Source organism: Canis lupus, chromosome 15 (assembly GCF_048164855.1).
Source record: "Canis lupus baileyi chromosome 15, mCanLup2.hap1, whole genome shotgun sequence".
NCBI lineage: Eukaryota > Metazoa > Chordata > Mammalia > Carnivora > Canidae > Canis > Canis lupus.
In genome coordinates, this window is record NC_132852.1 from 2,501 (window position 1) to 277,500 (window position 275,000).

A 275,000-nucleotide genomic window follows, 5' to 3' on the forward strand; every position below is an offset into this window, starting at 1 on the left:
ACCCTAACCCTAACCCGTACCCTAACCCGTACCCTAACCCTAACCCTAACCCTAACCCGTACCCTAACCCTAACCCGTACCCTAACCCTAACCCTACCCTCTAACCCCAACCCGTACCCTAACCCCAACCCGTACCCTAACCCTAACCCCCTAACCCTAACCCTGAAGCCACCCCACGGGTCCTGAGGAGGCCGGGCCCCTGTCAGGGTGGACGCGACCCCCACATGGCCGTTTCCCGTCTGTTGACGACGGTGGGACTTGCAACGCTGAGAGAGGACCTCCTTTGCTTGTTCCTGCTCTCAGGGGAGATGATTTCAGGTTGTCACCCTTGGGGATGACGTCAGCTGCGCACCTTCCTACGTGGCCTTTCCTCTGTCGACAGACATTTCCTCAAAACCCACTGTGCTTTTTATGTTGTATTCTGTCAAATGCTTTTTCTGCTACTCTTGAGGGGATCGTATGTGTTTTGTCCTTTCTCTTTGTTTTTTCTTAAAGATTTTATTTATATACCCTTGAGAGACACGAGAGACAGAGAGAGAGAGGCAGAGACACAGGCAGAGGGAGAAGCAGGCTCCATGCAGGGAGCCCGTTGTGGGACTCGAGCCCAGGACTTCAGGATCACGCCCTGGGCCAAAGGCAGGTGCTGAAGCGCTGAGCCCTCTGTGCCACCCCATGTCCTTTCTCTGGTTAATGGGATGGATCGTGCTTACTGATGGCCAGAGGGGCCGTGGGGGGCAGGTGGGCAACATGGATGAACAATAGGAAAAGCTACAAGCGTCTGGTTCTAAATAAAGAAATCCCAGAAATTTAGAAAGTACAGCCTGGCAACAGAGTCAGTACTGTTGGGACAACTTTGTACAGGGACAGATGGTGACGCCGCTTCTCGTGGGGAGAGCTGAGTGAGGCACAGAATTGTCAAGTCACTAGTTGTAGCCCTGAAACTACTGTCACGTTGTGTGTTGACTGTACTTCAATAAATATCAAGGAAAATGGGTTTCTGGTTGGACTCCCGGTGGGTCCGTGAAAGGCATTTACACGGTCGTTACGCACACGAAGGCACCTCTGCAGAGGGCATCAAGATGCTCACGTGTCTTCTTGTTAATTTTTAGAAGATTTACTTGAGAAAGGGTGCAGTGAGGGGGGGCAGAGGGAGAGGGGGAACCTGGAGCGGACTCCTCACCCACCGGAGCCCGAGCCCCACCCGAGGCTCCACGCCACAACCTCGAGATCCTGACTTGAGCCAAACTCAAGAGTCAACATGGAAACGACCCTGGAGCCCCTCAAACATTCCTAACTGCAACCCCATGCTGTGAACCCTGTGGGGGCGGGGGGCATCTGTGACCCCCAGTCTGCCTTGAAGGGCCTGAGACCTGCAGGGCCCGAGGATGGGAACTGAGGATGTGGGGGGGTGCCTGCATCCCCTTCCCGCCCGGCGTGGGGACAGGACCCTCCCCCGGGACCCTCGGCCTTCAGGGTGAAGGGCTAAGTGGTGATTGGACCCCGCCTGCCCACAGTGATGATGCGGGACTCCACTCTGGGCGGAACTGTGGTGCCCTGGGTTCCACCGCTGCCTGGTGCCCACTCTGCGTCTGCAGATCATCGGAGGCACTCGTGCTCCAGATCTGGCTCGCAGCAACCCGACTCTCCTGCTCTCCCCAGTACCCCAGTACTCCCACTCTCCCCAGTACCCCCACCCTCCCACTCTCCCCAGTACCCCCACCCTCCCACTCTCCCCAGTACCCCCACCCTCCCACTCTCCCCAATACCCCCACTCTCCCACTCTCCCCAGTACCCCCACCCTCCCACTCTCCCCAGTACCTCAACCCTCCCACTCTCCCCAGTACCCCAGTGCATAAAGAGGAAGCGCTCACACAGCGACAGGTCACAGGTGAGTGGCAGCTGATCCTTGCTCCCCGCGGGCCACAGTGGGGCCTGTGGGTCTGGGTGGAGGCACAGGCCTCCCGGGCTGGGGTCCACAACACCCCGACCCCCCATGCGATGACCGTGAGCAGCTCCTACAGCCCTTCCACAGCCCCACGGGGTGAGAGTGGTCACCCTGCTTTCCCCGTCCAGGGAAGGAGGCTGCAGTCGGAACTCAGGCAGCTCCCCCAGGACCCCTGCTCCCCTGTAAGCCCTGTGCTGTGCAGGCACCCAAGCCATGACTTTTCCAGCCTTTCCTAGATGCATGGACCCCGACAGGGGTGACTGACACCCCCCCCATCCCGCCCTGTGCCCGCTGGGTCCCCCTGGCCCATGAGCAGGCTTGCTCTTCACGCACTGGAACGTGGAGTCCCTCGTGCTCCCCCAGGCCCCCCTCAGGCTATTCACACATCGCTGCCCTCAGGGTGGGGAGTTTGGTCACACTCTTGCTGGCATCAGGTTTTAATTTTGATGAAGTCCAGTCCGTCGCTTTCTCCCCTTGGTCGTGTGCTTGTGGAATCTAAGAGAAACCTTCGATCCCCGCCCCCCCAAACCCGCAGGGACACTCGTTGGCCGGCCCACCCACCACCATCTCTGCGCTGGCCCCGGGCTGGAAGACGTCACCCCCGAGCATCAGGTGGGCAGTTCCCCGGAGCCCCTGGGTCCCCCACCTGTGTGCTCCTGATACCGGGGTGGGAGCGCTCTGTGACCCCAGTGTGACAGCGTGTCCTGGGACAGTGGCTGGGAAGGTGGACTGTAGGTGGGCAAGGGACAGACAGGCAGCGAGGGCCCGTGTGTGATGCCTGATGTGTCCTCGGAAGGTTCTCACGAGCCGTCATTCTTGGATGTGTTTGGATTGCAGCACGATGCAGGAGGACCCGGAGACTCTGCTGGCCTTGCAAAGGGCCAATATCATGGCCCAGTACCATCAGGTGAGGCCCAGAAGGGACCATAGACACTACACACCCACGACAGGGGGGACCATACCTGCAAGAGCAGGTGAGGCTCAAGAGGGGATCAGAGCCAAGGATGAGCCAGGTCAGCCCAGACAAGGACCATAGTCACCAGGAACAAGTGAGACCCTGGGGATGGTCCCGGTGTCAGTAGCAACTATGGGTCCATCCTGGATCCTAGTCATTGGTAGCTGAGGAGCCCAGTCACCAGGTATAGGTGAGGCCCGGCTGGGGACCAGAGTCACCAGGTCCAGATGAAGACCACAGCTACCAGGTCCAGGTGAGCCCAGGTGGGGACCAGAGTCACCAGGTTCAGGTGAGGCCAAGGTGGGGACCAGAGTCCCAGATCCACATGAGGCTCAGGTGGAGACCAGAGTCACCTAGGTGAAGCCCAGTTGGGGACTAGAGTCACCAGGTCTGGGTGAGGCCCAATTGGGGACCAGAGTCACCGGGTCCGGGTGAGGGCCAGGTAGGGATCAGAGTCACCAGGTCAAGTGAGGCCCAGGTGGGGACCACAGTCACCAGGTCAGGTGAGGCCCAGATAGGAACCACAGTCACCAGATCCAGGTGAAGCCCAGTGGGGGACCACAGTCACCAGGTCCAGGTGAGGCCACGGTGGGGATCACAGTCACCAGTTCCAGGTGAGGTCCAGGTGGGGACCAGAGTCACCAGGTCCCGGTGAGGCCAAGGTGGGGACCAGAGTCACCAGGTTCAGGTGAGGCCAAGGTGGGGACCAGACTCGCAGATCCACATGAGGCCCAGGTGGGGACCAGAGTCACCAGGCCCAGGTGAGGCCCTGTTGGGGACCAGAGTCACCAGGCCCGGGTGAGGCCCAGTTGGGGACTAGAGTCACCAGGTCTGGGTGAGGCCCAGGTGGGGACCACAGTCACCAGGTCCGGGTGAGGTCCAGGTGGGGACCAGTGTCACCGGTTCAAGGTGAGGCCCATGTGGGGACCACCGTCACCAGGTCCGGTTGAGGGCCAGGTAGGGATCAGAGTCACCAGGTCAGGTGAGACCCAGGTAGGGATCAGAGACACCAGGTCTGGGTGAGGCCCAGGTGGGGACCACAGTCACCAGGTCTGGGCGAGGCCCAGGTGGGGACCACAGTCACCAGGTCTGGGTGAGGCCCAGGTGGGGACCGCAGGCACCAGGTCCGGGTGAGGCCCAGGTGGGGACCACAGTCACCAGGTCAGGTCAGGCCCAGGTGGGGATCGTCACTGATAGATAGAAGCAGGTGAGGCTGTCAGGCTGTGCCCACCGGGCAGACAGGCCCTTCCTCTGGTGCCCGGCCAATCTCAGAGGGTCGGCGCTCCCTCAGGATTCAGGGGAGGGAGGAGCCCTTCTGCTCCCTCCTGTCTGTCCCCATTTCCCTGCTCTGATCGGTCCCCACCACGGAGCCCCCTCTGTTGCAGACACACCAAGCAGGGTCTCCGCAGGACCTGTCACTGTGCAAGATCACCCATCACCAGGGCTTTCTGCAGTGAGTCCCCTGGACACCCCTCATCCATCTCGGGGGGGGTGGCATTTGCAGGAGCACCTCTCTGGAGGCTGACCGCCCCCCCCCCCAGGTCGGGACCTCGTCCCCTGGAGCCCTCTGAGGGCCATGTCTGCGCTGGGCTGCAGCTGAGACACCCTGGAGGACGACCCGGGACGTGGGCAGGAAGGGAGCTGAGCCGGGGGGGGCCCCCTGGACACTCAGAGGAGGGGCCCCCATGCCTGCTTCGGGCAGGCCCAGGTGTCTGCCTCCTGCATCCGGGGGGGGGGTGTCCAGTCCCGTCAGCAGGGGATCCCGCCTGTGAGGGGCTCTGGGGCCGGGGCGTGCTCTCTGTAGGGGGATGGCCTGGTCTGGGGCGAGTCTGCAGGGGTGCTCTCACCCACACCCCTCAGCCAGGGCCCTCACAGTCCCGAAGGCTTCTGCGGGGCTGCAGGTAGATGCCGGGGACCAGGCCAGGGCAGGGAGTCAGGGGCCGCAGAGGGAGGGCCCGACCAGGCAGGAGGAGGGAAGAGGAGGATGGAGCTACCCTGGGCGGGAACAAGGGAGGGGACAGCCCAGTGGCCTAGGTCGCAGGGGACGAGGCTGATGGGTCAGCAGCCCCACGAGAACCTGACGGACGCTGGAGACCCCAGGTGGGGCCCCCTCAGCCCTGCTCACGGCCCAGTGGCTGCTGGGATGGCTCAGGGGTGGTCATGCTTGGGGGCTCCGACAGGACAGGAGGTGAAATGGGCCAGGGTGGCAGAGGGGACAGCAGGGGGACGGCCAGGGGGCAGGGGGAGGCCGGCTGGACGCTGGGCAGTCAGGCCCTGGGGAGGCGGGGGGACCTCAGCGGGACGGTCACGGGGCACCCGGGCCATGCTGATAGCTCTCGGGCTGGTCCATCGAGGAGGGGGGCAGGTCACCCCCTGGGGGCACCGAGGGGTCCCCGCCCAGCCCACCACCAGCAAACACCCTTTTCAGACCCCCCAGACGCCGCCCCCGCCCGCCCTCAGGCCGCTGGCAGCCCCTGCCCTCCCTGGAGGAGCCCTGCCCTCCCCAGGCCCCTGGGTGCAGACGGGGTGGGGGATGTGTGGGTGTGGGTGGGGCCGGGGCCTCAGGGCTCTGTGTCTCTTGCCTTCCAGGGCAAGGAGCTGCCCGGCCCCAGCCCCCGCGAGGCCAAGGTGAGAGCCCATCCTGGGCCCCGGGCAGGACGTCGGTGGGGGCTGGGGCCAGCTGTCTGCACCCCGTCCCCCAGGACATCCCCGGGCGTCTCCCCAGTCCCCCATCCTAGCGCTGCACGGGCTGCCGGGAACGCACCCCAGACCCGGAGACGCGGTCCGCGGGGGGCCCTGTTGCCTTCCTGGCTCCTCCGGGTCCTGCGGGGGACTGGACGCGGCCCGAGCGCCCACCTCCCGCGGCTGGAGCCTCACCTGCGGCCCCCGCTTGTCCTCTTCCAGAAACTCCGCCAGGAGACCCGGCGCACGGACAAATGGATAAAAATGCTCAAGCGATGGGACCGCTACCTCCCCAGCGAGAAGGTGGGGCGCTGGGTGCCCCTGAGGGCTCTCCGTCCTGACGGGGCTGGGGGGCCGCCCTCAGTGTCCTCCTGCCCCATCCTCGGGGGAGCCCCCTGCCTGGGGAGAGTCTGCTGGGAGCCCGAGCCTCCCCAGGCCCCGGGACGGCGGTGGGGGAGCGTCAGGTCGGGGCCACGGTCCCTGCTCCTTGTGGGGGACGGGGCCCAGCTCCAGGGAGACCCAGCCTCTCCGCAGACACCCTGGAGCCAAAGCCAGAACCTTCTAGATGCCTCGCGCCCCCTGGGCTCCAAGGGGCCGCCCTGGGCCCCTCTCACCAGCACTGCCTTCCTCCCCGCAGCTGCGAGGCCGGGTCTACAAGGGGGGTCCCGCCCCAGGTGCGGGGACAGGTGTGGCTGCGATTGCTGAACGTCGACCAGGTTAAGGCCAGGAATGCCGGGAAATACCAGGTGGGACCCGTCCACTCCCCTTGGACCCTTGGTCCCCTCCCTGCCCAGGGCTGACCCTCCATGTCCTCTCCCCACCCGGGCTGAACCCCCGTGTCCCCTCCCCACCCGGGCTGACCCCCCATGTCTCCTCCCCACCCGGGTTGATCCTCCATGTCCCCTCCCTGTCCAGGGCTGACCCTCAGTCCCCTCCCCGCCCACAACAGCTGGGCACAGGCCCTCACGCAGGCCCCACGGGCATGGTGGACACTCCCGCCATCCCTGGCCTCCCAGGGGAAGGGTGGAGGTTCCTGCAGGACACACTCCCATGGTGGCCCCAGGGCTCCCTGCCCAGGACGGCAGCTGCTGACAGGTCGGGGTCTGTGTCCCTGACGCCGGCTCCTCCTCCTGGGGTCTCCCCGCAGGAAATGAAGGAGGCGGCCCTGGTCTCCTCCTGGGACATCATGCAGATCGACCTGGACGTCAACCGCATGTTCCGCAGTCACACCATGTTCTGGGACTGCTACGGGGTCGGGTGAGGCTGCTGGGCCAGCAGGGTTCGGGGGCCCAGGAGAGGCCCGGGGGCTTCTGTGCAGGGGACACGGGGTCTCCGAGGCCGGGGGGAGTGACGGCAGCAAACAACACACTGCCACATGGTAGGGTGCTGGGGATGACCCCCGTGCCCCCACCCCCAGGGTCTTGGGGATGGGGAGGCCCCAGGACGGGGCCTCCAGGGGTCACCATCTGAGCTGAACCCCAAGGGGGTGAGGGGCGGCCCCGTGAAGAGCAGGGGGCTGGGGTAGGGGCGTGGGAGGCAGTAAGGGGACCTGGGGGCCAGGGTGCATGGCCGCGGCTGGACCGGGACACATGGACCCGACGAGGGTCGGACAGGTCAGGGTGACACCCACCCTCGGTGCTTTATGTACTTCTGAATTCTGGGCATTTTATCTTAGACAATTTGCAGTTGGTGAGCACACATAGCATGACGACCCCCAGATGCCGCCCCGGTCCAGGCAGGCCCTGCGCTGAGCACACGGGGCCCCAGGGGCAGGGGCAGGGGTCACAGCAAACCCCAGACTGGGGTCGCCTTTATCTGTAGACGTCTCCGTGTGCACCTTAGCAAAGGGGGTGCCCTGTGTCCGCAGCCCCCCACCCCATCCCCTCAACCACGGCCCACACGCCATCCCCCTACATCACCCCCCACACCATCCCCCACACCCCCAGACCCCCACCCCTACACTATCGGTCCCGCCCCCCCCCAACAAGGACGCGGTGCAGCTGCCCCCTGTGGGACATGCTCAGCCTCCCCGGCCACCTTGGGGTTCTCTGGATGGCCTGCTCCCGTCAGAAGCCCGGGTGTCCCGTAGAGTCCCCAGGGGCTGCGGGGAGGTGGGGAAGGCAAGGAGACCCCGACAGGGGGTGCAGGTGGGTGGAGCAGAGGGTGCAACTACCTCTGCGTGCAGCCGGCGGGGTGTGTGGGAGCCCGGGACCCCAAGGGTGACCTGTAGGGGCGCCAGGGGCGGGGCTGGAGAGCCACCAGGCAAGGGTGGCTGGGCTTCCCGGGGGGCCGCTCGGACTGTCTCCCCACGAGAACTAGGTGCTCCTCCCTGCAGGGAACCTGCTGCCCCCTGGGGCCCCCACGGCCCTCAGAGCGCGGCCGGGTCAGGCTGACCTGTGACCCCCGCCCAGGGGGAGCAGGCCTCCAGCAGCCCGGCCCGGGGGCCGCAGAGCCAGCGTGCAGACTCAGGCCGCTGTGCGGGAGGGCAGCGGGCGGCTCCTGGCAGTGCTGAGGGGGCCACACCCCGTACCCCCCCCCCCCGTGCTCAGATAGTGATCCCAGGGGTTCGCAGCCTGTATCGGGGTCACACCTGCACGACGTTCCCTGCTCTCCTCACGGCAGCTCAGACCTGGAGCCCCGAGATGCCCTGGGATGGGCGGGCCCGGGGTCCCCCCGACAGAGTCCAGCCCAGGGACACCTGGGAAGGCGTGAGGGTGCGCTTAGGGCCACGGACGCCCCGGCTGCATGGGCTCGGGGCAGGGGCCACGTGGGGCTGGTGGTGTTCCCGGGACACGGGGCCAGGCCAGGCCAGGGCAGGGGAGGAGAGGGGTCAGGGGCTGCGGGGACCGGGGCAGGGGGAGCGCTGGCTCCCAGGGGGCGTGCAGGGGGTGGGCTGCGGGCGCTGGCGGCACTGGGGCAGCCCGGAGCTGCACACCCCACGGCGGGAGCCGCTCGGAGGCGTCGGACACCCCAGGGTGCACTTAACCCCCGGCACGCTGCACGTGTGAGGTCGCTGCCTGTCCCCGTGTGCAGACCTGACCCCAGAGATCGGCCCCCGCGGAGGGGCCCTGCGGGCCGCGGGGCCTGCGGGGCGGGTGTCGGCACCTCGGCGGCCTCGCTGGGTGGGGGCTGACTGAGCAGAGCCCCCTGCTGTCCCCCCTCCTAGGCAGTGAGCCCTGTTCCACGTGCTGGCGGCCTACTAGGTGTACGACACCGTGAGTGTCCCTGCCCCCGCCTCCTGCCCCGCGGGCGGCCTTGTCCTGAGGGCTGGTGACCAGCGGGACTCACAGTCAGGGAGGGCCCCAGCTCCACGGCCCCGAGATGCCGGGGAGGGTCTCTCTCCTCCGGGACGGGCAGGGGGCGGGGTGCAGACCTCCCAGGAGAGGCAGGGCCGGCCTGCCCGAGGGCCGGGGCTGCCCGGGGCCCCCGCATGCACCGCGGCCGTCCTAGAGCTCGGGTCTGGACCCTGACAGACAGCACTACTGACAAGAACCCGGGCAGGGAAGGCTCCCACTCCCCTGAAGGGCACGAGGCCGAGGTGCCCAGGAGGCCGCCCCCTTCCACGGCGCATTCCAGAAGGGTCCCCGAGGACCCCAGCTCACACGCTCCCCGGCCCCACGGGGTGTCCTGGCCCAGCTCCCCTCGTGGGACCTGCCAGGGGCCACAGTCAGGACCCCGACCTGCCCTCCGGGGGGTCTCCAGACCTGGCGGGTCCCCTGCAGCCTGGCACAGCTCACGGAGGCCCTTCCTGCTGGTCTGAGGTTGGGGGCCCTGGCACGGCGGCTGCAGGGCTCGGTAGTGGGGCCTGGGGTGCTGACACCCGAGCTTGTCCGGGTGGCCCTCACCTGCCCCCCCTCCCGCCCTCTGGGAGCCCCCTCCGGGTGCCCGGGCTGTGAGGGAGCCGGGGGAGCCTGACGCCCGCGGGGAGGGCTCAGAGGGGGCCTCGGGGCACACGCCCTCCGTGGGGTTCTGGCTCTTGCAGGAGGTGGGCTACTGCCAGGGCATGAGCGAGATCGTGGCCATCCTCCTCATGTTCCTGCCTGAGGAGGGCGCCTTCTGGGCGCTGGCCCAGCTGATGACCGACGACAGGCACACCATGCACGGTAGGGGCCCGCCGGGCCGCCGGGCGGGAGGGGAGCTCAGGAGGGCCTCCCTGCAGACTGCTGCACCGGGGGGCAGGAGGGGACCCCCCAGCCCGCCCCCCCCACGGGCAAGGGCCCCGCCTCCCCGGTGGCCTCGGGGTCCCAGAGCCACGGCCACCCGCCCCACCATCTGCAGGCCGGGCTCGCACTCCCGCTGCTCCCCCAGCCTCCCGCCCGGCTGCCTGCTTGCACCCCAGGCCCCCCTGCCAGCCCACGGCCACACAGGGCCCAGGGGGCAGCGTCTCCCCCTCCCGGGAGCCCCCAGCCTCACCCCCAAGCCCCACAGAGGGCCGTGCACGCCCATCACCCTCCCCGTGGCCTGCACCCACTGCCCCTCGGGGCTGGGGACCCTCCTGTCCCCGCGGCAGCCCCTACAGGAGAGAGGGTGCTGGGTCAGCCGGGCCTCAGCCCCCAGCCCACGCCCCGCGGGGTCTCTGTGAGGACGGGGGTCCCTGGGCCCTGCGCCCCCAGCCTGGGAGGCAGCCCTGCCCTCTGGGAAGAGCGGGTCCAGTCAGGGCTCCAAGGGCGGTGGGCACACGGGGGTCAGGGCGTGGGGGGAGGCCCCTGCCCAGACACCCCCCACCCCGCCTGGTGCAGGAGGAGGCCCTGACCGTGGGGGCCTGGGGCCTTCTCAGGTTTCTTCGTCCCGGGCTTCCCGAAGCTCCTCAGGTTCCAGGCTCATCACGAGCGCGTCCTCCAAAGAGCTCTCCTCCCACTCAGCTCTCTGAGTGGGAGCTCCTGAGGCTCTGTCCCTGGGGCCCGGGGCAGGGGGTGGGGGGCAAGGCCCTCCCACCGAGCTGCCCAGAGTTGGGGTCACGTTCCTCCCCCTGGGGCCCGGGGGCGCCCTCGAGGCTGGGCTGGGCCGTGGGGAGCGTGTCCACCTGGCTCCAGGGGCCGCGGCGTGGGGCCTGAGCACCTCCTGCCCTCCCACCAGGACGAGGAGCAGATGTCCACCAGCATCTACACCCCAAAATGGTTCCTGCAGTGCTTCCTCGGCCAGGTAAGGCCCCCCCGGGACCCCCACTCCCGGACCTGCCCCCTGCCCCCGGGGAGGGCCCAGCTCAGCCCCACCCTGGAGAAGCCCAGAGGGTCCCTGGACGAGGTTCCGGGGGGCGGGCTGTCTCTGCCTCAGCTCCCCCGGGGGAGGCCGGGTCAGCCTGGGGTGTGGACGGGTGCCCCCGCCCATCGGGCGGCCAGCCTGCGGTCCTCTCAAGGCGTGGTGTCGTCAAGTGTGGGCAGAGTCTGTGCCCCCAGGGGTGCGGGAGATGCTGGCCGGGGTGGGAGCCCGGAGCGGCTGGGAGTCCTGATCTCCCTGGGAGGAGGGCACGCACAGGGGGGCTGTGGGGCCCCGTCGGAGGCAGCCGGGGGGCAGATGGCAGGCCTAGCCTAGCCCCAGCCGAGCCCCCCAGGGGCCCTGCTCAGGCCGCTCCTCCCACCCCGCTGTCCCCTAGACCCCCTTCCCGCTCACCCTGAAGCTGTGGGATGCCTACGTACTCGATGGGGAGAGGGTGCTCACGGCCATGGCCTACACCATCCTCAAGGTACACAGGAGTAAGTGAGCCCCTGGGAGCCCAGGTGTGCCGGGGGTGGGGGGCAGGGGCGGTGACCCTGTGCTCTAAGCAGCACCCAGACCTGGGGCGGGGGGACGGCGGGGCAGGCGGGTGCAGCAGGGCTCCCTGAGAGGAGCAGCGGGCAGGGGCCCACCCCGGCCAGCGCACTACCCACGGCGCTCCTGGGCATAGCAGGACCCCAGCCACTGACTCTCGCCGACCGCCCAGAGCGCCTCCTGAAGCTGCCCCTGGAAGGGCTCCGGGAGTTCCTCCAGGACTCTCTGGCCCAGCCCTGGGCCCTGGAGGACGAGTCGGTGCTCAGACACCTTCGGGCCTCCGTGACCCAGCTCCGGAGGATGCGGTGCGACCTGCCCCCCCCCAGGTGGGCTCAGGGCCCCGGCCCCTCCCAACTCGGCCTGCTGGGGCCGCCCACAGGGGACAGAGCCCCCAGGGCCCCCGTCCTCATCTCTGGGGCTCTCCTCTTCTGCTCCAGCCTCAGGGAACCCAGGCCAGGGTTGGGCGGGCGGGCACCCACTGCAGCCTGCAGGGTCAGGCTGGGGGGCCACGCAGGAGCCATGAGGACCCCCAGGACCCCCAGCGGGGGACACACAGCCTGCTGGAGACGCTGACCCCGTCGGCCTCTTTCCAGCGGGACCTGAGGAGTTCCCCACGAGGCCCCTGGGCCTGGAGCGAGTGTCCCCGGTGCCCGGGCCTCTCCTCCCTTCTCCGGCCTCTGAGACACCGACCAGGGTGGAGGAGCAGGCCTCCCCGGGCCCAGCCACCCAGCCTGAGCCGCCCAGACCCCGTCCCGGCCAGGCCATGGTCCAACTTTCCCCCCAGCGCTGGAGCTCCCTCCCCACCCTCCCAGTGCAACAAGACGGTGCAGGCAGGCAGCCCCCGGACATTGTGGGCTTCAAGACAAAAAACGGGGTCCCCTTCCCTTCGGCACCTGCCTGGGCCACCCCAGAGGCCCCGCGACGGACCAGGCCCTGGAGCACCCCTGGGACTCCCATCACGGGGTTCCCCCAGACCCCTAGGGACGACACTGTCGGGCCCAGGACACCCTTCCTGCCCCGCGGCCACTGCAGCTCGTGCCCCTCGCTGGGCAGTGACGGGCACAGCCAGGGCAGAGCCAGGGAGGCGCTGAGCCCGCTGCCCTGCACAGGCCCGGGACCCTCTGCCCTCCGCGTCCACGGGGCAGCTCGATGCTCGTGGGCCTCGGGGGCAGAGCGTGGCGGTGAGGGCGGGGGCCCGGAGGCCCGGAGGCTCTGGCCCGCCGTCACCGTGCCCTGCCTCGTCTTGCTGTCCCTCCTGGAGGGCGGCTCCCCCCGCACAGGACACCAGCCCCTGACCCAGAGGGACCTGGGCTGGCCTGGCCCCGGGCTCTGTGGAGGCAGGGGCGACTCGAGCCCCCCCGTAGGCCCAGCACTAATGGGATCCAGCGCCCTGGGGCCCTGGCCAGGCCTGCGTTCTGGCCCCAGGCTGAGCGAGCCCTCTCACAGCCGGATGTGGCCGGTCCTGGGCCCTGGGCGTGCCCCACAGATCCAGGTCGCTGACCTAGGGCAGCCCTGGGGATCCTGGGACACCCCAGGGCAGGGCAGCAGGGGCAGGCCCGTGGGCCCCACCCGCACCCACACCAGGAGGCAGGCTCCTCCACGTGCTGGGGCTCCAGCAGTCAGTCACCCGGCCCCAGGGGGCTCGAGGCTGGGGTCCAGCTGCCCTGCGGGGACCCAGCACAGGAGCCCATGGGCCGCAGGTCCACGTCAGCCCTGCTGTCCCCAGAATCGCCTCTCAATGTCCCAACCTCAGGACACGCGCCCCCACCCGGAGTCGAGTCCACACAGGCTCCCAGGTGGGGGACTCCAGCACCCGCACCCCTGTGGGATTCCCGCTTTCCTCTAAGGACAGGAAGGTCTCCCAGGGGAAGGCGCGCACCCTCGGCTCTGAGCCCCTGTTTGCTGTTGCAAGTTCAATAAAGTGTTGTTGTGTGAAAATGCACGGCCGGCTCGTTTCTGCGTCTCCCGGAGCTCTGTGCATGGGGTGCGGAGACACCCCCAGAGAGGAGGAGGGGCACCGCCCAGGCCCCGACCAGCCCCTGCAGGGGCTCCGCCAGGCACACACAGCTGACATCCCCACGTGCCTTCCAGGGGCAGCCAGATGCCAGGGTCAGGACCCCACAGACTCTACTGCAACACAGCCTGTGCCCGCGGCCAGGACGGGCCTGGGACAGAGTGACAGCCGGAGAGCCTCAGGTCACCAGGGTCTGTGCTAAGCGCCCTGGGAGGTCTGTGCTCCCTCTGTCCAGGGGGCCTGGGCTGCCCGGGCTCTGGGGCGCTTCCTCCCCTCCCTGGGGCACAGAGGGCCCACGGGGCGGTCAGCGTGGCCCCGGAGGGGATGTCAGGACAGCAGGCCCTTGCAGCTCTCACACCTGGGCCACCCTCACCGGGCGGGCTCAGCGTGCACACCTGGTGCTGCTGGATCTCTCGCGCCAGAGTGTGGAGGGCACCCTGCACGCCCTAGAGAGTAGGGGCTGGGTGAGCGTGGGGCTCGGCCTGGGGGCAGGCAGCGCAGGGGACCGAGGGACCCCAACCCCATCCCCACCCTGACTCCCACACACAGGCAGCCCCAGGGCTCCCCCCATGGGCAGCTGGCTCCTCAGGAGCTCCCCCCAGGGCGGCCCCGAGGTCTGGATCCCCGCTGGAGAGGCATCAGGGAGAAGAGAAGCAGCCGGCGCTCGGCAGGGACCCACTGCCACCCACGGGAATGTGGCCGAGCCGGACCTTCCACCTCCGGCAGGACAGCACGGCACGAGGGAGCCCGGGTCGGCCAGGAGAACCCAGCTAGCCGCCCAGCGCCAGCACCAGAAATGATGGTGTTTCAACCGTTTCGGCGTCAGGACGACACGGCCCGAGGATCAGATCGCGGCACGGCGACAGACACACACACACCCCAAACCCAACAAACGTCGGAATCCCCCGATTGTTGTCAGACAGCAGCCGGACGGTTACAGACACGACGCTGGGGTCCCTGGTAGGACACAGGGAGGACGCTCCAGACCACGGCTGCAGAGGCGCTGGAGGCCCGGGGATGTGCCTGTGGGTGCCGACGGGGAGTGCGGGGCGGCGGGAAGCACCCTACAGAGGGGGGCCCCTCCTGGGAAAGGACGCCGGGTCCCCGCAAAGTCTCCGGATGCTGACATCTGTCCTCCTCTCCTTTCAGCTTCTGGTTTCCCCACTATTTTGTTCTTCCTGATTCTCCTTCGGCCTCCACCCTGCATCCAAGCCACTGACCACATGGGCTTCTTTACGACGTCGGGTCCCAAAAGGAGGCCGAGCTCTGGTTCCCGGGATCGGGAAGGACCATTGCCAAGGTTTATGCTGATCCCCCGAGCTCGTGCCTTCCCGGCTCTTCTCTCCTGCAGAACGAGGGGAGGCACGGGCCTTACAGGGAAGGAAGCCCACTCCCACTCGGGCGGGACCGTCCCTCGTGGAGGACGTCATCTGGGCCAAGGAGTGCAAGCGGGGCGATCAAGGACAGGTCGCAGGTTAGACATAGTCCGCTTTGAGGTTTGTCCTGAAGTGAGCACTCACCTTCGATGTCATGCTTTGTTAGTTCATCCATTTATTATTTGTTAAAGATTTTATTTTTATGTCCTCTCTACACCCAACATGGAGTTCAAACTCACAGTCCTGAGATCAAGGTCCCCCGACCAGGCCGGCAGGCACCCCAAGGCCATGTTTCTCATCTCTTTGCTGGCTCGCCTATCTCTGCACCCAACTGGGACATCAAGTCCATGACGGGGGAGCTTTAGCTACCTCCGAACCCGGAACGTTCTCGCTGTATCCCCATCCTAGAACGACCTTCGCCATTGAATAGCAATTTAAATAAATCGGCAGGCAAATGACTCCTGGTCAAGGAAATGGCCAACTTGTCACGTGTGTGGGCCCCACTCCCTGGGCTCCCGGGGAGGCTCTGCTTTCTTTAACATCGATCAAGGTCCCAATGACTCCACCGCACCTCGACGCGGGGGCTCAGTTTCTGCCCTGACACAGGCAGCACGTCGGCTTCAATTACTACCTATCAATCAATCAAAGGGAGCCTGGCCACTCGCTGTGGTTCGTAAGAACACGCAACTCTTGTTCTTGGGGTGGAGTTCAAGCCCCATGTGGGTGTAGAGATGACAGAAAAATAAAATCTTAAAAAGAAAATCAATCGGTCGGTCTGGGGGAGACACAGCCCCGGATCCCACAGGGGCAGGGAGCCAGCTGACCGGTCTACGCACAGTATTAGAAGCAGCAGAGCACAAAGTCAGAGCTTCCAGAAGTCTGCTACAGTGGGGGACACGCCGGCCTTGACGGTGCTCAGGAGGCGAAGTGGGGGGCAGCCCCTGGAGCGACAGGGTGGGCTCAGGGTCCCCGGGGTCCCAAGGACGGTGGCACCAACGGTTCCCAGGCCCAGGAGTGGGGACCCCGGCCGAGAGCCGCGGGACTAGGGCCAGCTGTCTGCCCTGTGTGACCACAAACTGCAAACCCCTGTGCAGTCACGGGGCCGTGTCCCTGGGCCGGGCCAGCAAAGGCCAGAAGTGGGAGGAGACCCTCCCGGGTGGGAGGAGCACGGGTCTCCCCCAGGGCAGTCCCTAAAACTTGGAGGTTTGAAACTCAGTCACTTGTTCGAGATCAAAAAACAAAGAAGCTGGGCCGCAGGCAGGGTGAACGCAGGGTCTGTAGAAGCGGCGGAGGCCCGGGGCCGGGGCCCGGGGGCTCCTCTGCAGAGGCCCCTGCAGACCGGGGGGCGGGATGCTCAGCTCCCGGCCCAGGGGACCCGGCGCCCCCGCCCGCATCCGCATCCCGCCCTCAGCGCCGAGGCTCGAGGCTCGGGGGCAGCACAGCGCCGCCTGCAGGAGGCCAGACCCCGCCTCTGACCCGCAGATGCATCTCCTCCGAAACCAACAAAGACTAGAAAGACTAGAAAGACTAGAAAGGACCAGAGAACATCGCCAGAAACACCAACTCTACCGGTAACACAAAGGTACTAAATTCATCTCTTTCGATAATCACTCTGAATGCAGATGGAACAAATGCTCCAAACAAAAGATATAGGACATCAGAGTGGATTAAAAAAACAAGATCCGGATTCCTGGGTGGCTCAGGGTGTGATCCTGGAGTCAGGGATCAAGTCCCACATCGGGCTCCTGGTGGGGAGCCTGCTTTTCTCTCTGCCTAGGTTTCTGCCTCTCTCTCTCTTTCATGAATAAATACAATCTTTAAAAAAAAAAAAAACAAGATCCATGTATATGCTGCCTACAGACGCTCACCTTAGACCTATAGACACCAGCAGATTGAAAGTCAGGGGATGGAAAATCATCTATCACGCTAATGGACATAAAAAGAAAGCTGGAGGACCCATACTTCTATCAGACAAACTAGATTTGAAACCAAACACTGGGGACACCTAGTGGCTCAGTGGTTGAGCATCTGCCTTCAGCTCAGGGTGTGATTCCCGGGTCCCAGGATAGAGTCCCACATTGGCCTTCCCTTGGGGAGCCCGCCTCTCCCTCTGCCTATGTTTCTGCCTCTGCTTCTCTCTGTATATCTCTCATGAATAAATAAATAAAATCTTTAAGTTAAAAAAAGAAAGAACAAATACTGTAAGAAGAGATGAAGAAGGGCATTATTTCATAATTAAGAAGACTATCAATCTCTATCTGATTATCAGATCAAACAACTGTAAATATTTATGCCACCGACATGGGAGTACCTAAATATAGAAACCAATTAACAACAAACATACAGAAACTCATTGATAATAATACAATGACAGGGGATTTTAACACCCACTTACGATCATCCACGCAAAAATCAACAGAGGAACAATGGCCTTGACTCTCTGGGCCAGAGGGACTCAACAGATAGAGTCAGAACATTTCATCCTAAAGCAGCAGAATACACATTCGTTTCAAGTGCACATGGGACACTCTCCAGAACAGAGAGTTCTGATGTTCTCCAGAACATCATGGGCCACAAATCAGCCCTCAACAGGTACAAGAAGATTGAGATCATACCATGCACATTTTCAGACCACAACACTATGAAACTCAAATTCAAGAGCAAGAAAAAGTTTGGACAGACCAAAAATACGTGGAGATTATGAACATCCTACTAGAGAACGAATGGAGCAACCAGGAAATTAAAGAGGAAATTTAGAAAATATATAGAAACAAATGAAAATGAAAACATATTTCTCCAAACCTCTGGGATGCAGCAAAGGCAGTCCTAAGAGGGAAGTACATAGCGATACAGGCCTACCTCAAGAAACAAGAAGTCTCCAATACGCGACCTAACCCTACACCTAAGGGAGCTGGAAAAGGACAGCAACAAAGCCTAAAGCCTGCAGCAGAAGGGAAATAATAAAGATGAGAGCAGAAATAGACAATACAGAAACAACAAAACAGTAGAATGGAATAGCGAAACTAAGAGCCGGCTCTTCAAAATACTTAATAAAATGGATCAAGCCCTAGCCAGCCTCATCAACAAGTAAAGAGAAGGGACCTTCTCTAAATTAAATCACAAATGAGAGAGGAGAGATCACAATCAACACCAGAAAAATAAGACAATTATAAGGGAATACTATGAAAGATTATACGCTAACAAACTGGGAGACCTGGAAGAAATGGACAAATCCCTAGAAATGTGCAAACGAGCAAAACTGAAATAGAAAGAAATCGAAAATGTGAACAGACCCATAACTAGCAAAGGAATTGAATCAGCAGGGCACCTGGGTGCCTCGGTGCACACCTCGCCCGCCTTCCTCACGGGACTTGGTCAAGAAGGTGAGGATTTTCGCTGGTCACTGGGTTGCCATAACCCACCCGGGGGGGGGGCGGGGGGGGCGGCCTCCCTGAGGGCATCGTCCCCCTCGTGCCCCTCGGCCTCCCTGGCCCTGCCGGCGCCTCAGGGGCCATCCCTCCCCGGTGCTGAGCGCTCTCCGCCCGGCCTGGGGCCTTGCTCCCTGTGCTGCGGCCCGGCCCGGGGACCTCCCTGCGCACCTCCCTGACCCCCGCCGCCCCCGCATTCCCTCCCGTCTCCGTCCTCAGGCTTCACGGCCCGCCCGGCAGACAGACTCTGGGCTCCGGGAGGCAAAGAAGCTTCCCCGGGGCAACTCAGGAAAGGGACGGACGGGTAAGTCGAGGCCCGCGGAAGGTGCGGAGGAGCTGGGTGGGGTGCGGGGGCGGGAGAGCAGCCTCGGGGAGGCGGCCGGGGAGGGGAGCAGGGTGGTCGGCAGCTCCCGGTCCCCCGGATCGTCGCCTTGGGCCACGGGGTGCACGGCGGGCGCTGCACCTGCGGTGGGGCCACGGGGCTCCAGGTGGTGCCGGGGCGGTCACCCAGCCGCACACCTGGGCAGCGCCCCCGCGCCCCCGCCCCGCGACCCCTCCCCCTCCCCGCCCCCGCCCCGCGCGGCTCCCTCCCCGCGACCCCCCGCCCCGCGCGGCTCCCCGCCCCTCCCCCCCCCCGGGGCCGCCTCCTCAGACCCGGTCCCGGAGGACGCAGTCCCTGATTGGCAGCAGCCAGAGCGCGCCTGGCCCGGATTGGGCGCGCCGGCCCGGGGGGCGGGCCTCGGAAGGCGGAACCGGAAGTGCCGCCGCGGGCCGCGGGGGCGTCGGGAGTCGTGGCCGGGGCCGGGTCGCGCTCTCCTCCGACGGGAGGACTCGGGAGCCGGGACCGCCGCCCGCGGGCTTCAGCTGGGGGCGCTGCTCGTCGCTCGCCCCGCCCTGGGAGGGAGGGGGGACGGGGGACGGGGACGGGGGACGGGGAGGGCACCTGGGTGGGCACGAGCGGCCGCGGCGGGGCGGGCTCCTGGACGCGAGGCCCCGCCCGCTTCCCGCCCCGCGCCGCGGAGCCGAGGAGGGAGGGACGGACGCGGGACCCTGGGCCTGAGGGCGACGTCGCTTCAGATCGAGGCTGACGGGACGCCCCCGGGTGCCGCTGCGGAGGGGAGCCGCGGTCAGGGCCCCGAGGCTGTGCCCGCCGGGCGGGGGGACGCGGGAATCCATTCCCGAGAGCCCAGGGCAGGCCCCCGCCTCCGCGCCACGGAAAACTCAAGGGTCCTGGGGCCCAACACCCGGGCCACGACCTGCCACGACCTTGGCGTGCCCTCTGCTGCTGCGGCCTGCGCCCTGCGCCTGCACCTGCGCCAGCTCCCACGGCCCACAGCACCCCAGTCCCGGCCCGCGGCTTCCCTGCCTTCCCCGCGCCGCCCCAGGGCCGCCCCAGGGGCCCCCAGCTCCCTAGGTCACCGGGGTCACCGCCCCAGGGGCCCCCAGCTCCCGCGGTCACCGGGGGTCACCGCCCCAGGGGCCCACCAGCTCCCCCGGTCACCGGGGTCACCGCCCCAGGGGCCCACCAGCTCCCCCGGTCACCGGGGTCACCGCCCCAGGGGCCCCCAGCTCCCGCGGTCACCGGGGGTCACCGCCCCAGGGGCCCACCAGCTCCCCCGGTCACCGGGGTCACCGCCCCAGGGGCCCACCAGCTCCCCCGGTCACCGGGGTCACCGCCCCAGGGGCCCCCAGCTCCCGCGGTCACCGGTGGTCACCGCCCCAGGGGCCCCCAGCTCCCGCGGTCACCGGGGGTCACCGCCCCAGGGGCCCACCAGCTCCCCCGGTCACCGGGGTCACCGCCCCAGGGGCCCACCAGCTCCCCCGGTCACCGGGGTCACCGCCCCAGGGGCCCACCAGCTCCCTAGGTCACCGGGGTCACCGCCCCAGGGGCCCACCAGCTCCCCCGGTCACCGGGGTCACCGCCCCAGGGGCCCACCAGCTCCCTAGGTCACCGGGGTCACCGCCCCAGGGGCCCACCAGCTCCCTAGGTCACCGGGGTCACTGGTCACCGGGATCACCACCAGGCACTGCTTCTGGGTCACGACCCCTGTCACTAGGAACGCACATTCCCGTGTGTCTGACCCCTTTCACTTGGCATAACGTTTGCAGATTTATCAGTATTTTCCATTTCTATTACTGAGTAGCAGCCCGTTGTATGAATAGAACAGGATTCATGTGTCCACAGGCGGCTGTGTTGTCTCCAGCTGCGGCTCCTCCAAAGAAAGCGGCCAAGCTAATTCTCCTACAAGACTTCAGTGGACACACATTTTTATTTAGTTGGGGTGAACGCCTGGGACTGGAAACCCTGAGCCAGATGCTCAGTGTCAGCTCAAGGTACGAGACACTGCAGACTGTTCCAGATAAGACCCCCGTAGGGGCTTATCTGCTGGGGGCTCAGTAGTGAGCCTCTGCCTCCGGCTCAGGTCGTGATCCCGGATCGAGTCCCACATCAGGCTCCCCGCGGCTTCTCCCTCTGCCTGTGTCTCTGCCTCTCTCTGGGTCTCTCATGAGTAAATAAAATCTTTAAGAAAAAACCAAACTCATAGGCACTCCCCTAACCAAGGCATGAAGATTTTACTTTCTCCACAGACTTGTCAACTCCCGGTATTGCAGGCTTCAGTACATCCTCATTCTAGTGAGTAAACACCTCATCCTACGGTATTTTTTAATGATTTATTTATTTAAAGAATCTCTACACCTCATGTTTGGGGCTTGAACTCACAACCCGAGATCAACAGTTGCCTGCTTTACCGACTGAGCCGGGCAGGCGCCCCCACCTCATTTAATTAAGTTAACAGTAGGGCTGGAGGGTTCCAAACAGAAGGAAGAGAGCCATACAGGGACATACGGAGTCCTGGAAGTCACTGGGGGAAAGGAGGGCGAGTGCTCCTTGGGTGCAGAGGTCCCTCTGGTGGACATAGAAGTCCTGGGCATCCGTAGGGCCTGCTGCCCCGCAGGTGGAGGACGGGTCCAGGAGCTGGAGCTCTCTGGAGCAGGTGGGATGAGGGGCACCAGGGGCGAGAGAACACCCTTTGGATGGCAGCTCAGGTGCAACATCTGTTGGGACTGTTTGGCCTCATCTCATCAACTGCTGGCCTTTCTGCTCTGTAATGATCCGCATCCTAGAAGTCTTCTACAGGCAAGCTCTAGGATTGTTCCAGTATTTAAACTGTAGTGTGATCGGCTGCCACAGCCAAGTTTGCCTTGGTCTCCACAGCCTGCAGATAAAAGCTGGAGACAGAGTAGCAGCCACAGGCTCGGCCCTGCTCCTCCCGTGACCTCGTATGCCCACGGGCAGAGCCCCGGCCTAGATTCCACGGCAGGCCAGTGGGAGACGCGCGGGGTTCTGAGGGTCGGGCCGGCCCACCCCCGCTCCGCACACGGCCTCACCGCTGGCTACACCGGCCTGGAGCACACGTTTAGGAAGGAAACCGCCCCGTGAGCCAGGGGGCTGGCACTCGAGGAAGCGTCGCACGATGCAGGAGAGGGCCTGGGTAGTGGAGGGCAGATCCCAGGAAGCGTTCAGCAGAGCAGCACTCAGCCAAGGCCAAGGGGGAAGCAGTTTCAAGCAGAAAGGAGGAGACCAGTCCCACCCAGGCCCGTGGGCCAGAGCCCCGGACTCCATGGGTCCTCCTCGGGATGCTGCCTCGGAGAGACGTACCAGGAGCAAACGCTTCCTGCTCCCAGCACCTCTGACACCAACTGTGCAGATTCCCTGCACTGGCCAATCTCTGGGGGCAGCTGGGAGTCCCGCTGTGTGGGGGGCAAATGCCACAGCCCCACAGGTGCCGCCCACACGCCAGCCGCACGTCCAGCCCCTGTGCTGCTGACCTGGTGGCTGTAAGTTGGGGCTCCCACCACCCCCTCCTAGGGTTCAGTGACTTGCTCTAGAGGCTCACGGGAAACCCTCACACATACCAGTTCATGCCATGATGCAGGTTATGAGACAGGATACAGATGAACAGCTGGATGAAGATGCACATGGGGTGAGGTCTGGGGGGACCCCGTGGAGTTGGGGTGCCCCCACCTGGGAGCTCCCTGAGCCCCGACTGCTGGGAACTCTATAGGGGCTTCCTCACATAGGCACGATGCATCACTAACTCCATCTCCAGCCCCTCCCGCCTCCCGGAGGATGTGGGGTAGGGCTGGAGGTTCCAAGCTTCTGCTGACCACCCCGCAGCCTGAAGCAATGCCCAGTCATCTTATTCCAACCAACATGCTCTTACCACCTAGAGATTTCAAGGGATTTCGGGGTCCCGTGTTGGGAATTGGGAGCAGACGAATGAATGTTTTTTATTATATCACAAATGTGTGACAAAAACCATGCTTCAGTAGGTGGAGGAGTGGACAGGGCAGTTGGGAATTAGAAAACGTGAGCACGCAGCATTCCCTGGAAGGGTCCCCGGGACAGAGGAGAAGCCCCACCTGCCCTCTCTGTGTGAGTGTCTGCCAGTTTGAGTGGGGGTCTGTGGGGGGTCAGCAGGATTGGCCTGTTTGATGCACCGAGATAAAGGTGTGTAAGAAGCCTGAATTCTGGGGAAGAAAGTTGCCAAGATGGAGTTGAGCAGCAGCAGGGGCGCCCTGTCCCGGATAAGAGCCGAGGACTGCTGGTCCTTCTGCTTGTGGATAGGAAGGGGCCAGGGGTAGGTCACCCCCAGCCTCAGGATTTCTAGATAAGAAATCCGTTCCTGTGTGTGGAGGTTGGAATCACGGTGGAGAGAGGGTTGGGGGGAGGTTGTGTGGTCCCTGCGGGAGCGTGCAGGCCTCCCAGGGGCCCTCAGGAGCCAGGCCCACCCTGCCCCTCCCCCTGCACTCATGCTGCCACTGTTTGGTCGTGGAGCGGCTGGCTCCCCTGACAGCTCTCCCCCTCCGCGTCTCCTTCCACTGGACACGCAGCAGAGCAAGAAAACAGCTTAGTCCTTGTTGCGAGGGCTCTGGGAACAAAAAAGCCCCTGTTGCCCGCCTGGAACAATGCTTCCTTCTCCCCAGCAGATTCTGGTGATCTGTCTGAAACAGAGGGGCAGTGTGAGCCCCTGATCGTCATCAGGCCCCCCCTCCACTGGGCTCCGGGCTTTCATCTCCCCCACCCTCACTGCAGTGCTCATCCACTCGGCCTGCCAATCCGCCGAGGGGACGTGGGCGGGCGGGGTGGGGGGACGCAGTGACCAGGGCATGAGGGCATGTGGAGAGAGTGGCCTCTGCACTTAAGGTGCCCACGTGCTGGTTCCCCTCTCCCTGCCCTCCTGCATCGCCTCCGGCTCCAACACGCCTTTCCAGTTCAGCGGGCAGGATCCTGGGCCGGGGTTGCGCCTCCATGGACACACTGCCCTGGTCAGTTATGTCCTGTTGTCCGTCGGGGGCAGTTAGCAGGTCAGGGCCAGGGATGCTTGACGTCCTGCGGCTCATGGGGTGGCTGCACCATCCTGGAGGCCAGTTTCGTCCACACCCCACACTGCCGACCAGAGCTCTGCTGGGCTGTCATAAATTTATATCTGACTCTGAAACCCAACTCTGCCCAACATGTGGGCACTGGAGTTCCCCGGAGTACAGCCCCGAGAATCAAGGCCGGATGGGCAGCCTCCGGTGAAGCCCGGGCAGCCGCGGCGCGGGACTGTCAGGAACTCTAGCAGCATCACAGCCCAGGCCGCTCCTGCTTTCCCCAATTCATTTCTCTCCCTTTTCTTTTTCTTTTCTTTTTTTTTTTTTTTAAGATTTTATTAATTTATTCATGAGACACACACACACACACACACACACACACACAGAGGCAGAGACCCAGGCAGAGGGAGAAGCAGGCTCCATGCAGGGAGCCCGATGTGGGACTCGATCCCAGGACCCCAGGGTCGCGCCCTGGGCCGAAGGCAGACGCTCAACCACTGAGCTGCCCAGGCGTCCCTCCCTGATTCATTTCTAACAGCTCTGTGGCTGTATACCTGCCCTACGACACACGGGGTGTGATCAAAGTCGTGACTCAGTGGGGTTGGACGTCTGCGCACACGTGTGAAGCCATCACCCAAGTCATCTCCACCCAGGACCCCCTGCCCAACCAGAGCCAGGCCTGATTGATTCTGGAATGGTGTCCGGGGTAACGCAGTTGCTTTTGTTTTACTGTAGAACTTTATAGAGACACAAGCTGATGAGTTGATAGGACATGAGATCACAGCAGGAAATGAACCGTGCCCCACCTCAATGCGTGTCTTTGGCTCTGCCCTCAGGGAGCGCGGGACACACTTCCCCAGGAGTGGCGGCCCCAAGGCCATCTGCAGCCTCTTCTTATCAGCCGCCCTGTCCCCTGGTGGCCCACGGCAACTGGCCCGTCCCCTAGTAGGTCCTCTGTACCCACCGTGTGCCAGGCACATCAGCAAGGGTCTGAGGGCATGTGGGGGACTGGCACAGAAACACAGTGGGGACTGTCCCTGGATCAGGGCTTCCAGGGTCAAGGCTGGCACAGGAGGAGCCGGGGTTATGGCGAACTTGCTGGAGGAGATGGGAGGAGGTGGGGCTGTGGTTGGGGCAGAACGTGAGACAGGCCATTGTTGTGGTAGTTCCACCGCCTGAACTCGAGATGTGTGTCTGGCCCTGTATTTGGTGTTGGGAGGCCCAGATGAAGCTTGAGGACCCTTGGCTCAGAGCCTGCTATGGAAGAGCCAGGCACACAAGAGCCCCGGTGGGCCAAGACCTCAGAGCAGTCTAAGCACAGCTGGAGGCATCGGAGGGACTTTCCTTGAGCCAACAGTGTGGCGTCCACATCCGCTGTCCATCTGAGACCCTGGCACTGCCCCAGTGACCACCCTCGCTTCACTGGGATGCTTGAGATGAGAGGCACCGGCTGTGATCCTCCCTGTTTGACTCCTCTCCCATCACACCATGTACGCTGTCACTTGACCACTGACATCACCTTTAGCACACACTCAAATTTTCAGCTCTGGGCAGAGTGCCAGGCAGGTGCGTGCCCACGGCCACATTTAATCTCCTCCCCAAGGGCATTCTGAGCTGAGGGTTGTAGCTAAGCCTGTCTACATAGAAGAATAATGGGGCCTAGTAAAGGGTCATGGCGTGTCCAAGGTCACCCAGCGGGGAGGTAGCAGAGACCTGGCCCTGGGGAGTTTGGCTCAAAAGCCCGTTCTGTCCTCTTACCCAGAACAGTACTCGCCAACCTCAGTTAAGTTCCCACCCCCAGGAGCCAGTGCTCTATCCCTGTAGGCCGCTCACCTCTCTTCTAGTGACAAGTTTCTGTGAGTAGGTCTATTGGCAGGGTCAGCTGGTGAAACGGGGCCACTAGGGGAGATGTTAAGAGGCCCATTGCAGGTGGGATTTCAGGGACAGCTGGGGGTCAGAAATCCCCAGGGTGGGCTGTGAGGCAGCTGACTGGGGCTCAGGCGTGAGCTGAGCCTCTGCTTCTGCAGAGGTGTCTCTTGAGTTCTCTGTCTCCGGAGAACCTTGGCTGTACAATCGTTCCTGCTGTTCAACATCCTCATTAACGCTTCCTACGGTCAGTCTAATTTTAGCCATTCTTGTATGAGTGTGATGATATCTCCTTGTGGTTTTCATTTCAATATTCCTGAAAATTATACTGCTGAGCACCATTTCCTGTACTTATTGGCCATCAGTAAATCTTTTGTGAAGTATTTTTTTAAATACACTATCTTTTCTCATTGATCTGTAGTAATTCTTTGTTAGCAAGTCCTTTGTCAGTATGTGTATTGCAGATCTTTACTCTCAGTGTGTGCCTTGCTTTTCATTTTCTTAATCATCACAAGATAAGCAGGAATGTCACATTTCATTGAAGTCCAATTCAATCCTTTTAAATTCTTAGTGCATTTTGTGTCCTACCCCAAAACTGGTATTTTCTACATTTTTTTCCAGAAACTTTATAGTTTAAGGCTATGATCTATCTCAAATTTCTAAATTCCATTTTTAATTCTAATTATTTGTAGATTATTTTCGATTTCTTATGTACACAATCCTAGTATCTGTGATTAGTCACATTTCCCCCCCTCACTCCTCATGCTTTTTGTTTTTCTTATAACATTGGTTATATTTTCTAATATAATTTGAATAGAATAGTGATGTTTGAAGATTTTTAACACAGCCCTCTCAGTATCCGTTAGAAAAAGTAGACAAAACTGGTAATAAGTACGACTGAATTGACATATATATATATTTTTAATTTTTATTTATTTTTATGATAGTCACAGAGAGAGAGAGAGAGGGGCAGAGACACAGGCAGAAGCAGGCTCCATGCACCGGTAGCCCGACGTGGGATTCGATCCCGGGTCTCCAGGATCGCGCCCTGGGCCAAAGGCAGGCGCTAAACCGCTGCGCCACCCAGGGATCCCTGAATTGGCATATATAGAACATGACATAGTAAGTGCAAATTCATTCTTTTCAAGTGCTCATAGAACATTTACCAAAATAGACTATATGTTGGGCCACGAAGCAAGTCTACAAATTTGCAAAGCCTGAAATTATATAGATTATATTCTTAGAGCAAAGGAGAATTGAGCCAGTCATAATGGAAAGAAGCCCAAAAAGTCTTTCAATGTTTAAAAATTAAACCTAACTTTTCTAAATATTTTAAGGGTCAAAGGAGGAATCACAATGGAAATTCTCAACCTTTCCCATATCAGGGCTCACAGAAAACAGCACTGTATCTGTGAAAAGCACTGTCATGAGTTGAGCCTTAAATCATATTTCCACCTGCCCTGGCTGCACGGGGCAGCCTTGGTCTGTGCCCCGCCCCCCCCCTCCGCCAGCTACCCTGTCTGGTGGCCTTCAGTTATGGGGGTCAACATTGCCAGATGGGAACGGAAACCTCCAATCTGTACTTCTAGTTCTGATGGTGCTCCTATATTGTCCTCATAGGTCTAAAACCACAATTTCTGAGTGAAACATGACATTATTTTTATGTCCTATTTCACTTTGTGATTGTCCTTAAGTTTTTGAAAACAAGCTTGTGAGCCATCTATTAGAAGTGTTGATTCAACCTGTGTTCACACTTCTGGGAAAACAAATAGAGCCAAATATTTATTAGGATTTACTACTGAGTACCTGCTTTTGCTGGACATCACACTGGCTCTTTGTGGAGTTCTCCGTTCTGTGATACGGATATTATTAGCCACATTTTTATATGGTTGGAGACTGTAAGTTACATGGGATTAGATCAGTGTCAGAAACCAAAGTGGGATCCCCTAATGGATTCCACATCCCTTGTTTATACACAGTACTACTCCCTTCTGAACTCTGGTCTACTTGATCTGGAAACGAAACAAGTATCAGGATTTTCTTGTTATGTTGCAAACTAAAGGATATCAGCTGGCCTTTTTACCTTTGTGCACCATGACCATTTATCATCTGGGTAGAAGACCGTTGAGGAAGGTACTCAGAACCCTAGGAATAGAGACATAATATTTTTTCTTTTTAAAAAAGATTTATTTATTTACTTATTTATTTATGAGAGACAGAGAGAGAGAGAGAGAAGAGAGAGAGGCAGAGACACAGGCAGAGGGAGAAGCTGACTCCCTACAGGGAGCCTGATGTGGGACTAGATCTCAGAACTCTGGGATCGTGCCCTGAGCCACCCAGGTGCCCCTGTTTTTCTGATATTGAAGTCACGAAAGGAAATATGCTTTGTCATTGATTCAGGCGCCAGTATCTTCACAGCCAGCAGCAACACAGGTCTGATAGAGTACGCTCAGCCTGTTCCACACAATGAGCAAATGCTAAAAATAAAAATTGCTAAAATATTCCCTTCCCTACTATTACTTGCTTCCCAACCATGGTAGTGTTTGTGCGTTATGACTGTGGTTTACATCAGTCACAACTGGCAGGACTTAAATAGAGCATTGGAGCTTCAGGGACAGGTAATGTTTAATTAATTGTGACAATCAGCTACTTGGTTTTATTCTAGAAGCCGAGTGAGTGGGGCCAGAGATCTCTAAGATGTCTGGCAGCTAGTTCGACAATTCTGACTTTAAATTACTTCTGTGATTCAGAGCTTGGGCGGGAGAATGGGAGGCTGGCTCTGGGAGCACCTCTGTTCCTGTAACCAGGTAACATTCTGTAGGTGTCATGGTGGTTTCTTTGTATTCCTGTTATTAAAGCTTTTGTGCCACGTTCCTCCCTTCAGGAGTCATTATAACAAAAATCCGTCTTTTTAAATTATAAATACTGCCTGTTAACCCCACCAACAGCACAGAGGGGCGTTGTCCCCTGGACGTGGGTGGGGATCTGAGCCTGTGCTGCGTCCTTGCCACAAACAGACCCGGAGGCCACGGTGCTTGGGAGCCCGGCGGCACCAGCCACTCGGGGTGAGCCCGCAGGTGAGGCTCTCGGTCCCAGAGCACTACTCTTTGGATCCCCAAATTGCCTGGGAAATGTGTGAAATCACTGCATCTCCTAGAGGCCAAGCCTGGGCGCGTCTGAGAGCAGCTGACCAGCGGAGCCAGGACCGCCCTGCTGGCAGGACCGGTTCACCAGGGAGGGGCGGTGCTCTGGCGGTGGCCTGCAGCCCGCGAAGTCCTGACCCCGACCCCACCCGCCAGCGTGTCGAGGGTCCTGCCCACGACCCCCCACGCGTGCACAGCCCCAAGGTCGGGAGAAGATCCCCCTGTCTGGGCGGGGGGGTGGGGTCCTGCCCACGACCCGCACGTGTGCACAGCCCCAAGGTCGCGAGAAGGTCCCCCTGTCTGGGGGCGGGGGGGGGGGGGGGGGGCGGTCCTGCCCACGACCCGCACGTGTGCACAGCTCCAAGGTCGCGAGAAGGTCCCCCTGTCTGGGCAGGGCGGGGGGGGGGTCCTGCCCACGACCCCCCACGTGTGCACAGCTCCAAGGTCGCGAGAAGGTCCCCCTGTCTGGGCGGGGGGGGTCCTGCCCACGACCCCCCACGTGTGCACAGCCCCAAGGTCGCGAGAAGGTCCCCCTGTCTGGGTGGGGCGGGGGAGGCGTCCTGCCCACGACCCCCCACGCGTGCAAGCCCGAGGGTCCGCGGGGACCGGCCTCGGGTCGGGGGGAGGGTCCTGCTCACTGCGCAGCCCACGCGGGCAAGCCCGAGGATCCGCGGGAGGCCCGCGCGTGGGGAGGACTCTGCCCCGGGCCCCCCCACGCCTGCGCAGCCAGGCGGGGCGTTGGGCTCCGGAGGGGCCGCGGGCGGCCACGTGGCCCCGCAGGAATGCGCGGGCGTGGGGGCGGAGCGCGGCCGGGGACGGGCAGGCGCGCGGTCCAATGGGCTCGTGGCGGCGTCGGGCCCGGCCAATCAGCGCGCGGGGGCGGGGCGGCCGCCGTGTGGGCGGGGCCGGGGCGCATCCCTGGACGGCGGCGGCGGCGGCGGGGCAGGGCGCGGGGCGCTCGGAGGGACGGCGGGCGGGTCCCGGCGGGTGAGTGCGGGCTGCGGGCGGGGCGCGCAGGGGCTCCGGGGGGCTCGGGCGGGAGCCGGGAGCCGGGAGCCGGGTGGGGCGGGGGCGGGGCGGGGCGGGCGTACGCGGGGCCCCCGACGAGTGCAGCTGCTCCTCCCAAAGCCCCTTCGCCGTGGCTCCCGAACTCGCCGGAGCCCAGGGACCGGTGGCTTCTGGGCTGCGCGCCCCGACGAGCGCGGGATGGGGCGCAGACCGCCCGGTGTCCCTGGTGCCCCAGGAGGAGCGCAGGGCACGGCCCCGGGCAGCGCCCCAGCGGCAGGGGGGGCCGTCCTCACCGCGGCAGACAGGGCAGGCAGCAGGCCCGAGCGGCGCCCAGGACCGTGCAGGTGAGGCCCGAGCGGCGCCCCCCCCCGGGGTGATGAGCAGGGGCTGTCGGCTGTGCGGGAGGCCCGCCAGGTCGGGGTCTGGGCGCAGCCACACGGCCGGTCGCGAGCTGAGCTGTTGATAGGAAGCCCGACTTCTCTCCTGTGAAGACAGTCTCGGGTCTGCTTTAGGAGGAAGGCAGTTACCGCTTCCAAGCAAGTGTTTGCCCTTCTCCCAGAGCATCACTGCTCCAGAAACCGAAGCGGGTGTGCAGGCCACAGGTCAGGAGGTGGGTCACTCCCACCCGAGGACGCTCCCCTCTGGACCCTAAATTCTCAACATAAACACCCGATTCCGCTCGTCACAGGGAATCAACAATCAGAAAAAACAGAGGTATTTGGCTCAGTGTGCTATTCATGTCCGTGACTCACTTTTGCTGGAGGTAAAACTTCTCATTAACCCAAAACCTCATGGGCTTTTGTCTTTTCTCTAGTTGAGCCAAAGAGTAAAAAGTAGCTGCCGGTGTTCTGGGTTTGGTGCAAGGGTTACATAGTTTCCCTGCAGGTGGAACATGGCAGGGGATAACTTTTTCACTGTTCATTTATTGCTTACAAAGTACACTTTGGACATTGTTACATAGGAAATAAGTATCAGAAAGCAAAGATGAGATTTACTGTTTCTGTTTTTAAAATCTAATTCGCAGCATTTCTTTGGCCCTCAGATAGGATTTGGTGGCCAACATCTGGGGTCAGGTGTACAGTAACTTTCTGTCATCAGATACAGACTTTGGTGATGCCGTTTGAGATGCTTTTTCCTAATTCATTGGTCTTTCCATTAAACAAGTGACAACTAGGGAAGAGGGAAAATTCAAAATTATTCAAGATGGCTTCCTACCTTTTAAAAGTTGAGCTTGGCTTTCTAGTTGGACTAAATGCATGCTCTTGATATTTTGAGGTGCCCTGTTTTCTCGGTAGTTTCTTTTGTGTTGAAGTCAGAAGGAGAGTCTTTGGGAATTCTGGATAGAGGCGTGCTGGTGGATCAAAGGGCTTGGGGTCAGGAGCCCTGGTTGAGTTCAGGAACTGCTTGCCTGACCCTGGGTGAGTCAGGGTATCCTACAGAGCTTCTGTTTACTCTTTATGAAATTGCTGGAAGGGAATGTCTGTGGAAAGGCTTTTTTTTTTTTTTTTTTTTAAGATTTGCTTTATTTATCCATGAGAGACACAGAGAGAGAGGCAGAGACCCAGGCAGAGGGAGAAGCAGGCTCCATGCAGGGAGCCTGACGTGGCACTCGATCCCGGGACCCTGGGGTTACACCCGGGGCGGAAAGCAGTGCTAAACCACTGAGCCACTCAGGGATCCCTTCCTGGTTGTCTTACAATCACCCAAGTGAATCGTACCTGCTGGTGGGAGGGGCTATCTCTGGGTTTTAATTTCCTATTTTAATTAAGTGATGGGAAAACGAGTTTTTGAGATATTGTAAAAATCTTTTTGAGTGTTAATATTTTTCTCTCCCAGGGACCACCTTGTGATATTAGAAATTACTTTTTAAAGTAGAATACAGCCTCCGAGCTGCCATGGGGTGCGGTGGGTGTGTGTTGGAGCTCGAGGAGTAGCGCATCGTGGTCGCCAAGGAAATCAGCCCCTTTAGCTTTCCTGAGAGGCTGCTGCCCTGCTGGCCCCTCCTAGGCTCTGGAAGCTTCACCCGGTGAGTCCCTTGCCGCTTGACTGGGCAAGTGATGAAAGGAAGAGAAGAAATGGTGAAGGGTGTCTGCGTCCCTGTACTCTGACAGCTGCACGTGGGAGGGGAACTCTGCCGCCGTGAGGCGAGTGGGGATCCCTGGGCTTTGCTTCGGGGGCTGAGGTCATGTCTTCATTCTCCGTGGCCGGAGCCCGACCCTTACCCGAGGGTGTTACTATTTTTAAGGAAGAACTAGGACACTTGCTCTGAGATGGGAATACCAAGTGGAAGGCTGCAGAGTCCGATGGAGGCATGATGATTGACCTTCGTCCTCGCTGGCGTGGCTCCTGTAGCTGCCCGCGTGGGGAGGCCCCGGAGCCAGCGTGGATCACAGCTTGCTGTGCGTAGGGAGCCTTTGCTTCTCTTCTTTCGCCCTGTTTCTCGGAAGGGGAAGTGGCGGGGTGCTGTGAGCTTGCTTTCGCGCGCGGAGAGCATGGTGGTCACGCTGACGCCAAGGTTCGTGGCAGGTGTCGGGGACCACCTGGCCCGAGGCTCTGGCACGTCAGTCCCTCGCTGCTCTGCCATCGAGCCGGGTTCTGCCTTTCTGAACAGCCGCTGGAGGGGCGAGGGGCGCGGAGGCTTAGGGCGTTGGCTGAGCCGTCGGTCCCGAAGGGGTATGTGTGGAGCCGGTGGGACGAGCCCAGGGGATTCCAAGGCTACGAGGACAGCATTTTTGAGGCCGTGAGAACATGCACGGGCGGAAAGAACTCGCTGGCTCTTTTCCCTCCCTGGGTGAGCGGGTCTGGGCCTGGCGGGGCCAGTTGATCGGAGGCCGGAGCTTGAGGGCTGTTGCTTGCTGCCTCCCACGGACGGGGACCCCCCCCCCCCCCCTCGCTGCACAAGTGATAAGAAGGTTGCTTCGTGTTTGGTTCTGGAGAGCTCGGCTCGGCAGGGTGGTGGGGAGCGGCCTCCTCCTCAGAGGCACACACGCGGTGTGCTCTGCGTGGGCCTGTGAGTTCCGCCAGCACGCTGGCCGCTGCAGTTCCCTTTGCGTGGAGCAGGCCACGTTTCCCTTGGAGCTGAAATCTCCGCTCCTGCCCGTGGGTTCTGAGGATCACACGGGGCCGGGTCTCCAGGGTCTAGTTCAGGTCTCATTCCGCGTGGGCCTGCCGTGGGAGGGTGGGTGAGCGGCCCGCTGGCACTGCTGCACGCTCCTTCCTGAATTATCTGCGGACAGAGCCTGACTTGCGATGACTTAGCGGAAAAGGGGGACAGGTGCACCTCTCCGCACGCCCCCAGGAGGATGCGGGGCAGCAATCCCCGTAGCTGGAGCCGGCGGGAGAGGAGTGCACTTCCCAGGACCTTGGCCGGACGGAGATCTGGATGCTGGGATGCCTCTCTGTTCAGCTTTCTCGGGTGTGGATGGCAGGCAAGGAGAGGAAGTGTAATCGAGGCAGGTGTCTGGTTTCATGTGTAGGTGGATTCCTTGTATGGCTCATTTTCCTGGGGGGGGTCAGGATACAGAGGGCTGACCCGCTTGGCCCTGGGCAAGCCTGCTCTCAGGCATCCTGGCTGGGGCACCTTTCCCCCAGGGCTCAAGTCCGTGCTTAAGCCATGCGTTTAGGCCTCAGTGTCTCCTCTGCCAAGATGGCATGGAGACCGATAACTGCTGTACAAATATCAAGAGACAGGGCTGCTGAAGGTGAGGGGGTTGTAGTGCTTGTTCTTCACACGGGTCAGGTAGGACTTCACTGGGAAGGTGATTCTTGAGTCGAGATCTAAAGAAGTTGAGTGATAGTGCAACAGGAGCATCCTAAACAGCAGGACAAGCATGTGCAAAGGCCCTGGGGCTGGAGCATACCAGATATGTCCAGGAGCAGCAAGAAGGAGACAGTGGTAGGACATGAGCTCAGGGAGGTGACAGAGGATGATAGCCATTGCAGGGCTGTGACCACGTGGGCCGTGTTTAACTGGGCCATCTTGGCTGTAGTGTTGAGAAGAAATGACAGAGGGTTGAGGATGGGCGAGGGGGGTTGCTAATGGAGCTTTTACAGAAACTCAGGTAAGAGATGGGATGCAGCGCGGACCAGACGGGTGGTGGTAGGGCTCACGAGAGGAGAGAGGAGGGATCGGGGCCCCCCAGCTGTGGTTGCTTTGTCCTGAGCGAGGGGAAGGGGTTTCTGGTGGCAGGAGGTAGTGAGTGTGGGACATGCCAAGTAAAGTGGCTTTCACGCTGGCTCTGCTGATGTTCTGTTTGGGAGAACATCGAACATCTGCTCCCGTAGCGGCTTTCACGTACCCGTACCCCCGCTGTCGGAAAGTCCATGGCGAGCCCCGTGGCTCCTGTGAAAGATCTACGCTGTCCCCTGGTTTCCCTAACCGGAAGGAATCCGAACAGGACTGCCCTCCTCAGAAACAGCAGCCAAGTGGAAATCGCGTCGGGGTGTTCTGCAGTGCGCCAGTCCCGGGGGGCGGGTGGCACCCTCCGACTCCTCTCTGGGAGCCACGCTCGGCCTCCGGCGCGGAGCTTTGCCGCGTGTCCCCAGCCTCCGCTGTGTTTTAGCTCCATTCGTTTCGGGCTCCTCTTAGCAAGTTGCATCCTGAGGCCTGAGGGAGGCCAAAGAGAAGTGATCTTGGGGTCGCTGATTCTCCCGCATGAATGAATGGGAATTCCTGTTCGGCTTACACCATTTCTGCTATGAAAGGTTTCCGAGGAACACGGCACTTTCGGATATTAGGGGAACCTGCTATCATCCCGCAGGGTTAGCTTGAGTCTCGTGCTGCACAGAACATTCCATGACTTGTGTCTCATACCCGTGGAATTTCCGCTCTCTCACACCCTTCCCTCCTTTGCCCGGCCGCCACCCCGGCCCCTGGCACCGCCAATCTGTTCTTTATACGTATGAGCCCGTTTTCATTCCACGTAAGATGAGATCGTATGGTACTTGCCTTTCTCTGTTTGTCGGTCACATTCAGGTCGCTGTCAGGTCTCTCCTGTTGCTGCAAATACCAGAATTGCTCTTTTTACAGCAGAATAATATTCCACTGCGCTTGTATTATACTGTATTGTCTTTTTCCATGGATCCATCAGTGGCCCCTTAGGTTGTTCGCCGCCGTTGGCTATCGTGGATAATGCTGCAGCGACCATGGGGGTGCAGATTGTCTTTTTAAGGTAGTGTTTTCATGTTTTAGGATAAATACCAAAAAGGGGGATTGTTGAATCATGGTAGTTTTGTTTTTTGTTTTTTGAGGAACCTCCGTGGTGTTTTCCCCCAGTGGCTGCAGCAGTCTGCATTCCCCCCAACAGAGCAAGAGGGGCTCCTCTTTCTCCGCATCCTTGCCGACACCTGTTACCCGTATTGTTGTGACACCCGCCATTTCAATAGGTGGGAGGTGATTTCTCACTGTGGTTTAGATTTGCCTTTCCCTGATGGCCAGTGATGCTGATCACCTTTTCATGTACCTGTTGGCCACCTGTATGTTTTCTTCAGAAAGATATCTATTCAGATCCTCTGCCCATTTTTAAATTTGTTTTTTGGTTGCTGTGGTATGAATTCTCTATGTATTTTGCATATTAACCCTTTATGAGATACATGATTTGCAAATACTTTCTTCAATTTGGTACGTTGCCTTTTTGTTGATAGTTTCTTTAGCTCTGAGGAAGCTTTTTAGTTTGAAATAGTCCTACTTGTTTTTTTTTGTTTTTGTTTTTTTTTTTTTTTTGCTGTTGTTGCCTTTGCTTTTGGCGTCAGATTCAAAAAGTCATCACCAAGACTGACGTCAGGGAGCTTACTGTTTTCTTCTAGGTGTTTATAGTTTTAGAGCTTATGTTAATGTCTTTAATCCATTTCAGGTTAATTTTTGTGTATGTTGTGATGTAATGGTTCACTTTGATTCTTCTGCACGTAACTGTTTAGTGTTCCCAGCACCATTCGTTGAGAACACTGTCCTGTCTGCATCCTTTGTTGTAAGTGAAGTGAACGTGTGTGAGTTTATTTCTGAGCTCTTCGTTCTGTCCTGTGTCTGTCTTTGTGCTACCACCAAACCATCTTACTGATTTCCATAGCTTTGCAATGTAGTTTGATGTCAGGAAGTGTGAGCCTCTAGCTTTGTTCAAGATTTTACTTATTTATTCATAGAGACGCAGCTAGAGAGAGAGAGGCAGAGACACAGGCAGAGGGAGAAGCAGGCTCCATGCAGGCAGCCCGACGTGGGACTCGATCCCGGGTCTCCAGGATCACGCCCTGGGCTGCAGGCGGTGCTAAACCGCTGTGCCACCGGGGCTGCCCTCTTTAGGGTTTTCTATATATATAGTGTCATATTGTCTGCATATAATGACGGTTTTGCTTCTTTCTTACCAATTAGATGCCTTTTATATCTTTTTTTGCCTAATTGCTGAGGCTAGGGCTTCCAGTACTATGTTGAGTAGACGTGGCCAGAGGACATTTTTGTCTTGTTCCTCATCTTAGGGGAGAAGCTTTCAGCCTTTCATTGTGGACTTATCATGTAGGGCCTTTATTATGTTGAAGTAAGTTTCCTCTAGATCCACTTGTTGAGAGCTTTTTTAAAAATCATAAATGGATATTGAATTTTGTCAAATGGTTTTCCTGCATTGATCATAATCCTATGATTTTTATCCTCTTTTTTTAGTGTGGTGCATCTCATTGGCTGGTTTGCAGATGTTGAGCCATCCTTGCATCCCTGGAATAAATTTCATTTGCTCATGGTGTTTGATCCTTTTAATGTGCTCATTTTGGTTTGCTACTGTTTGGTTGAGGATTTTTAAATCTTTGATTATCAGGGCTGTTGGCCTGTGATTTTCCTTAATTGTATTGTCTTTGTCTTATTTTAGTATCAGGGTAATGCTGGTCTCCTAAAATGCATTTGGAAGTGTTTCCTGTTCTTCTGTTTTTCTTGAAGAGTTTGAGGAGAATTGGTATTCTGATTTTAGTGTTTGGTAGACCTCATCAATGAAGCCATCTGACCTTGGCTATTTGTTTGTTGGGAGATTTTTGATTATCAATTCAGTCTTCTTACTAGTAATTGGTCTGTTTAGACTTTCTGTTTCTTCATGATTCAGTCTTTGAAGGTTGTTTATAAGAATTCTCCATTTTTCCTAGTTTGTACAATTTATTGGCTTATGATTGTTCATGTTAGTTTCTTGTGATCCTTGGTATTTCTGTGGTGTCCGTTGTAATGGCTCATCTTTTACTTCTCGTTTTATTTGAGTCCTCTCTCTTTTTTTCTTAGTAGGTCTAGTGAAAGGCTTTTCAGTTTCATCTTTTCAAAAAACTGGCTCTTCATTTTATTGATGTTTTCTATTGTCTTTTTGTCTTTATTTGTCCTACCCCATCTTTGTTAATTCTGTGCTTCTGCTAACTTTGGGCTTAGTTTGTTCTTTATTTTCTAGTTCTTCAAGTATAGAGTTGGATTGTTCATTTGATATTTTTCTTGTTTCTTAACATTTTTAGCATTTATTGCTACAAATTTCCTTTTCAGAGCTGATTTGCCTGCATCCCATAGGTTTTGGAGTGTTGTGTTTCCATTTTCCTTTGTCTCAAAGTATTCTTTAAAATTTTCTTTTGATTTCTTCTTTGACTAATTGCTTAATCAGTAGGATATTGTTTAATCTCCACATATTTATGTTTTTCCTCATTTTTTGGGGGATTGATTTCTAGTTTCATACCATTGTGGTTGGAAGAGGTGCTTGACAGGATTTCAGTCTTCTTAAATTTATTGAAACTTGTTTTGTCACCTAACATGCACTCTCCTGGAGAATGTCCCATGTGTACTTGAGAAGAAGGTATATTCTGCTTTTGAAATGAATGTCCTATGTATGTTGAGCCCATCTTGTCTAATGTGCCACTTCAGGCCAATGTTTCCTTATTGATTTTCTGTCTGGACCATCTGTCACACCTACTCTACCTTAAGATTTGGTGGGGTTCAAGGAGAAGATGCCCACCACTTTGGAGGGCTGCAGGTTAAGGAGTCTTTAGTCTTCTAATCATCATCATCTTCATGGTCATGAGCCTCTGCTCTTGCCTTGTGGCCTCCCAAGTCTTGCCCTTCATCCCCTTGGCCCTCTGCCCCAGTGCCCCATGCACCCTGATTCCAGAATAACCTTTTCAAAAGGCAGCTTTGATCTCATCAGTCACCTGACTGAACCCCGCTGTGGATCCCCTCTGAGCCAAGGATGAAGCCCTGTCCTGAATGGGGGTCCTTTTTTTTTTTTTTTTTGGGTTTCAGAAAATATTTATTGGAACTGAAAGTAAATGCTCATATACTTAAAACATCATGATGACATATCAGTAATTCCCAAGTGAAATAACTTGGATGCTTTCACTTTTCAGGATTTGACTCCATCAGGACTTAACGTGAAATTTCCTATAGCCTAGGACAGATGGACTCCAGAGGCTACATAAGGATGCCCTAATGATGTCTAATCCAGATTTCAAAGTCATTCCAGTACCCACATTTGTTTGCCAAAAAGATAAACATTAAGTTGTTAGGGTACCAATTGTGTGACTAATCCCTCACCGGTCCCATGGCAGGTGAGCTGTCTCTCCTTCTGTAATGGGGCCTTCCTCGCTTCCTGCTCCCCTGCTTTCAGTCTTCCTCTGGGAAGTACTCTCTTCTCCCCAGCTCTGGGCTCCTTCTGTCCTAGCAGAGTCTTAGCCAGCTCTATTTCTGCCTCCCTGCTACAGGACTGCTGTGTGGGCAAAGTGACAGTGCCATCTGGATACCCTCTTCTTCCTCTTCCCGGGGTCCACAGTGTGGCTTCAGCCAGTGTTGGGCAGGTGGGCAGCCCTGACATCACGGGATGGGGGGGGGGTCGTGTCTTGGAGGGAGGGAGCAGGTGGGACTGGGCCACCCCCCAGCAGGCTCCCCTGCTGCCCTTGGTGTGTGAGGAGAGAGGCTCACTGTGCTCTGGGGTGACGGTACTTATTCTGGATCTGACTCATGTAATAACACATTTGCACGGCGCCCATTCTTCTCTTTGGGAGCCTCATCAGGACAACGCTTCCTGTGGTAACACCCTCCCTGCAGGACTGGGAGTCTGGGGCCAGCCCCTCAGTGTTAGGAGGCTCGCCCCCGAGCTCAGTGGTTGCCCTGTGGGGAGAGCGGGCACAGACTCAGGCCCCGGGGGCTTCCCAGGGGACTGCCATTGGAGGCCCGACGTCCCTGTCAGAGAGGATGATTTTTAAAGTTGGAGTTTACTTTCTGCAGGAAATCTCTAGGCATGTGGGTCTTAGTGGAGGGACTTGGGGTTTCCGTCTGGGTCACGTCCTGAGCTGACCCTTTCCTGGGATGCTCTGTAGCTGTGCTTGGAGCAGGCACACAGGGTGATGTGGGGGATCACAGGGAGCCTGACGAGCTGAGGAGGGGGATCAGCCCCAGAATTAGAGAAAGGGACGCTTGTCGGACTGTGGGGGTTGGGGGGCACAGAATGTTTTCAGTAGAAGCAGAGACAAGTGTAGCGTTTCTTTCCTTCCAGGAGTAACTTTCTGTTCTTTTGTTTTATGAACGTAATATTAATGAAAACATTTCTCAAATACATTGTCTGTTAAAGACAAAATTACTCCTCCATGCATTTGTCCAGGTGACTTTGAGGTTTAGAGAAAACTGGATTGTTCCAACTCAGATGACCCACGTTTGTGCGTTCACCGTGGGCAGGCCTCTAGGAGCTTTCCGGGGGATGTGCTCTCTGGTGGTGAAGCATTTGCCCTCTGTCAGTCTCCTCTTGGTAAATTGATCCTTGGAGGGTAGGAGGATCGCAGCCTCGCTGCTCCTGGCAGAGCCGTGTGGACCCCACGCAGGGCAGGCCCCCATCCATCCTGCATCCCAGACTCCGCCAGTCAGCAAGCAGCCCATCCAGTTCTGTGGTTTGGGTATTTAAGAGACAGAAGAAGAGGCCAGTGGGAGTGAGCGGCAGGGGGGGAGGCATTGTGCACCCTGGAGAGGTGAGGGCAGGAGGGGCAGCAGAGCAGGGTACAGGTCCTTAGTGTTCACAGTCCTGCGACCTCCCCACCTGCGTCTCTGGCTGCCCACACTGACCAGCCAGGAGCTCCTGCTGCACCCAGCTGCTGACCACTGCCACTTCCTCCCCTTCCCTCCTTCCTCCCCCCCACCCCTTCCCTGCTTCTTCCTTCCTCTCTCCTCCGTCCTCATAGTTTTGTTGAAAGTGAACTACATTCTGGGTTTTGTTCCGGTAGTAGGCCCTAAATAATAACTAGGTGTATGTTTTTCCAGCTCCACAAGTGTGCAGGGTATGACTCGGGCATTAGCTAGAGGTTACGGGCTTTCCTTCTTTAGAAGCCAGCGTGTAGCGGCTGGCAGCTTTTATAGTGAGCCCCTGTGGACAGGCTCCGTGGTGGTGTCTGTCCTGAGCCGTATTTCCCTGGGGTGGGCTCAGTGGGGGAGGGCTCCTTCACTTGCCTTTCTTTCTCTCTCTAGAAAAAAGTGATGGTGCTCTTGTCCTGACTGGGTTAGGAGGAATGTAGAGACTAGAGCAATAAACAAGAAGGTGGACATACAGAAGAATTCATCTCAGCAGATGTGGAGGGGGAGGAGGGAGGCAGGGGTGCGGAGGCCCCTGGAGGCGGGGAGAGGAGGCAGGGGTGCTGAGGCCCCTGGGGGTGGGGGGAGGAGGCAGGGGTGCAGAGGTCCTGGGGGTGGGGGGGAGGAGGCAGGGGTGCGGAGGCCCTGGGGGGTCGGGGGGAGAAGGCAGGGGTGTGACGCCCCCAGGAGCAGGGGGAGGAGGCAGGGGTGCGGAGGCCCTGCAGGGGGACATGTGTGCTGAGCTACAGGGGCCAGGCAGCGGGGCGGGAGGGCCTGGAGGATGGGCAGGGCCTGAGAGCGCAGGTGTGGGAAGCGCCTGGGCCCAGCGGTACCCGTGGCTTCCCTGTCCTGTGAGCTGGGCTCCATTTCTGAGGCTTTGAGGTAGGCCTGTCCCTGCTGGATGGCCTCTGCTCTACCCTGGCAGCCTAGGGGCCTCACCAGGTCATTGCCTGACGCCCCAGGACTCTGTTCGGCGTGGTATTTTGTTTCCTGGAGGCTGGATATCGTCATGCTCCACAGCCACTTGCTTGCTGGGAAGAGATGTGTCCTTTCCCTGTGGCTGGGAGGAAGCAGGGCACGTGGGAGAGTGGGTTTATGCAGATCTGCAGCCAGCGTGGCGATGGCAGGACCACGAGCTGGGGATAGCCCATGGGATGCCCTGTCCCAGCCTCTGGCTGGACGAGCACACCCTCTGGGTTGAGGGGCGGTGGGGGCAGGGGTGGGGGGTTCTCACATGGATTCCCTGGACCCTGGCTGTTTGGGAAAGAGCTGGTTGACAGCTGGTGGCCGGAGGTTTCCTAATGGCCCTTGACACAGAGTGAATATGCTTCTCTTTTAATTTTTTTTTTTCTTCTCGGGCCTGGGTGAAGGAGGGGATGAGATCTGGGCATCGGCGTTGGTCTGACATGAGCACGTTGCTTATAGTCAGACGCGGACACCAGACGCCCCCGTGTAGCCCTAGTGACATGATGCCTCGCCACGGCACCGGCAGTAAAATACGGTGACCACAGGGGAGACGTCCCAGATGGCTAAGTCCCCTGCATGCATCCAGGAAGGTTCTCTTTCCTTCCTTCCTTGCTTTTGTGAGCACTGCCTAAGTCTCTGAAAATGTTCAGTGCAGGGGGTCCGCCGTGGAACTGGATTAAACTTAGACAGTGCCGTCCCAGCAAGGTGTGAGCCCTGAGGCCTGGTGTGCTTTCCCTTTTGTGGTCTCTGTGGATGGTGAGCCTTGCTGATGTGGTGTTGATCTAGAGGCTCTTGCTTTTAGGTAGGCCCAGACTCGTGCACCTGCTGTGGGTCCTCGGGAGCTCCTGGCTCACACTGACTGCTCAGCATCCAGCTCCCTGCCCCCTTGACCCCAGGCTCTGTCCTTGGCATCATCTCCCCTTAGGCATGAGGACTGGGGCCCTGAGGCTCCTTGCTCTAGCAAGTGTCTGCGCTAATGCTCCAAGCCAGCCCCTTGGTCTAGGCCACAGGGTGCCGTGTGCCTCTGACATGTCTTTGCAGGTGCTCTGGTTCTGGTGCGATCCATGGTGGTGGGCTTGGGTGGATCTGGGCCGCGCACAGGCCCAGCCACCTGCCACCCAGATTGTGGGGAGTCTGGAGGGTGGATGTTAGGGAGCCATCCGGTGCATGACATGTTGTGTGCTCTGCAGAACTGAGCCTGATGTGCGTGAGCATGTCCCCTCGGGGTGGTGGCCTGGCCTCAGGGACCTGGGGTCCTCTCCGGCCCAGCAGCCCTGCAGGAGGGTTGCCAGCTGAGGACACAGAGACACGGACTGCAGGCAGAGGTTGGGAGAACAGGGTGTCCCCAGCATCCAGGCCCCCGGCCCTTGTCAGTGGAAGGGACCTTGGTGGCGAGTGTCCTCCCTCCCTCAGAAGCCAGGACTCAGAGTGCAGCTGTGGTCCCAGAGAACGGGCTGTGAGAAGCACCAGTCCTCCTACGCCTCAGCAGCCGGCTGCACGCCTGCCCTGGATGTTCACCTTGCACATCTCCATGCGTGGTGCAAGAGGCAAGAAAAAAATGCCATGGGAGTAAAGGTCAGGTCTCTCTCTGTGGTGGTGTGAAAAGCACAAAACGTGATCTGGGGTGTTCAGTGGCTGCCCTGGCCTTGGGAACCGTCTTATACCAACCGGAGCCTCACAGCCTCCAGACGTGTCCCACGAAAGCGTCCTGCAGTCCTCAGCCTCTCGGCTGCTGCTCTGACCGTGTGCGTCATCTTTTTGTTTAAAACCACAATCTGGGTGCATAACGCAATCTTTCATTAGGATGCCTAAATTGGAAAGTGACAGCAGTGACACAGCACAGACTGGAATTATGTCATGCAGCCTTGGTCGGAGGACAGTGTTGTGTAAGCGAGTCTCGTCCTTTGTCCCCGGGTCGTTCTTGGGCAGAGTGGGCTGCAGCCGCACGGCTCCCAGAACCCTGTGCGCTGACGCAGAGGGTACCCGGGGACGGAGTCAGGCACCACCCGAAGATGGTGCAGAGCAGTGCGTTCTTGGCTGCGGGAAAGCGGGGTTTTCGAGAGGCCTGAAGGGGCCAGGGGTGCAGAACACATCTGTGGTGCCCAGCGGGCTGTTGGGGCGAGTCACGCCGGCCTCTGAAATGCAGGAGCGGAGTCGTGTGTGCGTGTCGGCTGCCCGGACAGGTCCCTTCTCAGGAGCACAGCTTCCCGCAGATGCCGATTTGGGGAGAAAAATGTTCACCGGGCACGTGGTCATCTGCTGGCCGCTCCTCAGGGATCCAGAGCAAAGATGGTGGCGCCGGGGCTGGGTTCCCCGCTCGGCCACGTGACGAAGCGGGCCCTGGCTGGCTCAGAACCGGCCTGGCACACGCACCTGCCCCGCGGGGTCGGCCAGTGGAGTCGCAAAACCCTACGTGGCTCCTTCCGTGTTGGGCCGGAGTCATCCGTGGGAAAGGGAGGCTCTGCTGGGCTGTGTTCTTATGTGTTTTAAGCCCAGACAATCAGCATTAATGAAATTTGTACCCCGTGGTCTTTAGAAAAAAGCGTTGAAGGCGAGTAAACAGTGTGAGGAGAGAGGAGAAAATCGCGTCAAGGCAGGAAGAGCTGTGTGGCGGCCGGAGTCAGGCTGGTGCGCGCCGGGCTGGTCCCGGAGGAGCCCAGGCAGAAGCGCCCCGCCTGGTCCCGACGGGAGGGACAGCGCTTCGTGGCCGTGCCCCCAGCGGGCCTCACGCCCCAGCAGAAGCCGCGCTGAGACCGTACTGAGTAGAAAGCTCTGCTCTGCTCCAGAGCTGGGGACCCCGCTGGCCCTGGGCTCTGCTCTTGGGGGTGTCATGCACGCAGCTGAGAAAATGTAGGGTGTCTGTTCCCCTGGCCCGCGGCAGGAATGTTAAGTGGCTGCAAACACTGGTCCTCACCTGTCCGATTGCTAAAAATACCAGTTTCCCTTCTTTCCTCACTTCCTCTCGTGACTGTGGTGTCCATTGTCCCGTCTTCCTGCGGATGTGTCGTGTCTTTCCTGTTCCCTGCGCTGCCTGCAGGGTCTTGACAGGCGCACCGGGAGGGGCCGGATCCGGCGTGGGGACCGGCCAGGCGTTTCCCTGTGACACTGGCATCCGAGAGCAAACCCAGCATCCTCGATGTGCTCGTGTGCGTGCGCCATGCCGTTGCCGGCCTGGCTCCGTGTCATGTCTGCAAGCTCATGGCCTAGGCGCGTTCATGTTGGAGCCTCTTGGACTCCTGCCTTGGGAGATGACTCGGTGGCAGGAGGTGTCCCCTCCACTCGCCTCTGAGGCCCCCGTGATGCCCGCGGGCCTGGCGGGCGCCCTGGCCCTGGTGTCGGGCTCCGTCCCAGAAGAGGCGGACCGTCCTGCATCCGTCCATGCGGAGCACAGTGTGTTCCTGCAGACCACACGCTCGCTGCCTCCAACACGGTGGACGTGGCTGGACGTTAGCTGAACGTGTGGAGCGGTGGGCACAGTGTCGGGTGCTGAGGTCCGTGCCCTGTGGCCCGGAGACGCCACGGCTGCGTCATTTCCTCCCACAGCTGCCGTTGTCCGTGCGTGTCCAGCTGTGTGCTTTGGGAACGGAACAGCGGTGTCTGGCCGTGCTCGCTGTTGACCCCACCGGGTACCGTCCTGTCAAGTCTGGTGAGGGCAGGGGTGGCCCTGGTAGCGCGGAGGACGGGGCGTGCGCCTGGACCAGTGCCCCCACCTTCAGGTGCGGCGCCGCTGCCGTCCCCGTGCTCCCGGTGAGGGGCTTGTGCTCGGCGGCTCCCGGCGGCCTGCGGAGGGCGGGGATCCGAGACGCAGCCCCAGCGTGGGCGCCCCTGTCTGCCCTGCGACCCTCCAGGGTGGGCTCCCGTAAGCCCTCCACGCCTCGGTCTCTATGCTGTGAAGCTATAGGGGAACCCGTGTCACGGAGGCGTGAGGTGACGGAGCCGGCAGGGGGGCGGCCGGGGCAGGGCTGCAGGGCAGCGCCCGTCTCCGTAGGTGGAGAGAGCTGGCAGGGCGGGTCGGCGTGACGGGCTGCTGCCGGGGGACCTGGAGCGGCACCCCACCGGCTCCTGCCCGCCGTCCTGTGCACCGTGGGCGGGTGGGGGCCGGGGTGTCACCCCTGCCGCGCTGACCCTCATGGTGCCCTTGCTGCCTCAGAGCCTGGGCGTTTGAAGCCCGGCAGGGGGGCAGTGCTGCTGGCCTGGTGGACGGGGATCCTCCCCCTCGGAGCCGGAGACCAACGTCCTTGTGACTGGGCCGATTTCACACCCATTCGCAGACCTTTCCTCTGAAAGCACATAGGGAAACAGAAAGTACAAAAAAGAGACGAAAAGAAAAGAAAGTCAGGGGTGCAGAGACCTGGCGTGGACCCTGCAGTTCAGCACAGGAGGCGTCCGGGCCCGGGCAGGAGGTTCTCCGGCTGAAGCTGTGGCTGAGGGACGAGGCGGGGGCCGTCCTGACAGGCGGGAGGAGTCGGCCCACGGGGACCCTGCTCCCTGTGCTCGCGGGTGTGATTTCAGGGGAGATGTAGAGGTCTTGGGGGTGGACCTCAGCCTTGCAGAGCGCCCCGTGGAGCTGAGGGCGCTGGCCTGCCCACGGTGACCGCGGTGTCTTTCCTTCCAGGGGTCCCGAGGACTGAGGCTCCCACCGCCGCACCATGGACCAGCCAGAGCCACCTGGCCCCGCTCCCGCAGGTAACGGGCGTCCTCGGGGAGGGCCGGGAGGGTCTGGGCGGCGCACGAGGGGTGGGGTCTGGGCCCTTCGCCCGCCCGGCGCCCCCCTCGCTCTGGGGTGACCTGGCTGGGCTGCCTGCCGGCCCCGGGCGCCCTGCGAGCACTGCCCCCGCCCTCCGACCGTCGGAGGCCCGCCTGGTGACGGGCGGTGGACTTGCTCGGGACGGGCTGCGCAGGGCCCTCGGCTGCTCCCGACACCTGCGGGGGCAGGAGGCAGTTTTCAGGTCTGCCTCCCGGCACCCTGGGCTTGTGCGCGGCAAGTGTGGACCCAGCGTCTGTCTGCCCCGTCCCCTCACCAGAGCGAAGCTGCTGCTGGGGCGACTGAGGTGGGGCGTCGGGGGGCTTGGTGGGGTCACCCCCTGCTCGCAGGGCAGGGCCTTCCCAGGGCCCCAGCCCAGGCTTCCTGGACAGACCGCCTGTGCCCCGTACACCTCGAGGCATGGGGAAGCCACAGTCTGGAAGGAGCCCGTGTGGGTCAGAGACTGTCCTGTCCCTCTCTGCAGGCGCATGCCCGGGAGACGTGGCCCCTGGCTCTGCCCTGCCCGTTCCGCCCTGCGCCGGTGGTGGTGCTCGGGGCTGCAGCCTTACCTGGGGACGGAGGAGGGCAGCCTGTGGGTAGGGCTGATCTAGGGCTGATCCCAAAAGGAATCTGGGCTCGGGCCAGGGGACGCGTGTCCCGCCTGTGCTGGTTGCCAGGAGAGATGAGCTCCAGCGCAGAGCCGCGCGGTGACAGGGCTATTCCCGAAAGCCGGCGAGCTGGCTCCGTGGTCACAGGCTCCTGCGTGCCTTCCCAGACGTGGCCCGAGCTGTGAGCCCCGGGTAGGGGCGGTGTGCCGGAGGGCGGCCTGGCTTCTGCGGGCACCTTGGTGTAGGCTGGCTCCCCTGCTCGGCCATGGCCACGGCCGGGGGGCTGCTCGGGGGGCCTCGGCGGCGCCTTGCCGCTGGCTTGGTCCGCGTGTAAGCCGGCGTTTGGGCTCTTCCAGGGCAGGCCTGACTCTGATCGTGTTGATTGAGGAGGCACTGCTGTCCCTGTTGTGCCTGCGCGCCCGGCGGGTCTGGCTCCGCGGCCTTCCCGTGGGCGGAGGCCGGTGGGGTGTGGGGCTGCCGCCGTGGTGATGGCCCGGCTCCTGCCCCGGCCCCTGCTCTCTGTCCGGCCGTGCCGACGGCCTCTGTGGGGGGCGGGGCCCAGCGGTGTTCCAGGTGTGGGCGCCTGGCAGCTGTCAGAGAAAATCGGAAGCACACAGCCCCAGGGCCCTTTCTGCACCTCTGTTTGTAGGAGCAAGGGTGACGCACAACCTACTCAAACCCTGCAGGCGACACCTGCTTTCTGCAGCCCAGGGAACCCAAACCTGTTCTTCCCCTGTTCCGTGGGTCCCGGCATGTGGGCAGCGGGTGTCCAGAGCTGGCTGGGGCCTGTCTGGGCATGACCCGGCCTTGACAGTGACACCCTGTGGATCTGCACGCCCGCCGGATGCACCTCTGCACTTGGTCGGGGACGGGGAGGGGCCCGGGCAAGCGGCTGGGGGTTGGGCAGGAGAGCTGGTGACCCTGGGGGAAGGCCTCGGGCCCGGGAGCCACAGCCTGAAGCCCAGGGCACCAGGGGCCGCCAGCCGGCCCAGCGAGCGTCCAGTCAGGAGGCCGTCCAGACGTGGTGAGCAGGATGTGACGGGAAGGGGGTGGCTGTCCCCGTGGAGCCTGCTGCGAGGGGAGGCCGGACGTGGCCCCAGCACAGCAGTAGAAGGGGAGGGGGATGGTGCTTCGGTGCGGGCTGCTCGGCAGCTGGCCCACCGGGGGCAGCCACGTCTCAGGTCCCCCGGTGCAGTCCTCAAGGGGACACAGGACCAGGCCCGGAGCACAGAGGCCCCAGGCAGGGCCGCGGGCACAAGCATCACGCCTTCCCCGCACGCCGACGCCGTCCCCTCCGCCCGCCTGTCCCCCTTGGCGCCCCACGCGGCCCCGTTCAGAGCCGTGAGCAGGCCGACCGGCAGGCCTGGCAGTGTTGGGGCCCAGCTGTCCCCCCGGGGCGTCGTCCACGGCCGGGCCCTCGCAGCTGGGAGCTGGCTCGGGGGCAGGGGCTGGACGGACCCTCCGTGGGTTCCCGGTTCCCCTGGGGGTGCGGCCTGTGCCTGCAGTGTGGACGGGGGTCCCCATTTCCGTGGGCTGATGTGTGGTGTGGCCTGTGACCGGGTGTGGATTCAGGCCAGCGTAGAGAGGAGAGCGGCGCGGTTCTTGCTGACACGGGCACCGGGTCTAGGCAGTGCGCTCTTGGGTCGGGTTGGGCACAGCGGCGGCAGCGCTTTCGGATGAGTCTGTGGTGGGTCACCTCTAACCCCCGCGACGGAAGCGTCTGCTCCCAGATGCCCTGGGGCACAGGGGCGGCAAGAAGGACCAGGTCCGACCTTCCCGGCCCCACGGGGACGCGGATCCCGTCTCTCCTCTTGGCTTGTCTTGTCTGCGGGACCACATACCCCAGATGGACGTTCCCTGTCGGGGCAGAGGCAGGCCGGTGCCGCGGGGCGAGGGGCTGACCCGCAGGGCTTGTGCAGGTGCGCACCCCCCGTCCTCGGAGCAGTTCGTGCGCAGCCTGGACCCGGCAGGTGGTGGCCGTCGCGGGCACTCGGTGGACCCGGCGAGGGGCTGACGCTCCCGGGGGGCGGAGCACGGAGCCCCCAGTCCCACGCTGTCTGCGCGGCCGCCACCCCGACGTCCAGAGCCGGGAGCAGGCCGGGAAGGCCGGTGGCCGTGATGGCCCCTCGGTGCCTGCTGCTTTGCAGAGCACGTTTGTTCTTCTCTAATAATGGCACAAATTACAGCAGGAGTACTCTTGTGCTCTGACACGTGTGGTCGTAACCGCCCCACGGACGGAATTGCAGCCTCCATCTCTGAGCTTAAAAATGAGTATTCCCTGATTTCCTTTTCCTCAACGCCTTCGTTTGTCCGCGGGGTGTCTGCCAACCCGGCGGTGGGTGTTCAGCAGCCTCCCCCACCCCCGACCATGCTCCTGAGCTCCGGAGCCCCGTCCCCCGTCCCCTGAGGTGTGAGGGGCCCAGCCTGAGCCCAGGCCGTGCGGCAGTGGTGTAGACCGACGTGTGCGGGGAGGGGGGGTGGGGGGGCCTGTGGTGTCTCCCTCCCTCCTTCCCTCCCTCTGCTTTCCCAGCCGGGACCCCGTAGCCTGTACTGACCTAGGGTTTGTTGCAGTTCAGGGGAAACTCAGATCTTTTTCCCGAGATCCGTGGTGTGGATTCTCTTTCCTTGGAAGCGTGTCGGCCACACGGTGTGACGCAGCCGTGGCAGACGTGGCCCGCAGCTCTGCCTGCACCCCTGGGTTGTCGGGGGTGTAGACCACAGGGCCAGCCTGGCTCCTCTGCCTGGAGCGCCGGGGGGAGCCTGTGTGGTGCCAGGGGACGCGCCGATGCACAAGGGACGTTGTGTCCTCCCTCGTGGGAGACAGACCATGAGCAGGGCGCTCGGGGTCCCAGGGTCACCCAGGGCAGGCTCGGGGCTCCCCAGGGGAGTCGGAGGTGCGGCCCGAGGTCTGGAGGCACCTGCAAAGACTGAGAGCAGGGGTACCTGGTGTGGTGTCCGTCCGTGGACGCTGCAGGAGTCGGGGAGGGGAGGTCCCGGGTGCTTGAAGCAGAAGGACTTCACTGCGGGTTGGTTGGTGGCTCTGCAGCAGGTTGGGGCCCGGGTGATCGTTGGGTTCCTGCCGTGAGGACCTGGGCAGACCGAGTGTGCAGGGATGGGGAGGGATGGAGGCAGGGCCGAGTCGGAGGGGCCTCGTGGGAATCCACGCAGGGCTCCTCGGATGCGAGTCCAAAGCTCTGGCAGGGGGTCTGGTGTAGACGGTGGGTTTTGTGCCGATGAAGGCCCAGGCCCCGGGCAGGCCTCTTGTGTGGGGGCCGAGGCAGGGGATCCGGCAGGGGAAGAGGAGTCGGCTCGGGCAGCCAGCCCAGTGCCAGGGACGGGGCCAGGCCTGCATGTGTCGCAGCTGGAGGGCAGGGAGCGGGGGTCCGGGTGTGGGCAGTGTGGGCTCCTCAAGGCCTCCCTCCTTGCCGTGTAGACGCCGGCTGTCCCTGCACAGACAAGCCCTCCTGGGGTCGCCCCTCTGCGTGCGTGTCCTGACATCCTCTCCTCACAAGGACACCGGTCACGCTGCATTAGGAGCTGCCCTGGGGACCGCCTAACGTGGCTGCATTCTGAGGTTCTGGGGCTTCGGCCTTCAGCTAGGATTTGGGGGGCACACAGTTCTGTCCCCGAGAGGGACTAGGAGCAGCAGCCAGTGAGGTAGGAGGAAGCCAGGATCGCGCAGTGTTGTTGATGCCAAGGAAGGTCGCGCTGAACGGGGTAAACGGGGCAGTGGACGACAGCCCGGTCACTGGGGACCAGCCGGCAGTGACCCCTGGGCATTGGCTTTGGGGACGTCACCCAGCATCCCGTGAAGCCATTTGGCCGGCAGGTGGGGAGGCCCCTGCACTCCTGGGGTGCTGGGGGAGGGGCGCAAGCAGGCGGGGCTCAGAGGGTCCCCAGGGCCGTGAAGCTTCTCTGCGACCCTGTCACGGTGGACACGTGTCATCGTACGTCCGTGCAAGCCCACAAAGTGCACGTACCTGTCGGCGCGGGTTGGTCAGGGGTCCAGAGCGTGAGCACCTCCTCCTGTGGGGCCCCCGTGCGTGGGTCCCGCGGGGCCGGGCGTCATCAGGCCTTTTTTAAAAGCGGCGTCTGTGCCGTCACTTCCAGGGGCATCTTCCCTAATGTCAGCATTCCGCAGCGATAACGCGTCACCTCCGGGAGAGGCCGGGGTCCCGGGTGCCCGCCGTGCCAAGGAGACGCATGCCGGCGCGGTCTCCTCTGTGCCTGAGTCCGGACGGGAGCCTCCCCCCATCGTTCTGCGTCGTGTGTCTCATTGGAGGGGGTTTCCCGTTGTCCGACTCGGGCCATCAGGAACCTGAAGCGCCGGCGACAGTTGCATCTGGACAGCCGTGTGCCCGGGTTGGGTTTCCTGCCGGAGACCTTGCTGCCCTCGCCCACGTGAGCGCGTGGCTCCCGTGAGGAAGCTGCTGCCTCCACCGGTTTCCTGGCGCTCGGCGGTGAGCGGCCGCCTGGTGCCTGGGGCTGGGGTTCTGTGCGCCCCAAGCCCGGCCCGTATCTACGGGCTTGTCCCGTGAATTCTGCTCACTTGCGGGAAACGGGAGTTGCACGTGCGTCTTTATCCAACACGAACCTTGGGAGTCGTACGCCCCACAAACATGTGCCTACAGCAGAATGGCCGTGAAGCCGACAGGAGCGTCTGCAGACGGAGGACGGGCCGTCCCTCGGGGCAGCCCCGAGTGCCACGCGGCACGTCCGTCTCTGTGCGACGTTACTGCTCCGACCGTCTCTCAGTGTCCGGTTCGGCAGCGTGACGTTCGTTCACAACCTTGCTGTGCGCCCACCACACCACCCGTCTCCAGAACTTTCCATATCCCCCTGTGAGGCTCCGTCCTCCCTGAACACTCACTCCACGTGATGGGGCCACACCGGGCCTGCCCCTTGGTGCCTGGCTCGTTGCACCGGGTGCAGTGTCCTCAGGGTCGGGCCTGGCGTAGCAGGTGCCAGGGTTTGTCCTTTTCCAGACTGGATACGTCCCGTCGTCTGTACAGAACACATCTGATGTGTCCGTCGTCTCTCCGTGGACTCGTGGGCTGTGTTGTGAATAATGCTGCTTGTAGGGTTGCACACATGTCCACTCACATGCTTGTAGGGTTGCACATGTGCAGTTGCACACTAATGGGACTTCACACGTGTCCACTTGCACGCTTTTAGGGTTGCACACATGTGCGGCTGTACACTTGTAGGGTTGCACACGTGCGGTTGCAGACTTGTGGGGTTGCATATGTACACTTGCATACTTCTACGGTTGCACACGTGCACGGGTGTGCAGGTGTCTGCTGGAGTGCCTTGGATGGCCGGGAGCTGTCTGACATCTGGGAGCCTCCACAGCTTCCACGCTGGCTGCTCCGTGGGATGTTCCAGCAGCAGCGTGCCAGGGTTCCAGTCCCTCCCATCCTCGCCAGTATGTGTTAGTTTTTTATTTAATGAGTGTGAAAAGACCAATTAAAAACACTATTACTATGTCAGGAACCTCTTTCCAAATTATTGAATAAGCTTCAACAAAATAATGGTTTTTTTAGTATCTCATTGTATAAAACTATTATAATTTGGAAAACCTATATTCTAAAACATTTATTCTAATCTCAGATTATTTCTGTAAGATAGATAATTTATAATACAGACTCTGAGACCGAGGACTTACAAAATGATAAGGCCTTGATAAATATCGGCAGCTCACCCTCCAGAAGGTCCCCAGTGCACGCTCTTATCAGAACTAATGGTTTTAGAAATAGATCTTTCTGAAGCCTTTTCTTGATCCCGTTTCGGTATTTGGCAGTGTCCTACTGTGAGCAGACGTGAACTGGGGCAGAGCTGCCCAGAGTGCTGCTGGGGTCCCGTGGGTGCCGTGCACACGGGTGTGCCGGGGGCAGGGGTGTCCCGGCTGCCCCGGCAGGAGGCTCCAGCCTGACCTGTCACTCATCACCGCTAAGAACGTGCTTCCTTTGGAGGACCCGTTACGTATTCTAATTCCAAAGAATCAGGGAAAAAATAAACACCTTGGTGTTTGGAACCCATTTGTGTTTTGGACCTTCAGAGGTTCGTGTGGACAGCGAGGCCCCAGCTGGACAGACGGTTTCCAGACTAACTCAGGCTGACACGTGTCTGTCCACTTCCCCCCCCTAGAAGCGACCCCACCTCTAAACCCCTAACTCTGACCGTCCCGACACCCCCCCCAGCCGCCCGCCACCACCCCGGCTCAAGAGCTGCCAGGTGCCCGTGTCCTTCGGCTGCCCTCTGCCCCAGAAGCTGGTTTGTGCTCCTTGGCTGTTGCTGACCTAACCCTTGACCCTGGATTGAGAGGCGTGGAGGGCTCTGAGCAGGGCTGGAGGGGCAGAGGTGCCCGCCTGGCCTCCCCTCGCGCCCGCCCCCACCCAGGGGTAACTGCGGGCCATCCCAGGAACTCACCTGGACGCCAGCCCCCGCAGCCTCAGCAGAGTGGGTGGGGAGGGCGGGGTCCCTGCTGGCTCCGTCACCCCAGGGCGGGCCTCTCGCTTGGTGGGTGCATTGGGTGGGGCCCCGGGAAGGGAGACAGCCCGGGGCTACATGGCCTGTGTCAGCACATCCCTCCCCGGCCTCCCTAGACGGCAGTGCCAGGCCTCCCCAGAGCTGATGCCCTGAGCCCGGGAAGAGCTGCCCTCCGGGGAGGGGGCACGCTGTTTGCTTGCAAAGTGAGTGATTTTGGCTCGTGGGAACCTTCCGTTCATGCCTCTCAGGAGATCATGTTCTCCCTTCCTCACTGCTCATTTTTTTATAGTGAACCACCCTGGGGCCTGGGGCCCCTGTGTCCTGACGGAGGGTCCCCTGGAGTGTGGGGCACATTCCGTTCGCCGACCAGAGCTGCTCCCTGGAAGGTGGCTGGGTTTTTGTCATTTTTCTGAGCCCTGGACACCGGCTGACCTGGTGCCACTGGACAAACGTGGGGAGAGTTCCATGTCCTGACTTGAGCCCCAGTGTTGGGCGCAGTGAGCAGAGGAGGCTCCTCCCTCTGGGCTGTCGCTGCACGTCCTACCCTGTCCCCTGCTCCACTCTGTAGCCTGGGCCTTGTGACCTGGGTGCTGTGACCTGTCACGGGATGACCGATGGCATCTGTTCTCTGCCCCCCAGCATGTGGCGTCAGGCCTCGTCCCTGTGGACAAGTCCCAGACGGCCCTGCAGGTGTCACCCCAGGGCCTCCCCGGGGGTATCCGTGAGTCCAGGCCCCCTCTGCCCCGCCCCGCCACACATCCTCGCCCAGCGACATGTGGCGGGGCGGGCCTGGAGGGTGGGCCAGGTGTGCGCAGGGGCCGCGAGGTCCTGTACCCTGGTGGTGATGTCCCTGCAGGTGACGGCGTGGGCAGAGCCCAGTGGTGACTGGGGACCCATGGGGCTTGAGCCACATCCATTCGTGCTGAGGTTGAACTTCTCTGGTTTCCAGATCTTTCCTCTCCTCTCCGCCCTGTGACTCTGGCCACCCGGACGTCCGAGGCCCTGACCGTGAGCGCCTCTGGGTGTTGGTCCCGTGGCGTAACTTACGTTTTCTTAACCTCTAGACGCGGAGGTGAAATGCGACCCCAACAACAACGAGGACGACGAGGGCGAACAGTTCGACTTTGACAGCGGAGATGAGATCCCGGAAGCGGATCGAGCTGCCACGGACGCCCCCGGGGACAGCCGGCCGGGCACAGACGCCGCCCCTGGCGCAGGTGGGTCCCCAGGCGCCCGACAGCCACAGCCACCTTGCTCTGCTGGGTGGGAGGAGTCGGCGTCCACGAGCAGGACGCTGGCAACCTCCGTGCCGGGAACCCAGGTGGCGACTTGGAGTTTGGCGGAGTTTCCTTGACTTGACCTTCCCTCCGTATCCTGGAGGGAGTGGCCATCGGCGCCTGGTGGCGTGGGTGACTTAAATCCGGGTTGGACCTTGGAGGGAGTCGTCTGCTTCCCCGACCCTGAGGACCGGTCGGGACCAACCCTCCATTTCTTCATCCCCAACGACCACCCCTCCCCATAGCTGCCGACCCCCCGCTTCTGGCAGCTTCTGTTGCTCGCCTCGGGGGGAGGCGGCCTGGGAGCTGCGCGTGTCTCGGGTGCCCGGCGTCGCGCGGGCCCTGGGGGCACCCGGTTCCCTCTTGCCTGCAGCTGGAGGGGGGCAGGTCCGTGGGTTCCCCACCCATGCCCTGCGTGTTTGCCTCTAGGGGGTGACGTCGGGATGGGGACAGCCCCGGACGCCCTGCTGGAACCCACGCCACCGCCCCCCAGAGTCAACCCCTACTCGGTCATCGACATCACGCCCTTCCAGGAGGAGCAGCCCCCGCCCGCAGACGCCGAGGCCGAGGCCGAGAGCGCGAGCCCGCCCGTGCCCAGCGGGTACTCGGTGCCTGTGCCCTGCGGCTACGCCGTGCCCTGCAACCTGCCGCTGCTCCTGCCGGCCTACAGCAACCCCGTGGTCATCCGCGCCCCGTCCCTGGACGAGGAAGGTAGGGGTCCTCCCTGCTGTGCACCCCCGGGTGGTAAGGGCCAGCAGCTCTGTGGTCCTTGCTGCTGTCAGGGCCAGAGGACAGCGACGCGGGCGCCCGGTCACCGTCCCCGGCCGAGGCCCGCGGGCACCTGCGCCCACCACTGCAGACCAGCAGCCGGGGGCCCCGAGAGCAGTGCTCTCTTCGGGGTGGGCCCTGTAAAGGCTGTCCAGCTGAGTTCTCCCCCGGAAGTCGCTCGCGTTCTGGACCCAGGACACGCCGGGGTCTGCCTCCCGGCCCCAGGCGCAGAGGTTCTGAGGGACGGAGGCCCCTGAGGACGATGCTCTTTCAGATGCAGATTTGTGATTTAGAGGAGATTTCAGTAAACAAGTTATTTCCTTCCCAGTTAACAAGTGAGGAAAAAAACCTTTAAAGAAAATCTTGAATTTATGTTTGGAAACCATATCCGGTTTTCAGGGTTGGGGTTTCCCCATTTGTTTTCTTGGAATTGGCAATAATCTTGGAAATTCACCACAATCAACAATGCAGTTCATACTGTGTCGCCTAAAGAGTAAGAATTATCTAAAAATAAGGGAGTAGATTATACAGTTAAAAGATTCAGAAACACATTCTTATATTAATTTGCTTATTTTCAGATAATTTGGTGATCTTTAATAATTGAACATTTACTTTTAGGTTCTGTAGCATACTTGCACACCATTGGCTGATTTTTGTCACCCTAGAGCCATTAATAAAACACTATGATAAACGTAAGTCCCCAAATCTGGGAACGCGTGTGGATGTTTGTCTCTTGAGTGTTTAAAGGCAAACAGGTGCACCTCCCTGTTTCCTGGGGTCACGAGGAAAGCCTGGATTTTGGTGTGAGGCCGGGCCCGGGGCCTGGACCCGCAGGGAGTGCCGGCTGCTTAACCGTTTGCAGAGTCTGGTTCTCCCGGAGTCGCGGGGTGGCCTCCTGGTCTGCGGGGCCCACGGTCAGGGTGCGGGCCCAGCACGGGCTCCCGGCTCAGAGGCCGCCCCGCCTGGAACACGACTCTCAGAAATAGGGACAGCCGGGACCCACGCGCCCTCCCACCGCCCAAAGCCAGTTCTGAGGTTCCCCTTCTGTTCATTCGTGCTCCTCCACGGGCCAGAAGCTCCTGGTGCTCTGTTTCTGGCTCAAGCTTCCAGATCTTTCCAGAACAGTAAGAGACGAGAAGATGCTCATCATCCCCTGACCTCTCCTTAGCAAAGGTCTCACGGGGGCACCTCTTTTCTTGAAACGGGGAGAGAAAGAAGTCGTTTCGGGTGGGCGGTGGAGACCGGGCCTGTGAGGCGTGCGTTCAGGGACGGGACGTGCTGCCCTTGACGCAGACGCAGGGGGCTCATCACGGTGTGAAGTGTGTTTGCCGTCAGTCAGCGTCTTTGTTCACTGACTTTGCTGAATGGCTTTGCCTTGTAAGAGGTCGTGTGGGTCGCCCTTTGGGGCCGTGTGGTGTGGCGGGAGGAGCAGTCTGGAAGGCCTGCGGTTCAGTGGCCTTGAGCACACGGTGAGCGACTGCGGCTCTGGTCCCCGGCTGACGAGTGCCCTCCACTGCGTGGGGCTGTGGTTGGTGTTTAGCGGGGTCGGGGCCGTGTTTGAGGGTACGACATTGGGCGCGGCTGAGCTGGACCAACTGTTGAGCAGCGTGAGCGTGTCAGGCTGGTTGTGTAGCACACAGTCCGTTCCTTCTGGAAGGGTTTTGTGGACAGTTTGCCAGCGTAGCAGTTACCAGCCGGTCCTTGGTTGAGCACGTGGCCTTTTGTCCTGAGCTCAACACCCTCTTGGTAAAGCAAACCCCAGAGGTGGAATAGCAGTCAGCTGGGACATGTGCGACGGACTCTGTGTGTGAGGGTGTGCATGCGTGTGTGCATATGTGTGAGCGTGTTTGTGTGCACACGTGCATGAGCAAATGAAAGTCTCGTCAAATACCATGAACGTGACTCTTTCTCCTTTGAGAGTCTTTGGAGGCTGCTGTTAAGACACATTTTCAAATAAATCACAATTGTAAATTCCCATGACAAACTTGAGAAATGAGAGAAAACAGGTTTGCTACTCTAGCTTGATTTCTTTGGCTACCATTTTAATTCTGGCTATTTCAGAGGACCTTTGGATATTGCTTTTTACTGTAATCCCATGTCAAAAACATTTTATTTAAAACTCGAAGACACTATCAGTTTACCGATGTTTATGTTAAGATAAGCTTATCATTAAAAAACTGAAATCATCTTAAAGCTAAAAATGCATCTCCTAAACGTTTTCTACTAAGCCTAAAACTGTGAATTTTTTTCTTTCCTCACAGAAACACAGGAAGTAGCACAAGACAGCCAGTTTAATTCTTTAAGTTCTGAGGATCCAGCCAACAGGTATCTTTATTAATCTTGCACACGTGCTCTGAGTTCAGGACCGTCTCCTGAGAAGTGGAGTGCAGTGCAGTGATCCGAGGTGCTGCCCTGGCGGCCCCCGGTGCTTGGGCCCTCTGCGCTCTCACCCAGGGCTCCTGACGGGGGTTCTGCAGAACACAGGGAGGCCGCAAGGTGTTCTTGCTCTGCGGACAGACGGCAGGTAGACCAGGAGCACGCGGCCCTTCTCCGTTTCTGTGTAGATGAGGCTCCCTGTGCTCCAGCCTCATACAGGATCTCAGAAACCTGTTGGGGTCCAGGCAAACTTTTCATTGTGTTCCACCCACCTTTCCTCCAGAATCCTCCAAACTGAGCTGACTGGAGTTCTTTCTTTCGTGCCACTTGCCTTCAAAAATGCTGTGTCGTCTGTTTGAGAGCCCAGGGAATTCCATCCCCCGGGCAAACTCCTTCCACCTCAGAACCCTGTGCAAATGTCTCATTTTATAAACTCCCTCTTTCATTCTTCCAGAGCTGTGTGGGCACACCTGCTTTAAAACTGAGCGCTTTGTGCCCTCGCTGTTACTTCCTGTGTCCCCTTCTGCTGCTGGTCTAAGAATTCTCTAAAGACCAGGTTTTTCCAAGGCTCAGGATGGCAGTGTGCGGGGAGCACGCTGGGTGTGCCTGTGTTTTGTTACCAGGCAGTCGTGCTGATGCATCATGCACATACCTTGCCTGTTTAGAGCGTACTGTCCTGCGGGTTTCGGCACATGCACCATCCATTTAAAAATTGTGTTAGAATCTATACAACATAAATGCTGCCATTTTAACCACTTTAAGTGTAAGATGTAGTGGCATCTCGTGCATTTACTGTGTTGTGCAACCATCACTGCCATCTCCTTTCAGAATTTTTCATCATCTCAGACAGAAACCCTCCCCGTTCCATGTAATCTATCTTTCCCTACCCCAGCCCTTGAGAACCTCTGTCCTGCGTTCCGTGTCTACGGCCTTGCCTACTCTAGGTAACTCATACAGTCGGAATCACGGTAGTTCACTTTGCGTCATGTTTGCGAGATTCCTGTGTGTTGTACGATGTATCGGGGCTGCCTTCCTTTCCGAGCCTGAACAATATTCCTTTGTGAGCACGCAGCACATTTTGTTTACCTGTTGACCTCTTGATGGACGCTTGGGTGGTTTCCTACCTCTGGCCTGTTGTGAATAGTGCTGCCGTGAGCACCCGTGAACGAGCGTCGGAGTCCTTGTGCTCGCACTCACTTGACTTTTCCTTTCGGGCAGTGGTCGGTCCTCTGAAAGTACAAAAGTACGCTCCTCCCGGAATGCCTGGGATCTCTGGAGAAAGGTACACGCTCGTGAGGCCTTTCTACCTGGTTTTCGTTACATACGTTGCCAGGTAGATTCACCCAAGACCCTTCATTGCAATCACGATCCGCGTAGAGTGGAAGATGGTGGGTAGTGCATTATCGCTGGTAACCTGCACTTCACGATGGGAAATTCATCTGCTGAAAGGATGATTTGTTAGAACAAAAAGAATGTGAAATGACATGAGAGGTAGCCTGAGACCGTTTCCCAAAGTGTGGCCTTGTTTAAACATATGGAAACACTCAGGAATAGTTAAAATATCATCTATACTTGCTTCAGATTTTCTCTTTTTTGCTTAACTTTTTTGTGATGTAATTTTAGACTTAAGTGTAAGAATATTTTTTAATGTGAGAGGTCCTTGAACTAAGTGCAGGACTGATTCTGCTTATTTCCTCACGTTCATCCACGACACGGCACGTTGCATGTCCTCAGGGAGCTGATGTGTCTGTGATCTGGGTGCTTTCAAGACCTTGACCACCTGCCCTGGCCTCTAAATCTTGCAAATATTTAACTGTGCATTACAGCTTATGGCAAACAAACAAAAATGTTAATAAAAGAGACCATCTTGCAGCGACCCGTGCCATCTGTCACTTACTGTGAAGTGTGGCATTAACTCTGTACTAATGATTCTTTTTTCCATGCATATGGTTTCCAGAGCTTCCCATGTTGGTCTCTGGGTGCTCACGTCCTCCCGGTCTCTCTCCCTTCCAGCGAGGTGCTTGGCACCGCGCTCACTTCCTTGCAGAGCGCTCCCGTAGACTGCATGCCCCTGAGATCCTAATCAGGGCTGTCCTTCTCCCTGAGGAGGCACTCCAGGTGTTGAAGGAATCTGATCTTGTTCTTCCAGATGAAGCATTCCAGTGGCTTGCCATTGCCTGCAAAATAACATCCCCGTCCCTCTGTGTGAGACCCCGTGGCTTGGCCCCCGGGACCATCGCACTGTGAGCGTACCAGCAGTTGTGTCATGAGCATTTTTAAAAAAATTTCTGGTGGTGCAATGTCCCTTTCTTCCATTAACCTGTTCCTAGAGGCCATGAAGGCCTGTTTGTCACTCCGGTGATGTGAGACACAGTAACAGACTCTCAAGAAGTTCTGGTGAAAAACCAGAGGATGATTCAGGTCTTCTGGAGCAGACACTTTACTTCCTCTTATTTCTGTGGTGCCAGATCCTGTGCATGTGGTGGGCGTTCAAGAGCACTTCTAAATAGCTAGGAATGAAAGTTTGAACTTGGGCTCTATGTTGAGAAGCTGCAGCTGGTGTATTGGATTGTGAACGGGCAGAGTCTGACCTGCTGAGTACGGGGCTCCCTCCGCATCCCAGCGATGGGTCCAGGGAAGTGAAAACCCCAGGGTCGTTTTGATGGAAGGCACAGCCTGAGTATACCCACACGAAGGAAGCATGGTCACCGGCTTATTCCTTCTGCATCCCAGGCCCAGGGTGTGTGTGTAGAGAGAAGGGGAAGGGCGTCCCCGCACCAGTAGATACACAGCAAGGTCACCAGCACCCATGACTTACTTGATGATGGGAACAGAGGTCACTGACTTTGTGAGGGCTTCACTCGAAACGTTTCTTTTATAAGTAAAAAGAGCAAAGTGGGAAGGTATGGGGCGGGGGAGGGAAGTCCTAAGCTTGAGTCCTCATATGTACGTACAGACTGTGGGTGTGAGCAGGGTTGTCATAGTGTAAATAAAATGCGCAGATACTGTACAATTCATACTGTAAAATGTAAAAGCTCAGAGCACATTATTCTCAGCACAGAACAGCTGTAATAATATCTGGGGAAACAGAACTTACACACATGTACCCTCTGCGGACATCCGGCCGTCTCTTGAAGGACTCACTGTTGTGGTCTTGTGGCTCCTTCCCTCTTAGTGAGGACCGCGTGCACAAGGAGGACAGCGCGCTCGCCCGGTGGGTCGCAGACCCGGCCAACACCGCGTGGATGGAGAGTAAGTACCACTGGCCACGGGGTCCTCGCCGGGCTCACGGAGGACGCCTCCCAGGGGGATGATGGGTTTTCATCACGTTCTGCTGATCATTCTCATGTCCTGGTCAGACCCAAAACTTCAGAAACGTATTCACTTGTCTAACGTACTAACCGGGGCTGTGGCCACTGTCCCTGGCCCTCTCTGAAGCCCTTCCTTTAAACCCTATCAGAACATCTCTGCTTACCCCATCCCAGCACATATTTCCTCCTGACTGTTTCTTCCTGGGACGGTTTTTGGGTTTTGTCATGACAGTCATATACTTAGGGAACTGGTGCTTTGACCTGGGCCCACGGTCAGCAAATCCCCACTGAGACCTCAATCAGGTTATTTTTCTCGTGATTCTCACTAAGATGCTTTTTCATGCTACCATGTTGAAAAGGGGGTGGGTGGCTGGTTAAGCCAGCCCACCATCCAGATGGCACGCCAGATCTTCTGTTCCACGTGTGGCTTAGAAAGCTGAGCTATTTTTAACCAGATTTGATTTTTAATTTTCAAAGAAAAGTAAAGATGGCTTTTCTAATTATCCCTTTATTATCCACACTGGCTCGCTAATTTCTGTATAATTATGTTATATGATTAACTTCCAAGAAAAAACCATCTTAATGGTTAGCTAATTATTAAATTACCTCCTGGAATGTGTCATTCTGATTTTAATTATGACATTGTCAAACAAGGAACTTAGCATAAATAGATGATTCTGCTAGGGGGGCTGTTAAATCGAGATCATTACAGGATGGAATCGTTATCTTATTTTCTAGCAAATTCCTTTCCAAAGTAAAATTTGTCTGACTTTCTCCTATTCCTTGTTTTATTACACAAGTGGCAGTTAATTAGAGTAACACAGAAGTTAAGGGTGATGACCCCTACCACGATAAAAGATTTGGGTGTAACTTTTTTTAAGATTTATTTATTAGTGCACAAGCAGTGGGAAGGGGCAGAGGGAGAAGCAGACTCCCCACTGAGCAGGGAGCCTGATGCAGGGCTCAGTCCTGGGACCCGAGATCGTGACCTGAGCCAAAGGCAGCTGCTTCACTGATGGGGCCACCCAGCCTCCCTTGGGTATAACTTTTGACTCCCCCCAAGACGTAACTACTTAATAGCCTCCTGTTGACTGGAAGCATTACTGGTGACATATACAGTCAACTAACTCCTATTTTATGCACCTGTTATATACTGCATCCCTGTAATAAAGTAATCTAAAGAGAAGAAAATGTAATTAGAAAAATCATAAATCAATGAAAACACAGTTGTGGTATGTACTGCAGACATCAAAAACAAATCTGCATGTCAGTGGACTCAAGCAGCTCCCAGCTGTGTTTTTCAAAGGTCCACATATGAGCGTCCATCACGTTATCTAACAAGAGTAGAAGTGCTTATCGTGAATGCAGTTAATTTTCTTGCAAGGAAGCAAATGTGTCCCGTATGGGGACTTGACAGCAGCAAGAGAACGAGGAGCATTCCTGAATTTGCTTCCCCCCCCCCCCCCCCCGCCCCCACGTAACAGTAACTTGATATCAGAGGAGGAGTTCAGAGTATTTACCTCATTTTCTTGTTGTTGCTTAGTCACCAGTGACCTCTATGGCTTTCATTATGTAAGACTTTGTAGTGTGGTTGATTTCCACGTAAGGCCCAAACTCTTACAAATATTTAAATGCGTCTCTAGTTTCACTGCTGCTCTCGTACGTCACCCGCTCATACAGGATGCACTGAGTAGTTTGCCTGTGGGAGATCCCCACTTTTTCTTAGGAAAACTTGTTACAGCTTCAGAGGACACGAATATAGTTGGAGAGATTTTATCCTAACAGGTGTACCTTCTCACCCTCGCCTATGCCTACTCCCCTATCCAGTGGTTCAGAATATCACAGAATGATGGGTTTATTTTAGCAGCGTCCTGTTAATATAGCCCCAGTTGAGCTGTCTCTTTACTTCTGAAACTTTGTACTCCACCTTTGTGTTTCTTTGCATACCAGAACACGTTAACTTCATAGACTTAAAAATATTTATAAAGAGCCACATAGAGATGTATGGATGAACACAAAATAATGGACTAAGTTGGCCTAGAAGCCACAAAACTCTCTGTTGGAGAGATTTCACAGCTGGTTCAGGTAGAGTGTCATCCTTCAATCCCAAGAAAACATCCTGTCCTAAAAGTAACGCTTATGCTTCAGTAAGGTGTAATGAATTAGCCCTTACAAACTAACTTTTAGAATAATTTTAGCATCATAGGAGACTGTGGCCCTAAACAGTGTAAATTATACTTGGTTGGTCTTGGTCGGTTTTTAAACATTTCCCTCTTTTTATTCCAGATCCAGAAGAAGCCATTTATGATGATGTGCCAAGAGAAAATTCAGACTCTGAACCAGGTTTGAATTGCCTGTAATTGAGTTTTAGAGGATTCAGTTTTTCAGTGTCTCCATTTGTGTGTAAAAAAAATAGCTGGTTTGTACACAGTCCCTAGATACACAGCTTAATATGTGTTTTATGTTTTGTATGTTTATAATATCAATGATATTATGGGTTAGAATATGGGTCCGTGCACATAGGTGTGTGCGGTTATAGCACGTTACATAGAGTGATTGGTTAATGTAGAGAAGCAGAAAGAGTTAAAGATGTGAAAAATAGGAATGGGAAGGTAAGAAACATGAAAGCTGTAAGTGCCAGCATATACTTAGTAAGTTATTTAAGTGAGAAAATTGAAGAAGGAAGTACTAATACTTTTGTACAATTGAAGACTGATATAAGTTCTCAGATTGTAGAAATACAAAATCAGAGTCAAGCACGAATCCATACCTAGGCACATGCACTTAAAACTGCTGAGCACAAGTCGATGCTCTAATACCAAAGCACGAGGGTTTAAAAAGAAGGAAACAAAGGCAGTATCAGGTAAAGATTGGGGAGATTTACCACTCAGGCTCTAAAATCTATTTCACCTTGCATTTCAAGGAAAGGTGTACTGAACCCAATGAAAAAAGAATAGCATGCAAATAATGACTTTGTGAATGAATCGAAACAAGTATCGACTAAGACAGTACTAATAGTATTGTTTCATTTCACGAGTGTAGCTGCAGGGTGGGGTACAAGCCCCTAGCAGTGGTACCTGTCACCTGATGGTGGCAGATCCTCAGCATCTAATATCTGCATTTTTCACAAATTGGGTATAGATAATGCTTGTGGGTTTTTTGCTGTGATAGATTGGGTCTGCATTTAGGGGCAACTACTAAAAGAACAGAAATAGATTATTTAACTTCCAAACCAGTAGAGAAAAACCCAATCTAGTAGAAAGCAAGAAAATGTAAAATAAGGAAGAATGGCAAATAATATGAAAAAAGATGGCAAAATTAGCCCAAATATATTGCTATTTATAGTAAATATAAATGGAGTCCAGTTGCCCATAAAAAAAATTCTCAGGTTGGATAAAATAACAGAGCTAGTTATGAATTCTTAGGAGAGCTATATAAGGATACAAAACATTTGTAAGTAAGGGGATGGAAAAAGAAATATAAGTCCAATTCCAACCAAAATATAGCTAGTATTACTCTAATATATTGAATGTTAGGCTATAGAGTCCTTCACAGGAGAGAACTATAACAGTTCTGAACTTATGTGCACCTAACAAGACCTCTCCAAATTTATATAAAGCAAAATATGACTGAGATATAATCAGCAATAGTTAAGTACATAATTGGAGTGGGAGATATTTACAAAGCTCCTTCCACTGTCATGGATATTGGATGTAAGATTAGTAGATTGCAGAAGAACGCAGCATACAATCAACCTGAAGAAGCTAATAGTTTCAGAATACACATTTTTTCGCCAGACACATGGAATAATTATAAAAATTATATAGCATTTATCAAAGCAAATCTTAATAAATGCCAAGGAATTGTTACTCAGGCCTCATTCCCTGATTTTAAAAAATCAATGAAAAGAAACATTTGAATATTAAGAATAAGACTAGTTCTTAGCTCACAGAAAAGGCTGAAAACAAAGAAAATTAGAAACATTTTGACTTATATAATAGTGAAAACATTACATAAGTTCTTATGGGATGGATTTAAAATAATGAATTATAGTCACAATGGCATCTGTTAATAAAAGAAGATAGAAAAATAATGAGCTCAGCATCCATCTCAGTCATTTAAAAGAATAGCAAAGGTGAGGACAGAGAAAATAGAAGGAAATGAAAATGGTGGCAGCGAAAGTGATAAACAGAAAACAAATAATAGAAAGTATCGACAGAACCAAGGAGTAGTTCTCTAAAAATAATGCAAAAATAGATGAGCCTTGGGTAGTGTTGAGAAGAAAGGATCTGATTGGGAGGAGAGAGAAGGAAGGAAAGATGGATCAGGAGCAACAAACTACAGTAGAAACTCACACCATAAAGGGATTCTAGAAACAACTTGATAGCATTCAGTTGAAACACTCGGACTGCTTTTGAAGTAGAAAACGTTAATGTACGATGATTCACGATATAGAATTAATTGCTTAATAATCTACCAGACGGCCCACTAGGATCAGAGTCCTCATCTCAGAGTGGCTAACCCATCAGGGGACAGGCAGTTCCTCTGCTCTACACACAGTTCCAGTGGGCAGTAGAAGACAGGAGCAGGTAACTCACTCTAGGGTGTTAGTATAAGCATAAACCCCCTTCACCCAAAGGGGTGATGCTGAACATCCTAATGAAAATGTAAAGAAATAAAATCCAGCAGTATCCCAACAAGCAAAAGCCACCCTTAACCCTTTAGATTTGTCTCAGGGGCTTATGGATCCCTTAACATTAGCGGGTTCTTTACCATCTTTTCCACAGGAACAGACTAATGGACGTAAGCCTTAGGCTCATCTCAATATATGCCTAAAATGCACTTGATAAGATTCAACGGCCATTCAGTGTTGAAAACTTATAATAGAAGGAAACGTCCTCAGTCTAATAAAGGACGTGTTCCTGTGATCTACATCCAGCGCACCAAATGATGAAGAATTAGAAGCAAGTGGTAATTTATTCATTCCACATGGATTCCATTTATCCATCCAGTGCTTGTGGATGCTGTTACCTACTGAGCGCTGATCTAGGTTCAGCTCATGGAGTCCTCTCTGCTCTGGATTCCTACATTGAGGGAGACAAATTTAACATTTGGGTCCCTTTATAAATAAAACTGACGTGCTTATGAGTAAATGTTCTCCCAGGTAGTTATTCAAATACATGCTGCAAATAAAGTGGGAATTAAAGACTGTTTTCTCTAAAAGCAAGCTTGAAATTTAGTTTTGGGTAATTTACGCGCCCAGGTAGGCCTTTCCCAACACAAAAGGGGTGATCTGGGGCCTCCAACACTTAAACACCAACAGAAGCCTGCCAGTAGTCTCCCTACCAAAGGTGACAGCCGTTGTGGGTAGAGCCAGCTGTGTCCCTGTGAGGACGGTGCCCAGCAGGGCCCTGGTGTGTGTGGTGCGTGTGCTTTCACGCACACGTCAGCCAGGATGCTCCCTTGTTAGGATCACAGAAGGTCCTGGTCCCCTCTGTGGCCCTTTGCTCTTTGCTTGTTAAACACCTTGGTGGCACAGTCATTTTGAGAAAATGCCTTAGTAAGACCTAGCAAATGTGTAGATGGTGGTACAAACCAGTGGTCCCCTGGCAGGTGTGTTTCCCAGAGAAATTCATGCCCGCTTTCAAGGAGAGACGTGCAGGGATGCTTATCTGCAGCGCTATTTGTGAAGAGCAAAAGATGAGGGAAAAGGATCCACATAGGGCAGTGAATTTATACAACAGACCATTATACTGCAGTTAAAAATGAATAATGTGCACACGTGTGTGCACACACACTCAAAAGCAATGTTGAGCAAAAAGCAAGATACATAGGGGTAGGGTGCATATGGCCTTTAGATAGACACACACCTCAGGTAGATGGACAGCTACAAGCCAGGCCTGATTCTTCCCAACCTGGGGGAGAGGACAGGGCTCTGGCTGTGTGCATGTTGCTTCGTGCTGCGGCCTTTATAGGGGCAGACGTTGCATCAGTTCAAACGAACATGCCTGTTTGGTGCTTTTTGATGCATTTAAAGTATCTGATAATTAAATATGGTCAGTGAAGTAGGTGCAACTAGATTTTTGAGGTTCCTTGTGAGTCTGATTGTAGAATTCGAGCTGTCTAGGATATCAGCTGTCTGGTAAACGATGGAGACACAGACGCATCCGAGGGAGAGCAGAGGCCTGTGTGCTTTGTGCAAAATACAGTCATTTAAGGTGAAGTTCTATCACAGTACTGGGTGGATACTGAAGAATTTCTCATGAGACATGATGGTGACCATCTATGTATTTTTAAAATTGTGGTAAAGTGCACACTGCATCAAACTGATGATTTTAACCAGTTTAGAGCGCACAGTTTAGTGGGACAAAGCACACTTGCGGGGTGATGTAGCCATCGCCACAGTAGCACTTCTTAGGCGCGTCCTGGCCTGGGGCAGGTAGCACGGTTACTGCCCAGAAGAATCTCAGCCAGGTAGACCAGCTTTCCTTCGCTGGCTTGTGGGAGAAACACCTGCCCTGTGCGTGGGTTTACTTTCCAGTGTCGGAAGGCATCAATCTGTGCATCCAGGAGCTCTAGAGGGCCTCATAATTCACAAACCGTCAATCATCTGTAGTTCACGAGACACTGTAGAGAGGCCTTGAAAGTTTCAGGATGCAGGGGGGGCCCAAAGAGCCCTTTCCAGAGCACGGAGGAGCATTATTCTCCCACATTCTGACCACTGAGTGGTAATGTACCTAAGTTAAAGGTCTGTTGGGCTTGTGCTTGTGATGGCTCTTACTTCCCCAAGATGGACGAGCCATCCAGCCCACCCTAGAGCAGGGCTCACCCGAGAGCAGGACCCTCCACTGTCTCCCCGGAGCTGGGACCAGCTGGTGCACCTGCAGCTGGCTCCCGCAGTCTGGAGGTCTTGCTGTAGGCGTGAGCGACACCTGCCGTGCTGTGTGTGCAGACTGTTTCCTGCAGACACACTAGCCCGACGTCCAGAGGGTGAAGGGAGGAGGCCGTGCTAATCTGGCAGCTTCAAGGTTTATGAACCACACTGGGGGGACAGCGCACAGGCACATTTCTGCATGTTTGGGCACCTCATTGCTGACCGGTCTGTGGAAGGTCAGCGGGTGCCTCCACTCGTGGCCAAATGTCGTCGGCATGGCTCTTGGCCCTGCCTCACACGTAGCCGCTAAGCCGGAGTCCGGCCGCACCCCCACCTGCCCTGTTGCCCCAGTTGTCCAGCAGGTGGTCAGTTGTAGGTGTCCTTCAGGCACACTGAACCACACCACTGCGGCTTCTGGAAAGTGAACTCATTTTCAAATATTGGGCGGTTTTATCCAGATGACATTTACTCCATAGAGCTTTTAACCAGAAATTTGGATTTCTGTTTTATGTTGTGGAATTAATCTGAATCCAGTGGAGACGAAATGTGAGGCCAGGGCAATCTGAAATATTATAGGAATTTTCAAAGTGACAAATTCGTATCTACTTTTCATTTCCAGTGAAAACAGATGTTTTCCTTTAAATGTCCTTATATATACAAAGCTGGCTCTCGGCCCTAAAGAATCTATCCATCAGGGCTTAATTACTGAAGATTTTTAAGGCCAAGTTTTATTACAGAGGACAGTTGAGGATGCCTATGGGAAACATCTAATCAAGAAACGTGAATGTATTCTCGGGTGTGGAAATGCCGTCTTTTATCTAACTTTGTACTGTCCTGCAGTGATAATTTAAGCAGGAAGTTACTCTTAACAAGACACTTGTACCTGAGAAACTCCAGCTGAAATAACCATTTATGCTCCTGTGTTTAATAAGTAATAGAAATCAAGACACTGATACCCTAGAAGTTTGTAGACATTGTCCTTCCTGGAAAGTCGGCCACCAGCCGCACGGCACTGCAAATAGCAGATCCATCTGTATTTTTTGTTCCACTGGGTTTTTTTTTTGCATTGGTCAAGGCATATCACAGTTACTTGCTGTGGATCTGTGGCCTTTGTAACTATTAGAAAGATTAATTAATTGGTGGTGAATGTCCTTGCCGTGGGAGTGCCTGTAAGGCGGCTCGGCTCGGCGAATTCACTTTTGCAGAATACAGATTACGAAGTAAACGATGGGGGAATCAAAGCCTTTGCAACTTTTCAACCCAAGCTCCCTTGTTCTTGTATTTGGTGGCATAGACATGTGTTCTTCACTGATTCTGGAATGACTGATGTGATTACGACATTTTAAAAGCAGTAATAGGTTATAAGACTTATTAGACCATTATTAGCACAAAGGCAAAATTCAGTTGTTTCCCGTGAGCTTCACATGTGTTCATATTTGAGTATTTCTATCATTGATACGCCTGTCGCCTCCCTGTCTACTCTGCCTGTATTCCGTACATTTATCTTCTTATGGCTGATAAGTTGTTTGGCATAATTCTGGTAGATTCTTATAGACCAGCGGCCCTCAGGAGATGCCTGGGCTGGGGGCTCCCGAGCGCCCTTTCCAACCCTGCACGTCGCCGCCCCCAGCCCCCAAACCGGAGATATTTCATTTTGGCATTTTTGCCCTCAGATGAAATGATTTATGACGACGTGGAGAATGGAGAGGAAGGTGGAAACAGCTCCTTGGAATACGGATGGAGCTCGAGTGAATTCGAAAGTTACGAGGAGCAGAGTGACTCGGAGTGCAAGAATGGGGTCCCCAGGTCCTTCCTGCGCAGCAACCACAAAAAGCAAGTATGTGTTCAGTGTGTGTGAGAGACAGAGCATCTCACGTTAACACGCAAACAGGACAATAAAATTTGTGTTCCGTAATATCTAAGTGTTTTTAGGATGTCGCTGTGTGGTGTGAGGAAGGCTAAGCGGTAGGGAAGGGTCCCTGATTTTACATTGTGTGTGTAATCATCGCGGGGAGTTTTTATAAACAGACCCACCGAGAAGGCCCTAAGTAGTCGTCCTCTGTGTTGTGCTGCGTACACGTCCTGCTGTCTGTGCACCGTCACGGGGTCCGTGCGCCCTGAGCGGTCGGAGTCGGGTCTCTGAGACACGGATGATGGTGAAGGACAGAGACCTGGGGGTGTGTGTGCACGCGTGTGCGGGCCTCGTGAGATGGAGGTCTAGGAGGAACTTCAGACATCAGGAGTGTGACTCCTGGAGTTGGGCGGATGCGGGCCCGGGAGCACTTGCGTTGAGGCAGATCCTCTGGCGGAGACTCGTGGTTTTCAGTGGTGAGTGGCTGTGCCCTTGCTCTCGGCTGCTGGGCTCTGGCTGTCGGTGAAAGGGGTGATCCGCACTCGCGTTCACAGACATGCTTTCTGTGTGGGGCTGAGTGGCAGGCCACAGGCAGACGGAGGCTGCTGTGTGACCCTGTGGGTGCAGACCGTGACGGCATCGATGCCCGGCCACCGTGACTGTGTGGGTGACGCCTGCGCCCAGGAGGCAGCGCGGTGGATGGGGCGGGGCCCCCGTGCACCCGGCTTGCATGTGGTTACAGGTCACCTAGTGTTCTCCTAGTCTGTGAATGGGCTTCACGAGACTCAGGAAGAACCTACGGCTTCGTGCGGGTCGCCCGAGCCCCTCACGTCATTGCACGCCCTCTGGCAGCGGGCAGCACAGCCCAGGCTCCTGAGGGAAGCCGCCCTGGGATTCACTCCCCGCCCCCTCCCGCCCCCCAGGAGAGCTGTGCACAGGCCCCTCGGAAGAGTGGGGAAAACACTCTTCAGTTTCCTTCCGGCGGTGGGTTGGGTGTTGGGTGTTGGGTGCCCCCTGACGAGCCAGTCACACGCTTACTGGACAGACACTGCCCTCCTCACCCTCCGAAGGGACCCCCTTTCCTGGACAGGCACCCCTGAAATTCCGGGTGAGAGGCCACCCCCCAGCGGGGAATGGCCCACAGGGTGGCTTGGGAGCCGGTGATCACACGGGCATCCTCGTTGCTCCCTCGCCCCGGCCCGGCCGCCCCTGGGGCAGCTGAGAGCAGGGCCAGCAAGCCGGAAGGGCCGTGGAGGGACCGGGCATGCTGGTGCAAGTCACGGTGTTGAGCCGGCCTACTGGTCGCCTGTTGACAGGTCGGAGAGTCCTTTTTTTTTAACCGAAATTTGCTTAGAGTGTCTTTGCCCAGGTTGACGTGGGAAACACACTAGAGAAGCACGAGGCCTGGGTTCTCAGGTCCGAGCCGTGTGTCACGTGGAAGGTGTTGGACCTGCATCTCTCCTCCCGTCAGTGTGGAGACTTGAGCCCCTGTTCCCATGGCTGTTCCCAGGCAGACACCCTGTCTGGAGGGCGGCCTTGACCTCGGGTGTCTCCTGCCTTGGTGCCGCCCCAAGAGGATACTTTCATACACATTTTATTTACCCGTTTGGTCCTTTTAACGTCCTCAGAACACGTGTGAATGACATCCCGGGTCGTCTCGTTTCTGCATTTGCCCGTCTGGCACGGAAAAGTCCCCCGTCTGGCTCATCCGAAGCAGCCTCCTTGCTCCACGTGTTTGACTTCCTCATTTTTATCTCTCAGGAGTTGGGCCAGAACTGGGGGCTCCCCGTGATGCGCGGGGCCCCCGCCGCTGCGCCCTCTCAACGTCAGATTGTCGCAAAGTACTGAAAGGAGCGTCTTTGTGAAAAGATTGTGTCTCTTTATGCTGTAGCTTTCCCATGACCTAACCCGTTTCAAGGAGCACTATGAGAAAAAGATGAGAGCTTTGGTGGCAGACGCGGTGGGAGCCTCAGAGACTCAGCAGCTAAAGCAGAGGCATGAACCGAAGGTAGTGTGGTCCCTTTTTTGACCAGCTGCACTGAAAACGCTCATTCAGACGTGGGCCGTGCTTTGGAGCGAAGCTCCAGGGCGACCAAGGCGGCCTTTACATCTGAACGGTGGTTCTCGGTGTGCTCTTGGGCGTCCCGGTGGCACCACGGCCCACGTCGCGGGTTCCTGTGAAATCTGAGACACTGCTTCCCTGTCTCCTCCTCTTACCCGCGGACGGGGCTGCTCCGGGGCCCGCGGCGTGTGTGACGCCACAGCCCCCGGGGCGGGATCCGCCGTGTCTCGGCCCGAAGCACGTTCCACGCGTGCACGACGGCAGCACCCCTCTTGCTGTTTGGGAAACGCAGGAACTTTCCATGAGTGCGCTACTTGGATAACGTGGAATAGCTTCGTTATTATTTTTAAATGAACATTCATAAAAGCTTGATTGCCGTTTTCAATTTTAACTCTTCATCCAGTAAATGTGGGCCAGCGAGAGCCAGATAAACGGAGCTCGTGGGGCCCTTGGTATTTTTAGGAGCGTAAAGGGCTCCCGAGACCAGCACGTTCGAGAGCCGCTAGGTGTGCAGTGGAGGCGGCCAGGCCTTGGGGGTGTGTTTTAAAAGGGCACTGTCAAGTAGTGTTCACGTCCACGAGGTCGTCTGTCCTTCCCACATTTTGTGATTCTGTGCGTATGTGTTAAGTGGCGTCTAGCTGAAATAGATGTTCACTTAGAAAGGTCTTCGTCGTAGTCACCTGCTCAAGTCCCGAGTGTTTGTGCCCCGGGCTCCCCCGGCAGGAGCGAAGCCCTGGGGTCCCGTCACTCAGGTCAGCCTCCGGCTGGTTCCCATGCAGCGTCTAAGGCACAGGCCACACGGTCTGGGGCCTGGCGCGGTTCTCTCGAGAAGCATGAGCTCGGTCGTAGGTCATGGGGGACGCGTGATGGAGGCCAGCTCGGGGGAGGAGTCTGCAGGCAGCAGGGAGAGGCAGGGCGAGCCGCCCGCGTTGGGCCGCAGGGAGCAGCAAGACAGGGCAAGTAGCCAGGGCCAGGCCAAGCAGGCCCCTCCATCCAGTAAGAAGCGGACGTTAGGAGGGGGCAGGGGCCTGGCTGTCTCCTGGCTGCCTGTGACCCGGGGCAGCACCACAGCTCCCCACACCCTGTACCTCTGCCGCTGCTCGAGGACAGGGCGCGCCGCCACCTTGCAGGCTGCCTTCTGTTCACGGTCCTCTACGTCTCACTCGAGGGACCCTGGCCGGGGCCTGGCTCAGCGGGCCGGCACGGGGTAAGGAAGGGTGGGATCTGGGAGGCCGTGTGGGTCAGGAGACGAAGCGGAGGCGCCTTGCAGACGGACGAGCCCTGGGCGAGGGGACAGGGTGCAGGCCCAGCGCGGCCGGGGAGACGGCGCGTCCTCGAGGTGGGGAGGGAGGACACGGGGCTCGGGAGTGGGGCACGTGCAGCTGGCAGGGTCCTGGCTAGTGAGAGGGCACGGGGTTGGGGGGCAGCTGGTCGAGCCTCGGGGGAATAGAGGACGTGCAGGAGCAGCCGGGGCCACAGTGCGTGTGACGTGCGCGCTCCCTTCCTCTGCCTCTGACGTCTGCAGAGCTCTCTGTGTCTGAGCCGCCACTGCAAGATGGACACTGACGTTCACACGCAGCGGGGGACCGTCCCCCCAGGTCAAGGAAGGGATCTCGTTAAAGTTCGCTCTTCTTTCTGTCTTTCTTTATTCAACAAACAGAACGTGGCCCGAGCCACACACGTGTACACACAACGAGCGAGCAAGCTCCCCCAGAACACAGAGCCAATTTCCGGGGACGTTAAGACCAAGCTACTTGACAGTATTCTTTTAAAATAAAATAAATGCGGCAAGTGGGTTTTTATCAACGGCGCGACTTCTCACGTTTCCCTGTCTTTGTGCAGATGCAGAAGCTCATGAAGGCCGCCAAGGAGGGCACCAAGGACGGGCTCGAGAAGACCAAGGCTGCCGTCAAGAGAGGCCGCTCTCTCATTCGGACCAGGTCCTTCATGGCTGCAGGTGTGTGGCCCGGCTTGCACCCAAGCTCCCCTCGCCTCGCAGCGTGTGGGCGGCGCCAAGCGTGGCCGCGGGCACCTCGCACGCCCCCAGCACCGTGCTTGTCGCCGGGCCGCCTGGGTCTCCCCTGCCTCTCAGCTGAGGGCGCGCACGGGTCTGTGCAGGGGCTCAGGGCACACGCACACCTGGGGCACTGGAAAGTGACGGGTTCTTGTGGGTGGGAGACGTCACTCCTCTTCTGATGTCTCCCCTCGGCACATGGGCCCTGGCGGCTGCGCTCTCTGCGCTCCCTCCCGAAATCCCCTCGCGTATCCCGGGACCCCAGTCACTCTGGATTCTCAGCAAGTCTAGTCCTTTAAAAAAAAAAAATTATTTATTCATTTGAGAAAGAAAGAGCACGAGCAAGGGGGGCAGGGAGACAGAGACTCCCTGACACGGGGCTCGCTCCCGTGACCCCGGGATCCAGACCTGAGCTGAAGGCAGACGTGTACCCGACTGAGCCACCCAGGCGCCCTGCAAATTTATTCTTAATGATGCATAACTGGTGATGCGTTCAGAGTGTCCGTCCTCGTGTGAGTATTTTCCACAAGGACACGAGCTCAGGAGGTCTTGTTCTAAGCAGGGGGTTTAGGAACCCTTGTGCTGGTGAGGAAGGATCTGGGATGATTCCGGAAGTTTCAGGCTCTCCGAGACCCTGGCCGGGGCGCCGGGGCCCGCGCCTTCTGTCTGTCTGAGAGAGCGGTGGAGTCTGGTGTGCTCCACGTGGACAGCACGCTGCGGGCCAAGGACTGGCCGGCGTCTGAGAGAATGCTGGTTACTCACAGGGTGGTTGAGCCCCCTCTCCCGGGGTGGCACCCAGATGCCGCCGGATCCCCTTAAACACGACTTCATTGTTTGCACGCGTGTTATAAGGGGCACACCCATGCTGGCGTGAGCCGAGCCCCGCTGGCGACCGTGCCTGGAAAGCACCGTGAAACGTGCCTCCCTGAGGAGCAGCCTCGCGAGACAGTGCCATTGGCATTAAAATGAACTAGATGCTGGTATGAATTCCCGTCCCAGTGAAGTCTTAGCGTCTCAAAACAGGACGCAGGAAGGGTGGGCGCAGCCCCAGCAGGTCACTTGGAGAGGAGACGGCTGGGTCGGGGGTTCTGATGGGGTGTGTCCCCGACGAGGTGCAGAGCGTCTGCCGGGTGCCCCCAGGATCAACACCTGCAGAGCACGGGCAGGGCCCGAGAGGTGCTGAGCTTGGGATTTGGGCCGTGGTGGTCCGGGTGGTCCCGGTGGTCTGAAGGGCTGGCTGAGGCCCCGCCCCAGACCCTGAACCAGGATCGGTGGGTCCGTGCCGGGCAGGATGGGCTGACTTAGTGGTTCTGCATCTTGGCTGTCCTCCTGCATCAAGTGGGAGCTTTTAAGAAATCCCAAGTGCCGAGGTCCCGCAGCCCTGGGACCAGTGAAGCCCGAGGCAGCTCTGCTTACTAGAAGGGTCTGTTTCTATTTCTTTTTAAGACTTTATTATTTGAGATCAATTTTACATTCACAGCAAAACTGCAAAAACAGCGCAGAGGTTTTCCATATATACCCCGCCCCCTGCCGTCACAGCCTCCCCCCAATGCCAGCTCCCCCGCTGCAGCTCCCCTACCAGCCCCTGCACCATCCTCCACCAGCCTCCCCCCCCCCCCCCCCCCCGCCCAACCAGTTGGCACCTTTGTTAGAACTGATGAAGCGGCATAGACGTGTCCTCATCACCCAGAGTCCTGGTGTACGCAGACCCCTTGGGTGTCAGGGTGGTGCGGGCTGCAGGCTTGGGGACAAGCCCAGGGACAGGCTGCCCCCAGCGTGGCTTCATGCCCTGCGCCCCCGCCGCCGCCTGCACGGCCCACCCTCCGCCATAGCCCAGCGGCCTCTCATCTCTGTGCCGTCTCTGCGGCGTCACCGGCCTGGACTGGTCGGGGTGGGCATCATCAGGAGCGCACACTCGTCACTCTGGTCTCTTCCCCTAGGGACCTGTGGTCCCGGCTCCCCCGTCCGTTCATGGCTTGAAGGCTCTTTGTCCCGCGTCTGTCCCGTGTGTGCGCGACTGTGGCTTGTGCCCATCGCCTACCGAGGGGCGTGCTGGTCACCTCAGGCTTTGGCCGCCGTGGATGAACTGTGGTTGCGTCCGTTCAGCTTTCACGGGGCAGAAGGCAGCAGCTGCTTTGGGTAAACACGAAGGAGCGTGGTTGCTGGGTCTTAGGGCAAGAGGACGTCTAGCTCTGTGCGAAAGCAGGGACCGTCCTCCACGGGGCCGCCCCTTCCGCCTCGTGGGTGCCGAGCGGGGCTCCCATGGTCCCGGCCCCCGGCAGGAGGTGTGCTGGGCGCTCGGGGCCTGGGCCCGTCTCGGGGCCGTGTAGACCCTGGTCGGGTTTTCAATGCTCCTCAGAGACTTTTTTGTGCAGCCGGGTTCTGGGTATTTGGATTTGGTCATCTCTGGCTCTTACTACCTAAGAATTCCTCTGCTTTCCAGTTTTCCAGCCGTTTTGTGGATTCTGTATTTAGCTACAGCCCAGTTTTTTAAAGTGATTTTAGTTTGGGTCTAAATGTTTTGATTCGACGGAAGCTGTGCTTTCCCAGTGAGAAACGCCGATGGAAAGTCAGGAAATCCACCGAGTATTTGGCGGATTACTGAGGGTGGGTCTTAGCCTCCCTTCTTTGCTTCTGAACACAGTATTTTGGAGATTTATTTCTCTGTTCTTCTAGGTTAAAAACTTAACCTTGTTTGATAGCAATCTATTTTTTTTTTAAAGTAACTTAGACTTACTTGTTGTAATAGAAGAGTTCAAGCCAATAGTGAAAACCCAACGGTAAGAAACCCACGTGACCCCACGCTCGCAAGTATCGAGCTGTTTGACGTTAAGCATTGAAGTGTCTATTTCTGAACACCAGCCAGCTCTTCAGGCGGCACCTCCGCCGTACGAAATTCGACTTCAAAGTATTGAAAATTCCAAATCTAGGTGGGCCCCGTGTTCCCCTAGTGGAAAGGATATTTTCTTGGGTTTGCTAAAATGCAGTTTCATCACTGCCAGGTGGAAAGCACACGCGGAAGATTGGAGTGTCTGCCCAGAGCATTGATTTGACTGCTTTTTTTTTTTTTTTTAATCACACTGTACCATTAGGAATATATTGCGTCAATGTGGAATTCATGCCTTCTGACTCTTTTTAAGACCACAGATCCTGTCTTGAAGAGGAGCAGAATTTGTTCATTGACGTTGAGTGCAAGCATCCGGAAGCCATCCTGACGCCGATGCCTGAGGGCCTGTCTCAGCAGCAGGTAGGAGGCAGCTTCTCCGGGCTCAGCCCCTGCCCCTCGGCCCAGCAGCCGCCTGAGCGTCACCCCCAGAGAGAGTGTGGGCGCGACTCACACCGGCTCTCACCCTGTGGGTAAACGGCGTGTGCGTCGTGCCCCCGAGGCAGAGGAAGACAGAGGCTTCCAGCAACTGATGGGATTGTCGGCACGTGACCGAGGGTCTCAACCTCGGGAGACAGGTGGTCGAGGGGACGGAGTTCGGGGTGCCCGTTTGATGATCTTTGGGTAAAAGGAAGAGAAAGCTCAGGACAGCGTGGAGCAGAGTCTGGGGTGTCGGGGGCTCGGGGTCGGCTCGGCCTCGTGGGCTGTGTCCCTGCAGGCATGCTGTGCCTTCACCGGCCTGCGTACGACCCCAGAGGCGTTGACGTTTGCCTGGACCCTGGGGCCCCGAACAGTCCTTGCGGAGAGGACGGTTTGTAACCGTGCCGGCCCTTAGCTGCGGGCCCTCCGCATGGGGTGCCGTCTTCCCCGCAGGGTGGCGCGGCTGTCCCTGGCTTAGGGCGGGGTGGCGGCCTGCGAGGAGGGGGTCCTAGAGGCGGCCTGGCCTGACTGAGATCCTGCGCTCGTGTCCACGTCCTGGCGGCCGTCACAGCCCAGACTCTGCAGGCCCGACGGCGGTGCCCAGCACCATGCCTGGCGCGTCCCAGGGATGCGCATGCGTGTCTGTGGCCCGAGCGGCCTCACTTTGCCCACTGGCCTCCGCCTCCTGCCTGGGTCTTTGGCCAAAAGCTCTGGGCCAAAAAAAATAATCGACTCTTCCACCTTTCAAAGGTGTTTTCTTGTGTGATGTCAGAATCCTGTCCTCGTCATACACGTCGCTGCTAGCGCGGAGTCGGCTGGAGCCGCGTCCTCACCCTTCACCCAAACGCGAGCCGCCCCGCACCTCTGCGCGCTGCTGTCCTCACGGCTTACCCTGTGAGGTTTACAGTGTCCGTCGCTGCGGCAGCAGGCGCGTATGTCTTGCGTCTGTCACCTTAGCTAATAGGCCACTCGAAGTACCTTGGAGGCCTGCGGAGTTTCCCCCGCCTGTGGTTTCAGAGACAAAGCACCAAATGAGCCAGTTTATCAGCAGCGAGCACCGTCCCCCCGTCCCCTGCCCAGTGGCCGCAGTGTGTTTTCCGATCAACAGGTCGTGAGAAGATACATCCTGGGCTCAGTGGTCGACAGCGAGAAGAACTACGTGGATGCTCTTAAGCGGATTCTGGAGGTACGCGTGTCGCGGGGCGGACCTGGGTCGCCCTGGCCCTTCGCCTACGCACGTGGTCACGCACAGACCGACCGCGGGCAGCCTCCCCGGAGACGCTGAGCGCCGGGTCTGTGCGTTTCCACGCGTGTCTTTATCAGCAATACGAGAAGCCGCTGTCGGAGATGGAGCCAAAGATCCTGAGCGAGAGGAAGCTAAAGATGGTGTTCTTCCGAGTGAAGGAGCTGCTGCAGTGCCACGGCATGTTCCAGATCGCGCTGGCCAGCCGCGTGGCCGAGTGGGACTCGGTGGAGACCATCGGGGACGTCTTCGTGGCTTCGGTGATTGCCGGCGCGCCCCCGCCCCGCGGAGCTCGCCCGTGCCCTGCGCCGTTTGCTGTCCTTGCGGGTGGGCGGAGGAGGTCTCCCGCCGGGCGTCCCGGTCAGCGGGCCGGGTCTGTCCGGGGCCCTTGGAGGCCACGGCGCTCTGCTCAGGGGCATGTGCTCTAGAGCACCGGGGGCACCGCCCGAGGCCGGCGGCAAGGCTGCCAGTGGCCCCGGAGCATCCCCAGGCAGTGGAGCGGCCTTCTGTGGCCGAGCTGGGGCCCTGCAAGCAGTGTGCCGCCCTGGCCCGTGTGCCCCCGGGGTCAGGTCTCTGCCCACGCGCGTGGGAGGGAAGCACGACTGCGTTAACCTTTCCTGGAGGGGGAGCCTCCGGCGTGCGTGGACGTGACAGGCCGCCCCGCACGGGAACGGGAACGGGAAGGGAACGGGAGTTCTTACTAAAGTACTTGCGTGATCCCGTTCAGGGCCCTTATGAAAAACAGAGGAGGCAGCCGCGGATGTTTCCTGTGCTGTGACATTTCCTGGCTATTTTATGCATTTGGTGTCTACATTTACTTTGTCTTGAAATATTTCTTGAAATATTTACCCTGGGGACGTTTTTTTTAAAGGAAAAAACTTTAAAAACATCCAGTTTAGGTAAAAGCATTTTTTTCCGTGACAGTCACATGAGGCACCTGCTTACAGATAGGACTGTTTATCTGGAGAACGTGTGGGGTTAGGAGAGTGTCAGAGGGAGGCCCTTGGTGTTAGGAACCCGGGGCAGCAGGCCAATGTGGTGGGAGAGGATCGGTCTCTGGCTGCCCTGGGGAGTCCCCAGGGGAGGCTCCGCGCCCGCGGGTCAGGGTCCTGGGGCCTGCGAGGCATTCTCTCCTGGGACACCCTCCTCTCTGGTCGTCTGTGGTCAGGGCCACTGCTTAGCTGAGGGCCAGACCGCCAGCGGCCTGAACGGCAATGCCGGCAGCGCGTCGAGGCCGCAGAGTTAGGTCGTGCAGCTGCGTAAACAGCGCCTAACCCGTGTGCTGAAAAAAGAAAAAAAAAATCACACCCGTTCGTGATGAAGTGGGTCCTGTGGAAACCTCCCAGGGCCCGAGGGGTGGTCTTTGGGGCAGTTTTCAGATCTTCTGTCGCACCCGGGTGCAGGGAGTCCCGGGGCTCACGTGCTGCTGATAGTTCTCCATTTGCTCCGACGTCCCAGTTTTCCAAATCCATGGTGCTGGACGCCTACAGCGAGTACGTGAATAACTTCAGCACCGCCGTGGCCATCCTCAAGAAGACGTGTGCTACCAAGCCTGCTTTTCTTGAGTTCTTAAAGGTAAGCACTTGTGTTTTCCTTCTGGGTTCCCACACCTTCCGGTGATAGGTTCCACGTCAAAATGCTTCTCAGTGAAATTCTCACCACACTCTGTCTCTAGACATGTAACGTTATTTATCGTAAAGATTTTGACCAAATGTTGGGTCAGTGCTAGAAATAGAGATGAGTCTGTAGCGGTGGCGTCATTTTTTGGAAATAAGCTATGTTTTGCGCATCCTTGGAAGAGTGTAGGTGGATGGACAGATGGAAAGGTAAGGTCTGGCCCCAAAGGAAGCTGCTTTGGCTTCCTGTCAGCATGACGTCAGGGGCAGCAGACGGAGTTTGGGATTGGGGTGGAGTCTTCGCCCCCTACGAGTCAGAGCAGTAAATGGGCCCCTCCCTGGGCTGGGGGCTTGGTCCCTGGGCTGGTGTCAGGTGCACAGCGAGGGGAGGCGCGTCGGACTTGGGCGATGGGGAGTGTCTGCTGAGGGCTGTTGCTGAGCTGGGGTCTTCAGCCCACGGCCCCTCACCGTGACCAGCCACCCACCCGGACCTCGTTTGCACGAGACCCCAACTCCGATCGTGAACCTCGAGCCAAGGTTCGTGCATGTTACCTGAGCTGAATTCCCAAAGCTCCTGCTCCCTGCAGCGAGCGGACTTGGGCGGGAGTCTCGCCGGCCGTCCCTCCCCGTCAGTCGGACCCCGGCGGTGGGGGCCTCGGTGCTCCATGGCCTTTCCGTGCCGCAGCAGCACGGCTCCTGGACAAAGGCAGTGCAGGCGACTCGCACGTTCACCTCCGTGGAGGAGGCCGTAACGGTCCTGTGGACGCTGACCGAACCCAAGATGTCAGCCAGGGAGCCGGCCACAGCCCCCACTGGCAGGCGACCTCCTTCCTACCAGGAGGCCTGGGGACGGGCACGTGTGTCGTCGGGGCCCAGCCCGGGATCGTGTCGGGAGGCTGGGCTGCCCTCGAGGTGCTGGGGCCGGTCCCTCGCTCTGCCATCCGACCACACAGCTCCCTTGGCTGGAGAGACCCCACCCTGGGTATGCAGGTGGTCCAGCCGGGTGGGGGTCCCCGGCTCAGGGACGCGGGCCAGGGGATGAGGCCGCCCCTGGCACATGAGGGAGGGGCCCTCGGGCCGAATGTCCTTGGCCGCAGCCGCTCCTGGGCCAGCTCAGACAGGCTCGGACCCAGGGACACCCCACTGCTCACCCCGAGACCGCACAGCAGAGCCGGGTGAGGCCGGCAGCGGCCGCCGCAGAGAACGTGGCGCGGGGCGTGGGGCGTGGGGCGTGGGGCGGGCTTCCTCTAGGGGCCCTGGCTGCTCTTGTTTGGGAGTCCGTGATCCTCTTCCTGTTTTAGTAAGTGCACTTTTCAGTCCCTAGAGGATTGCAATGGCCTCATAAAGGGCCGAACCCTGCCCGGCAGTCGGAGGTGGCTCCGAAAGCCTCCAGCGAAAAACCCGGAAGATTCCGGTGCAGAGCCTGCCGCGACGGGCTGCACACCTGGCGACTTGGGCGGGCATGTCCCGCGGTGCGGGGTGCAGGATGGGGTGGGGCTGCGGGCGGGGGTGACCCTGGCCCCGGCGGCGGAGCTGGGGCCAGCACGGGCCGAGCGTGAGTAAGCGAGCTTCTCCCCACAGCAGTGCCAGGAGTCCAGCCCCGACCGCGTCACGCTCTACAGCCTGATGATGAAGCCCATCCAGAGGTTCCCGCAGTTCATTCTGCTGCTGCAGGTAAGGACACGCCCCTGCCCGCGACTGTGGACGGTGGTGTCCCTTCTGCTTCTGTCTCTGACCTCCTGTCCTCCCCCAGCAGTTCCGGGAGGGCAGGGGGAGGGCGCTGGACCCCCACTAGCCTGTCTCCCACTACCCAGGACCCCCCCCACTAGCTCAGACCCCCACTGGCCTGGACCCCCACTGGCTGGGACGCACCCCGTAGCCGGGACCCCCCACTAGCCAGGACCCCCTCTAGCCAGCTCATGAGCAGCCAGGTGGGGCGGGGCTTGGCTCCCCGGGGCCAGAGCCATGTCCACCCCCTTCTGCCGTGGTCAGGGCCTGGGTCTAGGGTCAGGTGGAAAATGACCCACGCCCTGTGCTGCACGGGTCGGTGGGTCGGTGGGCTCGGGAGCCCAAGTTAGGACTCAGACGAAGTGTGCCCATCGCGAGGGGGCTGCACAGACTGCAGGGGGCGGGGACGCTGCGGCAGGAGGCTCAGTGGCCGCCCCAGCATCGTCAGAAACTAAAGATGCGCAGAGTGGTGGGTGTGTGGCTCCCAGCAACAGCGGCTCTGAGTGCGGATGACGCGCTGTCTGCGCCCACCTGGTCCCCCCGGAGCCTGGGTCCCGCCCGTGCCCGGGACAGGTCTCCTGCGATGCCCAGCCTGCTGCTCCCGCGGCCCCAGTGTGGAGTCGCAGCGCGGATCGCGGTGCCCTCCCTGCAGACGAGGGGCGTCTCCCTCGGCATCGAGCCCGCTGCTGCCGGCAGCCGAGTCTGTGGGGAACGTACCTCGTGACCCACGAAGCCCTGAGACCCTGAGAGGAGGGCGCCCACGGTTACGCGTTGGTCTCGGCTGTTTCCGAGCCGAGGCGCACAGGCCGTTTCTGGTGCCGGTTGCCTGTGTACGTGTCCCATCGGGTCCTGGTTCCCAGCGTAGGCATTAGAGTCTTAGTAACAGAAGCTGGGTTTGTTCTGCTTTGTTTTTTTACCCCTAGAATCAAAATATCCAGAAAATGTGTTTTGCTCTAGTTGTTGGGGATTTACTGAACTCTGAATGTAGGAGGCTCCAGGCAGGCGGCTTGGTGAGGAAGACGGTGGGGGAGGCGATTAGACACTCTTCTTCGGCTACGTGGGGACGCAGGGACCAGGGGCAGAGGCCTAACCGCCTCCCGGTCCGTGCGCTGCATGTGCAGACCCTCACGCAGACCGTGCTTGGCGACGTGCCCGTAGGTGCCTGGCAACCCCTGGCCGCCCACGTCGCACCTAGACGCCTCCTCCTGGTGGTTTTCTGTTCTCACTTAGCTGTAGTTGGGTGTGATTTCCAGTGTAGCTCGTCAGCTTTCGGTTAACCGTCCGTAAGTCGCAGCAAACCCTTGACCCAGGTGTTCACCGAGGTGTATTCCTTAGGGCGGGAGGGCCGTGGGCAGCGGAAGGAGCCATCAGAGGTCGGGCTCCGAGCCTCGTGCCGGTTGACCGCAGGGGCCTGGACCTGGCAGCGTTTCTCAGATTTAGGCCCGAGGACGTTCTGTGAGGTTGTGGTCGCCTCCCCGCCTAGTTCCCTCGGGGTCCGTGAGGCCAGTCCCTCCGTGGGTCTCCCTCCTCCTCCCGCCCCGTCCGTCTGGGCCCAGCAGACTCACCTGAGAACTCCAGGATTTGGGGGAGTGGTTCCCTGGCCGGTGAGGGGGCGGCGGAGGGTCGGGCACGTGGGGAAACACGCGGTTGGGCCAGGGAGTCCGCGGTGTGTGCATCTGAGAGGAGGGTGAGGGCCCCCCAGGGCCCTGGGCTCCCCGGAGAGGTGCTCCGAGGAGAGGTGCTCCCGGGAGCTGTCCCTGAGGGGGGGCGGGGCCCGGGGCTCGGCTGGCCCAGGATGGGCGTCCTGCTCCGCACACGCGGGTCGGGTGGCCGGGCACCGCCTGCTGCCTCCTGCTGTCCCGGGCCCGTTGGGCGTCCCGCTGCCCTTCTCCGCCCTGATGCCCAGCTCTCCGGGCCCCGCTGGGGCTCAGACCCCCGCAGCCCTCCCTGAGCCCCGGCGAAGCTGAACCCCGGCTCTTCTGCTGCTGCTTTCGGACATGTGGTCCTCCGGAATCTTTGTCTCGCTTCCCGCGACCGTTTCCTGTCCCGTGTCGGACGCACGTGGGTCGGGGCCTGGACGCAGCAGCAGACTTCCCGTCTTGCTCCCGGGGTGCTCTCCCGGCATGCGGTGGCCCCAGCCCGCGGACCCGCAGCTGCGGTGCGTGTCCTGATGGTGCCGACGGCGGCAGCCACCAGCTGTGACCTCGGAGCCAGAATGTGCTGTCGGGTGCTTTACTCGCCTCGATAGGACTTAAAGGGACTCAGAGGGAACGCGCGTGTAGCACGGTGCACGCAGCTCGCTCAGACCGGAAACGCTGCCTCGTTTCGCAGGGTTTTGTTTTCTCAGATAAGAAGCAGGTTACAAGACGAAGGTGCTGTTGGACTGCAGGCTGGTGGGGCCGGCGTAGCTGCAGGGGGACGGCGGCGGGCTGGGCTAGGTCTGAGCGGGCGTGCCCCCGACCGTGTGCCCCTTGAGCAGACGAGCGGCCGAAGGCCAGCGAGCGTCCTCTGTACGAGCGAGGGGACAGCGCTGTGACTGTCACTTCACTGTTGCTCTTTTTTTTTTTTTCTAAACATTTTATTAGAAATGGGAGGGGGAGCGGCGGAGAGAGAGGGAGAAGCTGAGCAGGGAGCCCGATGCGGGACTCGGTCCCAGGACCCCGGCATCGTGACCTGAGCTCCCCGCCGAGCCACCAGGTGCCCCTGGATGTTGCTCTGGGAAGCCTGTGCCCGAGTGACGCCCATGGCTCCGTTGTCTGGGTGACCGTGTTGCCGCTGCCTGCCGGGCGTCCTCCCTGCAGCCTCCTCGTGCCTTTGCGCCCCTCGGACGTGGGCAGGAGGGGGAGGGGCGCCCCCGGGAGCGTGGCGAAGCCGGGGTGCGGGCTCTGTGTCGGTGGGAGCAACAGGCTAGTCGTTAGGCTGGACGGAGTGCGGAGGGCAGGGCCCTTCTGGGACCTGGGGTGCAGCTCGTTCCCATTCACGGAGCCTTTATGGGGAAGTGCTAGTTTTTTCCATTAGCAAAGCCACTTAGTGAGTTCACTGTGTTTTTGCAAAAGGAGCTGCTCCGTGTTTAGCCGAATCCTGAGTCACTTGGCTTCTTCTCTCCCCGGGGCTGGTCCATCCTCCCCCAGAAGTGGGGGCGCAGCGGCCAGCTGGGAGCGCGTGTGTGCCGCCGCCTGCACCCCCGCACCGGCGGTCACGCGTCCCCTCCTACCGTGTTTCTCCCAAGGACATGCTGAAGAACACCTCCAAAGGCCATCCTGACCGGCTGCCGCTTCAGATGGCGCTGACGGAGCTAGAAACGTTAGCGGAGAAGCTGAACGAGAGGAAGAGAGACGCCGACCAGCGCTGCGAAATCAAGCACGTCGCCAAAGCCATCAACGAGAGATACCTGAACAAGGTTGACCGAGGTTTCTCTGTGCTGCGGTTCCGCTTGCTTCGCACTAATAAGCCGCCGTTCTTTCCACCGCTTGCTACTAATCTTCTGGAAGCTGCAGCGAGGCCGCGGCTCAGGGCCCTGCCTCGGAAGCCGATGGAGACGTCGGGCGGGTCGGGGCGCACGTCCCTGGGGAAGGGGCCGGGTTCACGAGACCCTCGCCCGGGCCGGGACCCCCACGGAGGTTCAGACCGGCTCCTGTCGCGGAGTCTTTCGGCCACCACGCGGTGTCTCGTGTTAGATGGTCAGAATGGCACCAGAGGAGGTCACGTGCAGCGTAAGTGGTGGTTGTCACGGAAACTGAGGGAATCCCCGCAGGAAAGCAGCTCCTAGGCAGAGACGTGTTTCCACTTTCTATCACAAGTCTTTCCCACGACAGCGAGTGGATTTTATGTAGACCTCCCCGTATTTACTTACGGCCCTGGTCCACAGGAGGAAGGTAATCGATAGGAGTGGTTTTAAATAATCACAAATCCTATTTATCGTCGCTAAAACCATTTTCTGTCTGTAGGGTAGTCTCCTATCAGATGGTGACCCTCAGTGACCTCGCCACAAGAACTTTACCATTATACAGGCTCTCCCTGATTTCCTGAGCGATTGACGTGGGGTTTCTATGAGCTGCAAATCGCAGCCAGTGATGGTCATGCTGTTTAGAATCGTGCTTGCCTGTGGTCGCGGTGTTTGCACGCCCGTGAGGCACAGAGCGACGCAGGCCGACGGGGAAGTGGTGTGCGTCGCTCACTCCCGGTTCCGAGCCCGTGCGCGCAGCCTCGTCACCCCTGTGAGCACGTCAGGAGTAGGTTGGCTGGGGGCTCGGCCGCTGCAGATTTAGAGTCAGAACGCCCCCTGAGCTTCGGGTTTCCCCATGTTCTTTTGGGCCGAATAGTCACAATCAGTCTAGCTTCTACATGACTGGTCTCGTCTTATTAACACCAAGCATCTCTGCAAAGGTTTATAAACCAAGTGTTGTGTTCAGCCCCGTGAGACGAATTTTGACGTACCCCAAAAAACTAAGACGTTTTCTTAATTGGGAAAACAAACCCCCCCGGGTCGCTATCGTGCTCACGAACGTTCTCGGCTGACATAGCGTCGCACATAAGAGAACGACTGCGGCCGGGCGAGGCAGTGTAAGGATGGAGCCTGTGCTCGGGCAGGTCATCCGAGGGGAGGAGGGAGAGTGACAGGTGCAGACAGAGGAGCCCCCCTTTGCTGGATCAGCGTCTCAGCTGGAGAAGGCGAGTTTACAAACAGAGGGTTAGTCTCCCTTCACTGTTGAGGAGGATTCCAAACACCGTCTGTACAGCGACTTACTTAAAAAAAGCCACTTTCGGGATTCTTCGTAGTATGCACGTGAAGTGTGATGGGAAGTATGCAAATCCTCCGTAAAGGGAAAAGTCTGCCGAACCCTGACGCGTTCTGCTCCTGTGTTGTGCAAGACTTTGGCTCACGCTTTCTCTTCTTTCGGGGAACTCGGTTGCGGGAACCGTGTCAAGCGTGACTTTGAATGTTCAGCTTCTCAGCAGCGGGAACCGGTACCTCGTGCGGTCCGACGATATGATAGAAACTGTTTACAACGACAGAGGAGAAATCATTAAGACCAAGGAGCGGCGGGTCTTCATGCTCAGTGATGTGTTGATGTGCGCCACGGTCAGTGCACGGTGAGCGTGCGTGCCGCACCCCACAGGAGCGGTGGTCCCCTTAGTACCCCCCGTTCAGGGCGCACCGATCTGTGCGCGGAGCTTGGTCCCCTCGTCCTGTGACCAAGGGAACAGACAGTCTGGTCCCCCCTGACGCGCTCTCAGCGACGCTCCCGGAAGGTGGTGAAGGGAGGACCCGCTTTGGTCGGGCTGAGATGTGAAAAGAGCCCCTTGGTAGCCTCAGAACATCAGGAGTGGAGATTTGAGATTCAAGCAGGTTCAGTAGAAATTTGGGGCCAAGTTCCCGGGTTCTCCGTTGCTAGGTGTAAAGCCCGCCCCATGCATCGAATACGCAGTCTTGCACTTGTTACTGGGCATCTGAGTGCCTCCTGCGCCTCCCCACGCGGGCTGGAAGTTGAAGCGTGAGGCCCTCTAACATTTGGGGGACGTCAGGTAGCTTGGGTACCAGCTGGCTCCCAACACGTCAAGTATTTCAGTTTCTTTTTTCTTTTTTTTTAAGTATTTCAGTTTCAAGTACAGTGCCCAGCATTTTGGCTATTGTTTTCTACATTTTGATTGAGGGAAAAAAAAAAAAAGTATATGTCTTAAAGAAAGCAAACTGTGATGATCACTTGTAGTAAGGAGGGGTGAGGTCCCTGGGCACGCCGAGGCCTCGGGGCGCTGGGAGCCCTGACGCACTGGCTTGGTGGTGGTTGCACACGTGTCTGCTCTAGCATTTCCACGTAACCAGTTAGGTACATGCGTGTTTGCTCCATTTTATGGGGAAAGGAAAAAATACCTGGGATTTTTTTTTCATTGTTCCATAATAAGTATTTTGATCATGGAGCATAATGGCATGATTTAATTTTTTTTAAAGATTTTATTTATTTATCCATGAGAGACACCGAGAGAGGCAGAGACCCAGGCAGAGGGAGAAGCAGGCTCCATGCAGGGAGTCCGACGTGGGACTTGATCCCGGGACTCCAGGATCACGCCCTGGGCTGAAGGTGGCGCTAAACCGCTGAGCCACCCGGGCTGCCCACATGATTTAATTTTATTGAAATAGTTGTACTATATCCAAGAGTAAAGAAGGAACTTTGGTAAGAAATGGTCAGAGACTGCACAGGAGGTTGTCCCTGCTAACAGTATTTGCCAGGACGCAGGAGCAGCTTTGCCCAGGGAGCCATCCGGGAGCATCCGGCCTGTTCCCTTCTGCCTCTGTGGGACCCTGAGCGCTTTCTGGGACCTAGCAGTCCACGCTCTCCCGTCGCCCTGGGTCGGGCAGTGAAGGGCCTGCCCTCACCTAGTGGGAGGCCTCTTTATGGGACCAAACGGCAACTTTGCAAGCAAGTCCGAAGCATCCCGAAGCTTCCTCACTTGAATTATCTAAGGGATAGACAGTACCGCGAGTCACGCGGGTGATGAATCCTAAGGAACGGTTTCTCCCTGTTTCAGCACCTCCGACAGCAGCACCATAATGTCATCGAGCCAGAGGTATTTGTTGAAGTGGAGTGTTCCTCTTGGACACGTAGAAGTGATCGAGTACGGCAGTAATGACGGTGCTGGAGAAAGCAGGTGTCCCCCCGTGCACCCGCCCGAGAGCCTGGCAGTGGTCGCCAACGCTAAGCCGAGTAAGTGACATTGTTCTGAGGTGCCCGCGTGGCTCGGGGCCGGCTCCTTGGCTGCAGCGGTGCCCGAGGGCCAGGGAGGTGGCCGGGCCGTGGGAGGCCACCCTCTTGGGAGCCTGTGTTGTGTCGGCTGTGAGCCCGCTCACCCTCCTCTTGCGGCTTGCCCCTGCTGCTGCGCGTCCTCTGGGTTTAGGGGGAAGCCCTGCCGTGTGGGATGCCTCAGTCTCCGGCTGTGGTTTCTGGTTCAGCACTTGGGGCTCTGGCCCCTGTGTCCCGACCCCGCAGTGATCGACGCCCAGGGGTCTCGGGCCTGTGGACCTGCTGTAGGCTTGGCTCTGCTGCGCGGCCCCCTTGTCTCTCCCCCAGGCTCCCTGCGCAGGGGGGGACTGGGCCGTGCTCCTGTCCGGGGAGATGAGCCGGGGCTGCCCTGATACTTTGCCAGCGCGTCAACAGCTGTGTGGCACTTAGGGTTTCTGTTACCAGTGGGGCCTCTGCACTGCAGATTTTGAACTTGGCTGGTATTCAGGACTTCCTTCTTCCCTCTGCCTTTTTTAATGCAAATAAAGCCCCGCTGAGCTTCACTCACTCACTGGCCACACAAAACACAGTGAATGGGGACTTTCAGGGAGGGAACCTTTTCATACATGAAACGAGCCTTTGTGTTAAATATATAAATGCTATAAACATATCGGACAACCTTCCAGATTATTTTGTCTCTGACGTGCTCAGAAAAAGGTGCCTTTAAACCCTGAAACTTTTCTGGCTGCGTAGGCACATCACAGGAACGTGGCCTGAGGAGCATCAGGTCTGATTTGCTGTGGGGTCTCCTGTTGATCCCGTTTGTGTAACGTTAACAGTCGGTCATTCCGTTGGGTAAGTGGCCTGGTAAGCTACGTCCCCGGGCGTGTGGTGTCACAGCTCCCACACCCCCGGATCACTGAGCACTAAGTCCTTCTTGCAGGAACTGCACGGTGTCAGCTAATAAGGAAAATAGACCGTGTCACGGGTTTTCCACGGCCGGGAGCGTCCTGAGGGGTGGTGCGGGGAGGGGAGGAGGCGCGGGTGCTCTCCGGGCGGACGTAGGTCGGCGAGATTTCACTCAGGTTCAACTTGTGCATCTCATTTGTTAAAAGTTCTTAAAAACCGAGCTAAATCGCTAATCTTGATTGCAAATCCTGCCTGGGACTCGGTTTTGTGAACGATATGACGCCTTTGCGTGTTAGCAGTGGTAGCCGTGCTAAAAGGTGCCTTCCTGTGCTCAGGTCACCAGGGCCGGCTTCGACCCACAGAACGGACGCTGTATTAAGGCCCCAGTACGTTTTCTTACTCATCTTTATATTTTATAACTTGTATTGAGCTGACGTAGAGGGAGATGTGAATGAATCAGTAATATTTAAGAGGCACATAGCAGGAAGAGTTAATTTTTAAAACACGACTGACCCTTAAAGAACGTGGGGGTCGGGGCGCCGACCCTCATATGTCAAAAATCCACATATATCCTTCGACTCCAAAAATGTTAACTGCCAGAAGCTTGGCGTTGCCCCGAAGCCCTACCGGGAACGTAAATGGCCGGCTAGCACGCGTTTTGTAGCCGAATCCCGTGCTGTGTTCTTAGCTAAAGACGCGGAACAGGAAGCCTCGGTGAGGAGGTCCCGGGGCCGCGTCTGTGGTACTGCCGTGTGTTTACCAAGGGAACGTGTGTGGAAGCGGGGCCCGCGCAGTTCAAAGCCCTGTCGCTCAGGGGTTGGCCGTGCACGGAAGCAAGGACGTTGGGGCCGCGACTGAGCCCACGAGCTCCCGTCCGTGGCGCAGGGGGGCACGGTTCTCATTGGCGGCGAACAGAAGACGTGTCACTTGGGAGAGCAGCTGGTTTTTCTTCATTTTTCAATTTCAGGGGAAGTCTGTCGTTGTACCTTCAGTTCGAGAGCCTGGAAAATACTTGGAAACGGGGGCGTGGCTGTGTTTTGCCGACTTGCCGTGACCTTTCCGCTCTCGCTGGCAAAGCCCGCCCGTAACCTCGTAACCTCGGGGAGAGCCCTTGTTCAGGGAGCGCGTTTTCTGCATTGAGGTGACGCTTCCTCCGCCTCCCCAGACGCCCGCTGCCCGTCGTGGGGGGAACGCCCGCCCCGGGGTGACTGCGTCATCTTCACGTGCCGTGTGGTACCTTTCAGGGTGGTCTCTGGGGACGGTGCCTCAGTCTGAGGAACCAGGGTGCTGCTAGCTGACGAGCGCGAGGGACCTTACGTGAGGGCAACCACTCATCGTTTCCCTCCCGGCGTCGTGACCGGGCACGCAGCAGGCGCTCAACAAGTATCTGTGGAGCGAGCGGAAAGAAAGATGGAACCGCCGACCACTGTCAGATTTTTAGCTAAACTGTGTCCTTCCACCGACCTGTTTATCGAAGGCCTTTTCTAACCGAGCGCCACGTTCTGGTAATCCCCAGACGGCTGCGGTGTAGACGCCGCCTCCCGAAGCCCTGGGGCTGGGATCTGAGAACACACATGGCACCATATCACACAGTCCTCAGCACAAACAAGGGCAAGACCCTGAGAGATCAAGGGGGATGGTTTTCCCAGGGAAGATGCTTCCTAAGCCAGGTTTCAACGAGGGAGCAGGATTTTAGCAGAGAGCGAGCGAGCAGTCCTCGACCAATTGGTTCATTCATTCGTTCAGCTGGTGTTCGTCCGACATGTCGCCGGGGCACACGGAGGGAGGAGCGCGTGTGCACGGGGAGTGGCGAGTGCTCTTGTGACGAGAACCTTCCCAGCCTGTGGCGGTTGGGAAGCGTGTGTCCCTCCAGGTGCCGGGGACCCACGGCGGTCTGCTCTGGGGTCCAGCTGCGTCCGGAGGAATACGAACGTTCTGCAAGAGGCTTCCAGGTTATGGTGGAGACCTGGTGCTGGTCAGCTGGCCGGACTGCTGCGTCTGAGGGCAGGGCCGTCCCACCGTCACGTGGTGCCAGTGAGAGCCCGGGAGCTGCTCCAGCCTGGGGACCCTTGTTCCACCTGTGTCTGACGGTCCCCGTACCCTCGTGGCTCCAGTCATATGCGTGGTGACACGCAAGGAGAGCAAAGCGTAGCGTCAGGGCAGGGAAGCAAGAGCCGCTACTCAGCTGTTTCTTGGGTAGCAGAGCAGGATGGAGGTGCCTGGTCACGTGTAGGTCATGCTCGCCCCTCCAGGAGAGAGAACCGACGTGCTGTCCATCCAGGGAGGGACCCTCCATCCTCGACAGCTTGTGGCCGAGAAGTGCACCAATTCTCTGTGTGTGTTGGAGACCGAACTCAAGCCAGACCCCAGGGGCATGTCAGGCTTCGGGTCGGGGAGTCGGGGGCTGCCTGGCGTCCCCCGGGGTGCTGCCAGGGAACAACGCATTCGCCACCCAGGCCAGACGCCTCAGGAGCGAGGGTCCCGCTGCTGTCGGGGCCGGACAACGAGCTGCTCTCTGCGTCAAATCCACGCTGTGCATCCTCCCAGCAGCCAGCGGCCATTGTCGCCGTCACTGCCACCTGTGTCTCAGAGCTTTTAGGGAAGCGCTTCTCATTCACCCACAGCGGTTTTGTTCCTTCCAATTCTCCTGCACTTGTCATCCCTCAATTGTTTTGAGAAGCCGCGTAGAGACTCCTGTGCTCCACCCGCCGTGGCCTGTGACTTTCCTGCCGTTGGAACGACTGAGCTCTGGAATCCAGCACTGGAGCCTCGGTCTGTTGTTCAGCCTGAGGACAGCGTGGGCGGTGGCGGCACTGCCTGGCAACCGAGGCCTGCGGAGCTGCCTGTGCAGGGAGGAGGGGAAGGAGGAGGCGGCTGTGCAGGGGAGGGGGCTGCCCACTGAGGGAGTGCAGGGGGAGGGGCTGCGCCCGAGGCCAGGAAGGACCCTGGACGCACCCCCCAGCAGGGCCCCTGAGGAGGGCACCGCTCCCAGCGCCTCCTTGAGCTGTGACATTTCTCTGGCATTAAAGCTCGCTCTCCGGGGCCTGCAGGCTGGCGTCTGTGGGTTTGCTCAGGGGTCCCGGGTCCCGCAGGCTGGTGTCCGCTCCCAGATCTTCTAAAGTTACTTTGCCAAATTCTCTGCCTTTTTTGGGGGGTGACGGAAGGTTTTCACCAATTTTGCACGCTGGGGACAAGGAATCCCCAGAGCCCCGGGGCCGTCGCTGCCCTGCCCCTGCCGTGGCTGCACCCCATGCACCCCCAGGGCCGTCGCTGCCCCCACCTTCACTGTGCCTCCCCCTCTGTGGGGAGTGGGTTTACTGGAAACTAAACTCGCCTGTGGCCAGAGATGAGCGGACTCGAGCGGGTCTGCACAGCCTCAACTCCGTCCCGCAGTGGACTCGAGCACCCCCTGCGCTCAGGGAACTGTGCTGCACCGAGCTGGGGAGGGGACGGGGGTCTCAGTGGGCAGGAGCCTTCCCTGGGAGAGGCCCGTCCCCGCCCCTCTTCACCACGTCCCGAGGAGGTCGTCTTTGGGCGTCTGGAGGACGGGGTGTGCGGGCCAGTGTGTCCGAGGGGGGCGCACGGTGTGCACGCAGGTGCCGATACCTGAGGTCACCTAGGGTTTTCGTTCCGGGGTCCTTGCGGATGACAGCGGGGCCAGCCTGGCCGTACTTCTCTGTGGTGGGTGCGCCGCGAGTTAGGAGTGCAGGGCAGGCCTCGGCCTGTGGGACCAGCGTCTGTGTGGGAGCTTCCCGCCGGGCACCAGCAGGCCCTGCACCCGGAAACCTCGCTGCTGCCCCGGGGAGCAAAGCCGGCGCCCCTGCTTGCCGCCAGCAGCCTGAACAGAGGCGGAGGGCCAGCGTCCCCCGCATCCCCAGAGCGTCCGCAGAGCGCGCAGAGTGCCCAGACCAGTGCTCTGCAGCGAGGTGCCCAGCGCGGCTCGAGGAGCAGCGCCCGAGGCTCTGATGTTGGAGCCGCACATTTGCTGGCAGCACCGACGTGCGCGGTCGTGGGTGGGGTGCAGAGCCGTCCCGTAATGGGCCGCGCCCCATGCCCGCCGGGAACGCAGGGCGCCTTGGTCCTGCTTGTGACGCCGGCAGCACAGCCTGAGACCCGCCGGGGGACGTGCTTCCTTCTGGCGGCCCTGCGGAGCCGAGCGGTCCCAGCCGCCACGCTTGCCAGCTGCACTTTTTATTTTTCCCTTAACCATACGTTTGTCCTTTAAGAGTCGTAGCCAGTGACACACACGTGTGCCCCTGCTCTGCACGCTGTTGGTAAGGCGCCCGGCGGGGCCTTGGCTGCGTCCTGCGGGCAGCGTCGGCCTTACCCCCAGCTGGATGATGCCCGTGGGGCCGACCCCAGGACACTCGCCGCACACAACCCAGGTTTGCTGGCCGCTGGCCGGGGGACCTGGGGCAGCCCGTGTGCACAGACGCGGGAGAGGAGTCGGCTGTCACCGCGTGTCCCTAACGCCGGGCTCCGGCGGGATCGTGCGTCGGGATCCGGCCTGTGCGTCAGCGGCGTCCTTGCCGGGAGGTGGGGGATGGGGCACCTCGTGTGGCAGGCGGGCGGCCCTGAGTGGGGGCTCCTCCCTGCCCGTGACCGTCCTCCTCTGTCCCCGTCCTTCGGCATTGGAGGAAAGGTGCTGTGGGTGACCCCGGTTGTCGGGTACTTGCTTTACGTTAGTGGCGTTTCCAGCTACCTTTTAGCAACCGCAGTTACGTCGTTGAGGCTTAGAGATCGCCCCAGCAGTGGAAAGCGCGGGAGGCTCTAGGGGAGGACTCGCGGGCCGTGGTCCACGCGCTCAGCTCACAGGCGACAGGCCCTCCGGGAGGGGACGGCAGCCAAGGGCGTGCGGGGCGGCGGGGCCCAGGGCAGCGACGAGCTCGGTGGGCGAGCTGGCGACACCTGTAGGGCGTGCGCGTGAGCCGGCAGCATCGTGTCCACGAGACTCCGCGGCTCTGACGAGGGGGCCACGGGGCCGTGAGACGTCAACGTCCCGGGCGCTGCGCGAGGGCCCCACGCCGGGGGCTCTTGGTCTTTTCTCTAAGTCTGACATCATCCTGGATTTAAAGGTCAGAAGAGGAAAGAGACCCCTAAATGCTTCAAAGGATCCACTTCCTAAGTCAGCCGGGATTTTAACGCTGGTGTTTTCGGCCTCTGGCACCAGCACACGCGTGGCTTCAGGTTTCCGCTCTCGCTTCTTCCGCAGACCAGGTGTACGTGGGGCCGGGGCAGCTGTACCAGGACCTGCAGAACCTGCTGCATGACTTGAACGTCGTCGGTCAGATCTCGCAGCTGATCGGGAACCTCCGAGGAAACTACCAGGTAACCTCGGAGCCTCGGCTCCCAACTCTGTTTCTGGTCCCATGTCGCCGCCGGCATGTCCTACGGGGCGTGACCACGAGGCCGGTCCTGGTGTGTTTCCTCCCGTTTCCTGTGGGGTGAGACTGTGCGGGGGTCACTTCGTTTGGGGCGGACTCGAGGAGCCGTCTGGTCCTAGGCTGTCCCGCCCCGTGCAACCCGGGCCGCGGGGGCCTCTCGTCTGCAGCCCGCTCCCCGAGGGCCCGGGGGCAGGGCCCAGGCTGCAGCACCGCCTGCTTGGGCCCCCCCAACGCCGACACGGGCGTGCGTTCCCCCCAGAACCTGAACCAGGCGGTGGCCCACGATTGGACAGCAGGCCTGCAGAGGCTCATCCTGAAGAAGGAGGAGGAAATCCGGGCGGCCGACTGCTGCCGCATCCAGCTGCAGCTCCCGGGGAAGCAGGACAAGTGAGTGGTGACCCGACAGGGCCGCCGGGCTGGGCCCGAGGGGGCGGTGTGGTTCGGTGACCTGTGGGACCCGGCGGAGCGGTGGAGTCCCGGGGTGCAGCTGTCCCCGTGCCCCCGGCAGGTCCGGGCGGCCCACGTTCTTCACGGCTGTGTTCAACACCTTCACCCCAGCCATCAAGGAGTCGTGGATCAGCAACCTGCAGATGGCCAAGCTCGCCCTGGGTAAGAGCGGGTGCTGTGGGCCGCGCGGGGCTCAGCTGCCGGGCCCTGGTCCCCGGCTTCCCTGCCTGGCGGCGGGGCCCGTGCCTGAGCCGAGAGCGCCCTTGACCGTAGACTCGTCCTTTAATGCAAAAGAACGTGTTCATTTTATTTATTTGAGAATGAGCAAGCGAGAGAGAGACTCGCTGTTGAGTGGGGAGCCCGACGTGGAGCTCAGGCCCACGGCCCTGAGACTGTGACCCGAGCCCAAATCGTGTGGGACGCTTCCCCCACCGAGCCACCCACCTGCCGCCCCCGCTCCCGCACGAGTGATTTTTAAGACGTCACTGTGATGATTTAGGGTCACACATGAGAATAGGCCCTTGCTCTTACTGTGAGAACACGTTGACGCCGGCTGAGCCCGCGAACAGCAACGGAGAAGCCCCGTGAGCTGCGGCCTGGGGGCCGGGGGCCCGTGACCCGGGGCGGGTCTGTGTCCGGCTGCGGCTCCGGCGCCACAGGCGGGAGGAAGTCCTGCTTCCCCTCTGTCACCCGCGGGAGGTCCAGGGCGGCTCCGAGTTGTCAGCGGAGGCCCTGCCAGCGTGGAAGGAGGTCCTGTGGTTCGGCCAGGGACCGGGGGACCGGGCGAGGTCTCCTCGCTCCTGTGTCGGCCCCTGAATCAAGCCCCTCTGCAGTGTAGACGTGTGCCCGTAGCTCATTCCCAGGCGGATCTGCTACTCAGAAGGTGCAGGGTGTCGTGCGTGCGGGTGCTCTGGTCCCCGAGCTGCACGGGGTCCGAGGCCTGCGATGCTCCCAGCCCGCAGGACGCCGTGGCCCCCTGCTTGCCGAGCGCAGCGCCCTCCTGCCTCTGCCCCTGCCCCTTTCTCTGTCCTGAGGGGCTCCTTGGGTTGTGATGAGCACGACAGGAAAGGCCCAGCCCGTCTCCGACCACAGCGGACTAACCTGGAAGGCAGCACCTTCGCTGTCACAGGCCGGACACCTGCGGAGCCGGGGCGCACAGCTCGCTCGGTGCACGTTTTTCTCCTGTAGTGACGACACCTGTCACTGAACGGCCCTAGGTGTCTACGTGCGACTCTCGGTGGTTACGCAGGGGCCCCGGGGGGGGGGGGGCACGCGGGCAATCAGGTGCTCTTCCAGAACACAGCGCTCAGCGGGCGGCCTTTCCATGAGGGACAGACGGTCGCGTTTTCCAGAAACGGTATTTGGCCCTGAGCCTCGTGCAGGAGGTCCTGTCTGAGGCTGCGGCCCGCACGGTCCCGTCCAAGCAGGAGGCGGCTCAGGTGCCCTTCCCCTTTCTCTTTGACGTGACCGCAGAGGAGGAGAACCACATGGGCTGGTTCTGCGTGGAGGATGACGGGAACCAGATTAAGAAGGAAAGACACCCTCTCCTCGTGGGACACATGCCGGTGACGGTGGCCAAGCAGCAGGAGTTCAAGGTGGGCCTGGGGGTGGGGGCACCGTTCACGGGCACGGTGCTGCCTGAGGGGGAGCAGAGTCCCACATCGCCCCAAGGCACCCGCTGTGACACTTCTCTGGGAAAAACGTTAAGGACTTAGATTGTTAGAACGTGAAACAGAAAGCCTGATGTTCTGCCCAGTGGTCGCCCCACTGATAGGGGTCCTCACCGCCCCTGGTGCATTGCACCCAGGGGTCATCCGGGTGCTGGGGGGTCCTCACTGCCCCTGCTGCATTCTGCCCTGTGGTCATTAAGGCCTGGGGGTCCTCGCTGTACCCGGTGCACTCCAGGAATTGTTAGTTCAGAGGACACAGGTCTCCTGTCTGTCCGCCGGGCCGCCCTGCGCTGGGCATATTCCGTCTCCTTTGTGGGTCCCAGTTAGAGGCCCGTGTTTACCTGGAATGCCTCGCCCTCTTTTGCTAACGCTTGTGCCGATGTGGCCATTTATTCATGCCCGTGCTCTCTGTTTGGGGACCACAGCAGGTGCCTTCAGGTGCGGATGTGTCTTGTGTAAGAAGCAAGTAAAGACTTTTGTAGCTCTGCTTTCTGGCCTCTGGTGACACTCAGACCTGGAGCCAGGCTCCCTGGAGCTTCCGGGAGAGGAGGGCGGGCGGGCGGGAGGGACAGAAGGGCGTCCATCCCCCTCCCGCCGCTCCCGGGGCCTGCGTGCTGCGCTCCGTGACGCAGGTTTGCAGCAGGAGCTGGGATCTGGATACGGGAGTAAAGACCGATGTCGCTCATTAGCATTCGCCTCTCAGGAGCAGATTTCTGAGGCTCGTACCTCCTGTCCTGCTTTAATCTGCAGCAAGTAACAACCTGCGGCTTCTGTGATCCGCTCAAGGGACTGTGTCATTCAGACGCCTCCGGGTCCTGTTCTAAACGAGGGCGTCCGATTTTCTTCCCCGATAGATCGAATGTGCCGCCTACAACCCTGAACCTTGCGTGACCAGTGAGGCCCAGCCAGACTCGCTGTCCACGGTGCACGGCTTCCTGTGGGTAAGACAGGGCGGCGCCTGCGGGTCCGTGTCCACGGCCAGCGTGGGTTTGACAGGTTCCAACGTGCAGTCCGCTATCGGTGTCCTGGGCGTCCTGGGCTGTTTATAAGCATGCGAGTCACGAGCCGTGACGGGACTGAGCACTTTTGGGAAAGTTGTGCAATTCTCAGGAATTGAAAGGTTTATGTCTTGTGTTTTGCTTTTTTTTTTTTTTTTTTCTTTTAAAGCTTTACCGGATTAGATTCAGCACAGGGACAACCCAGTTAAGTAATAGAATAATTTAAATATTTCTGCAGTTTGGGTGGTTAAGTTGCATAAGATTTTTTTTTTTTTCCCCCTCCAAGACATTGCTGGCTTTTTACCCTGGAAACTTGGCAATCCAAATTAATTTGCTCCAAATCAAGTATTGCATTTCGCATGCTGCAGTTGCAATGGGCACTTCCGGTCCTTGCAGACGGGGAGAGGGTCCCACGCACCGTGAGGGCTCCTGTGTGCCTCCTGGGCCCGCAGCCCTGCTCCGCGGGGGCACCCTGCTGTCTGTCCTCCAGCGCCGTGCCCCGACCACCCGACCACCTCTCCAGGCTCCCTGCTCTCGGGTGACCCCTCCACGTCCCACAGCGGAGCCTCTCCCTGGCCGGCGCTCCTCCCCACGTGCACCCGGCAGGAAGGACGGGATGGGCTCACTTCCCTGAGCAGAGAATTGGGGCAGAGAAGGTTTTCTGTCATGCGCACCATGTCGGTGCCTCCTCACTCCCCTGGTCGCCGGCGGCTGGCGTGGGCCTGGCGATCCCGCAGCCTTTACCGCACGGCCGTCCGAGCAGGACGCTTCTCTGTAGCGCGAGCGGCCGGGGCCTGATGACGCTCCCGAAGCTGGCGCGGCGGCGATGGCACCTGGGGCCCCACACCTGGGGCTCCACGACAGCGCCGACGCCCCGGCTGGCTTTGCAGACCTCGCAGGCTCTGCCCCGGGCATTCTTCCCGTTGGCGGCATCTGACCCTTTCCCGCGTGAGACGGCTGCACTGCGCATTGGGACGGAGCTTGCGGGGTGTCCATGGGTGTCCCAGTGGCTCGCCGGCGGCCCAGGGCGACCCCAGCACCTCGTGCTTATGCGCTGCCAGCCGTGCTGGGGGGCGAGGCGCCCGGTGCTCAGGTTCCTTGGGCCTTGCTTTCCTAGCTGAGCCCGTCGCACGTCAGCGTTTACTTGTTGGGAACCGATGCTCACCCGGTTGTTAGCCTCTCAGTCATGCCCGAGTGGGCCACCACCGCGGCGGAGTGCCGGGCAGCTGGTTCCTCAGGGATAGCAACGGGAGCTAGGAAGAAAACCTCGAAACTGTACTCTCGTTATGAAAATTAAAAGGGGGGATCCCTGGGTGGCGCAGCGGTTTGGCGCCTGCCTTTGGCCCAGGGCGCGATCCTGGAGACCCGGGATCGAATCCCACATCAGGCTCCCGGTGCATGGAGCCTGCTTCTCCCTCTGCCTATGTCTCTGCCTCTGTCTCTTTCTCTCTCTGTGACTATCATAAATAAATAAAAAAAAATTAAAAAAAAAAAAATTAAAAGGGAAAGTCACCCCGTAAGTTGAAAAGGAAGCGCGGGCTCCGGTAGCAGATGGTTTAAACCCTGTGGATTCTGTGAAGTGTTGGTTTCTGTGGCAACCGTGGTTCCCGTCCCGCCCTCCCGCCCCGTCCTCTCGTCTTGTCCTTCCGTCGTCCTCCCATCTGTGGCCTCGGAGGTCGGGGTCGGTGTGCCATGGAAGCTGCAGGTGCTCCTCTAACCCCCCCACCCCCCATTCAGATCGGCAGCTGCACCAGCCAAATGGGCCAGGTTGCCATCGTCTCGTTTCAAAACTGCAACCCCAAAGTCATCGAGTGCTTCAACGTGGAGTCTCGCATCCTGTGCATGGTGTTCATCCCCGCAGAGGAGCGGCCCGCGGAGCCCGAGGCCACTGCCGGGAGGGCGTCGGGCGTGCCCACCGTCTGCCTGGGCACCGAGGAGGGGAGGTGAGCCCACTGCCAGGGGCGGCCACCGCCCCACCTGCTAGGCTGCGCCCCAAGGCTGGGTCACCGCCCTTAGAACCAGTCCCCTTGGGGTAGCTGCAGCCCCCCACCCCCCGGAGGCACGGCAGCTACGCGACGTGGCTGTTCACTTGTGTCCCTCACCTGCCCCGACTCCACACGTCTCGGAGTATAGCAGGACCGCGTTCTGTGCCCGGCCTCCTGGACACTGCACCTCGTAAAGGAACCACGGTGGTTCTGTGATGTGAAGCTGCTTACGGAGGGAGAAGTCCTGTTTCTCCTTTACCGTGCGAGGAAGAGATGCGGTGGGGGTGGCAGGGAGGGGCGGAGGTGGCCGGGGCAGGTCGGAGCTGGGGTGGGGGGTGTGCTGGCGAGGCCCCGTCACCGAGCAGGGGCGCTCACTGGCCCGCGTCCTTCTCCCGCAGCATTTCCATCTATAAGAGCAGTCAGGGCTGCAAGAAGGTGCGCCTGCAGCAGTTCTTCGCCCCCGACAAGTCCACGGTCCTGAGCCTGGCCTGCACGCCCCAGAGCCTGTACGCCGGCCTGGTCAATGGGGCCGTGGCCGTCTACAGGAAGGCAGAAGGTAGTGGTGTCTGCACGTCCCCTCTCCCGGGGGCTTCCGGGGACTCTCTCAGCCTCGGGAGGAGGAGGGCGGTGAGGGAGGGCGGGAGGATGGGGCAGGAGGATGGTGGGAGGATGGTGGGAGGACAGGAGGACAGGACAGGAGGATGGGGCAGGACAAGGTGGGGGGATGGGGCGGGAGGACGGTGCCCAGCGTGAACATGCAGCCGCACAGGCAGGAAGTGGTTTCAGGCCGTCGCTGTCCCACTGACGCCTCCCCGTCCACGAGGTGGGAAGTCCATGCACATCCGTCCCCCACAGCACGGTCCCGTCCCCCGCGGCCCCTGCGCTCCCTCAGGGCTGGAGGCTCCCTCAGGGCTGGCGGCTCCCTTGGGTGGTGGGGATGCAGGCCGCCCGTGGGAATGGCTGGACTCCGTCTGCCCGGACGCTCCACGGGCTCCACCAGGACCTCGGCGGGTTCTGGGGACCCAGAGGGCGCAGCGGGGCTCCGCAGCCTCTTGGGGTCGGGGCGTCCCAGCTCTGTCCACCTGCTCGGCCCCCGTCCCGCCCCTGCGGTGTAGCTCCACTAGGGCGAGCTGTCCCGCCGCTGCCGGGGGTCACCCTCGCTCGCAGGGCCCACTGCCCGCGTTCCGGGGTCGACAGGGTCGGGGGCTTCCTCACCCGCTCCCCGCGGCCAGCCTTCCTTCCTCTGAGCCCCTCTCATGGGGCGGCTTCTGTCTTCAGCTGTAGGACCGAGCGTCTCCTTGGCTCGGGCACCACGGTGGACGCCCCAAACCGGCCCGGCCAGCCGTGTGCACCCTTCCCGGGGCCCGGGGGCCACAGCTGAGGTGGGGTCAGCAGGGCCAGTCCCCGGTGCTCCCCTCCCCTGCCTCCCCGGGGGCACCGCCTCGCATCCCTCACGGTTGTGGGGTTTCGGCGGCCCCACCAAGATGGGGTGCATGGAAGTCAGGGGCCGAATCCCCTTGGGGCAGACGGTCCCCTTGGAGGGGGGGAGCCTGTCCGCCCCTGATGCCTGCCCGCCTGCAGCACCCCCGCCACCTCCCAGGCACTGTGCCGCCGTCACTCACTGTCTTGGGGACAAGCTGAGCGTTGGCTCGGTGCAGGGGACCCGGGGCTAGTGCCAGGGGCAGCCGATGGGGGCAAGTCCTAGCTCTCCCACGGGGCTGGGGGTGGGAAGGGGGGGCGGGGGGACGAACACGTCACGGGGTAAACGTGCTCACGATGCCCAGAGGGCGCTGGGGGTGCCGGGTCAGAGCCCTCTGGGGGGCCATCGTCACTGGGGGGACGTCAGGGCAGCTGCAGGTCCCTGTGGGGGGGCGGCCAGGGCAGGAAGCAGGACCTGTGGGCGGCCCGGACGGTGGGGTAGGGCCGGGGCAGCGGGTGTGCCCCGTGGGGTGAGTCGGGCTCAGAGGCGTGGCTTCCGCGTGAGCTCGCCGTATGTGGAACGAGGTCCGCGTGTACTTAGACCCACGGGGTCGCTCCATTTCCTTCTCCTGCGTCTGCGTGGCCGGGGTCGGCTTGCCTGGGGTCGAGCTGTGCTGCTGCGGCAGGGGCTGAGGTCAGGGGCATCGTGCACAGCGTGCGGGTCTGAAGGTTCCGTGATTCCGTCCCGTCTGCGAGCTTCCCGCACGGAGTCGGGGTGTTGACGTCCGTTTCTCCCAGTGCTGTGGACTTATTCAGGGCTTATTTATATTCGTCTAACTTGGGGCTGGTGACTCCTCCTTTCCCGGCTTTACTGGCACATCACTGACCTGGCCCGAGGGCGGCGGGGTGTCCTTCGCACCCCTGGTGCTTTGCAGAGCCGCCACCTGCGTCCCCGTCACGTACAAACCGTCGCTGTGTTGGTGCTGAGGACGCTCGGGATCTGCTCTTAGAGCTTGGGCGCTCACGTGCGGGACGTGGACTGTCCTCATGGCGGGCGTCAGGCCCCAGGCCTTCCTCTCTCTGGTTGCGAGGCTCCCCCCCTCCCCCCTGGGCCCCCCATCAGTTCTGTTCCCGTGACATAGAGGTCTTAGCCTCCACACGTGCGTGAGGACACATCTCGCTTAGCATGACGCCCTCGAGGTTCACCCCGTCCTGACGGCGGTGGGACGTCCTCATCTCTGTGGCACACGGGGCTCCCTTGTGCGTGCGTGCACACCACATCTCTCCCTCCGGCCGTCGACGGACTGGCGGCTGCGATGCTGCTGCAGGGCTGCATGGAGGTTCTCGAATTGACGTTTCCGTGTCCTTCGGATCAGTATCCAGAAGTGGGCGTCCTGGACGGTACGGTCGCTCTATTTTAATGTCTCGAGGGACCTCCACGCTGTTTCCGGGGCGGCCTTCCCACCGGCAGCACACACGGCCCCCTTTCTCCTGCACCTCACGTGGACCTCGCGTCTTGGCGATGACGGCCATCCTCACGGCTGTGAAGTGATCTCTCGCCGTGGTTTCCGTTTCTCCGACGCCGACGGATGCAGAGCACGTGGTCGCGTACCCGTTGGCGTCTGAATGTCTTCCCCGGAGGGAGGTCCCTTCGCCGCTGTTGTGTTCTCTGAGGTGGGAGGACTGGCCTGGCTGGATGGAGGCCGCTGCCCTTCCGCCACGGCTCAGGACGCATCATCATTGCAAGTCTTTGACCTTTTAGGGAGCTTGAAATCAGGAAGTCTGGGAGAAATTTCCAGATTTCCTGGTGTTGGCTCAGAATGTAGGGAGCATGTGCTGGGGCCCAGCCGCGGGGGGCAGCCTGGGAGGGAACTCAGGCCTGGATGAAGCCTCCAGGGAGAGGCTGTCTGCAGTCAGCTGGAGCTGAGGCCCACATCCTGGTTGGACCCCCGCCCCCACGGAGGACTCGGGGCACTGAGCGCAGACTCTGCAGGAGTAACTAGGTGCTCAGAACAAAGTTCAGTCACTAGAAGTTGATCCTTCCAAACAAAACGTGTGCAGCAGTTTCTTGCTCCAGAGGGACGAGCACTGTCAGGGTGGTGGCTGTGCTGGGGCGCAGACGCCGGGGGCGTAGGTGCTGCGGGCATCCTCAGCCCTGTGCTCTCAGCCCCTGCGCGTGTGGGGAAGAATCGGATCTCCACTCCGAACCCCTGTGATCCCGTCGGATGTGGAGGTGCAGAGCCTCTAGGACTGTGAGTCCCTGATGCAGAGGCCTGTGTGCTTGTGTGTGCACCTGTGACTGCACCTGTGACTGCGTGCATGCATGCACCTGTGACGGCTTGTGCACGTGACTGCTTGTGCATGTGTGCACGTGACTGTGCATGTGTGACTGTGCGTGTGCACATGACTGCTTGTGCACGTGTGACTGCATGCGTGCACCTGTGACTGTGTATGTGACTGTATGTGCACGTGTGACTGCACGCGTGTGCACCTGTGATTGCACGTGTGACTGCATGTGTGTGTGCACGTGACTGCTTATGCACATGTGACTGCGTGCATGCATGCACCTGTGACTGTGCACGTGTGACTGTGCATGTACCTGTGACCACTTGTGCACCTGTTACTGTGTGTGTGTGCACATGTGACCGCTTGTATGTGTTCACGTGACTGCACACATGTGTGGCTGCTTGTCCTTCTACATTGTGCGCATGTGACTACATGTATGTACACATCTGTGTGTACGTGTGCCTGTGCCACCGCATGTGTGCCTGCATATATATGCATGTGTGGCTGTGCATGCGTGCACGTGTGACTGTATGTGGCCGCCTGTGAGCGTGTGCACGTGTGACCACACCTCGATACCAGGTCCAGTGCAGGTCTACAAGTGGATGGCAGGTCGGTGTCCGTGGGAACCGGTGATTGTCCTGCAGCTGCAGCTAGAAACCCTCCACCTGCAGCTGAGCCCTAACTTCAACGCGCCTCGAACCCCAGACCTTACCTGGTTGCCTCTTGGCATCCGCGCGCCTCAGCCTAAGACGGTTCGTCATAAACAGGGTTTGGATGAAAAGGTCCAGATACGGAGCGTGGAAGCGGCACTGGGTTCTCAGCCGAGGCGTTCCCGTCTCCTCGAGCAGAGCGCTTCAGTGGACTCGGTCGGAGGCATCGGCCGACTCCGAGTTCGCTGTTTTTAGGTGTGGTGGCTTAATTAACGGTCACCTTGAAAATCGAAGAATGTGTTTTAGTGTTTCGCAGGGTAATTACACAGTCACCTTGAAAACGTACGTTAAGTCTTCCTGTAAGTATCGTTCATTGCCATCCCGGCACTGGTTGACTCACATGTCCTTTAAAGCGCGACGACCCTCGTCCGTAGGTCTCTGAAGATAGTTTCAACCGAAGTGTTTCCTCACCGCATGAGCTTCAGGAACGGAGCGAGCTCCTGAGATGGGAGGAAAGCCTCCTGCCTCAGTTCTGACTTTAATCCAGGGGTGACGTGGTCGGTCCCGACGGGACAGTAGCTAGAAGGCGTCTCGGAGGTGGACGCAGGCGCAGGGTCGGACGCAGACCCCTGGCTACGGCCGTCATGTCGTGTGGGGTGGCGGTAGATGGTGGGACTTCTGCTGTGCTGAGCGGCCCGACCGCCTCGTCACTCCTCGCGCTCCCACGGCAGCCTCGGGGGCACGGGGCGGCATCACCCCCAGGTCACGGAGGAGAGAGCTGAGGCTTGGGCTGGGCCGCGTGGGCCACCCACGCGCTGGGTGGGACGGGAACGCGGCTCCGTCTCCCTCACTGGGCTAGATCCTTCGTGGAGATGGCGCCCGGGACCAGGCGTGCGCGTCGGACTTGCCGGTGGCAGCGTGCTTGTCAGAATGGTCGTGGGGCGCCTGGTTGGTTTGTGAGTCTTGACCCCGGGCAGGAGTTCCAGCCCACGTTGGGTGTAGACCTACCCCCCCCCCCCAAAGGACCTGGATGAAATGATGTCTGGTCCTTTCCCCCGATCCGTGTGCGTGGATAACTGAAACTAAAATATATATTTTTTTAAGATGGATCCTGGAATTCCGAACCTCAGAAAGTGATAAAATTAGGCGTCTTGCCGGTTCGCAGCCTGGTGATGGCGGAGGACACGTTATGGGCGGCTTCCGGAGGCCAGGTGTTCACCGTCAGCACCGAGACCCACGCGATAGAGGTGAGTCGCCTTAATGAGCGCGGTGCTGCCCCACTTGCCCCCCGAGGCTGGCGGTCGGGAACGCCCGGCCTGTAGGGGATGCCCCCGCCTGCCCCGAGGAGGCTGCCCCGGCTTGTCTGCGGATGACAAGACGCCCTAGATGAGTCCGCTGACTGTGCGGCCACGTCCCTCGGGGAATTGCTGGTGCTTTCCTGCCAGTCCCACAGACGCGCTCCAATGAACACGTGCCCAGTGTGAACGAGGGCGTCTTCGGGGCCCGGGGTCCAGCGGCCCTCGGTCAGTGCAGGAAGGGTCGGGAGACGGCCGGCCGTGGGGGCCGCAGGGCTGCCTCGGGCTCCGCGTCCTCACCCTTCCAGACCTCCCGGGTGGAGGTGATTCTTAAAGCTTACACAGAATCCCAAATTCGAAAGCCGGAGGACGTTCTCTTTACTTTGCGGGGGCGGATCTCCTGTCGGGACACAGGCTTAGAAGTTGCCGTAACAAAGGGAACAATGAATTTCGTAAAGTCTTAGAACTTTCCTGTTCGTGTTCGGTGAGCGTGCGTGTGCTTGTAGAGAAAGGTTTGTAAGTGACAGGTGGAGGCGTTTCGCCCGCCTGCGACCCAGAGTCGTGTCCTCGCGGAGCCCCGCCGCCCGCGACCCTCTGTCCCCTGCCCTCTGAGCAAGCTCAGGCGATAGAGCTGTTTCCTGAGCTGGGGCGGTGAGTTGGAGCCCGGGTTGCCTCGACCTCCACCCGCGCAGTAAAGTGGTCTCTGTGGGCTCTGAGGCTCCGTCCTGGGGACTCCACGGAGGAGCAGCAGCGGGTCAGCGGGTAGGGCCTGGGGCCGTTGGCAGCACACGCAGGGACACGCGCGTGAAAGCTGTTGGGACGCACTTGGCCTGGTCTGTGCTCGCAGAAGGTGGGACGTCAGCCTTGCGCCCGGGAGCACCGTCACGGGGTCGCGGGCGGCTGACCGCGGGGGAGGCCGAGGGGCGTCACCAGGTGCCTCCCCTGCACGCGCGGGGTCTGCACTTCCTGTCGGACTGACAAGCGTGTCCGCACCTGGCCCTGGAAGTGCCTCTCTGCGTCCGGCCTAGCCCTGCCTCCTAAAGCCGGCGAGAGCCAGCCGCGGCCGTGCCTTGGGGCAGGTGGCAGGACGAGGAGAGTCGCGGCCTCGATGCCATGAGCACGGAGGGCAGAGCCGCAGGAGGCCGGCCGGGCAGAGCGGGCATCCCGAGAAGGCAGGCGTGGTGCCTCGTGGGGGGAGGGTGTGTGCGCCAGGACCACGGCGAGGCGGGAGGTGAGGTTGGTGCAGGTGCACCCAGAGGGCACCTCACGCTCGGTACCGAGGAGCTTGGAGTAATGTCCCCGGGTCACCCACTCGCAGCGGCCTGCTGGAGGCGTCCGTGGAGGGCCGCGCGTGTCCTTTCCAGCCGGGACCCCCTCTTCGCCAAGTGCGATGCTGAGCCCCTGAGGGATCTTACCGTGCAGCGGGTGTCACAGGGCCGCGTTCCCCAGGGTCACGACCAGCCGCCCAGGGGGAGCTGCCAGAGACCACCCACGAGGAGGAGGAGGAGGAGTGAGGTGGCCGCGCAGACACGCACCACCCACCGTGAGGTGCAGAAGGCGCAGCCCCCGCGGTCCCGGGCAGTGACCCCGCGCAGAGTGCTCCTGCGGCCTTCGGGGCGCTTGTCACGGAGGCACATGATGGGACTGGAGGACCAACAGGGAAATAAGAAGCAGTGGAAGGTGGACGCGCCCAGCTGCAGCTCCTGGGAACGTTCTAGAAAGCCGGCTCTGGGCCCCACCCCCGCCTGCTGGATTCATCAAGGGCCAGAAACCTGTTGGGGAGGAGACACCGCGGCTGTGCTGCCTGACACTCGGGGAGCACTGGGAGGTCCTTCCCGTGCTCCCCATGGCACTGCCCTGCCTCCCCGAGGCCGTTTTCCAGGGAGCGGTGACCGCGTGGCCCGTGGGGAGCGGCTGTGGCACGGGCGGCAGTCTTGGCGGGCAGTGGTCATGGCAGGCAGTGCCGGCCTGTCCTCGCGGGGCAAGGGGGCGCATGCAGGGCTGTGCATCGGGCGCCCCGTCCTCCCCCGGCCCCATCTGTCAGCCCCATGGGTGGACATGCGGCGTGGGGGTTGCCCATCCGCTTCCTGCAGGCCTCGTCCTGGGAAGCCTGTGCCTGGAAGAGAAAAACAGAACTTCTTCCCTGAGAAGCCCAACCGGAGGGTAGAGCCTCGCGTGTCCCGGTGGCAGCTGTGGGGGGCGGTCTGGGCCGCCCGCCGCTGATGGACGTGCTCACCGTCGGCTCAGCTCGTGGTGTGTCACGCGGGCTGCGGGTGCGGGGTTTAGCCCGGCGCCCCCCTCTGTGGGCGTAGGCACGGCATGTCCTCAGCTCTGCACAGCCCCGAGCTCAGAGGAGGAAGCCCTCCGCGTAGAGGAGGCATCCGTGGATGCCCATCTTGCAGCTGATCCTCCGGGCGTCCCCCCGTGCCCCTTCTCCACAGCTGTCAGGCGGGGCCAGCCCCTGCCCAGGGCTGGCCCACCCCCTGTCCGGGGCTGGCCCCTCTCATGGGGCCTCAGAGCCGCTCGCCAGGGTGAGCGGGGCACACGGGGCAGAGTCGGCCGGAAGCTCTGGAAGGAAAGGCCTGGTCCCACGGGAGTAGCAGGAGCCTTTGGGGACTCGGCCGGGGTGGGCGGGGACCCAGAGACCTGCGGGCGGCCCAGGAGCGCTCAGGGCGGTGGGGACAGGCAGAGCGGGCTTTGGGGAACCCGAGTCCCAGGGCCCTGCTGGCCTCCCGCCTGTGGAGCTTTGCGTTCCCGGACCTTCCCCCACGTGCCCCGGAGGCCCTCCCTCGCCTTCCTGCTCTGGGCAGCCTGCCAGGCCCAGGGACCCCGCCTCCACGGTGGGCAGGCCTTCCAGCGGGCTCTTGGGGGCTGCGTGTGCGCCCACGTGGGTCCCACAGATGCCGTCAGGCTCCAGGAAGCACTTGCACCTGCTGGGGAACCGTAACGGGTGGGCTGACTGCTCGGGTGTCTGGTTTCCGTGTGCAGCGCCCTCGCTGTGGGTCCCTGGGTCACAGCGAGCTGCTCTGGGGTGCCCGCTGGACGCCCGTGGCCGGTTCAGCCGTGTGACCCGGCGTCTGAGTCGCGGCTTGGGGCTGGGGGCAGCTGCTCCGACGCCGGGTCCAGGCTCCGGTGCCCCCAGACCCCGTTGACCGCGTCCCTTGACCTCCGCAGAGCCAGCTGGAGGCCCACCAGGAGGAAGGCATGGTCGTGTCTCACATGGTCATCGCTGGCGTGGGGATCTGGCTCGCCTTCACCTCCGGGTCCACGCTTCGCCTCTTCCACACCGAGACGCTCAAGCATCTTCAGGACATCAACGTAGCCACCCCCGTCCACCACATGCTCCCAGGTGATCAGACCCGGACGGGGCGGGTCCCGGGGAGGAGAGGGCGTCAGGGGGGCACGGAGCGCAGGCACGGCCCCCTCGGGGCGAGGGCACAGAAGTGCATCCTGCGTTAGCTCAGGCCCGGGTAAGGCCCCGTTCTTAGAGTCGGAAACCCTTGACCGTGGACGTTTCTCGTACTTAAAGCTGATGAGACCGGGCCCTGGGAGCGGGGGCTCGAGCTGAAGAGCAGAGAGAAGGAAGAGCAGCGGGGCAGAGCGGGCTCCCGGGAGCCAGAGGGGCAGCCTCATGGCCGAGCCCGCCAGGCCCAGAGCAGGAAGGAGGCCCTGGCGGGGGAGAAGACGAGCAGAGAAGCGGGACTGCGGGAGCGGCAGGTGGCTGCTGCGTGTGCGGGTAGCTCGTGTGCGTGCACGGAGCTGCCGTGTTGCTTGTAGCTGGTGGGTGCGTAGCTGGCGTGTGTGCGTGAGCTAGTGCGGGTGGACGCATGGATCTAGCGTGTGAATGTGCGTGGCTGTCGCGTGTGAGCACGTAGCTGGTGTGCACCTACGCACGCGTGTGGCACGTCTGCCGCGTATGCATAAGCACGTGGTTACCTTGTGCGTAAGCGGGCAGGCAGTGGGTATCAGCAAGCGCCCGGTATTTATAAGCGTGTTGATGACGTGTATATGTGCGTAGGTAGCGTGTGGTCCCGCGGCCGGTACCTCGTGTAGCTGGTGCGTGTGACCTTGTAGCTCGAATGTACTCATGTGTCCGGTGTGCATAAGCGTGTAGTTAGCGCACGTACATCACGTGTAAGCGTGTGGCTGCTGCATGTGTGTGGCACGTGGCTGGTGTGTGCGTGCACGGAGGGGTACGTGTGAGCATGTCACCGATGCGTGTGGGCACACGGCTGGACGCGTGTAAGCAGGTGGCTGCTATGCAGGAGCTGAGGGGCAGAGGGGAAGAGGCCAGCGGGGTTGTGGCCGAGAGTGTGCAAGGAGCAGCCCGCAGGGGACGGAGGGAGGGTCCGTGGGGACCCGCTCTGGCCCAGAGAAGCAGTGGCCTGGGGCACAACCGATTAGGGGGAAGGAGGGCCGGGAAGTCTGAGCCTCAGGGCCTGGGTTGTGGGGCCACAAAAGCCCTGTAACGTTGCACGTGGTGCTGCGGAGCAGAGCGGCCCCGTAGGAAGTTGGGAGGAGCATGTGGCACGTGGCCGAGGAGTCAGGAAAGGGGTGTAGTTGGGGAGATCATCACCCGGTGGGCGGTGAGGGACAGGGACGGGGCAGAGGGTGACAGGTCAGAATCAGGCCCCACCCTGAGGAGGTGAGAGGAGGCTGCAGAGTCAGAGGGAGCCCTGCAGTGCGCAGATATCCAGGGGGCTGGGATGGGGTGGGGGGGAGTAGGCGGGGGGGGGGCCAGGTGGGGGATGGCCAGGGGAGGAAGGGCCAGGTGGGGGGGCTAGGCAGGGGGGCCCAGGGGAGGAAGGGCCAGGCACGGGGGGCAGGTGGGGGGGGCCAGGCAGTGGAGGCAGGTAGGGGAAGGGTGGCCAGGTGGTGGGGGGCTAGGCGGGGGGCCCAGGGGAGGAGGGGCAGGTGGGGGACGGCCAAGCACGTGGCCTGAGAGCAGGTGTGTGCCTGTGTGCACACGTGTGCATGCACCTGCGGGGTGCAGCTGTGTGCATGGGGGTGTGTGGGCGTGTGAGAGCGTGTGGACACCCGTGTGGGCGTGTGCATGTGTGAGGTGTGACTGTGCAGATGAGAGCCGTGGGTTTAGTGTGGGGCGTGTGTGGGCGTGTGAGGGAGGAGCTTCGCGGCAGAGATTGAGTCTGGACTTCGGCTTGGCGGAGCCCGTAGCCAACGGCGCCAGGCGCCCCGGTCAGGTTGCCTCGTGATCGACCGCACGTGTTCGGCAGCGTCTGCGTCCTGTAAGCGCATGAGCATGGAGAAAACCTCTTAGAACGGTCGGGGCCCCTGCCCCGCGGGCCGTGGAGCGAGTGGTCAGTCTCACACGTGCGACGCGAGTTCTGTTCCGACCGGGTAGCCTGTGTGTACGCGTGTGCGTTTAAAAGTGGCGAGACTGGTGGTGTCAGCGGGAGGTCTCGCGCTGGTGTTGGTGTCGATCGGTTGGTGCTTGTTGGGCAGCTGGTGGCTGGTTGCTGGCAGGTCGGTGGCTGGTGGCTGGAACGTGGTGAAGGTGCCGTGGCTTAGGCAGAAGGCGCTAGAGGAATAGTCACCGTGGATGCGGGGGAAGCAGGGTGGTTTGGGGTCGGGTCTAGAGAGCCTGGATCAGGGGAGGACCGTGGAGTTGGGGACGGGGGCGGGGGGACCAGGCAGCGGGAAACAGGCCAACGTCGGGGCTGGGTGAGGCCGAGAGCTGTTCCTCTGCTGTTTGACACACAAACCGCTGCAGGCGTGCGGCCCACGTGAAGGCGCACACTCTCCACCTCGTGGCCGTGTGTGCCCGCGTGTGCGTGTGGCGAGGAGACAGCGCAGGCGTGACTCTGACAAGTGTCTCCTTGGAGAACGCAGGCGCTTCTGTGCTGTGAGGAGACCCGGTTGCGTAAGGTCCGGGTTGGCAGCCAAGTGGCCCGCGGCCGCCCTGGGCCTGTGAGCACACGGGAGCTGCGCTGGGGCTGCGACGGCCTCTCTCTTGCACACGTGCTGGTAGGGCAGGTGCTGGCGCCGGGCTCTGCGTCACGGAGGGCATGACACTGGGCCCGTCCCGGGGGCGGTGCTGGGAGCCCCGACCCGCTGTCACCTCACGCTCGCTCCCCGAGGTCGCGGCGGGTCGTGGCGGGTCCGGACCCCCAGAGGCCAGCACCCCCAGGGCCGCCGTCCGCCCGGCCCTGCCCCCTCGTCCACACCGCCCTCCTTCCATTCTCACGCCCTCTTCGTGGTGGTTTCAGCCTCCAGCCCACGGCTCCCGTGTTTGTGCAGCTGCATGGCTCTGCGAGTGCCGGTCACGGCCACATGGGCCCTGGCGGGGCCTAGCGGGGGTGCAGCGAGTCCCCGAGCGCGGCCTCCCGGTCACAGCACCGCCCCCGCTGCCGGGTTCCCCTGCCCGGTCTTCACGCCAGTCTCTCTCCAAGGCCGACACACCTGTCGCTGACCCCGTCCCCCCGAATCCCTTGCCTCTGTGCTCCAGCGCGTGGGGGTGTTTTACACCAGACCTGTGTCTCCCGCTCCCCTCGGAGGTCATCGCCCCTGCAGCTGAACAGCCTAGGGGGAGGGTGGGCGTGCGAGTGGGATTTAGCTCCGCTCAGGGCCAGGTGGCATCTGTCACGCCTCCCCTTCCGTCGTAGCAGCCGTCTCAGCCTCGGGCCGGGTCCCCAGCGACGGGCCCTGGTGCACCCCACTTTCCCCCAGAAGTCGTGGCGCGTGTCTCTCGCATGCAGAGGCGCCTGGGCGGGGGGTGCTGGGCTGTCGCTCACGGGCACTGCTGGGGACGGCCCGGCGGCTCATGTGGACACCGCGTCCTGCACGTGTCGCGGCGCCAGCCTCCCGAGGGCCGTGTCCTGCGTGTAGTGGGCACGGGAGGCAGCCTCTGGCGCTGTCGCTGGCCGGCGAGATTCCGGGGCCTTCTGAAGGTGAAGCCTCCCCAGGCAGGAGGAGCAGACGTCAGGGGTGAAATCGAGGCTGTGACTCAGGCCCTTCCCCGAAGTCGCTCCGTGGAGTCGGTGCTGCTGCCGGGGCTTGAGCCGTGCTCCAGGACGTCGGTGCAGCGCCCGCAGGGCGGCGCCTCCTGCTCACAGTTCAGTGCTGCGGACCCTCGCGCCCACGCTCCTCGGCACAGACCGCGTCCCACTTCACACCATCTGGCAGGCGACGGGGAGCCGCTGGTCAGGAGCACGCGGACCCCGTGGAGCAGACTCCGGGTTAGAAGGCGCAGGGTTCCCTGCAAAGACGTCGCACGGACCTGCTGCCTGTGGGTCGTGAGCAGTGCAGCTGCTTCCCCTGTGACGTGGGCTTTCCTGCTTTGTCCGGAAGGTCCAAGGGAGAATATTTTGGCAGAAAAGTTGTGAAAGGTCGTGGTAAGCCAGCCCCTCCGTGTCCCCACCGCGTGGGCACCTTGCCTCCCAGGAGAGACCTCGCCGCATAGAAAGGCCAAATGAGGTTTTTTAAAAAAAATCAGTGTAACTTTAGAAAGGACGTGCGTGGACCACATCAAGAGGAAGTTGAGCAGATGGGAGCGGAGTCGGGACCAGCTGTGAATCAGCAAAGCCGAGGGAGGGGCCTGGCGTCGTCAGGGCTCGGGGCTGGCCGGGGCCCACCAGCAGCAGCCCCACCGGGTGCCGACCACGCTCTGAGGCTCGGGGCCGCGTCCGTCGCCCGTCGAGGTGTCCAGCACGAGCACAGAGGCGAGCCTCCCGGCAGCTCCCATCCCACTTGGTAGTCGGGGTGGGAGTTGGTTTCATCCACTTCAGAAACTGCCTGCGCACGTGTCCCTATAGCTTTACACGTATTTGACCCCAAACAGAGTCGCACGCAGCGCCCGCCCAGCTCCAAACCCAGTCCCCCGAACAGGCTTCTGGGGAACAGAAACCCCGTTAGCTTTCAACCAGCACGTGAGTCTACACTGACAGACAAAACTGAATCTTTTTGTTTATGTAGGTTTAGTTTGAGGTTTTGGAGGGTTTCTGGGTGTTTTTTTGTTTGTTTGTTTTTTGCCATCGCAAGGGAAGTCGTAAGAGCGGCCGTGTCGCTCTCCCTGTGGCCTCGGTGTTGGCCCGTCTGCATGTGTTTTCAGCAAGGTGAGCTGCAGGTGGGCCGCAGACGTGCAGAGTAGCCGTCAGGCCTGCGGGGAGGAGAGCACACCGACCCTCGGGGCCGCGGGCAGGCTGGACCGTTCTCATGTATGCCTGGCCTGACAGCCCACAGGGAAGGCTGGGAGCCCCTGAACATCCTGGAGGCCGGGATCCCGCCCGGGAGCCCCCCGTGGGGCGGCACCGCAGGGCCTTCGCCGTCAGACCAAGCGCAGGAGCAGCCAGAGCTGGGAAGGCCTTTCCGGCTGCGCTGTGTCCTGTGAGCGTTGCCCAGGCCGCTGCCCGCACCGAGCCCGGGGCCGCGGGAAGCCACCTGCTGGGGCGCGGGGTGCAGGGGCCGCTCTCCCGGAGGGCGTGGCCACCACCTGGGTGCCCAGGATGGAAGCGGCGCCCGGCCCTCCTCTCTCCCTGCCGCGGTCGTGGGCACAGCGCATGGTTGAGGCCTGGGGGCCCGGCGAGCGCCCCACCTGCAGGCCGTGGCATTTCCAGGCCGGGCGCCCGGTGCCTGCGCCCGGTGCCTGCCCCCGCGCAGTGCCGCTGCCGAGACCAGAGCCCGTTCCCCTCCCCTCTCTCCCCAGGGCACCAGCGCCTGTCCGTGACCAGCCTGCTCGTCTGCCACGGCTTGCTGATGGTGGGCACCAGCGTGGGCATCGTGGTGGCCTTGCCCGTGCCCCGGCTGCAGGGCATCCCCAAAGTGACTGGTGAGTGGTCGCGGCTGCGTGCCTGTGCCTCCCGGCCCCGTCCCGCCCTCCGGCCTCCAGAAGCCCCGCGGTCTCCGTCGCGCTTTCGTGTCCCGGGAGCTGCTTAAACGGCGTCAGTTATTTGGGCTTTTTTCCCTTTTCGCATACTCTGTAGTCTGAGTCTGTTCATTTGCATCCTCAGTTCTTTCTTTTATTTTTCTGCTTCTTGGGGCCCAGGGAGAATTTTACCCCAGGAATGTGTTTTCATGTCACCTCAGTCGCTACCTATTACTCTCCGTCATTTACATACGGTCTTGCTCAATGGCGTGGATGCTTTTTATGCTTCACACCGCAAAGAAGGAAGCTCAGCATCCAAACAAGCTGCGGTGCCCTTTTTCTGCAATGTTGGTAGGAGTTCAAACGGGCGCAGTCTCTTCGGGACACAGCTTGGCATTTTGGATCCTAAGCCTGAAAACGCTCTTGTGTCTGGATTCAGGATTTTTCAGTTGAGAAATCTGCCTGGCGAAGCAGCCAAGTCCATGAACAAAGCAAGATGCAAATAGAGATACTTGACACGGCATTCGGTTTTCCGTAGCACAAAATAGGACACGACTTCAAAATCAGGGGTGAAGAGATGTGTAAGAAAAGGCTGTAGTGGGTTTTAGAACATAATGAGCTGGTGCAGGTGATGTTTGAGTGATCACAGAGCAGTGTCAAGTCTATAAGGAAAACCAGGATCTCAAATTTTATTTTTTTAAAATATTTTATTTATTTATTTATTCATGAGAGATCCACAGAGAGGGGCAGAGACACAGGCAGAGGGAGAAGCAGGCTCCCCGTGGGGAGCCCGATGTGGGACTCGATCCCAGGACCCCGGGGTCATGCCCTGGGCCGAAGGCAGGTGCTCAACTGCCAAGCCACTCGGGCTGCCCAGGGTCTTAAATTTAATGTTGATTACATGGTATCAGCCACGTGGGAAAAAAAATCTCGGAGAAAAAGATTTATGGGAAACTCACCAGGATGTTTATGAGGTTCTGTTTCCGCAGTTTCTTCCTAATGACAACTCTAGGACGTTTCATGGGACTCCTGTCATGAACAGGTCTGTGCTTCACAGAAATGACCCACCTGTAGGGCTAAGGATCCCAGTTTTGTTCATTCGTCTCCTGTTTTCTGTTTTTCTTATGATCTATATTTTGCACACACACAACATTGCGTGGAATGGATGTGCGCAGGCTCCGTGGTGGTGAAGGGGTCACGCCCACCTGCAACTGGTGCGGGACTGGGGTGTCACCCTGACCCAAGGTGCCCCTTCCCCCCACGATCGTGCTTAACTCTCCTCCGCGGCTCACGCGTGCCCTCATCATCATGTGTCTTACCTGCATGTTTACGAGCTGTTTGCAGCTCTTCATGTTGCATGAAATGTCCCTGCTCGAACCGGCCTGATGGCGTCTGAGGTGCACGTCAGGCGTGGAGCCGGGTGTGTAGGTACGCACGTGCTCTCCTTCCCTAGGTGGCAGGGAGAGGTGTCCTCAGGTTGTCAGGTCGGTGACACCTCCTGCACTGGTGTCTGAGCCTTCCCACCCCCGGGGTTCCCACCAGCACCTGCTGTTTTCAGCCCTGCCCGGGGGAACGGGGGAACAGCAGCTCGCCTTGCGCCCGGCTAAAGAATCCTGTAATTTGATCTGCTTTGGCCAAGGTGGGATGAAGGGAGGGCTCAGGCCCGTGTCAGCCCTAAAGCATCTGGTTAGAAGGGCACACATTTCCCATGTCCCTGTTGCCTCACCTGTGAAGCAGTTGAAAGCCTGGACACTGTGGTCCCCCGACAACATGGGGCCAGGGCACTCGGGGAGGGGGAGTAATGGATGTTTCAGAAGAGACCTCTGGGTGGTTTCTGACATGTGCTCTTGGGTTAGGTAAGGATTTTAAGATTAAATTCACATCGCTCTTAAATCCCCCCTAGATAGCTGGAGGGATGGATGGATGGATGGATGGATGGATGGATGGATGGATGGATAGATGGATAGATGGGTGGGTGGATGGATGGATAGATGGATGGATGGATGGGTGGATGGGTGGATGGACGGATGGGTGGACAGATGGATGGACGGATGGGTGGATGGATGGACGGATGGATGGATGGATGGGTGGACGGATGGATGGATGGGTAGAGGGATGGATGGGTAGAGGGATGGATGGGTGGATGGATGGGTGGATGGACGGATGGATGGACGGATGGGTGGACGGATGGATGGATGGGTAGAGGGATGGATGGGTGGATGGATGGGTGGATGGACGGATGGATGGACGGATGGGTGGATGGGTAGAGGGATGGATGGGTGGATGGATGGGTGGATGGACGGATGGATGGACGGATGGGTGGATGGATGGATAGATGGATGGGTGGATGGATGGATAGATGGATGGATAGATGGATGGACGGATGGGTGGATGGGTAGAGGGATGGATGGGTGGATGGATGGGTGGATGGACGGATGGATGGACGGATGGGTGGATGGGTAGAGGGATGGATGGGTGGATGGATGGGTGGATGGACGGATGGATGGACGGATGGGTGGATGGATGGATAGATGGATGGGTGGATGGATGGATAGATGGATGGATAGATGGATGGACGGATGGGTGGACGGATGGATGGACGGGTGGACGGATGGGTGGATGGATGGATGGGTGGGTGGAGGGATAGATGGATGGACGGATGGGTGGATGATGGACGGAGGGATGGATGGGTGGATGGAGGGATGGATGGGTGGATGGATAGATGGATGGACAGATGGGTGGATAGATGGACGGATGGATGGACGGATGGACGGACGGGTGGACGGATGGACGGATGGATGGACGGGTGGACAGATGGACGGGTGGATGGACGGACGGATGGATGGATGGATGGATGGTAGGTAGATAGATGATAGTCAATGATCAATGACAGATGATAGATGATAAAAGGTAGATGCATGGATGGATGGATGAGTGATTGATCAATCCTCAGGTTAATTAAAACCATGGAGGGAGCTCATTCTAAGCCATGGAACCCTCTGGTACTGAGACATGGCAAGAAGCTACTGGCCCTTTAAACCTCTTGTGCCTAAAACCAACCCATTTCCAGCATTTAATTTTTCAGTCAAGACTTAGGTCCCTGTCTGCAGGGAGTGGGCAGGGAGGCCCCTTACGGGGCGCAGGGCGGCGGTGCTCTGCGGGGCCCATGTGGGCATCAGGATCTCAGACCCTCGCTGCGGATGTTTCCGTGGATCCGCTGCAAGTCCTTGAGAGTGCGCGGCCGGGCAGCTCTCCTCACTTGACGCTGTGCCTGGTATCGGAGTTCCACGGGGGTTGGGGTGGCTCGGACGAGAGAGGGGGGTGCCTGTTGATTTCTCTGTGATTCCGTCTGTTGCATGCGGCCGTTGCCGACTGATCCCTGCTCAGGAAGAGGCATGGTCTCCTACCACGCGCACAACGGGCCCGTCAAGTTCCTGGTCATGGCCACCGCTGCCCTCAAGACGGACAAGGACAAGCCCACGGACAGCCCGCCAGCCTGTGCGGACCCCCAGGAGGAAGAGCAGAAGGACGTGCCCCCCAGCGAGGGCCCGAGTCAGGGCAGCCCGGACGCCGTCTGGCTGGGCGCCTCGCTGGGGGCCGGGACACACAGGAGTGAGGTCTCGTCGTCGTCCGGGTCCCTGACGCCGTCGCAGGGCTCGGGCTCCCTGGAGCCCAGGTCGGAGGAGAGCGTCGTCTACGATCTCCTGCGGCTGCCCAGCGTCCTGCCGGGCAGAGGGCGACGGGCCAGGAGGGCGAAGGCCAGCTCGGTGCTGGTGGTGTGCGGGGGCCAGGGCCACCGCAGGGTGAGCCGGAGGGCCCGGCAGCAGCGGCCCGAGGAGCTGGCCGCCTCCGTCATGGTGTGGCAGGTGCCGCTGCTGACCGCGTGAGCCCAGGCAAAGCCGTCGGGCCGCCTGGCGTCCTGGTACCTGCGGGCTTGCGGGGAGTCCGGCGCACTCGGTAGCACGGAGATGCCTTGACCGTTCTTAGGACGTCTCCCTCGGCTCAGAGCCGCCGCCTTTACTTCTCCCGCGTGTCTTCAGATTCCCGAGTAGAGCTCGTGGTGGCAAAGGGGGCCGGTCCGCACATGACAGGCTCCGCTTTCTGCAGTGAGCTGGGATGTCCAACGTGCGGGGTGTGCTGTGTGTATATTTTAACAAAGTAGTGTTTTTATATATTTTTTTTCTATTAAAAATTAACAGTTAATGTTTTAGGGAACCAAACGATCTGTAACGTTTCACAAATAACGTTTGCTTCGAACCAAAATGCTCACCCCTTCACCTGTGCGTAGACTCCAGCGTCCACGCCAAAATCCTTCCTCCTCACGTCAAGTGGTATGGGTGCCCGTGCTGGAAAGCCCACGTCTCCCAGGTGTGCTGGGCGGCCCCTTCATGGTGCTCGCCGGGGCTGCGGGCGGCCAGCCGTGGGACTCAGGCCGCACAGCTGCCTGCGTGCTGGGTGTCCCGCAGGTGCCCCGGGGCCCGCGGGCGTCTCGGGGTGTGCGGGTGAGCGTGAGTCCCCGACGCTCCACGTGGGTTTATGTATCGTGTTGTACTTACCGAGTGGTTTACAAACGTTAATGCGGGCGTCACCGGAAGTAAGCTCCTCAGCACTTTACAGATAAGAATGCTAACTTTATGACTTGGCCAAATATTCTCCAAGGTGCACATGTACCCCCACGTGAAAGTAATATCTCCTGAAGCTTTCTCAAATTGTTAGCTGCTACCTTAAGTCATAAATAAAGTTTTTATTTAAAAATACAGTACCCGGATTGCCTTTTTTTTTTTGTCCACAAAACACGAAGGAGGGCCTTAGGTTCTGGTGAGTTCAGGGCTGGTCCGCTGCCCCCCCCCCCCCCCCCCCACCTGCTGGCTTGAGAGGTGTGAATCCCGGAGACTGTCCGAGTGCGTGGAAAAGCACGCGTGATTGGAGGTAGGTGCTGAGAAACTGAGACTCACGTACTTGGCAGTTTGAGCTTTGAGTGACGTCCTGAGTTGAATGAATTTAATGTCAGTTATGAAGAGAAGTGCCTGTTGTAGACCAAACATCCTGATATTTGTGCCCAGTAAACAGTGGCGTTTCTTGGCCTTTTCGTGGGCCAAATAAAACAGAAGTGCCCTGATGTGTGTTCTATTTAAACCTTGATACTCAGAGATTTTTGGTCTTGATCGATATCTCCAAAAACTCAAAAATAGCAAGTTTTCCTGTGTCAATAAAAAAAAAGTAACGGTTGAGGTTTGCATGTGTAATACTGATGTATTTAGGAAAACCTCCCACGATGCCACGTATCATACTCACGTGCCCGAAGCCTTGCAGGGCCTGTTGGGCTCCACGCAGCAAGGGCCTTCCCTTTGGGGCCGTAATTGTCTCCCGTCCCCACCGCCCGGGAGCCCCGTGCGCCGCCTCCTGCGCCCTGAGAGCTGGTGAGCGCATAGTGCCTGGGACTCGCCGGCCTGCCTTGGGGGACGCTGCGGCCCCTCCGGCCCCTCCGGCTCCTCACACGCCCTGGGGCAGCAGCCATCACCGCTCCGGGGCCCAGGAGGCCTGAGCTGGGGTCCATGTGCCTCCGCGTGGGGTTGGCCCCTGGCACCCCAGTGGCATCCTGGGACCTGCGGTGTCGACCCACAGGTGCAGGTGAGTGTGGACCAGAGCTGTGCACGGGAAGTGTGCCCCAGGGGAGGCCACAGATGCCAGCCCAAGTGATGCCAGGGGTGCTGTCCCGACTCCTGGGGACTCCAGCCACTTGCTCTGATCAGCCACCCCCGCCCCCTGCCCCCCTCAGCCCCCCACTCCTTAGAGCCCCCAGCCTCCCTCGAGCCCTCCCGGCCCCTTGGGGTCCTGCTCCCCACGTGCTCCCAGCCCCCCTCGGGCCCCCGCCTCCCTCGTGCCCACTGCTCCCCTCGGCCACCCTGTCCCTTCGGGTCCTGCTCCCCACATGCTGTCAGGCCCCCTTGGGCCCCCTGCTCCCCTCGGGCCCCTGCCCCCCTGGCCTAGGGCCCAAGCTGATGGACCCGCTCCAGCAGCTGTCCAGAGGTGCTGGCCCAGCTCTGAAGCTCGGCAGATAAGGGGCTGCTGAGGAAAGTTGGGGCGAGAAGCCGGGTGGGCAGACAAACTGCCTGGCCCGTACCCCCTGGGAGCCCGCAAGGCCTCCCCGCCCCAGGCCTGCGCTGCCCTCCATCGCACCTGCCTGTGAACCTGTGAACAAGACATCGGCCCAGCAGGAGCCTCCCCAACCTATCTATGGGGAGTGGGGCCCCCCTGGGCCGACTTGGCACAGAGAGGGGTGACCGGAAGCGAGAGGAGCCCTGGCGGAGTCGGGGAGCAGGTGGGCCACACGCACACTGGCAGGACCGCGAGCCTGGAGAACTGGGGGGTCCTGGGGAGTCTGCAGACCGTCCTGACGGTCCTCAGCGGGACCCCTCCAGGAGCTTGCCCTGGGCCCTGATACCAGGTCCCCAGTGAGTGGGGGGCTGCCCTGGAGGCCTGCAGGCACGGGGGGGGGGGGCCCTGACAGGGCTCTGCTCTGCTGGGGCGCTCGCTGCACCACCTCCCACTCCGTCCTGGATGGGGACACCCCACCTCCTCCTGTCTCTGCCCCCTGACCCCCTGACCTCCAGGTCAGGGCTGGCTGGACCAGGTCCCCCTCCCTCTCTGAGCTGACAGGTGTTGCAGAGCCCCCCACCCCCACCCCCGGACCCAGTTCTGACTTGATGCACTCGGACTCCTGCAGGGCCTCCTGGGTCCGGGCACAGTCCTTTCTGCAGTCTCAGACTCTGGGAGGCATTTTCCTGAGCTCATGGTTTCCTCTGCAGCCCTGCTTCGGGCGGGGCGGGGCGGGGGGTCGGGGTTCCCGCAGGGAGGCAACGTCCGGAAGCCCGGGCGAGGCCCCCAGGCCCCTCCGCCGGCAGAGGGTCCTTTCAGGCCCTTTGGGGACTCGGGGCCTCTTCTGGTTCAGGGCACCCAGGCCTGTGGGTTTGCTGGGCCGGGGGGTGTCCTCCTTAGTGGTTGGCCGCAGCACAGCCTGTGGTCAGCGGTCAGGTCGGCCGAGCCTTCCCTGAGTCAGGGGCGGTCACATGCTGGGCTGTTTCTGACAAGCGGCAGAAAAGTGGGATTCCGGCAAATGGAGTCCTCTTTTATTATTATTATTATTATATTATTTCATTTATTATTTTATATTATTTATTATATTATCATTATATTTATTATTTTTTTTTATCGGAGTTCCATTTGCCAACATACAGCATAACACCCAGTGCCCATCCCAAGTGCCCCCCTCAGTGCCTCTTATTTGATTTTCTGAATCGTGCCCTCAAGCATCCCGTGTCCATCAGTATTTTCTAAATTCAATCGGATAAGCGTGTCCTAGATCCTGAGGGAAGTGGGATGATTTCTAGCCAGTTTTCTGAACCGTAAAAGGGACATGGAAGAACTTGCAGATTTTTGGCAACTTTTGGATTTTATGTGCAGGAAAGTGCTTCATAAAATTGGATATTTTTATGGATAAAGGACTCGGGAGTACGGGCATCGCTAGTGACCTACGACTCCGTTACCCGGGACACCCGGCTGTCCGAGGGAGGACAGTGCAGGCTGCCGTCCTGGCCCCGAGCCGCGATGGCCCAGCGGGTGTCTGGACCCTCCGGCCTCCTCCCTGCGCTGACAGTGGAACGTCACCGCCCTCCCCGCCCGTGTGGGCTGACTCGGGGCAGAGGCGCTCCCGCACGGCACCCCGCACCCCGCACCCCGCACCCCGCACCCCGCACCCCGCACCCCGCACCGCGCCTGCACTGCCTCCTCCGTGCTGGCTGCGCTCACCGGCGAGGGGCCGAGTGGACAATGTTCGCTCAGGCGGAAAACAAGAGCGAGAGACCGAGAGCGAGCGACAGCCGGCGGGGCCGCCCCTCTGCTGGGCCCTGGCTTCAGCTCCCGCGGCCTCGAGCTCGGGATTAACCCTTGCAGGGCGCCTCGCAGAACCCTTGGCCTCCCACCGCCCTGGCTGAGCACAGCCCCGGGGCCTTGCGGGGTTCCCCGTGAGTCCCTTGCCCCGGGGACCTGCAGTGGGGCCACGTCCCCTGTTCCTCCTCTGAAGGCGGCCAGCCCTGGGTCCCCGTGAGAAGGTGCAGGCAGGGGCAGGAGGCAGCGGCCTGGGGAGCTCAGCTGACCTCACCTGTCACCTGCCACCTGTCGAGTGAGGGCTGTGACCTTGGCTTGCTCCACACGGGGACCCATCGTCCGGTTGTGCGTCTCGGAGCTGTCTTGCTGTCGGCAGACGCCCTGCGGACACAGCTCCGGGAGGACGTCCAGGCCCCCCTGTGTGGTGAGGCCACCGTGGCGGCCCGAGGGGACCTGATGGGAAGTGGGGGACAGGGTGGGGGGGGTACGGGGTAGGGCAGGGGGGCTGGCTGGGGCTCCTGGGCGGCTGGGGTCGGCGGGTCTGGGGCCTGGCTGCATGGTGGGGCCAACACACGAAGGGCCAGAGCTGGAGCTTCTCTGCGACGGGGCAGCTTTCCCCGCGGTGCCGCCGCCTGCCCGAGACCGCAACATCCTGGGGGCCTCGCGGAGCGCGTGGGCTGTGGGCCGTGGGCGATCTGGAGCGGCCTCGTGCCAGGCGGTGCTCGGGGCAAGGGCACGTGTGCTGGTCCCCGCGGTCCTGCTTCCCTCGGGTCGCTCACGGGGCTGGGGACACAGGAGCGTGATGAGCAGCGGCGAGGTGTGTGGGTCGCGCTGCTGGCAGGTGACCCCTCGACCCCTCGAGCTCCTGTGGGGCGTGGTGTGGGGTGCGGTGCCCGACGTGGAGGGACAGCTCCGGGCACCCTGTTCTGGGTACATAATGGAGGAGTTACTTTTATTTTTTTCTGCTTATCAAAAAAAAAAGATCATTGCGGACTTACTTTTTCCTCGTGGCTGACTGTGGGATTCTTGTCCACGTGGGGCCTGGGTTCTCAGGCGGGGGCGCTGTGCCCTCCCCCGGGGGCAGTGGCAGGGGAGGGGGGGCAGGTGGGCGGGGAGGGAGGAGCTGCGGGCAGGGGTGAGGCCTTGCTGGCCGAGGAGAGGAGACCGCTGGAGAGCAGGGGGCGAGAGCCGGTCTTAGGGCCGCGGGCTTGAGCGCAGCCCCGGGAACTCGTCCCCTCACAGACTCATCCAATGTCATCGCATGTATTTTCTCTTTTCGGTTTTAAGAGCAAACGATACACATTCCAGGGGGAATAAATGGCACCGCTGAGCCCGCTGTGCCCTGTCCCCTCCTCTGTGGGGCCTGCTCTGCACTGAAGGTCTGGCCCCAAATCCTCTGGGTGAAGCCCTAACCCCAGACAGGTGGCACTTGGAGAGGGGACTTTGCGGGGCGAATAGGGGCAGATGAGGTCAGGAAGGTGGGGCTGGGCTGGGATTCGTGGCCTTATCGAGGAGGGGACCCCCGGGCTCACTCTCTGCCGCGTGAGGACACAGCCAGGACCCCCCCCCCAGCACCCACCTGCTGCCTCCCTTCCAGCCCCAGAGGGAGAAGGAGCAGGGGTTGCACCCCGTGCCTGCTGCGGGGCTGACTGAGGTGGCCGCCGAGGGGCCAGGCCTGCTGGGAGCTGGTCCCTGCGGGAGACCCTGTGGGCAGGTGAGGGGGGGTGGTGGCTCCCCCAGCAGAGTCTGGCAGGGGTGCTGGGGGTAGAGCCGGCTCCAGAGGGGCGCCACACACGGGTGGGAGAGCTCTCGGGACCTGGGGGGGTAGAAGGACTGGCGACTCAGGTGTGGGGAGGCCCCCGGTCATGCTGCCTCCTGGGTGAAGGGACATTTCACCCCGAGACCCAGCGTGGCGGCTGCAGGAGGCTCCGGGGTGGGGGGTCACTGGCACCCACGGGTGGTCTCCAGGAAGGACTGGCCCAATAGGGTGGCGCTGCGGGGAAAGGGGGGAGCGCTGCCCCGGGGTCCCCGCCCAGTGACTCCAGAGGTGTCCCCCCAGGATGCCCGGGGTGGGGAGACGCCGCAGGAAGCAGAGACCCCTCGGGCGCGGCGGGGACGGGTGGAGGCCAGTCCCAGCTCCCGCCCTTCCCCTGCCCCCGGCTGCCTGCACCTGCCGCGTGGAACAGAGCGAGGGGCGTGGAGGGTGGGGGCCAAGAGGAAGGGGTGGGCGGCCTCCCCCCTGGGGGTTCACAGCGGCCGGCCAGGTTTGAGGCTCGTGGTTTTCAGGAGAGGTTTCCCGGCACCCGCGGGACCCCGGAGAGCCGTGGGAGGGCCCTGTCCCGTGCGAGCTGGGGTGCCTGCCTGGTGGGCTGTTTATTGGAAATACTTTAGAGCCCATTTTCAAGCATTCCGCCCCCAAACTAATAATTGCCTAATTCCACAGTAAGACATTGTCTGGAAGAGGGCCGGGGGGTCGTCGCCGTGCCCTCCTGGTGCTGGGGTCCTGGGCTCACGCGTTGGCAGACGGGGACCTGGAGCCGCGGGCTCGGCGCCCGGGGGCGGGGGGTGGGTCCAGCTGGGGCCGTGGCCGCCCCCCCAGACCCGCCAGACCCGGAGCGCGGGGCTTGGTGCACAAACGGGGGGCGTTTTGACAGCATGGATGTTGGCACATTTAACTCCCTACTGAGGAAATGGCTTTGTATTTTGCATGTCGTTTCTAAATTCACTTTTTTTTTTCCAATTCATTTTTATTGTATTTTTTTTAAAAGGCCAGTCCCTAAGCAATGAAAAATAAGAAAACACAACAGCCCTGATTCATCACAGCAGACAGTCTGAAAGCCTCCGTTTTCACAGAGAAGACACAAAACCCTTGTGTTAGCTCCCCGGGGCCGCCAGATTGAGGCACCACGTGGGGCTGCGGACCACAGGGACTCGGCCCCCCGCGGCCTGGAGACCAGCCTGAGGTCCCTGTGTCACGGGGCTTCGCCACCTGAGGCCCGCAAAGCCTCCGGCCTCCGCCCGCGTCCCTGGCACCCTCGCTGGCACGTCCACCATCCTAACCTGGGCCTGCCCACTGCTTCCCTCAGCCTGGCCGTACCCGTGACGAGCCTCCGTGGGGACACGGCACGCTGCCCCGGGGCCCGCATGGCCTCGTTGCAAGTGGGCCACCTTCAGAAATGCCCTGTCTCCGCGTCAGGTCCCGTCCTTGGGGGCCGGGGGCTTAGGACTCCAACATATCTCGGGTGGGGGCGGGGGCACAATTTAGCCTTTAAGTTGCAGATAACTGGGTAAAGTGCCCTTTTTTTTTTTCAAGATTTTTTTTTACAAGATTTATTTATTCATGAGAGACACAGAGAGAGAGGCAGAGACACAGGCAGAGGGAGAAGCAGGCTCCATACAGGGAGCCCGAGGTGGGACTCGATCCCGGGACCGGGAATCACGCCCTGAGCAGAGGGCAGATGCTTAACCTCTGAGCCACCAGGTGCCCCAAGTGGCCTTTTTTTAAATAAAACAGTTTTATTTGACAGAGAGAGAGAGAGAGAGAGAGAGAGCATGAGCACGGGGAGGAGCAGAAGGAGCAGCAGACGCAGGGAGAGGACGCGGGACTCGATCCCAGGACCCGAGATCATGACCTGAGCCGAAGGCAGATGCTTCACCGACCGAGCCGCCCAGATGCTCTGGATGAAGTGTCCTTGGTTTACACTTTTGAGGATTTACTAATTAGACCTTTGCTATGTTAAAAAAAAACAACTTGAAAACCTGCTATTTTTGCCGCCGGTGGTGAGGGCAGTAAGTGGTGCATTTGGATTGGAGTTCGGTTTTACGTGGCACTTCGTGTACGCCGTTGCTGGTGTGCTTGTGCGGTGACAGCAGCGTGACGGAGAAGGACGAGGCCCGGCTCCCCTTGCCGTCCCCGGAGCTGCGGGTGTGGGGCCTGGGGGCGAGGCTCGGCCAGGCTGACACAGGACGTGCCAGGAGGCGCAGGGCCGGCAGGTGAAGCTCCGAGGGCGGACCTTTGTCTCCCAGCACAGAGCATTTGGGGGGTTGGGGTGGAAACTAGGGGGGAGGATGAGGGGAGGATGAGGGGGGAGGATGAGGCCAGCTGGACACGGTGACTCCTGTTCTGCGGAGTGCGGTTCTCGCGCTCACAAAGCCCCTTGAGGTTTACTGTGCTGATCGGGCTCGTTCATTTGAAACGACAGAGCTGTGGTCTGGGGCCTCACGTGAAATGAGAGCGTCACGTTCAGCTGAGAGCTGAGATTCCTCGAGTGCAGAGGAGCATTCCCTGCCCCTGCGGTGCCTGCGTGCATCCGCCCCGAGGCGTTCTGCACAAGCCTACGTCCATATGCATGGGGGGCATGGATTTCCGTGAAATCATATTTAATTGCAAGCAGCTTGCTCTGACGTGACGGACACATACCTTGAAAATATCTAAAAATGACTATTAAACTTGTCTATCTTTTCTGAAAGAAGGGTTACGGGAACCAGCACGAATGACCTCGAATGCCATGTTTATTGCCTCCCGGTGGCCTGTGGCCTCGTGAGGGCCGGGCCACCAGCCCCGGCAGACCGGGGTGGAGGACGGCGGGAGGTTCCCGACCACGAGGCCTCATCGTCCCGTGGGCCCAACAATCACTGGCCCTAACTGGGTCTGGGAGACTCGAAAGACGGGTCCCCGTCGTCCATTCACACCTGGGACTGGCCGTGACATCACGAGCACACGGTCAGTGTCCGTGCATGGCCCACACTCCACCATCCACGCTGTTTCAGGGTACGTGGGAACCTACTCTGAGTGGAAAACTCTCAGGCACTGGCGAGCCAGATACTTGAGAAAACTCGGGAATGAGGGGAAAGAGCCTCACCCTAGTAAGAAGCAGCAAAAGTGGACCCAGAGTCCATCCGAGCCGGGGCGGGGGCGAGTTGGGGAAAGGCGGATCTCAGGGAGCCGGCCCTACGGGGACGGTGGCTTCGCGCTCGTACCATGTGGGCAGAACTTTTAAACGAAGCAGGGAATATTGTTTCCACACCAGCACGCAGATATTCTAATTAATTTTTCATGCCAAGAGACTCAAAGTACTTTGTAGCACTTGGATCAATTCCTGACAGCTACTGGAGCTTAATTGCTGTTTTTTTGGAAGGTGGGAGCGTGTAAACTCTTTGGGGCTATTAAAAGCTTTGGGGAAAAGATACAAACCCAGTGACCCGAAGGGGCACCTGCACCCCAGTGTCCACAGCAGCAACGTCCACAACGGCCACACTGTGGAGGGGCCTCGGAGTCTGTCGGCAGATGATGGACAAGGACGATGCAATCATCATATGGTCCTACTCCTACGGGGAAGATAAGAAATAGTGAAAGGGATTAAAGGGGAAACGAGAGAAAATGAGTGGGAAATACCAGAGAGGGAGACACAACATGAGAGAGTCTAACTCTGGGAAATGAACAAGGGGCCGTGGAAGGGGCGGTGGGTGAGGGGACGGGGTCACTGGGTGATGGGCATTAAGGAGGGCGCGGGATGGGAGGGGCGCTGGGAGTTACACGCACTGAATTACTGAACTCTCCATCGGAAACTAGGTGTGTATAGGTGTTGGCTAATTGAATTAAATTTAAAAAAAAGTTTTGGGGAAAGATCTGCTTTCTGGTAACAGCACCCCAAACAGTATCTCGCAATCTCACATCCGAACAGGGCGCAGCGCTAGTGTCTGGCTGGCAGCCGCGTGTCCTGCATGCCTACGACGCACGACCCGGGACAGCACAGAACTGGAGACTGGAGACGGTCCACAGTCACCCCAGGGGCCGGAGTGATGGGTGGAGCCAGCCAGGGCACGCAGGCATCACCCGGCCATCCCGTGGGAGGGTGCCGGTACCCCCCCAACTCACCGAAGAGGACAGCGGAGCACGAGCGGCCAACGGTCCTGTTCAAAATTGTCGCTTGCAGACAGCGGAAGTGCTGTTTGACACCCCAGCTGCTCAACCCCGGAGCTGGGCGCTCTCCGTTTCCTCGTGCAGCTTCCAAGTGGGGTTCCCGGTGCCTCAAGCGCGGAGCCCAGGCCCCTTGCCCCGGCGTTCCCCGCGCCGTAGACCGTCCTCCCCAGCACAGTTCGGAGGCTCAGTCATGCTTTCCACAGCCCTGCGCTGTGATGTTGGCCGGCTTCTTCGGGGTTGCCGAAAATCCAAATACTAAATGACGTTATTGTTGAAGTTTTCTTGAAATAGACGTTATTTAATGTTTAAAACAAGTCCTTCTTCTCGGTATCATCACGTCCCACGTTCTATTTCAGGAACCCTGGAGGTCCCCGTAGTTTGAATGAATGAACTAATTAAATGCGTGGACTGTTCCTCTGCAATTTCCATTCACTATATTGGGACCATAGTACATGCTTTTTGAATAAAACATGTAAAGTCTGAAAATGGATGGGGTCCCCCACACACCTTATCTACCAGATGGTGTAGGGGTTGGATGAGTATTTCAAGTTAATTCATTTGTTTTACGGCAAGCAGTGTATAGTGGAAAGAAAAGTTAAGTATGACACCACCTGACCTCTGGAAGTCTGCAGAATGATAGAAAAGATGGGCCAGTATTTCGTTGGCAGTAGCACACGTGGTTGGGGGAAGCTTCGTGGCCACTGGACACTAATCCACGGAGGTGGGAGGGGAGCCAGAGGAAGCCGCGAATCCGTGGCTCAGCCTAAAGTTCCTCTTGAGAAGAATGGGAGTGAGGCCTGGAGGCCCCGCTGGCGAAATAAACTTAAACTCTACTCCAAGCGACGTTGAGTCAGTGGTGGTGAGCTACTGACCCGGTTTCCATGTAAAGGAAACAGACATCCACTAATAGGATCCCAGTAGATTTTGGAATATTTTTGGAGTAAATAGAACATAATGAAAGTGGAGCATGACGGGAATGCTTCAGCCTCCAGAAGATCTGTTTCTGTGAGAGTTAACTGATAATTTAAGAATATATCTCCCAATAGTTTGTTTGGTTTCTGCTTCCTCTGAGGCAAACCCCGATGTAAAGTATTCTACTTGGCAAGTGAATGAAATAAGATTTTTTATTTTTTATTTATTCATGAGAGACACACACACAGAGAGAGAGAGAGAGGCAGAGACACAGGCAGAGGGAGAAGCAGGCTCCATGCAGGGAGCCGGATACGGGACTCGATCCTGGGAATCCAGGATTGGGCCCTGGGCCAAGGGCAGGTGCTAAACCGCCGAGCCACCGGGGATCCCTGAAAACCATTCTTTAAGGATGTTCTCAGAGCCTGAGCTACGGTCCTGAAATCCGAAAGGCCCAGGGCACAGTAGCCGGGCAAAGACTGTCAAGTGCAAAATTTGAGCCAAGTCAAGTCTGAGGCTCTCTGTGCCTATGGAAATCGAATCAACCTTATTTTGCACAAAATCTTTAAAAATAGCACGTACCGTGGGGGGTCCAGTGTTAATCAGCGCTGAAGGGGGCAGGAGGCAGCTGGAGGTAGGGAGAGCATCTTCCCTTCCTTCCCGGGAGCCCAGGGGTCCCTGCAGGGCCTGCGCCCCCACCCCGGGCCACCCCGCGGTCGGAGGACGAGGTGCCGCAGGAACCTCTTGCTTTTTCACTGGGGAATCTGTAAGGAGGAGAGCAGGGCTGCCCCCCCAACGTGTCAGCAGGGCACCGTGTCCAAGCGCAGAATCGCCCGCGGGGCCCCGGAGGACAAGGGGGCGGGGAAGTTGGACACAAAGAGTGTGGCCTTCGGCAGAGGCCCGAGGGGGGGTCCCCGCAATGTTCGCGGGCGCAGCGGGGCCTCCGCGGGGGCCGTCCGGGTGCGGGTGGCCCCTGGCGCCCGAGCTCCGAGCTCCGAGCCTGCGAGCCTCGCGCGGTCCCGGCGACGGTGGGCGAGCGGCGGGGGGGCCGGGCCGGGGCCCCGCGGGGCCGAGCCTGGCGGCGGCGCGCGCTCCCTCACCCGAGCTGCGCGCCCCAGTGCACGCGCGCCCGGCGGAGGCGGAGGCCGCTCCCGCCCCCGCGGCGCGCTCCTCTGAGCGGCTGGGCCTCCGCGGACCGGGTGAGTGCCGGGCCCCGCGCCCGCTGCGCCGCTTCCCGGGGCAGGGCGCGGCGGGGGGACTCGCCGGCCCGGGCCTGGCGGCGCCGGAGGGACCCTGGGCGCTCGCGGGGGCGCGGGGAGGGGGACCCCTGGGCGCTCGCGGGGGCGCGGGGAGCGGCGGAGGACCCCCCAGGCGCTCCAGGGCGCGCGGGGAGCAGCGGGGGACCCCTGGGCGCTCGCGGGGGCGCGCGGAGCAGCGGAGGACCCCCCAGGCGCTCGCCGCCCCCAGGCCCCCCGCCCCCGCGCGCGGGAAGACGCCTGCGAACCCGCCGGGCGCTCGCACAGGTGCGCGGGAGGCGGCCGCCCCGCCCCGGGCGCTCCCACAGGTGCGCGGGAAGAGGCCCACGCGCATGCGCGGCGGAGACCACCGGCCGGGGCGCGGCGTCCGGGCGCGGGTGGGCGCCGGGTGGGGCGAGTCGCCGGCGGCGAGGTAGGGGCGCCGCGGACCGAGGGCAGCGGCCGGTGGGCCCCGGAGGCGCAGGCCGCGGGAGCTGGGGCGGGGAGGGGGCGGCTGCCGGGTGGCCCTGCCCGCGGGGGCGGCGTGGGCAGCGCGGTGGGCGGACCTCTGCTTGGTCCCCGGGCGCCCGCGTGGAGGGGGAGCCGCTGGGCTGCGGGGCCTCGGCCGCTCCCCCGGGCCCGGGCCTCCCCGCGTGTGCGCGCCCGCCGGGCCCCCGCCTCCGCCTCCGCGCAGGGCCGTGGGGAGGCGCCCTGGCCACGTCTGCGGCTGGCGCGCCCGGGGTCCCCGCGCTCCGAGGGCCCGGCCTGCGCGCGCCTCCGAAGCGGGGAGCGGACCCCCGGGGCGGGGGGCGCTCCTGGGGCATCGGGCGGCGAACGTGCCCCGCATCCTGATGGGCCCGGCGCCTGGAGCGCGCGGAGGGGACTCCATGGCTTCCCGGCTGCGACCCCCCCGGGCTGGGGACCTCGGCTCCTGCGGCGCTGGGCGGCCCTTGGGGAGGGCCCCCCCTCCCCTGTGCGCCCCCCGCCCCTGTGCGTCCCCCGCCCCGCCGGTGTGCGCCCCCATCCCCGCCCCCTGTGCGCCCCCCGCCCCTGTGCGCCCCCCTCCCGTGTGCGCCCCCCGCCCCTGTGCGCCCCCCTCCCCTGTGCGCCCCCCGCCCCTGTGCGCCCCCCGCCCCGCCGGTGTGCGCCCCCTCCCCGCCCCCTGTGCGCCCCCGCCTCCTCCCCTGTGCGCCCCCGCCCCGCCGGTGTGCGCTCCGGGGGAACAGAGAACCAGCCAGTGGGAGAAGCTGCCGCAGGTCTTCTCCCAGCACTAGCGGCACGTGACCAGCAGGTCTCGGGTGGATTCGCCTGTCCCGTGGGCCCCGAGGGAACGGAGAGGTCACCGTGTCCGGCCTGGCCCCCGGCCACCTCCCTCCATCTCGTTAGCAGCCCTTCCTCCCGCTAACTAGAGCGCCTAATGGATGCCAGCCCTGCCCTGGGGCCTGCTACCCCCAGCTAATGGCGTCCTATTACTGGAACACCCCTCCACACCCCAAAACCCCCGAGGACCGCCGCCCCGCCGGCAGATTCGCCCGGGGCGCCACTGTCTGCTGGTGTGAGGTGATTGGCATCCGGCCCTCTCTCCTGGGGATAAGTAAGCAAAAATTTTAATGGGATAAAAAGTCTTTTGAGTTTCTCGTGTCAACTGCACAGGCGTTGTGGATAATGTAATTAGAACACAATGGAAATCTTAGAAGATTTTGCCCGTTTTTAAGGCAATCTCAGTTTGGGGTTAAACAGTAAAAAACGTTAGCTGGGTGGCTCTTAGCCGGAGGCTAAATGCAAGCAGGGTGACTTTCCCAACTTTCTGGAATCGGCGTTGGTTCAGGGAAGGCCCTGCCTTGATCCTTGGAGCACGTTGCCAGGTACTGGGAGGGTGGAAGGATCTGGAACACAGGGATCACCTCTGAACATCCTCCCGGCGGCCCCTGGCTTCTGACCTCAGGTGGGAGGTCTCAGGCCGGCGGCAGCTCTGGCAGCGGGAAGGCCGCGGTCTCCGCGGGTTAAGGACGCCTCTGCAGCCTGTGCTCCTGTACCGGAGCCCGGCTCTCCGCGCCTCCATCTGGAATCATCTTCCTGTTGTTCTCTAAATGCCAACGGGCACAGTGCGCGGCGACACTGGCTTTGTGGGGAGCCTGCGGTCACGTAGGCACCGTGATCCCCTCAGCCTCCCTGCCCCCGAGTGGGGACCACAGGGGGCAGCTGCTCCGTGGGCCTCCGAGGGCCTGGGGGGGGGGTCTGCTGGCGGATGGGAACCCCGACCTGCCATCCTGTGCAGCCTTCCTGGTGCTCGGGGAAACGTCTGCCCTGCTCTGGAGTTGGAGGGGTTGCCGCCTCCACTGCGGCCCGAGTGGGGTTTTTCTCTTGCAATTATTGTAATTATGCTCAGATCGCAGCGTTGGTATTCAGCGCATATTTGCAAAATAGTTCAAACAGAGCAGCAATAACTTTTGGAGTAAAATGAAAACTTCTAGGAGTTTATCTTTTGCCAAGAACCCGGCGCCGGCTTGAAAGGATATTAAAACAAACAGTGCCTTGGAAGCTGCAGCCAGTCAACGTCTTGTGCAACGTTTCACCAATTAAAAATTAATTTCCTTCTTTCACAAATATTTATTGAGTGCCTTCCGTGGGTCAGGCGCGCTTCTAGGTGCTGGCGTGGCGGAAGTCGACCCAGTCTCCCTCCTCTCGCGGCCTGGACTCCGTAGGGCGGAAGGCAGCAAACGTGCGGCCACAACCCCCATGAGCGTCTGGAGGAGGCGGACAGCCGGCGGAAGCCTGTGACACACGTTGAGCTGAGATCTGAAGGCTGAGGTTCCGGGAGGTTCCGGAGAAATCATGTGCAAAGGGCCTGTGGTGAGGAGCAGGGCCCCTGCAAGCGCCGAGGAAGGCCGGGAGGAGCACATAGGGCAGAGAGCGGAACATGATGTCACCGCAAGTTCCCTGGGGTCTTTCCTTTAGGGCAGTTCATGGGCTTCCTACCTTAGGGCTCCACAGAGTAGGATGTGGATTCATCTTCAGAGCTGAGAGCTCCCGAGTCCTGAAGGGAAATCACTAAAGAAGACGGTGTGGACGGCGCTCCCCCAGCTGGCCGCAGCGGCCGCGTCAACAGTCCTTACTGCTCTGTGATCTGTGTGAGGCGGTCCCGTGGGGTGACAATCCGACCTGCCGCCTTTGGGCCACCGCCGGCCGCTGCTTCCTGTGGCGCCGGGGTCCCCGGTGTGGGCCCCGCAGGCCTGGGCCCCTGGTCACTGTCCCCTGGGCGGCAGGTGGCCATGTGCGACACAGGCCTGCTCGCGGCACCCAGACGTCCTCACCGGGGCTCACTTGGCGCCCGCCGCACAGACGTCCCCCCAAACCGGGGCTGCCGGGGAGACCCGCCCACGGCGTGACGCTGGTGTGGGTGCAGCCTGGTGCCGTGGTGGCGTCCTCGGAAGAGGCGGCTGTGTGCGGGCGGCCTTGCTGCCCCCACCAGGGGAGGACCCCTCCCCTGCACCGCACTGGCCCTGACCCTGGGCTCCCCGACCTGCCCCCTGTACTGTGCTGGCCCTGACCCTGCACTCCCCGGCCTCCCTCCCCCCTGCACCGTGCTGGCCCTGACCTTGCACTCCCCGGCCTCCCCCCCTGCACTGTGCTGGCCCTGACCCTGCACTCCCCAGCCTCTCCCCTGCACTGTGCTGGCCCCCGACCCTGGACTCCCGGCCCCCAGAGCTGTGAGAAGCAGGTGTGTGTCGCGTACAGGCCGCCGGGTCCAGGTGTTGGTGACGGTGACTTGAGCTAAGCTCGTGGCTGCGCACAGACGCGTTTCCCACCTGCGGCTCTGTGGTCTGCGTCGGGCTCGGTGGGGCTGGCTCAGCTGTGCCCTGTGTGACATGGGGGGACCTCTGCTGTCGGGCTGGGCGGCCCCAGGCAGGGCCTGTCTCTCCGTGGCCCCTGGGGCCCCCGCCGTGGGCAGCTTCTGCGTCGCTGGGCTTCTTCCTTGTGGCCCAATGGCCCCAAACTGTGTCCCAAGGGGAGAGAGCCGGGAGGGTGCTCGCCAGCCTTCCTGCCTGCGCGGGTCACTCCGGGTCGCCTGGCCTGCCCAGACCAGCGTCAGCGCACATAAGGGGACCATGCTGGGCGGGACCCGTCCATGGGGCTGTCTTCGGAGAGGCGACACCTGCCACAGCCCGCCCTCTGGCCACTAGGTTCATATTGCCCCGTGTGCAGCGACAGGATCCCACGTCCCCTCCCAGCTGTCGTACTGCGGGGCTATCGCTCAGCTGTGAAACCCGGTCCAGGAACGAAGAGGCCGCGGAGGTCTGGTTCCCGCGAGGACCCTCGCAGTGGGGAGAGCCCCGTGTGCGCGGGGCCTCGGCTCGGAGGCAGGGGGTGGGTGCCTGAGCCGCTCCTGGCGCCACCTTGGCTGGTGCGACGTGGCCGTGGGGCTGGCAGGTGTGATGCCCGCAGGCCCTGTGGGCCCAAGCCCTGGAGCCCCGGGGCCGTGGGAGGCGGATCCTCTGTTTGCCCCCCCCCCCGTGCCTGCCTCAGGGCACGGGCTTGGCTTTGGGTGACTGCCCGGAGCCAGCAGCCCCCCGCAGCGCGGCCCGGTGCTTGTGGGGTGCCCAGCGCTGAGCAGGGATGAGCCACGACCCCACTGGGCCCGAGGCAGGAGTCGCCACTGCCCCGAGGAATCCAGCCCCCCCCACAGCCGTCCTTCCTTGTTCCTGAGAGATGCCCGGTGCCTGCGCCCGTGGGCTCGTCTTGGCCGCGTCTGTCCCGCAGCGACCTCGCAGGACCGGCTCCTCCTGCACGACGGTCCTGTGGGCGCCCTGGGGTCCCCGGGCCATTGGCTCGGGCTGGCGACAGACGCTGTGGACGCGGGCCTCTGCCCGCCTCGGACTGGGCGCGGCCGCGGGAAGAGCCGGTTTTATTTTGGACCCTGCTTTGTGCCTCCGGCCCGTTCCTGCCCTGTACCCCCGCAGGCTGTTCCCGCTGGCGATGGGGGTGTCTGTGCATCCCCTCCCTGCGGGCACCCCGGGGGCTTGGCTGCTGACTGGGCGGGGCTCCCCGCCAGGTGGCCGGGCCCTGGGGTCCCGTTCGCCGCGTGCGCCTGGCGTTCGGTGGGCGTTGACCGTCTGTGTTTGCGCAGTGACGGCGTGAGGTGACGACGGCAGGCCTGCTCCGTGAGCCCTGGGCAGCTCAGCGGTGGGACCGTCTGCAGGGGGTGCGGGCACGGCCCGGGGCGCGGAGGTCGAGGTGCAGCCCACAGCTGAGCTCCCGCGGCCCTGGCCCGGCAGGCGGACGCCGGTGTGTGGCCTTCCTCGGGCGGGACGGCAGGTGTGCAGTGTGGCTGCGGCCCCGAGCGTGTGCCTCGGGTCACGTCACGGGGGAGCCCGCCGTGGCGTCCTGGGGCTTGTGGGCATCTTTACAAATAGTCGGGTCTTGGCGTTCCTGTTCCAGCGCCGTGGAGTTGAGCCCACCTCACGGGGAGAGCCGGGTGCCAGGGTCCTGGGTCCCACACCCCACTCCTTGGCTGTGTGGCCCGAGCACTCCCTCCCGCCCACTGGCCTCGGTTTCTCCTATTTCTGCAAAAGGCAGGGACGGTGCTCCGGGGCCCCTGAGGCCCTGGGTTTGGGGCAGTTTCTGGCGCTGGGATTCAGGCACTCGGGCCTCCGTCCACAAGTTTCCCCTGCAAATCTACAGCCTAAGTCAGGCCCAGGATTTAGCAAAATTTTACCTTGAAAAGTGATGCCTCACCTCGGACTCCGTGCAGGGAGCCTGGGGCTCACGGGATCCTTCACCGAGCGCCCTTCCTCCGGGGGGCCCCACGGGAGCTGGCGTCGTTTCATTTCGTACACAGACGCGCTCACGTGAACGCTCGCGCACGAGGCTGCTGTGTGTATGGTTCTTCTGATACGTGCTGAGGACGGACGGTTTGAAGACACCAAAAATATGAAAATTCACCCAAGAGCTCACCATCACCAGCCTTTTAGCCTTTGTGGCAGTTTCTCGATGCCTTTCTGTGTCCCCGGTGTTCTCGCTCGCTCTCTGTCACGTGCTCCCCTTTGATCCTGGCCTTTAAGTCAGCATCGTGATGGAGGCCCTTTTCACGAATGCCTGGAAACCTTGAGAACGTAGTTTTCAGCGATGGCATGTAAATATGCGATTTATTGATCATTTATCGATAAAACTTGTTTATTATTTCCATGCTTTGCAAACGGGAATGCTTTGGAAACTCAGTGTCCTCAAATATCTGGTTTTCCAGGGTGGAGTTTGCATCCCAGGCTCTGAGCACCCCAGATGTGCTGGACGAGGGCTCGGTGAGGTGATCGCCGTCACCCGGGGCCCCTCACCCCAGGACCCGTTACCCAGAGCCCGTCACCCGAGCCCATCTGAACAAAGTGCAGCCCGTAGGTGCTCACAGCCTGACCCTCTCCTACCAGGTGGTACGCACTGGATCAAGGAGGACTTGTACTGTGGTTTGGTAAGGCCGCGCATTCCCCTGCCCAGGAAGGTATCAGGACTATGTCCCGGTGTCTACGGAAACTCCTAAAAAACCTGAAGCCTTTTCCGGGAGCTCCTGTTGCAGGGGGCTGGGCTGTGTGCACCCACTGGGAGAAGGAGTGGCTGCCAGAAGCAGGCTCTGTGGCAAGAGACGAGGCTGAGTGCCCTGCGTGGGGCCCTGGCCCTCGGCAAGGATGTGCTGTGACCCGGGGCAAGGACAGGCCGGGCCGGCCGGGCAGACGCTCCTCGCCCCGTGGTTTCATGGCCTCCAAAGCGCCTTTTCCACTCAGCAGCTCTCCACGGCTCCGTGGAGCTTCAGATGCTGGGCAGACCGTGGGGACGCGGTCAGATGCCTCAGGCCCCCAGGAACTGAGGTCTCACTGTGTCTGGCAGTTGCAGAGCGGGGCTGATTTCTCCCCCCAAATCATCATGTTTGTAAGCCTGAAGATTCCTCTCTCACCCTGAGGTGAGCTTCAAGCTCATCGGGAAAATATGCAGGACAGATGGAGATGTTGGGGACTTTCGCCCATGAGCCGCGTTCAGTCTGTTGTTCAAAGAGTTCGCAGAGGCAGCGAATCATCAACACAGAGGACCCTCGGGGTCGGCTCCAGGTAGAGCTACGACACCTAGTCTGAGCCTCCGCCCTCGTGCGCGGCCTGGACCACCCTGGCAGGACGGGCCTGTCGTCCACTCGCACACGTGGACTTGGACCTGTCAGGCCACCCGGCCTTGGGCCTCCCCCAGGCACAGGGGCCGGGACACCCAGGAGTGTCCCTTAGTGATGCATCGCCCTCCCCTCCACCCACGCCTCTTAGGTCGGGAAGCAGGCCATCGCGAGAGGACCCTGGACGTGCAGAGCCCAGGTGATGGGCCCTGGGTGACAGGGTCCAGGTGACGGGCTCTGGGTGATAGGCCCTGGGTGACAGGCTCTGGGTGACGAGCTCCAGGTGACAGGCTCCAGGTGACAGGCCCCGGGTGACAGAGTCCAGGTGACAGGGTCTGGGTGACGGGCTCCAGGTGACAGGCTCCGGGTGACGTGGTCCGGGTGACGGGCCCTGGGTGAGAGGGTCCGGGTAATGTGGTCTGGGTGGCAGGCTCCAGGTGACAGGGTCCAGGTGATGGGCTCCAGGTAACATGGTCTAGGTGATGGGCTCTGGGTGAAAGGTTCCAGGTGATGTCCGGGTGACAGGCTCTGGGGTGAGGGGCCTCGCGCGGCTGTCGGTGCCACACCCCCAGCCCGTCCCTGGGCCCCATGGGGTCCGCGCTCCTTGTGGGCAGCCGCTCGGCCCAAGGAGGAAGCGCAGGCTCGGTGGCATCTCCCGCGGAGGGCGGTGCGGCCGTGCAGGGGTGCTGGGGGGGGGGGGGGAGGCGGGCTCTGTGGCATCTGGGCCCGAGCGGGTCGGGGCAGCGGGGACAGAAGGGCCTGTACCCTCCCTTCCGTGTGCACCACCGGCAGCTAATAAGGGAGCGGAGAAGGTGGGGGGGCTTCCAGAGCTGTTTCCTCTCAAGATCTTGTCTGAGGGGGGAGAGCGCGACTGAGCGGGGTGGGGCAGAGGGAGACGCAGACTGTGCTGGGCGGGGAGCCCGGTCTGGGCCTCGACCCTGGCACCCCGAGATCATGACCTGAGCTGAACGCAGGCCGTCGCCGACACCGCACCTGGGCGGCCCGGGACTTTCATGGGTTTTAATCAAACCACGTAAGCGGTGCAGATCTTGGACGAGGCTCTGCTGGGAAGCCAAGAGCTTAAGACGTTGAGAATGACACGACGGGAGTTTTTGTGTGACTTTGCCATGTCCCAAAGCCCCTGGAACTTTGAGCGTCCTGAATCAGGTGTCGAAGGCTCCAGCAGCAGGAGCGAGGACCTCAGGGGCCCCGAGGTGTGCGCGGCGACCTTGGCGGACCCAAATCCGTCCGAAGCAGCTGAGAGAGTCCCTGGTGTGCAGGAGGACGAAGCCGTTGTTCTTGCGCTCAAGACGGATCACGTGCCTGCCAGGTCGCCTTCCCCTCGCTTCTCTACCGGCGTCCAGGGATTTGCACTGCACGCGAGACGGAGCGGCTCCGGGGCCCGGCCAGGCCCTGACCCGCTGACCCAGGGACCTGGGGACCTGGGCTCCCGCGTCCAGGACTGGCCTCGCCGGTTCGCTCTGAGGATGTGCCCCTGGCTGGCTGCCCTGGCGATCCCTGCCTAACCGCCCTCTCTGCGGGGCTCGGCGTGCACCCCCCGTTCTCAGAGGAGACTTCCCTGCCCTCTGGTCCACGTGTCACCAGCCGAGCCGTGGGGGCTCCCCGGGTGGCACTCCGCGGGTTGCTGTTCCCTCAGAACCCGTAGAGCGACGGCTGTTGGCCTTCCTCAGCAGGCCGTGAACTCAGGGGCTGAGACCGCGCCTGCCGGGTCCGAGGAGCTTTCTGGCACCCGCGATGTCGTGGGTGTTCGGGGCGTATCTGCCCAATAGACGAGCACGTGGAGGCGGCGTCCGTGGGAGTTTGGCCGATGGAACGGTCGAGAAAAAATGCGGTTTACTTGGCTCGGGTGGTCTCTCAACTCTGATCGTAGCCGCATTTCCGTGGATGTGCAAACGCACATCCCGACTTTGGTGGAGGCACCCGAGGGCTGGAAACGGCAGCATGGCCTGGAGTCACGGGCCTCGGTGCTCCTGTCTGTGACCTTCGTGTCCACACCGAGCGTTAGCTAAGCCTGTAAGTCTTGAATCATGACCCCCAGGGAGGGACAAATGTGTCCCCATATTCTAAGTTTGCATCCGAAGGCCATTCTGGAGCGCCCCCCACCCCCCAGGCTGGGGCGGGTCCTCAGGACGAGGGCCCAGGCGTGTGCCTTCTGTGTGCGCCGCTCTTAGGGCCGTGACTCGAGCGCGGGCCCATGGGGGGCAGCGAGCGGGCGCCGTGGCCATGGGATCCCACGGCAGGTGCGGCGGCGGATGCAGGCCTGAGCACGCCCGCCACGGCTCCTGTGTCCCCCGTCCACTCCCCGGTGTGGTGTTTCCATCCCCCAGAAGAGGCTGACGCGTGGCACACGAGGGGTGGTCGTCTGTGGAGCCGAGCCCCGTCTCCTCTGTGTGGACACGGGGCCGTGAGGCGGGCGGCACCTGCCAGACGAGGCCAGGCCACCGGAGCTCAGGGCGGGCGCAGCAGGACCCCGGGGGCACGGAGGCTGGGACGCGCGCACGACAGGCGGGCACAGGCAGCTTGCTGCCCCCGCCGCCCCCGGGCCTGGACTCCAAGGGAAGCTGTCGTGTAAGGTCTGACTCGTCCTCGGCGACTCCACGTGGCACCTCCTTCAGCTGCCGCGACAGCGCACGTACCCGGGTGGCATCTCGAGACGAAGAGGCCTTTGGTGAGGGAGGCTCCCATGGCTGGCTCTGGCCTCCTCCGAGGCTGGCTCCGCACCGCCAGGGTGCTTGGGGCCGAGGGGCACGGGTGTGGGCATCGGCCAGCCTAGCCGGGCGGCCTCCCCGGAGCCACCAGCCCGCCCTGACCGGGGCCCAGGGGCGAAACCACCTTGAAATGCGACGTCTGTGTGAACAGCCGGGGCAGGCCATCGCTCTGTGGCCGTGGGGGCCGGGGCGCCCCGGCACGCTTCGAGGGCGCGGCTCTCGGTTCACGGCCTTAACAAATGTTTTTTTTTAATATATATTTATTTGAAATAGGTTTTTCAAAAGGCATGATTATGTAAAAGGAAGATTCTTTAAAGCAGTATTCCAGAGCCACATTTAACTATAAATAAACCAGTGTCCACATCAGATACATAAATAATGTCCACGTTAGGAGACCATACAGTCATTTTAAAGAGTCGGTATTAATAGTGAAGCAGTTGATGGGAAGAACCTGAAAGTTCTGTTGAGGTATTTATCAGGCCAAGCAGAGACTCCTGTCCTTCAGAGGGACATGCTGCGCGAGTCATCTTCAGATAATGGATCCTCCGTGGGACATTCTCTGACTGCAGCCGGGAAGCCCGCCGGCCTCTGTCACCCACGTCTGCGGGACGCCGTCCGCGGAGATGCCGCGGCCCCCAGAGCTGTACTCAGGGCAACCCTCGGGGAAGCCAGCCTGCCCGACGCCACGACCGGCGACCTGCAGGGACCGGCCCGGGCGCCCTCCAGGAACCCCCCAGGAGCCTCCCCGTGGAATTCTGGTTCTAGAGCCACCCACAAAATGGGGGGAAGCCCTGACTGCCCGTCCAGAGACACTTGGCACGGAGCATCTTTTTTTTTTTTTTTTTTTTGGCACAAAGTGTCTTAGCAGACGAGCCGAGGTCTCCCGTTGGTGCAGAATACGCCCCCCCCCCCCCCCCCCCCCCCCCCGTCAAGGGGGCACCACAGCACTGGCCGCTCAGGGTGGGGAGGGGGCAGGGCTGCCTCGAGCTGCTTTGACACCGCCTGGGAAGGGAAACAGTTCCTCCGCCTAATGCCTTCATCTGTCTGCTCCGAGAGGTGGCGGGCAACATGTGCAAGAGGCCAGACGCTCACAGCGCTGGGGACCGTCCTCCAGACACGCTGCGCGGTGGCCTCCCCGCCCCGGGGAGCATCTCCGAGCCTGGCGGCAGGGTGGCAGGGGCCTCCTGGGGCACCTGACGGCGGCGTGGTCACCCCGGGGGGGCTGGCTGGGTCGCTGGGGGCAGGGCTGGGGCGGGGCGGGGCAGGGAGCCTGCTGAGGGTGTCCGTGGACGTGCAGGCCGTTTCCAGCAGCGGGACACAACCTCCGACGCTCGCGTGCACTGGCAAGCGCAGTGGTTTCACTGCGGGAACCCGAGAGGCGTGATAGTGGGGTTCCTCTTTGTCCGGCTGGACGGGAACCAGCCGTGTCCTCAGGCCACCAGGTGGCTCCACCCTCTGCCTCGGACCCTGGGGGTTTCCTCGTGGAGCTGTGGCTGCTGCTGGGTTGTAGGGACAGCGGGGTCCGTACGCACCAGCCTGGGGCTCTGGGGCTCACCCTGGTGCCACGGGGATTGAAAACACGGTTTCTTTCTTTCTTTTTTTTTTTTTTTTTATTTATGATAGTCACAGAGAGAGAGAGAGAGAGAGAGGCAGAGACACAGGCAGAGGGAGAAGCAGGCTCCATGCACTGGGAGCCCGACGTGGGATTCGATCCCGGGTCTCCAGGATCGCGCCCTGGGCCAAAGGCAGGCGCCAAACCGCTGCGCCACCCAGGGATCCCCGGAAACACGGTTTCAAACTTAGGCTTCAACACCGTGTCCTGCTCTAGGCCTTTTCTTCCAGTCCGTGACGATTTATGAGGACAACCCTTTGGGCTTAGGGTTTTGCTCATTCTCAGGGGTCAGGCCGGAGACAGAAGCAGGAAGTCCTAGGAGGACTCCTCAGGCCACAGCGACAGGAGCTCAGTGTTCTGAGGCCTGCGGTCCCGTGGGGTAGAGAAGTGCTAGTGCCGAGCCACGTGCCGGGCTCTGTTTGGCGTTAAGGTTCACGTGTGTGGATTTGCCCTTCAAGGCTCTTCACCCTTTCCTCCCACCCCAACCCTTCAGCTTCTGTTCTCTGTATTGATGACTTTTTTTTTTTTAAAGATTTTATTTATTCATGAGAGAGACAGAGAGAGGCAGAGACACAGGCAGAGGGAGAAGCAGGCTCCACGCAGGGAGCGGGATGTGGGACTCAATCCCGGGACCCTGGGGTCACACCCTGGGCTGAAGGCGGCTGCTCAACCGCTGTCCTGTGTCCATGATATTTTGCGTAAGATATGTTAGTGCATCTCAGTTTCATCAGAGTTTCCCCTAACGGCCTCGATGGCTGAGAAGGCACCGCCGCGTCCTTGGGAAGACGCCGTGAGCCTTGCCTTGCACACGCACTGCTTCCAGCTCTCCGGTGCGTTGCCACTCCCTCGCCGGGGTGGGGGGGGCGGATGCTCACGGCCACCTCGCTGGGGACAGGATGCACAGCCCTGAGACCGCACCGCAGCGGGGCTGGGCGCCAGCTGAGTAAACACCGGGGCCGTGTGTCCTGCTGCCTCCTCCCCGACCGCACGCCCCGGCAGCCCAGGGTTCCAGCTCACTCAGCGTTTCATAGCCCGGCATTTCCATGCGTCCCGGGACGCGCCCTCGTACACAGCGAGTGTGCCGTGGGCGTTGCTGTTAAAGATTTCTGGAAAACAGACGGGGGGGGGGGGGGGACGGAGAGAGAATCGAATGTTTTGAGTTTCCAACCTGAGGACGCTTACTGCTAAAATAGCGGGAAAGCTCTTTAGTGACTCCAGGGAGGGAGGGCAGGGAAGCAGGGGTACGTGCTCGACCCCGAGCAGGGCGGTCGGGGAACTGTCTCAGGCAGCAGAGGCAGAAAGCAGGGGTGCTGGGGGGCTGCTTAGGTCTCCACTCACCGGAGAGGCTCGCACATCCTACCCAATAATCAAACTAAGCTGTATTTGGCGTCTTTCTTGCCCGTACGCTCTGCTTTAGAAGCTAGAACACACCTGAACCCCCTCCCCTCACGGTCGTGGTGAGACTGCTAAGGCCCCTCTCAGGCTGGGGCGTCTTGGAAGGTTTCGCCAATTTAGGAAAGGTCGTACTTTATCCTTCATCCGCAGGTGCTCACGTCTGCTCCCATCTCACGTGTATCCGTGTGTGGTGTTTTGTGTTTGTTTGGCTCCGGCTTCTCTTCGGCCGCACGCAGGCCATGTGGAGAGTCGCTTCCCTGAGGTTTCTCGGAGACACAGTTCCAAGAACGAACGGCTCACACAGATTTCAGGGTTGAGCCTCCGAGGCCAACCCCACAGAAGAGTCCTCAGCTCCTTCCTCCTAATATTTGTTGTAACTTAATTTGAAATCGACTGGAAAAGACTGTAGGAAAACTGTCACATGTTAATACAGTGAATGATGTTAATTATGCTTTCTCACCGGACGTTCTTCACACACACATCGCATTCTGTTGAAAAAAGGAATTTGTTGGTATTTGACTGCTTTTTTTTTTTTACCCGCAGAATGAGCTGTTTTGTTTGGAGGAACCCAATGTTTCTAAAGCCCTTGGTTGGGGGCACCTGGGGGCTCAGCGGTTGAGCGTCTGCCTTCGGCTCAGAGCGTGACCCCGGGGTCCTGGGATCGAGTCCTGCGTCGGGCTCCCTGGAGGGAGCCTGCTCCTCCCTCTGCCTGTGTCTCTGCCCCCACCCCCCCCATGTCTCTCATGAATAAATAAAATCTTTAAAACCAATAATAAAGCCCTGGGCTGAACTGGGGTCTCTGTCATGGGCCCACAAACAGGGCAAGAACAGGGAGAGGGCATTTCTAAGACCCCTGAGTTGTTCTGTTTGTCTCACTCATCCAACTCTCCGGCAGTGAATAGTCATGATCCCCTTTCCTGCCCATGTGAGTCCCTAACCTGGAAGTGGGGGGCGGGGGGGGCAGACCCCTGTGAGCGACACAGAATGACCCCACTGAAAAATGCACATTCAAACACCCTGTCTCTCTCCCACAAACAGGAACAAGAAGAGTGTGGTGACACCATATGGAAACACCTGATGTTCCAACAAAGGAAGAGGCCCCTGCCCCTAAGTGAGGAAGGCCAGTTCTCCGGCCGTCATGGTGTTTTCCTAGCACCCAGCCCCCCTCCACAGGCGAATCACGACAGCCCCTCCCGCGGGGGTGAAGAGTGTGGATGCCTGGACACAGACTACCGTACACCCGAGTCGCCCATGGGAGTCTTACAAATAAAAGGGAGCTCTGTGGGGTGCGCTGCACGGGCACGGGGTTAAAATCCCAGTGCTGAGGTTTAGAGGCAGCCTGCCCTGGACCTAACTGAAGGGTGCGCCCTGGCTCCTCTTAGCCCTGCTGGTAGCTCAGCACCGGAGACCGACCTGCGGGGGGGCCCCCCCCCAGAGGCCAAGGCTCGGCCGGAGGGAGCATCGGGGGAGCATCGGGGAGCATCGCGGCCTGGAGGGAGCATCGGGGGAGCATCGCGGCCTGGAGGGAGCATCGGGGGAGCATCGCGGCCTGGAGGGAGCATCGGGGGAGCATCGCGGCCTGGAGGGAGCATCGGGGGAGCATCGGGGAGCCCTGGGGTGCGGCCTGGAGGCGAAGCCCACGGACCCCGCGTCCCAGGCTGGCGGGGGTGCGCGCCGGGCGCACAGGCCCCACCTCGCGGGAGCCTCGGGACTGTGCACCCAGAAGCGGAGCCCGGGAGCCGGGCCCAGGGGCCGCGGGGCCTTGAGGCGCGCGGGGCAGGGCCGGTGATGCCGGGCTGCTGAGCGGGCGGGGCGGCGGCGGCCAGAGCGCGGCGCCCATGGAGCCCCCCCTCCCGGAGCGCGGGCCCGAGGCCGGGGGCGCGGGGGCGCAGGGGGCGCGCGGCCAGCCCGGGGTCCCGCCGCCGCCGGCCGCGCAGACACCCTGCAGCCTCGGCGCGTCGCTGTGCTTCAGCTCCGGGGACGGCTCCCCGCCGCAGGGTCGCGCCTCCGCCGCGGAGGGCGCAGCGTCCTCCCCGCCCTCGCGTCGTAGCGGCCCGCGGGTGGTGGAGCGGCAGGGGGAGGTCGGCAGCGCGGGCGCCGCGGCTCCCGGGGAGCCCGGGGACCCCGAGGAGTGCGTGTCCCCGGCGGAGCGCGCGTCCCCGGAGGAGCCCATGACCCCGGAGGAGCGCGCATCCCCGGCGGAGCCCGGGACCCTGGAGGAGCGCGCGTCCCCGGCGGAGCGCGCGACCCCGGAGGAGCCCGGGACCCCGGAGGTGCGCGCATCCCCGGCGGAGCCCGGGACCCCGGAGGAGCTCCTGTCGCCCGGGGAGCCCGTGACCCCAGAGGAGCGCGCGTCCACCGAGGAGCGCGCATCCCCGGAGGAGCTCCTGTCGCCCGCGTGCACCGAGGAGCTGCTGTCGCCCGCGGAGCCCGCGTCCCTGGAGGAGCCCGCGTCCCCGGAGGAGGCGGAGGAGCCCGGGGACCTGGCGCCCGTGGCCCCCGGCGTCGAGCCCGTGCACGGGGAGCCCGACCTGGTCATCGAGGTGTCGGGCCGCCGGCTGCGGGCGCACAAGGCGGTGCTGGCGGCGCGCAGCGACTACTTCCGCGCGCGGGCGTCGCGGGACGTGCTGCGGGTGCAGGGCGTGGGCTGGGCGGCGCTGCGGCTGCTGCTGGCCTACGCGTACAGCGGGCGCCTGGCGGGGGTGCGGCCCGACAACGTGGCCGAGGTGGCGGCGGGCGCGCGGCGCCTGCAGCTGCCGTGCGCCGCGCAGCGCGCCGCCGAGGCCGTGGCGCCGCAGCTGAGCCTGGCCAACTGCTACGAGGTGCTGAGCGCGGCCAAGCGGCAGCGGCTGACCGAGCTGCGCGACGCCGCCTACCGCTTCATGAGCGACCACTACCTGGACGTGCTGCGCGAGCCCGGCGTGTTCGGGCGCCTGTCGGGGGCCGAGCGCGACCTGCTGCTGCGCCGCCGCCTGCGCGCGGGCCGGGCCCACCTGCTGGCCGCGGCGCTGGAGCTCGGGCCGGCGGGGGCCGCGGGGGGCGCGGGGGGCGCGGGGGCCGGGGGCGCGCGCGCCGTGTTCTGGCTGCACGAGGCGGCGGGCGAGTGGCGCGAGCTGACGCGGCTGCCCGAGGGCGCGGCGGCGCGGGGCTGCGGGCTGTGCGTGCTGCACAACTACCTCTTCGTGGCGGGCGGCGTGGGCGCGGCGGGGCCGGACGGGCGCGCGCGGGCCTCGGACCGCGTCTTCTGCTACAACCCGGCCACGGGGCTCTGGAGCGCCGTGCGCCCGCTGCGCCAGGCGCGCTCGCAGCTGCAGCTGCTGGCCCTGGACGGACACCTGTACGCCGTGGGCGGCGAGTGCCTGCGCAGCGTGGAGCGCTACGACCCGCGCGCCGACCGCTGGGCCGCCGTGGCCCCGCTGCCGCGCGGAGCCTTCGCCGTGGCGCACGAGGCGGCCGCGTGCAACGGCGACATCTACGTGTCCGGGGGCTCGCTGTCCGGCCGCCTGCTCAAGTACGACCCGCGGCGCGACGAGTGGCAGGAGTGCCCGAGCAGCAGCAGCCGCGAGCGCGCGCTGGGCATGGTGGCCCTGGGCGGCTCCGTCTACCGCTTCGACCAGGGCGCGGCGCGCGGAGACCCGCAGGCGGCCGGGGCGGTGACCGTGCTGCGCTACCACTGCCTGGCCAAGCGCTGGAGCCGCTGCGCCGCGCACCCGCCGGGCCTGCCGCCCTTCCGCTGCGCCGCGCTCGGCCGCGCCATCTACTGCGTGGGCCGCGGGGGCACCTGGCGCTTCGTGCCCCCGCAGGACGGCGAGGGCGCGGGCGAGGGCGCGGGCGAGGGCCGGGGCGCGGGCCGGGGCGCCACCTTCGAGCCCGCGCCGCTCCGCGCCCCGCTGGACGCCCGGGGCGCGCTCGTCCCCTTCGTGCTGCACCTGCCGGAGGAGAAGCCAGACAGGGGCGAGGACGGCGCGGCCTAGGGGGGCGGCGGGGGAGCCCTGCGGTGCGCGCTGTCCACCGGGCCGTCTGGAGCTGGAAGCTCGTGCGCGCGCGGGGATTGTTGCAACGCCCTCGTGCCGAAGGTCAGCTGCCCTAACCTGCCCTCCCTGCAGCCCCGCTTTGCTTAGCGCGGTCCGCGGCGTCCAGTGTCAACGTCTGTGCAAATAGGTGAGCTGCAAAGAGGACACGAGGCGGGCATCTGGCGGAGCAGGAGAAGCAATTGGAGCATCAAGCCTCAGGACACGGGGAAGGGTGGGGTCCAGAGTGTGCCCGCGGGGAGTCCGCAGCCCGCCCCACGTGTCAGTAGTTGTCCGGAGTGTGTCCCCGCCCGGACAGGGCCCCTTGCACCCAGCTCACAGCCACCAGCACCAGGAGACCCCGAAGCAGGCCACGCACTGTGCGCTGGGGGTTTAGACTCATAACCCGTAACCAGAGCTCCTCAGATGTTCCTAACATAGTCATTTTGCACTCAAATGTGGGTTGGGTGAGTCCCAGATGGCACAGCAGGGAAGGTGGGGCCCTGGGTACCGTGGGTCTCTGTCCGGCAAGCAGTGGACGTACCTTCCCTGCCGCATGGAAGCTGCAGAGTGGGTCTCCCGGCCTCAGGAGCGGAGCCACCTCACCTGTCAACCCGCTCGGTCACACGTCGTTAGGGAAGGGTGTTACTGATTATGTCGGACGTCCTGGGGATGATTTACTCCGGGAAGCCAAGCTTGAGTAGGAAAAGCTGCCCCACAAGGATGCTTGTCTGTTTTCAAAAGAACCTTGGCCAGGTACCCATAGGTGCTCAGCCACCTTCGTGGTCTATAACGAGCTCGAAGACACGATTACCACCCCCCACCACCCAGCGGAAGAAGGTTAAAACCACTCCTGACGCTTCTAAAGACGAAGGCGTGGGCACATTGGGAACCCACTGCGGACGACGTTTTTTTTTTGTTTGGTTTTGTTTTTTGTTTTTTTGTTTTTTTGCTTACAATGTTCTGAGTACATATTAGGTGACTCTGACCAGGGAAATGGATTTTTTACAAACGCGACTCCAAGAGGCTGTGGCGAAGGGACAAGGAGCATATTGACATAAGGGGAAGTAACTATATTTATAACACAATTGGCAAGGAAAGTACGTTTTTCTAATTGAATTCCAAAGCAGCCTGATAGAAATTAGCAGGAAACTCGCTACTTCGAGAGGACAAAGCACTAACAACAAATCAAATGATTCTTCCTCATTTGTTATTAACATTTTACTTTCCAAGTAGATGTAGGCAGAGCTTACTATTTACTACGCATTTCCGGCTAAAACACATGCTCACAAATAGAGGCGAACTGATTTGGATTCTGAATCCAGTCGTTTTTTTATTAAAATAGGAAAAGCCGCACTTAACGTCTGTGGTGCAGGGAGACGGAGTCCGGCACCCTTAGTGCTGTTCACTTCCTAACCCGGTGAGGGGGCGCTGACGTCCTGTAGCGTCGTGGGTTTTGGGAGATACGTCGTGCTTTTTCGAGAGTCTGCGGTTATGAAAGTCACCGGTTGAGTGTGTTTAGAAACGGCCAGCTCGCATCTTCACGCGTGTGCCAGAGGAACAGAGTTCCTGATTCCCGTTGGAGCACATCCTGGCGTCCGGCGTGTCGGGACAGCTCACGAGCCACGAGGAGACCCCGGCAGCCTGGCTCACCTCATCGTCTTAGGAAAGAGGGGACACACTTCCACCGCCTGCCGTGGTCGGCCTTCTGCGGGAGTAGAAAGCAGAAACGGCAGGAGAAAGAGGAATTTACAGCAAAAGGGGACAGACAATGTCGTTTTAAGGGAAACGTACGCCTTGTATTGCAGCACGCCTTCCTCTGGAATGTTGTTATATTTGTGGCAAAGCTTTTATATGAGATAGAACCAGGCTAATATTTTCATCCCGTAAGCCTCGAATTCATGAAATACTATCACTGTGATTTTGCTTGAGAAATCGTCCCTGTGATGTTTGCCGTTTGAAAGCGAAGCGCGGTGCGGGTGGGCCTGCAGGGTAGAGCCGCGCCCGAGCTCAGGGAAGCGCCGGGGGGCAGGTGCGCACAGCCTCGCGGCCACTGCCCAGCTGCACTGCCGTGTGCGGCGCGGGATTTCATGGAACAGAGGCCTGTCCTGGACATGGCCTCACTGCCTGCGGGGCTCGCCTTGGGGTGCCGGGGGTCGCCCCAGCGGAACACCCAGGGAGGCCGGGGGAAGCCGAAGGGTGAGTGGAAGGACAGGGAACAGTGTCTTATTTCTAAATAGGGGCACCTCATGAAGACAAATGCCAGGGGGCCTGCCATGCCCTGGGGACCAACCCCTTTGGCGTTGGGGGCCGTTATTTGGAGTTGTAGGCACAAGGTTTGCACCAGTTCCACGAGCAGAAAAGCCACCCCTCTGGGGTCGTGATGTGGGGCACGGCTTGGTGGCGGGCGGGGGCTGGGGGGCAGGCCGTCCCGGCTGAGACTGGCCCCCGACGGCTGGCGTGCCAGGGACGGGCCTCTTCCTGCACGGGGTTCCAGGGGTGCGCCCAGCACTGCGAAGGATGCCTTACTTTTGTTACTCACTTGTTGCGTGTTTGGTGTAGACGTGTTCCCGATGAGTGATCTGTCAGAGGCAAATGAGCCTACGGGGTGTAGGACGACCGTCCGTAATTCTGGTGACATTAACCCCGGCACGCGGACGCTTGCACGGACCTGAAGAGCAGCGGTGCTGTCCGGAGACCGCCTCTGTCAGCGGGGGACCCACTCCGCTCCGCCCCCCGGGATGCGCTGGAAACCCGGAGACGCTGCTCAGGGCACGTGTGTCTGAGGCTGTGCCCGAGCTCCCCGACTGTGTCCCAGAGCCAAGGCGAGTTCAGGCTGCAGCGCGCTGCACCCCTGCTTGGGCCGCGTGGACCCGCAAGTGCTGTGTCGTGTTCGCGCTCGTTTTACTTGCTTTCCTAGCTTCGAAGGCGTCGTTCTTGGGCATTAAAAACACTCGCTGTTCTCCGTTTCCCGCCCCTCCGAGATGGTGTCCGTGGGAAGGTGAGGGAAGGCGAGCGGGGTGCCCGGGCTCCCACGGTGCCTGCTTTCCTGTGGCTGCTCCCTGCACCTGCCGGCGGGGCCCAGCCTCGCCCCCCCTGCACCCTGGGCTCGGGGCGGCCCCCACGGCTGCGGGCGGGTGCTCGCTCTCCGGAGACCACAGCCCGCCAGGCGCTTGCAAGCTGTCAGCGGGCCGCAGCGCCACGTCCAGGACAGACGTCGCCGCGCGTGCAGGGAGCGTGTTAGCGCTTCGGGTTTCACACCCAGGCCCGGTTGCTGTGAACCCCTGTCCGTGTCCGCTTATGCCGAGACGAAATAAACCATCGGAAATGCAGTGCTCCTGAGTGTGCGTGGTTGCTGGCTGCCCCCGGCCCCCGCGGGCGAGCAGCGGTGGGGCGCCCCTCCCCCGTCCCGTGGGAAACGTGCTCCCGGCGGCGAGGCCCTCCAGCTGGCTCCCCTCTGTGAGCGAGGAGCGTGGGGACTCCCGAGGGTGCTCCGGGCTCCCACGTCTAAGCTCGGGGCTCTCCGTCTCCCGTCGCCGGTCCCCTGGGCCCGCAGGTTCCGAGCCAGCCGCACCTCCCGGGCCTCGGGGCTCCCTTGGCCCCGACCAGCGGGAAGTCCTAGAGCCAAACACTCCCCTTCACAGTCTGCTCTCCCCATGAGCACGGACCTGTGTCACTGTTAATTTGTAGGGTTCTTTAAGAAATTATTTCTTTTCCTCTCGAAAATATTGTTTCATAGGGCAGGGGGTGGGGAGGATGCTGCTCAGAGAATTTCCTTAGGCCGTGGGGTGGAGGCTCCAGGCCCCAGCCTGCATCTGCAGTTTCCTTAGGGCTTTTTCCTCTGCGAAAATAGAATTAAATCTTTAAAAAAAATTTTTTTTTAATAGAATTAAATCTGAACGTTTTCACAGCTGCAGCTTTCCCCTGGGTTTTGGGATTTTGATACTAGATCGGAATGATTTTCTTGGCCTTTCACGTCTTTTAAATTAGACCTAAGGCCGCAAAACACATGGGCTTTGCGGGCTGAGGCGATGAACTTCATAACGGAGCTTGGGGCCGGCGAGGTCACGAGAACAGTTTACGTCGCGAGCCGAAGATTCTCGGCCTGTGAGAAAGGAGGATGTCTTAGAGTCATTTCCGACGGGGACATGAGATGTATTTTTCCAAAGGGCAGTGTGCGGGGCTCAATCCCTCAGAGACCGCAGGGGCCCCGAGGACCGTCCTGGGGGACCCGGTGGCCACGGCCCCGCCCTCCGGCGCCAGCACGACGGGGAGCCGGGTGCTGCGGGCCCCGGGCTGGTCCGCTCGCTCCAAGCAGACGCTTCCAAGCAGCCCAGCGGCCGGGAGCCAGCGGCTGCCCCCCCACCCCCGGGAAGCCGCACGATGGTGCGGGGACGGCGTCAGAGGGTGGGAGGCCATCACCAACAAAACGTCCCCAACAGCTGTCATTAACCTCCATGGAGCTGTCCCCTGCGCGGCTGGAACCCTGTCCCCGGCTGACGGGTCTTGTGGACCCAGGGCGCCAGGACATGTCACATTGCCTTGGTTGCAAACCCAGGATTGAAGCACCTTACGGGGCCCGGCGTGGGCAGCACCTGCGCAGGCCCCCGGGGCAGGGCGTCGCACTCCTCCGAGGCGGGACAGCCCCTTCGGGAGCTCCCGGACCTGTAGGAATTCCTGGGCCCCACGTGACATGCCCAGCCAGGATGTCCGGGGCGGGGCTGGAGTTTGGGGCAACAAGGGGCACAGCTCAGTCGGGTGCTCGTGGGGGGCGTGCGCTGAGGCCCAGACGGCGGGATGGTCCCTGCAGAGCCCAGGTCCCCGGAGAGCGGGCCCCTGCCGAGCGTCCCCCGCGGGTGCCCGTCCCGCACCTGTCCTGGCCTCACCTGTGCTGTTACATTTGGTCCTGGAGACTCTGCTCCTCACAAGCCCCAGGTGGGCCGGGCCGGGGGGGTGCCAAGGAGGCGCCCACTTGTGTCCTAGCGGGGAGTCCCCGGAGTTAGCGAGGCTCCAACCCGGGGGCACTGGGCGGAGGGGTCTGGGGGACCTCCTGCACCCGAGGACGCCGTGACCCTTCCTGGCACGTACGGTATGTCGGCTTCTGGCCCAGGGGGAGGGGGCAGGGAAGCAGGCAGCTCCTTATGCCTCCCCCCACCCGCTCCCCCCACCCACTCCCCCCACCAGCTGCCCCCCCACCAGCTCTGCCACCAGCTCCCCCCACTCCCCCCACCTGCTCCCCCCACAGCTCCCCCCACCAGCTCCCTCACCAGCTGCCCTCCACTCCCCTCCACCCCCACACTCCCCCATCAGCTCCCCTACATGCTCTCCCCACCAGCACCCCTCCCACCAGCACCCCCACCAGGTCACCCCACCACCTACCCCCCACAGGCACCCCCACTGGCTCCCCCTCACCCCTTCGCCAGCTCCCCTACGAGCTCCCCGACCACGAGCTCCCACCAGATCCCCCCCAGCTCCCCCTACCACCAGCTCCCCCCTACTGGCTCCCAACACCGGGTCTCCCCCCACCAGCTCCCCCAGCAGCTCCCCCACCCGCTCCCCCCACCATGGACCCCCACGGACACGTCCTCATTGCCCAGAGCCCACAGCCTCCATCGGGTCATGGGTGTCACACGCTCTGTGGCCTGCACACGTGTGTGACCTGTACCCCCAGGACAGGGTCCCTCAGAGCCGTCTCACTGCCCCAAGTACCCTGTGTGCCCAGCTGCTCGGCCCCCGGCCCCGGCCCCTGGCAGCTCCTCATCTCGTTACCGTGCCTGTATCTGCCTTTTCCAGAAGGTCCCAGAGTGGGAGTCCCAGGGTCGGTGGCTCCAGCGCGGTGCTCCGCCCCGTGAGGTGCATCAGGTCGGGGAGCTCACTGCTGCGCGGCCCTAAAGCCTCCCCGTCCGGCATGAGGCACCTGTGCAAGGGCCCCTTGGCCGCTTCCAGGCTTCGGCAACGACGGATGAGGTGCAGGGGCCGCGTGGACGAGTTTGCGATTTGTTTTAACAGCTGTTTTATTAGGATACAGTTTACGACAACCAGATCCGCTCACTTCCAGCGCCCGGTCCCCGGCCTCTGAGGGAATGTGCACGGAGGGTCGCGGTGACGGTGACGGTCCTCCCGGCAGCCGCCCGGCCTCAGCTGCCGACCGCACCCCGCGGCCACATGCGCCTCGTCCCCGCGGCTCAGGGTCGTCATGGAAACGCGCAGGTCTGCTCTTCGCCGTCCCGGCTGCACTCGGTGTCCGCAGGCCCGTCGACGTGGTGCCGAGCAGCCGCCTGGCTGTTTTGTTTGCCGGTGGGTTCCTTTAGGTCATGCTCGGAGCGGACGCAGACGTGCGGATGACAAGGGCACCCTGGTGACCTTCCCCGACCCTGACGTCCCAGTGGCGACGGCAGATTTCATTGGCTGCCGCTGGCAGACGGGGCCGAGGCCAGTGCACCTGTGCAGAGGGGATGGCATTTCCCTGGGCGCCGAGCGGGGATCGCACAAGTGGGCTGGGCCGGGCGCGCGCAGGGGGCCGCGAGGCTGCCAGCTGGCAGGGACCTGAGCTGGGACCCACCCTCCACGGGGACGGGGCACGCGTCCTTCCCGACGGTTCTATCTCAAAGCAACGGCCCTGGGGTCCTTGGGAAGACGCGCCCACTTGTGCGAGGTGCGCAGACGTCCCCGGGGGCAGGAAGCGTTCACGGTTCTGAGTCCTTTTCCGTCCAGGCTCCAAGCTGGGCCAGGTGTTGGCCGAGCGGAGAATTGTCCTGGCAGCTCCACGTTCTCAGGGGTCTCCGGGGCCTGGGGCTGTCCCGGGGCTCGCGGCTGAGGGGGCCTCCATCCGGGGTCCCGGGGCCCTGGGTTTGGGTGGAGTCCTCGCCTGCCCGGGGCTCCGCAGCGCTCTGGCTGACTGCGCCGTGAGACGCAAACCCAAACCCTCCCGGGTCCCTGCAGTGGGGCCGTAACCCGCGTGGTGCCCCTGAAGACGCATCCTCCGGCCCCGCCCTCGAGCGCGCCAACACTCTAAAATCTGAGCGGTGATGAGGGAGCTGGGTTCACGCTCACAAACGACCCAAGAGAAAAATGCTTTGACGTATCAGAATACACGGCGTGCCCGTCGCCACCGTCCGGGGGTCCGACGATGCAATAGCATGACCCGGGGGGCTGCTTCCTCCCGGGCTCAGGCCGCGGGCGTCCGGGGGGCGCGGGAGGGTCGGGCCCAGGGCTGAGTGTCCGTTGTGTGTGTGCGTGTGCAAGTCCCGCAGACAGAGGCCCTTTCTCTCTGCCGGCCTGGCCCTCGATCTCCTCCTGGTCCCCCCTCGGCGGGACGGCGTCCAGGAGGGGACGGGAAGACTCGGCGCTGCAGGAGGTCGAGCCTCGCACAGCAAGGCCTGTCGATCCTCCCGCTTCTGCTCACAGGACTCGTCTCTGCTGCGAGCTTTGCAAGAGGTCAGGGCACAGCGGCTTGTGACCGGAGACACGGACGTCTTTGGTTCCCGGGCCCGGCCCTGTGTGTCTCCCTCTGTCTCGCTGCCTAGTGACTGCCCCGTGTTTGGCGCCGTTCAGGGGCCCCGTGCCTGGGTTCAGGCCTCAGAGACTCAGGCCGCAGAAGGAGGGACGGTCAGCCTGTGTCCGTGCACTCGAGCAGCCGAGGAGGTGAGTGTGTCCTGGAGGAGCCGAGGGGGAGGAGACAGAGGCACAGTGAGGGGTGCAGAGGTAAGGACCCCCCACCCCGGGCAGCGGGAGCAGGGCCAGCACGGCGGGCCGGGGCCTGCGGGTCGGGGAGGCGCCCGGGAAACCCTCCGATTGTTCACCAGTTGGAAGGAACCAGCAGATACAAGTCAAAGTGGAGGAATTAAAACATCACGGTGCTTAGTGCAGCTGCGAGGGCGGATGATGCTGAGGCACGCACACGCACGCACACATGGCTGCACGGTGGGCGATCGTCATGCGCACACATGCTCGGTGGGCAGCTGTCACTCGTGTACACACACACGCACCCACGCGCACAGTGGATGGATCACAAGCACAGACACACGGCTGACAATCGTGCACACGCGCTCGGGCACATGCACCGTGGACGGGTGTCGCGCACACACGCGTGTGCTCACAGGGTGCGCCCGGCCTGCAGCACGCTGTGCGTTCGTTCCTTACCGCACGTGTGCACACAGACGAGAAGCCGCCGCTGGGAGTGCAGAGACCCCGCCGCGGCCCGAGTCCATCCATCATTCCGCAGCCCGTTCCCAGATCGCTCACTGCACAGCTCCGGGCGCCCCCAGTATCCGTTAGTTCTGCTCCGCGAGGGGGGGTCTGCCATGGGTTCCCCAGAGCAACAGACCCCTGCTGGCCTCCCCGCTGCTTCCAGGTCTGTCTGGAACTGGAGGGACCTCGCCCAGAGGAGCGCCGCCGCCGCCCCCAATGCCACCCCCCGCTGGGGAGCACAGAGCATCACGCTTCGGGGACAAAGGAAACACTCAGGACATGGAATTAGGGAAATGTCGAAGTATGTAAAGGACACTGCAGCCTCTCTGAAACCAGGGCACGGCCCGGATCTTCGAAACCCTTTTCCATGCATTTAATATCATTTTAAGTAGCGTCATGCAATATGTGCTTGTGAACTAAGGCACTGAAATGCATTTTATTTCCAAAGGTCATACATGCCATCGCCTGGATGCCCGGAGGCCTAGGGCGATGCGTGTTTGTGTTCAGAACCTAAGAGGCGACGGGCCCCCCGCGCACCGGCTCTGATGGGCTCAAGTCACTACCATGAACGAGCGGGTGAGCGCGGCTGGGCCGCGGGGACCCCCCTCCCCGGCCTGTGCGTGGAGCCCCGACCGCGTCCCGGGTCAGTTTGTCTGGCTGGTGTCCTGGGCACCTCTGGCAGGAAGACCTGGGGGTTTGGGAAATGCCGCTGCCCTGACTCGAGCGTGGATGTGGGGCCGACGTAGCACGCGGTGGCGCAGCGGCCTGAGTCAGCTCAGCGCCGGGTTCTGCTGCTGGAAAGATCTGGAGAAGGAGCCAGCTCTCCTGCAGGAAGGATCGAGCGCTGGGACCCGGCCGGGGTCTGGGGGCTGCCCCAGAGCCAATGCTGACTTAGCGCCGGGACGGTGGTGCCCCTGCATGGGTCACGAGTGCGCGCGTGTGTGTGTGTGTGTGTGTGACATCACGATGAGTGTTGACATATTGTGATTTTTTTTCTGACTTTGCATCATTTTATTTGTACGTCAGAAGCAGTTAATGGCTGATGCTTATATTTTTACTGTTTCTACTTTTAAAGCAGGTTCCCTTCCTGACTTGATCACGTCTCGACTCTGTGTCAAGGGGTCAGGGCCGCAGGAGCCGAGGTCGGGGTTCGGAGCCACAGGAGCCCAAGGTCAGTGTTTGGGGCCGCAGGAGCCTGAAGTCAAGGAGTCAGGGCTGCAGGAGCCCGGTGTCAGGGTTTGGGGGCAACAGGAGCCTGAGGTCGGGGGGTCAGGGGTAGCAGGAGCCTGAGTTTTGGGGGTCAGGGGCCACCTGAACTGAGATCAAGGGGTCAGGGCTGCAGGAGCCCAAATTCAAGGGGTCAGGGGCTGCAGAGGCCCGAGGTCGGGGGGTCGGGGGCCACAGGAGCCTGAGGTTGGGTTCAGGGCCACATGAGCCTGAGGTCAAGGATTCAGGGCCGCAGGAGCCCGAGGTCGGGGGGTCGGGGCCACAGGAGCCTGAGGTCATGGTTTGGGGCTGCAGGGGCCCAAGGTCAAGGGGTCAGGGGCCGCAGAGGCCCGAGGTCGGGGGGTCAGGGCCACAGGACCCCGAGGTTGGGGTTCAGGGCCACATGAGCCTGAGGTCAAGGAGTCAGGGCTGCAGGAGCCTGAGGTCAGGGGGTTGGGGCCACAGGAGCCCGAAGTCAAGAGGTTAGGGCTGCAGAAGCCCGAGGTCAGGGGTCGGGGCCACAGGAGCCCGAGGTTGGGGGGTCAGGGCCACAGGAGCCTGAAGTCGGGGTTCGGGGCTGCAGGAGCTTGAGATCAAGGGGTCAGGGCCGTACCTTCACTGTCTAACGATGACGGGTGAGTCTTGACCTTCGTGTAACCCTGGGAAGAAACCTCCATCCCCCCACATCTTCGTGTGCCTGGAAGAGCCTTGGCCGTGTTGTGCCCCGAGACGGGACGGCTGTCAGCGGCGCTCGTAAGGTCTCCGCGGCAGCAGCGCCCCGGCTTCCCGGGACGGCCGGGGGACGCAGCAGGAACCCCCCGAGGGGTTCGCAGCCTTCCTCGTGCAGAGGCCCCGCCGTCACCACCCGACCCTCTGCCCCACGAGGGCGTGTGTCAGCGGCGAGGGCTCTCCGTGCAGCGAGGACGGGAACTGCCCGAGTGACCCCGTCAGGTCAGCGTGGCTCAGGCATTGGCCCGTCGAGCTGGCGTCGCGGCTGACCCGGCCCATGTGCACACGGCCCGGACCTCCCCCGGGGGCTTGGCCGCCGGCCTGCACTGGCCTGGACCGTGGCCGCACCCCTGCTTGACCCCGAAGCCCCCGTCCCTCGAGGTGGCCGGTGAGGGCGAGCATCCCACGTCCTGTCTGCGCCCGTCCACTTGCAGCGTATCGGGGCTTGCACGGGGCTCCCGTCCCCAGACTCCCACTTCGTGGACGGGGAGGCCACGGCCCGGGGGGGCGAGCAGGTGCAGGCGGCTTTGAGGCCGGATTAGCGAGGTCGCCAGCCAGGCCCGCAGCCAGTGCCCTTGACGCTCGGCGGCCAGGCCCCAGCGCGGCCTCGCTGTGATGAGTTAATGGCATCGTGGAGATAACTTCCCTCGCGCCGGCCCGCGGCTGTAAATAGAAACCCGTAAATAGAGCCCACGGATAAAAAAAGGGACTCGTTGAGTTTCTAGGACGTGCCAGGCGCTATTTCAGGCAGACTCGGGCGTGGATGGGAACCCGCTTCTGTCTCCACCCCGGTCCTCGCTCCCGGGCTGCAGCCGGTGTAGAAGAGGGCACACGGGCGCGGCCCCCACATGTGCACAGGCAGGCACGTTGCACGAAGGGGCACGTCTAACGCCGCTTGTTTTCACTGAAGTACAGTCCGCACCGTGCTGTGTGCCGGGCTACGTGCCCCTGAGAGTTCAGGGGATCCAACAGCTCTCCCCGTGCTCAGTGCACATCCCGACTCTCACTGGATGTGGGGTCCGCGGCTCCCCCACAGATCGTTGGAGCCGTCCACAGCGCGGGGGGTCGGGGCCCCGGGGTTTCCTGTCTGTCCGTCCTGTCCCTGGCCCGGGAGGACCCGGTGAGGCAGGCAGGAGCTCGTGCCTGCACGTGGGGGCTCCCGACACCCATCTCGAGGATGAGCGCCACGGAGGTCACGCCAGGGAGAGCGCCCGTGTGACCCGGCTAGGTGCATAGGGCCTCCCGCCAGGTTTCCTAGGATCATGTTTGGATTTACGGAATATGGAAAATCTTCGGGCTCCATGACGGAGACGTTGAGTAATGCCCAGATGCCAGCCGTCCGGGTGCTGTGATGCGCGGACACGCTCCGCCTCGTCACACTCAGGGTCCTGTTGATGGAGAAGTGGACCCACCGCCGACCGGTCCCTCCCTTCAGCAAGTGGTACCTGTTCACCTGTGACTTGGTGGGGCCGTGCTTGGCACGACAGCCTGTGTCCACAGTCTCGTTGGGGAGGTGGGCCCTGGGCCGCCAACACGGGAATGTGGGGTCCAGACGGGAAGACAGGCGGCCCCCAGGAACGTGGACGGAGAAGCCCACCTGGACTCGGGGGCAGAAAAGGCATCTGAGAAGTTGGTGGAGTCCGAATGGGGGCTAGGGGGAGGGGCGCGGGCCGCGGGGCGAGGCTCCGGTGGGGGGCGGCCCCAACACACTCTGCGGGGCTGGGGTCGCATAAGGCCTCGCCGGAGCTAGAGCCCGCGGGAGGGGCGGTGTCCAGGAGGGACGGGGCTCGGGGTGGGCGGGCGCAGGAAGGCGTGCAGCGGGGGCTGATGGGGAGCAGCAGGGAGACCCCAAAGCTGGGCCTTGACTCAGGGCGTTTGAGGGTCTACGTGATCACTGGGAGGGGCGGACAGGCAGCTTGGCGTCAAGGCTGGCGCTGCTCGCTGGACGAGGCTGCCCGGGGGCGGACGGGGTGACAGGACAGCAGCACGACGGGTGCCCGGGGGGCGGAGGCGGGGGCACAGGGTGGTGAGAGGCCCCGCGGCCCCCAGCACGGAGCAAGTCCTCTGGGTGGGTGACACGAGGTCATGGGTGACTTGGAGCTATTTTGGGGCCTGATGTGGCAGGAACGGAAGGCAGGCCGGCGACACAAAGGGCTCGGGGGGTGAACACATGGAAAAAGGTGACGTACGCGCCTCGTTCCAAAGTCCTGCTGGAGGACAGGTGGGTGGCTGCAGGGAGGGTGTGGCTGAGGGCGGGGACGTGGGGCGTGGAGCGGGGAGCCGGGGCGAGGGAAGCCCGGGCAGGTGGGGGGGCCTCTAGTCCCCAGGCAGGTAGGGGGACTGCGGCCCATGGAGGAGCCCCGAGCAGGTGTGGGGGACCTCTAGGCCCCGGGCAGGTGTGGGGGCCGCGGCCCACGGAGGAGCCACAGGCAGGTGTGGGGACATAATGGTGCAGACAGGAAGTGAGCCCTCATCTCCAGGAGCCGCTCTGTGTGCACCCGAGCTTGACTGCGAGGGACATACAGGCAGGAGCATCTTTCGAATGTCGCGCCTTGTCGTGCTGGTCGGGATCAGCGGCCTGGAGGAAACGCAGTGGGGGTCTGGGTGCGGGGTCGCTCCCTCCTGCCCGGGGCCGGCAGCTGTGCAGCAACGGCGGCTCGCTCCCCTGGGCCGGGGGCCGGCGCTCCTGAGGCTCAGGGGACAAGCAGGTGCGCGTCCCCCCCTGCCCGGCGGGGGACAGACTCGGCCGCGGAGCACGGGGTGGGCCAGCACCTCGGGGCTGCCTGCGTCGTCCTGAGCCGGGGGTGGTTTTGAGCGCTCAGGAGTCCTGGCGGGTGCCGGGAGCCTGCGAACGCGGACAGGAATCGGGCGCATGGCCCGGGGTGGCCCGTGGGCTCGGCTGGCTGCGGCGGCTTGTGCTCCCACGCGGTGCCCGCGGCCTCGCCCCTCCACGTGCCCCCAGGGCTGCTGGCTCCTGGGTGGTGGTTGTTGCCGTTTGACACCAGCCATCGTGACGGTGTGAGGGGGCATCTCGCGGCCGTGACTTGCGTGTCCCTGCTGCTGGGGGACGCTGAGCATCTCCGCGCGTGGCTGCTGGCCGTGTCTAGCTCTCTGGAGAAATGCCTAGTTGGGTCCCTGGTCCATTTTAAGAATCGGATTGTTTTTGGTGGAACGACTTTTATTTAAGACCCGACATGCAGAGGTCCGATATTTTAAGCCGATTGCAGGGAGGCTGAGCAGAGGCGGCCGCCGGGCCCTGCAGACTGCTGGGGCCTCTGCACAGGGGGTGCGAGGCCGTCTGCGGGGCCCGGGGGACGGTACCGACACCCTCCTGGAGGCGATGGGGTGTCATGGCCCCGGAGGCTGTAGGGCAGCACCTCCCAGGGGAAAGCCGGGCAGGGCCGTCCCCGGTGCACAGGCTGGGGCTGGGGGCGGCTGGGCGTGAGCCCCTCACAGCAGCCGGACGCCAGGCCCCTGGGGTCTGGGGAGGAGTGGACATCGCGCAGGCCGGGGACCGTCCAGGAGGCCGGGGAGCCTCCACCACCACAGGGGCAGGTCCTGGCGAGCGCCAGCCACACGCGTCCCTGAGGGGCGACATGGGGACGCCCACGTTAGAGTTGATGGAGCCCAAGCGACGACCCGCAGCCCCGGCCGTGGGGGCCGGGATGTCCACCCGCATCGCCCTGCGCAGCGACCTGGGGCCCGGAGACCCGAGGCTCCTTTCTCGCGAGGCCCCCCTTGGTGACGCTACGCGGCCAGGGACAGTCCGCCCACTGGATGGAACTTCCCGGCAACGTGTGAGGCCATTTCTGCTGCTTGCTTCTAAGACAGGATGGAAGCCAGCAGGGCACCCTAAGGACGGTTTTGATGTTTCTGAGATACAAATAGACCTTCCTTTTCCTTTTCCTTTTCCTTTTCCTTTTCTTTTTCAGATTTTATTTATTCACAAGAGACACAGAGAAAGGGAGGCAGAGACCCAGGCAGAGGGAGACGCAGGCTCCATGCAGGGAGCCCGACGCAGGACTCGATCCCAGGACCCCAGGGTCATGCCCTGGGTCAAAGGCAGCTGCTCCACCGCTGAGCCCCCGGGCGCCCCCCACGTAGATCTTTCTGGACTGAGCTCCACCACGGCCCAGCGCCACGACCTAATGAGGTACGAGGGCCCCTCTGTGCCCCACCGTCCTGGGGTCTCGGTGATGCTGTTTCTCCCGAGCACCTTGCAAACTCCAGCCGAGGATTTGGAAATAAAATCACTGGTTGTTCTTTCTTTGCATCAGTTGGGCTCTTCGGGTCACGGGTGTTAGAAACCCTGCACCAGGGGCTTCCGCAAGGAGCGGCCGTGCTGTCGTGCGATGGGGACGTGCCTGAGGCCGCTGCACCGTGCAGCTCCGAGCAGACGGGATGGTTGTAGGGCCCCGTGTCCTATCAGGTGGCACGTCGGCCACCCGAGTCCCGCAAACCACCACCTCCTGACTAAGCAACCTGCCTCGGGGGGAGAGACCGTCTTCTGGAGGCCCCCCACGAACCTCAGGAGGGCTCGGCGCCCCAGGACACGGCCCCCGCGGCTCACCCCCAGAGCAGCCGTCCGGGGCGGGGGCACAGGCCTGACCGCGTGGGGGCCCCTGGTGGCGGCAGGCAAGCCCCTCCCCGTGAGGCCTCGCGGGTCTGCCGGAGGGGCGGCCGGTGGTCGTCGCGGGTGCCTGTGGCGTCCCTGGGGGGTGCCCACATCCAGGTGACATGCCGGCCGCCTGCTGTGCTCGGTGCCCGTGCAGCCGACGTTTATTAAAGCAAAAGCTGGGCCGGCGGCGTGCGAGCGTGGAGCAGGACTGGACCTCGAGTCCGTGGGCCCTGGTAAGTCAGCCACGCGGCGTCACGGGCACGGCAAGGCCAAGCAGCTGGCCGGCCGGGCCCTCTGGTCTGAGGCCCGGGCCCCCCCGCGGCCCCGGCTCTTAGCGCTACGTGCCTGGTTCCGGCCCTTGGCCGTGCCAGGCGGGTGTTATTTATATTTGGACACACGCCGTGCGGAACGACGGACGCGCTGTGGCGATCCGCTTGTTAGGTGCAGCATCTGTGCTAATGACTATAAATAAGATGTAACTTGCCGACCGGGCACGGCTCCCGTGGGAGGGCGGTCCCGCTGCACCAGCCTCGGGAGGAGGCCAGCCAGCACTTGGGCGGTTTCTGGAACCAGGACAAGACAAAAGCTCCCCCAGCGCAGACCCCGAGCCCCCAAGGCCCCCTCCTGCCCCCCGGGACTGGCCGCGCGTGGTGATAAAATGCACACGAGACTGGAGCAGTTCTTGGACTCCCTGGACGCACCCGCGTGGGCGCCTGGGGGCCTGCAGCTCCGCAGGCTTGGAGAGAGGTCTGGGAACTTGTGTGGCAACGTGCACACGGGTGGGAGGAGAGCCAGGCCCGGTGTGGGGGCCGCCCGGCTCCCCGGCACGGGGTGGCTCAGGACGGGCGCTTGGCACCTTCCGACTTTCATTTTTTCCAACCCGTAGACTTTTCCCTCCTCAGATGGGGCTGATGACTGACGATGCAGGTCGTGAGTTTGGGGCGAGGCCGCCCGTGCTATATATAGCGCCTTCCCAGGCCATAAATGGGAGGGAGGGCCGGGCGTCTGGACGGACAAATAGCCTCGCCGTCCTCAGCCGGAGCTGCGTCGGGGCTGAGCCGGGCGAGGCAGGGCTTCTCTCCTCTGGGCCTGTTCCCTTTCTCTCCGGGTAAGTTCTCTCCCCTCCTTGCCTCATCCAGTTTGGGGCCCTGCGAGGAGAGGCAGCGAGCGCCGGGGCCGGGCCACCCCGAGGCCCTGAGCCGGGGGGCTGCGTCGGCTGCAGACTCCAGGTGCCACGGGGAAGCCGCCGTCTGGGGTCGCGTCCCGGGGGCTGTCCTCACGTGCCGCCGAGGCCCGGGGTGTCTCCGCGGGGCCTAGAGCCCATTCACCGGGGTCAGTGGTTTCACAGGGTCTGAGGCAGGGCCGCCGGGCAGCGGGGTCGCTCCGGCTGGGGGGTTCGCATCCCCACCGCCGGGCTCCATGCTCCACGCCGAGCAAAAGCGACACGGGCATCAAAGAGCAGGGGCAGTGGACGTCATTGCAGTGGAGTTTTAAATAAACCAGGTCTGGGTCACCCTTGCAGCGAATTTGCGGGGCCTGGGGCTGGGAGCGGGGCCTCCCCGACCGGCCAGCTCCTTACAGAAGCGAGGGGTCCGCGGGGCAATGTGAGGGGGCGGGCTGCTTCCTCAGGGCTGGTCATGCAGCCGCGTGGGCCGCGCAGAGCTCTCCGGTCCAGGAAGCTGCACATGATCCAGGGGCTCGATCGAACTTGATCCTGCTGAGGTGTCAGCACAGAAGGACTCAGGCTCCTTGGAAGCCCGGGCGCTCCGGGGCGGCCAGGACAGCCCTGCCCCTGCTGCCACGGCCCGGAAAGGGTATGGGGAGAAGCCCTGCAGGAAGTCCGCTGCCAGCAGTGACGCGTTGCCCCGAACTGGGTCTGTCACTGATGATGATTTAAGGGGCATTTTGTGCTCAATGACCTTTTCTTTTGGGACGAAGCAGTTTGGGAAGAGCTTCGGGGCACGGAGCCTGGGCAGAGCGGGTCCTGGGCCAGGCCAGCTGTGGGGGCCGAGTGCTCCCTTCCTTCCTCTGGAGCAGCTTTCATCCGGCGCATTCATCGCCCGAGGTCTTTAGCTGCACAAAGTGCCGCGTCTCTCACCCAGTGGAAGGCGGTGCATCGTGGCTGAGACGTTCCCGTGAGTTACCGTCCTTGGTGGCTTGAAAGCTGGGCTCAGGTGCCTTCGCGGGAAGGGTAGGTGCCAGCCCGTCACGGACGCGCGGCCCCAGGGCTTGAGGACAGGCTGCGTTTCACGTCCGGGGCATCACTCGCCGACGTGCGGGAGCCTCCGTGCTGTGGGGGGGCCGGGGGCCACGGGGGGGCCGGGCCAGAGTCAGGAGGGCCGGGGCCACTGGGTCTGGGCCGGGCGGGGTGCCGCTGGGCCGCTACCAATTCTGGTTGTTTGATGCTCTGCGCCAAGCACAGCGCCGAGGGGCCCACAGGGTCGGCAGGAGATGCCGGCGTTCGGGGTGAGCGAGGTGCGCGGGCTCCCGACCCCATCCCAGGTCTGCTCTCGGCCTCAGCGGTCTTAGAGCCTGAAGGCTGATGGCTCAGGGTGGGGAACCCCTTCCCCCTCTCCAGCATCGTGTCCCGCCCCCAGGGCAGCAGGGTCGCAGTAATCCCCAGGGAGCTTTCCACGCTCCGTAATTCTGTGACTCTGGAAGGTCGCCGTCTGGGGACCGTGGCTGTGAGGAGTCCGCGTGGAGGACGTCATGTGTTTGGCAGGACTGTCTGGTCCGCGCGGGGCTCGGAAGGCTGGGGTGGTGGAGGGTGCAGGTGCGCTGTCCCGGGGCGGGCCTGTCGCCCTCCCACTGTCCCTGGGTCCCTGGCGCGGGGCCTTGCCTCAGGCTCCTTCTTGATGATTCTCGTGTAAATGCCAAGAGGAAAGCGGAGCTCCGCTGGGAATCTCTTTGCCCTGTACCTGGAGGTCGGTGATCACGGACATTTAGGAATCCCGTCCGTGCATGTGTCAGAGGGTCCCTTGGCCCCGTAAGCCGTGCCGCGTTCCCTGTGGGTGGACGTCGGCCCCACTGCCTCGCTGCCCGGCATTCTGACCCACCCTGCAGGACGGATCTCAGCCGTTCCTTGTTTCCAGACACTTTGGTCAAAATGTGCCTCCTGGCCAGCATCCCCCACTTCCTGTGGCCTCGGCCCTGCTCCCCGCCCTCCCCAGCCCTGCGAGTCTACTTGTAACCTGTGAGGTGCAACTTTAGAGGATTGGATCGGAGCAGTGTCCTGGGGATAGGTTCCCTGCCCAGCTCCCCCTTCCCAGCCGAGGCCGACCCCCAGAGCCCCGCCGTCGGGCCAGAGTGACCTCTGGTTAAGTGTTCGGGTCTCTGGAGACCCTGTGTTTTCCTGCCTCCCACCTGTGCCCCGGGGGTGCCTGCCCCCGCCCCTCTCCACCTGCCAGCCTGTCCGTCGTCAAGGCTGTTCTCCAGCGTCACCTGCTCCAGGCGACCCCACTTGGCTGCCCTCTCCTGTTACATGTGTCCCCTGCGCGCTTCCCTCTGCTCTTATCTTGTATTCTAAGTATTTGTTTACGTCTCTAATCTGTGTTTTATTTTTGTCCTTATCACTCACATTGCTTTCCGTTGAGCAAGCTGCATAGTCTATAAATATTTGTTGACGCAGAATGAAAAGAAACATATAGCCCAATCTTCTGATTCCCTAGAGGCAAACGGAAAATGGCAACCGGTCCAGGGAACTTACTAGGCCTCCAGACTCCTAGTCTCACATTATTTTCACTTATATAATCTTTCTTCCATCCCCTGCCCCGCTCATCCCTGACCCCAAATGAGTTTTACCAATCGAAGTTGATTTTCCCCTTTGGAACAAGTTGCAGTGGTGGCGTAGACATTGCGGGAGCAGGACGGCCTCTGGGAGGGAGCTCAGCACCGCCTGACACCCTCTTTGCTCGTAGGTGTGCACGAAGATGTCTCTTGTCACAGTGCCCTTCTACCAAAAGCGACACAAGCACTTCGACCAGTCGTACCGCAATGTTCAGACAAGGTACCTTCTGGACGAGTATGCTGCGAAAAAGTGAGTTCAAATTCAGCGGTTGGATCGGTAGAGCTTTGTGGGCCTCTGGCATTAAAGCAGCTTTTCCCAGTCCTCTGGAAGCCGGTTTGGGGAGGGTCAGGGACGGCATGCCCCTAGTGCCAGAGGGGAAATCTGGCTCTCCTGGCTGCACAGCAAACTCCGTGTGGAGCGTCTTAGGCAACCCTGGTAGATCCCGTGGATCCTGGTAGATCCTGGTAGATCCAGTGGATCCCAGTGAATCTTATTGGATCTTGGTGGATCCTGGTAGATGCTGGTGGATCCTGCTGGATCCTAGTGGATCCCAGCAAATCTTGGTGGATCCTGGTAGATCCCAGTGGATCCCTGGTGGATCCTGGTGGATCACAGTGGATCCTGGTAGATCCTGGTAGATCCCAGGGAATCCCAGTAGACTGGCTCTGAGCCTCTCATTTAGATGATAAAGTCAGAGACTTTTTATTTTATTTTATTTATGATAGTCACACACAGAGAGAGAGAGAGAGAGAGGCAGAGACACAGGCAGAGGGAGAAGCAGGCTCCATGCACCGGGAGCCCGACGTGGGATTCGATCCCGGGTCTCCAGGATGGCGCCCTGGGCCAAAGGCAGGCGCTAAACCGCTGCGCCACCCAGGGATCCCAGTCAGAGACTTTTTAACAAATGTTTCTTGACTTTGCTGCCCCTCATACATATTTTTTTTTAAAGATTTTATTTATTTATTCATGAGAGACACACAGAGAGAGAGAGAGAGAGGCAGAGACACAGCCAGAGGGAGAAGCAGGCTCCATGCAGGGAACCCGATGCAGGACTCGATCCCGGGTCTCCAGGATCAGGTCCTGGGCTGAAGGCAGGTGCTACCACTGAGCCACCCAGGGATCCCCCCCCCCATACATCTTTCAGAACTAGGACCTGAAACGCCACCAAAATAGAAGGGCACTGAGAAGGGGCAGTGAGAGAGGAGCTCGTGGGGGCAAAGGAAAGATCACTGGAGCAAATGTCAGTAGTTTTGCTGCGATCATAATAAATATAGCGATAAGGTAAACACATTCAGGCCTCAGGGCTGGTGTGAAGCCACAGGTCTTCGGCCAGCTTCTGAAGCACAGCGCCCTCGGGGACGTGCCCCACACGCCCGTGGTCTGTGCTGATGGACAGAAGATGCTGCTGGGCGTGCCGAGCTGCGGCCAGGGGAGCTTGTGCGTGTCACCAGCACCCTATATTTAGACCTGCCTATGGCCCTTGTGTTGCCTCCCCGTTGCAAACAGCCAACCCTGCACAGCCCTCCCAGCAGCCTCTAGGAGCCTCAAATCCCTGGAGATATATATAATCGTGGCATTAGGCCAGGAGGCACCCGAGGGCACGGACGGGGAGTGGCAAGGGGAGGAGAGGTGCTCCCGTGTGAAGGGGCCCCTCCGAGGATGCGTGTGTGCAGATGGGGGCAGCGCCTGCGCAGGGGCGTACACACGAGCTCGTGTGCTCCGGGAGGTGCGAACACTGTGTGTCTGCACCCACGCGTGCCGTGCTCACTCGTGGTCGTGTGCCTGCATGTTTCAAGGCGCAGGAGAAAGGTGGTGCGTGTGTTGGGATAAGTCCGCACACGTCTCTAACACGCGTGACTGTCTCCGTGATGGCCCAGGCGTACCTCCAGCCGGTCGTCTTCCCAGAAGTCTCTCTCTCAGAAGTCGTCTTCCCAGAGAGCGTCGGACCGGGGGTCGTTTGCAGCAACCACCTGCAGTATCTGCGCAAAGCGGGTGAGCACCGCGCAGGAGGAGGAGGAGGAGCACGAGAAGAAGAGGAGGTGAGGCTGTCCTCCTCCCGCGCGCCCAGCGCAGAGCCCAGGGCATCAGGGCACCGGGGCCGGGGGCGGGAAGGATCCGAGGCCACGGAAGGGCCGGGGCCACGCAGGAAGCCCGGAGCTGCGAGGGCCTCTCGTGACGGTGAAGGTGCCCTGCAGGGGTCCCGGGGTCGGGGAGTGCTGCAGGCTGGCTGCTGGCTGCCCTCTGCTCCTTCCGGCTCCTTCCGGCAGCAGATCCCGGCACGCCGTGTCCGCCCCGTGCTGTCCCCGTGGAACAGGAGGGCCCCCGACAGCGTCAAGTTAACGTGGGGTTCCCACCGGCCTCCCGTCTCGCTGCGAGCACCCAGCTGGGAGGTCCGGGAGGGGGACAGCAGCGAAGGCCCCGCACGGGCTGAGGCTGGCGGGCAGCGCGCTCCGCACAGGGGACCGGCCACGGGGAGGACAGGGACTACTGAGGACGTGAGTCTTCCCGTTGCTTCCCGATCACGGAGAAGCAGGTGCGGGCTTACGGGACAGAACAGTTCAGCCCCGTGAAAGCCTCTGCTGTCCTACCTGCGCTCGGTTCCCCTACTCCCCACACTGTTTCTAGAAAGTTTTCTCTATCGTCTGACACACTTAAAGCCTGAGGGAGGAAGCTGAGGGTTTGGTGGACGGGCTTCATTTTGAACCCTGAGCTGTGACTGAAGGGATCTGAGTGACGGGAATGTGCAGCCGAAAGGACCAGCCTTGCTTTGGTCAACCTTGAACGACCTTTCGAATGCCTTCTGGGAATTTTGAGTGCAAATTTTATGGCAAAGTAAGGATTTCTTTTGTGAGAGAATCACTTCACAATGGGCACCTTACCCAAATCTGGGTTTTCTGGTGCTGGGGTATTTAAAAAAAAAAAAATGGTTCTATGTTTATTTAGGGTTTGGGCAGGAGGAGTGGGAAGACTGGACCTTTTTGTATAATTTTATCAGCTTTTCCTTCTTGTGACCTTGAACATGTCCCAGAAACTTCCTGTGCCTCCATTTGCACAGGAGGGAGTGGAGGGAAGTGGTGCTAACTGGGGAGGTCGGGGACAGGGTGCCGTGACTCCCGTGGTCTTGGCGCGGGACAGTCCTCGCGCGAAGCCTCCCTCATTCCCGCCAGGCTGGGCCCCGAGGCCGGCAGCTGAGCGGCAGGTAGGGCGCCCGCCTGCGTGTCGGGCTCGTCCGGTTCCTCACCTCCCGTGGCAGATGCTGGTTTAACGTAGGGGACGAATTGGTCCTTCTTGAAAGATGAATCGGTGGCTCCGTGGGTGGGTCCGTTTGAATTACTGCTACGTCTTCGTGTAAAATAAAGACCAAGGAGGCGTTGGCGAGTCCCAAGATCCCAGCACGGCCTCCTGGAGGCGGCGCGGACCCGAAACACCGCTTTGGGGCCTTTCCTCCGTCCCAGCGAGAGCCAGGCCTCTGTGAGGCCGTCCTCGGCCTTGTGCCCCCGGGTCTGTGTGTGAGGGGACAGTGGGCAGGAGGGGCCCGGGCGGGCGCGGCGGCGGGCCCGGCGGTGTTGGGGCACTAGAGGGCACTCCGGCCGGGTGGACGGCACCTCGTTGTCCACACTTACAGGTCGAAGAAGCCCGATTTTGTATCTAATCCTTTTTACTCTCCTGGAGCGCGGAGGGCAGCTCCCCTGGGGGCCCAGCGTGGGTCCCACTTGAGGAGCGCCTGGGGACTGCGTGTGCGGCGCCCGGGCTGTCTGTGCCCCCACGCCCCTCTGCGGCCCTGGGAACAGCGTGGCCTCTCCACCCCTGCAGGTACCAGTCCCTGGTGGCTTCTTACGGAGAAGCCAAGCGGGAGCGTTTCCTCCGGGAGCTGGCCGAGATGGAGGAAAACGTGCACCTGGCGCGCTCACAGGCCCAGGACAAGCTGGACAAATACGCCATTCAGGAGATGGTACGGGGATCTCCACGGCTCCCGGAGACGCGTGGCGCTGTCGTGGTGGTCTCACGGCGTGCGTGTGGCCTGCCGGCACAGAGCCTCGCTCACCCGTCACGCGGCCGCTTCCCACGGTGCACTGACCTCTGCTTGCTTCCCGGGACAGGTGGAGGACAAGCTGGCCGGGGACAGGCACTCGTACCTGGAGCGGATGCGCAGGGCCCCTGAGATCCTGGTGCGCCTGAGGTCCCACACCGTCTGGGAGAGGATGTCTGTGAAGCTGTGCTTCACCGTGCAAGGCTTTCCCACCCCCGTGGTGCAGTGGTGAGTGCGCGCTTCTCTGTCCCCGGGGTCTGAGGAGGGCCACACGGCACTTTCTCCCAAGGACCTGGTAACAGTTGGTGCAACGTGCGGGTGCAGAAGACCCACGTGAAGGAAACGCACGGCACGCACCCCATTCCTTGTCCACCTCGTGTGCATCTCCATGGGGGGCAGGTTTGCGCTCCCACGTGTGCACTCCCAGCACCTGCTGGTGCTTCTGCTTTAGCGAAATTAACTCAGCTGAGTTTTTAGAGGATTTTCATGTAAGAACAAGTTCCTCCAGATGCCCTGGGTTTACATGAGGGGCTCTTTCAAGTCTTGGGAGACCCGCGGGGGGAGGCCTGAGCAGCACGCTGTGGGACCGCGTGCGGTGCTGCGGCTGAGCCAACCTGGTGACGTCAAGAACCAGGAGCCCAGGCCCCGCAGACCCTTTGTGTTTGTCCGTGTGTTGCATACATGTTTGTTTCCCCACTTGCTAGGAGTGATATTAGCATTACCAAAGTCTGTAGCTTGCTGCCGAAACCCAACACGTTTTGCTCAAAACCCAATTGGGGCCCTCAGTCCGGATCAGAAGATTAGCGCCGGGCCGTGTGGCTGTTTGCCCAGCAGGCTGGGGAGGCAGGGGCCTGCGGATCCCAGACCCCAGGGAGACGAGGTCCTGCTGTCCTGGTGGGGCGGGGAGGCCAGCTTCCTGCAGTCGGAGTCGGGATCCAGCACGCTTTGATCCTCTGGACTCTCCAGAGAGGCTGGCCTGGGACCTGCTAACACCGGCAACATTTTTTTCTTGGGTCACGATTTATCCCCAATTCCTCACGGAGCCCAGGGCGGCGTCCTGCCCTCCCTGTCATAGGTTGGGAGCGGCCCAGTGAGGCCGAGGTCTGCGAGTGCTGCTCTCTCCCGCACATCGGGCAGATGAGCCCACGGGCCCAGGTCCTGGAAGGGGCGCTCGCAGGCACAGAGCGAGCCTTACCGGGGAGCCGCAAGGAGGCCTGGGACAAGGCGCAGACTCCACTCTGCCCGCGGCCTGAGAGGAGGGTTTCTCTCGTGCAGGTACAAGGACGGGAGTTTGATCTGCCAAGCAGGAGAGCCGGGGAAGTACAGGATCGAGAGCAAGTACGGCGTGCACACGCTGGAGATCAACAGGTACGGGCTGGGCGGGCCTGGCGGGCCGGGCCCGGAGCTCAGGGCGCCCCAGATCCACGGGTTCCCGGGACTCCGCTGGTGTTCCTGGGTTAGTCTGTGGGAAGAGCTCCCTTTGTCGTGCTCCGTGTGGGGCCCCCGGAGGCAAACCCAGGGGCTCTTCCAGCCTCCAGGCAGAGGGAGAAGCAGGCTCCATGCAGGGAGCCCGACGTGGGACTCGATCCCAGGACCCTGGGGTCACACCCTGGGCCGAAGGCGGCGCTAAACCGCTGAGCCCTGGGCTGCCCAGATTTGTCATTTTTAACCAAAAGAAGATTCTGCATGTCTTTCCCTGTTCCCTGTCTCTCAAGGAGACCGTGGCACCCTGCAGGGCGCCCCTTCCCCAGCGCACCCACCCTCCCGCGGCCCGGCTGTAGCCCTCGGGTCAGCGGGCCCCGCAGGGACCCGAGGAGGGACCGTTGGGCTCCTGCAGCCGCGGAGGCCTGGCCTCGGAGCCCGATCGGCCGCGTCCCTCGTGACTCTGCACGGGTCACTAACTCCTCCCGAATCGCGATATTTTCATCTGAGAATCACTATCAACAGGGAGATGATAAAAACGTCACCCCTGCCGGCGTCACGGGAAGCACCGTGAGGAGGCAACCAGGCCGCGCAGATTTTGGCCTGTTCCATAAACGCGTGTGTGCGCGTGCAAGTGGCACGGGCTCCAGGAGGGGGGAGGGAAGCTGGCGCAGGCAAGTAACCGGTAAGATGTCGACGCACAACTTCACCGAGTGCTGCACCGCTGACGAGCAGAGCGGCCACATCCCCAGGGGCTCGGTTCACTTAGAGGCGAAATAATCCGCAGTAAAATAATTCTCGGTGGAGATGCGCCCCCGGCCGCGGACAAGTCGCAGCTCGACCCGCAGAGCCCACGGCTTCTCCCGATGCGCTTCCACCCACGGGAGTCTTTCCCTTTCTAGGAAGACCTTCCAGTCGGTTCTGTGAAGGAAAAGGTCAGGCCGACGAGCTTTATCCTGGGACCCCTGGGAGGCCCAGGCCCGGGTGCTGGGAGGGAAGTGGGGTGTGCACCCCAGGAGAGGGCGGGGCCGGGCGGGGAGGCGAGGAGGAGGCCAGACTTGCCGCACAGACGTGGTGGGGTGGGGGTGAGCCTGGCGACTGGGTTCACTGGGTGCTGAGGGCCCTGCTGGGCCTGGGGGGGGGCCCAGAGCTGACCTAGGAGGGTCCCTGCTGGGCCTTGGGGGAGGGGCCCTGAGCTGACCTAGGAGGGTCCCTGCTGGGACCTGGGGAGTGGCCCTGAGCTGACCTAGGAGGGTCCCTGCTGGGCCTTGGAGGGGGGGCCCTGAGCTGACCTAGGAGGGTCCCTGCTGGGCCCTGGGGAAAGGAGGAGCCCTGAGCTGACCTAGGAGGGTCCCCGCTGGGACCTGGGGAGTGGCCCTGAGCTGACCTAGGAGGGTCCCTGCTGGGCCTTGGAGGGGGGGCCCTGAGCTGACCTAGGAGGGTCCCTGCTGGGTCCTGGGGAGGGACCCTGAGCCGACATAGGAGGGTTCCTGTTCCAAGGTGGGGCTGGGGTGAGGTTCAGAGCCTGACCCCGTAGGCCCAGGGGAGGCGGCCAGCCCCCACCCCACCCACGGGAAGTCCCTCCGACCTCTCTGTGCTTTTCCTTCTCACACTCACTGGTTCCACCACTGCCTCCTGCAGGTTCCTCAGCTTGGGACTTGGGGCTGGTGCCGGGCCTGAGCCCCCCGTGCTGCCCCTGTGCCTCCCTCCAGGACGGCAGCTGCTCGGGTGCGGCCAGCCCCCTGCGCCGGGCTCAGGGCCTCCCCTCCCCACCTGGCCTGGCAGGTTCCCCATCACCAGAGCCGTCACCTCCCCTGCACGTTGCTCACGGCAGGTGTTACCACCTTATGATGTGGCTGAAACTTTGTGACAAGTTATTACCCTGCTTTTTCTGGGTAAATTGGAGGCTCTTTCAAAAAGCTGGAGGGCCTGGCGTCTGGGCCTCCTGGTGCTGTTTACTGAGAACCTACTGTGGGTCAGGAGCAGGTCCGGATGCTTGAAAACAGGCCCCAAACCCAGGTCTTTGAGGTCTTACCACCCGGCATAAGGAGCTGAGCCGGAAGCACAGGAATACAGTGAGCCCCGCGGTAAATCAGGAGGCCGTGGTCGCAGGCGTGGGGGCTGTGGGGGGATGAGCCCTGGGCCTCAGGGTGGGCTGGGGGGGGTGAGCCCTGGGTCAGGGCCTAGTGTGGGCTGGGGGGATGAGCCCAGGTCAGGACCTCAGGGTGGGCTGGGGGGGTGAACTCCGGGTCAGGGCCTAGTGTGGGCTGGGGGTGATGAGCCCCGGGTCAGGGCCTGGTGTGGACTGGGGAAGGGGGTGAGCCCCGGGTCAGGGCCTCAGGGTGGGCTGGGGGGGTGAGCCCGGGTCAGGGCCTAATGACAGGACATCATCGGGGCGAGGCTGCGGGAGATGGGGGGGCCGGGCTGTCGGTGGCCACTGGGGCGGGAGGGCTCAGGGCCTGCAGGCTGTGCAGGGAGAGGCAGGGGGCAGGCCAGGCTGCCGGGCAGGGGCGCCCTGGACGCGGCCTGGTGGAGGCTGCGGGTCTGGGCCCACGCGTGTGCCGGGCCGGGGGTCCTCGCCGTGGGGTTGGGCCGCCCTGGCCCTGGCTGAGGCCTCTGAGAAGGAGGTTGTCTCCTCCGTTTCCCACGCCTGCGGGATCTGAGGGCCTGGAAGCCCCGTGTGGGAGAGCGTCGCCCTCGGCGTGGAGGCTGCGCCCGTGGCCAGAGCCGTGTGTCCCCCTAGTGCGGGGCTGTTGGGTCCCGCGGGTCAGCCTGGGGTCTCAGCGGGGCGTCCAGGGCGTCCAGGGACTCCGCTCCCCGGCGTCAAGTATGAAGCCTTTCCCTTAGTCGTGGGGTGGTCGCCGGCCCTGAACCCCACGGGCGTGGGCTGCACCCGGGCCGCAATGCCGTGGGGTGCGGCTCGGCCCGGCCTGGCGCTCGTGTGTCCCCGACCCGGCCGCGGCTGCCGGCGGGGCGGGGGGGCTCCCTGGGCTCAGCTGTTCATACCGCAGTGCTGAGTGGCCGTCATTCGATCCGGGCGGCCGGGCGGCGTGGAATGTGCTGGCCGCACCCGGGGCCGCGCGGGGGCGGGGGGGCCCTTCCTGCTGCCGCCGGGGGTGACGTGAGCGCCGGGAATACTCCCCGGCCGCCGCCTGGATTCTTCAAGTGCTTGTGACCCCTAGCCACCCGCCCTATAGGCTCCCGGCATCGTCCCGGGTCCGCGGTGCGAGTCCTGCGTCTCCCCAGGCTGGACGTGCTCCTGCCGAGCGGCCTCTGGCCTGCTGCCCGTGCCCCTGCCCCGGCCGCAGCTGTCGGGCCCGCTCAACGCCCCGTCCAGGGGGACGCTGGGCCACACCAGGCCAGGCTCCGAGCCCTCGACATGTGTCCCAGCCTCTTTCATGGGGACCCCACGGCGTGTGTTTGTCCCATGTGGCTGTTCAGGTGGCGCGTGGGGACCCCGAGACACGGAGGTGCCTGTGGGCTCTGCACGGACCGAGGCCCCTGCCCCCCGGGAACCCGTCCTAGGGAACACGAGGCCTCCCAGTCACCCGGGGCCATGTCTCTGGGCGTGGCCTGGGGGGCGGAGAGGGACCGTGTCCTGCCGGGTCGTGGGAGGCCCCTGGGTCCACAGGCTCCCCTGAGACGCAGTTCTGAGTGGGGTGCGGTCTCCTCACACCCCGCATGCCTGCCGGCCCCCGTGTGCTTCGTGTCTGCACCGGCGTCCCAGTCCCGTCACCTGCTCGGGGGGCACAGGGCCAGGCGGGTGCGCTCGCTCATGATCCGAGTGTGGCCCGGTGCGTGTCAGGGAGCAGAGAACACGCACAAGCCGTGAGACGGGGTGACTGTCCCGGAGCCCCGGTCAGGCCCCCCACTGGGTCAGGGCTCCCCACTGGGTCAGACCCCCCCAAGGGTCAGGCCCCCTCCCCCTGATCAGGCCCCCACCCGGTCAGGCCCCCCCATCCCGTCAGGCTCACCCCTTGTCAGGCCTCCACCCCCGTCAGCCCCACCGCGGGCACCTGGGCGACTGCAGAAGTCAGTGGGTCTGAGCGGGGCCCATGCGCCCGACGCCCTGAGGACGCTGCCCTCCTCTCGTGGGTGATGGCACGGAGCGGGGCGCAGGCACCCCGAGCACGGGGCAGGGTCCAGCTCCCTGGTGAGCCCCGTCCGCCCGCTCAGTCCTAGGTGCTAAGAGGCCTGTGGCGCTCACGAGCGAGCCGGCTCTGCCCGGATCATTCTCCATCGGAGCAGCCGCTCAAGGTCTCAGGGGAGACGCTCCGGGTGGGGGCCGCCTCCGCCCGGACTCCCACGCCCCTGGCTCCCCGTTCCCCGCCCCGCCCCTTCGGCCCGGCTCTGCAGACACCGCTGGGTGCACGCGGGCGAGGGAAGTGTTGGCGCAAGTGCAGGATCCTCCAGATGCCGCGTCCAGGCCCTGGGTCCTCGGGGCACCGTGAGCTTTGGTTCAACCCCAAGCCTCGGGTAAACCTCCTGTTTCCCGAGAGTGGGATTTTCCGTGTTACTTCGTCCCGGATGGATGTGGTCCCGATGCCGCTTCCCGGGTGGCCAGGGGACGACAGACACCAGCTTCGTGCGCCTCGTGCACCACACGCCCCAGGGGTCACATCCCCCCCCAGGTGCTGGGCGGCGCTCCTCTCCTGGGGCGCTGGAGGCCCCAACCCACCTGCCAGAGAGCGCCCGGCATTTAGTGGAAGCTCCTGCTCCTCATCCGGGGTCCCCACCGCGGGGTTGGGGGGCCGTCGGTCGCGGCCAGGAAGCGAGCTCCCACGTCTGCAGGGTGGTTTGGGGCCAGGCTGCGCAGGGGCTCCACCCGGGGTCACGGGGTCAGCTGGCTGCGGGCGCCGGGTCTCTCCGGGGGGACACGCACCCTCCCCGTGGGTGCTGCCTGCGGTGGGCGCAGCTCGGACACCTCAGGGCACCGCCGGGTGACCGTGAGCTTTGGGGTTGGGCCGTAGCGTCCCGTGCACACGCGGAGTCCCCGTTGGGGGGGGAGGATTCCCTGGACGTGGAGGTGACAGGCGCCCCCTTGGCCCCTACAGCCGGGAAGGCGGCCCAGTTGGGGTGGCCCGCGGGAGCCCAGGCCGCCCGGACGGAGGCAGCTTTCAGGAGAGCCGCGAGCGTCCGCAGGGCAGAGGGAGGCCAGGCCGGGCTGCAGCAGACCCGCGTCTATATAACCCCCTTCCCAGGGTGGACCCCGCGTCCATCCTACGTCACCCCCGGCAGAGCATCGAGGCCACATGAGGGCTTTGGAGGACCGTGCTCGGATCCGGGGGGCCCGGGCCCCTCCAGACGGCCGGGCCTGAGGACGCCGCCTCCCTTTCTCTCCCCCAGGGCAAACTTCGACGACACCGCGACCTACTCGGCCGTGGCCACCAACGGGTATGGGCAGGTGTCGACCAACGCCGCCGTGGTGGTGAGACGTGAGTGGTCCTCAGGGGGTGGGGGGCGCCCCCCACGGCCCCCACGCCCGCCGCCTGCGCCGCTCACCCGCCTGTCCCGCAGGGTTCCACGGAGACGAGGAGCCGTTCCGCTCGGTGGGACTCCCCATCGGACGTAAGTCACCGTTCCCCCCTCGCACCAAGAACCTGCAGGGGACATTACTTCCTGGGGGTCCAGCCTTTCCTTAAGTCCCGTTTCCAAAGTCCCTGCGAGTCCTTCCTGGCCGGGCGAGCGTGGCGACGGTTCCGGGGCCAGGGGGACCTGGGGCCCATCACCCCTCTCCCCGCTGTGCGCCCCGAAGCACAGGTGACCCCGTGCAGCCGCCCCGTCAGGAGGCGAGGCCAGTGCCCCCCCCACCCCGGGCCGGGCGGGGAAGCCGGGTGACACGTCGCTGTGCTGTAGCCTCTCGGGACCAGGACTTGCTGCACGGCCCGGCGCCGGGGCTGTTGGATGGTCTGGGCACGCGGCTCAGGGCGGAGCTATGGTGGCGGTGATTCGGGGTCCGGGTGTCGCAGGTCCGGGTTGGTGACGGAAGCACCGACCCCGGGCCTGCGGGGGAACTGGTGGTGCCCCTGGCACCGGCACCCTGTCAGCCGTCAGCCCGTCTGCGCCCGTTGTGGGGTTGTCCCGGGTCCCACGCTTGCGGCTCCTGCAGGAGCTCGGACGGGCGCGAGGGCCGAGTCGGGTGACCCCTGCCTGCTGTTGGGAGCCGGGGCGTCGGGAGGTGAGGGCAGTGCTGGCGGAGGGGACACCAGCCCCGGAGGTTCCTGCTCCCGACAAAGAGCTCCCCGCGACGCATGTGTTTCCCAATCGTAGATTTTTTTTTTCTGTTAAGACTTTCCTGCATTTTCTTCCGGGAGCTTCTCCTTCCCTGCTAAACATCATATTTTTGAGACTTATTTTCGGTGCTGGGGGCCTGTGGCTGATCGGGTGCGGGCCTGCACCGGAATCGCGCACTGGTGTGTGCGGCCCTGACGCAGGAGCCCGCCCGGCCCTGTGCCCCCGTACACCTGTGCCCCCGGGCAGGCCTCAGCGTCTCGCAGTGGGGGCGGCCGAGGTCACGTGTCGGCCCAGCAGGCAGCCGTCTTCCTGGGGCAGAGCCTCTTGGAGCCACCTCCACCCCCACCCCCCGATGCATCCTCACTGGGCCCAGGGCTTGGACGTGACCGTGGGGACACGTCCGGGGACGCGGCTCCGTGGGGCGGGGGGCGCGGGGAGCTGCTCTGGCGCCGGCCCCTCCCGCTGTGACCGTGTCCCCTCCCCGTGCAGTGCCCCCCTCGTCGGTGCTTCCATACATGCACTTCGACGTGCAGTTCTTGGAGAAGTTCGGGGTCACCTTCCGGAGAGAGGGCGAGACGGTCACTCTCAAGTGCACGCTGCTGGTGACGCCGGAGCTGAAGCGGGTGCAGCCGCGCGCCGAGTGGTACAGAGACGGTGAGTGGGGCGGGGGGGCGGGGGTCACTGCCCGGGGCTCGGGGGGCTCTCCCGTGGGGGGTCGCTGCCCCGGGGCTCTCCAGCGCGGCTGTCCTCCCCCCCGGGGCGTGCGCACCTTCACCTTCTCTGGGCGGGGGCCCCGCGAGGAAACCGGGTCCCGCTTGCGTTTACTCGGGACCTGACACGCTGCAAAATAGGACGAAGAACCGTCAGCCTGCCCGCCGGGTGCTGAGGGTGTCGGGGGGAAACAGAGTCACGGAGCAGGGTGTCGTCAAGGCGCGGGAAGCGTCCCAGGACAGGGTGCAGGGTTTGCCCCCAACGTGGCGGTGACCGCGCGTCCTGGAGCTGCAGACACTCTCCGTGGCCCGGGGGGCCGTGGCGCCTCGGTGGCCCTGGGTGTGTGGGGCGCGTGTTCCGAACCACGGTCCGGCCCCTCCCTGCACCGAGCGGGCTTCTCGGAGGTGAGGGGTCAGGGGTTAGGGGTGCAGGTGCCCAGGCCCCATCACCGTCAGGCCGCCGGGCTGGGGAATCCCCGTGGGGACAGCGGAGACCACCCTCTCTGGCCTCTCTGTAGATGTTAAAACGCAAGGGGATTGTTTTTTTCTTTTTACTTTTTTTAAAATCATGGAGCCCTGAGGCAGCAAGAGGCTGGTGCGCCCGAGGGGACGCTGGCCCAGGAATGCCGCCCCCGCCGGGCACCCGAGGTGCAAACGAGAGGCCAGGATGCGGGAGCGAGGCCAGGACCCGGGTCGAATCGGGAGAACCAGGGCCGCTTGTGTTAAATCCCGGGGCGCTTGGCTGTGGTTTGCGCTTGAGGCCGACGGGGCCGCAGACGGGTGACCCCGCTCAGGGACCGGCTTTGGGCTGGGCGCTCCCTCAGGGGACCCGCCTGCGGCCGATGGCCTGTGACCCCCGTGCGCCCCGGCTGCACGTTGCCTTGGGTGTGTGACCCGCTGCAGAGGGCGGCAGGTGCCCGGGCAGGGCCAGGGCCGCAGGCTGTGCGGGGACCCGCGTCTCACTCCACCCCGGCTGGCGCCCCACCTCCCCCTGAACCCCCTGCCTCACCCTGACCCCCATCTCACCCTGACCCCCCATCTCGCCCTGACCCCCCGCCTCGCCCTGACCCCCCATCTCGCCCTGACCCCCCACCTCGCCTTGACCCGCCCCATCTTGCCCCAACCCCCCCGCCTTGCCATGACTCCCCGTCTCGCCCTGCCCCCCCCGCCTTGCCCTGATCCCCCAACTCGCCCCGACCCCCCACCTCGCCCTGACCCCCCCTGCTCCCCACGCCCCAGGCTGGGGGTCGAGGTACAGGCGCCGCGGACCCCGTTCCCCGAGGCCTCGGGAGCCGTCGTCTGCACTCCGAGCCCGTGGCCTGTCGTCTGTCTGTCCTTCCTGGGCTGGGACGCGCTGGGACGGGACTTGGCTGCCCGGCGCGCCCCGATTTACGTCTGGCGTCCTTGGCTGTGCCGTGGGCCTGGGCTGATCCTTGGGAAGGCGAGAACCTGGTAAAGCACCTCCAGGGGTCTGCTTTCCCGATGCCTCTGCACCTTCTGCTTTGCCTCCGAGGTGCCGCGTGGGGAAAGTCACGGTCTGGGACCCGCGTGGCCCGAGCCTGGAGGTGCAGTGCTGGGCACGACAATCAAACACGACACTTTCCTTACATGGACGTGTTTTTTATGGCAAAAAGCTCCAAGTTATGATGTCGTTCACCGAGCAATCGGGGTCACCCCTTGGCTGTAGAGGGCGTGTCGGCGCCGAACGTTCACGCTAACCCGGGAAGGCGCATCCACGTGTGCCCCGGTGCCAAGCCGTGTCTCGGCGACAGAGGCCGTGATGCTGTGAGCTGCAGGGCTCCGCACCGCGCTCGGCCGGGTGCTGCTCTATTCCTTCCCCGCTGGGCATGTTCTCGGGTGACATCGCCCTCAGGCACCTGCTCCCTCCCGCATGGCCCCAGCGTGCTGGGCACCCAGACAGCGCACCCGCCCCAGGCCTCGGGCTGACGTCCGGTCTGCGCTCCTGCGGGAGGGACGCGGGGCTTCTGTCCGCCCTCTCCGACCCTGGACGTAGCCCCAGAGGGCGCGGTGGTTGCCCCTCGTCCGTCGGCTGCCCCTGGCTCCCCGCCTTCCGGGCTGGCTCGTCTTCCGGGCACCCGTGGGGCTGCTGGGAGCCTTGGGGGTCCTCCGCTGTCGGTGGCGACGGCACCTGGCGGGCTGTCGGCACAGGGCAGAGGCGGGGGCCCAGGGGGGTGGCCCCGGGCAGGCAGGTGGGCCCGGCCGGCCGCCGACCCCGCAAGCAGAGACACGCTGTGCCTGTGGCTGCGGTCGCTGAGCGTGTGCTGGCCTGTGGACGCCTTCCCCGCGGGGTGGCCCACGGCGCGCCTGCCCCTGTCGCGGAGCTGAAGCTTCCCTCGTCGGCGTCGGGCCCGCAGGTGCGGGGTGACCGTGCGGCGACCGCTCTTTCAGATGTGCTGGTGAAGGAGTCCAGGTGGGCCAAGATGTTCTTCGGGGAGGGCCAGGCGTCCCTGTCCTTCAGCCACCTGAACAAGGACGACGAGGGCCTCTACACCTTGAGGATTGTGTCCAGAGGGGGCGTCAGTGAGCACAGCGCCTTCCTGTTTGTCCGAGGTGCGAGGTGGGGGAGGGCGCGGGGGGGGGGGGGGGAGGGGGAGGGGGGCGGGGTCACGCGTTGAACCAGAGCTAGAAGAGGGACTATTATAACTTAGAGGAAAAGATAAAGGAACAAATGCAAAACATACGCACTCGCCCTCCCCGCCCCCGCGAGACAGCACGAGCTTGCAGGCCCGGGTTCTAGAACCTCCCGCAAGTCTCTCCCCGTGTATCAGGTTGGCGTTGAGCGTCCCTTCCGTTCTCCGCCTACGCCCTCTGGCAAGATGTTTCGCCCCATAAAGATGCAACGGGTGCAACGTGGTGAAGCTGCCGGGGCTCGCTCAGCCGCAGGGGGGACGATAACGCACATGGGGCTCCGTGATGCTTGAGAAAGATCACCTGTGGCTCCATGTCAGGGAAGCCCTAGCTTTTAATACGCGGAGGAGAACGGAACGAGGTGTGCCGCGCTCATGGTCACGGGGCGACCGCAGGGTGCATTGGGGTCAAAGGTGCGGCCAGGCCGCCTTCCGAGGAGCCGGGCCGGCCTTCTGCGCCCTGTGACGCGCGGGGGAAAGCAGTGCTTCCTGCAGCCTGGTCTCGGACGGGCTCACGGGGTGCAGGGCCGTAGGGGCCCGGCCGGTGCAAAACCCCGAAGGACAGACGAGTCTAAGGTGATATTTCTCAGGCGTTAGAAAGGCCACGTCACCCTCATTTCTTCGGTCAGTTGACGTGACGTTACGTGATCTTCAATTTTGGGATCGATCATGAAAAATCGTAGACTTGAGTGTTTTATGGAGGATGGAACGTCTTGGCTTTCAGAGCTCAGACACGCGTTCGCTTCTCGTCGTCGAGTCACGGGGACGCGAGGGTTAAGCAGAGGGTCGCCCGGGGTCGAGGAGGTAGCCTGAGTTAGAGACGCAGGCAGCAGGCCTCTCGGCGCCGCCGCAGGCCTTGTCTGTGCTCCCGCCACTGCAGACGCCGACCCGCTGGTCACCGGGGCCCCGGGCGCGCCCATGGACCTGCAGTGCCACGATGCAAACCGCGATTACGTCATCGTGACCTGGAAGCCGCCCAACACGACCACCGAGAGCCCCGTCATCGGCTACTTCATTGACCGGTGGGTGCCCGCTGCCCCCTTCCAGGGCCAGAGACGTCCCTGAAGTCAGGGTTGGCACGTGAACCCGCTCGCTTGGATATTTGTCTGGACTCAAGTTCGTGACTCTGTCGTTGACGAGATCAGGTTCCTCACTCCGGTTCTTTGGCGCTCCAGGGTGTTGGACCCGTCCCAAGTGGCGGGGCCGGGGAGGGTAGCTTTCTCGGTGTTGTCTTCGTTCGCTGGTTCGACACCCAGCGCTGGGTCCCCTCCAGCTTCTCCAGGTGCGTTGAACCCTGGTTCCGGGTTCTGGGGGGCGTTCGGTCCCGCTTCTCCCTCTAGAGGAGGAGAAAATGGGCAATACAGACGCACCGCTGGGAAGATTGGCCCGTGCGTACCCAAGGTCCATTCTTCATTAAATTAGGTGTTGTTGCTTCCAAGCAAAAAAAAAAAAAAAAAAAACCCAAAACGCTGACATTTCAAAACATACAATACTGGAATTTACCTTTGAGTTACTGACGTCAGTGTGGGTCATCGTTAAACCCCTCACGTTCCGCTCCTTGGCACGGCGCTCAGAGCCTGGGAGGAAACCACGCAGAGCCAATGAATTTACTGGACGTGCCATTTATGCCCCAATTACGCAGTCCGACCACCGAGGGAAGTGGTCGTCAGAGAAAATGAGTTCAGACGTGAGAAATGGGGTCTAGGAGACTGGGGCACGAGACGGTGGCTCGGGGGAGGGGTTTAGGATGCCGTATGTATAAAGCACAGTAAAATAAGGTGTTTATTTCAGAAAAATCAACGGAGTCTGGCTGCCCTTTGGCATCACGCTGGTCTTGTTTGGGTACAATGTTTGCCATCAGGATGATATTTGGGGGATGCTAAGGTCAGATATGAGGGATGCATTGGTCAGGGTTTACCTTGGATTTAAAAAAAAACAACCATCAAAACAAGGCCATTTATTTTCTGTTTTCCTGGGGCTTTTGAAAAATTTTCCAGCCATTTGGCAAAAACGATTTCATGGCCCTTCTCAGTAGTGATCCGTTCCCCTCCCTCCTTCCTTGAACAAGAGGATCACCACAGGACGTTCGGGAGGGGGCGCCGGCTGCCCCTGCTGCCCCTGCTCGCCCTCCTGCCCTGCCGCAGCCCGGGTGGGGGGCGTCCCGCGGCCAGACTCGGCACTGACCACGTCCTGCCGTAGCCGGTTGGCACAGGTCGGTCGCGAATGTGCACAAAAGTCCCGAATAATCCGGAGAGAGAGGGCGCGGGTTCTTTCTAAGGCGCATGCGCAGCCCTGGCTCAGAGCTGATTCCCCTGAGCTTGCCCTGTTCTCCTGGGGATCTGACATGACCTTCTGGTGCCGAAAGTTCTCAACCTGGGAATAGTGGAGCCTGATCTCGTCTGCGTCTCCAGGTGTCCGGTCAGGACTTAATGTTTTCAAAAGACCCCCAAGTTCCACGTGAGACGTGCTGGGAAGAACGGACCGAGCCGGCGTTGGGAGAGATTGGGATCCTCGGGCGCGGCCCAGGGGCGCCCGCAGGGGGCAGGCAGGGAGGCGGCCTGTGCCTGTGCGTCGGGCGCGCGGGGAGCTCAGGGCACCTGCCGATTTTGCCTGTAACTTGGAAAAAGGACCATCCCGGGTGCATCTCATGGGACCTTGGAGGATATTTTGGCTAAATATAGCTGAAGGCGGGGAGCGACCTTCAAGCTATGAATTATAAGGCTTTTAAATATACAAATAGATATATTTGACGTTTCCTAAATAGCGCTGTCTTTAGAGTTTATGCTGCTGCTTATAGAAACCTAGAGCTTCAACCGTGTCGATCTCCACCATCCCTCGGGGTCGTTTCCCGTTACGGTCGCTTTCCGTCCACGCGGTGTGTGTACGGTGCACGCAGAGGCCTGTGTGTCTCCATCAGGCTGACGTATTTGTCACTCTTCCTCTTTTATCTGAAGATGTGAAGTGGGAACGGACAACTGGGTTCAGTGCAATGACGCGCCCGTGAAAATCTGCAAATACCCTGTGACTGGACTTTTCGAAGGCAGGTCTTACGTGTTCCGCGTGAGGGCGGTCAACAGCGCAGGCATCAGCCGGCCGTCCAGGGTGTCCGAGGCCGTGGCCGCCCTCGACCCCGTTGACCTCAGGAGGTTGCAAGGTAGGTGGCGCGGACTCCGGGCCTCGGATCACGCGGTGGGCTCTTTCTCTTCCGCACTCAGCCGTGTACGGGTCCGAAGAACATCTTTGGAGGCTGAGGGTGGCTCGGCGCCCTTTCCCCGCGGCCGTCCGTGTGCGGAGCCGCGTTAGGAGTGGGCACGGCCAGGCCGGCTCACCACATTTCCTGGTGCTCTTGGCCGGACTCCAGCCAGATGGGTTCAGAATTAGAATTTTCCTGGTCCGTTGGTGATAGAATCTCAACACGTAATGAGACGCAGAAAGCTTTGACACCGAGCCACTTGGGTCCCGAATGACGCTTTCACGTGACGCAGATTCCCGAGAGGGATCGGCCCCTTGGTTGTGGTGTGAAGTGAGCCGCGACGTTTTCCTTACCCGCGGGGCCTTTTGTGCCCGGACACAGCTCCGAGGAGCACCGCGTCAGGACATCCACCCTGGTGTCTTTGGAGTTGGGGTGTGGTGTGATCATCACCTACGGGGGGTTTGGATCACGCACACACTCAGGGAAACTGGGGCTTTCTTAGGGGACCTTTGGATGCCAAAGTCCGCATCAGCCTTTCTCTCCGCAGCGGTCCACTTGGAGGGGGATAAAGAAATCGTGATCTATCAGGACGACCTCGAGGGTGAGTGGCCCTGCTGCATGCCCCGGGGATGCGGGATGGTGGTCGGAGGCCAGAGCGGCAGACGCAAGACCCAGCGGGTGGGGACCGCCACGCGCGTACACACGGGGCCGTGGGTCACACCTGCAACAGGAGCGAGGCAGGTTGAGGGAGGGTCGGCCCCGGGGTCCTGCATGTGGCTTCATCACCTCCACGAGGGATCTGCGTCCTCCGGGGGCCGCACAGGGACGTCCACGCTGCCCGGAGCCCTTGCCTCCAGCCGAGGCTGGGTCCTTTCTCTGAGGCTCCGTGAGCAGAGGACGGGTTCAGGTTTTCTTTTGAAGAGAACATCTCATCTCTAGCATTTTAGCAGAAGTGGACTGAGTTCCTCCTGCCAGTATCCCTGGCCCGAAAGTTCGCACTTCCCCCACTTAGGCTGAGTTTTATGAGCCCTTCTCTTTGCTGCTCCGTTCAGGGATGGCAGAGGGTCGGCTCGTTGAGGAGGGGAACCTAGCGCGATTACTCGGAAAGCCGAAGATTTTAAACAGACGTATGCAATGAGAGTTCACGGGGGACAACGAACTGGTTGGAAATTAAGAAACATGGATTTGGAGCTAGTGCCCCAGGAGGTGGACTTTGAAGCTTTCCTTTAAAACTGCTGTGGACCTCAAAAAATATACATAAAAAAAACCCTCCTGAGGTCCCAAGCACTTTCCCTGGAGAGCTGAGGACTCAGGGGTTCAGTGGTTGATCTTCCTATTTGCCCCCAGACGGTCCCCAGACACCGGCTCTTCTGCACCTGTAGCGGCTCTTCTCTAACATCTCGAGAACACGTCCTTCTCCACCATATTTAGTCTTCCTTAGCTCCTCCACTTCCAGACATAGAAATCGGGGAGGATGCCCGGTTAATTAATAAGTAATAGAAATAATTCAGGAAAGGGTGACTCACTGTGACTTCTAGATAACGGGCTGAAATGTCGTTATTTGAATAATATCTGGCTCTGCTCAGCGTGGACGCCGTGGTCTCGTAGCAGACGGGCCTGAATGAATAGGCGTGTTTGACACGAGAAAGAAGGACGTTCCCTCTGTCACCTCCGGGGTGGATGGGGTCCGTGAGGAGGGGACTACCCGAGCTCTGCTGCGTGGGCCTCTGGACGTTCAAATAAAATCACCCCAACAAGGAGGCACACGTTGCACACTAGGGCCGCCGGCGGATGGGGCCGCGGGAGCGCGTGCCCTGCTGGGGAGGACAGGTCTTCATCCGTCGTATCCACGGCACATTGGAAGACCTAGCGTTCCAGTCGCTGCGACGGAAGCGTAGTTCACAGACACGACAGATCCCATTTCCAGCTGCAGGGAAGTCACGGACGCCCCGTGTCGCGTTTCTGCTTGCGTTTCCTCTGATAAGGAGGCAGGTTGTCTGGCTCCCTGGGGCCCGGGATGCATTCTCGGGTGGGGCTGCATCACGGTCACGCTGCTGAGGCTCCGCTTGCGCAGAGGCCAGGACACCCAGAGGCCAGGCGGCTGGAGACGCACACTGGGGCGAGGCTGTGCACACGGCGTCCTGGCTGGTCCCGAGGCCTGGGCAGACCCCGGAAGAAGTGGGGCTCCGGGGACCTGCTCTGCTTTGCAGAGATCGAGGGTTTATTTTACTCAATTTGCACAACAAACACCTTTTCTAATTCAATGACAATCCGTAGAGACAGGGATTCCCTGCCCCGTTCAGCCCACTTCTGGGCCCCAACAGGTGCAGTTAGGAGGGTCTCCCGGTCGCCACCCTGACGTCCTTCCTTCCTGGAGACCCGTCTGTTTCCTGTTTGAGCTAGAAAAGAGCCGGCAAATGCCGTTTGTTTTAATGAAAAACAACGGTTAAAAAATCTGTTGGTTAAAAAATCTGCTCCTCTGCTATTTTACAGGGTTTTTAAAAAAATTTTTTTATTTTTTTGCTCAGTTTTTCTAACCAGTTTAATTTTCAAGTCTTCCTCAAACGGTTTAATCTGCCAGTGCTCTCCTCTTAATAGCATCCAACTTGTCCAGCCTTTCTTGAGTTGGTCCCTTGAGAAATGCACGCCCTGTCCCGGGCCTGGCCAGAGCCGGCGGGTGCAGATCCCTTCCGCTAAGTACAGGTCCGGGCGCTCAGGGGTCGAGGAATCACGCGCTCGTCTACACACCTGCATTCTCCTAAGCTCTGTCACCTCGAAGATTCTGAAAATCCCAAATAGAGTTCGTGTCTCATGGACTTAGAGGAAAACCTGCTGGCAGCCCGTGGAGGCTGCGGTGTCCTTGGGTGGGTGGAACAAAAGGCAGGACTTGCAAATGGGGGACCGAGGCCCAGGCCCCTGTTCCACAGCCCGGGGATCCTGGGAGAGCCCTGCAGCTCCCTGAGCTCTGTCCTCGTCCCATAGGGATGCGACTCACAGGGCTCCAGGGAGGCTTCGTGGTCCTGAAGCAGAGCACCCCGCCCCTGTACCCATCACTTAGTGGCCCCCGGTACCCCAGGGTGATGCATTCGGACTGTCCTCTCATCTTGGCTTGCTTTCTTTGTTTCTTTCTTCCTTTTCCTTTTAAAAAAATACTTTATATATATATATATATATATATATTTAATATTTATTTGAGAGGAGCAGAGGGAGGGGGGAGGATCTCAGAGACTGAATCCCTCGGAGAGCTGAGCACGGAGCCTGATGCAGGGCCGCATCCCATGACCCCGGGATCACGACCTGAGCTCCACCGCTGCACCGTGCAGGTGCTCCTTGGTTTGCTTTCAGTTGCGTCTCGGTCCCTGCTCTCGTCTCCGCTGCTAGGAGGGTTGGTAAGAGCTCCTGTCACCTCCCTGGCGTCCGCTCGGCCCCCGGGGCCCCCCGAACCCTCTCCTCTCTGTCATCTGCACGTCTCCAGCGCTCCTGCTGCTGTGTGGCCCAGGGTGGTCTCCAGAGGCTCCAGGACTTGACCCCAGCCAGGGATTCCCTGCAGACAAAAACTGGACTCTTCCTTCTTCCCCAGCGTCAAATGAAATATGCTTTTTGTTCCATTTTCTCTGGGCCTGGGAGCTACGTGCCGGGTCTGAAGGTGGCTCAGACCTGGAAGGGCGTGGAGGGCAGCTCTGTGTGCAGGTGCTCCCGGGTTCTCCCTGCCTTCGCCGCCTGCCTGGCCCCCCTCAGGTCCCTGGGTTTGCTTCCTGCGCCCTCCGGGGCCCCTGAAGGAAGCCAGGGTTCAGCGGTGCATCCCCCGGGGCCGACCTCCCTGCGGCTTCTCTCTGCGGGGCCTGTGTCGGGATCTCTGCAGGCGAGTGTGCAGCTCTCGGGCCCGACCGAGCAGGCCTGTGGGGTGTCCCGAGGCCCCGCTCCACCTGGCCCCGGTGGCACTTTGCGGCACAGACACCCTGACTCCTTGTTTGAAACCCGACCCACTTGCCAGAATGCTCCTAGATAAGGCCGCCCGGGTCCCTGCGCCTGTAAAATGGGATGCCCTCTGTAACAGGACTCCGCGAAATGCAACCCCGGCGTGTTTGCGCTGGTCAGTTCCTTGCCGGCAGCACAGTCCTGAGGGAGCAATAGGATATTGAGAAGGGCTCAGAGAAGTCCCGGGGACGTTCAAACCATTTTAATCATGTGCTAATCTAATTGGAAGCTCGTAACATTTTGTATCACTGCCGCAGGGACTGCGGTCTGGAGAACCTCCACCTCTCCGGAAACACTCTTGTATCCAAACGTACCGCCCCTGACACCTTAAGTCCTTTTAAAACAAGATGTGCGTCTAGCGGACGCCTCTGAACGCGGATATCCCGGCCTCCTTATTTGCAGAAAGCTTGTTGACCTCACTCCAGAGTCTCCGACGTGAAGGTGTAGATTTCAGGGCTCGGGCACGTGGCACCGACCCACCCGTGGAGGGAAGAACCACGTGCCTTGGAAGTGGGCGTAGGGTTTCGGCGCTGTAAGGCACGGCGTGAGGAGCGTAACCCGAGAGGGCATTAGAGGAAGGATCATCGGGTTCCAGAAGGCTCCGTCCTGCAGAGCGCACCCAGGACCTTCTCTGCGCAGATTCCCAGCACAGCCAGAGCCCCATTTCTGGCTAAATCTCCTGTTTCTCTGTGTTAATTTTCCCACCTCCCCTTCCAGCTGAAACTCTGGAAGATTTTTGGATTGGACACCTCCTCCCCCCACTTTTTTTAATGAACTGGCTTATACTAGAAACAAAAGTAGTTAGGGGATCTTAGCCCGTGCGTTATCCGAGGCTGGGGAGATGGTTTGGTTGCTGTCCCAGAATAGAAACGCGGCGAAGGCCGGGGCTGGCGCGGCGGTTCCTTGCGGCCTGGGAGGAGCGCGGGGCTCGGTGCGGCCGGAGCTGGGAGCCACCTGGGCCCGCGCTGACTGAGTGCACGGCTCCTGCAGGCGACGTCCAGGTCCCGGGGCCTCCCACCAATGTGCACGTGTCGGAGATCAGCAGAACCTACGTGGTGCTCAGCTGGGACCCCCCCGCCCCCCGGGGCAAGGAGCCGCTGATGTATTTCATCGAGAAGGTACCGTGCGCACCCGTGGTCCGAAGCCGCAGGTCCCCCTGGGACTTGTCACTGGGCCACCCGTGTGCTCCAAACACGAGCGTCTGTTAGGGCGTCGCACAGACCGGGCCCCCGTTACTTGCTGTGGAGCTGGGGGGGTGCCCTGTCCTGTCCCGCACCTGGCCGTCAGGGCACAGCGTCCCGCTGCGGGGTTGCTGCCCTCGTGTGAGCAAGGGGCACCTCACGTCCCGGGCTCTGGCAAATGCACCACGATGGGGGATCTGAGGTTCGGGGCACAGGGAGCAGGGGGCTGGGGGGGAGGGCGGGGTCTGTAGTAAGCTGTGGCCACTTGGGGGCGGGTTCGTGCAGGGATTCACTCCGGGGGCACCGTGAACACAGGCACACGCACAGCCGCACACGCGTCCTTCCTGCTCGCTGGGACGCCCCTGCTGTGGTCCGCCCTGCGCTCTAGGCCCGGGAGCGACTGGCTGCCGGGTGGGGCTGCGCCCATCCGCACCTGCTGTTGTGACCCCAGGGTCACCTGCAGGGAGGTCACCCTCAGGGGGGTCACCCGCAGGGTCGTCACCTGCAGGGTTGTCACCTACAGCAGGGTCACCCGCAGGGTGTCACCCACAGGGTCGTCACCCACAGGGTCACGCTCAGGAGGTCATCCACAGGATCGTCGCCTTCAGGGGGGTCACCTGCAGGGTCATCACCCACAGGGTCATCACCTGCAGGGTCATGCTCAGTGGGGTCATCCACAGGGTCGTTACCTGCAAGGGGGTCACTTGCAGGCTCATCACCTGCAGGGGGGTCACCTTCAGTGGGGTCACCCGCAGGGTCGTCACCTTCAGGGGGTCACCTGTAGGGTCGTCACCCGCAGGGTCGTTACCCGAGGGTCATCACCCGCAGGGTCACGCTCAGGGGGGTCACCCGCACGGTTGTCACCTGCAGGGGGGTCACCTGTGTGTAGGGCGCAGGCGGGAACTCTGCAGCTGCGGGAGCGTGCAGGGCAGGCACGGAAACGTGAGGTGTGCCCAGCAGGCCCCAAGGCGCACTGCCCCCCTCACCCCCCTGGCCCACACCTGTGCCCGAGGACGCCCTTCCGGGGACGCCAGGCCACGCGCTGCGGGGTGCAGGGCTCACTCTAGTCTGGGTGGTCCCGTCGGTCCTCGGGTCCTGAGAGCACAAGGGGTGGTCCAGATGCGGGCGGTTGCCGTGGGCCGGGGTTTCCTGCGGCCTCTGCGGAGGTAGGTCCCTGTCCATCTGCCACCAGGGCCCAGGGACGCTTCTGAACAGACGACCGGGTCAGTCACCGGGGGCTCGTCTGCTTCACCAGCTGCTGCCTGCTGTGGGGAGCGGCTGTGGGGCCGGGGCACGGAACACGCTGGCGTGGACGAGGCCAGGCCACCGCGGGGGCAGCCTGAGCGGAGCCGCGGGTCCAGGGCTCCCAGGCCACGGGGGCAGTGACGCTGGGCAGGCCGGGCGGGCATCTCCCATGCCACTGACCCCCAGGCCGTCTGGGGCGCTCCTTCGGTGCCAGAAGTCCTGACAAGGCCCAGCAGGAGCCCCGGGAGGGAGCATGGCACGTCCTGCTAAGCCCGGGGAGGACTGGCGGGACCCGTGGCCCAGCGTGGATCCCGTTGAGATGGGGCGGTGGATCTCCTGCGGGTTATTTACATCGCTGTCATCCTATTAACACAGTAATAGCTGCAAAATGTGAGAGCTCTAATTAATTAATTCATTTTTCAAAGACTTATTTATTTATTTGGAAGAAAGAGAGAGAGTGGGCGGGGGGAGGGGCTGAGGGAGCAGCAGACTCTTTGCTGAGCGCAGAGCCCCAGGCGGGACTCGCACCCAGGACCCTGAGGTCACGACCCGGCCGTAAGCCTTTCCAGCTTCCAGTAACCTCTTACCTGTGTTTCCAAACGGGCTTCCCTTTTCATACAATCCGGGAAAGATTTGTCGAGGGCCTGGGGTGTGCTTTGGTGCCCGGGCGTCCCTGGCGGCGGCGTGCTGGCGTGCGGGGGGTTCCGGGCCCCCGCCAGCGCCGCCTGCGTCCTTTGCAGTCCGTGGTCGGGAGCGGGAGCTGGCAGCGGGTCAACGCGCAGACGGCCGTGCGCTCCCCGCGGTACGCCGTCTTCGACCTCGCCGAGGGCAAGCCCTACGTGTTCCGGGTCCTGTCGGCCAATAAGCACGGCCTGAGCGAGCCGTCGGAGATCACCGCCCCCATCCAGGCTCAGGACACCATTGGTGAGTGCTGGCGCCTCGGCGAGCGGCCGCGGGTGGGGCGGTGGCCAGGCCCGCGCACGGGGCCTCAGATGCCGTCCCTCGTGCCCAGAAAGACACCAGACGGATCAGAGTCAGACTTCAGGATGCCTTAAGAGTTCAGTTGACGAGAGACGGAGAAGTCGCCGCCGTGTCTCGGCCGCCGGGGTCCCTCCAAAGTTCCATCCAATTTTCATGAAACGAATGAATGCTGAAGTGCTGTTAGGCTTTGGTCGCTTTTTGAAAACCCCCGATCCCACTGGGGTTTCTTGCCCGCTGGGCTTCAAGGTCCTGCTCCGCAGACGCCACGCAGGAAGGACAGGAATTCTGAATCGCCCTGGGGCGAAGATCAGGGTCCAGTCATGATTGCATTTTGAGTCTCCTTACGGATTTCCGGCCAGTCTGATAGAAATGTGTCTTATTTCCTTGAAATCGCTCCTACCCTGTCAGCCAAAGCACGTGTGTCAGGAGAGGATGCTCTTGGGTGTTTCTGGGGGGCGGGGGCAGGAGATTGCGGGGTTGTAATTCCCTGTGTGTGGGTCAGGTGGGACTTGGGACGGCCCGGCAGCTCCCGCCCCAGCCCCGGGGCTGCTCCCGCCCCTTCCCCTGCTCTTCTCTCCCCGTCCAGATTTCGGGGTGCCATGCCCTGCGGACCAAGGGCTTCAGGGGCTCTGGTGCAGCTCCAGGGACTCTGACGCTGCGTCTCCCCTGCGCAGCGGTCCCCTCGGCGCCGGGCCGGGTGCTGGCGTCACGGAACACAAGGACGTCGGTCGTGGTGCAGTGGGACAGGCCCAAGCACGAGGAGGACCTGCTCGGCTACTACGTGGACTGCTGCGTGGCGGGGTCCAATGCGTGGGAGCCGTGCAATCACAAGCCCATCGGCTACAACAGGTGCGGAGGCCCCAGAGCCGCCGGGGGCGGGGGGATGCCCAGGCTGCAGACACACCTGCGAGTGTCCGTCTCTCACCCACACGCGAGGCCGGGGCCTGAGAGCTGCCGAGCGGCCGGGCCAGGCTGGAGGATTAGCGTGTAGACGAGGGACGTCTGGAACCTTGGCCCTCGGGCATCGTTAGCGGAGGTTCCCTCTAACAGGGAATTTTACACAGCAGCCGCCCCCTCGAGAGGCGTTCCCCGTGAAATTCAGAGGCAGAGAGAGGCATTCACCGCACAAATTGATTTTTCAAACATTTAAAATTATTCACATACCTGGCAGTTGTGCTCCAGCCGCCGACTGAGACGAAACTGGGGGTGCTCCACCCCGTAGCACCTTCGCCCCTGGTGGCCCCCGCAGGGATTTATGCCCGCCCCCGAGTGTGCAGTGTCTGACCTCGGGGTGCCCCAGGGTATCTGAGCAGCTAAACAGCAGCAGCACTCGGGTTCTCCACTGTGCACGAGTTACGGGGACGGCTCAGCCGTCTTTCCCTTTTCAATCTTCTTTAAAAAAAAAAAAAAACATAAACAATCGATAACTTGGAAAAAGCCATGGCTAGGAAGGAAGCGATGTTGCTGCAGAGAACCCGTGAGATGTCGCTTCGGGCCCACGGGCAAAGCAGACTCAGGAAGGGATCTCAGGACACAAAGCTTAAAGTAGCACTCCCGCCCCTGAGCGTGGTGGGTGGTCCCTGGACGTTCTGGGGATGGGCGCTGGGCTGGGGGGCTCCCCGCGTGCTCCTGGGGGTGCTCAAGACGCCGGGAGGTGAGGACGGCTGTCGGGCTGTGGAGGTGGGAGGGTGTGCGCACCTGAGCCGCTCAGCCCCCCGTGTGGCCGGGCCACGGCTTTCCGTCCCGCCCCAGCACGTGGGTTCGCATCCCCGACCCCCGCGGAATCGGGAATCTAAGCAGAAGGCCCCAGGGAGTCAGGCTCCTCCCAGTCCCTGAGGGAGGCCCCCCCGCCCTGCGGCGCCCTGACCGCTGTCTCGCTCAGGTTTGTGGTGCACGGGCTGACGACCGGTGAGCAGTACGTGTTCCGGGTCAAGGCTGTCAACGCCATGGGCATGAGCGAGAACTCTCAGGAGTCGGACGTCATCAAGGTCCAGGCGGCCCTCAGTGAGTCCCCGCGGCTGTGCCGCTGCCGGGGGTGGGAGGCTGTGGCCTTGTGCGGGCGAGTGCTCCTGGGGTGACCCTGTTGCCCCGCGGGGAAGGTGGGGGGCCCTCTCACCCGCGGGCCCCTGGTCTTGGAAGTGCAGGGTGGAGGGAGGGTGCTGCCCGCTGACAAGGCTCCGGGGGAGGACGTGTGTGCCCGTCGGGAGGGGGTCCAGGCATCGGTTGTGCTTAGCTTGGGGGGCTTTGGTCCTCCCTGCGGAGCCCACAGGCCCGTGTGAACCTCGTGGCTGTGTCACCCGCCTCGTCTGTAAACATGCCTTACATCCAGCTGAACGGCTAGGGACCTAACTTCGGAGGCGGGCCCTGGGACCATGGCGTTGTCCTTGCCGCCTGCCGACTTCCCCCACACGGCCCCATGGCGAACACGTGAATGTTCCTCGTTTTGAGGACATTTTTGTCTCCAACTGATTTTTTTAAAAATATTTTATTTATTCATGAGAGACACAGAGCAAGAGAGAGGCAGAGACACAGGCAGAGGGAGAAGCAGGCTCCGTGCAGGAGCCCGATGGGGACTTGATCCCGGGGCCCTGGGGTCACGCCCTGGGCTGAAGGTGGTGCTAAACCGCTGGGCCACCCGGGCTGCCCTGATTTTTATTTTATTATTTTTAAAAATATCTTATTATTTGACACAGAGAGAGAGACAGAGAGGGAGAGAGAGGGACAGGGAGGGCAGAGGGAGCAGCAGCGGGGAGCCTGACGCGGAACTCGATCCCAGGACCCGGGGTCATGACCTGCCCCGAAGGCGACCCTCGCCCACCGAGCGCCCAGGTGCCCCACGTCCATCTACGTGTTAAGCGCGTGTTTGGAAGCTGCGCTCGGTGCCCTGACCACACTGGTGTCGCGGAGCATCCCGGGGGCGGGCCGTCCCTCGAGGGAATGCAGCGACGCCCTTGTCCTCGGCCGTCCCGTCCCCGGGGACTCCCTCACGTTCCCACGTGTACCTCATACAAAGCGGCCGTCCGAGGTTTCGTTCTCTGGCGAGAACAGGTGCTGCGGGCTCGTGTCCCTCAGGCCCGGAGGACGCGGTGACAGCACACCGTGACGGCCCGTGTGGGGCGGGAGCGGCCCTGGGGGTGGACATCCCGGGTGGGGCCCCGGGCCAGCTTCTTGCTCCGTGTCCCCGTAGCCGTGCCTTCTCACCCCTACGGGGTCACGCTTCTCAACTGCGACGGCCACTCCATGACCCTGGGCTGGAAGGTGCCCAGGTACAGCGGAGGCGCCCCCATCCTCGGCTACTACCTGGACCGGCGCGAGGCCCAGCACCGGAACTGGCACGAGGTCAACTCCTCGCCCATCAAGGAGAGGATCTTCACGGTGGGTCCTTCTGGGTGTCGCGGGCAGGGGGGTGCCCCCCTGTCAGGTGCACAGCCCTTCCCTCGGGGACTTGGGCTTCAGGGGAGTCTGACGACGCGACACAGACACACGCGTGGGCTCAGGAGAGTCTGTGGCCTGGGGGGAGAGGCCGTCGAGCTGGACCCGAGGAGCCCAGTCCCTCTGAGAGGCGGGGCGGGGGGGCAGAGGGGATGTGAGGACGTGGGTGTGCGGGGCAACCGTCCCCGCTGGGAGCAGCCCTGGCCCCAACCCTCTGTGGCCTTCATCTCCCTGAGCCTCTGACGTGCCAGCTGCCGTGGGGTCACGGTGCCGTCACCGCACCTGCCGCGGGGTCACGGTCCATCATTGCACCTGCCGCGGGGTCACGGTGCTGCCTCCTGCAGGCGCAGCGACAGGAGGGCGGAGACGATGTGGGGGGTTCCCGAGCGACTGCAGCGCGGCAGCCGCGTTCCTAGCGCCCGGCCGCCCCGGCCCAGCCCCGGCCTCACGTTGGCTCGGACACGTCCGTCTTGCGATGTGTTCGCTGCCCACGGGCCGCACGGCGGCTGATCCTGCCCGTGCTCATCCCGCACAACCCACCTCGCAGGTGGAGGGCTTGACGGAGGGCTCCCTCTACGAGTTCAAGATCGCCGCCGCCAACCTGGCGGGCATTGGGCAGCCGTCGGACCCCAGCGAGCTCTTCAAGTGTGAGGCCTGGACCATGCCTGAGCCTGGTGAGAGGCCCCGTGGGACCCGAGCGCGCTCAGCGCCTGTCACCGACCCTCAGAGCTGGCGGGGCTCCGTCTTGGGCGCCGGGGGTCTCCCGGCTGTGCCAGGCCGTGGGGCGGAGCTGGATCGGGCTGCCGAGTGCCCGGCCCTGGGCCGTGTGCAGAGGCCGAGCGGGTGACGGGGGGCATTAGTGGGGCCGCGAGAGGGCTCAGGGTGTGAGCCGGGGCCGGTTCTCCCCGCGAGACGCACCTGCGGGTCCCGAGCACCGGGGTGACTCAGGGTCGAGGCCAGGGGGACGCCGCGGGGACGGGCTGCCGGGTCGGGGGCGGCCAGCGGGCGAGCGGGGCTGTGCACCTGCGGTGCTGGAGGTGGGGGCGTCCCCGCGGCGCGGGCTCAGACGACGTTTCACCTTCCAGGCCCCGCGTACGACCTGACGTTCTGCGAGGTCAGAGACTCGTCCCTGGTCGTGCTCTGGAAGGCCCCCGTGTACTCGGGCAGCAGCCCCGTCTCTGGCTACTTCGTGGACTACAAGGAAGAGGACTCTGGAGAATGGAGCACCGTGAACGAGGCGCCCACCGCCAGCCGCTACCTAAAGGTGAGGGTGTTCCCGCCTCCCGGGCCACAGGCCGACAGTCCCGCGGTCGGCTTCCCCGGGGGTGCCCGACCCTGTGTCTGTGGGTGGCCCGCGCCGGCCCTGTGTCGTCCACGCTTGCTCCTGGGATCACACGCACAGACACGCGTGCACGCACGGCTTCCACGTGTGGGCCGGGGCAGCGCGTCCATCCCTGGTCCTCCGGGGTCTCCGCGTGCGTGCGGCACCTGCGGCTGGCTCTCCTGGGGGGGTGACATGTCCCCACGCCCTCCCCAGCTGCCCTCACCCAGGCCTCGCCCCCGCGGGTGTGTGCTCTGAGCCGCGCCGCAGACATCGGGGTGCCCCGCATGTGCCCCGCACACGCCGCAGCCTCTGGGCCACGGACCCCACGATGCCAGAGCGGCTTCCTCTCGGCGAACGAAGCGGCGCTGGGATCCAGGTCAGCCTCCGGCAGCGAAGAGCACTGGTGTGCGGCCTGCGGCCCCCTGACCTGCGCGCCTGCAAGGCGGACGTGCTGTGGCGCGTCCAGGGGACAGGACGGCTCGCTTGCAGGCCGAGTGTAAAACCCTTGAGCCCCGTAGAGCTGGGGCCCGTGTGAGGAGCGGGTGCAGCCTGGACGCGGGGTCTTCACTCTGCTTAGAAACACGCGGAGGAAGGAGCGGCGAGTACACGGGACCGAAGGGTGTGTCTACGCTGCAGTCGGGCCGCGTGGCTCCGAGGGGGCACCGTGCGGCTCCTCCAGCTGGAAGGGTGTCCCAGTCGGACGCGGAAACACGGCCCTCGTCGTTCACGCTTCCCCGCCGCTCTGTCTCCCTCAGGTCTGTGACCTGCACCAGGGCAAGACCTACGTCTTCAGGGTCCGTGCGGTCAACGCCAGCGGGGTGGGCAGGCCGTCGGAGACGTCCGAGCCGGTGCTGGTGGAGGCCAGGCCAGGTGACACGCGGCCGCCGGGCTGCGGGGAGGGCACGTGCCCTGGGTGCGAGGCGGTGTGGGGCGGCGGGCTCCCGTCGGGCGGAGAGCGGGGCCGCGTGGCACTGTCCTGGGAGGGCGACGCCGGCCCCTGACGTCTCTGCTGACTGTGATGGGCGGCCATCGAGCCGTCGGTGCCGCTGTCGGTGGCGAGAGGCGAACGTCGGCGGGTGGCGCTTGTGGGGCCGAGGTCCTCGCAGGGCACGCAGGGAGGGGGCGGCGAACCTGGACACCCGCGCTGCCCCCGTCTCTCCGCCCCCTGGGGACTGGCGTCCGGGCGTCTCCTGTCCTCCCGGTGACCCGGCGTCTGTCAGTACCTGCCCGGGGCCCCATGTCCCCACGGCCCCCGAGTCCCAGGCGCGGTTCTGACGGCCGGTGTGGGGCTGGCTGTGCACCTGCTCGGAGGGAGCTCGCGGCGCCTTTCCCAGCGCCCGGGGAGGGAGGGCGGCGAGGGGAGCCCGAGTCCTTGCCCCGGCGAGAGCCCGGATCCCAGACACCGGCAGGGGCTCCCCGGCCCACACGCTGCCCAGGGTGCACCCGCCCGCCCGCCGCGCCCTGTTCCTGCTCCGGCGTCCCCCCCCGCCCCCTCCCTGGTGTGACTCAGCATCCCGAGCTGGGCCCGGAGGACGCGCCGTCCCTGAGCCGCCGCCGTCCCCTGGCTCGCAGGCACCAAGGAGATCAGCGCCGGCGTGGACGAGGAGGGCAACATCTACCTGGGCTTCGACTGCCAGGAAATGACGGACGCGTCCCAGTTCACCTGGTGCCGAGCGTACGAGGAGCTGGCCGAGGACGACCACAAGTTCAGGGTGGAGACGGCCGGAGACCAGTAAGTGCCGGGGAGCGGCCCGGGGCCTGGGCGGCTGCGCGGGCCGTGACAGCAACGCCACCCGCGCCCCTTCCCTTTCAGCTCGAAGCTGTACTTTAAGAACCCGGATAAAGGCGACCTGGGAACCTACTCTGTGTCCGTGAGCGACACGGACGGGGTGTCGTCCAGCTTCACCCTGGACGAGGAAGGTAACGCCCGGGGGACGCACGTGCTGAAACTGGGTGCGTTCGCGGGGGGCTGGGGCGCGGAGCGTTGGCAGAGGCAAAAGTCACAACTTTTTTTTGAGGATTTTATCTATTTATCCCCGAGAGACGCAGAGAGAGGCAGAGACGCAGGCAGGGGGAGAGGCAGGCTCCCTGCGGGGACCCCGACGCGGGACTCGATCCCATGACATGCCCTGGGCCAGACATCACCTGGTCCTTTAAACTTGGGTCTTGGCGATGTGTCGGCGCGTGAGGCCCTGAGGTCGATGAGCGACGCGGAGGGAAGACCCCCTCCTTCCCAGAACCGGATAATCAGGGTGACGCGGGAAAGCAGGATCGTCCTGGGTGTGAAATAGGACGTAGGAGGCTTGGCCCCGGTCCCCTGCTCCCCTCAAACAGGACACAACGGTCGTGAGGGGCCCGGGGAGCCGGGTGGGTGCCCGGGGTGGGCTCCGGCCGAGCCCCTGGCCCTGGTGGCCCGTGTCCTGCTGGGCGGCGCGGTCGGACGGACGTCGGGGCTCCGGGGTCGCTCAGCGCTCTCCAGACCTCGTGCCCCCAGGGCGGCTCCCCCAGGCTCCCCCCAGGGCGCAGGGGTGACCCTGGCATGTCCGGGCGTCCGTCCTCGGAGCTGCAGGTCCGCTCAGCAGACCCCCACCCCCCGGGCAGGCGAGCCAGTGCCGGTCGGTCAGGAGAGGCCGGGCCTCGTTTCTGGGCTCCAGCGAGCGCGTCCCTACAAACCCTCCGACCCGATCTCCTCCGGGCTCTAATCAGGAGGAAGGACCAAGAGTGGCCCAGAACCCGGTTTTCCACGCTCGCTCTGGGGACTCCTTCAGGAGCGATGCGTTTTGTCCCTAAGCCCGTGGCAGGGACACCTGCCAGGTCCTGGGGGCAGAGCCGTGAGGACGGGCACCGTGGGGGGCCTCAGCGCCAGGCCGCGGGGCGAGGTCGTCCAGCATCCAGTCTCCTACGGCTCCTCCAGCACAGCCCGCCTGCCCGCTGCGGCCCGCCCCGCCCCTGCCCCGTCCCCTCCCCGTCCCATCCCGCCCCCTCCCCGTACCCCTCATACCCCTCCCTGCCCTGTTTCCTACCCCCATCCCGTCTACCTCCCCTCCCCAGCCCCTCCCTGTCCCATCCCCTCCCTTCCCATCCCCGTCCCTTGCCTGTCCCTCCCGTTCTCCATCTCATCCCCCCTCCCCCTTCCCCATCCCCTCCCTGCCCCTCCCCCACCCCCTCCCACCCCCCATCCCCCTCCCCTTCTCCATCCCCCACCGTCCTCTCCCCTCCCCATCCTGCCCCCTCCCCTCCCCTTCTCCATCCCCCTCCCCCTCCCCGCCCATCCCCCTCCCCCTCCCCTTCTCCATCCCCCTCCCTCCCCCTACCCATCCCCCGCCCCCCGCTGTCCCCCTCCTCATCCTGTCCCCCTCCCTCTCCCCGTCCCATCCCCCTCAGCCCCCTCCCCATCCCCCATGTCCCCTGTCCCACCCTCCTCCCCCTCCCTGTCCCGCCCTGGCCTGGCCGCCCCTCCCCTGCCACAGGGTTATTTGTGGTGAGGGGAGCCCGAGGAGGAGCCTTAGCTCCCACCTGCCTTTCGGGTCTCGCCAGTCGCGCGTGGAGCCTCGGGGCACCGCTCTGCCCACTGGGCCTTGCCGCGTCCCGTCCGCAGCCCCTGAGCGTGCGGCTCAGACTCAACGTGTGTCCTTCATTTCAGAGCTGGAACGTTTGATGGCCCTGAGCAACGAAATCAAGAACCCCAGTGAGTGGCGGGGCCGTGGGGGACGGTGGCGGGGAGGGCGGCGGGGGAAGGCGCGGGGCCCCCCGGAGCGCCCTGGGGAGAGGGCGGCTTCGCCTCACGTAACCGGCTTGTCCCGGTTCATTTAAAACAAATACGAGTCGATCACGCACCGGGTGGACGTTCTTGCGCAGGGAGGGTTTGGGTGCGGGGCTTGGCGTAGCGCGGCCATCGGAGCGCAGGGGTCAGCCGGGCCCTGGGTGGCCGGGCGCCACGGGGTGGGGGAGGAGCGGGTGCGGGCCGCGGGATGGGGGCAGGTGCGCCGCGGGGCTCACACGCACTGGCCTTCGACTGCCCCGACGGGCCGACCGGGGTTTATTTTGTGTTTGGCTTTCCCGACCCAGTGCAACGGGCCGGGGCGTCCCCGCCTCAGAGCCCCGGACGGCTGGGGTGCCGGTCCCCTCAAGGACTGCGCGGCGCTCACCTCCGACCTCTCTTGTCCCCCCAGCGATTCCTCTGAAGTCAGAACTAGCTTATGAGATTTTTGACCAGGGCCAGGTCCGCTTCTGGCTGCAGGCCGAGCACCTGTCGCCCGACGCCAGCTACCGGTTCATCATCAACGACAGAGAAGTGTCTGACAGCGAGGTGAGCCCGCGAGCGGGGCCTCTGGCTGGCTCGCACCGCGGAGGGTCGGGGGCCTCGGGTCACTGTCCCGCGTGTTTTCTCCCCGAGGGCCGCGGCGCCGGGGCGTGGCCGGCTGCACGATGGCCGTGTGGCCGCTGGTCCTCGCCGTGCTCGGGGACCGGCCTGGAGGGTGGGGGCTGCGTGGGAACCGCGGAGCCTGGGCTTAGGACGCACGAGGTCCGGCTGACGCGGGGCGGGGACTGTCCTCGGTGCGCGGCTGACTTGGTGGCCATGGCGCCGGGGGCGGCGTTTTTGCCCTATTGTCCGTGGGCCCTCGCACCCAGAGCCTCCCGCGGGGGCGTCACGGGGAGACCCTCGCCCTGGGGGCTGCTCTGCTTTCTGGGGAATCGGGGCAAAGAGCAGCAGAACCGCCAGGGCCGTGCGTGCGGCGTGCTGGGAGGCAGACGCGTTGGCCCGTGGTCACCTTGCGAGTCCTGCGCGGGCCGGAGACGCTCCCATCTGGGCTGCGGGACGGGGGGCGTGTTTCAGCGCCGCTTCTCGTCTGAGAATCACGGCTCGGCTGCCGAAGGACAACCCGCTCGAGGGCCTCTCCGCACCGTGGAGAATCAGGGTGCCCGACCCCTGCGGTCTCCCCCGGGTGCTCAGCGGGCGCTGCCATCGTTGCCTGTAGCGACTACTGACGCCAGGCGCCTCGGTCGGGGGTGGTTCGCGGGCAGGGATGGCCCAGGCCTCACAGGCGTCTGCTCAGGACCCCAGCCCCGGCCCGGGACCCCCGAGCCCTGGCCCAGGACCCTCAGCCCCGACCCAGGCCCCCCAACCCCCGCCCCGCCCCGGGCCCGCGTCCTGCGAGTGTCTGACCAGAGCAGCAGGTGTCAAGGACCACGACCCCGTGACTTTCTGGCCCTGAAGCCGGTGCCGTCCTCGCGGAGCCGTGGGGCGCTGGCCGCGGACATCAGGCACCTTCCTCCTGGCCCGGCAGAGCCCGCGGGCTGAGCCCCGTGGGGGGACGACTGAGCAGTGCTCCAGGGACAGACGCTGCGCTGAGCGGGGTGGCGTGTCCCCTGCCAGCGCGCCTCGTGTCCTGTGCTGTGGCGACCGCAGGAGCCACGTGAGCTCCCCAACGGGCCCAGACGCCGCGGGGCGGGAGCCGAGACAGTCGGGGAAGCTACTGAGCGGCCAAGAGGCCGAGGGTCCTGCGCCCGCCGTGGGTCCCGGCCGTCGCTGGTGGCCGCTCGCTCGTGTTTCCTGGTCCGCGGGCGGCAGCCGTGGCCCCTTCTCGTGTTTCTGCGGCTCCGTAAGGGTCTCGCTCCAGACGCTCATTCCTGGGCGCGTGCGGGCCCTGCCGGGGCCTCCCTGGTGGAGGCGGCTCTGCGCGGGGCACCCCGGTGTCCCCCGGGTCATGAGCGCCTTCCCTGGCGCCGCGTGGGTTTGGTCCCGTGTGCGGCCGGAGTAGGTCGCGGTAGTGGGTGCAGGACGGGGGGCGACTTGGCGTGTCCCGTGAGTTCCCTCCTCCACCGTCGCTTCCAGAAACACAAGATCAAGTGCGACAAGGCGACGGGCGTCATCGAGATGGTCATGGACCGCTTCACCATAGACAACGAGGGCACCTACACCGTGCAGATCCGCGACGGGAAGGCCAAGAGCCAGTCGTCGCTGGTCCTCATCGGAGACGGTACGCGCTGCGCCTCGGCCGCGGGAGGGCCCACGCGTCGGCACCGCCGAGGGGCGCGTCTCACGTCTCTCTCCCTTGGCTGTGGCTGCAGCGTTCAAGGCTGTGCTGGACGAGGCTGAGCTGCAGAGGAGGGAGTTCCTCAGGAAGCAAGGTGGGTGCTGCGCCGCCCGCTCCGGGGTGCTGGGGGAACGCGGTGTCCTGCCTCTGCCCTCGCGTCTGCTCCACGCGCGTCCCCGTCTCGCCTCCACCTTTACCGGCCGCCGCCGCGGGCCCCGTCTCTGTGGCTGTGAGCCGAGCGCGGGGCAGGGCGGCCGGGCGGGACGGACCCTCGCTGCTCACTGCCCTGAGGCCCCGTCGTCCGTGCCGCGTCCCCCGCCCACCGCGTCTGCCCCGCGTCCGGCGTCCTGCGCAGCGTGGCTTCCCGGGTCACCCTCGGAGGGCCGCCTTGAGCCCGAGCTGCGTCCCAGGCCGCCTGCAGCCGCCGTGAGTGTGCGTCCCCGAGCCCCCCGGAGGCGCCTGCTCTGTCGTCCCGCGGGCACAGCTCGGGACTTGCCACGCGATGCAGGCTGGTGGCGCCGGGGGCCCCCGCGTGACCGTCACCACGCCCCGGTGCGCGGGCCTCGCCTGAGCCGAGGGCGCGCCCACAACCGCAGCCCCGCGTGCCTGTGCTTCTGCTTCTCCAAAAACCTTTCTGCCCCGTTTTCCCGTCAGGCCCTCATTTTGCGGAATATCTGCACTGGGACGTCACGGACGAGTGTGAAGTCCGGCTGCTTTGCAAGGTGCGGCCTGGGCCCGGGCGAGAGGGCAGTTAGCTCGGGTGGGGCGGGAGAGGCCCCTGGGCTGGCCTGAGGGATGAGGGGGGCGGCGGGCCGGACCGTCGTGAGGGACGAGCCCGAGCTGTGCAGACGATGACACCCACCGCGCTGTCGCTGCCGAACGCTCACTGACGCCCGCTCGCCCGGTCCACGTGAGGTGCCGGTGCAGAGCCGTCCGCGTCCGCGCCGCTCACCCATCAGATCGCCTGACTCAAGTGCTTACGGGTCCCGGGAGTTCCTCGAAGCTCCGTGCCGCCTCTGAGCTCACGTCGGGGGTTGGGGTGTGAGGGACCCTGGTAGTGGGGCGTCCCCATCCCCACTGGGCTTGTTCGGTCTGACGGTTTCATCCCCTCGTCCGGATACGTCCGAAATGTCACCCGGCCTGGGCAGCGGCCCCTGGACGGCGTTGTAGACCCTACAAAGATTTGGTTTTATTGCTGTTTTTATTTTATTGTTTTTATTGCGGAGGTCACCACTCCGCACCCTCCCTAAAGACTCTTTTTCCTTAAAAGCCAGAGGGGTTCGCCTCAACCGGGTCTGTGCCTCGCAGGTCGCAAACACCAAGAGGGAGACGGTGTTCAAGTGGCTGAAGGACGATGTCCTGTATGACGCGGAAGCGCCCGATCTGGAGAGGGCCGTGTGCCAGCTCCTCATACCGAAGGTGGGTCGTGCCGCTCGGGGCAGGGGTGCGGCCAGGCTCCCGGGGCTTCCCGGCGACTTGCAAGTCCCGCATCCGGCCCCGCTCTTACCCCATTCGCAGTTGTCGAAGAAGGACCTCGGTGAATACAAGGCAACCCTGAAGGACGACAGAGGTCAGGACGTGTCCGTCCTTGAGATAGCTGGCAAAGGTACAGCAGCGCCTCCGCGACCCCCGGCGGAAATCCGCGTTGCCGACGGGACGCCGCGTCCTTCCAAGGCGCGTCCACCTGGCCCCGGGTGGTGCACGCTGGTGGCTCGGCGGGAACGCGGCGCAGGAGAACCTCTGCCTCCAGACCTGCCTCCGCGTTCTGGGGAACTGCCCGGTGTCACGTTGTGTTCACAGGAAACGGCGTTTCGGTCCGTCGTCAGTCGGACGCCGAGTGTTCCCGTTACTGACGTAGTCACGGCGCTTGAAACGGGGGCGGGCGGGGATTCAAATGGGGCGTTGCACTTGTGTGGAGCGAGATTTTCTCGTTCCTTGGGAGAAAGTGAACGGGTTCGAGGGATTTCTGGCCCCCGTGAGCCTTTTATGGGTAAATGTCGCCATTTTATGTGGCAGTTTTCAAACGACCATCACGACTTCCCGTCCCAGTTGGATCACGTGGGAAGATGGGGCTTTCTGGCGAAAGCGCGCCTCGTAACGCACGTCCCCCTTCTCCTTGCAGTGTACGACGACATGGTCTTGGCGATGAGCAGAGTCTGTGGTAAGTCGGTGCCCGCCCATCGCCGGGAAGGTTGGTGCCGAACCCCCGTTTCCTGGGCGGGCACCGAGCGCTGCCAAGGGCAGCCCTGGCGCGGCCCGGGGTCCTCGGTGCCGTACTTAGCGCGTGCACCCCACTGGGGCCCCAGCTTGCACTCGGGATGGGCCACGCCGTCCGTGGCCTCGTTTCCATGAGGCCTTTGTGCGTCCGCGCTCTGAGCACCCGCGGCACCCGTGTTGGACGGCGGCGAGCACTCCTGAGCCCGGCTCTGGTCGGGGGCTCGAGGCCCGTTCTCAGCCTTGCGAACACATTCCTCCTCTCGCTTCCCCCCTGCAGAAACGTGAGAACCGAGACACGGGTCAGTAGCTGGGCCCCGATCGCCCCCAGGGTGGGGCCTCGTGCCGAGTGCGCCGCTTGACGGGGCGGCTTTCCCGAGGCCCCCGCGGCGTGTCCAGGCCGCGGCCCCAAGCAGCAGCGCGCTTGGCCTCCCGAGCTCACGGGCGGCTCACCCGGCTCCCTGCCGCCTCCTGAGCACCTCGCCCCGGTTCCCCTCGTCTCTTCCCCAGAACAGCGCTGTGGGTCCATGTCCCCCGTGGACTTCCACGCGGTCGGACAAACACGGCCTTGGCCTCGATGGTCACTGAGGGGCCGTGGAGGCGCGGAGCTGAGGGCGCCGCCCCCCGGGGGGAAGGCCCGGGCCAGGGAGCCAGCAGGTGCCCAGCGGCGGTCCCCCTGCGCTCCTCCGTCCGGGGGCAGGAGACACCATGCGGGGACCGTGTGCCTGCCCAGGCCAGAGGCCTGTGCCCGGGGCCGTGAGCCCAGCCTGACCTCTGGGGCCGCCTCCTGCCCGGCCGTCCTCACGGCCCCCACAGGCCCCCCATGGGGACACTGGCCCGGGCGTCCTGGGGCCTGCGTGGTTGGGTCTGGCCTTGGTCTCGCAGCGACACGTGCAGGTGCCCACAGCGCCCGTGTGTTCCTCCCGGAGCGCCGTCCCCTCCGTCCCCTCCGTCCCCTCTGTCCCCGCCGTCCCCGCCGTCCCCGCTGGGGGACATCCCTTTGCTCTTGGGCCGGGCGGGCGGCTCCTCCTCCGTCATCCTTTGGCTCTGCACCTGCCTCCCCCCGCTGCTTGGGAGAGTGTCGGGACTGCGGGCGCACACGCGCGTGTACACTCACGCAGGGTCACGCAGGGTCAAGTGCTCACAGGCTCACACGCAGTCAACACAGTCACACGTGCAGACTCACACTCACACGTAGACACACTCAGACACAGGCTCAGACTTGTGCAGACACATGCGGACTCGCAGACTCACACGTGCACACAGACCCACGCGCACTCGCACACGTAGGCTCAACAAACTCACACTCAGACACAGACTCACACGTGCACAGACTCACACGTGCACAGACTCACATGTACAGACACGTGGCCTCACATGCACGTAGACTCACACTCGCAGCTTCACACCCAGCCTCTGCTCACACAGATACTCTCACACTCACTTGCACACACTCCCACACTCACCCAGAACACTCTCCGTTGAGCCCCCGCGGCCTGGACGTCTTGGGCACTGGTCCTCCCCGCCCCTTCGCGGCAGCCTGGAGGCCCCACCAGGCCGTGCTCTTAGGCCTCAGACATTGTGCTCGATCCCGTCGGGTTTCCCATGAGCCCTCGTCCTGTGATCGGGGGCCTCACGGGGTAACGGGGCCTTGTTTCAGTGTGAGTTGTCGGGACACGGGAGCTGCCTGGGTCGGAGCTGGACGTCCTGTGCTGCGGGTTTACACGCCCCGTGCAGGGTGCCTGCCTACGGAGGCAGCGCCCGTGGTCGGGGTCTGGGGCGATCTGGAGCAGACGGAGGCAGCCCCGGCTGCAGAGAGGGTGCTCCCTGAATGCCTGCGGCCCCTGGCGTCCTCCCTCGGCCTGGGCCTGGCCTCCGTCCACCGCGTCCCCCCTCGGCCTCCCTCGGGCTCCCTCGGCCTGGCCCTGGCCTCCATCCACCGCGTCCCCCCTCTGCTTCCCTCGGCCTCCCTTGGCCTGGCCCTGGCCTCCGTCCCCCATGCGGGCTCCTGCGTGGGCTCCTGCTCCTCTCCCCGTGCCGGCCTCCCTTCCACCCCGGGCCTGGGCTGCCCCGCTCTGCTGCTCCTCCTGCCTGTCCTCCCTGGTCCTCCTCCCCGTGAGTGACCTCCACAGAGTCTCACACCCCTGGCGTCTAGGGGCCGAGCAGGGGAGGGGCTGGCAGAGCTGTGGGAGCCGCGCGGGGGGTCGGGTGCCCTTAGCTTCCTGGGGGGAGGACCAGCCCTCCGGGTGCTGGGTGGGGACGTCCCTGGGGGCCACGGACACTCGTCTGCCGCGTGGGCCCTCCCTGACCAAGCTGCCCTCCCCGCTGTCTGGAGGGCCGGGTCTCAGGTGGGTGGAGAGGTGGAGGTGATGGGATGTCTGTGCCCGTGTGGGGCTTCCGGGGACCTCCCTGGGCCGCCCCTGCCCCCCGGGCCCCCACGCCAAGGACTCGCGCCACTTGGTCATCAGTCCAGCTCCCTCCACTGCCCCGACCCCTCACCCCTGCTCCCTGCCTTGGAAGGGGACCTGAGGTCGGTCACCATCGCTGGCGTCTGGGTTGCCGGTGCCGCGTGTGCGGGACCGAGGTCACGGGGCTGCCCTGCGTGAGCAGGTTCAGCCACGGCCGGGGATACTTCCAGCCGCCCGGTCGGGGGCCGTGCTCACCGTGTGTCTGCGGGACACTCTTCCCTTACGCTCACGTGGGAATAAGCGGAAACTAAAGGACGCCACGGTCACCATCGCCCTTATGTTGGTTCCTGCGTCTTCACACAACGTCATAAACACAATTCGCTTCTCGCTGTTTGCCACCCGTTTTACGATCGTTATCCAGCTTCTGCATTGAGGCCGCATCCACAGTTTCTCATAATTACGTGGCGGTTTCCGCGGCCGTAGTTGGTGGTTCGGCGTCTCCCCATGTTCAGGGACGCGTCCTTCGGGGGTTCCCAGCGGTACCAGGACCGTGGGGACACGTGGACTCTGGAGGCTTCAGGACGCGGGTCTCCCAGTGGTTTTACCGCCGTTAGCGTGGGGCAGCCACGGTTCTTGTCCGCGACGCCCGCCAGTGGCTCCATCGATCATTTTATTTTGCTGGTTACGTGAATCGTACCTTCTAGGAGCCGGGGGGCGGGTGGACACGTCCAGCAGAGAGAGCTTCGGGGCTGCCGCAGGCGGATAGGCGCGGGGCAGACGGGGAGGCCGTGGGCGCGGGGCGGGGGGGCAGCCCCCTGCGGTCGTACCTGTGCCCTCGGGGCGGAGGCTCGGTGCTGCTCCTGGTCTGACTCGTTCTGTTCCCCGCAGGAGCCTCTGCTTCTCCGCTAAAGGTCCTCTGCACCGAGGAAGGGATACGGCTTCAGTGTTTCATGAAGTATTTCACTGAAGAAATGAAAGTGAACTGGTACCACAAGTGAGTAGGGGTGGGGCTGACGGGGCCGCAGGGGGGCACGCAGGCCGTGCAGGCTCCGTCCCTGGCTGCGTCCCTGGCTGCCTGGCCCTCGTGGCCTCGACGGCAGGGCCCGCCCGTCCTTACCCGGGCGTCCGAGCGCAGCACTCTCCCCTTTGGGGACGATGTATTTGAGCTCGTGGAAATAAAGGCCCGCGGAGCGGCTGGCGCAGGGGGACCCCACAGGGCCTGCCCTATGGGTGCTGGCTCTCGGGGAAGGGCTGAGCCGCCTGCAGGGGGGACATGCTCCGGCGCCCTTTCCTTCCCCTGCGGCCTCCAGCACAGGCCGCGGTGCAGAGCGCAAGTCCGCAGCGTGGTGGAGGGCGCCCCTTCTCAGCAGCAGTGTCCGGGCGCTGCAGGGAGGGAGCTGCTCCCTGCGTGGGGCCGGTGCCGTGGGCATCCTGCAAGGGGCTGGCGCTGGAATCCCCGCCCCGTCGGGGGTCACGGGCTCAGTGAGCTCAGACCGCGTGCACGTGCGGCTGGGGTATGCGGCGCGGGCCGGGCGGCTGGGTGCCCCTCCCCGTGGTTGGAAGGGGCTCCCCATCGGTGCTAGGGAGATGCTAGATGCATCTGTGGGTCCAGCAGTTCCCCACCCGCCTGCAGTGGGTGATGCACCCATCGGCCTGTGGAAATACCGTGGACGCAGGGGAGGCAGGGGAGGCTCCTCCCCGCAGCTGTGCTCTTTGTGCATCGCGGCCCCTTTTTGTCCAGGCGTCCGCACACCTGGGCGCCTCCTCATGTTTCAGGCTTGGGGGGGATCGGCCGACCCCCGGCACAGCACGCTTTTCTCTGCGGCCCCGAGAATCTCTACGTGAAGTAGGATCTTGTACGTGTGCGTGGGAGCGAGGAGGCCTGAGCTCGGAGTCCCCCCGCCTCCGCCCGCCCCTGCCGCTGGCCACCACCATCCCCGTCTCCCCGTCACCTCCACTCCTCCCAGTCGAATCCCACCGTCTTCGTGTTTTGGGGCGCGACTCCTCCCGCTCGGCATAGTGTCCCATCCCCTGGGTCCGTCCACATCAGAGGTGTCAGAATCACGCCCTTTTTTGGGCCCTGACCCTTGCGTCCCTGGTCTCAGTTCCCCGGGGTCATATCCAGGAACTGCCAGTGCCGGGTCACGTGCTAATCAGAATGTTTTGAGGAAAGAAATGCCGTACCGTAAAGCATTCTCGAGTCTACTATCCTGCAGCATCTTTACATAAATAACGTTAATCAGTCATTATTTTTACATAAACAACGCAAATTAATGATCGTGAAATAACGATGCATCTTTAAAAAGTAGGTATTAAAAAAATAAAAAATAAATAAAAAATAAATAAAAAGTAGGTATCAGGTCTGATTTTTGAAGGTTTGCAGATCTGAGCTACTGACGTAGCTGATAAACCTCTAACAGCCAGAAAAATCTGGGGCGTGAGCGTCTGCGGGCTGGGCAGGCGTCCCACCAGACGCGGCTCTGCTGCCCCGTGGCTCCCTTGCACGTGATACGAGGTTCTCCGTTGACATGAATTTCTCTCCCCCTTTTTTTTTTAAAGAGATGCCAAGATTTCGTCCAGTGACCATATGAGGATTGGAGGCAGCGAAGAGATGGCCTGGCTGCAGATCTGTGAGCCCACGGAGAAGGATAAAGGGAAATACACCTTTGAGATCTATGATGGCAAAGACAACCATCAGCGCTCGCTGGACCTGTCGGGCCAGGGTAAGACGGTCGTTCCCGGCGCCTCCCGACGGCGCGTTCCGTGATCCACCGACAACCCTAGAAGCCGAAACGCTCTGGTTGCGTGGTTTTCGTTCAGAGAACATGGTTTCTCAGTAGCCGGCCCATTCCGTCGGCTGTTTCCGTTCCCACCGGGTCCGGCGCCCCGGGGAACCACCCGAGTGGGCGGACGGCGAGCCCAAACCATTAACCGGCACCACACGTTTCCTTACAGCGTTCGATGAGGCCTTCGCAGAGTTCCAGCAGCTCAAGTAAGACTTGCATGGAGTCGCGTGGATTTGCACGTCGCGTGGGGGCCTCCCCGGGGGCCGCTCGGCCGGGCGCAGCTTACTGGGTGCAGGGCGCAGAGGGCAGGCGCGCTCCTAAAGGACGCGTGCTCGCGATGGACTTTCGGGGCCCGTCGTGACCCTGGGTTCATCCAAGTGGCAAAGGTCTGAGTGGGCGAAGTATTCACGATCTCCGAGCAAGAGACTGTTTAAACGTTATACATTCAGGTTCTTTTTAAATACTTAATTCCCTTTCGAGTGATTCCATGGCAGCAAAATTGAGATGAAGGTACAGAGCTGCCCCGTGTGCCCCGGCTCGCGCCCCGCACGGCCTCCCCTGCCCCCCGCACCCCCGACGGACGGTGCCGTTGTCCGCAGCTGTGAGCCCGCACGGTCGCCGTCGCCCGGCGTCCGCGGTGTCCCCCGGGGTTCCCTCCAGCTGTGGTTGGTTCTGGGGCTTGGACGGGTGAGCGCGCCGTGCTCCGCCTGCCATGCCTCCCTCCGCCCGCCCTTTGTCGACCACTCATCAGGGCCCTGCTCCCGTCTCCGTCTCCCTGGTTCTGATTTTCCCCCGGAATGTCCTGGAGGCAGAGTCGCGCGGCGCGTAGGCTCCTCAGCCGGGCGTCTTTCGCTTCGTCCTCCGCGTTTAGGCTCCTCCGTGTCTTTGCAGGGCCCGAAGGCTCCTTTATTTTTATTGCTGAATAATATCACCGTGTTCCCAGCAACCCTCTAAAGATCCCCTCGCGGCTTCTAAATGTGTATCTGGGCCCTGCAAGCGCCCAAATGGGAGAGCGGCCGCTGGCCTCGCTCGGTCAGTAGGTGTCTGTTGAGCGATGCCCAGACGCCCGAGGCCAAAGCAATCTGGGGAATTAGGGGAAAAAAGAAATCCCTCCAACCTACGCGCTTGAATCCTGAGCTGGTTTCCGTGGGTTTCACCTGCTGAAAGGCAGGGACCGGCCCCAGCGCCCGCGGGGAGACGTTGGTGGAAGCGCCCACCGGCCGTAGCTCCTCGGGTGCCGCCGCGAACCCGCTCCTCTAGGACGCAGCCAACCCTGGTCCTCCTTCCTTTCGCTTGCGCGTCCAGCAAAGCTCTGAAGTGTGTGGCGCTTGTTGTGGCAGCGTTTTCTCAGGACTGTCTTTTCATTCTCCTCCCCCCCCTTTCATTTTTAGGGCAGCGGCGTTTGCAGAGAAGAGTAAGTACATGTTGCGTTACGGTCACCGAGGATTGTTCGGGGTGGGCAAGGGCCTCGGCTTTAGCGTCCCAGTGCGGGGCGTCCGACGTCCATCAGCACCCTGTGCGCCCCAGGGGAGAACCTTCCGTGACTCCCGGCACCCACAGCCCGTTCTTTTGCGAGGTGCTCAGGCAGGTGTGGCCATAGGTAGAGGACGCACAGCAGAGGCGCAGGAGACCAGTCGGCCACACTCGCAGGTCCCGGAGTGGCTCGCCGCCCAGAGCCCCCGCAGAAGCCGCGGGTCATGAGGCAGAGGCAGCAGTGGGGGCGAGTCTAGACCATGGCCCTCGCGGGGCGTCCAGGGGACGAGCGATGCAGGGCTGGCTCGCTTGAATGACCTCAGGGAGCTTTGGTCTGTGGGGAAGGCCTGTGGATGGCCGGCCCGGCCCTGGGATGGTCTGGGCAGTGGAGTATTGCTTTGGGTGTGGGGACGAGAAGGGGGAGGCCGGGGCTGGTCGGGGCAGGTCGGGGAGGTAGGGCAGGTCAGCACTGGCTCTGGGGGGCCGTGTCCTCGACCAGGTTAGATGTCACAGCGTCCTCATAGGCAGACAGCCTAGGCTCCCGGCAGCCCCCACCCGTGGGAAGCCCCACGCCCAGGCCCAGGACCCCCCTCCCTGCAGAGCAGGTCGTAGCCACGTGTCGTTCCATGAGTGGAGCCCAGTGAGCTCACGCCCGGCCCTCGGTCCTCGTGGGCGCTCACGTCCGCCCCTGCACAGGGCCCGCGACCCCTGGCCCCCTGGCTGGGGCTACCCCCCTCCCCGTTACGGGTGCGGTCGTGGGCACCCCTCCCTGCATCTCGGTGCTGCCCCGCACGGGCCCCTCCCCAGGGACACCCCGCCCGCCCATCGTGTTCTGAACCGAGCCGCCTTCGTGTTACAGATCGCGGCAAGCTGATCGGTGGCCTGCCTGACGTGGTGACCATCATGGAGGGCAAGGTAAGGCCGGGCAGCAGGGCGCACAGTCAGGGCCCACGGGGTGTCGGCCGTGCAAGGCGGTCCTGCTCCTGGGCATGGGGAGCCTGCGGAGGGGACTGCGTGTTGCTCAGCGCCCAGGGGCAGTGACCGCACGGGGCACAGGCCAGCCCCCTGCACCCCGGAGGAAGGGGGCACCACCTGCGTCCAGGGAGACATGTCTGCTCAGCTTTCGAGGTCATTTTGGGATTTATAATGGGGACCCCTGGCTGGAGGGTCAGGTCGCTGGGGTCGGTGGAGATACTGACCCGTAGGTGGTGGCCTCCGTGGCCTCGGGACCTCGGTCAGTGTCCAGGGGACACGGCCAACATTCTGGGGTGTCCAGACCTAGAGAGCGGCCAAGACGGGGCGGCCGAGCCTCGGGGCCCAGCCCCCAGGGCACCTCAGCCTCCGCGGTGCGTTCGCGGCGTCCCATCTGCTGGCCATAAGGCGACGCCTCCTCTGGGTTCGCCGGAGGAACCGGGCAACGCGGATGCGTGAGTTGGAATAGGAGGGAAACTGAGCCACGGGCTCCACGTGTGTCCCGCAGGCCTGGCGTTCAGGCACCTGTACGTTGTTTCACGGGCTGAGCCGCGGATTAAAGCCGGGGATACCAGAATGACCCCCGGCCGTCCCTGGCAGCGCCCCAGCCCTGCCCGCCGCGTCCCAGTCTGACGTAGACGAGGCCCCCATGGGCGGCGGAGGGTGACCGAGCCCCAGGGCGCGCCCCACGACCTCTGCGCCCCTAACCCTAACCCTTCTCCCCCCACCTGCCTCCCGAAGACCCTGAACCTGACGTGCACGGTGTTCGGGAACCCCGACCCCGAGGTGGTGTGGTTCAAGAACGACAAGGACATCGAGCTCAGCGACCACTTCTCGGTGAAGGTGGAGCAGGCCAAGTACGTGAGCATGACCATCAAGGGCGTGAGCTCCGAGGATTCGGGCAAGTACAGCATCCACGTCAAGAACAAGTACGGGGGCGAGAAGATCGACGTCACCGTCAGCGTCTACAAGCACGGGGAGAAGATCCCGGAGGTGTCGCCGCCGCAGCAGGCGAAGCCCAAGCTCATCCCGGCGTCGGCGTCGGGCCCGTGAGGGGCACGGGGTGGGGGGGGCCGTGTGCTTGCTGCGAGGCCCCGCGGCCCGTGCCCGGCTCGCATGGCCCTTCTGACCGGGCACGGGCGCTGCTGCTGTAGGTCCCCGGGCGGAGTGCGGGCCGCTGGCCCCGTGGGCGCGGATCCCGTGGCCGGGCGGGCGTGGGGGCCGCGGTGTCCCCGTCCTCGCGGCTCCGGGTCCGGGTTGTAGAGCCCTGCACGCGCCTTCCTGGCTGCGCTCCACTTTCCCACGCTGTACACCAATAAAATGTTGAACGGCACCTGTGTGGTTCCCGTCGGCCTCACATGCCTTGGCCCGGACGGTGCGGCCTGCGATCCGGGGGGGGGGGTCCACCCGCAGGCCCTCCAGCGGCCTCGTCCCCGAGGGCTGCGTCCCCGCCGGCTGCGGGGCCTTCCCAGCTCGTTGCAGCAGCTCTGCAGAGGAAGGCAGATGTGCCGGCGGCCGCGGTTGGTCCCCTGCGCCGATGGCCTGGTTGGGGGTCTCGACGGGGTCGGGCGTCCTCCGAGGTGACGAGCGCGGGGCCAGGTGGCCGCCCTGGGCCTCCCGGGGAAGGTCAACACGTGCAGCTGCGCAGAGCCTCTCTTCCAGCTCCTTCTCCCTTTCTTGGGAAGAGGCTGAGCTCCCTGGGGCGCCGCGTTCCTACGTCCATGGTCCAGTGTTAGACTAGACGTGTTGCTTGCACGAGACGCTTTGGTTTTCAGAACATCTCCTCTCCGTCATCGGGGCCAATCCAAACTCTGTGAGGTCGTGTCCTATTCTCCTAAGGTCGTAAAAGAAGCTCTGAAATTTAAGGGCGTCCCTGATAACGCCAGCCGGCCCAGCAGGGTTTCACTGCAGGTGAAGGGAGATTTGATTTTATTTTATTTGATTATTTATTTTATATTTTATTTATTTTATTTTATTTTATTTATTTTATATTTTATTTTATTTTATTAATTTAATTTTAATTTAATTTAATTTTAATTTAATTTAATTTAATTTTAAAGATTTTTGTTTATTCATAAGAGACACGGAGAGAGGCAGAGACACAGGCAGAGGGAGAAGCAGGCCCCATGCAGGGAGCCCAACACAGGACTTGATCCTGGGGCCCCGGGGTCACACCCTGGGCTGAAGGCGGCGCTAAACCGCTGAGAGATCCCTGTTTCTCAAATAAATAAATCAAAGCACGAAACGCACAGCTGAGGGCTGCTACGAGAGTCGGCCTCAGTTCTCACTGCAGAACGGACGTAATCGCGGGCGCGGGTTGCCCGCCGTGTGCAGGCGAGCTGGATCAGCGCGTGCACACCCCACACCTCGTGACGTGTCGGGAAGGCTCGGGCGGCGGCGCGGGAGCAAACGGTAGCCGGGTCAACTCAAAATAAAGATTTTACGTCTTCAAAAAGTAGGGTTCTAAGACTGCCGTCCCCTGTGTCTTGAGACTGGACTACTGGGCTCCCCCCTGCCCTCAGGCCCGGCCGGCATAAGCCGCGTGGGCTCAGATGAGGGGCAGCGTCTTGTTCTTGGTTTAAGCACCAGAGGGGCATGTTGGCAAAGGGGAAACATCTGTGGGGCGAAGACCCGGGAACGGGGAGGTGCCCTTCACTGCGTCGTGCTCAGTGCGCTCACGGTGCATCGTGTGCATCCCGTCACCCAGACGCCCGGCCGGGTCACGTGTTTACCTGGACGCCCTTTGCAGGGAGCTCAGTGCCCCCAAGGGACACGCAGTGGGCTCCTTAGTCCACAGACGCGACGGCGAGGCCTGCGTCTCACATGGCAGCCTCGGACCCGTGTCGCTGCTCCTGGATGAGGAGGCCCATCCTGGGGATTCGCTTCGACGGCCGGGAGTGTGACAGACGCCCCGGGCAGAGCTCAGACGTGGCATGCGGGCCTCACTCTCTGGGCGACAAATGCGTGGCTTTCAGAAAACATGTATTTTTTTTGCTCCCTACGAGACGTTTTAACCTAGGAGCGCAGCGGGAACCCACATGTCAACAGTAATGGCTTAGAAAGTTAAAAACCACAAATAGATTTAGAAATCACGTTTTGTGGAGCACGTGCACCATGACCACGGCCCTAAGCAAACACACAGATGCGTATTCGTGGCAAAGGTACTGAGATTCTTTTACTGGAGGGTGGATATTTGTCATTAAGAGTTTTTTTTTGCAGGGGGGACCCCTGGGTGGCTCAGCTCAGGGCATGAACCCGGGGGTCCTGGGGTCGAGTCCCACGTCGGGCTCCCTGCAGGGAGCCTGCTTCTCCCTCTGCCTCAGTCTCTACCTATCTCTGGGTCTCTCATGAATAAATAAATAAAATCTTTTTTAAAAAAGTGTTTTTTAAGAGTGTTTTGCACTATTTGTTAATAAAGGTGGGAGTGTGCGTATGTGGTTTGTGGAACGTCTGTCGCCCGAGAGCCCCCCAGGCTCCGGTGCCCTCGGCTGAGCGGCTGTGGCCCCATGATCCCCTCCAGAGGCGTCCCTTCCCCGCCGCACTGCCCTCGGCTCCATGCCCGCAGAGAGGTCCTCCCCTTCCCCGGGTCTCAGGCCCTGCGAAACCTCTAGATGGCACTCGGAGAACAGACACGGAACTTGCGCCCCCGCTGCGGCCCAGATCCATCTTTCTGATGCAAACACATCACTTAGCGGAGGGAGGGCTGGGGAAGGTATTACACTTACCCAGGGACAAGGACGGGTCTGGCAAATTACTGTTTCCGGGAAATAGCAGGTCATTTTGAAGGCAATAATGTAGGCTCTTAATCTTCACGGGATACACACGAGAAGGAGTAGGACACACCTGGTGAGATATTACAGGGCTCCCGTCGCATCAGTGAAGTCATCGGAATATGTGATCTATCTGTACGTTACGTTGGGGTATGAATTTTAAATATTCCATGTTTCAAAGAGGCATGTCAAGCACAGCCGGCTCACTCATTTTTCAAAGCAGTAAATTATACAGCGTTGAAATTTTTCATATTAAGCATCTGATCCTGCAGAAGGAGCCGTCGGGGACGGAGGTGGTGAATGGGAGGAGTTTCTGGGTCTTCAGGGCGCGGTGCTCCGCCCCAGGTGACCTTGTGTGTCCTCGGGTATGTTCTCAGTGGTCGTTCTGCATCTTATTTTTATTTATTATTTATTTATTCATTTACTTACTTACTTACTTTTGCATCTTGATTTTTAAAGGCATCATCATCCTGGGTATTTGGGAAAAGCTTTTGGGAGGCATCAGGGGGCCCTGCCGCCCCATCTTTCATATGAACAAATACGGTTAACTGTGTGGTCTCTGTTTTTTTTTTTTTTTCGAATTTTAATTGCCTCTTGGAGGGATGGTGAAGCAGTAGGAAGATGGATTACACGTAACAGTTGCGTTTTTCACTGGCTTAAAAATGTATCGGATGCAAACGTCATTTTATGCGTGGAACCGTGATGATGCTTTTTAAGCCAAGGGGGCATGTGGAGGTGCACGAACGAGCACGCTGTGGGTTACACTCCCCGGGGCTCCAGCTCTGCGGCGCCCGGGCCGCCTCCGGTCGCGCCTGCTGCGTCAGGTCTCCACCACCGCTCCAGCAGCCAGCCTGCCTTCACCTCGGTCACCATGCTGGCCTGTTTCCCGGGATCACAGGCGCTTCTCTCATTTCTTCTAATGTAGCCCCATCAAGAAAAGGTTGACACAGAGGAGGGGTGGAGGACAGAGAATGTGGCTCCCGTCCTGGCTCTGGACAGACTGGCACCTGCACAGCCCCGTCCGTGCTTCTGTGCCTCGGTCTCCTCTTGGCGGGGGGACCCTGAGCCCCAGCCAGGTGTAAGAGCACGGCCTGCACCTGTCTGGCAGAGGGGCCTTTCCTGGAAGGTTCCCGGCCAACGGGTTCTTAGCCTTGCTCGGTTGTTGTCGGGGTCAGCAGTCCGAGGGCTTCCGGAAACCCCTGTCAGAGCTGAAGTGTTAGGGCCTCAGCACTTATGCCTGGGGCTCTGATGCACAGTCCGTTCCAGGTCTCAGGGCTGAGCCTCAGGGCCGGGCCGGTGGGCAGAAGCCTCGTCCCCCCGGGCCAGGCCAGGCCAGGCCAGCCCAGCTGCATGCGAGGTGAGCCCTGCTCGGCCCTTCTCCTGGGTCAGCGCCGCCACGCGGGCCACCGTCAGCTCTGGCCCCTGTCCCTCCTGTTGGCTTCCTTCTCATACCCTAATCCAACTCTGGGGACGTTTGCAGAGCCCGGTCAACACATAGTAAAGGCCGGCTGCCCTCTCGCCCCCGCCGGGTGGGAGCCTAAGACCCGGGCCACATCCCAGGGCGTTTCCAGGACGCACCGCCACCTGCGGAAGCCACCCAGAAAGGCGGAGGGTCCGCAGAGGCTCCACAGGCACCTGCTGCTTGAGCACTCGCTCGTCTGGGCGGAGGGGACACTGCAGGGCAGCACAGGACAGCGAGGACCCTGCGCGTTCCCGCACAGCCCCACGCCCGCACGCGCACAGGTGGGCTGAGGCCCAGGCCTGCGGGAAATGCACGGCTTCCTGCTGGGCCCGGGCTCTCAGGAGGTGGGCGGGGCCAGCCCCGGCGGTGGGCGGGGCCAGCGCTGGAAGTGGGCGGGGCCAGCTCTGGCAGTAGGAGGGGCCTGTCCCAGCAGTGGGCGGGGCCAGCTTCAGCAGTGGGAGGGGCCAGCTCTGGCCATAGGAGGGGCCTGTCTCAGGGCGGGGCCAGCTTTGGCAGTGGGAGGAGCCTGTCCCAGCAGTGGGCGGGGCCAGCTCTGGAAGTGGGTGGGACCAGCTCCTGCAGTAGGAGGGGTCTGTCCCCATGGTGGGCGGAGCCAGCTCTGGCAGTGGGCGGGGCCTTCCCCCATGGTGGGCGGGGCCAGCTCTGGCAGAGGCGGGGCCTTCCCCCATGATGGGCGGGGCCTTCTCCGTGGTGGGCGGGGCCAGCTCGGCAGCAGCCAGGGCCAAGGTGCCTGGGTAGCAGGTGGTCAGGGCTGGGGCGTCTCCTCCAGGGTGGGCACCGCCTTGGCGCCTTCAAGGCCCTCGAGACCACCTTCACTGGCATGGAGGGGTTTTGTTTTCTTGACACCCTGCGTCTCATTTGGTTTCCAGCAGTTAGCACACTATGGGACACTGGTTTCCCGCGTACAAGATAGGGATCCAACAGTTCTGTACGACAGCAGGTGCTCATCACGGCAGGTGCACTGCATCCCCACCACCTGTTTCCGCATCCCCACCTCCCCTCTGGTGACCACCAGTGTGCTCTCTGTAGTGAAGGGTCTATTCCTGGGTTTGTCTCTCTCTCTCTCTCTCCTTATTTTACTTTGTGCATTTGTTTTATTTCTTAAATCCCACATAGGAGTGAGATCAGATGTATTTGTCTTTCTCTGTCAGATTTATTTTATTTAGCACAGTACTCTCTAGCTCCATCCATGTCATTGAAAATGCCAGGATTTCATTCTTTCTTGTGGCTGAATAATTTTCCCTAATAGGAAAACACTAACTCGGGGCAGACTGGGTGGCTCAACGGTTTAGCACCGCCATTGGCCCAGGGTCTGATCCTGGGGACCCGGGATCAGGTCCCACGTCGGGCTCCCTGCGTGGGGCCTGCTTCTCCCTCTGCCTGTGTCTCTGCCTCTCTGTGTGTCTCTCTGTGTCTCTCATGAATAAATAAATAGAATCTTAAAAAAAAAAAAGAAAAACACTAACTCGAGGGGATAAATGAACCCCGCTGTCCACATAGCGGTAGCAACAGTAGCCAAATCATGGAGGCAGCCCAAGTGTCTGTCACCTGATGAATGGATAAACATGTGGTGTATGTGTGCAATGGAATATTACTCAGCCATCAAAAGAATGGTTTTGTTTTTTGCTCACTGGAAAAACGCTCATGGGCGTATATTTCCATGCTTCCCCTACTAAAGATTAAGAGAAGAAAAAGAAAAAAAACCCAGTGCTCCTATTTATCGACGAGACTACCTAAGTAAAAGGATGCTCTAAATGTTTTCCAGCCCCAGGCCATTGCTACCTGCCTTACAGTCTCATGGAAAAGAATGTCCTGCCTCTACCAAGTGGTCATGCCACCATTCACCCACCCATTCATTCCATCACTCCGTCAGCAAACACCTGGGCCCATAATGCATCATGTTCCTTTACTGCTGAGCACAATCAGCACACAGCATAGCTGCTCACTGGACATTTGCAAAATAAATAAATAAATAAATAAATTAATTAATTAAATAAAGGGGGGTGAACATTGCATTTTTCACTTCATTGTCAAAAGTGAAATGAAGAAGTCACTTCATTGACTGATACAACAAAACTGGTAAAATTTGGGGAGCCCTTTAGTGAAATAGCCTCGTTTGGCACCAAAAGAGTTCCTATTCGGAGTTATCCACGAGCAGAGGCTCTACTATGCAAAGGAAGGAATGTGAACAAGAGAGTGGGAGAGATACCCGCGCTTGCTCGCTCATCTGCGTCCCAGTGACCTGAAGCCTGCTCTGTAGCTGTGCAAGCGCTGAACCCAGGAGGCCCCGCCGGCAGGGCGTTGCAGCTCCCTACGGGCAAAACACCCGGGTTCCCCGCTGCTGCATCCCGAGCCCCGAATGCCGGGCCCGGCACATGGCAGGTGCTCCATGGATGTCGCCCGCCGTGAGGATGAGCTGTGGCAAACCACATGGGCCTCTGCGAGACGCTTCCCACCCTTCTAGGCGGCGGCGTAAAGCCAGGCAAGGGAGCATCTACTTGGCCATTGTTACAATCCAGCCCTTGTGCACGTTAATAGGAACCTAGTTGTGGATTGTGGTTTATCAACAAGTGGGGCTGGTGTCTGTGTCACCAAATCAAGAATAATCGTGCTCTTTGTAAATGTTAAGGGATAATCATGGCTATTCCTGGATGGGTTAGTCTCCTCCCTTCTTGCCTCTCGTGTTTACTCTGCGCGGATCAATTTTCATTTTATAGTTTCGTAATTAAAAGTCTAAGACACCCCCAACACTTCGGGTGCCCACGCGCTACCCACCCTCTCCCCCTCCCCCGCCCCCTCCAGCGAGAACCACTGTCCTGACGTCAGTGTAAATTCTCTTGACTATTTTTATTCTTTGTGGCGCGACATTTTCCTACTGAGGAATAACCGGGGCTTTCTGACTTTGATGCTGTGAACTGTGTTGAGAGGACAGTCATGCACCTCTGTGTTGGTGAGTTTTCTAGCGTACGTGCGTGCAAGCGGAAAGGCTGGGCCGCAGGAACCAAGCACCATCACCTTCATCAGCCGTTGTCACCCGGCCTCCGAGGCGCTTAGCAAACGTGCGACGCGAGCCGCAGCACGTGGGGCCCTGTGGCGCCGAGTTCCCCAGGAGGTCCCGTAGGATGTGATGGGATGCGTGGCGGCAAAGTGCGATGCTGTTGTGACTGCCTCGCTCCGTGTTATCACTGGTCTGTATGTAGATTTGCTGGGATTTTCTAGGTCGGAGCCGCAGGCTGCAGGTGACATCATTCTCCTTCGTGGCTCCTGGTGCGGTAACCGAGCAGCACCGCTGGGAGGGGAGGAGGGACAGGCTGGCGAGCGTTGCAGGGAGAGTGCGGAGCCACCGAGTCCCTCCTGTGGATGAGCTGCATCTGCTCTGGGCCGTCCGGCGACAGGCCTGGGCCTGGCCGCGACCTCCTACCTGCCTACCTGACCGCCCGCCACCGGCTCCCCATCACCGTGCCTGGCACTGATAAAGAACATCATCCCGTGTCCCCGCTGCCTGCAGACTGTCGCTTTCTGAAGCTTGGCCTGAATGTGCGATGATGCATCAGGTCGCCCCACGTCAGGGGGCCCGCAGCGTCCTGCCGGGGCGGCCCGTCACCCTCGTGTCCCCACCTCTCTGCTCTGACAAAGACGGTTTGACCCTCTGTGGCCCCCGCCCCTTCCTCTGGGGGAACTTCCTCGAGCTTCTCTGTCCCCTGAAAGTCCCTCTCCTCCCTGCGCCCGCTTCCCTTGGGAAGGACCCAGCACACACCGCGCCCCGTCCGTGCAGCCAGTTTTTGATTCTTTACGAAGTTGAAGCAACTTCACACTGACCCTTCCTCCGAGGACAGTTTTATGCGCTTCATCTAATCCGGTGACGTGGCGCTGACCCCGGGCTTGGGTTCCAGGTAACAGTCCCTAAGCCGCTGCCGAGGGAGGGAGACTCAGCCCTCTGACCCAGCTCCTCATGATGGCATCTGCCTAATGTCACCGGATTTCCCGCCTGAAGGGAGCCTTATTCCGAGCGCCACCCACAGCGCTTGAAGCATCTCAGAATTCAGATCAGTGTCTGCGTCCCTTCCCCGCGCCGCTCCCGCCCCCGCTGCTGGCTGCTGGTGCCCACGCTGACCTGCCACACCTGCGGCTCCTTCCGTTCCCGGGTCTGTTCTCCTGAGATGACACTTCTCTTTCCCACTACATCATGTTGACCATATATATATATATTTTTTTTCCCTGACAATGTACTTTCTCTTACTTGTATATCGAAGTGGGCCAGCAGCGCTTCTACAACAGGGTGGTCTCAGTCTAACCCAGTCAAGGAAATGAGATTTCTTCCCAAATGCTGCCAGAGGTTCCATCAAGGCCTCCCAATGTGGTTACCCAGGGATCGATTTCTTTATGGATAAATAGCCACTTAGACCTTAAGAACTACTCACTAAATACGTAAATAAATGAACAAGAGGAAGAAAAATGCAGGGGAGGGAGCTGCAGCTCTTCACGGGGCGATGGATGTGCTCACCAGCTCCACGTGTTGGTTTTTCCACAAAGCGCTCGCGCGTCAAAACACGGAGTTGTATATACCTTTGATACATAGGATTTTTATCAGTTATTCCCGGGAAAAGGAAAAGAGTCAGGAACTATGACCCAGCATCAACGTCTGTGCTTCTTTCCGGTGAAGCGCACGTGGTCGTTAAGACGGACACACTGACGACTCACTCTCCTCCTGAGAGCGCTTATTTTTCTTCCAGCCTGCTCACGCTTTGACTCAATGTCATGCTTTATTCTCACGTAGTATTTTTTGTCATGATGGCTTAATGCAACCTCTTAGGATGAAGATATATTTTAAGTCTGATGAAATCTTATTTCAGCTATGGAGGGTGGGAAATAAAAAGCAAATGACTGACAGTTCGCAAGGCAAACAGCTGGGGCCCGGCTCTCCCTGGACCCCTGTGCTCACCGGGTACCAAGCGTCCCCACCCACGCTTTCTCCCAATGCTAAGCTGCTAGGGTCGCATTCGTGTCACAGACGGACGCTGTGCCTCCGTGTAGCCCAGGGACCCTGCCGGGTACTGGAGGGTGGCAAGCCTGAGGTGCATCGGGGGCTGGTCCTGGGGGGTGGGGGGTGGGGAGGGTGCACAGTCCTGGGGGATGAGGGGAGGGGGAGGGAGTGCGGAGGGGGCGTGGTGCTCCGTGCACCTGCGTCCACCTGGCTTCTCCATCAGAGGCTGCCCTTGGAAGACGAAGGTCACTGCTCCCTGGGGTCGTGACCCCGTGGCATGAGCTCCACTCTCCCCCTTGGCTTTTGAGAAACGGACAGATCACTTGCCTTCCAGGGACTTGCGTGGGGAGGCGCCGTGTCAGGGGCCGGGGCGCCCCGGGGAGGCCCCCCCTTGCTCCCTGGAGCCCACCAGCCCGTGGAAATCAGGCCTGCAGCCTCCGTGCACGACTCCGGCCCTCTGTGCGTGGAAATGGATCATTGCAGTTGATTCTGACGTCCTTTGATTGAACTGAGTTGATTTTGCACAGATTTCTTAAACCGATGCAAATGAAACGGGTTCTATGTGATTTTTGACATCTGTTTGCTTATAGAAGAGACATACTAAGTAACATTTCCCTCTTGCGATGCCGAGAAGCAGGTTCTCCATGGGACGCGGCTCCTAATTGGGCGCAAAGTAGACCCAGCGCTCAGGGACAGGTTTTCTTGCCCTTTTCACTGCGGAGGAAACACGGCAACACTCTTCCCTGTTGTAATTAGGTTGAAGATAAATTCTCAATTTTTTTCTCATCTGTCAGGAAAAAAAGCCGATGAGTCTTGCCTTTCCTTACATTCCAGAAATACTGCCGCCGAGGAAGGGTGAGGGTGCGAGGCGAGTCCAGGGACTTCGGCGTGTGTACGGGAGCCCGAGTCCTCTATCTTCCCAGAAAGAAAACAAGATCCCAACAAAACCCCCAAACCCACGTATACAGACCACAAAAAATCTGCTTAATCTTCCAGTCGGACGGATTGAAAAAATACAGCTGTTTTCATCTAGTTGCGGCAACCAAACCCCAGAACCCATCTATTTCCCGTTGGTCTAGACACTTTTTTACTAAACAAGGAAATTTGAAAACCCAGTGATTTTTTTTTTAATCCTCAGTGGAGGAGTTAGTAAGAAACAAAGGATCAAATCAGGAAACTATTTCAAAAAACCAGTTTTTCACACCAAAAGGAGAAGGTGCCCCGAAGTGTTTCGCCGGGAGTGGCGCGTGCGGTCATCTTGCATCTTCTCTTTTTGCTGTTGGGGCGCCAGCCGAGGTGGAGGTGAGGGCGACGGGCAAGGTGTGGGGTAGTGGGGTCGGGAGGCCTGCAGCTCCGATGGGCAGGGTCGTGGGGTCACTGGAGGACCTTGGCTTCCTCCGCGGGGCGGGTGGTGGTGGTGGGCCTGTCCCGTCTACACGGCCTGATGGCGTTGAATGATCCGAGTGAAATGAAGCTGCCCAAGGAGGAGATCTGAGAGGAAGCTCGCCTCACCTCCCCCCATTGCATCCGAGCACGGCTGCAAGCTCTGCACATGCCCTTTAACCCAGGGGGGCACCAAGTAGGACAGGTCTTCCTGGAGAGCGTTGTCAGTGGTGCAGCGCGACTCACCGTGGAAGGGCTGCCTGAGGCTCCCGGGTTTGGGAGATGAGACCTCATAGACATTTGCACATTATCTGAGAATAGTGGGTAGATTGCAAGATGGTGTCACTTGCTGGGTGCCCAGGCTGACGGGGAAACTGAGGTCATGTTGTCCCCTGGCCCCTGGGAATGCACCTCCCCCCAAGGAGTCTCCGAGGCTGCCCTGTCAGGATCCAGGACCACCATGGGGCCATCTGCACCCCCACCCCGGCCAGGGCAGGCTCTCCTCCGACCCGCATGTCCCCGTTGGGCGTCGTGCCTGGGCACCCTGCAGCGCACCACCCTTCACTCGGCCCCTGGGAACGTCTTCCAATTTCTGTTCCTGACTTTGAAGGGCCTGTGGAATCCTTCCTGGTGGGACGCCTTCGGGCCGTGGGTGTCATTACCGGCCCAGCAGCACTGGCAGGAGCAATTAGCCTCATCAGCCAACAGTTGAGACCTTACGGTTATCTCTCATGTTCAGAATGTTCTAAGAAGCTGATTTATCCTATTTCTTTGAGGAGCCTCTCCGTCCAGCAGCGGAGGGGGCCTGCCCGCAGGAACGCGGGAGGTGAGCTAGCGGACGTCCAGGGTTGGCGGCCTGGGGCACAGGCTGGTAGCCAGTGACCTCCGGGACAGCGAGCTACCGCCGGGAGCGGCCGTGAACCGCAGGGCGGCTCAGGAGTGCACGAGGGCCGCCGGGTTGCGGGGAGAAGAGACGTTTTGGCCCAGGCTGAAATACTGAGAACATGCTCTTGTTTTATGTATTTGCTTTTCTGGGATAAAGTTACATAATATCGTTTTAAGGTCAGGGACTTTTATTCTTTTATTTTATTTTATTTTTTAAGTTCAGGGACTTTTATTTTTTTATTTATTTAATTTTATTTTTTAAGTTCAGGGGTTTTTAGAGAAACAGAGCCCGTGTCATTTTCTGCCCCTGTGGCTTCTGTACGGAGAATAGAACAGAAGCTTGACGGGTAAAGGACATGAACAGAAAACCAACCGGCACGTTCCCGGCCCGTGAGAAGTACAATGTAGGGTGCTCGCGCCGAGCGCTAGGCCGCTCCCCCCGTGCGAGCACGAGCTGCAGAGGCCCTGGCCAGACGGCGGCTGCATCCTCGATGTCTAGCAGGTGCTCGTAAACCTGTAAAAGGGATCCAGTTATTGGCGCCTCATAAAGTCTGGCATTTTCTGGGCATCACGAAAATGAGCAGTTGGTTGGTTTGTTGTTGAAGTTGGCAGCGCAGCCGGCTCAGCGACCACGCCGACGGCCTCGGGCGGCCTCGCTGAGCACCTGACTCTCCGGGTCTGGTCCCGAACTGGGGGGCGGACAGCGTCCCGGGGCCCCGACGGTCGCAGGAGCACTCGCGTGTCCGGGTCTTGGTGGGACAGCAGGGCTTACACCGTGATGTGTGCTCCACGCGGGGAGTGGGATGTGTTTGTGTAGAGGTGGAGGGACGGTTTCTGGGACCTTCTGGAGCCTGGTCTGGCTTCAGCACCTTGTTGGCTGGTAGATGGGAAGTGATCCGAGTTTATAGACCGTGGCTGCCGTCTGCTGTTTTCTGTTTCAAGTTCCAAACGTCGGGAGCGGGTGGTAAAGCTGCTTGTGTTCAGCGCTGTGTGTGCTGCTAACGAGGTGCCCTGGGCTGGAACCACTCGTCCGGTCGTCAGGGGCTGGGGCTCGCGGTAAACATCTCTGTCCCCTCTGGCTTCAGGTCCCCAATTGCCGAAGTGAGACCGTAAGTCCTTGCACGGGTATTACTCACTGGGACGATTTTTTTTTTTAAGATTTTATTTATTTGTTCATGAGAGACCCAGAGGGAGAGGCAGAGTCACAGGCAGAGGGAGAAGCAGGCTCCCTGCAGGGAGCCTGACCCGGGACTCGACCCCAGGACCTCAGGGTCACGCCCTGGGCCAAGGCAGACGCCCCACACCTGAGCCCCCGGGGCCCCTGAAACATGTTTGCAAGTGCCCTGGACTCTAGATCTTCCGTTGTTCCGTGAGGCACATCTGGGGGCGGCAGTGCCCGCAGCTGGAGCTGTTTGCACCGAGAGCAGACACTGGCCTTCTGAGAAGGAGCCTGACCTCTGACTTGCGGGAAGCGTGGGCCACTTACAGGGGCCGAGCTTGCTCCCTGGCGATGGGTGCGTGAGGGTGCGGGGTGCTGCCTTTGTGTGCAGGGCATCGGCGGTGGCCAGTGGGGGCCGGCTGAGGGATGCTGCAGCACACAGTCGGTGCCAACTCTCTGCGGGGGGGGGGGGGAGCGGCTGGTGCGACTAGAGGAGCTTATGCAATATGGACAGATGACCCCACCCCCGCCAGGTGCCGGCCGGTTCCCATGGACAGACTGCGCGGTCAGCGCTCTCCCCTAATGACATTTCCATCTGCGCGTCTCACGTAACCCGATATTCCACAAACACCCCTCAGGCCCAGGGCCTGTGACAGCCGGCGTCCCCTGAGCCTCCAGGACGTCAGGACTCTGCCTTTGACTCCAGAACTTCAGGATAATCAGGTTTTAAAAAGCAAATGCAGGCAGCCTGGTGGCTCAGCGGCTTAGCACCACCTTCGGCCCAGGGCATGACCCCAGGGTCCCGGGATCGAGTCCAGCATTGGGCTCCCTGAGGGAGCCTGCTTCTCCCTCTGCTTGTGTCTCTGCCTCTCTCTGTGTCTCTCATGAATAAATAAATAAAATCTTTGAAAAAAAAAGTGACAAGTGTGTGTGCACCATATTCAGATTCTACATTTTGTTTATGCGCCTATTTGTTCTATTTATTGATTCTATGGACCACATTTTTCCTAGCGATATCATTATTTTTCATCATTCAAAAATAAATCAAGGCACCCACCCAATGCATAAACATATCTATTCCTAAATTATTAATGTATTTTATTTTAAAAATCTCATGGACTCCAAATCTGTCATAAGTCATCTATTCTAAAGAAAAGCCAAATAATTGAACAAAAATAGCTAATGATCACGCTATTGATATTCACCAGAACTTTACAGGCAACTACAAATCTCTAAACTCTTTTGTGGAAGGTGGGTTAGAAGCCATTGTGGTCCTCCTCCCGCTCTGCCTCTGTCTCAGATAATCCACTGATGTTTGTATCTTCCAAGTATGAAGTGAGCGTATAATGAAGGTATGTTTTGAGGCGTGTTGCAGGGGATCGGAGATTAGCTCATCAGCAGGTGCCGCTGGGGGCGCCGATAACGGGGAGCCTGCCCCGTTGGTGGGAACGCACGTCCGTGACTCCTTCACAGCATTTCATACCTGTAATTTAGGACCGTATTACGTGGTGGCCCTGTATTGACTTCATATTTATTTGCATCCCTAATGTTTCATTTATGTTTACTGAGTTTTTGTGTTTCCAATACTCTGCACTTCTTAAATATTGAAAATAACAAGTGCTCATTGCAAAAAAAAATCAAAGTGGGAGAAAAGAACCAATGTCCTGCTCACTTTTATTCCAGTTTCCTGTCTTCTTCAACCCTCAGACTGGCAATTGGTGTTAAGGAATTTGTTTATGGTCTTCCACATGGAAGATTGATAATATCTTAGGTTATCCTATCTATCCTATCCACCCATCCATCCACCCATCCATCCACCCGTCCATCCATCCATCCATCCATCCATCCATCCATCCATCCATCCTTCCACCCACCCATCCATCCATCCATCCATCCATCCATCCATCCACCCATCCACCCATCCATCCAACCATCCATTCATCCTTCCATCCATCCATCCTTCCATCCATCCATCCTTCCATCTATCCAATCTGTTGCCACCAGACAACCAGCCAGCCAGTCTATCCTGTCCCTCATTTCAAAACTATTGAGACATAGTCTTTAACAACGTGCTCAGCACAATGGCAAGAGTAAAAGGAAGTTGGGTCACAGAAATAGGACGGGATATTAAGATTTCAAAAAGTGCACAGAAGCGAATGCCATGGCATAGGCTCAGTGGTGGGGAAATATGGAAATGAGTTTATCTCTGAGCTCAGGAGCGCCCAGAGACAACAAGGAAATTGGAACAAATCTTTTTTTTTAAAAGATTTTATTTATTTATTCTTGAGAGAGAGAGAGGGGAGGGGGGCAGAGACACAGGCAGAGGGAGAAGCAGGCTCCATGCAGGGAGCGGGATATGGGACTTGATCCCGGATCCTGGGATCATGCCCTAAGCTGAAGGTGGTGCTAAACCGCTGAGCCACCCGGGCTGCCTGAAATTGGAACAAATCTTAAGGAAATACTGAAGAGACTCTGGATGCTCAGTGTCTGATGTATTGGGAAAAGTAACAGAAGGGAAGGTAGCACCGGTCTCCACCAGTTTGGTGCCTAAATAAAACCCCTGGATGGCGATTCCCTTGAACCAGGGTCTCTGTGCCCAAAGACACAGGCTTAACCCTCAGCTACAGAAACACGAAATAAGGAGCAAAGGGACCCCTTTTCTCAACTCCCTGGATGTGCTTGCAGGTCTTTTTCCTCCTTATAAATACACGTTCATTTCCTCTGGGTCCCGCTAGTTGGTGTCGGGAGGCCTGAGCCGCAGTCTTAGAACATTGTCCGAAGCAGCACTCGGGACTTCTTGCAGAAATGCCCATCATGGAGCCACCTGACAGTCAAGTCCTGGCAGAGCTTCTAGAAGCTTCCTAACCCACCACACACCGTTAACGATGCTCCCAAGTGCTGGGTGCAGAGGACTTCCTGCCTGAGCTGCAAATGGTGAAGTATTAAGAGAAGGAAAAAAAAGGGAAGGAAAACCCTCCCAAAGCTCTCCAAGTGTGCAGCTCAGCAAAATCTACGCTCGGCACACGCACCCTCAAGGCCAGCTACAGCTTATCTGACTTTGAGAATATGACTTGAGGCCTCTGAATGCACCTACGTCCAAAGAACAGACGACGTGCATCTGTTTGCACAAACGGCTGCTTCCCTCCATGCGCACGGCGGGTGCTGGCTGGATGTGGACGACCTCCAGGTGCGGCCCCCGCCCCCCGGGACTGCTCAGCGCCCCTGCGAGCCTGTGCCGGGCTCACGGGCCGCTCCTACTTCAGCAGCGGCGGGAACCAGAGCCCGAGCAGCCCACGACGGGTCGATTCACCACTCCCGGCTCTGGCGCAGCGAGGCTGCGGATGTGGGGCCAGTTGGGGTGGCCACGCGGACACGGGGGAGGCCACTGCTTCACTGCCGGGTGCAAAGATCCTTCCCCCGGGCTCCGCTGGTGGAGGACTCGGGGTGGCTCCCTGGGTCCCAGCTCGGGTGCCCCCAGCCGGCTGGGTCGGGGCAGGGGGACCGACCCACGGATGCCATTGTCCCCTCCTGGCCCCCAGACACATGGGGGCCCGTGAGGCTTTCCTTCCCCGGCTTGTTAGCTACTCTGGCCAGCCCCCAAATGGAAGTCACTGTTCGGTGACTCAGAGGTGACCGACTCCTGAGCAAGACTCCAGGTGGTCCAGGGGGCCTGGCCCTCCCCTCAGGAGAGTGGAGCAAGGAGCCACCACGATGGCCGCGGCATCTCTCCTGCCAGCACACAGCGCGGCTCCCGGGGCTGTGCTGCCCTTGGGTCCAGACAGGAGCTGCCTGGACCTCTGCCCTGACCTCCCGGGCTGCTCCCGACCCACAGAGTCAAACAGACGTTCCCACTGGGGCCCTCGGCTTCTCTGACGATTGGTCTTTGCTCTCGAGATTCTTGGGCCTCTTCCCTGGGTCCTTGTCTCTGTCCCAAAGGCCCCTGTTTATAGGGATGAGCAGGTGCATAGAACTCGGGTGATCGGGGTGTGTGTAAACATGGTCGTGTGATGCCCTTGCAGGGTAGGAGGACCCCGGGGTGCGGAGGCCAAGGAGTCAGGCGAGGCAGGGCCCTGGGGACCTCACAGCCTACCCTCGCCTTCTAGACATGCCTCTGCGGACAATGGGCCTCAGGAAGCACCAGACCTCCCCGGATATTATGAAAGTACATTTGCAAAGGGTGGGGCTTCCTGCTGGGCAGCTTGACTTTAACTTTAAAATATTTAGTGGCACGGCCCGTGGATGTCCACTTCTGCTCTTGATCCGGCTTTGCAAGTTCTAGGAGAGGGCGCGTGCAACCGGGCAAAAACCCCTCATTTCCTGAAACAGATCTGTAGCGTAGCCGGAGCTCGTGCCGGGCACGAAGGACTTAGTGGCCTGCAAGCTCTGAGCCAAGTGAGAAGAGCTAGGATTTAGTGTTCCTCCAACTACTGCAGGGAGCAGACCCGACTGCTGGCAAAGGAATAATGTCAAGCTAGGCGGGAGGGACTTCGTAACCCAGGAGGGGTGGCCACGAGGAGATTCCGGAGGCCCTTCGCACCTGCAGTGTCCGCAGGGTTCGTGGACGGGCCGTGGGGGGATCACAGCGGACAAACTGGCCGGGAGGTGTCGGGGCTGCAGCCCCAGATTTCCCAGGGCGGCGATGAGAGAAGTCGCAGGAGCGTTGGAGGATCCCGAAGGTGTTCGTGGGGGAGGCCAAGTGCGGACAACTGACGGTGGGACCGACGGGCGGAACCTGGGCTGCAAGGCTGTGGCTCACGTCTGGTGTCTGGGGCCGCAAGGGCACGGGAGGTGACCGGGCAAGGAGACTCCCGAGTAGGGCTCCTGCTTTCCTGTCCCACCCGCGACTGGGCGTCCCAGACCCTGAGCACGTCCCTCGAAGTGAATCAGTCTTACCGTGGACAGAGGACACTTTTCGAGCAGGTGAACCGACGAATGAATGATTTCTAACAAGGCAACTACGCTAACGTCTGGGGACAATTTTACCCTCTGAAATGAAGGCAGTGACAGCTCAGCAATATGGGTGACATTCGGGGAGAGTGAGATGTGGAAATCCAAGAAATAAGTCATAAACGTGCTGCTGTGGGGACTGCACCGTTGTCCGTCCGGCCCTGCGCTAAGAGACCAGGCGATGGCCGGAAGGAGACGGCCGGAATATAACCACAGTTAATCCAAGGCCTCAATTTCCCGGCGAGTTTTGAAGCCACAGTTTGTGAGGAATAAAGAGGCACAATTTCCTGACAATGCTTTGTTGAGAGACGCCCATCGCGCAGGAACCAGGGAGAGGAGCCTCGCCGTCTCGTTGAATCCCCAACTCACAGCCGTGGTGTTTTTATAGGAATAGCAACGTGGGGATGGTGAGGAAGATGATGGAGGTGGTGAAGATGGTGAGGAGAATGAGGAGGAGGAAGGGGGGTGATGAGGGAGGATGAGGATGCTGAGGATGAGGATGCCGAGGGGGAGGGGAGGAGCGGAAGGGCGGACGGTGCATCTCCTGGGAGGATGACAAGGACGCGCCCTGCTGGGCCTGGGCCTGGGTCCCCCCCCACCTCCGGCCCCGCCCCGGCGATGCTGAGCGCAGAAGAGACACAGCCCTGCAGGTGAGGACGCTGGTGGCTGCTTCCCTGAGCCTGGGAGGGTCCAGGGGACGCTCCGTCGTGTAGTGGTGGCAGCGGGACGCGTCCTGGGTCAGGATGGGGATGCGGGCGGTGTGTTGGGCGGAGCTACCCTCTCTGGACCTTGTCCCGCAGCTGATTTCCTGTTACTTTTATTGTCGGACCATCAGTATTTTATTTAAAAAAAAAAAAAGAAAAAGCTGGTGGTGTCTTCATAGCTTGACTCGGGAAAGGTAGCAGAAGGCCCCGGCCGGAGTGGTTAGCGGGGTGCGCGCCGGGCCGAGGGGTCTGCTCCGTGACCCTGGCCTCTCCTGGCTCCCTGTCGGCCAGCCTTCACCCTCGGGGCTGCGGCCTTGACCTTGCGGGGTCTGCGTGCGCCTCTTGCTGATAAGGGTTTCTTCCCCGGTAGCGTTCAGTTCCTCCTGTCATCCTGAGTCACTGCGCTCCCCTCGGCCAGCGGGCGTTTCCCTAGAGGACGTCGTGCCTGCACCCGGCGGCTGTCCTGTGGGCGGCGCGGCCCCTAGTGACCCCGTGGAGCTGGGGACGCAGCAGAGAGCAGGTGCGTTTGGGCTCCGTGTGGCCGGCGGGTGTTGGCTGCCGGGCCCTGGTGGGGCCGTGTCGGGCGGGGACCCGGGAGCTGCGGCCTGGGCTCCTGAAGCTTGGAGCGGCGTGACTGCAAGCCCCCCTGCTTGCAGCGCCCCAGCCCTGCGCAGATGCCCCTCGGCGGCCTTGGGGCTCTTCTGTCCTGTCCCCCCACCTATGCCCCAGGGCCGCCGGGCCGCGCAGGGCCCACCTGCTGCTGCAGATGCACAGCGGTCCCGCTCCCTGCTGGGGCGACTGGGCCCCCGCAGGCCTCCCTGCTGCTCTTGCGTTGCCTGTGCCTGTGCCCTTCTTGGCGCTCGAGGCACCGTTTCTGCAAAACCCACGCACGCAGCGGACACAGCCAGCCTGCACGGAGAGCGGACTGGGGGCCGTCAACGGAGACGGAATGCTTACTGGGCCTCCTCCTCCCTCCCCCTGCAGGCAAATCATAAAAACCAGGCCCTTCGCCCAGCAGGCTGCTTGGGGACCCCTCGGTGAATCACGGGCGCTTCCGTATCAGCCGCGTGTGCGACGCGCCACGTGGGCCCCGCTCTCCTGTGCAGACCGATGAATAATGGAAGCGCCAATTTTACATTTCACTGTAAGGTCATGCAGATTTTATTTTATTTTAATTAATTAATTAATTTATTTATTTATTTTTCGTGCAGATTTTAAATGCTGCCAGTAAGTCTCTGCAAATTAATACGCTGAATCAAAGAGTGGAATGATTAAAATGCCATTAAAATGAGCACTGGGTGTTATTCTGTATGTTGGCAAATTGAACACCAATAAAAAATAAATTTATTATTAAAAAATAAAATATAATAAAAATCTATAAAGCTTTCCTTCTAGGAAAGGGCAGCACGCACAGCACGTTATCTCCACGGTCTGAGTGGGATTGGTCAGCCTCCCTCCAACTACACCTTGGGTTACGGGCATGTGGGCACAAGCAGGCTGATGTCCCCGTAATTTTTTAGAAGACGGTGGAAGGCAAGGAGTCAGAGAAGAGACGCTTCGCCGCGGAACACGACGACTCCACCGAGAGCCTGGGGTCAGGGGGACGGAGCACCTGCGGGTGAGCTCCCGGGGCGCCTGCCCCCCGCGCCCGGCTGCCCGGGGAGGGTCTCGGTCCTGGTTCCTGGTTCCTGGCGTGGGGGCGGCCCGTGCACGGACACGGGACTTGCACGGCTGTTGGCGGCTCTCCACCTGCTGGCCACCTGAGGCGGGGTGACCTCGCGCGGTGTCTGCAGGCCTCGGGAAGCCCCGGGTCCCTAAGGGGCCAGAGGTCACCTTGGGCATCGCGGCCCGTGGAGCTGGTGCTGGGGCTAGAAAGCAGGTGCTGTGAGCCAGGCAGGCGGGGGGCCGGGGGGCTGGGATCCCCAAGGTCATCCCACCCAGAGCAGGAAGCTGCCCTGCATGCACAGGGGTGCCTACGGTGCACGTCCCCGCGCAGACCCCATGCCAGCCCTGGAGCCCTCCCGGCCCCCCTCCCAGGTAGACCCACCTGGTCTAGGCGCTGTCCTCTGTCGGGAGCACAGCGGGCGGTCCCCGAGCGTGCCTGTCACACCGGCCTGCGGTAAGAGCCATCCGCTGGCTGTAGGGCCGGAGGGCTCGAGGACAGGGTGACCAGCAAGCGGATAAAGGGCTGTGGATGGGGAAGGGGAGTGTGAGGGGGCGAGGGGGGGTGTGCGGCTCCGGGACCCTGCAGGCCACCCCTTCCACCCCTCGTTCCACATCTTGGCTATTGTGAGAAGTGGAGCCATGAACACAATTGTGCAGATGACTCTTTGACACCCTGATTTTGATTATTTTTTAAAAGATTTTATGTATTTATTCATGAGAGACGCACACAGAGAGGCAGAGACCCAGGCAGAGGGAGAAGCAGGCTCCCTGCAGGGAGCCCGATGGGGACTGGATCCCGGGACCCCGGGGTCACGCCCTGGGCCGAAGGCAGGCGCTCAGCCGCTGAGCCACCCAGGGATCCCCGATTTCAATTCTTTTGAATAAACGCCCAGAAGTGGAATTGCTGCATCACGGGTAGTTGTACGTTCAACTTTGGGGGAGGCTCCATAGTGTGTCCACAGTGGCTGCATCCGGGAGACGCCCCGAGGCCGAGTGATGCCCACGGCCACGTGGCTGGCCCGGGGCTGCCTGGAGCGGCGTCCTTTGTCCCGCCGGGGAAGGTCCCTTCCTGAGTGTCACAGGGGTGCCCTGGACGCTCTAGGACGAGTCACTTCCGACAGGTAAGCAGTTTCCTCCGAGGGTGGGTCTGCTCCCCTAGAATCAGGCCATCTCCCTGCGGCCCCACGCAGCTGCAGTTAAATCAAGAGGCCATATATATTTTTTAACAACATGTATTTTTTTTGTGATCTTGCCCCCATAAAGTGCTCAGTGAAGGGGAATCTAAAAATAAAAACAACGGGAAGACACATAAAGGGCCATTTAATTTAATTAGTACCAAATTAAAATAGCGCTGAGGGGGTTTCGTGCAAGGCCTGGCATCCTGTGACGGCCGATGGCGCTCACGTTCGTGGAGAAATTACTGAAGTAATGACCTGTGGTCTGGTTTTGGGGGTGTGACGGCTCTCGGGCCTGAGCAGAGAACCCCAGGGAACACTTGGCCGCAGCCACAGGTCTCCGTGGGGCGCGCGTACGTGTCCCAGCTTTGTCACGTTTGTGTGTGTTGGCAGGATGCCTCTTCGCTGAAAATTCATACACTTTCTAACTGAGGCTTCGTTTTGGGTCCCAGGGCCGCTTTTTATTTTTATGGTGATGAAAGCCACGTAACAGGATGCTCTCCGCCATCACCATTTTTACGGGTTTAATTCGGTCGTGTCAGGTATATTCAGCGGTCGCGGGACAGACGTGTCGAAATTACTCATCGTGCAGAGCGGAAGCTCTGTTCCCCCAAACGCTGGGCGCTCTTCTCCCCCATCACACCCTGGGGTGCTGGATGAGTTCTAGTGATCTTGGGGTGGAGTCTTTTGGGTTTTCCATGCACAGTATCATGTCATATGTGAAGAGGGAGAGTTTGACTTCTTCTTGGCCAATTTGATCACCTTTTATTTCTTTTTGTTGCCCCATTGCTGAGGCCAGGACTTGTAGGACTATGTTGAATAACAGGGTGAGAGTGGACATCCCTGTCTTGTTCCTGATCTTAGGGGAAAGTCTCCCAGTGCTTCCCCATCCTATGACTTTTTAAACAGGAAGACTTAGATCAGTTTTCCAAGCTCTAAAGTGATCTACAATCTGCTCAAGATCCCTAGTTCTTCAATTTCTTTTTTTTTTTTGCAAAGAAATCACTTTCTGTTTTGAAATTTAATATATATTAAATATTTATTATTTAATTATATATTATTTAATATATATATTTTGAAATTTAATATATATATATATTTATTTATTTAAGTCCAGTTTAGTTGACATATTCTCTATCATTAATTTCAGGGGTAGAGTTCAGTGATTCATCAGTTGCTTATAACCCCCAGTGCTCCTCACATCACATGCCCTCCTCCATGTCCATCCCACAGTGACCCCGTCCTCCAACCCCAACCCCTCCAGGGGCCCTCAGTTGTTTTCCTAGGGTTCGACATCTCTTATGCTTTGTCTCCCTCTCTGTTTCCATCTTATTTTTCCTTCCCTTCCTCTAGGTTCATCTGCTTTGTGTCTTACATTCCACATGAGTAAAATCATATGGTATTTGTCTTTTTCTCTGACTTACTTCGGAGAAATGGGGAAGCACTGGGAGCTTTTCCCCAAAGATGAGGAACACGACAGGGATGTCCACTCTCACCACTGCTATTCAACATAGTCCTACAAGTCCTGGCCTCAGCAATCAGGCAACAAAAAGAAATAAAAGGCATTCAAATTGGCAAAGAAGAAGTCAAACTCTCCCTCCTGGCAGATGACAATACTCTGTGCTGAAAACCCAAAAGAACAGTTTTCCCCTGTTGAGGAGGATATTCACGGTGGGCTTCTCATGGATAGCTTTTATCATATTGAGGTAAGTTCCCTGTGTCCCTACATGGCAGAGAGTTTTTATCAGGAAAGGATGCTTCAGATGTTCATGAGAATGCAAACAGGTGCAGCCTCTCTGGAGAACAGTGTGGACCTGCTTCCAAAAGTTAAAAATAGACCTGCCCTACGACCCAGCAATTGCACTGCTGGGGATTTACCCCAAAGGTACAGATGCAGGGAAACTCTGGGACACCTGCACCCCGATGTTTCTAGCAGCAATGTCCACAATAGCCACACTGTGGAAGGAGCCTCGGTGTCCATCGACAGATGATGGATAGAGAAGATGTGGTCTATGTATGCGATGGAATATTCCTCAGCCATTAGAAACGACAAATACCCACCATTTGCTTCGACGTGGATGGAACTGGAGGGTATGATGCTGAGTGAAGTAAGTCAATCGGAGAAGCACAAGCATTATATGTTCTCATTCATCTGAGGAATATAGATAGTGAAAGGGAATAAAGGGCAAAGGAGAAAAAATGTGTGGGAAATATCAGAAAGGGAGACAGAGCATGAGAGACTCCTAACTCTGGGAAACAAACTAGGGGTGGTGGAAAGGGGAGGGGGGTGGGGGTGGGGGTGACTGGGTGATGGGCACTGAGGGGGCACTTGACGGGATGAGTGGGTGTTATGCTATATGTTGGCAAATTGAACACCAATAAAAAATACAAAAAAAAATAAAATCAGCTTATTTTTACTTAAAAAAAAAGTCATAGGAGTTGGATGTTTTGCTAGTAATATGTAGCTAATTTTAAAGATAAAATAGATATAATGTTAATTAAATGAATCTATATCATGCAAAGGAATTCATGTTATAAATTCAGTGCAACTTTAATATTATGACTTGATAAAAGTCTAGATTGATTTATTTTAAGGTTAGAAAAGTGATCTTTTAGATAAAATTTTAATGAGTAGGATGGATTAACAGAATACTATGCTAAGGCCTGTCATGACCTACCTCCAGAGTCAAAATGAAGTTGGTCATCAGGATACCTGTTAACATCGTGCACTCAGAAATAAATTAAAAGAGAAAAATCAAATGACCATGTGATAGATTGGATGCTAGGAATGTGTTTAAAAGATGCAGCAGGCAGTCCTAAAAACCTTCATGTGAGTTAATAATACGGGATCGGATAGACATGAGGGCAAATGTCAAAAATAAGTAACAAATATCATCTATGGAGGGGGAAAGCCGGGCCGGCTCAGGGGTGGACGGGGCCAGCAAGGGGGGAAGCCGGGCCAATTCCCAGGTGGACGGGGCCAGCCAGTCCCGTCCAGCACCTGGACCAGCGCCGGAACCTCAGGGCGGGGCCGGGTCCTCCGAGCACCACGGAGAGGGAGCCCTTCTGACTGGGCAGCACCGCCGGGGGTCAGAAGGCTGCTCCAGCCCGTGACCCCATCCACCCCCACCCCCCACCCTTCCTCCACCCCCTCCTACCCCCACCCCTCCCCTCTCCCACCCCCCACCCCTCCTCCACCCCTCCCACCGAAGCAGGGGATGGGCCCGAGGGTCTGTGGCATCCCGGACTCTCAGCGGCGTGACCCTCTGTGGCAAAGGCCAGGCCCAAGTGGGCCGCTCCTGTGAGCCGGGTGCATGGTGCCTGAGGGTCTCTGGGGACACGGGGACCCTCACCCCGGGCCACGCACTTCCCCGTGAGTGGAGAAGCTTCGGGCAAGGTCACCAGGCAGTGAGTACAGGTGGGCAAGTCGGGGCTCAGAGGCCCTCGCCATCCGCACAGTGTGACTTTCAGTCTGCTCCCCGCCGGTGATGGCTCGGCGCCCGGATGACGTGTCAGGGCTCGAGCCTTAATTACTTCCTTCTTAAAAAAAATATTTTATTTATTTATTCATGAGAGACACACAGAGAGAGAGGCAGAGACACAGGCAGAGGGAGAAGCAGGCTCCCTGCGGAGAGCCTGATGCGGGACTCAATTCCGGGATCCCAGGGTCACGCCCTGAGCTCAATCATGGAGCCCCCAGGTGTCCCCCACTTTCTTTTTGCCTTTAAAAATGTGTGTTAGCATATTTTTCTTCTTTCATCAACTTGTCTGAGATATTTAACAACAGAAAGGACTTACACTAGACCCTGCGGAGGGCCCTGCTCTCCGCACTCTCTATGGCCTGGAGTCGTTGCCACGACAGCCCCTGGGGAGGCACAGGGAGCGTGGTCCCTCTGCAGGGGGGGAAACGGAGGCCAGGGAGGCCTGTGCTTCCCTTGGGGTGCCGGACACTGGCTCCCCCTGCTTGCCTGTCTCATCAGCACCACCCCGGGGTATTTGCATCATATTTCTTCTTTTTTTTTTTGATAGCTATTTATTTATTTATTTATTTATTTATTTATTTATTTATTTATTTATTATTTTTTTAGACATTTATTTTTTATTGGTGTTCAAATTGCCAAGATAAAGAATAACACCCAGTTGCATCGTATTTCTATCTGGTGTCGCATCAGAGGGCAGAGAGGTGGTGTAGCCCTGGGGTGTAGCCCGTACCTGGGTGCTGTCGTGTGTCCCGCGGGAGTATGTGTGGACCGTTTCCCTCCCGTCTCCAGCTGCCCCGAGCAGGGACACCTACAGCTGATCGATGGCCTGGCACCACGCACCTGGGCCCCGCGGATCTGCCCCCGCAGCAGGTGGGACGGGCCGGCAGCTCCAGGTGCACAGCATCCTCCAGAGTCCAGCTGCGCCCACCAGCTAAGTGGGGCGGGGCCGAGGCCCACCTTGCGTCCTTCGGGTCAGGAGGTGGCAACCTATGCCCCCTGCGCCGGGTCCCGCCCGGGCCCCTGTTGGTCACTGCCTCAACACAGCCGCACGTCGTCCACCTGCCCTCGCACGCAGCTACACGGTGCACACCTGCCGCAGGGGCCCGCGGTCTGCAGAACCTAGGATGTGTACCGTGTGTGAGAAAAACGCGCCGACTCCTGCTTTAGGTCATCAGTTAGGGCCCTAAGCTCGGCTCTCTGCCCCCCGCCCTGAGGATGTGGCATCAGTTTTGATTTGACACCTTGGCCGGTGGCTGGGGGACAGCTTAGAAGTTTCCCGTTTGTCCGCTAGGGTCACCGTGACACCGTGACACCGGCGTCCTAGTCTGGGGTCTCCCCGGAACCCAACGCAGGAGGACGGGGATGGGGGCTGACCTAGACCACGGTCTGCCGTCTGCAGCGTGAGCCTGGAAGCCAGGGCCGGAATTCAGTGCACCTGTGATGGCACCAGGGATCCTGCGACCGAGGGCGGGAAGGGGCGGGCGTCCAGCCCCAGAACAGAGAATTCGCCCTTTCTCTGTGTTTTGCTGCGAGCGCGCCCTGCAGAGAGGGGCTCACGGAGCACCCACACCGCCCAGCGGGACCTTTACACTCAACTTGCTGATTGACAGGCTGGTCTCTGCCAGAAGCGTCCTCGCGGACGCCCCCAGGGAAGTGCTTCACCAGGCCCGGGGTTCCCCGCAGCCCCCAGGTTCACCCGTAAAACCCGCGTCACAGTCGGGGACCCAACGGGGAGGTCACTGCGGTGCAAGCGTTTCCGACCTGCCAGCTTGGAGCCCGTGCCCTGTTACTCCCCAAGATCCTGGAGCGTCAGGGGGCGAGGTGCGTGGGACGAAGCTCCATAGATACCAACATCCCTGGGACAACACGGGTCAACAAACACGGCTGGCCAGTGAGAGACGATTAGCGGCGCATTTTCTCCTTTGACGAAGGTGTGGGCAGGCGATCGGGACCCCCAGTCCCCCCTGCGGCCCGGCCCGAGTCCAACCTGAGCAAAGTCAGGTGTCCGGCGACCGCGATTCCTGCCTCTGGCGGGTGAGCACCTGCCGGCCGTCTCAGCAGGTGTGGCCTCCATTTCCAAGCAATCGTGTCTCTCGTGGAGGTGGGCACCGTTGCAAAGGGCTCGGGCGTGACCCTTCCGAGGGGTGGACGTCGCGGCCCGACGCCCCATCTCCTTGCCTCTCGGAAGCTCGGAAATCACCTTGCCAGTCAGGCTGCTTTTACCCTTTACAAATGGGACCATGACCCCATCCAGTTTCCCTTGAGAAGCAAGATGATCATCCTCCACCTTACGACATGTGCCCGAGTGCTCAGGACCACGTTACCAGCCCAATTTTTTTTCCTTATTCCCATAAAGGTAGGAAGCATCTGTGGGGATGAAAGGTCAGCCGGACCCTGTACTAAGTCATTAAATACTCATTTTCGCTTCCCGCCCTCAGCATCTTCTGAGGCCACGCGTCTCCTATTTTAGATCTGTCAGTTCTGAGAACAAATTTGCGTCTCCCTAGGTTTAAACGGAAATAAGGTTGAGTGATAAAGTCGGCTGTTTGGGTGATTCTCCACCAAGAGCACGTCCCACCGCCCTGGCCCGTGGGTCTCCGGCTGCCGTGTCAGCCTCCCACATGCACCTGCTGGACGGGCCGCGGCTGAGCACCGCCCAGGCTCGGGGTCGGGGTGCTCCCACGGTGAAGAGACCCATCCCCCAAACCGCGAAGGACTCAAGAGGTCATAATTCCCTTTAGGATTCAACTGAGGATGAATTTCGACGGGATGACTCGTGGCGGGCAGGGAAACCGTCGCTCGTCCCGGGCATGCTGCACGACCGCGGTGTGGGAGGTGGTTGGAGGCGGTTGGAAGCCGTGGCCTGGGTGAGGACCCGCGCCCCGGGGGGCACCTCTGACCCCGGAGGAGGGAGCCCGGAGTGGAGCCTTCCCAGGCTGCCAGGTCTCCCTCAGGACGAGGACGCCGGCTACTGTCGTGGTTTTACTTGATGATTAAAACATGATTTTTTCCAACACATGCAGATATCACCTGGTTTTACATTCTGAATCTGTAAGGATGTCTGATTCCTCGTTCATTATGACGTAGATTCCAGATTCCAGAGACGCAGCACATTGTTTGGATATTTTCATTTTATTTTTAAAAGATGTTATTTATTTAAAATACAAGATGCATTTTATTTACAGAGAGAGGGGCAGAGACATGGGTAGAGGGAGAAGCAGGCTCCATGTGGGGAGCCCGATGTGGGACTCAATCCCAGGACCCCAGGGTCACGCCCTGGGCCGAAGGCAGCCGCCCAGGTGCCCCAAGATTTTAGTCTTTAGGGCAGTTTAGGTTCTCAGGGTATCGAGGGGGAGACGCCTGCATGTCCAGCCCCCGGCAGCGCTCCCCTACCGTCAGCATCCCTCCAGGTGGTGCCTTTCTCAGCGTCCACGAGCCTGCGCTGACACCTGCCGTCCGTCGGAGTCCGTGCGTGGCGTCAGGGCCCCCCTTTGTTCCCGGGCGCCCTGTGAGCTCCGACGGGTGCCCAGTCAGTGTGTATGGAGGACTCAGCTACACGCTGAGCTGTTCGGAGCCGGGCCTGTGTCATCCGGCCTTGTATGGGCGGAACCGGCGGGGAGGGGCTGCTCCTGCTGTAGGACAGACCTGGGCCCTGCTCCTCCTTGCAGGCAGTGGCTGCTCAGGCTGACCCGGCGCATCGTGAGTGACCCCATCACGGAAGGGGAAGGGGTGCCCGTGGGCTCCGCTGCTGGCCCGTGTTCGTGGGGGAGAGTGCGTGCGTCCTTCCCTCACTGAGCTGCAGGGTCCTGCCCTGGTGCACCTGCAGATGCAGGCGAGGGAAAGCACAATTGCGCTTACCCGCCACTCTCCGGGCGCAGCCAGCACTTCTCGGGGTCCCGGCGTCCTGGCTGCGTGTCCCGTCCTTCACCTGGCTGATTGCCCAGAGTCAGCACAGACCCACAAGGTGGGAGGGGGGGACTCAGCCCCCATTGCAGGGGCGGCTGGCAGGTCTGGGGCTGCACGTCCACGGATGATGTGCAGATCGGGGTCCCACGCGCCTCCAGGGGCTCGATGATTCGCTACAGTGGCTCGCAGAATTCAGGGGACACTTACTTACTGAGGGTGTTTGTAAAGGAAACCACTGGGGAGCCCCCAGGTGGCGGCCTCGCGGGCTGGGGATGGGGCGCACCAGCCTCCACGGCATCCAGCGCCCTGTGCCGGCAGGCGGGTGAAATCGGTCTCCCCTGCGCCCCAGGCCCCGCTGTGGAATCTGGGGCCGCTCCCCTGGCCGTCTGGGCCCAGCGGGTCACCCCGTTCTCGTCAGCTCAGGCCTGGTCGATGTGGGCTCTTGTGAGTGGCAGCTCGAGGGACGCCGGGGGCTCGGGGGCTCTGCACCTGGGCCTGATGAAGACCTCACACCTGCCTGTGGCTCTAGCACACGGGGAGAGGCGGGGAGAGCTGGAAGTGCAAACACACCGACGTTAGGCAGAACCACCCTGGAGCCAGGAGTCGGCTGCCCTCCGTGGCTGGGCCTCGGGCGTGGGTTCCCTTCGTCCCCCGAGGAGGGAGAGCAGGGAGCCCGGCCGCCCGCCTGCCTGGGGCCCTTCTACCGACCATGCGGTGGGCGCTGCCGCGGGCAGGGCCAGACGGGACCTCGCGCAGGGGTCCTGCGGGACTCGGTGTCCTGTCCCTGCACAAGCTGAGCCACTTGCCTCAGGACACCTGGGGCTCTGGCCTCTGGGAGGCCCCGGCCGCGGCCCGTGGTTCAGAGCGTCCGGGAGCCGCCGTCCTGACGCCCTGCTGCAGTGCAGCGACCGGGAGGCCCCTCGGGCCGGGTGGCTCGAGGGCTAATACTCTACGTGCGGTCCGTGCGTTTCAGCTTTCCGAGCCGCGTACAGCCAGGTGCACGCCAGGGCCCCCCCGGCCACGGACGACCAGCAGGGCCGTTTGTTGAAACGCAGCTGGGGTCTCACGTCTGCGGACTCCGGGCTCCCTGCTCCCCTGACGGCAGCCCCTCGGCTTGCAGGTGGGGCGCACCGGGGACCATAGACATCGCCCCGTGCTTCCCTCGGGGTGGGGACGATTGGCTCCCCGGCATATTAAGTGTTGTTGGATGGGTTGTAAATGAATCTCGTACTTCACTTATGCTTTTAATGTGTCTTCAGTTAGAGTGTAAATGCATCTGCTTTCTCAGGGGTCCTCCCTGAGAACAGGAAAATTGCCTGCTTTGCAATTCTCTGATAGCTGAGTCCCCCCCCACCCCCGTAACGGACTAACAAATATCTTCATTAGCGCTTCTCATTTCCGCTTCTAGTTTGCTCAGAATTACGCCATGCACGGCTTCCGAGGACGTTCTTTCCGAGAGTCTAAATAGAGATGCCAGGAACCAAATTCTCATTTCCCCGTAGATTGGCTGATTATATAGGAACGAACGCAGCCAACTCTCAATTATCCGTGCTGATGGGGGCAGGGGTGACTTGAGGAAATGAGATCAGAAGTTGTCCCCCCAACACTTGTTTCAACCTCCGCCCCCCGCCCCCCAGACGTTCGACAAGCAGCGAAACGCCCGGCTCCCACTCCATCCTCTCTCCATCCTCTCGAACCCGGGCTAATGAGCGCCCAAACCACACACGGGAGGAAGGGAGAAGGACAGGATGCCCGCCGGAGCGCCCCATCCCCGAGGAGCCCCTCACAGTGCCCACCCGAGGTGGATCGAAAAATCCGTTACAAGATTCACTCCACGAGGACCAGGATTGAAGCGGTGTTGGGATCGGGAGAGAACCTGCCGCGTGTCATTCCTCCAGCCAGAAAACCTGCCCCATTATAGACGCAGATGCAGACGCATCGCACAAGACTGGTCCCATCCCGGCGCCACCGAATCCTACGGCCGTGGAACGGTCCTTGCTTCTACGTGATGCTTCCCACGCCCGTGTTTCCATCATATTTCAGCCTATTGTTTTCCCTTTTAAGCGGAGATCCTGCAACGTGCTTTGCACATATCGCGGGTTCGCCCTTGGCCTTGGTCCGTGAGAGCAGCGCCGCGTTGACACCTTTCTCTCCAGTTCAAGAGGGATTGTCTCTGCGTTGAGGTAGTAGCTGGTTCCCGGGTGGAATTCAGGTTTCCTCATTCCACGATTGTCACGGCGAGTGGGGGGCGAGAGGCGGAGAGACAGACGGCGAGAGCGGGAAGCGCAGTCAGGTCCGTCTCAGAAGCTGCCGAGAGGGAGAAGACGTTCTCCAAGGAAGAGCTCGGAGGCTCTTGCACTTGTGCATGCAGAGGCCGGGAGCCTCGGTGTGGCCACGCCGTGACCCGCTGGGGAGCACTTGACCCGCCGGCGGGGAGCGCAGTGGAGCTACTCCTCGTGTCACCTCCTCTCGGGCCGGTGGCCGCGGCGTTCCAGTGAGCAGACGCTGCTTCAATCCTCCTTTTGTTGACGAGGAGGCCAAGGCAATGAGAGCCTGACCTGCGGGCCTGAGACCCGCCGGGCCGCACGCTCGTCCTCTGTCTCCCACGTGAGGGCTCTTGCCCACCACCAGTTGTCATGAGAAATATGGAAACCTTGATGATGAAACCAGATTTTTAAAAAAAAATGACTAGAATTGCATCTTTCCACGTAGAGCAGACCTAGGCATGCAGACAGAGGACGAGTCAGTCCGGAGGATGCAGGTGAGGGCAGCAGGAGACGGAGCTTTCCTGAGAAGTGTCTGAGGACAGCAGACAGATGCTTCTTGGGGCCCACGAGGGCACGGCCCCGGGAGCCTCAGTCCCCGCCGCTGGGGAGGCAGCGAGGAGCGGCCGCTTGCAACACGGCGAAGCATCTTCTTGAAGAACCGAAATGCTCCTCTGTTGATCCAAGAGGGACGCTGCTCCGTATTTACCCAACGGAGCTAGAAACCCAGACTCCCGCAGGTTGTTGACAGCAGCTTTATTTGTAATTGCCCAAGCCTGGAAGCAACCAAGACGTGCTTCCGTAGGCGACGGAGGCATAAGCTGCGGCCCAGCCCGACAGCGGGCGAGCACTCAGGGCCAAAAGGAAATGGGCGATCGGCGCAGGAGGACGGGGTGGGGGGGGGGCACGCACACGCACAGCTGTAGGTGAGAGAAGCCAATCTGAGAAGCCCGCGTCGCGTACGATGGCAACCCTGCCATCTTCTGGAAGAGGCAAGCCTACGAACAGGCAGAGCACGGATGGTTCCGGGGGCGGAGAAACACCGCGTGAGCCCACAGGGATGGACACATGTCTTCTGCTTTTACCCAAACCTACAGGATCCACGACACCAAGAGTGACCCCATGGAGACTGTGGGCTCTGGGAGGTGAGGACGTGTCCCCGGAGGGTCATCTGCAGTGACAACCGCACCGTCTGGCGGGGGCGCTGGGGGGGGGGAGGCTGACCTCCGATCACACTCGTGAACTCACCTGTCTGTGCGCCGGGCACCACGAGACGCCCGCACCAAAGACATAATTTCCAGCCTAAGAAGCAAACGGCTCTTAAGAAGCAAGAGCTTCTATGACTCACTCATAGGCTTTTACGGTCAACTTAAAGGACAAACAGTGTTTTCAAATGACCTGTGTGCTATGGATTTAGCGACGGGGACGTGGATCATGTTGTAAAGGGTGAGCACCCAACCCCCTCTCCATCCCACTCCCACCACGGACGGAGTCAGGCCCCGAAACTCATAGGGTCACATCCTAACCCCCCAGTGAGACTGGCTGGGATGGAGCCTTCGAGGAGGTTCATTAAAATCACACGAGGTCACGGAGTGGGGCTCTGGTCCAACAGGACTGGAGTCCCTGAAGGAGGAGAAGTCATTTCGATATTCCAGTGCTGTGCATGGTCCACACCCGGTGACGGACACGTGGGAGAGGTCTGAGGAAGGTCGGCAAGACCTGAGTGGCGGTGCCCCCTCTGGAGGAGGTCGGCGGGGGGGGTGTGCTCGGTGCTCCGAGCGCGGGCGCCAACCCACAGCTGCACACCGGGCCACCGTGAGCCGCCCTCGTGGGACCCAGGCCATCCTGCTCCCTCGTCCCTCCCACCTGCAACGGGCCGCGCTCTAAATAACGAGACCCCTCGGTAATCCCTTTTATATGCGTGTTCCCCGCGTGCACGTGGGCACCGAGCACGCCCGAGGCGGGCCTTCCTGTGCACCTGGGGACCCGGTGCCGGTCTCAGAGATGATGAGCTCCGCTGTGCTGCCTTGCGGGGGGGAAGGAATCTGCGTCCTTTGTCGTGTTTGATCCGTGTTCATCATTCTCTCCAAGTTGAAGTCATCTATGCAAGCAGCGCAAGCGCAGGGCTGGGAGGAAGGCGGATTAAAATACGAAGGATGTTCCCTGCTTCAGAAATGCAGCACCGAGCGGGATGAAGCCAGGCCGCGTCGGCCCGGAGGAGGACGGATTAATTAAAACTCTCAGCTGGGATGGGGAGTTTATTTTTTTATTTTTATTTTTATTTTTTTATGTTTTATTTTTTTGGGGACGGGGAGTTTAAAGTGTGTAAACTATTAAGTTTTTTTCCCTTTTTATACAAAAAAGATATATATTATTAGCAGGCAATGAGGCCGAAAGGACAAAAGGACGGCTTCTCCACGTCTTTATGAAAATAATCTTTATTTAGATCTGAAAACAGGCCTATGCACTGGAGGCCCCACGGGAGAGGAGTTGGTTAAAGCATCAAAAGTGAATTTAGCCGTGTGTTTAGGATGGTGCCCTTGGTGACGGTGGAGATGGGTTGGCAAGAAGCATCTGCCCGGGACAAAGACAGGAGTCAGCACCTGCAGTTCCAAGCTCCTCTATCCCACATCACCGCTGCTGGCGCGTGTCGAGCCTGTGGGGTTCTTTTATCATTGACTAGTGCTTCCTCCACTTCTCCTGGCAAGCGGTGTTTGTTCCAATTTGCTGATAAGACGGCGATTTAGGGAGACAATATTGGTACAACAGTGGAGCGTGCCAGGAGCATGGTGGGCCTTGGCGCAGGACCCCCACTCCTGTCGGGGTTTATCCTTCTAGCCGTGTACCCGTAAAAATCTAATACTTTTTTTTTTTTTGGTTGTTGTTGTTTTCCCCTAAAGTCTACTGGAGGTGAGTCCCAAGAAGGCAAAGCCCAGATCTGTCCATTTCTGAAGTCCCTACATCTGACCCAAGGTAGACGATCGCTGTTGAATGACTTAGAATCAATTTCCAATCGATAGAAAAGAAGTCCAGATGTATATTTTTGACCGATTAAGAGTTCGCGTTGTAGGATTTGATGAACTTGGGGATTCAGTCCTGGGCCTGGATCCAGTTCCTTGAATCCCAGAGCCGTCCTATAGGATGTGCATGAAGGGCTGTGTCTTGTCCAGCTCACAACACGTGTCGTGCTGTACATTGTACGTATTTATTTGTGTGCTTCCCCTCCTGTGACCTACTAGCGTTTATGTCCCACAAACGAACCTACTGTTTCCGTCGCCTGCCCCTAGAGCAGAGTCAGGACAATTCCTTGGGTGAAAGACCCCGTAAAGCTGTAGCGAGGTGCTTCACAGAGGGGCTGGGGCAGAGAGAGTCCTCCCTCAGCAGATGTGCGACCACCACTTCCCATCGGCCTTAGCAGCCGTCGGGAGTCAGGACACTGAGGAGCACAACCATGAGACTGCTGCACCCAGACACTTGAAAGTAGGTTAAATGTGCTTAAGGTTTGAGTCAACAAGTGCATAGGATTTGTTTATGATAAACGTGTGAAGTGCTTGTATGCAAACCAGAACTCGGAAAGTGTTTGCTCTCCTGAATGGGAGTTTAGTCATTGTTTTTGTTTTATATACATTAACTGAAATGCTAGAGTCTTTTTTTTCCCGTATAGAAAACCATCAGATATTTGAAGGAAAAGTCCACTGATGGGTTCAATGCCTCCACTGCATAGGCTCCTGATTCCAGTTTGAGCAGAAATCTAAATTAGAAAAAGAATTAGATTTTTCTTTTAGGTGACACTATTTCCACAAAGATGACTGACTCTCAGATTCTTTACCGCTTCTGGATCCTTAGTAGGAAAACCCTGTCACTTGGGCCACTTAAGCTACATTGTAAACTTGTAGTTTTTGGAGTTCAGGCACTAATTTTTGGTGGCGGAAGATGGTGACAACACTGTCCTTGAGGAGCGCTGGTCGTGACATCACCGAGCGTTACACTACATTTCAATGAGACTTTTGAATTTCTCTCAGGTAGTTAAGCATCGCCTAGCTATTGGATGTCATCTGTCTTATAGGTCACTCAATCCCTTGAGTTTTAAAAGCAAGTTATTATTTTTACATTGTGCGCTCTGAAAAAAATCTCACTAGGTAACCATTGAAGGATAAATACTATATTAATTATCTGGCTACTTAAGAATGACTTGATTATAATAACAATTTGCTACATGATATATAAGGCATATTTCCTGCATTTATTAAAGAAGGAATTATTCCAATTATTCCAGCAGTGTATAATACAACTAACCTGTTTATATTGGAGCTGAACATATTTGAGTGTTTACTTTTATGTGCCCTCTTTAATTTTTAAGAATTCTTTTCCCTTTCTTAATCAGTCTTCTACAACCAGGTTTCCAGATTTTATACGAAGTGGTGATGACTGAGTCATTTGGTTGATAAAGTAGGAAACTTCTTTGATACATGGTGGGCACAAAAGAGATGACGGAAGTTTTATTGGGTTTCAATTAAAAAGTGTTCTACAATACAAACTCACCTCTGGGCATGAATAAGTTATTTTTGAAGACTCGCACCTGCCTGGTGAAGAGGCCCGTGTCTACCCAGGTGAGGCCCAAGAGGAGTTCTGGTGGTTTTCTAAAACAGCCATGAAGAAGACATAATTCCCACTTCCAACTTCACTATGACCAAATCCCTTTGTTTCTGTTATTGAGGAAAACCTGGAAACTCCTCAAGGAGACTCTAGCCATGGGGAGGGGTCTTACATGACTCTCACCTCATCCTCCCGTTGGTGGGGGAGGGGGAGTCATTTCCGAGGGACCAGGGCCTCAGGGGGCTACTCACCCCTTTGTGAGGTCTGGCCCAGGCAAGACAAAACCCCTTTGTGAGGTCTGGCCCAGGCAAGACAAAGCTATTACAGGGAGGAGCGGCCTGTGGGGCAGTCAGAGCTCCATGCTGGGTGGAGGGTGTCCTGCGTCTCCAGGGAGCCTCAGGGGTCTGCAGATGCTCTGTGGTCCTCTGTGTGCTGGACGGGCAGCCCCTGGGCCTCAGGGGTGACTAAGGGTCACAAAGGACAAGGCGGATTCCAGCCACTGCTGTGAACCAACACACCGGCGGTTCTCGGTGATGCGGTCCTAGTTTCTTCACCTGTACAGTTCCCGTCCTTTATTTAATCAGGACTTTTCAGAATCTGCTACAGTGAATCCTCATGTTTCTGAAGAGACCTCTGTGGGTCTCCCTGCATGGGCAGTGGCAGGAAGAATGGTTTGGCATCAAAGCCTCCTCCCTCATGGTTAAACTGGAGCAATCCCAGACTTAATCTCTTTAATGTTCAGGGTAAAATTTTATTTGAAAAGAGTAATCTGATGCTAGGAAGAGAGAGATCTAAAACTATGTTACAGCTTTACTCTATGGGTTAGATGTCCAGAGAGATAGTTTTTGGGCTTCCGCTCTGTCTGCCTTCCTCCATAAGAAGACAAGACGTGTCAGACGTGGGGCCCTTCTCCCCTGGGCCTTGCCTGCTCTGGCTCCAGAGAAGAAAAGCACAGGCTTTTATTTATTCATTTATTTATTTAGATATTTTATTTATTTATTCATGAGAGACACAGAGAGAGAGGCAGAGACACAGGCAGAGGGAGAAGCAGGCTCCATGCAGGGAGAAGGCAGCGCTAAACCGCTGAGCCACCCAGGCTGCCCAAGCACAGGCTTTTAATTATTGCATATCTCACTTATAAGCACTGCAAATCCAGTAGGACTTCTAGAAATAAAATCTAAAATATTTTTAGACATGTTTTCATATTTCGTAGCATGAAATTTCTTACTCGTATAAGACACACTAACACTTCCCAATTTGTGAAATATGAAGAAAATGGCCTTCTCATAAAAAAAGACTTTAGGATGCCGACCATGATGCCAATGATGCAAGAGGAAATCACTCAAATGTGATGAAACTCTCTCCTCTCCCTTTCAGACTTTCTTGAAGGCATTAAAAAGTAAACATTTTAATAAAGAAAACAAGATTAGATTCCAGCAGGAGAAGACCATTACTTTTAATGAGATTCTTTGAGATGAAGCACGGTAGCTTAATTGGTTAAAAAAGATTAATAGGTAATTATTTGCTTAGGAACAAAAATAATCAAAATAAAAAACACCTGTGGTTGCTCATCAAGAGCAGGAATCCAAAGGGATTTTCATATTAGACCTTGTCTTAAATGATGCTCATTTCATCAGTGGCCTAAAGACGAGGAAACCCAGCTTTGAGTCCTGGCTTTGTCACTACTTAGCTGTGAGTGTGGGAACAGACCTCCAACCGTGGGTCCTCAGGCGGCCTGCAGGACCATGGCTTGGACTGGGTGGCAGCTCCAGCACTTCAAGGACCTGCCACTCTGCACCTATAGTTATGCTGCTTCTTCTCCTTTCTGAGATTTTAATCAGAAACCTGCATCGAAGAGTCCCCAGGTCATGGCGCCCACATGTTTGTGTTGTAGGAGGGGACACAAATACATTAGTTTTTCTAATGTATTTTCCAGTCACTGTTTCAATGCTAATCACTGTGGGAAAGCACAGTACGGCTTGGACTGACAGCGTGTCCTTAGGTATGGCGCGAGGCAGCACCCGCACCGCGTACCATCATCCACCATCTGCGTATCCATCTATCGTGTATCTATCGTCATTAGCATCATCAATCTGTCTGATATGTCATCTGTCTCACCTGCCATCTACCTGTCACCAGGCTCATCTATTATCCTATTATGCACAGTGTGACGAGGAACATCCTTGTGCGTGGGTCCCGGTGCACACCAGAAACTACACGGAGGGGCTTGCCTGAAGGTGGAAGTCCGAATGGCCTGGCACTAGGGTGTGCGGTGGTCATCGCCTGGCACTCCTGCCCTGCTCCTGGGTCGACCCCTCTGGCAGCAGCAGAAGAGACATGGCACACTCCGGGATGCATGCTCTCTCTCTCTCATCAGGACAGCGAGCTGGAGATGCTGGTTCAGTGGCTCAGGGTCCAGCATCGGGCCTACTCGGCTACCAGTGTGGCTCTGAGGCTGCACATTGACTCATAAATTGGATCTTGCCTTCTTTTGGCAGCACCTTTCCCCCTGATTCCTGGAATGGTGCTCCTTTCCCAAGCCTCATGGGAAAGGTGTGGGTCCTCTCTTACAAATGCACAAGGTGCAAGGTCACACCATAAATTCCCATGAGAAGGACTTTGCTACTTGCTATTAGGCAATTCTTCTTCATCTTCATATTTCTTGGAAATCCCTAGGCTATTAGCCCTGTTCCTTGGGGCCTTATGTCTCTGACTCCTCGACCTCAGTGGAGGCCCATCTTATCACCAGCTGAGCCGGGATTCTTGCACAATCCAGTCTTGCTTTAATGGGGGAGAGCCTTAGGAGCTCCCAACCCTGTCATCTCTGTTCCCAGTCACCCAGGAAGCCTAGTGCTCCTGTATATTGATAGAGCATTGATGACCCTGATTACGGGGCTCGCTGAAGTGCATTAAAGCTTCGTAAAATCCAAAGGTATGCTTTATCAACTCAGTGGGGGGGGGGGGGCAGAGAGGAAGGATTTCATGCCCTCCATGGGGATTGAGACGGGTGGTTCCCTCAGGGGTGGAATTTGATTTGATTCCTTTGTTTTCTAGACCATAAACCCACCTGACCGTAACCCTTGATTGCAATTCTCAGCTGGTGAGATGGTTTTTAATTCCATGACATCGACCTTCCTGCTGCACCTGTTCTCTGTCTCTGGGAATGGCAGCGCAGACGAATTTCCAAGGACAGCGGTCACCACCCTGGGCAGCCCCTGTGTGCCGCCTCAGTCACTGGGGGCAGTAGGCAGGAAGCAGAGGCTCATCCTCCCGACCCGGCATCAGAATGGTGCGGTCACCTGGCTGTTCCAGCATCACCCTTGAGAGCCAGAAAGAGACTGCCTCACTAACTTTTGTTACAGGAAATGGTTACAATTTGAATATTAGTTTTTGTTGTTAATCTCTTACGGTGCCTGGTTTGTCCATTGCGCCATATCCAGGGTGTGTGTAGACACAGGGTTCACTGCTAGGGTGCAGGGAGCCCCCGGGTTTCAGGCATGCCTAGGGGGTGCTGACAGGGGACTGTAATCCCGTGTCCAGGGCCCCAGGGCCAGAGCCCAGCTGCCTCGGGTGGCCACCTGCCAGCCCGGCAGAGACCCCTGGCCACTCAGGATGGCCCCTCTGGTTGGCAAACGAGATCACACGGATGCACAAGATGCACACGCCTTCCCCTCCCAATACAGAGAGACGAGGAAAAGGGAAAGGTGGAGGAAAGAAAGTGTCACCAAGTGTAAGGGGAGGAGTTTGGATTTAAGGAGGAAAGAGCTGAATACATAAACCAGATCCTGGTGCGTGATCCCCAGTCAGCAATACTCTGTATGATATGCCCAAAGCGACAGGCATTCAATGAGATGGCACATACGCTGGCATGGGCCTCTCGGGGGGCTGGGGACCCAGGCTCTGAATCAAGGAGCTCAGAGCCCCCGTGGGCGCTCCTCTGGAACATTCTGTGTGCAGGTGGGAACACACAACGGCTCCTCTGGACCTCCTTTCGGGGTTGTGTTCAGGACCAGACCTCCCACCTCCACAGGCCGGGCCCTGATTCTCTCGTATTGCAGGTTTTCTTCCGTGTTTCTACGTCTCCCTCTCAGAGGGGAAGCATGAGGAGGAGCACCCGCTGCACCTGTCGCGTGTTCCACCCCGTGACCTGAAGGGAAGCACATTCTGGATTTCACCTGGCACCGCTTTCCATTCCAAATGCCCAGAGACATCTTCCAGAGCAGACATTTGGGGCCACTTCTCCACCTCACCTGGGCAGGTGTTAAAACCAGGAGGCCTTCCATTTGCCAAAGAGGAAAAGGAGAGAGAGTAGAGGAAGCATAACCCTGTGGTCCTGCTGACCCTGCTCCCTGATCAGGAACAGAAAGGAAATGATCTCAAGAATAGACTAATGTGTTCTTCCCCAAGTTCTCATAATTGAATCATAATTTCCTTCCAGCAGCAAAATGTGATGAAATCACCAGGCCAGCTATTAATGACTTCAGAGACGCATGTGCACGTGTGTGTGCCTGCGTGTGTTTCATGCGTGGGCTGAAGCTGCGTGCATGTGAAGGAAGGCGGTGGGTGTGCTGGGAGGGTGCGAGCAGATCAAAGGGAGGGGCATGTTCCAGCCACATGTAACCTCAGGCAGCAGCTTTGGGTAGAAGTAGCCGACTTGTGCACTAGCTAAATGTGGCCTTAAAAGCACCCTTGCTTCATCCTGGGTTTTTTAAAAATGAAAATGCTCGCCACTTTTTAGATGTCAGTGCGAACAGTTTCATCAGGTGACTTGAGAAGACAATGTAGAGAGAACATTATAAAAAGTACTCATGAGGACGGCCTGCCCTGTTCTTGGTTTCTTTATGAGGTGTCTTCCCCTTCCCAATTGCCCCACAGCAATTGAAAAGTCGGGAAGTAAACCTTATAAATTACATAAATAAATGGGTGAAGGAGACGTAGGAGGACCAAGCAAAGCTGGAAACAGCCACGTGGCCTGCAGCTCCCGTTCCTCCGAGGACAGCCGGGCTCAGGTGCAATGACCTCTCGTCACACTGACTCAGTGACGGGAGGGCTCTTGGGAGGTAACAGCCCCAATCAGCACCAAGGAGGAAGTTCCCACGCATGTGGAGACAAGCAAAGCGGAGTTGATGGAAACACAGAATCCACTCGATACACTCAACAGCTCATACGTGCTGGTGCACGGAGGAAGCCTTCCACATTGTGCCAGCATCCTTTGTATAAACTCCAGGTGGAAACTTACAAGCTCTTTTCATTAGTGGGGAGCAAGTCCTACCCCTGGAAATCTGGGGCAGCACCCAGAATTGGGTGCACTGATATATGTGCAGCAAAACGAATGACCGTTACCCTCAGTAGGATAAAGAACGTAAACAGCTTCATGTCCCATAAGGCCAGGTTTGTCACCAGTTAATAAAAGGAGTCACGTTTGGTGGTCAGAACTTTTTGACTTCCAGAATTCTGAAAAAATAATCCTGAACTTATAAATATTTAACAGATAAAGAAATCACAGGAGTTCATGTACCCACCTGCACACACATCCACTACAAAAATCCCCATTTTTAATTGTGAATTAAAGTTTTAAAAAGCTTACCTCTAGGGACGCCTGGGGTGCTCAGTGGTTGACCATCTGCCTTGGCTCAGGGCGTGACCCCGGGGTCCTGGGATCGAGTCCCATGTCGGGCTCCCTGCATGGAGCCTGTTTCTCCCTCTGTCTGGGTCTCTGACTCTCTCTCTGCGTCTCTCATGAATAAATAATTAAATCATTTAAAAAAATTTAAAAGCTTGCCTCCAGATTAAACAAAGAAATGGTAAAAAAAATTGTACTGTAATATCCACACTATTTTGCACCATCCTGAAATGACTTGACACTTTATTCTAAAGATATTTCCACTTTAATCCATAAGGGATTTCTAGCTCTCGTCTTCACGGCTGTATGACGTTTTCTGTGTTCATGAAACATCGCTCACTCGTCCAGTCCTGTCTCGAGAGCCAAGCAGCTCGAGCCATGGTTTCTGCCCAACAGCACAGGTGGTGCAGCCCCACTAAGGCCGCTCTCCCCGACGTCCTTGCTGCCGACACCAGGGCCCGAGGTCTGGTCCTTGACAAGGTGACAAGAAGTGTCCCCGTGGATGGAGGAGCCATCTGGAAAAAAGCGACAAACTTCACTGCTGGGACTAGAATTATTACCAATAGATTAATGGTTTTGATGTAAAAAGTGATAAAAATATAAAAGTGGTAGAAGAAATCTGAGAGAACGCCTTTTGTAATGTTAAAGTGGGGGAGTTTTTATAATTGTAACACAAAATCCTGAAGCTACAGAGAAAGCCTGATAATTCATTGAAATCGTGATGCTGAGAAAAATACATACTAATAATTCTGCATGGAAAGTAACAAATGGGAGGAAATATTTGCAAATCATATCACGGAGGAAGAGCTAATTTAGGATATGGATGGACAATTAACAGAAAATAGTAAGACTTTTAAACATAGGGCGAGTTGACCTCACTCATCCAAGGTTTGCCTTTAAATTAAAGTAATGGTTAAAAGAAATTCGAATTGTCAGAAAAGTACAGATGCCGAAACGATTTCTTCTATCGTTTTTATGTCAGCCTGGAAAAGGTCAAGAGGCTTGCTTTTAATTTTCATTCCATCAAGAGACAACAGAATGAACACAGATTTCAGGGTTTTCAATAAAAGCCACTTCACTTGAAGTGTTTATTTTGATCAATGTTGTGGCATTTTCTCTGAACATCATCATTTATTAGTTTGATGAATCCTGAGATTCCTGTACAGGGAGTCGAGGAGGAAGCTTCTCAGCTCGAGATGATTTTGCATGTCAGAGGTCGGACCAATCCCTGGAGTCGGTCAATTCCAGAATTAAGTGCATTTCTCCAAGTCGGCAGTTCCTCACGAAAGCTCTCCTGCTCCTAGAGTTGTGCTTCAGAGAGAGTCCGGGAGGCCGGGGCAGCGGTGCAAGGGCCCCCCAGGCTCCCGTCGGGGCCAGAGGCGCGTCCGGAGGGCAACTGCCCGGTCCCACGGTGGGTGCCCAGGGGGCGGGGGAGCAGGGTGAGTGGGGAGGGGTGAGGTGGGCAGGGCTGCAGGTGCTCCCGGGGCTGCAGGAGCTGTGGGGGCTGCAGGGGCTCCCGGGGCTGCAAGGGCTGCAGGGGCTGCAGGGGCTGAAGTGGCTGTGGGGGCTATGGAGCTGCAGGGGCTGCGGGGGCTGCTGGGGCTGCAGGGGCTGCAGGGGCTGCCAGGGCTCCTGGGGCTGTGGGGGCTGCTGGGGCTGCAGGGGCTGCAGGGGCTGCCAGGGCTCCTGGGGCTGCGGGGGCTGCTGGGGCTGCTGGGGCTGCAGGGGCTGCCAGGGCTCCTGGGGCCGTGGGGTCTGCTGGGGCTGCTGGGGCTGCGGGGGCTGCTGGGGCTGCAGGGGCTGCAGGGGCTGCCAGGGCTCCTGGGGCTGTGGGGGCTGCTGGGGCTGCTGGGGCTGCTGGGGCTGCAGGGGCTGCCAGGGCTCCTGGGGCTGCGGGGGCTGCTGGGGCTGCTGGGGCTGCAGGGGCTGCAGGGGCTGCCGGGGCTCCTGGGGCTGCGGGGGCTGCTGGGGCTGCAGGGGCTGAAGTGGCTGCAGGGGCTGTGGGGGCTGTGGGGCTGCAGGGGCTGCAGGGGCTCTGGGGCCGGGCAACTACAGCAGGTGGGTCCTGGGACTGGTTGCCCGTCCATAGGATCAGATCCAGCCGGTTGGAGGTGCCAGGGCCCTATCCTCCTGTCGAAGGAAAGCCTGGGAAGAGGAGCCCGACGTGACAACGTGCAGAGAGGGCGCCCTGCCACCTGGGGGACCATTTCCCGGGGGACGGTGGCCTGTGGCAGAAAAGAGGCCGTGTACTAAAGGGCGGCGCCGCCTCCCGCCCGTTGAGTAAGGCCTGGGGGATTTCGCAGAGGCCTCGGGGGCACCAGGCATCTCAGAGACACGGATGCAGGCCAGAGGGACGGGGTTTCGGCGACAACTACGGCTCTCGTCACGAGGCGGCCCGGCTATGGAGAGATGGTTCCAACCCGTTATGGGGATGAGGGTACAGTTCATGAGCTCTTTTTTCCCCCAAAAAGAATTTTCCAGTTTATTGTAGTGGAGCTTCTGTCTCCTGCCTGTGCAACCACGGCCTGCAGTTTTATTCTACAAAAACACTACTTTTGGAGAGTTTTTCCTTTTTTCTTTTTTTCCAAAAAGTAGACTAAAAAAACAAAAACAAAAACACATAGAATAATTGTAATGACTACTATTGGGTAATATCATTAATCGTGATTTTTATTTTATTTTTAAAGATTTTATTTATTTATCCATGAGAGACACACAGAGAGGGAGAGAGAGGCAGAGACACAGGCAGAGGGAGAAGCAGGCTCCGTGCAGGAGCCCGATGGGGACTCGATCCTGGGACCCTGGGGTCACGCCCTGGGCTGAAGGCAGATGCTCAACCGCTGAGCCACCCGGGATCCTCTAGAGTTGACTTTTAAGTGTTCCCTGCATATTTTGGAGACAGATATTTTTATCAAATACGCATTTCACAAGTATTCCGTCCCAATCTGTGGCTCGTGTCTTTGTTCGTTCATCTTTTGCAGAGAAGAAACCTTTGATTTGTCGGCCCACTTTGTCCATTTCTTTCTTTCACGGATCCTGCTGTTTTGCTGTATCCAAAAGTTCAACACCCGTCCCAGGTTCCATAGGGCTCCTGCCATATTTCTTCTAGAAGGTTGTTGTGCTGCATTTCAATTTGGGTCTGGCCGTTCAGGGGGCCCCAAGACCGCCCTCAGGCTCGCTAACTGGCTAGACGCGCCCGGGAGTCAGCTTGCTAAGCCGTCAGCTCCTGGTGATGGTTTGTTCGGGTGAAAGGAGGCAGGTGTAAAGGCTCGGGGGCCTGTCCGGGGGTGGGGGGTCCCTTCCTAGTGGAGTTCAGGATAGCACCTGTTCCTCCCAGCAGTGCTGTGTGACAGTGCACGAGGGGGACTGCGCCCCTGACCCCCGTGTCGCGGGTCCTTGGGGGCTGGGCCGTAGGCTTGCGTGACCATCCAGGGGACACCTCGTCCCCAGTCCACCAGAGGTTGAGCTGATGCCTCATGGCTCAGGGCTCCCCCCTTGAATCCCAGTGTTACAACAGATTGTCCCGCATGGTCCCCAAGTCAGTTGTCCAGCAGGATATTCCAGGAGCTTAGAGGTCACCTCCGTGGAGCTGGGGGCAAAGGACCAAACCTTCCTTTGGATAAGTTAACCTTCCGCTGTGCAAAGTCTACGATGCACTTGAAGCTAATTAGTGTGTAAAGTGTAAGGTTTGGGCAGCCTGGGAGGCTCGGTGGTTTAGCGCCGCCTTTGACCCAGGACGTGACCAGGATCGAGTTCCCCGTCGGGCTCCCTGCATGGAGCCTGCTCCTTCCTCTGCCTGTGTCTCTGCCTCTCTCTGTGTTTCTCATGAATAAATAAATAAAAATCTTAAAAATAAATAAATAAAGTGTAGGGTTTGTGTCTCAGGTCACCTTGTTGCCCGTTACCAGCCAATATTTCCAGCACCGTTTGGTGCAAAGACTATCTTTTCTCCACTGAATTGTCCTTGTTCCTTGGTTAAAGATCAGTTGGCCGCATTTGTAATTCTGGGCTCGCTGTTCTGTTCCATCGACCCGCGTGTCCGTGCTTCCACCAGGGCCACGCTGCCTTGACTGCGGCAGGTCCTGGGGCTGGGGGAAGCCGCGCTCCAGCCCTGGTCTTCGGCAGCGTGTTGGCTCTGCTAGGTAGCTTGCCTTTCCTTGTAACTTAACTTAGTGAATTCGGGGGTCCCTCGGCCCTACTACACGACACGAGCCAGGAGAGGTCATCGCCCCCTCCGCCTTGCTTTCACCTGGGTGAGCTTGTGAGCTGCCTCAGCCCGCTGGGTGGTATCACTGGGGAAGTGGAACTTTGGGGCTCACTCCCTAGGATTGGAGCATAGTCTGAGACCCAGCTTGGGCTGCGGGGAGACCTCACCTGGACCGTGGCTGTGGCCTGGTGTCCTGGGGGGTCTCGTTGCCCCATTTCCCTTGGGGATCCTGCTCATTGGCTAAGTCCGGGTGTTCGGTCAATTTTTCAAACAAGGATTATTATTTTTTTCTCGACGTAGCTAGGTTCGGTTTCTGTGGCTAGCCACCACGAGCTCCACACTGAATTGAGAGAGGCGATATATTACCAGAAAACTCTGGGAAACTGGAGCAGGTTATGATGTCAACCTGTGATGAGATCAGGGTTATGATGTCAACCTGTGATGAGATCAGGGATGCTTACTCATCTTTACAGGTGGGTATTTGAGAGCTCGCGACGGACAGCATGTTGAACTATCATCTACGGGGTCTGATCCGTCGCTGGTGGGGGCGAGACGTGCCATCTGGAATAGCGACACGTGTGTTTACTCTTGGGCCCAGTCTTTCCACCTCTAGGAATAAGTCTCCACCTTGTAAGAAAAAAAGATAAATAATAATCATAATCATAATAATGATAATAAAAATTAAAAAATTTAAAAAAAATAAAAAAATTTAAAAAATCGGTACAAGGTTATTCATCAGGGACCGTATTAATAGTAATAGATTTTGCAAATGACTCCAGTCCAATTTCCAATTTTAATTGCCTGCAGGGTGCAAGGTGCCGCATCCCGCAATGAGAACCGCGTGGACCCACGAAATCCAGCCAGGAACGTGTCCGTGGGTTGGTGTGATTTCGGGGTGAATCGTGAAGTAGGAAAGGAAGTCGTGGAGCTCGTGTGCGTGTGTACACAGCACAGACACGTGACATCTGCTTATGTTCGCAAAATGAAGCAATAAGTAGAGTTTACTAGGATGAGAACAAAAGTTGATTTCAACTTTTCACTGTTTCATTAACGGTCACTGGTCGCAGCCGCCTTCACCACTCCGGTCGAGGGCCCGCAGACGGCCTTGGCGGTCGCACGCAGTCCCTTCCACCAAGACTCCCGGAGCCGGTTCCAGACCCAGGCCGTCGTCGTGTGGGGCCTCGTGTGTTCCCGCCCTGTGGGGAGGGTGGGCTGTCCCGAGCGAGGGGAAGGACACTGTTTTCCCGGGTGACACGAGTCCGAGTGCCGAGCAGCTGCAGGACACACACCGGCCTCCCATGCCGGCCCAGGCCACCCTGAGTGCCGAGCCCGCGCCCCATCACCCCTGCCTGCAGGCTGCAGGGGGGCTGCAGTGACAGGGAGCAGGGGCGTCTCCTAATGTCGGGCCCGTGTGCTGGGCCGGGAGGTTCCACGCCCGCCGTGGCGGCTCCTGGCAGCCCTGGGTCCCCGGCAGGCCTGCACTGACAGTCACCAGGCCCGGTGGCTCTCCTCGTCCTGCCCACTGCCACCGGCGTCCGTCAGCGCTCCGCGAGCTCACTCGGCAATCTGCATGTGAAACTGTGTCACAGAGCGGGGTCCTCGCTTTAGGAGCCATGCGCTGGGCTGTTGGGGCATCCGGGGTCGTGGCGTCAGGACTCTGTGCCCACACGTCCTGTAACAAACAACACCCTTCGTGTGTGTACGTGTGTGCACATACCCACATACATGCACATACGCAGGAAATGCGTGTGTCGTGCGCAGCAGAGACCATGGAATCCTGAAACGGTCGAACCTCAAGGCAGCTGCGAGCCTGTTGTTTTCCTCCAAGATTTCTGCAGGTGGGGACGTTGCTCCAAGAAAACTTTTAGGGAGCCGTCTCCTGGGCTCACCTGACAGGGCTCGCAGCGGCCGGGCTGGGGGGTGGCGCCCTCACGGCCACACCAGGGACGCGGAGAATGGGCCAAGTGAGGGCCGCAGGGCGTCTGCTCCCAGTGCCCGGGCCTCCGACGCGCTGGCCCCTGGTCGCGCTGCGATGAACGGGACGGGATGCTCATCAGTCGTCACCTGCGTGTGTGCGACTGACAAAACCAAAGCGGGTTCTTTTCCTCTTCTCCTCAATTACACAAAATGTGATGTGCTCATCCCGAGTGGGCAGCGACGCAGTCAGCACAGAAGGCGGGCTCCGGGACGTCGGGGGTCGTCACCCGCTCTCCTTCGGGGGTCGACAGCTGTAGGGGCGAACGGCAACCTTCTCTGGGCAGCGTCAGTATAATGGTCGCTGCAAAGTTGCAAAAAAAGAAAAAAAAAAAGGAAAACAGCTCCTCTATAAAGTCACTAAAGTCATCAGAGACTCAGTGACTAAGGAGCCCTGATGAGGAATGTCCGAGCCGAGCCCCCAGGCCGTCCCATACTCCCCTGGGCCGGGGCACACAAGCACCTTAGCCCCCTGGACCGAGCGCCTTCTCGTACCTTCGCTGCCGTTCTAAGCACACGCTGTTCACTCTGCCCGACTCCTTGGGGAGTTGGAAGCCGGTGCTCGCCTGCTCCGTGGGCATCACGCCGTGAGCCTGTATCAGCTCGGGGAACGTGTTCCTCACGGCCTGCCGCGCGCTTCCCGCCGCTCCAGTCTGACTCCATCCTGCAGGACGGTCGTGCGTGCACGGGGTCACCTGCGCTACAGGTGTGCACCGTGCCTGCTTCGTGCCGCAGACACGCGGGTGCGGTATGAGCTTTTAGAAACACTACCCCGGACCCGGAACCCTGGGAGGGGAACCCCAGAGTGCGAGGCATGAAGAGAGAACCGACCCCGGGGAAGCTGAGGCCCAAACGAGGCTCCGACGTGCGGATACAACCCTCGAGGCCGGAGCTGGAGGGTGTCTCAGAGATAACCCTGGAAGGGCAGACGCACAAGCGACCTGGCTTCTGGGGTTTATCCGAAGGAATTGGAATCGGCGTCTTGAATGATGAGGGGCCCTGAGCACGCTCTCGCGGGTCTGTGGGCCGTCGCGGGCCTTCTTGGAAAACGTCTGTCCGAGTCTTCCGCCCGTTTTTAACGGGGCTGTTTGTTATTTTGCAATTATCGAGTTGCTTTGGGGAGACGTTTTTCTTGCCCACGGGGAAGGTGTGGGGGACAAGCTCAGGTGCTAGGATGAATATGCTTGCTTTCTTTTAGACTAGAGGTCCAGGGACGTGAGCGATTGTTTGGGTCCTTGATCATCGCGTGTTCATATTACCCGCCCCTGGGGAAGTCCCCACCGCCTGAGAGATGCTCAGCGAACACCGCTCTGGAAGAGCAGAACCAGTCCCTTGATGCCTTCTTCTTGCCAACCTTTGGCATTGCCCGTCTTTCTGATTTCGGCAGGCCTAAGACCCGAGGTCCACGTGGCTGTAATTTCCATTTCTCAGGTGAAAATGAGGCTGATAATCATGTGCTCGTTTTCCATTCATCTTTCCTTTTCTGAAACTTCGCAAAATGTCTTGTCCATTTGCAAAAAAACTACGTTTTCATGTTTACTGTTGACTTCTACTCTGGAGCTATGCCTCCTTTTCTGTAGATGTGTGTGTTGGGATTGTTTTTTCTGTTCTATGTCTTGCCTTCTAATTTTTTTTTTTCTGAATGTGTCTTTCGATGAACAGAAGTTATTAAGATTAATGAAGTCGATCCTATCGACATTTTTATGACCGGTACTTTCCCCAGTCCTATCTCAGATGTCACGGAGATACTCTCCTCTTTTATTCTGGAGGCACAGGCACTTTTCCTTTTGACTTGAAAGGCCTCCAGAGTGAGAGGAGTCCCACCTGGGCCTAGGTGCACCATGAATCCCTGGGCTCGGTGTCGGGTGGTGGAACTGGATCGGTTCTGTGGGTGCGTGGAGGAGCCGAGTGCATTTTGCACTTGGACAAATGTGAATCGTGTGGATCAGCACGTGGACGGAGACAGCAAAAGTATCTGGGGTCTCCCCCTCCTTTTGCAATCCGACCTTGAAGAGTTGGAGCCTGTTTCTCCGTCCTTGAAGCAAAGGGGCCTGCCCTGTGATTTGCTCAGGCCAACGGAGTCAAGTAGAGGTGATTCTGTGCCCTTTCTAAGGCAAGGACATAAGGGCATTTGTATGATTTTCCGGTTTCACAGGCTGCTACCATACCCTGCCCAAGGCCAGAGGAGCTAGTTGGCGGGTAGGCCATGGGTCGAGTCGCCCCATTGTTCCAGCTGCCGTTGAGCCACCTGCCGGCCTTACAACGAGGTCATCCCTGGACCCCACAGCTCCAGCGTGACGTGCCCGGAGACCACAGACGTGTGAATGAGCCCAGCTGAGCTCAGCAGAGCCCGACCAGATGGGCTGACCTGCCCTGTTGACCCCCTGATACGTGAGCTGTGCTTCAGGTCACTACATTTCGGAGTGGTTTGTCACACAGCAGTAATAAGCAACTAATGTATTTATTTATTTTTTTTTGCGACTAATGTATTTGAAAAGAAATCTGATTTTGTTAGAGGACACATTGATGTTCTAGGGGGTATATATATTCGTTTCTAAATATTGATACTTAAAGAAAAAAGGTCTCATCCTATTCAAGGTCAAGAAGAGAGAGATCCGCATAAAATGAACTATTAGCGTCTAATTATTAGTGAGAAAATAAGCTTATAAAGGTAAGTAAGTTATTCTATAGGTTGGCAAATTGAATACCGATAAAAAATAAATTTATAAAAAAGATAATAAAAGCTATTTATTTTTGATGTAAAAAAATATAAAGGTAAGTAAGTGGAGAATTAACCAGAAAATATTCTTAAAGTCATTGCAATTCCATGTTACTATTTACTTTTCGTAATAACTTTATATAATTTAAAACCACGTTTTTCTAACAATAGATCTTTGCTTAAGCTGATGTAGAGAAACATTTCTGTTGATCAACCCCAGTGTGCTGACCAATCAATGTTTTTTTAAAGATTTTATTTATTTATTCATGAGAGTCACAGAGAGAGAGGCAGAGACCCAGGCAGAGGGAGAAGCAGGCTCCATGCAGGGAGCCCGACGCGGGACTCGATCCCGGGACCCCGGGGTCACGCCCTGGGCGGAAGGCAGAGGCTCAACCGCTGAGCCACCCGGCCATCCGTGACCAACCAATTTTTTAGGGATTATTTGAGGCTTATAACCTGCCTTAGACGGATGCAGAGACTTCATTACTCTCATAAATTATGCATTATTTAGTGACCGTGTTTTTTGATGCTTTTATTACGTAGCTCAGGCTCCCTTGGTGCCTGGCACACAGCGGCTGATCAGCAAATGGCAGATCCTCGTTTCCATTTGCCACAATTTGAATTTGGTGTCGGTATCTGTTGTCACCGGATGGTGACCGGGAAGGAGTGCGGCAGGGCCAGGCGGCAGGGTCCTCGGCCAGGAGGCCGCTGGCCAGACGCCCTCGCTTCTCTCTGCTTCTGCTTTTTCTTTGCACTTTCAACCACCCCATGAGTATAGTGGCTCATGACGAAATATTGAAGCGAAGGCAAAAGACAACCGATTTCCAGCTTTCTCGGTCTCAAAACCCAGTAAGTCACTTGCTCCTTGTGTTTCGTGAGTTCTGGAATCTCCCTGTTTCAAAGCAAACCGCAGGAGACGAGATACCGTGAAGCACATGGATGTAGAAAGCTGTCCACACGGATGGACGTGGCGTGGGGTTTCTGGAGCACGTGGAGCGTCACCCCCTCGGCCGCCCAGTGTGCGGTGCCTGAACAGCTCCCGTGTGAGGCTCTGTGCTCCGTGCTCCGGAGGTTATAGTGACGAGGGGGCAGGGTCACGGCTGCGCGAGAAACGCCGCGGTGGATGGACTGAGGACAGTGATGGCAGCAGAGGTGCTTGGACACAGTGAGACGCGTGGCAGGACTTCCAGCGGATTTCCCAGACCGGCTCTTCACCCCTCCAGCCTCACGCCGTCCAGTTAAAACACTCACTCTTGGCCCCTTCCAGGCAGGGGTGACCCCATACCTACATTCTGGATGTTGGGACCAAACATCAGCAGATGTTTTTAGGGCGTCATGGGAGGTCGCCCCGTGTCTGCTACGGGGAGCTCCGCTGTACCTGCAGGTCTAGAGGCCCCTGGAGGGCGAGGCCACGCCCTTGGCAAGGCAGGGTCAAGGGCAGGAAGGGGCCAGCTCCCGGTCCCTCCAGATTTCCCTAAGTGCGGGAGAAGGAAACTCTATCCTACTTAAGACACTGGGATTTTTGTCCATCACGTGGATCCAGATCTAATCCTGATACAGGCTGGTAACAAGGGTGCTTTAGGGTTGAAGGGGGACATGGTGTCTGGGGGGAGAGGCCGTCTGCGGGCAGGAGGTGGTGCTAAGCCTCGGTCACGGCCCACGGCCCACGACTTCAGCAGGAAGCAGAGCAGGGACAGCAGCCTCCGGAACGTGTGGACTCCCTAAGGGGATTGGGAAGCACAGCGCGTCCCTACTGGGGGTGTGGGGGCACCCAAGGCCCGATGGGGCCGGAGGGTCTTACACTCAGGTGAGCCGCAGGCGGCTCTCTGCCCTGGACTCGGTCGTGCGCGCGCGGTGGGGAGACGGCGGGCGAGAGGTGGGCTGCGGGCGCCATGTGGCCGGGCTTAGTGGGGGTCCCGGGGCAGGGCCCCCCCGATGCGCCCGGGGCAGAGGCCTGGAGGCTTCCGGGTGCAGGGCTTGCTGCGGACGGTCAGGGACTCGCACAGCCCGGTCCCGGGCCCCCCACCTGCCCCCCTCCTCTGTATCCAGACAGAGTCTGAGAAATGTCGGTGGGTCACGGTGTGCGTCTGGTGGCCTGTTGGTGGGGACGTGGGCTCAGCACCCTCTGCCCCTTGGGGCTCCTCCAGGGGGCGTGGGAACCAGCCCCGCAGCTCCCAGGGCCTCAGGCTCTACAGTCCCTTCTGGAAGCGGGAAGTGAGGGACCGTGGCACCTGCACGGATGCCCTCCCCCTGCCGCGACTTCCCCCGAGCGCACCTGCCTCCCCTGCTGCCCCGGAGGGCACCTGTGATCTCATTCTGGGCCCCTCCCTGCCCTCCGGGACCTTCTGGGTCCTCCCCGCCCTCAGCCCTCCAGGACCTTCTGGGCCCCTCCCTGCCCTCCGGGACCATCTAGGCCCCTCCCAGCCCTCCAGGACATTCTAGGCCCTTGAGCCCTGCGGCCCGGCCCTGAGCCTCCATCCTCGTCTAGTGACTGCACGTCTTCCTGGCCGCCCCGATGGACCCTCACACATATCTTGGGGCTTCCCACACCTTGGCCCTCGGTTCAAGGCGCCGTGTGAGAGGGTTGGACACCGTGGCTCCTGGATCCCGCAGGCCTCTCCCTCTGCCTTGTTCATGGAAACACTGGCTCCTAAAGCCTCTGGTGCCATTGAAGACGGTGGGGGACCGAGTGCATGCTGGGGACGCCCGGCGGGCCTCCAGACCTCCCCTCGTGCTCCGGCCGTGTGGGCAGCTGCCGTGCACAGTGTAAACCAGCCCGTTTACCAGCGGGATGTCACCTGCTTCCCTTTCCTCGTTGTCCTGGGCCCTGCGCAGGCTCCTGACCGCAGAGCAGTGGCCGGTGGTCAAAGGCGGGCTCCCCGGCGGCGGCGGACTGCGGTGCCCGGTGAGGCGATCCGGCCTGGCCTCTGCCCTGCAGGCCTCACTGCGACCAACATGCAGACTGTCCGGCCAGTGCCCGGATCCTGAAGAGTCAGTGCCGCCCGCTCCCCTGAAAAGCCCATCTGTCTGGGGCCTGGTTACCTCCCCTCGGGCGGAAGGGACTTGTGGCCTGGCACGTGGCGTCTGTGGAGCACCCCTGGGTGAAACAGGGGCCTCCCGGGGGCCAGGTCACAGGAAAGCCTTCCTGGTGATGAGCAGAGGGCTGCCGGGGCAGGTGCGGGGTCTGTGAACGTGTCCCCGAAATGAAATGACGAGCCCACGTGAGGGACCACAGAGAGGGAATGAAAAGACACAGCCCGCCGTCAACTTCCAGAGCCACCTCGACTATTAGGGTTTTTTTTTTTTTTTTTTTAATGTTCATTTCCAGGGACTGTTTCAATCCATCTTGATAGAATTAAACACCATAAAACAAGGTAAAAGTGATCAAAGCCAATATAGGAACATGAAGGACGGCTCATTGCAAGGAATTTGATTCTTGGGAATCAAGTTAAGCATCATGGCAAATCCAGTTACGGGGAAGGAGGCCCTGCAGCTCTCCTGGGCGAGTGACCCTCCTCGGAGCCGTGCGCACAGCTGGTGCCTAACGCGGCCTGCCCGGAGCCCCGCGCTGAAGAACCATATGCTGTATTTATTTCTCTGAGTTGGATTCAATCATTTAGGTAATTTCGTGTTACCTACTGAGCAGGGCGACAGGCAGACAGATTGATTTACCTTTGCTTTTTAAAGCCACGATCTTGAGAAAACACGACGGCCTGCAATGCTCACGATCCCCCTTCCCACGGAGTGACAGATGTGGGAGAAGGGAGATGGGGGTGCTGGTCCCGCGATGCCCGGGAACGTCCTCTGGGAGCAGCTTTGTCTGTAGCTTCAGTAGAATCCCATCCCGTGAGGCTGCACGGCTCGGAGCATCCTCATAGACAGGAGCTCCATTCGGGGGATGGGATGACTAGCGCAGTTCTCTTCCCTAATAACCACGGCTGCCTTAGTTCAACACCAAACTGTGGGGCACAGCTTGCCGTTAGGGTCTGGTCATTACACTCCCCTGCACGGCTGGTGTTTTTATTGCACAGGTTAGCTTAGACCAGTATCACAGTTAGACAAAGTTCTCGGGGTGCAGGTGCCCTGGCGTTTCATTGCATCTGTATCTTTGGGACACCTGCACCCCGATGTTTCTAGCAGCAATGTCCACAATAGCCACACTGTGGAAGGAGCCTCGGTGTCCATCGACAGATGATGGATAGAGAAGCTGTGGTCTATGGACACAGTGGGATATTCCTCAGCCATTAGGAATGACAAATACCCCCCATTTGCTTCGACGTGGATGGACCTGGAGGGTATGATGCTGAGTGAAGTAAGTCAGTCGGAGAAGGACAAACATTATATGGTCTCATTCATTTGGGGAATATAAATAATAGTGAAAGGGAATAGAAGGGAAGGGAGAAGAAATGTGTGGGAAATATCAGAAAGGGAGACAGAACATGAGAGGCTCCTAACTCTGGGAAACGAACTAGAAGTGGTGGAAGGGGAGGTGGGCGGGGGGTGGGGGTGACTGGGTGACGGGCACTGAGGGGGGCACTTGACGGGATGAGCACTGGGTGTTATGCTGTATGTTGGCAAATTGAACACCAATAAAAAATAAATTTATTAAAATAAATAAATAAATAAATAAATAATAAAGTTCTCAAAATAAATGCACATTTAGGGTCTTATTTCTAGCGCATATTTAAAAGTACTTGGGAAATATTTTAATTATTTTAACAACAAGTGACAGGATGCTGGAGGAGCGAGACCCAGGCATTCAATACGTTTCCCCGCTGGAAAAATGAGTGTCTGTATAAATATCCTTCCTGTGGGGAGAGCCGTTTTCCATATCAAGAACAAAAAGTCGAAAGAAAAAAAAATTTAAAAAAAAAGTTGAAAGAAATACACGATGCTACTACGCACAGGTAATCGATGAACAGGACGTGGCTGTAGGACAGTTACTCTCTCCGTTGCCGTTACGCTGGGTCGAGGTGTTTCCTGTGATCTGTGTACGCCCTCCCCCTCCCCCCATTGTCATCTACTGGAGAATGCAGGTGTCGGGAGCTGGAGAAGTCCTGTCCCCTGCCCTCCGGGCTGCCTGCCCCACACCCGGACCGTCGGGAACGTAGGCGGCTACCGAAGCGCCCCCGTAGGATGCCTCCAACAGGACGAGCGGTCCGTGCTGTGGGCCTTGGAGGGATTGACTGCATCTGATGCCAACACGCTGGGGCGGAAGCTGCCTTCTGTGATTTCCATCATCGGTCCAGTCGCGTGTTCTAGAACACTCACTGTCCTGCGGAAGGGCGCTCGTGTGCTCACGCTCTGCATGCTGCTCAGCCCGTGAGTCGGGGCCGATTCCCCGTGGGCGGGACTGGCCCTCATGGGGCACCTGGCCTTGGACGTCTGCTCCCGCCCCGACGCCCCGGTCGAGCCGCCCTCTGCGACCTCTGCAGCTGGACGCACCGAGCACCCCCGCACGGGCCCGGCACCTGCTGCCCTTCCCTCTGGGACGTGCTCCGGGCTGTGGCCCTGAGGTTCCCTCGTCAGACGTGACGCCCGGTGGGACCATGTTTGCAGGTGAGCCATTCGGGGGGCGAACAGGTCACGGGGGTGGAACCCCGCGAGTGAGGGCAGTGCCCTCGCAGGACAGACGCTGTGCACACAGCGAGAAGCCGTCCCCTGGAAGAGAGCCGTCCCCTGCCCTCGCTGCCTCCCGACCTGCCGTCCAGGACTGCGAGGCGCGAGTTTCCGTCCCCGGGCAGCCGGCCTACGGGATCCTGTTCCAGCAGCCGAGCTGACTGGCCAAGGGGGATCCCCAAATACGCACTCGGCTCGCCCCCCGTGCCCCCTCTCCCCGTGCCCTGACCCCTGAGGCCTCTGCTAACAGGGTCCCAATCCCTCTCCCATTCCACCCGCCTTCCTGTCCCTTGTGTCACTGGTCCTCCGCTGATGTGCTACGTAGGCCAGACTGACTTTACCGTCTGTCTTCCTCGACCAGACATAAACCCCCTGAAGCCACAGGGGTCTTCTGCGTCCGCAGCTTTGTGCCCAGTCCTAGAGAGCACGGGGAATCGATGCTGCAAACACCTGCGACGTGCCAAGCGTCAGAACCCCCCGTGCGTGGCCAGTTAGCCTTCGCAGCAGCCTGGAGACGTGGAGACGCGGGTGTCAGTGGTAGTTTCCCCACATCACAGGTGAGGGGCGGAGGCCGGGGTCCGGTGGTCGGTGGGAGGAGGTGGGCGGGGAGGTTGGGCCCCGCGCTCGGACACCAAACATCACCCCATCCTCTTTGGGGTCCAACCTGGAACCACCTTCCTTTTTTTTAAGATTTTTTAAAAATTTATTTATTCATGAGAGACAGAGAGGCAGAGCCACCGGCAGAGGGAGAAGCAGGCTCCCTGCAGGGAGCCCGACGTGGGACTTGATCCCGGGACCCCGGGGTCACGCCCTGAGCCAGGGGCAGGTGCTCACCGCTGAGCTCCCCGGGCATCCCTGGAACCACCTCTTCGGGGACGGTCACCCGCACGTGCAGCCAGCGCACCCCGAGGCTGCCCGGGAGGAACGCAGTCGGCGATCACCAGGCAGTCCCGACCTCCCGCGGGCACGCGCATCGGGCTCTGCCTCCACCGGGGTTCACCCTGCGGCCGCTCAGGCCGGATCCACCTTCCCGTCAGGTGAGGCCCCCCCGGGGCCAAGTAGGCGCCTTCCCAGCACGGCGCCGACGTTTCTGGCCTCTGGGGTGTTTTCTGACTCAACAGCGAAGGCGCTGGCCGCCGGGCGACGCTGAAATCCTGGCAACGCTGCGGGCGCCTCCTGGGGCTCCCGGCCCCGGTTCAGTCCCGGGGCGCCGGGGACGCTCTCCGGGGTGTCCCGGAGCAGGTCAGGGTGTGCTGAAGCTAGCAAACCTGCACTTTAATTCTCATTTTATTACACAACCTTGCCTTTTAAGGCAGCAAAAGGACATTATGTAAAGCGAGGCTCCTCCCCCCAATATTCACGATTTTTTTTTCCTGCCTTGAAACACCTTGTGTGTTGGGGATGTTATGGGGGAGGCGCCGGTGTGCTGGTGGGCTCCAGCTGTGAATCCTGCGCAGAACGAGGACACACCAAGTTTTCCTGATGGGTTCAACTCATGCAGAGGCCTCCGCTCGACAAAGACGCACGTTTCGCTTACGTGTGCCCAGTGTGGAGGCGGAGAGGAGAGAGGCCGCACTGGCCGGAGCGCAGGGGTTTCCATGTCGCTCCCTCCAGACGCCTCTCCCAGCTCTTGCCGGCCCGGTGGGGGTTTGAAGGTCAGTGGGGTGACCTGTCGCATGCTTCACCCACGGGCATGGAGCGCACGTGCCTGGCCAGGCTGGGAGGGCCACAGGCCTCAGGCCTCGGCTGACGGCAGCACTGCTCGTGTGGACTTCCCCACGGGGCTGCTGCATGCGCCTCGTCCAGTGTGGTAGCTGAGGCGAGCCTGACTGACAGCGCGGCGTGCCACAGGCCTGCTCCCGTGCGCCCACCGGCTGTCTGGCAGTGAGTGGTACGTCATCGTGGGCCACACAGCACACGCATGCTCCTGGACAGGCACGTGTACGCACACAGCACGTGCCCACACGCGAACGCGACACACCTGCGCGCAATGCACTTGTGTGCACACATACATGCATGCACACAATGTTCACAGAGACACACGTATGAGTGTAAATGCAAAACACACGTGTCCACACACATAGCATGTGAGCTCACATGCACACACAAATTTGTGCACATATACACACAGGTACACCCGTGCATGGGTGCACATATGTGTTTGCATGGAACACACCTGCATGCACAGGTGCACACCCAAACACGCATGCACACACGTGCACATGAATGACATTACAAAATCACGCACAAATCTGTGCACATATGTATGCACAGGCGCGCACATGTATACACATACACACAACCTGCATGCATGGGCATAAATGAGCACAGATATGCCTACAACACATGCCTGTACAGACGTGCACACATGTGCATGCACACGACACACATGCACTCAGTCCACAGCCACGTGCACATACATGTGCACATATGCATACTTGGAAATGTACACACGTGCACACACATGCAGGCACACACACATCCACTAATGGAAGTACAGAAAGGATACTCACTGTGGTCCTAAATTACATAAAAAAAAATATTTGGTGAACGACCATACCTGTTGTGGACGTGAAACCGTGGAAACCAGGGTGTGAATTCTTGCTGGAAAATGTCCAGGTTTTTGTGTAGAAATCTGAGCAGCGAGGGAAAAGGAAAGCTGAGTGTTGCTGCTGGTTGCGTGCAGGTGCTCAGCAGGGAGGGGCTCCGGCCACCTGTGCCCCCTCCCCGGGCCCTTGGCGAGCCGGCGAGTCCCCCGGGGGAAGGAAGGTGGCGCCTGCCACGGAGCCTGACTCCGCTCCCGCCACCTGTGGTCTCCTGCACCCTGTGAGAGGAGCCCCAGCCCCCGTTTGCGCTTATAGGAACCAAGACGGTTTGTCTGCAGCGCGTATGATAAAGGGGGAGCGTCAATCCTGTTTCTTCAGGCTGGGCCACTGCAGTGGAAGACCCAACAAGATGTAATGACCACACTTACTTGCTAACCCCAAATTCACAAAGCGACACTGATATTTCCCCCACTTTTAAATATAATTTAATTTTATTCATTTATTTATTCATGAGAAACACAGAGAGAGAGGCAGAGACACAGGCAGAGGGAGAAGCAGACTCCCTGCGGGGAGCCTGACGTGGGACTCGATCCTGGGACCCCGGGGTCAGGCCACTGAGCCACCCAGGCGTCCCCCCCACTTGGTTTTTAAGATAAGATGAAACACCTTTCTTCACATTATCAGATAGCGTAGTTTAGAATTCCCATAAAATTTTGCAATCAGGCCTTCACGTGACCTGCGATGCCCTGGGGGGGCGGGGGGCTTCAGCTGTCCCGTGTCCTCTAAGGAGGTGTTCGCCTTTGTGGGATGGTAAGACCTGCTTGTGATGCAAAGTTCCTTGCCACTTCCATATAAGGGGACGGAAATAATGAGTCGTAGCATATGAATCAAGAACGTAACTTTAAAAATCGTGCGTGGAAAGCGTTCAGTAAGGCCAGGCTCCGGGCCACCATTCTGCACCGGCCCGCGGGGGCCGAGGAGGGGGCTGCGCCCCGGGGAGAGGCAGCAGGTGCACCTCAGGAGCAGTAACGGCAAGGGCTGCAGCCACTAGGTGACGCCCTTGTCCTGCGTCGGCCGCGCGGGTCCAGGCTTGGGGCAGGCGCTTTCTCCGCAGGATGTGGTCTCTGTCCCTCGCCGCTGCCGCTTGAGTGACGCAGATTATTTGCAACACGTGCAGCAACGTCCGGGGAGGCTAAGAGCCTGAGCCTTACTTGTTCTGCTCTGCGGCCGATGGACGGGCTTGCGCACATCCAGACGCTCAGGTGCACCTGGGTGTTTGCAAGGAGAGGCCTTCGGGGAGTTTTTGCTTCCTGCCAATTAAGGGAAAAAACTTCCCATTTATCTATTTATTTAAATGGGCCTTTAGAAAGACCCTTTCTGTCTGCGGTGACATTTAAAAGCAAAATCAAGGGTTTCGAGAGATTGTGTGTAGAGGATGCTTTAGGGAGAGCTCTCCACGCTCATCGCGTGTGTGACCGGCCTTCAGACCCCGGGGGAAGCGCGTGGTTTTATTCTGTGCCTATTAGCGCCCTAATCAGAACAAGCAAGTGACGCATGGGTCTTTCCCTTTTGGGTGACACAAGTGGCCGTCGACTCCGTAGATCGTGAAGGCTGGAAGTTTGCCAGGGTTATCAGCAGATACAGTGTGACGTTATTAATTGAGCCAAAATTGTCAAATAAAATGATCTTTTTATAAATTGTCTCTGTAAGCGTCCCTCTCTCTAAGTGTCTTGGCTCCTTAGAAAACCACGCCTTCGGGATGAGCACTGGGTGTTATTCTATATGTTGACAAATTGAACACCAATAAAAAATAAATTTATGAATAAAAAAAAAAGGAAAAAAACGACGCCGTGGGTGAGTTTTAGGAAAGTCGCATGTGACACTGTCTTAGTGATGGGATCACCTGGTCCAGGTCCACCCCCCGGACCAGGCTGTGACCACTTCCCAGGGGCCCCCCCGCAGGGTCACACGGGGCACGCAGGGCGGGGACCTGCTGCTGCCTGGGCAGCCGAGGCAGGACTTCTGCTCTGCATCTCCCGGCGAGGGGGCTCCGATGCTGGGGCCTCCCCCACCTGGCACAGGGCAGAAGCCGAGGCACCAGGTCTCCTGCCCACTGGGTTTGAGTCCCGAAGACGTTTCTCTAGGGCTGACCCAGGGCCACAGCCCGTCACACAGCTGAGTGTGGGGCCTGGGGACCATCCGGGGATCACACGAGACAACATTTATAACACTGCTCACTTATTTAGCATCAACTACGTGCCAGGCTGTACCCGAAATGCTAGCAAGCGCCGTGTACTTAGTCTCCAGCGCCCCGAGACGCAGGACTGCAAGGCACCTGGAGGGGCCCAGTGAAAAGTGAAAATGCGATGCCCTTATTGCAAACACAAGAATTTCAAGACGGTGACAGCAGGACGTGAAGTCAGGTGTGGGGGTCCCTTCTGGGTGAGTCTGGGGTCCCGGGAGGCTGTGCGGTCTCGGGGCCGTGTGGCTGGCTCTGCCCGCAGGGATCAGCTGTACTTTACTGGTGACAGAAAAGAGCCCATCAAGGTGAATGAACCTGTGCAAGGTCACAGGCCTAAATCCGGTGGAGCCCAGGTCTGAACCCTGGTCTGAACCCTCCCACCAGGACCCGCTGTGTTACGTCAAGGCGAGCCCCGGTGCTCCCAGCCCTTCTTCCAAAGCCCCACTCCGATGGGGGCACCTTGGCTTCTTGTTAGAAACTCAACAGGACCCTCAAGCATTAATACTCTTCCCAGGCAGACGTGCCAAGGGAGTTCTGATGGTGCCCGTCTCTACTCTGACCCGGGAGGAGCTAAGACCTGGCGTCCTTCACAGCCCTCCCGTTAGCCCCTTGGTGAAGATGCCGGCGTGGAGCTCAAGATCTAATATCCAATTATTGTGGCATCGTTCTTCCTGGTAAGGAAGGTGAACGATCTACTTTGAAGATGTTTTTACGCATTCTTTTTTTTTCTTAGTGTTTCTTGAGTCGGAATCAAAAAGGCAAATCTCCGAAAGAAATGTAGAGGTTGGTCTTCATTCATGAAGAGATTTTTTGACCATATAAGACTATGGATATGTAATTATGTGGCCAGGTAATTGGTGACATTATCCAAAGAGTGGTTTGCATTTTTCCTCATCAGGCTTCCGAGGCGTGCGGTAGGTAGCTGACGAAGACCTCCATCGTCTCGCAGCACGGGGAGCTTAGCTGGTTGGACTAGGAGTGATTAGTACCAAGCAGGCTCGGATTCCCGGTCCCACCACGCCGTCCCTTGCTGCCTCTTGCACTGGCGCAGAGGTGTTTTCTGCCTCTAGTCTCTTTCCACCTGCCATGATTGGGATTTTGCATATCCGTATGCTGTGACTCCTATCGTCCCCTCTGTGGTTTTACGCCTGTCTATTAAAAAAATAAACAAATGCCTTCATTCAGCCATCGGGTTGGCCTTGATTCTAGCTCACCATGACAGAGAACGATTTTTATTTACCTCCTTTCCTCCAGTGGGAGTTCATTAAGTCCCTGTTGAATTATTCTGTCAATGTCCACTTTCTGTCCATCGTAGAGCAGGGGTTTCTTTTCTTTTTTTTTTTTTATGATAGTCACAGAGAGAGAGAGAGAGAGAGAGGCAGAGACACAGGCAGAGGGAGAAGCAGGCTCCATGCACCGGGAGCCCGATGTGGGATTCGATCCCGGGTCTCCAGGATCGCGCCCTGGGCCAAAGGCAGGCGCCGAACCGCTGAGCCACCCAGGGATCCCAGAGCAGGGGTTTCTTTGGAAAACTAAGACCCGTGTAGGGGAGGAACATCATTTTCTCGGCTGAGACCCCTGTCATAAAAAGAGGAATTAGCAAGAAAGCAGCAAACAGCGGTTGATGAGCATGTCCTGGGGAAGACCCAGGAGAACCAGTAGCTCCAGCTAGGCTAGCGGCTCAAACAGCAGCTGTAGCTGAAACAAGAGGAAGAAAGGTGTGTAGGGAGATGGTGGTGGGGGTGCGAGGCTGCGAGGGGGGGACCAGGAAAGCCTGGTCCACAGAGGTGAGGTTCCTCATGCAGATTTAAGCCTGGCCTTCTCCATTGGTAGGTTTGTTTTGACTTAGACTCACCTTCTCCTCCTGGTGCAGAGGGAGACGCCTCCGAATGGAGATCTCCTTTATGCTGTGAACTTCCCTTCCAAAGGGGAACCTTCTACTCTTGTTTCAGGAGCTTCTCCTGTGTCCCCTGTTTCTCTAAATAATCAACTTAAAGGAATCCTTGTGCCGAAGAGGCATATTTGGGGGTGATTTGTGTTGTGCCATCCTTCACTGTTTGCATCTTTCTGCTTGAGGATTCTCAGATGTAATAAACTTCCACATGTGACAGGCTCCTAGAAACAGTGCCTTGTCTCCAGCAGGTCTGCTTGGGGACACATTACTAGACCCGTTCCTCCTGTCGTTGTCCCACCTGCTTCGGGTGCCTGGTCACTAAGGGGTAACAGGTGCTATTTATCAGAAATCAGCATTTGCCATGTTTTTAAAAACTAACTCTGTGTGCACTTGGCCAAGTGACTCTCTGTTGCATAAGGGAACAGATATCAGGTTGACCAGAAAGGTCCAGATTCCCCAGCCTGATCTTGGGTGTTAGGGTTTGTCACTCGTACCACCACTAACAAGCAACTGTCTCTCTGTTTAAAAATGTGGAAATAACAATACATGCCTAGTAATTCTAACCAGTTTGAAAAGACTACAAGGAAATACTGTAAAAACAGGAGCTTTCTGACTTAAAATAATAAGCTATGGATGAGCTACGTACCACCTTTCCCCAACCAGGTATCGGGGCGAATGGACTCGGTTAGATTCTAGGACTGATTCAGGCAA

At 60.2% G+C, this 275,000-nt stretch overlaps 3 protein-coding genes and 1 long non-coding RNA gene across 11 annotated transcripts; all 4 read left to right on the forward strand.

Annotated features, from left to right (window-relative positions):
* The first annotated feature begins 18,209 nt into the window (after window positions 1–18,209).
* On the forward strand, window positions 18,210–118,175 carry ARHGEF10 (Rho guanine nucleotide exchange factor 10). Of its 5 annotated transcripts, none has more exons than XM_072775770.1 (29): window positions 18,210–18,452; window positions 45,183–45,253; window positions 53,473–53,625; window positions 54,115–54,396; window positions 56,715–56,778; window positions 60,005–60,081; window positions 62,427–62,483; window positions 68,688–68,851; window positions 70,758–70,874; window positions 72,771–72,885; window positions 76,083–76,189; window positions 77,355–77,432; window positions 77,570–77,749; window positions 78,948–79,064; window positions 80,687–80,779; window positions 84,063–84,233; window positions 85,782–85,927; window positions 87,362–87,537; window positions 93,674–93,789; window positions 94,105–94,232; window positions 94,354–94,454; window positions 95,766–95,887; window positions 96,817–96,903; window positions 98,698–98,903; window positions 99,344–99,501; window positions 104,405–104,547; window positions 107,770–107,944; window positions 113,258–113,380; window positions 116,804–118,175. In XM_072775770.1, the coding sequence occupies exons 2-29, from the start codon at window positions 45,217–45,219 to the stop codon at window positions 117,301–117,303; spliced, it is 3,993 nt and encodes a 1,330-aa protein (XP_072631871.1). In that variant the 5' UTR covers window positions 18,210–18,452; window positions 45,183–45,216; the 3' UTR covers window positions 117,304–118,175. The 5 variants fall into 5 exon arrangements, with proteins under 5 accessions (XP_072631871.1, XP_072631869.1, XP_072631872.1 ...); XM_072775768.1 differs by lacking the exon at window positions 18,210–18,452 and adding an exon at window positions 29,439–29,523; XM_072775771.1 differs by lacking the exon at window positions 18,210–18,452 and adding an exon at window positions 29,439–29,523 and having other exon boundaries at window positions 80,690–80,779.
* Window positions 118,176–129,202: 11,027 nt separating this feature from the next.
* Window positions 129,203–149,595, forward strand: KBTBD11 (kelch repeat and BTB domain containing 11). 4 transcript variants are annotated; one of them, XM_072775773.1, is made up of 2 exons: window positions 129,203–129,334; window positions 143,292–149,595. In XM_072775773.1, the coding sequence occupies exon 2, from the start codon at window positions 144,092–144,094 to the stop codon at window positions 146,225–146,227; it is 2,136 nt and encodes a 711-aa protein (XP_072631874.1). In that variant the 5' UTR covers window positions 129,203–129,334; window positions 143,292–144,091; the 3' UTR covers window positions 146,228–149,595. The 4 variants fall into 4 exon arrangements, with proteins under 4 accessions (XP_072631874.1, XP_072631877.1, XP_072631876.1 ...); XM_072775776.1 differs by lacking the exon at window positions 129,203–129,334 and adding an exon at window positions 129,487–129,699; XM_072775775.1 differs by lacking the exon at window positions 129,203–129,334 and adding an exon at window positions 129,732–129,803.
* Window positions 149,596–151,901: 2,306 nt separating this feature from the next.
* Window positions 151,902–155,625, forward strand: LOC140605423 (uncharacterized). The gene is made up of 4 exons (XR_012008083.1): window positions 151,902–153,907; window positions 154,617–154,754; window positions 154,902–155,029; window positions 155,532–155,625. It is a non-coding gene; the product is annotated as an uncharacterized lncRNA (long non-coding RNA).
* A 6,366-nt stretch (window positions 155,626–161,991) lies between these two features.
* Window positions 161,992–212,395, forward strand: MYOM2 (myomesin 2). The gene is made up of 37 exons (XM_072775777.1): window positions 161,992–162,114; window positions 164,924–165,042; window positions 166,671–166,832; window positions 168,607–168,745; window positions 168,894–169,051; window positions 170,099–170,191; window positions 175,592–175,680; window positions 175,763–175,813; window positions 176,969–177,133; window positions 179,599–179,760; window positions 180,718–180,859; window positions 182,792–182,991; window positions 183,578–183,631; window positions 187,999–188,126; window positions 190,175–190,358; window positions 191,090–191,264; window positions 192,298–192,419; window positions 193,603–193,790; window positions 194,395–194,521; window positions 194,933–195,111; window positions 195,927–196,041; window positions 196,744–196,903; window positions 196,985–197,091; window positions 198,815–198,859; window positions 199,344–199,480; window positions 201,008–201,152; window positions 201,244–201,303; window positions 201,864–201,931; window positions 202,518–202,628; window positions 202,728–202,815; window positions 203,332–203,370; window positions 206,720–206,825; window positions 208,391–208,554; window positions 208,787–208,823; window positions 210,009–210,031; window positions 210,950–211,005; window positions 211,804–212,395. The coding sequence occupies exons 2-37, from the start codon at window positions 164,936–164,938 to the stop codon at window positions 212,113–212,115; spliced, it is 4,398 nt and encodes a 1,465-aa protein (XP_072631878.1). The 5' UTR covers window positions 161,992–162,114; window positions 164,924–164,935; the 3' UTR covers window positions 212,116–212,395.
* The last annotated feature ends 62,605 nt before the right edge of the window (window positions 212,396–275,000 follow it).

Excerpts from the sequence above, each read along its gene's own strand:
- MYOM2 (XM_072775777.1), top strand. The coding sequence starts at position 164,936 with ATGTCTCTTGTCACAGTGCCCTTCTACCAAAAGCGACACAAGCACTTC. Across the intron at positions 192,420-193,602 it reads CAAGGTCCAGGCGGCCCTCA|CCGTGCCTTCTCACCCCTAC; the intron begins GTGAGTCCCCGC and ends GTGTCCCCGTAG. Across the intron at positions 196,042-196,743 it reads GCTGGTGGAGGCCAGGCCAG|GCACCAAGGAGATCAGCGCC; the intron begins GTGACACGCGGC and ends CCTGGCTCGCAG.
- KBTBD11 (XM_072775773.1), top strand. The coding sequence starts at position 144,092 with ATGGAGCCCCCCCTCCCGGAGCGCGGGCCCGAGGCCGGGGGCGCGGGG.
- ARHGEF10 (XM_072775770.1), top strand. The coding sequence starts at position 45,217 with ATGGACCAGCCAGAGCCACCTGGCCCCGCTCCCGCAG. Across the intron at positions 60,082-62,426 it reads CAACACCGCGTGGATGGAGA|ATCCAGAAGAAGCCATTTAT; the intron begins GTAAGTACCACT and ends TTTTTATTCCAG. Across the intron at positions 98,904-99,343 it reads CTGGGCACCGAGGAGGGGAG|CATTTCCATCTATAAGAGCA; the intron begins GTGAGCCCACTG and ends CTTCTCCCGCAG.